Below are 244,054 nucleotides of genomic sequence, written 5' to 3'. Positions count from 1 at the left end.
AGAGTTTACCAAACTGTGTCCTAGGGTGGTATAGCTATCTAAGAGAGTTAACCAAACTGTGTCCTAGGGTGGTATAGCTGTCTAAGAGAGTTTACCAAACTGTGTCCTAGGGTGGTATAGCTATCTAAGAGAGTTAACCAAACTGTGTCCTAGGGTGGTATAGCTATCTAAGAGAGTTTACCAAACTGTGTCCTAGGGTGGTATAGCTGTCTAAGAGAGTTAACCAAACTGTGTCCTAGGGTGGTATAGCTGTCTAAGAGAGTTAACCAAACTGTGTCCTAGGGTGGTATAGCTATCTAAGAGAGTTTACCAAACTGTGTCCTAGGGTGGTATAGCTGTCTAAGAGAGTTAACCAAACTGTGTCCTAGGGTGGTATAGCTGTCTAAGAGAGTTAACCAAACTGTGTCCTAGGGTGGTATAGCTGTCTAAGAGAGTTAACCAAACTGTGTCCTAGGGTGGTATAGCTGTCTAAGAGAGTTAACCAAACTGTGTCCTAGGGTGGTATAGCTGTCTAAGAGAGTTAACCAAACTGTGTCCTAGGGTGGTATAGCTGTCTAAGAGAGTTAACCAAACTGTGTCCTAGGGTGGTATAGCTGTCTAAGAGAGTTTACCAAACTCTGTCCTAGGGTGGTAAAGCTATCTAAGAAAGTTAACCAAACTGTGTCCTAGGGTGGTAAAGCTGTCTAAGAAAGTTAACCAAACTGTGTCCTGGGGTGGTATAGCTGTCTAAGAGAGTTAACAATGTAGCCATGTTATTTTCTACTTCCTGTATTTAGCCATGTTATTTTCTACTTCCTGTATATAGTCATGTTATTTTCTATTCCCTGTATATAGTCATGTTATTTTCTACTTCCTGTATATAGCCATGTTATTTTCTACTTCCTGTATATTGCCATGTTATTTTCTACTTCCTGTATATAGCCATGTTATTTTCTACTTCCTGTATATAGCCATGTTATTTGTACTTGTTATTTGTATTTGTTATTCAGTGTCACAATGTTTTATTTTATCTTTAACTCTGCATTGTTGGAAAAGGACCCGTAAGGAAGCATTTCACCATTAGTCTACACCTGTTGTCTACCAACATGTGACACATAACCTTTGACTTGATATAAAATACAACCTGTCCTATTAAATAAACCTAAAACATGTGAGAAGGAGGACTCCCTCACCCCTTAAAAAAATGAATGAACAATACTTTTATTGTACCATTATCTCTGGATACCAAAAATGGAAATAAAAATAGTTTTTAACTTTATTTGGATACTAGTCCCCTGCAGATGGTTTAGACTAGTTATTGTTGGTATATTTAACACACTGACATCACACAGTAACAGTGAGGCTGTTTACCTTTGGTATATTTGACACAGTGACATCACACAGTAACAGTGAGGCTGTTTACCTTTGGTATATTTGACAGGATCTCATAGGTGACTCCACAGGAGTACAGTGTGTTCTTCAAGGACATCCGTCTCTTCAGACTCTGGGTGAAGCTCTACGGCAGAGAAAAACAACATGGAATAAAAAAAGACTATATTTTAAGGCATCCTCATGAAAGCCTGCCTGTTCTGCACATTGAGTAACAGGCTGCAAGACAGAGAGAGTTACAGGGCCGGATTCCCGGACAGAGGTGAAACCCAGTCCTAGCATGCCTGTTAGTCCAGGACTAGGCTTCATCTGGGTCGGGGAAACCGGGCTGTTTCTCAAATCTAATCTAATTATGTGCTGTCAGCCATGTCAGTAGTCACCAGGCCGGTCAGTGCTGTTTGTTGTAGATGTTGACAGATGTTTGTCTGTCTGTCAGTCTGTGTGTGTGTCTGTCTGTCAGTCTGTGTGTCAGTCTGTGTGTGTGTGTGTGTGTGTGTGTGTGTGTGTGTGTGTGTGTGTGTGTGTGTGTCTGTCAGTCTGTGTGTGTGTCTGTCAGTCTGTGTGTGTGTCTGTCTGTCAGTCTGTGTGTGTGTCTCCAGTCCAGTCAGTGCAGACCTGTTTGTTGTAGATGTTAACAGCGATCCTCTTGCGGACCACCAGTTCCATGGAGGCAGGATGGCTGAGCTGCACCGTGGCTTTAATGATCACGTAGATACGCTCGTTGGGTGACGTCACGCGGTTCAGGTGCAGAGAGTCGTGGATGGATGAGTCCCAGGAGCACACCACTGACACCTGGTGGCAGGAGGACAGATGACAGGAGGTATTTACACGCTACACTGCACGGTGGAAAACACTCACAACTATTATTCTTAGGGTTGCAAAGTTTCCCAAAATTATTCTCAGGTTTTCATGAAATCCTGATTGGAGGACTTCTGGGTTTCCTGCATATTTCCTCCTGATTGCGGAAATCTTCAACCAGGATTTCTGGAAAATGGGAAGTGGCCAGTGCACGCGCGCACAATCTCTCTTGTACAGCTAACCTTGTGGGGACACACAATTCAGTCTAATTCAAAATCAAATTTCCCCTAACCCCTAACCCGTACTTTTACCCTAACCTTAACCTTAAATCTAACCCTAGTTCCTAACCCTAGCTCCTAACCTTAACCCTAGTTCCTAACCCTAGCTCCTAACCCTAAACTTAGCTCCTATCCCTAGTTCCTAACCCTAAACCTAACTCTAGCTCCTAACCCTAAACCTAACCCTAGCTCCTAACCCTAACTCTAGCTCCTAACCCTAAACCTAACCCTAGCTCCTAACCCTAACTCTAGCTCCTAACCCTAAACCTAACCCTAGCTCCTAACCCTAACTCTAGCTCCTAACCCTAACTCTAACTCTAGCTCCTAACCCTAAACCTAACCCTAGCTCCTAACCCTAACTCTAGCTCCTAACCCTAAACCTAACCCTAGCTCCTAACCCTAACTCTAGCTCCTAAACCTAACCCTAGCTCCTAACCCTAACTCTAGCTCCTAACCCTAAACCTAACCCTAGCTCCTAACCCTAAACCTAAACCTAGCTCCTAACCCTAACTCTAGCTCCTAACCCTAAACTTAACCCTAGCTCCTAACCCTAACTCTAGCTCCTAACCCTAAACCTAACCCTAGCTCCTAACCCTAACTCTAGCTCCTAACCCTAAACCTAACCCTAGCTCCTAACCCTAACTCTAGCTCCTAACCCTAAACCTAACCCTAGCTCCTAACCCTAACTCTAGCTCGTAACCCTAAACCTAAACCTAGCTCCTAACCCTAGCTCCTAACCCTTAACGTAACCTTAACCCTAAACCCCATCGAAATAGCATTTGACCTCGTGGGGACCAACAAAATGTCCCCAGTTGGTCCCCAAAAAACTTGGTCCCAAAAATATATTCTGGGACCAATTCTTCTGGTCCCCACAAGAATAGTTAAACACGTCCACACACACACAGACACACACAGACATACACACACGGTAATCTACCTCGTCATCACTGTGTCTGATGATTGGCAGGTAGAAAAACTGGCTGCCGTGCTCCTTGGGCAGGATAGAGTTAACCCCGGCAGCGTTGGGTCCCGTTAACTGTTGATTCACTGTCAGGTTGTCTGCTGTAGAGGTGACAGAGACACACAGAGTCTGATGTTAGATCCTGTTAACTGTTGATTCACTGTCAGGTTGTCTGCTGTAGAGGTGACAGAGACACACAGAGTCTGATGTTAGATCATGTTAACTGTTGATTCACTGTCAGGTTGTCTGCTGTAGAGGTGACAGAGACACACAGAGTCTGATGTTAGATCATGTTAACTGTTGATTCACTGTCAGGTTGTCTGCTGTAGAGGTGACAGAGACACACAGAGTCTGATGTTAGATCCTGTTAACTGTTGATTCACTGTCAGGTTGTCTGCTGTAGAGGTGACAGAGACACACAGAGTCTGATGTTAGATCCTGTTAACTGTTGATTCACTGTCAGGTTGTCTGCTGTAGAGGTGACAGAGACACACAGAGTCTGATGTTAGATCCTGTTAACTGTTGATTCACTGTCAGGTTGTCTGCTGTAGAGGTGACAGAGACACACAGAGTCTGATGTTAGATCCTGTTAACTGTTGATTCACTGTCAGGTTGTCTGCTGTAGAGGTGACAGAGACACACAGAGTCTGATGTTAGATCATGTTAACTGTTGATTCACTGTCAGGTTGTCTGCTGTAGAGGTGACAGAGACACACAGAGTCTGATGTTAGATCATGTTAACTGTTGATTCACTGTCAGGTTGTCTGCTGTAGAGGTGACAGAGACACACAGAGTCTGATGTTAGATCCTGTTAACTGTTGATTCACTGTCAGGTTGTCTGCTGTAGAGGTGACAGAGACACACAGAGTCTGATGTTAGATCCTGTTAACTGTTGATTCACTGTTAGGTTGTCTGCTGTAGAGGTGACAGAGACACACAGAGTCTGATGTTAGATCCTGTTAACTGTTGATTCACTGTTAGGTTGTCTGCTGTAGAGGTGACAGAGACACACAGAGTCTGATGTTAGATCCTGTTAACTGTTGATTCACTGTTAGGTTGCTGTAGAGTTGCAGTTGGACTACGATGGTTGTAATTCTTCAGTCCAGTGAGACATAAAGTGGTTTAGTGTCAGTATGAAGGTGATTCCAGGCCTTACCATTCAAGTCCAGGAAGAGGACAGGGATGTGAGCTTCCATCCCAGCAGAGGGAGCCCTGCAACAGTGAAACAGTAGAAACAGGGTCAGAAGCAGTTTGAAACAGCACTACAGAGAAACACACTCTAAGGTTGTGTAATGTAGAAAAGCAGACATACATTCAATGATTATTTCATTGTGTATATTAAAGAATGACCATCAGACTTACCAGTGGGCAGGGGCACCAGGTATGCCACTGCCAGGCGCGGGCACCAGTACAACGTAATGACCATCAGACTTACCAGTGGGCAGGGGCACCAGGTATGCCACTGCCAGGCGCGGGCACCAGTACAACGTAATGACCATCAGACTTACCAGTGGGCAGGGGCACCAGGTATGCCACTGCCAGGAGCGGGCACCAGTACAGCGTAATGACCATCAGACTTACCAGTGGGCAGGGGCACCAGGTATGCCACTGCCAGGAGCGGGCACCAGTACAGCGTAATGACCATCAGACTTACCAGTGGGCAGGGGCACCAGGTATGCCACTGCCAGGCGCGGGCACCAGTACAGCGTAATGACCATCAGACTTACCAGTGGGCAGGGGCACCAGGTATGCCACTGCCAGGCGCGGGCACCAGTACAGCGTTCCTTTCCTCGGTCAGCCCTACCCACTGTTCCACCAGCCGGGCCTCCCTCTCCATGTCCTCCTCTGACTTCTCTAGAGAGAGAGAGAGAGAGAGAGAGACAGAGAGAGACAGAGAGAGAGAGAGAGAGAGAGAGAGAGAGAGAGAGAGAGACAGAGAGAGACAGAGAGAGAGAGAGAGAGAGAGAGAGAGAGAGAGAGACAGAGAGAGAGACAGAGAGAAAAAGAGAGAGAGAGAGAGAGAGACAGAGAGAGAGAGAGAGAGAGAGAGAGAGAGAGAGAGAGAGAGACAGAGACAGAGAGACAGAGAGAGACAGAGAGAGAGAGAGGAGTGTGAGGACGAGGTGTGTAATAGAAACCAAGTCCCAAAAGGGAAAAACCTGCCCACTAAGAATGCTGAATAAGCTAAATCAACCACAACTCAAGTAATTGACAGAACTGATACTGGTCCAGAATGGAGCCGTATAGTCCAGAATGATGAATAAGCTGAATGAAGACAGGACTGATACGGGTCCAGAGTGGAGCCGTATAGTCCAGAATGATGAATAAGCTGAATGAAGACAGGACTGATACGGGTCCAGAGTGGAGCCGTATAGTCCAGAATGCTGAATGAAGACAGGACTGATACGGGTCCAGAGTGGAGCCGTTTAGTCCAGAATGCTGAATACGCTGAATGAAGACAGGACTGATACGGGTCCAGAGTGGAGCCGTATAGTCCAGAATGCTGAATAAGCTGAATGAAGACAGGACTGATACCGGTCCAGAGTGGAGCCGTATAGTCCAGAATGCTGAATAAGCTGAATGAAGACAGGACTGATACTGGTCCAGAGTGGAGCCGTATAGTCCAGAATGCTGAATAAGCTGAATGAAGACAGGACTGATACCGGTCCAGAGTGGAGCCGTATAGTCCAGAATGCTGAATAAGCTGAATGAAGACAGGACTGATACGGGTCCAGAGTGGAGCCGTTTAGTCCAGAATGCTGAATAAGCTGAATGAAGACAGGACTGATACGGGTCCAGAGCGGCGCCGTATAGTCCAGACCTGGGACCCACCCTGTTTGTTGATGATCTTGTTGATCTGCTCGTCCAGGTACTCTCGTCGTTTGATGAGGGCCTCAGACCAGCGGTCCCTCACACAGTTCAGGTCCTCCTCCTGCAGGCCAACAGAAGACAACAGTGTCAGCAGGACTCTGTCCAGTATCAGAAACAAAGCATTACCAGGGTCTGGTTCAGTGGTCTGTAGCATTACAGGACCTTCCATGGCAGATTCCTACTTCCTCACCCCAGTAGACCCCACATGACCTGCGTGAGAAGCCACAGTGTGAGGCCCTAGGAGCCAAGTCAAAGTTAATCCTCTTTCTCAAAGTGTATTGAAAAAAAGTCCCAAATTCTATCAGGAAATGGAATGGCTCCCAGGCTCAGAGCCTTTAATGTTGAGATGACATCACCATGATCAAACTACCCACCCAGCACCATAACAACCACACACATGCAGACTCCACCCCCATTCCTGAGCTCAACTCCCCTGGCATGCTAAATGAGTCATGCATGGATGCAGCACTGCGTTGGTTATGTGATTGAGTGTGGTACAACAAGTCTCCTGCAGCAGCTCTTGAGTGGCGGGTTGAGAAGCAGACAGGAAGGAAGTTAGTGTGTTGGTTAAACCTGAGGGGGGGTAGGACCGAGGGACAGACTGGAACACAGACAGACAGACACCAGGGCGACTGTGGAGTGGGAGGAAAGAAACTCAGAATATGAGGGATCTATCTGGGCCTGGGGTGCTGCCTTAAAAAGATGTTCTAATCCTTGTCTTTGTTTGGATGACATTATTTAGTTGGACCAGTGCCATCCAAAATTGTGCTTGGAGGCAAGAGTTCTCCTCCAAAAGTGCACAACATTATCCAATCATGTTCCACTCTGTGAGGCCGGACCTAGGACCAGGAGTTTGTCCTGACCACTAGACCTGAGTAGGGAAAACTACCCCCTACTCCTCTAGCCTCCTGTCTCCTACCCCTCTAGCCTCCTGTCTCCCACCCCCTACTCCTCTAGCCTCCTGTCTCCTACCCCCTACTCCTCTAGCCTCCTACCCCCTACCCCTCTAGCCTCCTGTCTCCCACCCCCTACTCCTCTAGCCTCCTGTCTCCTACCCCTTACTCCTATAGTCTCATGTCTCCTACCCCTACTCCTCTTGTCTCCTGTCTCCTACCCCTTACTCCTATAGTCTCATGTCTCCTACCCCTACTCCTCTTGTCTCCTGTCTCCTACCCCCTACTCCTCTAGTCTCCTGTTTCCTCCCCCCTACTCCTATAGTCTCATGTCTCCTACCCCTACTCCTCTAGTCTCCTACCCCCTACTCCTCTAGTCTCCTGTTTCCTACCCCCTACCCCTCTAGTCTCCTCCCCCCTACTCCTCTAGCCTCCTGTCTCCTACCCCCTACTCCTCTAGCCTCCTACCCCCTACCCCTCTAGTATCCTGTCTCCTACCCCCTACTCCTCTAGCCTCCTGTCTCCTACCCCTCTAGTCTCCTGTCTCCCACCCCCTACTCCTCTTGTCTCCTGTCTCCTATCCCCTACTTCTCTAGTCTCCTGTCTCCTACCCCCTACTCCTCTAGCCTCCTGTCTCCTGTTTCCCACCCCCTGCGCACCCTTCTTAGTGGCGCCCACAGTCTGCAAGCACATGACCAGAAGCTGGTTTCCATCCATCATGCCTCATCATCATTGGCAGTAGTTAGGGTTCAACATTTCTGGGAAATCTAAAACAATTCCAAGGTTTTCCAGAAATCCCAGTTGGACGATGCCTGGATTTCCTGTTTATTCAATCTGGAAAACCTAGGATTTTGTTTTTTAAGTTATGGGAATGTTGCTACCCTCGCTGTAGTAGGAGGCAGCACCATCCATCATGCAGCAGCAGCAGTAGCAGCAGCAGTAGCAGACTGAGGAGTTACAGTATACCTGATAACTATCCATATCTCCATCCTCCTCCTCCCTCTGGCAGGACAGAATACAGCACAGTACAGTACACTCAGTCAGACAGGCAGACAGACAGACAGACAGGAGTAGTAGTAGCCTACACACCTCTCCACTGTCTGCAAGTCGCTCTGGATAAGAGCGTCTGCTAATTGACCAAAATGTCCAATGTAAATCACTAGAACTCTGGGTAAGGGTCAGTGGCACTGGAGATGTCACTGGCTGACTAACCACATGGTTCTATTTCCTCTGGAAAAGTGTGTAGCAGTGGGGGAAAAGGCTGCTTCTCCGTCCTTCTACATAAAAATGACCTCCCAGATCATTTGTATGTAGAATGACTGAGAAGCTCAGTTCTGTTGACTTTTTAAATGGACATTGTACTCCAAAATGAATGGAGAAAAAAAATAGATTTAACCTTTATTTAACCAGGAAGGGCTCATTGAGATTTAAAATCTCTTTTTCAAGAGCGTCATTATTTAAACCAAATTGAACATGTTTCATTATTTATTTGAGACTAAATTGATTATATTGATGTATTATATTAAGTTAAAATAAAAGTGTTCATTGTTCATTCAGTATTGTTATAATTGTCATTATTACAAATATATATATAATAATCGGCATCGGCTTTTTTTGGTCCTCCAATAATCGGTATCGGCGTTGAAAAATCATAATCGGTCGACCTCTAGTCCATACTATCAGGCATGCTATTAGCAATAGGCATGATCACCTGTAGCCCAACTGATGCAGCATGGTGGCTATAAATAAATAGGCTGAAGCATGAGGTTGTCTATCTGCATTTCCCCTATTGGTCTAATCACCAGCTAGATCTCAGATGTGATCTTTTAACTAGATAGCATCCTATTGATGCATTTGATGTCCCATATAATGTAGGCTTATCTGTTAGGGTAACGTGGGGTAAACCATCACCCGGGGTAACGCACCCCCTGCCAGTACTTCTCACAGAAACCACTTCAAGTCACCATTTTCCCTGGTTGCCACTACTCTAAAAGTGTAATCTGTCTCATAAAAAAAAAAAAATCACTCCCAAAACATGATTTTGAGGCAGGGTGGACGCATGTTTAGGAGTTGAGAAATAAATAAAGTAAGAATGGAAAGCTGGGACCCTCCTCTCTTTAATAAAAGCCAATGAATCTACTGTTTCCCCCATGATTAAAATAATTGTTGTGCATTAACTGCTTGTCAGTATGCATGTTTCCCTCCCTATGGCACTCGTAACTTGAATGCTTTTCGAGCGTAATTTCTTTCTCACATAGAACACACAACAAGAAGCCGACAAGGTACAATTGAAGTCGGAAGCTTACATACACCTTAGCCAAATACATTTAAACTCAGGGTTTTCACAATTCCTGATATTTAATCCAAGTAAAATTTCCCTGTCTTAGGTCAGTTAGGATCACCACTTTATTTTAAGAATGTGAAATGTAAGAATAATAGTAGAGAGAATTATTTATTTCAGCTTTTATTTCCTTCATCACATTCCCAGTGGGTCAGAAGTTTACACCATTAGTATTTGGTAGCATTGCCACTAAATTGTTTAACTTGGGTCAAACGTTTCGGGTAGCCTTCCACAAGCTTCCCACAATAAGTTGGGTGAATTTTGGCCCATTCCTCCTGACAGAGCTGGTGTAACTGAGTCAGGTTTGTAGGCCTCCTTGCTCGCACACACTTTTTCAGTTCTGCCCACAAATTGTCTATAGAATTGAGGTCAGGGCTTTGTGATGGCCACTCCAATACCTTGACTTTGTTGTCCTTAAGCCATTTTGCCACAAGTGTGGAAGTATGCTTGGGGTCATTGTCCATTCGGAAGACCCATTTGCGACCAAGCTTTAACTTCCTGACTGATGTTTTGAGATGTTGCTTCAATATATCCACATAATTTTCCTGCCTCATGATGCCATCTATTTTGTGAAGTGCACCAGTCCCTTCTGCAGCAAAGCACCCCCACAACATGATGCTGCCACCCCCGTGCTTCACGGTTGGGATGGTGTTCTTCGGCTTGCAAGCCTCCCCCTTTTTCCTCCAAACATAACGATGGTAATTATGACCAAACAGTTATATTTTTGTTTCATCAGACCAGAGGACATTTCTCCAAAAAGTACGATCGTTGTCTCCATGTGCAGTTGCAAACCGTAGTCTGGCTTTTTTTGGGGCGGTTTTGGAGCAGTGGCTTCTTCCTTGCTGAGCGGCCTTTCAGGTTATGTCGATATAGGACTCGTTTTACTGTGGATATAGATACTTTTGCACCTGTTTCCTGCAGCATCTTCACAAGGTCTTTTTCTGTTGTTCTGGGATTAATTTGCACTTTTCGCACCAAAGTAAGTTCCACTCTAGGAGACAGAACGCGTCTCCTTCCTGAGCGATATGACGGCTGCCTGGTCCGATGGTGTTTATACTTGCGCACTATTGTTTGTACAGATGAACTTGGTACCTTCAGGTGTTTGGAAATTGCTCCCAAGGATGAACCAGACCTGTGGAGGTCTACATCTTTTTTCCTGAGGTCTTGGCTGATTTCTTTTGATTTTCCCATGATGTCTAGCAAAGAGGCACTGGGTTTGAAGGTAGGCCTTGAAATACATCCCCAGGTACACCTCCAATTGACTCAAATGATGTCAATTAGCCTATCAGAAGCTTCTAAAGCCATGACATAATTTTCTGGAATTTTCCAAGCCGTTTAAAGCCACAGTCAACTTAGTGTATTGTAAACTTCTGACCAACTGGAATTGTGATACAGTGAATTATAAATGAATTATAAGTCTGTAAACAATTGTTGGGAAAATGACTTGTGTCATGCACAAAGTAGATGTCCTAACCAACTTGCCAAAACTATAGTTTGTTAACAAGAACTTTGTGGAGTGGTTGAAAATGGAGTTGTAATGACTCCAACCTAAGTGTATGTAAACTTCTGACATCAACTGTACATAGATTCTATTCATGACTCGTTTTGCTTGAAGAGGAAAAGTGAATGTAGAATGTTCTAGCCTCTTCAAAGTTCGCCTCAGCAGAAATATTTGTTTTATGTTACATATTTTTTGGGGGGCGTGGCAGCAACGATTTTGGTGTGGCGCAGCGCCACAGCTAAAATGGCTGCAGCGGAAACGCTGTAGTCAACTTAAGGTGAAAAATTGTAGTCCAACTAGAGGACAGCCTAATCAGATCACTCAATGGATTCGATTGATACACAACAGAAAAATATGTTGACTTTTCTACATTCTACACAGCAGATGAATATATTTCTGTGGTTCCGTCATTCTACAGATGTCTCCCTCCAGTGGAATAATTGATGATTGGCTCCTTTCTTTCCCTACACCAGACAGCTTTGACATGATAGCCTGAGGATCCTCCATCTGAAAACTACAGGATGCAGAGATTGATTACTGCTAGGATTTCATCATGTCCAGATACACAGTACAGTATTGTAATACTGTAGATATCTCCAGTCCACCATTAGGCAGTAGAACTGTAGTCTCATCCCAGGGCCTGGTGTGTGTGTGTGGGTGTGTGTGTGTGTCTCTGTTTGTGTGTGTGGGTGTGTGTGTGTGTCTCTGTTTGTGTTACAGTAATATGAACCCAGACATTCTGCAACATTCATTAGATTTACAGACAGCCTTACAGCAGCCCATGATTTAGTCATGTCAGTAGGCCCAGAACCAGAATCACCACAGCTAGTCACACCATCACTACCACCACCATCACTACCACCACCACCACCACCATCACCACCACCACCACCACCATCACTACCACCACCACCACCACCATCACTACCACCACCATCACTACCACCATCACCACCACCCCCACCATCACCACCACCACCATCACTACCACCACCATCACTACCACCACCACCACCATCACCCCCACCACCACCACCACCACCATCACCCCTACCACCATCACTACCACCACCACCACCATCACTACCACCACCATCACTACCACCACCACCACCATCACTACCACCACCATCACTACCACCACCACCATCACTACCACCACCATCACTACCACCACCATCACTACCACCACCACCACCATCACTACCGCCACCATCACTACCACCACCACCACCACCACCACCATCACTACCACCACCATCACCACCACTACCATCACCACCACCCCCACCACCACCACCATCACTACCACCATCACTACCACCACCATCACCACCACCACCACCACCATCACTACCACCACCACCACCATCACCATCACTACCACCACCACCACCATCACTACCACCACCACCACCATCACTACCACCACTATCACTACCACCACCACCACCACCATCACCCCTACCACCATCACTACCACCATCACCACCATCACTACCACCACCATCACTACCACCACCACCATCACTACCACCACCATCACTACCACCACCACTACCACCACCACCACCACCACCACCACCACTACCACCACCACCACCATCACTACCACCATCACCACTACCACCACCACCACCATCACTACCACCACAATCACCACCACAATCACCACCACCATCACTACCACCATCACCACCACCATCACTACCACCACCATCACCATCACCACCACCATCACTACCACCACCAACACCACTACCACCACCACCATCATCACCACCACCACCACCACCACCTCCATCACCACCACATGAGTCTCCTTGACCAATACATTACATATAACACCACAGTTGTATATTATAAAGAGGAAGCAAATCTGATATACAACATTGCCACATCTCTCACAAACTTATTATAGAAATATGCTGTGTGTGATTGTGTAGTGGTGTGTGTGTGTGATTGTGTAGTGGTGGTGTGTGTGTGTAGTGGTGTGTGTGTGTGTGTAGTAGTGGTGTGTGTGTGTGTGTGTGTGTGTGTGTGTGTGTGTGTGTGTGTGTGTGTGATTGTGTAGTGGTGGTGTGTGTGTGTAGTGGTGTGTGTGTGATAGTGTGTGTGTGTGATTGTGTAGTGGTGGTGTGTGTGTGTGTGTGTGTGTGTGTGTAGTGGTGTGTGTGTGTGTGTGCGTGATAGTGTGTGTGTGTGTGTGTGTGTGTGATAGTGTGTGTGTGTGTGTGTGTGTGTGTGTGTGATTGTGTAGTGGTGTGTGTGTGTGTGATTGTGTAGTGGTGTGTGTGTGTGTGTGTGTGTGTGTGTAGTGGGGTGTTGGTGTGTAGTGTGTGTGTGTGTGATTGTGTAGTGGTGTGTGTGTGTGTAATAGTGTGTGTGTGACACTGACCTGGTAGCTGTCCAGGGCTCTCTGTAGCTTGGTGGAGCGTGCTGACACACAGCCGATAGAGACAGACAGAACAGCCTCCACCAGCAGAGGCAGAGTCCCAGAGTCCTGCACCTGCTTCACACACACCTGCAGCCTGCGCGAGTGACCCTGACAACACACACACCATCCATATAACCTGCTTAACATACAGACAGCCAATTACAATGAAGATAAACACAGAAGAAAACCGGGAAATTAGACGGCGCTCATCTTTTCCATTCATTTGGGGATTGAGTCAATGAGGCATATAACTGGATCTACATAACCGATGTCGTGGGACGTGGTTTCATCTTGACATCAATCTGACAAACTATACTTTATGAGTGAAATGTCCCTTTAAATGTTGCTGGAACACTCCTCCAGTCTGATGTCCTTCCCTGTCCTGTTACCTGTCTGAGCTGGAACACTCCTCCAGTCTGATGTCCTTCCCTGTCCTGTTACCTGTCTGAGCTGGAACACTCCTCCAGTCTGATGTCCTTCCCTGTCCTGTTACCTGTCTGAGCTGGAACACTCCTCCAGTCTGATGTCCTTCCCTGTCCTGTTACCTGTCTGAGCTGGAACACTCCTCCAGTCTGATGTCCTTCCCTGTCCTGTTACCTGTCTGAGCTTGAACACTCCTCCAGTCTGATGTCCTTCCCTGTCCTGTTACCTGTCTGAGCTGGAACACTCCTCCAGTCTGATGTCCTTCCCTGTCCTGTTACCTGTCTGAGCTGGAACACTCCTCCAGTACCGATGTCCTTCCCTGTCCTGTTACCTGTCTGAGCTGGAACACTCCTCCAGTCCGATGTCCTTCCCTGTCCTGTTACCTGTCTGAGCTGGAACACTCCTCCAGTACCGATGTCCTTCCCAGGCTGCATCTCTACATCAGAGTAGTCCCCCTGCTCATTCAGCTCCTGGATAGAAACCCACAGCTCAATACGACGAGACACCTCACTCCACCTGCAGGGACAAATCACATGGGACTTATTTGTCACACATTTATTTGTCACATGCGCTGAATACAGCAGGTGTAGACCTTAACGTCAAATGCTTACTTACAGGCCCTTACTTACACACAACAAGCAAGTGACGGGTGAGTGTGTGTGTGGTGCATGCCTTTATGTATCCTTGAGATTATACACACACAATATGTATGTGCTCTACACACGGTGTGTGTACCTGTCTCGTAGTGTGCGTGTCTTGGCCAGCAGTGCGTCCAGCTCCCAGAGAGAGCGTCCGTTCCCGGCACAGCGGTGACCCCACACCTCGATGGCCAGCGCCCCGTCTGCGATGAACTCTAAAAACTCCTCTGTCACATGGACCACATACTCCTAAACACAGAGAGATACTATATCAAACATCAACGATGAGCAGATCACATACTCCTAAACACAGAGAGATACTATATCAAACATCAACGATGAGCAGATCACATACTCCTAAACACAGAGAGATACTATATCAAACATCAACGATGAGCAGATTACATACTTCTAAAGACAGAGATACTATATCAAACATCAACGATGAGCAGATCATATACTCCTAAACACAGAGAGATACTATATCAAACATCAACGATGAGCAGATCACATACTCCTAAACACAGAGAGATACTATATGAAACATCAACGATGAGCAGATCACATACTCCTAAACACAGAGAGATACTATATCAAACATCAACGATGAGCAGATCACATACTCCTAAACACAGAGAGATACTATATTAAACATCAACGATGAGCAGATCACATACTCCTAAACACAGAGAGATACTATATGAAACATCAACGATGAGCAGATCACATACTCCTAAACACAGAGAGATACTATATCAAACATCAACGATGAGCAGATCACATACTCCTAAACACAGAGAGATACTATATGAAACATCAACGATGAGCAGATCACATACTCCTAAACACAGAGAGATACTATATCAAACATCAACGATGAGCAGATCACATACTCCTAAACACAGAGAGATACTATATTAAACATCAACGATGAGCAGATCACATACTCCTAAACACAGAGAGATACTATATGAAACATCAACGATGAGCAGATCACATACTCCTAAACACAGAGAGATACTATATCAAACATCAACGATGAGCAGATCACATACTCCTAAACACAGAGAGATACTATATGAAACATCAACGATGAGCAGATCACATACTCCTAAACACAGAGAGATACTATATCAAACATCAACGATGAGCAGATTACATACTCCTAAACACAGAGAGATACTATATGATACATCAACGATGAGCAGATCACATACTCCTAAACACAGAGAGATACTATATGAAACATCAACGATGAGCAGATTACATACTCCTAAACACAGAGAGATACTATATGATACATCAACGATGAGCAGATCACATACTCCTAAACACAGAGAGATACTATATGAAACATCAACGATGAGCAGAAACATGAGAATAATGGTGACATGGGCCCTGGTCTAAAGTAGTCAACTGGATAGGGAACAGAGTGCCATTTGGGATGCAGACATATTCTAACCAGAATCCTCAGCGTCAGTGACAGCCAGCAGAGGATGATGTGAAATAACTTTTCCAAAATTCATTGGATTTCCAGAAATCCCAGTTGAAGAGTCCCGAAATCAGGAAGTAATCAGGAGGAAATCTAGATTCCTCCAATCGGGATTTCCGTAAAACCTGGGAATTTTAGGAAAGTCACCATAATGTTGTAACCCTATGTTCCCTACCTTGCAGTGGTCGAAGCGGACGGTGAACTGGGCGTCGGGGGAGCGAGGCGTGGTGGGCGTGTCTGGGCTGACCATGGGCGGGGCCACCGTAGGCTCCGCCCCCTCCCAGAAGGTGTACTGGCAGAAGACGAAGTTGGACAGGTTGAGAGGCAGCCCCGTGGCCTCCCTGATACGCACCTGTAGTAGAAAATAACCATGAAGAAGATGACGTTATTGTCCAATCTACACAGATCCACTGTTGTCCTGTTTATTACAAATCCTCCGAAAGACACACAGACACAAACTGAGCAGCTATATACACTGAAGAGTTATATATACTGAAGAGTTATATATACTGAAGAGTTATATACACTGAAGAGTTATATATACTGAAGAGTTATATACACTGAAGAGTTCTATATACTGAAGAGTTCTATATACTGAAGAGTTCTATATACTGAAGAGTTATATATACTGAAGAGTTATATACACTGAAGAGTTATATACACTGAAGAGTTATATATACTGAAGAGTTCTATATACTGAAGAGTTCTATATACTGAAGAGTTATATATACTGAAGAGTTCTATATACTGAAGAGTTCTATATACTGAAGAGTTATATATACTGAAGAGTTATATATACTGAAGAGTTCTATATACTGAAGAGTTATATACACTGAAGAGTTATATACACTGAAGAGTTATATATACTGAAGAGTTCTATATACTGAAGAGTTCTATATACTGAAGAGTTCTATATACTGAAGAGTTATATATACTGAAGAGTTCTATATACTGAGCAGCTATATATACTGAGGAGTTATATATACTGAAGAGTTATATATACTGAAGAGTTATATATACTGAGGAGTTCTATATACTGAGCAGCTATATATACTGAAGAGTTCTATATACTGAAGAGTTATATATACTGAAGAGTTATATATACTGAGGAGTTATATATACTGAAGAGTTATATATACTGAAGAGTTCTATATACTGAGCAGCTATATATACTGAAGAGTTATATATACTGAAGAGTTATATATACTGAAGAGTTATATATACTGAGGAGTTATATATACTGAAGAGTTATATATACTGAAGAGTTATATATACTGAGCAGCTATATATACTGAAGAGTTATATATACTGAGCAGCTATATATACTGAGGAGTTATATATACTGAAGAGTTATATATACTGAAGAGTTAGAGATAGAACAGAGGACAGTTATATATACTGAGGAGATAGAACAGAGGACAGTTCTACTATGACGCCCGTTGAGCAGTCAGGGGGTTAAGTGCCTTGCTCAAAGGCACAATGGCAGGAGATGGCACTAGGACAGTGATGGCAGCAACCCTCCAGGACCCAGACAGACAGTAGTAGTGTATGAGACGTACCCTGCAGGTGAGTTTCCTGGCCATGTGGACCATCTCTCCCTGACTGTCCATCACATCGTAGATGCTGCTCTCACTGGAGTTCTCTGACGAATCATCTCCCCCCTCCAGCCGCTCCGGCACCGCCCCGCTGACACGCATCAGCTCTACGTGGAGCCTGCCGGCTACCTGTCACACACCAGGGGGTACAGACCCAGCACATCAATACACCTCAGTACAGACCTAAACAGGTGCAGAGTACAGACAGAGAAGGGGGTACAGACCCAGCACATCAATACACCTCAGTACAGACCTAAACAGGTGCAGAGTACAGACAGAGAAGGGGGTACAGACCCAGCACATCAACACACCTCAGTACAGACCTAAACAGGTGCAGAGTACAGACAGAGAAGGGGGTACAGACCCAGCATATCAACACACCTCAGTACAGACCTAAACAGGTGCAGAGTACAGACAGAGAAGGGGGTACAGACCCAGCACATCAACACACCTCAGTACAGACCTAAACAGGTGCAGAGTACAGACAGAGAAGGGGGTACAGACCCAGCACATCAACACACCTCAGTACAGATCTAAACAGGTGCAGAGTACAGACAGATTAACGCCAAGTACAAAGAGTTCCCCAGAAGCCATTTCAATATCCTGGTAGAAGCATGTGGTCAGACACACATTGAGAACAGGTAATTACATTTCTTTAGTAACTTAGCAGACGCTCTTCTCCAGAGAGACTTACAGGACCAATTAGGGTTGAGTGTCTTGCTCAACAGCACATTGACAGATTTTTCACCTAGTCAGCTCGGGGATTCGAACCAGCGACCTTTCGGTTACTTGCCCAACGCTCTTAACCACTAAGCCAGGGTTTCCCAAACTCAGTCCTGCCCTCCGGCGCTACACAGCTGATTCAAATAACCAACTCATCATCCGACTATGATTATTAGAATCAGCTGTATAGTGCTAGGGCAAAAACCAGAACGTGTACCCAGTGGGGGCCCCAGGACCCAGTTTGGGAAACCCGGCGCTATGCTACCTGCCGCCCAGCAAGGACCCGAAGTACTACCATGAAGTTGATAACAGCACAACCCCACTGTATCACTACCATCGTTAATCATTACTAACCCTCCTTAAATGAGATGTGTGTGTGTGTGTGTGCATTCCTCTGAGTGTGTGTGTCACAGGAGGCTGTTGAAGGGAGGACGGCTCATAATAATGGCCGGAACGAATCAAATGGAAACCATGTGTTTGATGTATTTGATAATATTCCACTGATTCCACTCCAGTCATTACCACGAGCCAGTCCTCCCCAATTAAGGTGCCACCAACCTCCTGTGGTGTGTGTGTATACATTCCGTTGTGTAGGTGTGTGTGTGTGTGTATACATTCCGTTGTGTAGGTGTGTGTGTGTGTGTGTGTGTGTGTGTGTGTGTGTGTGTGTGTGTATACATTCCGTTGTGTAGGTGTGTGTGTGTGTATACATTCCGTTGTGTAGGTGTGTGTGTGTGTGTGTGTCTGTGTGTGTGTGTGTGTGTGTGTGTGTGTGTATACATTCCGTTGTGTAGGTGTGTGTGTGTGTTGTTCTCTCACCTCCCCCTGCTGGCTGATGATAGGAACAGCGTACTGTAGTCTGATATCGTGGAAAAGACACTCCAGAAAGACGTTGGCCACTCCTATCAGGTTGTGGTTCTCCTGAGCTTCATAGAAGGACTCACTGTGCTGCTTGTGGTTGTTCAGCTTGGTATGCTGATCAGGGAAACATGATACAAACACACACCTGAAAACTTCACCCATCATCCAATTATCATCTTCATCACTGACAAAGAATACTTTTCCCTCCCACAATCACTTCCAGCAGTGTCTCCCCTCGGAACATGATCCCCTCTCATCCCCCCTCTCATCATCCCTCTATCTCCCCCTCTCATCATCCCTCTCTCCCCTCCCCGTTCCTCCTCTCCCCTTCCTCTCACCGTGTCCTCAGCTCCCTCCTTCCAGTCTCTGTAGTGGTCTCTCATGTCCACTAGTTTGTTCTCCAGCTTCTCGATGGTCCACACCTGTGTCCCCTTCCCTTTCCACCTCACCTGGATGGCTGGTTCACTCACTATGGCTCCACGCTGAACCAAGACACACTGACTCTCAAGGTGATATAATGTACTGAACAAAGTTCTACAAATGACAGTATTTTTGTGTACACGTTATCATATTAATGATACACAATCAGACCGTTCCTTGAGCTTTTTTCTCATTGTACCGTATGTAGATGACAAAACATGACACATCACTGATGACGTGTGTGTGTGTGTGTGTGTGTGTGTGTGTGTGTGTGTGTGTGTGTGTGTGTGTGTGTGTGTGTATTAGAAGTGTATGCAGAGGTTGATCACCTTGCGGTTGGCACTGAGGTTAGCTGCAGGGATCTGTAGGGTGACCTGGTAGTCAGTCAGTTTGTTCATCTCCTTTGCCAGGAAGTTGGCCTCTCTCACCAGGGTGTTGGCCTTGACAACCTGCTCCCTCAGCCTGGACAGACTCTGACGAAACAGCTCGTCCCTGACACACACACAGAGGACATACAGAGAGACCATTCACACCTGTGACTGTGATCCAAACAGGTTGGTTACAACTTCATTGCTCCTGCATCCAAAGCCGTAGCATGTGTGTGTGTGTGTGTGTGTGTGTGTGTGTGTGTGTGTGTGTGTGTGTGTGTGTGTGTGTGTGTGTGTGTTTGTGTGTGTGTGTGTGTGTGTGTGTGTGTGTGTGTGTATTCCCTTCACCTCTCCTCAGTCCAGGGGCGTATCTTGCTGTGGTGTGATGGTGTGTGTGTGGGGAAGGTGAGGCGGTCGCTGCTGGATCGCTGGTGCTGATTGGTCCTCTCAGGAGACAGCTGTTGCCGTAGTGACTCCAGCTCTCTCTCGTACATCATCCTCTGTTCCTCCAGCGCTGTGCGTTTCTCCTCCAGGTACTGCTTCTCTAACACCTGGACCACGTTCTGCATGGGATCTATAGGAGAGATACCATACTGTTAAAACATACTGCTTCTCTAACACCTGGACCACGTTCTGCATGGGATCTATAGGAGAGATACCATACTGTTAAAACATACTGCTTCTCTAACACCTGGACCACATTCTGCAGATGGTCTGTATCAGATGGTCTGTACCAGATGGTCTGTACCAGATGGTCTGTATCAGATGGTCTGTACCAGATGGTCTGTACCAGATGGTCTGTACCAGATGGTCTGTATCAGATGGTCTGTATCAGATGGTCTGTACCAGATGGTCTGTACTAGATGGTCTGTACCAGATGGTCTGTATCAGATGGTCTGTACCAGATGGTCTGTATCAGATGGTCTGTACCAGATGGTCTGTACCAGATGGTCTGTACTAGATGGTCTGTATCAGATGGTCTGTATCAGATGGTTTGTACCAGATGGTCTGTACCAGATGGTCTGTATCAGATGGTCTGTACCAGATGGTCTGTACCAGCTGGTCTGTACTAGGTGTGAGTGTAGTGGTGAGTTTAGTGTAGTGGTGTGTGTGGATGGTGGGTGTGTGTAGTGGTGTGTGTAGTGTAGTGGTGAGTTTAGTGTAGTGGTGTGTGTAGTGCAGTGTAATGTAGTGGTGTGTGTAGTGTAGTGTAGTGTAGTAGAGGTCGACCGATTATTGGAGGACCAAAAAAGCCGATACCGATTAATCGGACGATTTTTAAAAATGTATTTGTAATAATGACATTTACAACAATACTGAATGAACACTTATTTTAACTTGATATAATACATCAATAAAATCTATTTAGCCTCAAAGAAATAATGAAACATGTTCAATTTGGTTTAAAAGTTCCCGCTCAGCCCAGTCAAAACTGTTCGCTGCTCTGGCACCCCAATGGTGGAACAAACTCCCTCACGACGCCAGGTCAGCGGAGTCAATCACCACCTTCCGGAGACACCTGAAACCCCACCTCTTTAAGGAATACCTAGGATAGGATAAAGTAATCCTTCTAACCCCCCGCCCCTTAAAAGAGTTAGATGCACTATTGTAAAGTGGTTGTTCCACTGGATATCATAAGGTGAATGCACCAATTTGTAAGTCGCTCTGGATAAGAGCGTCTGCTAAATGACTTAAATGTAAATGTAAATAATGCAAAAACAAAGAAGAAGAAAGAGAAGAAAGTAAAAGTGCAATATGTGCCATGTAAAAAAGATAACGTTTGAGTTCCTTGCTCAGAACATGAGAACATATGAAAGCTGGTGGTTCCTTTTAACATGAGTTATTCCCAGGTAAGAAGTTTTAGGTTGTAGTTATTATAGGAATTATAGGACTATTTCTCTCTATACCATTTGTATTTCATACTAGGGAAATTGTGTCATTTCTCTTGCGTTCCGTGCAAGCAGTCAGGGTATATGCAGCAGTTTGGGCCGCCTGGCTCATTGCAAACTGTGTGAAGTCCATTTATTCCTAACAAAGGCCGTAATTAATTTGCCAGAATTGTACATAATTATGACATAACATTGAAGGTTGTACAATGTAACAGCAATATTTAGACTTATGGATGCCACCCGTTAGATAAAATACGTAACGGTTCCGTATTTCACTGAAAGAATAAACGTTTTGTTTTCAAAAATGATAGTTAAGTCTATGATTTGATAGAGCAGTCTGACTGAGCGGTGGTAGGCAGCAGCAGGCTCGTAAGCATTCATTCAAACAGCACTTTCATGCGTTTTGCCAGCAGCTCTTCGCAATGCTTCTAGCATTGAGCTGTTTATGACTTCAAGCCTATCAACTCCCGAGATTAGGCTGGTGTAACCGATGTGAAATGGCTAGCTAGTTAGCGGGGTGCGCGCTAATAGCGTTTCAAACGTCACTCGCTCTGAGACTTGGAGTAGTTGTTCCCCTTGCTCTGCATGGGTAACGCTGCTTCGAGGGTGGCTATTGTCGATGTGTTCCTGGTTCGAGCCCAGGCAGGGGCGAGGAGAGGGACGGAAGCTATACTGTTACACTGGCAATACTAAAGTGCCTATAAGAACATCCAATAGTCAAAGGTATATGAAATACAAATGGTATAGAGAGAAATAGTCCTATAATTCCTATAATAACTACAACCTAAAACTTCTTACCTGGTAATATTGAAGACTCATGTTAAAAGGAACCACCAGCTTTCATATGTTCTCATGTTCTGAGCAAGGAACTTAAACGTTAGCTTTTTTACATGGCACATATTGCACTTTTACTTTCTTCTCCAACACTTTGTTTTTGCATTATTTAAACCAAATTGAACGTGTTTCATTATTTCTTTGAGGCTAAATTGATGTTATTGATGTATTATATTAAGTTAAAATAAGTGTTCATTCAGTATTGTTGTAAATGTCATTATTACAAAAAAATTAAATTAAATTAAACGGCCGATTAATTGGTATCGGCTTTTTTGGTCCTCCAATAATCGGTATCGGCGTTGAAAAATCATAATCGGTCGACCTCTAGTGTGTAATAGGTGGGATGGCAGCCTCTCCCACACAGCAGATGCAAGGCTGCAGGTCATCCCACCTCATGTGAACAGGACAGGGGCATCACACACACACACACACACACACACACACACACACACACACACACACACACACACACACACACACACACACACACACACACACACACACACACACACACACACACACACACACACACACACACACACACACACACACACACACACACACAAAAGACAGCTTGTGTGTGACATAACGGTTGCATCACAGGGAAAGAGAGGAGCGAGGAGAGGACAGCTGTTTCCCCCTCAGCTCCCCTTGAGGGGGACTAGTGTCCTCCATCGCAGGTCAAGTGGCTCTAAATTAAACTTCTGTTGTCGGGGTTGAGGAGGAGAGGCCACAGAGCGCTTTCAGGGACTGAGGCAGTTCATACCTACAGTGCGAACGCATCACTGTATATCGTTCAATACAGTGTTGCAAAATTCCAGGTACTTCCCCAAAAATCCTGCGTTTTCTAGAAATCCCGGTTGGAAGATTACCGGAATCAGGAGGGAATAAGCAGGAAATCCGTGAATCTTTCAAATGGGATTTCTGAAAAACCTAGTTTAGCAAAGTGATTGTAATTTGGGCGTTCCAGAAGTCCTCATACATACCGTTGTTTCCCAGGGTCTTCATCATGACCTCTGTCTGGGCGAACTCATAGCTGTAGTCCTGTTCTGAGGAGGCCTCGCTGGCTGTCTCTACGTCTACCTCTACATAGCTCTCCCTGGGGGATGCATGTTCCCTCTCCAGCTCCTTCAGACGCTCACGCCGCTTCCGCCCAGGCAGGTTTATCCTACAACACACAGGATGTACACTCAGTTCCTGCTTCTACAGCACACAGGATGTACACTCAGTTCCTGCTTCTACAACACACAGGATGTACACTCACTTCCTGCTTCTACAGCACACAGGATGTACACTCAGTTCCTGCTTCTACAACACACAGGATGTACACTCACTTCCTGCTTCTACAGCACACAGGATGTACACTCACTTCCTGCTTCTACAGCACACAGGATGTACACTCACTTCCTGCTTCTACAACACACAGGATGTACACTCACTTCCTGCTTCTACAACACACAGGATGTATACTCACTTCCTGCTTCTACAACACACAGGATGTACACTCAGTTCCTGCTTCTACAGCACACAGGATATACACTCACTTCCTGCTTCTACAACACACAGGATGTACACTCAGTTCCTGCTTCTACAGCACACAGGATATACACTCACTTCCTGCTTCTACAACACACAGGATGTACACTCAGTTCCTGCTTCTACAACACACAGGATGTACACTCAGTTCCTGCTTCTACACCATACAGGATATACACTCAGTTCCTGCTTCTACACCATACAGGATGTACACTCAGTTCCTGCTTCTACAACACACAGGATGTAAACTCAGTTCCTGCTTCTACAGCACACAGGATGTACACTCAGTTCCTGCTTCTACAACACAGGATATACACTCAGTTCCTGCTTCTACACCATACAGGATGTAAACTCAGTTCCTGCTTCTACACCATACAGGATATACACTCAGTTCCTGCTTCTACACCATACAGGATGTACACTCAGTTCCTGCTTCTACACCATACAGGATGTAAACTCACTTCCTGCTTCTACACCATACAGGATGTACACTCACTTCCTGCTTCTACACCATACAGGATGTACACTCACTTCCTGCTTCTACACCACCTGGCAGATAAAGGATGTAACAATTCCAGCAACATTCCTCAAATTCTCAGGTTTTCCAGAAATCCTGATTGGAGGGTTCTGGATTTCCTGCTGTTTTTGGGAATATTTACAAGTAGGATTTCTGGAAAATCTCTAGTTAACTTTGTCCAGTAGATGTTCATGTTCTGTAGAGAAACTCCTCACCTGAAGAAGTGGTTGTTGCCCCATAATATGCGGTCTCCATGCCACAGGTGGACCAAGGACTCAGTCATGGTTCCATTCACACAGGTTCTGTTGGAGCAGAGCAATACAGTCTGATGACGTCATATTGAGGTGTGTTGTGGGAGAGTAGACATCCCATCCTGCTGTACCTCCTCTTCCACACAGAAAGTAATACAACACATCAAATATCCCCGAACAACAGTAAAGACTATCAATGAGATATCCTCATATCACCCACCAACAGTAAAGACTATCAATGAGATATCCTCATATCACCCAACAACAGTAAAGACTATCAATGAGATATCCTCATATCACCCAACAACAGTAAAGACTATCAATGAGATATCCTCATATCACCCAACAACAGTAAAGACTATCAATGAGATATCCTCATATCACCCACCAACAGTAAAGACTATCAATGAGATATCCTCATATCACCCACCAACAGTAAAGACTATCAATGAGATATCCTCATATCACCCACCAACAGTAAAGACTATCAATGAGATATCCTCATATCACCCACCAACAGTAAAGACTATCAATGAGATATCCTCATATCACCCACCAACAGTAAAGACTATCAATGAGATATCCTCATATCACCCAACAACAGTAAAGACTATCAATGAGATATCCTCATATCACCCACCAACAGTAAAGACTATCAATGAGATATCCTCATATCACCCACCAACAGTAAAGACTATCAATGAGATATCCTCATATCACCCAACAACAGTAAAGACTATCAATGAGATATCCTCATATCACCCACCAACAGTAAAGACTATCAATGAGATATCCTCATATCACCCAACAACAGTAAAGACTATCAATGAGATATCCTCATATTTCATAGATAGCCTTTACTGGGACGGGTGGTGGGGGAGAGGGAGGGAGAGGCAGGGAGGGAGAGAGGGGGGGGGGGGGCAGGCAAGGAGGGAGGGAGAGAGAGGGAGGGAGAGAGGGGGAGGGAGGGAGAGGCAGGGAGGGAGAGAGGGGGAGGGAGGGAGGGAGAGGCAGGGAGGGAGAGGGAGGCAGGCAGGCAAGGAGGGAGGGAGGGAGGGAGAGGCAGGGAGGGAGAGGGGAGGCAGGCAGGCAAAGAGGGAGGGAGGGAGGGAGGGAGGGAGGGAGGGAGGGAGGGAGGGAGGGAGGGAGGGAGGGAGGGAGGGAGTTTGATATCAAAGCAGGAGGTTGAGATCAGAAATACCTCAGCTATGAGGTCATGAGAAACTCCAGTCAGGTCCAGTTCACTCATCCATGTGCGTGTGTGTGTGTGTGTACTGTGTGTGTGTGTGTACTGTGTATTTGTGTGTGTGTATTGTGTGTGTACTGTGTGTGTGCGTACTGAGTGTGTGCATTAGCTCACCTGGCATTCTCTATAGGGGTGAGGGTGACCTCCCCCCCATCTGGGCTGATCTCCAACACACAGTGTTCTGACTGGATACCAATCCCGAAGAGCTGGATGTCCTGAGAGGTGTCTGCACCCACACGCGTGTGTTCCTACACACACACACACACACACACACACACACACACACACACACACACACACACACACACACACACACACACACACACACACACACACACACACACACACACACACACACACACACACACACACACACACACACACACACACAGATGATAATTTCCCATTATTCATGTGGGTCAGGTCCTACTTCATCCAATGGCAGGTTGACATCTGATCTGACGCAACAGACTGCAATCCAGTTTCCCCCACAGACACACAGACACACAGGCTCAGATATGTACCACTTATATTACTGGGGATATTTTGCCATTACTTCCCCACTGATATCATGAGGCCATTTTAATCTGCTACAATACCTTTCTCCTTTCATCAATGGGGAACGAGATACTACACAAAAACTAAGTTAGTGAATCACTTAGTGAGGTCAGTGAAAAAGCTGATTGCTGTCCACTCTAAACTCTCTCTCTCCCTTTCTCTCTCTCTCCCCTTCTCTATCTTTCTCTCCCTCTCTCCCCTTCTCTCTCTCTCTCTCTCTCCCTTCTCTCTCTCCCCCCTTGTCTTTCCCTCTCTCATCACAGAGTGGGTGTAGTTAAACAAACACCCCACTCCTAGAGGATGTCCGACACTCCTTCCCTCCTGCAGCTGTATCAGCTACTTAACATAACCCCAGTAAGTCAGGCTCTTGTTCATTCCATTGTGTGTGTGGGTGTCATTCCACACTGGTATGCAGGGCAGGCTATCTGTCCAGGCCGGGGCCCAGACACAGACCTGTTGTTCTGTAGGCCTGAAGGAGGCGTGGCTGCTGTCTCACATGCCCCTCTACTCTCTCTCTCTCTCTCTCTCTCTCACCCTGCCCCTCTACTCTCTCTGTCTCTCTCTCTAATCCTGCCCCTCTACTCTCTCTCTCTCTCCCCCTGCCCCTCTGCTCTCTCTCTCTCTCTCTCTCTCTCTCTCTCTCTCTCTCACCCTGCCCCTCTACTCTCTCTGTCTCTCTGTCTCTCTCTCTCTCTCTCACCCTGCCCCTCTGCTCTCTCTCTCTCTCTCTCTCTCCCCCTGCCCCTCCGCTCTCTCTCTCTCTCTCCCCCTACCCCTCTACTCCCTCTCTCTCTCACCCTCTCTCTCTCTCTCTCTCTCTCTCTCTCTCTCTCTCTCTCTCTCCCCCTGCCCCTCTGCTCTGTCTCTCTCTCTCCCCGCCCCTTTACTCTCTCTCTCTCTCTCTCTCTCTCTCTCTGTCTCTCTGCTCTGTCTCTCTCTCCCTATACAGTATAGTACATAGGGCTCTGTTTGGGACAGCCTCAGTCTCTCTCTGTTCCTCTCAGCCACTGAGCCAGTTGTCTGTCAGCGCTGTGACTATGTGTCCACTCCCTTTCCTTTCCTGTGTTCTCATAGCATCATCCTACTGTAGTGTACACCAGAGCGCTGTAGTTAGAGAGTTGGGACAATACCATTCCTGCATTATGATGCATTTACATGACACTTCAACATTCTATGGCAGCGAGCTGGCGCACCCCCAGAGAAATGATTTAGTGTAGAGGTGCTGATTAAAGGGGAATAAACTGTAAGCTATAAAACAAAGAAAGAGAGTCACACTCTATATATAAACTCCCAGGCATTTATTGGGTACAACATCACTGTGCCTTCTTCAGGGTGCCTGAGAGCAGAGGGTGCCTCCTTCAGGGTTCCTGAGAGCAGAGGGTGCCTCCTTCAGGGTGCCTGAGAGCAGAGGGTGCCTCCTTCAGGGTGCCTGAGAGCAAAGGGTGCCTCCTTCAGGGTGCCTCCTTCAGGGTGCCTGAGAGCAGAGGGTGCCTCCTTCAGGGTGCCTTCTTCAGGGTGCCTGAGAGCAGAGGGTGCCTCCTTCAGGGTGCCTGAGAGCAGAGGGTGCCTCCTTCAGGGTGCCTCCTTCAGGGTGCCTGAGAGCAGAGGGTGCCTCCTTCAGGGTGCCTGAGAGCAGAGGGTGCCTCCTTCAGGGTGCCTCAAGAAGGCACAGTGATTACGAAACGTTGGTGGTTTATTCAATAAATTCCTAGGAGTTTATATATAGTGTGGGACTCTCTTTATTAATTTGTATAGCCATGTTAGTTCCCCATTAACAATACACAGTGTATTTCTAAACAACGCTATGTAAGTGAATGTCTACAATATTCTCTAAATATATATCTCTGGTGTCTACTACACAGACTACAGGCTAGCATCATCCTACTGTACTGTCTACTATACAGACTACAGGCTAGCATCATCCTACTGTACTGTCTACTACACCGACTACAGGCTAGCATCATCCTACTGTACTGTCTACTACACAGACTACAGGCTAGCATCATCCTACTGTACTGTCTACTATACAGACTACAGGATAGCATCATCCTACTGTACTGTCTACTACACAGACTACAGGCTAGCATCATCCTACTGTACTGTCTACTACACAGACTACAGGCTAGCATCATCCTACTGTACTGTCTACTATACAGACTACAGGCTAGCATCATCCTACTGTACTGTCTACTACACAGACTACAGGCTAGCATCATCCTACTATACTGTCTACTACACAGACTACAGGCTAGCATCATCCTACTGTACTGTCTACTACATAGACTACAGGCTAGCATCATCCTACTGTACTGTCTACTACACAGACTACAGGCTAGCATCATCCTACTGTACTGTCCACTACACAGACTACAGGCTAGCATCATCCTACTGTACTGTCTACTATACAGACTACAGGCTAGCATCATCCTACTGTACTGTCTACTACACAGACTACAGGCTAGCATCATCCTACTGTACTGTCTACTACACAGACTACAGGCTAGCATCATCCTACTGTACTGTCTACTACACAGACTACAGGCTAGCATCATCCTACTGTACTGTCCACTACACAGACTACAGGCTAGCATCATCCTACTGTACTGTCTACTACACAGACTACTGGCTAGCATCATCCTACTGTACTGTCTACTATACAGACTACAGGATAGCATCATCCTACTGTACTGTCTACTATACAGACTACAGGCTAGCATCATCCTACTGTACTGTCTACTATACAGACTACAGGCTAGCATCATCCTACTGTACTGTCCACTACACAGACTACAGGCTAGCATCATCCTACTGTACTGTCCACTACACAGACTACAGGCTAGCATCATCCTACTGTACTGTCTACTACACAGACTACAGGCTAGCATCATCCTACTGTACTGTCTACTATACAGACTACAGGCTAGCATCATCCTACTGTACTGTCTACTACACAGACTACAGGCTAGCATCATCCTACTATACTGTCTACTACACAGACTACAGGCTAGCATCATCCTACTGTACTGTCTACTACACAGACTACAGGCTAGCATCATCCTATTGTACTGTCTACTACACAGACTACAGGCTAGCATCATCCTACTGTACTGTCCACTACACAGACTACAGGCTAGCATCATCCTACTGTACTGTCTACTATACAGACTACAGGCTAGCATCATCCTACTGTACTGTCTACTACACAGACTACAGGCTAGCATCATCCTACTGTACTGTCTACTACACAGACTACAGGCTAGCATCATCCTACTGTACTGTCTACTACACAGACTACAGGCTAGCATCATCCTACTGTACTGTCCACTACACAGACTACAGGCTAGCATCATCCTACTGTACTGTCTACTACACAGACTACTGGCTAGCATCATCCTACTGTACTGTCTACTATACAGACTACAGGATAGCATCATCCTACTGTACTGTCTACTATACAGACTACAGGCTAGCATCATCCTACTGTACTGTCTACTATACAGACTACAGGCTAGCATCATCCTACTGTACTGTCCACTACACAGACTACAGGCTAGCATCATCCTACTACACAGACTACAGGCTAGCATCATCCTACTGTACTGTCCACTACACAGACTACAGGCTAGCATCATCCTACTGTACTATCTACTACACAGACTACAGGCTAGCATCATCCTACTGTACTGTCTACTATAAAGACTACAGGATAGCATCATCCTACTGTACTGTCTACTATACAGACTACAGGCTAGCATCATCCTACTGTACTGTCTACTATACATATACAGGCTAGCATCATCCTACTGTACTGTCTACTACACAGACTACAGGCTAGCATCATCCTACGGTACTGTCTACTACACAGACTACAGGCTAGCATCATCCTACTGTACTGTCCACTACACAGACTACAGGCTAGCATCATCCTACTGTACTGTCTACTACACAGACTACTGGCTAGCATCATCCTACTGTACTGTCTACTATACAGACTACAGGATAGCATCATCCTACTGTACTGTCTACTATACAGACTACAGGCTAGCATCATCCTACTGTACTGTCTACTACACAGACTACAGGCTAGCATCATCCTACTGTACTGTCTACTACACAGACTACAGGCTAGCATCATTCTACTGTACTGTCTACTATACAGACTACAGGATAGCATCATCCTACTGTACTGTCTACTATACAGACTACAGGCTAGCATCATCCTACTGTACTGTCTACTACACAGACTACAGGCTAGCATCATCCTACTGTACTGTCTACTACACAGACTACAGGCTAGCATCATCCTACTGTACTGTCCACTACACAGACTACAGGCTAGCATCATCCTACTGTACTGTCTACTACACAGACTACTGGCTAGCATCATCCTACTGTACTGTCTACTATACAGACTACAGGATAGCATCATCCTACTGTACTGTCTACTATACAGACTACAGGCTAGCATCATCCTACTGTACTGTCTACTATACAGACTACAGGCTAGTATCATCCTACTGTACTGTCCACTACACAGACTACAGGCTAGCATCATCCTACTGTACTGTCTACTACACAGACTACAGGCTAGCATCATCCTACTGTAGTGTCTACTACACAGACTACAGGCTAGCATCATTCTACTGTACTGTCCACTACACAGACTACAGGCTAGCATCATCCTACTGTACTATCTACTACACAGACTACAGGCTAGCATCATTCTACTGTACTGTCTACTATACAGACTACAGGATAGCATCATCCTACTGTACTGTCTACTATACAGACTACAGGCTAGCATCATCCTACTGTACAGTCTACTATACAGACTACAGGCTAGCATCATCCTACTGTACTGTCTACTATACAGACTACAGGCTAGCATCATCCTACTGTACAGTCTACTATACAGACTACAGGCTAGCATCATCCTACTGTACTGTCTACTATACAGACTACAGGCTAGCATCATCCTACTGTACTGTCTACTATACAGACTACAGGCTAGCATCATCCTACTGTACTGTCTACTATACAGACTACAGGCTAGCATCATCCTACTGTACAGTCTACTATACAGACTACAGGCTAGCATCATCCTACTGTACTGTCTACTATACAGACTACAGGCTAGCATCATCCTACTGTACTGTCTACTATACAGACTACAGGCTAGCATCATCCTACTGTACTGTCTACTACACAGACTACAGGCTAGCATCATCCTATTGTACTGTCTACTACACAGACTACAGGCTAGCATCATCCTACTGTACAGTCTACTATACAGACTACATGCTAGCATCATCCTACTGTACAGTCTACTATACAGACTACAGGCTAGCATCATCCTACTGTACTGTCCACTACACAGACTATAGGCTAGCATCATCCTATTGTACTGTCTACTATACAGACTACAGGATAGCATCATCCTACTGTACTGTCTACTATACAGACTACAGGCTAGCATCATCCTACTGTACTGTCTACTACACAGACTACAGGTGTTGTGGTTGGTGCTGTGGTTGGTGTTGTGGTTGGTGTTGTGTGGTTGTGGTTGGTGTTTGGTTGGTGTTGTGGTTGGTGTTGTGGTTGGTGTTGTAGTTGGTGTGTGGTTGTGGTTGGTGTTGTGGTTGTGGTTGGTGTTGTGGTTGGTGTTGTGTACCTTTAGGTAGTAAACCAGCAGCTCATTGAGGGCGGGGTCTGCGTTCAGGTTGACCAGGAAGCACTTGTCCTCTCCAACTTTGATCCCAGACGTCTCCAGGGAGATCCCCATACTCTCTAGCTGCTGCTGGCGCTCCTGTGGAAATACAACAAACATACAAGTCATTTTACCTCTGCACAGACAGTTACTACCAACGGTTTAGTCCGAATGCAGAAGCTTCCATGTGATGTGAATGTGCTAAATGAATGTGAGTGAGTGAGTAGGTTACCGTAGCAATCTCCTCTGTGTTGCGTAGTTTCTGCTCCCAGGTAACAGTCATCTCCTGGATCAGCTTCTCTGACTCCTGAAGCCTCTCCTTCAGCTCTGGAGCCTTTAGAGACTGGAACATAGACACACAGAGACACACACGGACCAGTCAGAACGGACCAGCCAGGACAGACCAGCCAGGACGGACCAGTAAGAACGGACCAGTCAGAACGGACCAGCCAGGACGGACCAGTCAGAACGGACCAGTCAGAACGGACCAGCCAGGACGGACCAGTCAGAACGGACCAGCCAGGACGGACCAGCCAGGACGGACCAGTCAGAACGGACCAGCCAGGACGGACCAGTCAGAACGGACCAGCCAGGACGGACCAGTCAGAACGGACCAGTCAGGACGGACCAGTCAGAACGGACCAGTCAGGACGGACCAGTCAGAACGGACCAGCCAGGACGGACCAGTCAGAACGGACCAGCCAGGACGGACCAGCCAGGACGGACCAGTCAGAACGGACCAGCAAGGACGGACCAGCCAGGACGGACCAGTAAGAACGGACCAGCCAGGACGGACCAGTCAGAACGGACCAGCCAGGACGGACCAGTCAGAACGGACCAGTCAGGACGGACCAGTCAGAACGGACCAGCCAGGACGGACCAGCCAGGACGGACCAGTCAGAACGGACCAGTCAGGACGGACCAGCCAGGACGGATCAGTCAAAACGGACCAGCCAGGACGGATCAGTCAAAACGGACCAGCCAGGACAGACCAGCCAGGACGGACCAGCCAGGACGGACCAGTCTAAACGGACCAGCCAGGACGTGTGTGTGTGGTGTGTGTGTGTCTCCTACCTCAGCCTGAGAGAGCTGTACTCTGAGTTTCTCCACTTCCTCCCGGAGCTCTCTGATGATCCGTGCGTTGGGGTCTTCATTGACGACGGCGTGGTTGACGATCCTCTTGGCGCGGTCTGCGTAACGCAGCGTGGACAACGTCTCCTCGTAGTTATCAGCTGCTGGGCTCACCGTGGCGATCATACACGTCTTACTGTTGCCACCCAGGTTGTCCTGGCAACACCGAGGGAGGGGAACAAACAGTTGAATTGATAGACAGTTGTAACGTTGTGTTGGTGATGTGAACAGTACGGTAGTACAGCAGTTGTAATGTTGTGTTGGTGATGTGAACAGTACAGTAGTACAGCAGTTGTAACGTTGTGTTGGTGATGTGAACAGTACGGTAGTACAGCAGTTGTAACGTTGTGTTGGTGAATGTGAACAGTACAGCAGTTGTAACGTTGTGTTGGTGATGTGAACAGTACAGTAGTACAGCAGTTGTAATGTTGTGTTGGTGATGTGAACAGCAGTTGTAACGTTGTGTTGGTGATGTGAACAGTACAGTAGTACAGCAGTTGTAACGTTGTGTTGGTGATGTGAACAGTACGGTAGTACAGCAGTTGTAATGTTGTGTTGGTGATGTGAACAGTACAGTAGTACAGCAGTTGTAACGTTGTGTTGGTGATGTGAACAGTACAGTAGTACAGCAGTTGTAATGTTGTGTTGGTGATGTGAACAGTACAGTAGTACAGCAGTTGTAATGTTGTGTTGGTGATGTGAACAGTACAGTAGAACAGCAGTTGTAATGTTGTGTTGGTGATGTGAACAGTACAGTAGTACAGCAGTTGTAACGTTGTGTTGGTGATGTGAACAGTACAGTAGTACAGCAGTTGTAACGTTGTGTTGGTGATGTGAACAGTACAGTAGTACAGCAGTTGTAACGTTGTGTTGGTGATGTGAACAGTACGGTAGTACAGCAGTTGTAACGTTGTGTTGGTGATGTGAACAGTACAGTAGTACAGCAGTTGTAATGTTGTGTTGGTGATGTGAACAGTACAGTAGTACAGCAGTTGTAATGTTGTGTTGGTGATGTGAACAGTACGGTAGTACAGCAGTTGTAACGTTGTGTTGGTGATGTGAACAGTACGGTAGTACAGCAGTTGTAATGTTGTGTTGGTGATGTGAACAGTACAGTAGTACAGCAGTTGTAATGTTGTGTTGGTGATGTGAACAGTACAGTAGTACAGCAGTTGTAACGTTGTGTTGGTGATGTGAACAGTACAGCAGTTGTAATGTTGTGTTGGTGATGTGAACAGTACAGCAGTTGTAATGTTGTGTTGGTGATGTGAACAGTACAGTAGTACAGCAGTTGTAATGTTGTGTTGGTGATGTGAACAGTACGGTAGTACAGCAGTTGTAATGTTGTGTTGGTGATGTGAACAGTACAGTAGTACAGCAGTTGTAACGTTGTGTTGGTGATGTGAACAGTACAGTAGTACAGCAGTTGTAATGTTGTGTTGGTGATGTGAACAGTACGGTAGTACAGCAGTTGTAACGTTGTGTTGGTAATGTGAACAGTACAGTAGTACAGCAGTTGTAACGTTGTGTTGGTGATGTGAACAGTACAGCAGTTGTAATGTTGTGTTGGTGATGTGAACAGTACGGTAGTACAGCAGTTGTAATGTTGTGTTGGTGATGTGAACAGTACAGTAGTACAGCAGTTGTAACGTTGTGTTGGTGATGTGAACAGCAGTTGTAACGTTGTGTTGGTGATGTGAACAGTACAGTAGTACAGCAGTTGTAACGTTGTGTTGGTGATGTGAACAGTACAGTAGTACAGCAGTTGTAACGTTGTGTTGGTGATGTGAACAGTACAGTAGTACAGCAGTTGTAATGTTGTGTTGGTGATGTGAACAGTACGGTAGTACAGCAGTTGTAATGTTGTGTTGGTGATGTGAACAGTACAGTAGTACAGCAGTTGTAACGTTGTGTTGGTGATGTGAACAGTACGGTAGTACAGCAGTTGTAACGTTGTGTTGGTGATGTGAACAGTACGGTAGTACAGCAGTTGTAATGTTGTGTTGGTGATGTGAACAGTACAGTAGTACAGCAGTTGTAATGTTGTGTTGGTGATGTGAACAGTACAGTAGTACAGCAGTTGTAATGTTGTGTTGGTGATGTGAACAGTACAGTAGTACAGCAGTTGTAATGTTGTGTTGGTGATGTGAACAGTACAGTAGTACAGCAGTTGTAATGTTGTGTTGGTGATGTGAACAGTACAGTAGTACAGCAGTTGTAATGTTGTGTTGGTGATGTGAACAGTACAGTAGTACAGCAGTTGTAACGTTGTGTTGGTGATGTGAACAGTACGGTAGTACAGCAGTTGTAACGTTGTGTTGGTGATGTGAACAGTACAGCAGTTGTAACGTTGTGTTGGTGATGTGAACAGTACAGCAGTTGTAACGTTGTGTTGGTGATGTGAACAGTACAGTAGTACAGCAGTTGTAATGTTGTGTTGGTGATGTGAACAGTACGGTAGTACAGCAGTTGTAATGTTGTGTTGGTGATGTGAACAGTACAGTAGTACAGCAGTTGTAATGTTGTGTTGGTGATGTGAACAGTACAGTAGTACAGCAGTTGTAACGTTGTGTTGGTGATGTGAACAGTACAGTAGTACAGCAGTTGTAACGTTGTGTTGGTGATGTGAACAGTACAGTAGTACAGCAGTTGTAATGTTGTGTTGGTGATGTGAACAGTACAGTAGAACAGCAGTTGTAACGTTGTGTTGGTGATGTGAACAGTACGGTAGTACAGCAGTTGTAACGTTGTGTTGGTGATGTGAACAGTACAGTAGAACAGCAGTTGTAACGTTGTGTTGGTGATGTGAACAGTACAGTAGTACAGCAGTTGTAACGTTGTGTTGGTGATGTGAACAGTACAGTAGAACAGCAGTTGTAACGTTGTGTTGGTGATGTGAACAGTACGGTAGTACAGCAGTTGTAATGTTGTGTTGGTGATGTGAACAGTACAGTAGTACAGCAGTTGTAATGTTGTGTTGGTGATGTGAACAGTACAGTAGTACAGCAGTTGTAATGTTGTGTTGGTGATGTGAACAGTACAGTAGTACAGCAGTTGTAATGTTGTGTTGGTGATGTGAACAGTACAGTAGTACAGCAGTTGTAACGTTGTGTTGGTGATGTGAACAGTACAGTAGTACAGCAGTTGTAATGTTGTGTTGGTGATGTGAACAGTACAGTAGTACAGCAGTTGTAATGTTGTGTTGGTGATGTGAACAGTACAGTAGTACAGCAGTTGTAACGTTGTGTTGGTGATGTGAACAGTACAGTAGTACAGCAGTTGTAACGTTGTGTTGGTGATGTGAACAGTACAGTAGTACAGCAGTTGTAACGTTGTGTTGGTGATGTGAACAGTACAGTAGTACAGCAGTTGTAATGTTGTGTTGGTGATGTGAACAGTACTGTAGTACAGCAGTTGTAATGTTGTGTTGGTGATGTGAACAGTACAGTAGTACAGCAGTTGTAACGTTGTGTTGGTGATGTGAACAGTACAGTAGTACAGCAGTTGTAATGTTGTGTTGGTGATGTGAACAGTACAGTAGTACAGCAGTTGTAATGTTGTGTTGGTGATGTGAACAGTACAGTAGAACAGCAGTTGTAATGTTGTGTTGGTGATGTGAACAGTACAGTAGTACAGCAGTTGTAATGTTGTGTTGGTGATGTGAACAGTACAGTAGTACAGCAGTTGTAATGTTGTGTTGGTGATGTGAACAGTACAGTAGTACAGCAGTTGTAACGTTGTGTTGGTGATGTGAACAGTACAGTAGAACAGCAGTTGTAATGTTGTGTTGGTGATGTGAACAGTACAGTAGTACAGCAGTTGTAATGTTGTGTTGGTGATGTGAACAGTACAGTAGTACAGCAGTTGTAATGTTGTGTTGGTGATGTGAACAGTACAGTAGTACAGCAGTTGTAACGTTGTGTTGGTGATGTGAACAGTACAGTAGTACAGCAGTTGTAATGTTGTGTTGGTGATGTGAACAGTACAGTAGTACAGCAGTTGTAATGTTGTGTTGGTGATGTGAACAGTACAGTAGTACAGCAGTTGTAATGTTGTGTTGGTGATGTGAACAGTACAGTAGTACAGCAGTTGTAACGTTGTGTTGGTGATGTGAACAGTACAGTAGTACAGCAGTTGTAACGTTGTGTTGGTGATGTGAACAGTACAGTAGTACAGCAGTTGTAATGTTGTGTTGGTGATGTGAACAGTACTGTAGTACAGCAGTTGTAATGTTGTGTTGGTGATGTGAACAGTACAGTAGTACAGCAGTTGTAATGTTGTGTTGGTGATGTGAACAGTACGGTAGTACAGCAGTTGTAATGTTGTGTTGGTGATGTGAACAGTACAGCAGTTGTAATGTTGTGTTGGTGATGTGAACAGTACAGTAGTACAGCAGTTGTAATGTTGTGTTGGTGATGTGAACAGTACAGCAGTTGTAATGTTGTGTTGGTGATGTGAACAGTACAGCAGTTGTAATGTTGTGTTGGTGATGTGAACAGTACAGTAGTTGTAATGTTGTGTTGGTGATGTGAACAGTACAGTAGTACAGCAGTTGTAATGTTGTGTTGGTGATGTGAACAGTACAGCAGTTGTAATGTTGTGTTGGTGATGTGAACAGTACAGCAGTTGTAATGTTGTGTTGGTGATGTGAACAGTACGGTAGTACAGCAGTTGTAATGTTGTGTTGGTGATGTGAACAGTACAGTAGTACAGCAGTTGTAACGTTGTGTTGGACAGGAGGTGTGTGTTAGTACCCTGATCAATAGACAGTACAGCGAGGACCAGAGAGACAGGAGGTGTGTGTTAGTACCCTGATCAATAGACAGTACAGCGAGGACCAGAGAGACAGGAGGTGTGTGTTAGTACCCTGATCAATAGACAGTACAGCGAGGACCAGAGTGACAGGAGGTGTGTGTTAGTACCCTGATCAATAGACAGTACAGCGAGGACCAGAGTGACAGGAGGTGTGTTAGTACCCTGATCAATAGACAGTACAGCGAGGACCAGAGTGACAGGAGGTGTGTGTTAGTACCCTGATCAATAGACAGTACAGCGAGGACCAGAGTGACAGGAGGTGTGTGTTAGTACCCTGATCAATAGACAGTACAGCGAGGACCAGAGTGACAGGAGGTGTGTTAGTACCCTGATCAATAGACAGTACAGCGAGGACCAGAGTGACAGGAGGTGTGTGTTACTACCCTGATCAATAGACAGTACAGCGAGGACCAGAGAGACAGGAGGTGTGTGTTAGTACCCTGATCAATAGACAGTACAGCGAGGACCAGAGTGACAGGAGGTGTGTGTTAGTACCCTGATCAATAGACAGTACAGCGAGGACCAGAGTGACAGGAGGTGTGTTAGTACCCTGATCAATAGACAGTACAGCGAGGACCAGAGTGGCAGGAGGTGTGTGTTAGTACCCTGATCAATAGACAGTACAGCGAGGACCAGAGAGACAGGAGGTGTGTGTTAGTACCCTGATCAATAGACAGTACAGCGAGGACCAGAGAGACAGGAGGTGTGTGTTAGTACCCTGATCAATAGACAGTACAGCGAGGACCAGAGTGACAGGAGGTGTGTGTTAGTACCCTGATCAATAGACAGTACAGCGAGGACCAGAGTGACAGGAGGTGTGTTAGTACCCTGATCAATAGACAGTACAGCGAGGACCAGAGTGACAGGAGGTGTGTGTTAGTACCCTGATCAATAGACAGTACAGCGAGGACCAGAGAGACAGGATGTGTGTGTTAGTACCCTGATCAATAGACAGTACAGCGAGGACCAGAGTGACAGGAGGTGTGTGTTAGTACCCTGATCAATAGACAGTACAGCGAGGACCAGAGCGACAGGAGGTGTGTGTTAGTACCCTGATCAATAGACAGTACAGCGAGGACCAGAGTGACAGGAGGTGTGTGTTAGTACCCTGATCAATAGACAGTACAGCGAGGACCAGAGTGACAGGATGTGTGTTAGTACCCTGATCAATAGACAGTACAGCGAGGACCAGAGTGACAGGAGGTGTGTTAGTACCCTGATCAATAGACAGTACAGCGAGGACCAGAGTGACAGGAGGTGTGTTAGTACCCTGATCAATAGACAGTACAGCGAGGACCAGAGTGACAGGAGGTGTGTTAGTACCCTGATCAATAGACAGTACAGCGAGGACCAGAGTGACAGGAGGTGTGTGTTAGTACAGACCTTGAGGAGCCAGGTGAGGACAGAGTCTCTGTAAGGAACAAACTTATTCTTCCCCCCCTTCCCTGCAGACTGGTCCGCCAGCGCAGAGATCACACAGCCCAGTGTGGTAAGAGACCTGCACACACACACACACACACACACACACACACACACACACACACACACACACACACACACACACACACACACACACACACACACACACACACACACACACACACACACACACACACACACACACACACACACACACAGGGAGAAAGACACTCAACATACCACAATGATATATCCATACATACATGTCTTGCATCTGAGTATAATCAACCAATAAAACATGTCTAAAAAGGGATTTCACAGTTTCATAAACCAACAGAAGTTGACTTCCTGTATTACAGTGACTGTATCATCATATGATCCATTACATTTACTGAACATAACATCTAAACAGTAGAGGTAATGGATGTTAACGGGAGGGGACATCTAAACAGTAGAGGTAATGGATGTTAACGGGAGGGGACATCTAAACAGTAGAGGTAATGGATGTTAACTGGGAGGGGACATCTAAACAGTAGAGGTAATGGATGTTAACTGGGAGGGGACATCTAAACAGTAGAGGTAATGGATGTTAACGTGGAGGGGACATCTAAACAGTAGAGGTAATGGATGTTAACGGGAGGGGACATCTAAACAGTAGAGGTAATGGATGTTAACGGGAGGGGACATCTAAACAGTAGAGGTAATGGATGTTAACTGGAGGGGACATCTAAACAGTAGAGGTAATGGATGTTAACTGGAGGGGACATCTAAACAGTAGAGGTAATGGATGTTAACTGGAGGGGACATCTAAACAGTAGAGGTAATGGATGTTAACGGGAGGGGACATCTAAACAGTAGAGGTAATGGATGTTAACGGGAGGGGACATCTAAACAGTAGAGGTAATGGATGTTAACTGGAGGGGACATCTAAACAGTAGAGGTAATGGATGTTAACTGGAGGGGACATCTAAACAGTAGAGGTAATGGATGTTAACGGGAGGGGACATCTAAACAGTAGAGGTAATGGATGTTAACGGGAGGGGACATCTAAACAGTAGAGGTAATGGATGTTAACTGGAGGGGACATCTAAACAGTAGAGGTAATGGATGTTAATGGGAGGGGACATCTAAACAGTAGAGGTAATGGATGTTAACTGGAGGGGACATCTAAACAGTAGAGGTAATGGATGTTAACGGGAGGGGACATCTAAACAGTAGAGGTAATGGATGTTAACGGGAGGGGACATCTAAACAGTAGAGGTAATGGATGTTAACGGGAGGGGACATCTAAACAGTAGAGGTAATGGATGTTAACTGGAGGGGACATCTAAACAGTAGAGGTAATGGATGTTAACGGGAGGGGACATCTAAACAGTAGAGGTAATGGATGTTAACTGGAGGGGACATCGACACAGTAGAGGTAATGGATGTTAACGGGAGGGGACTTACCTGTTGATGTTGCTGCCCTCCTTCAGCCTCTCCCCTGCAGCTCCAGTTTTAGACACACGCTCACTACCAGCCAGGTCCACCAGGCTCATCTTGCTCACCTTCTCCCCTGAGTTCTACACGCACGCACGCACGCACGCACGCACGCACGCACGCACACACACACACACACACACACACACACACACACACACACACACACACACACACACACACACACACACACACACACACACACACACACACACACACACACACACACACACACACACATCCCCCAAACAGACCAAACGAAGAGAGATTAATATGATAGTAGTTAGTAGCTCTGAACTCAGAGGTCATCCCTTTAACCTCTCATTACAACAGTAATAACACAAACTGTTGTTCAGATACATTACTGTGTGTTGTCTAACGACAGGTCACTAAGAGAATCCTTGTCTTATAAAGTAAAATGGTGGTGTGAGTTCTGAAGGATGACATGGTGGTGGTGGTGTGTGTGTGCGCGCGTGTATTCGTGCGTGCGTGCGTGTGCGTGTGTGAGTGTGCGTGCGTGCCCTGACACTGACCCCAGACTTCAGGTCGTAGAGTGTCTGTGTGACGATGATGCTGAAAACGGCGTGGGAACGACTGCTCTCCTCATTCATATTGGTGGCCGCCACCGTCCTCGACTTATTCCCCTCCGACATCAACACCTCAATGTCCTACAAAGAGAGAGAGAGAGCGCGAGAGAGAGAGAGTGAGGGAGAGGGAAAAGAGAGAGAGAGAGAGAGAGAGAGAGAAAAGAGAGAGAGAGAAAAGAGAGAGAAAGAGAGAGAGAGTGAGGGAGAGGGAAAAGAGAGAGAGAGAGAGAAAAAAGAGAGAGAGAGAGAGAGGGAGTGGGAGAGTGAGAGAGAGAGAGAGAGAAGAGAGAGTGAGGGAGAGGGAAAGAGAGAGAGAGAGAGAGAGAGAGAGAGAGAGAGAGAGAGAGAGAGAGAGAGAGAGAGAGAGAGAGAGTGATGTCTGTGTACTGTCCACCTCTCAGAGAGCAAAGTAAATACCTTTAACCAGGCAGTCTCTATAACAACCCATTCAGGAAGTATCAGCGTGTGGCTCAGTGCCATCATGTGATCATTCAACTGGGTCATAGCAGGCAGGCAGCGGTTAGGTGGACTGGGCTATGGATGGAGGGACGATGGAAGGAGTGGACTATGGATGGAGGGACTATGGAAGGAGTGGACTATGGATGGAGGGGACTATGGATGGAGGGGACTATGGATGGAGGGACTATGGAAGGAGTGGACTGGATGGAGGGCATGGGGAGGGACTATGGATGGGCAGTGGACTGATGGAGGCATGGAGGGGGACTATGAGATGGAGGGGGACTATAGGTGGAGGGACTATGGATGGAGGGACTATGGATGGAGGGACTATGGATGGAGGGACTATAGATGGAGGGACTATGGATGGAGGGACTGGATGGATGGAGGGGACTATGGATGGAGGGGACTATGGATGGAGGGGACTATGGATGGAGGGACTATGGATGGAGGGACTATGGATGGAGGGACTATAGATGGAGGGACTATAGATGGAGGGACTATGGATGGAGGGACTATAGATGGAGGGACTATAGATGGAGGGACTATGGATGGAGGGACTATGGATGGAGGGACTATAGATGGAGGGGACTATGGATGGAGGGACTATGGATGGAGGGGACTATGGATGGAGGGGACTATGGATGGAGGGGACTATGGATGGAGGGACTATGGATGGAGGGACTATAGATGGAGGGACTATGGATGGAGGGACTATGGATGGAGGGACTATGGATGGAGGGACTATGGATGGAGGGACTATGGATGGAGGGACTATGGATGGAGGGGACTATGGATGGAGGGACTATGGATGGAGGGACTATGGATGGAGGGACTATGGATGGAGGGGACTATGGATGGAGGGACTATGGATGGAGGGGACTATGGATGGAGGGACTATGGATGGAGGGACTATAGATGGAGGGACTATAGATGGAGGGACTATGGATGGAGGGACTAGGATGGAGGGACTATGGATGGAGGGACTATGGATGGATGGGACTATGATGGAGGGACTAGGATGGAGGGACTATGGATGGAGGGACTATGGATGGAGGGACTATGGATGGAGGGACTATGGATGGAGGGACTATGGATGGAGGGACTATGGATGGAGGGGACTATGGATGGAGGGACTATGGATGGAGGGACTATGGATGGAGGGGACTATGGATGGAGGGACTATAGATGATGGAGGGACTATGGATGGAGGGACTATGGATGGAGGGACTATGGATGGAGGGACTATGGATGGAGGGACTATGGATGGAGGGGACTATGGATGGAGGGACTATAGATGGAGGGACTATGGATGGAGGGACTATGGATGGAGGGACTATGGATGGAGGGGACTATGGATGGAGGGACTATAGATGGAGGGACTATGGATGGAGGGACTATGGATGGAGGGACTATGGATGGAGGGGACTATGGATGGAGGGACTATAGATGGACTATGGATGGAGGGGACTATGGATGGAGGGACTATGGATGGAGGGGACTATGGATGGAGGGACTATGGATGGAGGGACTATAGAGGGACTATGGATGGAGGGGACTATGGATGGAGGGACTATGGATGGAGGGACTATGGATGGAGGGACTATGGATGGAGGGACTATGGATGGAGGGACTATGGATGGAGGGGACTATGGATGGAGGGGACTATGGATGGAGGGGACTATGGATGGAGGGACTATGGATGGAGGGACTATAGATGGAGGGACTATAGATGGAGGGACTAGGATGGAGGGGACTATGGATGGAGGGACTATAGATGGACTATGGATGGAGGGGACTATGGATGGAGGGACTATGGATGGAGGGACTATGGATGGAGGGACTATGGATGGAGGGACTATGGATGGAGGGGACTATGGATGGAGGGACTATGGATGGAGGGGACTATGGATGGAGGGGACTATGGATGGAGGGACTATGGATGGAGGGGACTATGGATGGAGGGGACTATGGATGGAGGGGACTATGGATGGAGGGACTATGGATGGAGGGACTATGGATGGAGGGACTATGGAAGGAGGGGACTAGGATGGAGGGGACTATGGAAGGAGTGGACTATGGATGGAGGGACTATAGATGGAGGGGACTATGGATGGAGGGACTATAGATGGAGGGGACTATGGATGGAGGGACTATGGATGGAGGGACTATGGATGGAGGGACTATGGATGGAGGGACTATGGATGGAGGGACTATGGATGGAGGGACTATGGATGGAGGGACTATGGATGGAGGGACTATGGATGGAGGGGACTATGGATGGAGGGACTATGGATGGAGGGGACTATGGATGGAGGGACTATGGATGGAGGGACTATGGATGGAGGGGACTATGGATGGAGGGACTATGGATGGAGGGGACTATGGATGGAGGGACTATGGATGGAGGGACTATGGATGGAGGGACTATGGATGGAGGGACTATGGATGGAGGGACTATGGATGGAGGGACTATGGATGGAGGGACTATGGATGGAGGGACTATGGATGGAGGGACTATGGATGGAGGGACTATAGATGGAGGGACTATGGATGGAGGGACTATGGATGGAGGGACTATGGATGGAGGGACTATGGAAGGAGTGGACTATGGATGGAGGGACTATAGATGGAGGGACTATGGATGGAGGGACTATGGATGGAGGGACTATGGATGGAGGGACTATGGATGGAGGGACTATAGATGGAGGGACTATGGATGGAGGGACTATGGATGGAGGGACTATGGATGGAGGGGACTATGGATGGAGGGACTATAGATGGAGGGACTATGGATGGAGGGACTATGGATGGAGGGACTATGGATGGAGGGACTATAGATGGAGGGACTATGGATGGAGGGACTATGGATGGAGGGACTATGGATGGAGGGACTATGGATGGAGGGACTATGGATGGAGGGACTATGGATGGAGGGACTATGGATGGAGGGACTATGGATGGAGGGACTATGGATGGAGGGACTATAGATGGAGGGACTATGGATGGAGGGACTATGGAAGGAGTGGACTATGGATGGAGGGACTATAGATGGAGGGACTATGGGTGGAGGGACTATGGATGGAGGGACTATAGATGGAGGGACTATGGATGGAGGGACTATAGATGGAGGGACTATGGATGGAGGGGACTATAGATGGAGGGACTATGGATGGAGGGGACTATAGATGGAGGGACTATAGATGGAGGGGACTATGGATGGAGGGACTATGGATGGAGGGACTATGGATGGAGGGACTATGGATGGAGGGACTATAGATGGAGGGACTATGGATGGAGGGACTATAGATGGAGGGACTATGGATGGAGGGGACTATAGATGGAGGGGACTATGGATGGAGGGACTATGGATGGAGGGGACTATGGATGGAGGGACTATGGATGGAGGGACTATGGATGGAGGGACTATGGATGGAGGGACTATGGATGGAGGGACTATGGATGGAGGGACTATAGATGGAGGGACTATGGATGGAGGGGACTATGGATGGAGGGACTATGGATGGAGGGACTATAGATGGAGGGGACTATGGATGGAGGGACTATGGATGGAGGGACTATGGATGGAGGGGACTATGGATGGAGGGACTATGGATGGAGGGACTATGGATGGAGGGACTATGGATGGAGGGACTATAGATGGAGGGACTATGGATGGAGGGGACTATAGATGGAGGGGACTATGGGTGGATGGGACTATGGATGGAGGGACTATGGATGGAGGGACTATAGATGGAGGGACTATAGATGGAGGGACTATGGATGGAGGGACTATGGATGGAGGGACTATGGATGGAGGGACTATGGATGGAGGGGACTATGGATGGATGGGACTATAGATGGAGGGGACTATGGATGGAGGGACTATAGATGGAGGGACTATGGATGGAGGGGACTATAGATGGAGGGACAATGGATGGAGGGGACTATGGATGGAGGGACTATGGATGGAGGGACTATGGGTGGATGGGACTATGGATGGAGGGGACTATGGATGGAGGGGACTATGGGTGGATGGGACTATGGATGGAGGGACTATGGATGGAGGGACTATAGATGGAGGGACTATGGATGGAGGGACTATGGATGGAGGGACTATGGATGGAGGGGACTATGGATGGAGGGACTATGGATGGAGGGGACTATGGATGGAGGGACTATGGATGGAGGGGACTATGGATGGAGGGACTATGGATGGAGGGGACTATGGATGGAGGGACTATGGATGGAGGGACTATGGATGGAGGGACTATGGATGGAGGGACTATGGATGGAGGGGACTATAGATGGAGGGACTATGGATGGAGGGGACTATGGATGGAGGGACTATAGATGGAGGGGACTATGGATGGAGGGACTATGGATGGAGGGACTATGGATGGATGGGACTATGGATGGAGGGACTATGGATGGAGGGACTATGGATGGAGGGGACTATAGATGGAGGGGACTATGGATGGAGGGGACTATGGATGGAGGGACTATGGATGGAGGGGACTATGGATGGAGGGACTATGGATGGAGGGGATGGAGGGACTATGGATGGAGGGGACTATGGATGGAGGGACTATGGATGGAGGGGACTATGGATGGAGGGGACTATGGATGGAGGGACTATGGATGGAGGGGACTATGGATGGAGGGGACTATGGAAGGAGGGACTATGGATAGAGGGACTATGGATAGAGGGACTATGGATGGAGGGGACTATTACTATCTATAGTAACACAGTTCTCTATCTATAGTAATACACAGTGCTATATGGTAACACACAGTTCTCTATGGTAACACACAGTTCTCTATGGTAATACACAGTTCTCTATGGTAATACACAGTTCTCTATCTATAGTAATACACAATGCTATATGGTAACACACAGTTCTCTATGGTAATACACAGTTCTCTATGGTAATACACAGTTCTCTATGGTAATACACAGTTCTCTATGGTAATACACAGTTCTCTATGGTAATACACAGTTCTCTATGGTAATACACAGTTCTCTATGGTAATACACAGTTCTCTATCAATAGTAATACACAGTTCTCTATGGTAATACACAGTTCTCTATCAATGGTAATACACAGTTCTCTATGGTAATACACCGTTCTCAATAAATGGCAATACACAGTTCTCTATGGTAATACACAGTTCTCTATGGTAATACACAGTTCTCTATCAATGGTAATACACAGTTCTCTATGGTAATACACAGTTCTCTATGGTAAAACACAGTTCTCTATCTATAGTAATACACAGTTCTCTATCAATGGTAATACACAGTTCTCTATGGTAATACACAGTTCTCTATGGTAATACACAGTTCTCTGTGGTAATACACAGTTCTCTATCTATAGTAATACACCGTTCTCTATGGTAATACACAGTTCTCTATGGTAATACACAGTTCTCTCTATGGTAATACACAGTTCTCTATCTATAGTAATACACAGTTCTCTATGGTAATATGGTAATACACCGTTCTCTATCAATGGTAATACACAGTTCTCTATCTATGGTAATACACAGTTCTCTATCTATGGTAATACACAGTTCTCTATGGTAATACACAGTTCTCTATGGTAATACACAGTTCTCTATCTATGGTAATACACAGTTCTCTATGGTAATACACAGTTCTCTATGGTAATACACAGTTCTCTATCTATGGTAATACACAGTTCTCTATGGTAATACACAGTTCTCTATCTATGGTAATACACAGTTCTCTATCAATGGTAATACACAGTTCTCTATGGTAATACACAGTTCTCTATGGTAATACACAGTTCTCTATGGTAATACACAGTTCTCTATGGTAATACACTGTTCTCTATGGTAATACACAGTTCTCTATGGTAATACACAGTTCTCTATGGTAATACACAGTTCTCTCTCTATGGTAATACACAGTTCTCTATCTATGGTAATACACAGTTCTCTATCTATGGTAATACACAGTTCTCGATCTATGGTAATACACAGTTCTCTATCTATAGTAATACACCGTTCTCTATGGTAATACACAGTTCTCTATGGTAATACACAGTTCTCTATCTATGGTAATACACAGTTCTCTATGGTAATACACCGTTCTCTATGGTAATACACAGTTCTCTATGGTAATACACCGTTCTCTATGGTAATACACAGTTCTCTATGGTAATACACAGTTCTCTATCTATGGTAATACACAGTTCTCTATCAATAGCAATACAGTTCTTTATGGTAATACACAGTTCTCTATGGTAATACACAGTTCTCTATCTATGGTAATACACAGTTCTCTATTATGGTAATACACAGTTCTCTATGGTAATACACAATTCTCTATGGTAATACACAGTTCTCTATGGTAATACACAGTTCTCTATCTATGGTAATACACAGTTCTCTATGGTAATTCACGTGTCTCTATCTATGGTAATTCACAGTTCTCTATCTATGGTAATACACAGTTCTCTATGGTAATACACAGTTCTCTATGGTAATACACCGTTCTCTATTGCGATACACAGTTCTCTATCTATGGTAATACACAGTTCTCTATAGTAATACACAGTTCACTATCTATGGTAATACACAGTTCTCTATGGTAATAGACTGTTCTCTATGGTAATATACCGTTCTCTATGGTAATACACAGGTCTCTATGGTAATACACAGGTCTCTATGGTAATACACAGGGCTCTATGGTAATACACAGGTCTCTATCTATGGTAATACACAGTTCTCTATGGTAATACACCGTTCTCTATGGTAATACACAGTTCTCTATCTATGGTAATACACAGTTCTCTATGGTAATACACTGTTCTCTATGGTAATACACAGTTCTCTATGGTAATATACTGTTCTCTATGGTAATACACCGTTCTCTATGGTAATACACAGGTCTCTATGGTAATACACTGTTCTCTATGGTAATACACAGGTCTCTATGGTAATACACAGTTCTCTATGGTAATACACCGTTCTCTATGGTAATACACAGTTCTCTATATATAGTAATACACAGTTCTCTATGGTAATACACAGTTCTCTATATATAGTAATACACAGTTCTCTATGGTAATACACAGTTCTCTATATATAGTAATACACAGTTCTCTATGGTAATACACAGTTCTCTATATATAGTAATACACAGTTCTCTATGGTAATACACAGTTCTCTATGGTAATCCTGGAGTGTATCCTGGAGACTGCGATGGTAGAAGGGGTGATGAAATGAAACTCTGATGAAGGTAGCATAGCTGTCAAAACCATCTGTTCATTGTATTGGAGACACAGAGTGAAGCTTTTCTTTCCTTGTCTAAGTGCTGTACTCTGCCTGTCTCCACCTCACCTACCCAGGTGGGCATCTCCCTGTCTCCACCTCATCTACCCAGGTAGGCATCTCCAAAGGAACTGTACTCACCTCAAAGTTGGTGACCGCCAGTTGTGACAGCCCGTCCACATACGGACCTAGAACCTTGTGCTCTCTGACCTTCAGAGACTGACGACTCCTGGACAGAGGAAGAGATAAACCACAGACATATTTTAGTCCCTGAGCTAAATGAATGGTACGGAGGGGGGAAAGAGAGAGTGATAACAGAGAAGGCTGCTATTGCTGCACTGATAGCCCACATTTTACAACTCTAGGAAATCCCCCTGAGACATTGTGCCCCCCCCCGATATTACCGACCGCCCCCCCAGGCTCATGGACTATTTCCTGGATTACATGGCTGAATGGAGGATAACACAACCACACCAGGACACACAGCTCAGCTATGAGAAAGTGAATACAACATACCCATCCATCTACGTTGGGATAATACAATCTGACAACATGACATTTTGTAAAGCACTGTGACTGAAGACTGCTAGATGTTTCACTAGGTGGTGCAGTGTGCGTGTGTGTGTGTGTGTGTGTGCTCTTCACTAGGTGGTGCAGTGTGCGTGTGTGTGTGTGTGTGTGCTCTTCACTAGGTAGTGCAGATGGGTTCACTGAATCTGATCTTCACTTGGCTGCTTGCCAGAGGGGGTGGGAAAGCTATAGATCTCTATAGTTTGCTCTGTTTTTTTGTTAATTCTTTCCAATGTGTCAAGTAATTATCTTTTTGTTTTCTCATGATTTGGTTGGGTCTAATTGTGCTGTTGTCCTGGGGCTCTGTGGGGTGTGTTTGTGTTTGTGAACAGAGCCCTAGGACCAGCTTGCTTAGGGGACTCTTCTCCAGGTTCATCTCTCTGTAGGTGATGGCCTGTTTTCTCTCTCTCTCACCTACACACATACAGACTATATATCACTATATAGGCCTCCTCTCTCTCTCTCTCTCTCTCTCATCTACACACATACAGACTATATATCACTATATAGGCCTCCTCTCTCTCTCTCTCTCTCTCTCTCTCTCTCTCTCTCTCTCTCTCTCTCACCTACACACATACAGACTATATATCCCTATATAGGCCTCCTCTCTCTCTCTCTCTCTCTCAATTCAATTCAATTCAATTCAAGGGGCTTTATTGGCATGGGAAACATGTGTTAACATTGCCAAAGCAAGTGAGGTAGATATTATACAAAAGTGAAATAAACAATACAAATTAACAGTAAACATTACACATACAGAAGTTTCAAAACAATAAAGACATTACAAATGTTATATTATATATATACAGTGTTGTAACAATGTACAAATGGTTAAAGCACACAAGTTAAAATAAATAAGCATAAATATGGGTTGTATTTACAATGGTGTTTGTTCTTCACTGGTTGCCCTTTTCTTGTGGCAACAGGTCACAAATCTTGCTGCTGTGATGGCACACTGTGGAATTTCTCCCAGTAGATATGGGAGTTTATCAAAATTGGATTTGTTTTCAAATTCTTTGTGGATCTGTGTAATCTGAGGGAAATATGTCTCTCTAATATGGTCATACATTGGGCAGGAGGTTAGGAAGTGCAGCTCAGTTTCCACCTCATTTTGTGGGCAGTGTGCACATAGCCTGTCTTCTCTTGAGAGCCATGTCTGCCTACGGCGGCCTTTCTCAATAGCAAGGCTATGCTCACTGAGTCTGTACATAGTCAAAGCTTTCCTTAAGTTTGGGTCAGTCACAGTGGTCAGGTATTCTGCCACTGTGTACTCTCTGTTTAGGGCCAAATAGCATTCTAGTTTGCTCTGTTTTTTTGTTAATTCTTTCCAATGTGTCAAGTAATTATCTTTTTGTTTTCTCATGATTTGGTTGGGTCTAATTGTGCTGTTGTCCTGGGGCTCTGTGGGGTGTGTTCTCTCTCTCTCTCTCTCTCTCTCTCTCTCTCTCTCTCTCTCTCTCTCTCTCTCTCTCTCTCTCTCTCTCTCACCTACACACATACAGACTATATATCACTATATAGGCCTCCTCTCTCTCTCTCTCTCTCTCTCTCTCTCTCTCTCTCTCTCTCTCTCTATCTCTCATCTACACACATACAGACTATATATCCCTATATAGGCCTCCTCTCTCTCTCTCTCTCTCTCACCTACACACATACAGACTATATATCCCTATATAGGCCTCCTCTCTCTCTCTGGGGCAGTAGATTTACAGAGGTTGGCAAAACTCAAGTTCACAGCTCCAACTGGCTGCTCTCTGTTGACATCAATAGGTCTAACAACAGGGGAGGACAGACAGTGGGAAGTGTGTGTGTGTGTGTGTGTGTGTGTGTGTGTGTGTGTGTGTGTGTGTGTGTGTGTGTGTGTGTGTGTGTGTGTGTGTGTGTGTGTGTGTGTGTGTGTGTGTGTGTGTGTGTGTGTGGCCTGCCTCTAGGTTTACAATGACAGACAGAGAGAGGGAAAGTTCAGAGTGGAAGATGGAAGAATGTAGTGTGGAAACCTACCAAAAAACAATTAGGCAACAACAAATTCAATCCCTCCTAGACGATTTCCTGGACAAACTGTTTCCCTGTAATAGTGAAGGTGTAAACTTGGCAGGAGAAAATCTAAACAGTATATAATTTGACCTCTCAGCTTCCCTATCAAATCTAAAAAATGCAATCATAAAACCTATGAAAACGAACAACAATGATAAATGGCTTGATTAAGAAAGCAAAAATCTTCCCCAATATTTGGAACCAAGGACTGATCACCCCAATCCCCAAAGTGGAGACAAATTTAACAATAATAAACTACCGTGGGATATGCGTCAACAGCAACCGTGGGAAATCCTCTGCATTATCATTAACAGCAGACTTGTACATTTCCTCAATGAAAACAATGTACTGAGCAAATGTCAAATTGGCTTTTTACCAAATGACCGTACGACAGACCACGTATTCACCCTGCACACCCGAATCACCGTACGACAGACCACGTATTCACCCTGCACACCCTAATTGAGAAACAAACAAATCAAAACAAAGGCAAAGTCATGCTTTGTTGATTTCAAAAAAGCTTTCGACTCAATTTGGCATGAGGGTCTGCTATACAAATTGATGGAAAGTAGTGTTGGGGGGGAAAATATGCGACATTATAAAATCCATGTACACAAACAACAAGTTTGCGGTTAAAAAACACACACATTTCTTTCCACATGGCTGGGGGGTGAGACAGGGATGCAAGCCACACCCTCCCCACCCTCTCAGTGAGCATAGCCTTGCTATTGAGAAAGGCCGCCATAGCCTGTCTTCTCTTGAGAGCCAGATCTGCCTATGTGCACACTGCCCACACAATGAGGTGGAAACTGAGCTGCACTTCCTAACCTCCTGCCCAATGTATGACCATATTAGAGACACATACAGTGGGGCAAAAAAGTATTTAGTCAGCCACCAATTGTGCAAGTTCTCCCACTTAAAAAGATGAGAGAGGCCTGTAATTTTCATCATAGGTACACTTCAACTATGACAGACAAAATAAGAAAAAAAATCCAGAAAATCACATTGCAGGATTTTTAATGAATTTATTTGCAAATTATGGTGGAAAATAAGTATTTGGTCACCTACAAACAAGCAAGATTTTTGGCTCTCACAGACCTGTAACTTCTTCTTTAAGAGGCTCCTCTGTCCTCCACTCGTTACCTGTATTAATGACACCTGTTTGAACTTGTTATCAGTATAAAAGACACCTGTCCACAACCTCAAACAGTCACACTCCAAACTCCACTATGGCCAAGACCAAAGAGCTGTCAAAGGACACCAGAAACAAAATTGTAGACCTGCACCAGGCTGGGAAGACTGAATCTGCAATAGGTAAGCAGCTTGGTTTGAGGAAATCAACTGTGGGAGCAATTATTAGGAAATGGAAGACATACAAGACCACTGATAATCTCCCACGATCTGGGGCTCCACGCAAGATCTCACCCCGTGGGGTCAAAATGATCACAAGAACGGTGAGCAAAAATCCCAGAACCACACGGGGGGACCTAGTGAATGACCTGCAGAGAGCTGGGACCAAAGTAACAAAGCCTACCATCAGCAAGGGCATTGAAGATGAAACGTGGCTGGGTCTTTCAGCATGACAATGATCCCAAACACACCGCCCGGGCAACGAAGGAGTGGCTTCGTAAGAAGCATTTCAAGGTCCTGGAGTGGCCTAGCCAGTCTCCAGATCTCAACCCCATAGAAAATCTTTGGAGGGAGTTGAAAGTCCGTGTTGCCCAGCAACAGCCCCAAAACATCACTGCTCTAGAGGAGATCTGCATGGAGGAATGGGCCAAAATACCAGCAACAGTGTGTGAAAACCTTGTGAAGACTTACAGAAAACGTTTGACCTCTGTCATTGCCAACAAAGGGTATATAACAAAGTATTGAGATAAACTTTTGTTATTGACCAAATACTTATTTTCCACCATAATTTGCAAATAAATTCATTAAAAATCCTACAATGTGATTTTCTGGATTTTTTTCTCTCATTTTGTCTGTCATAGTTGAAGTGTACCTATGATGAAAATTACAGACCTCTCTCATCTTTTTAAGTGGGAGAACTTGCACAATTGGTGGCTGACTAAATACTTTTTTGCCCCACTGTATTTCCCTCAGATTACACAGACCCACAAAGAATTCGAAAACAAATCCAATTTTGATAAACTCCAATATCTACTAGGTGAAATACCACCGTGTGCCATCACAGCAGCAAGATTTGTGACATATTGCCACAAGAAAAGGGAAACCAGTGAAGAACAAACACCATTGTAAATACAACCCATATTTATGTTTATTTATTTTCCCTTGGGTACTTTAACTATGTGCACATCATTACAACACTATATATACATAATATGACATTTGAAATGTCTTCATTATTTTGGAACTTTGTAAGTGTAATGTTTACTGTTACTTTTGTACAGTCGAAGTCGGAAGTTTACATACACCGCCAAATACATTTAAACTCAGTTTTTCACAATTCCTGACATTTAATCCTGGTAAAAATACCCTGGCTTAGGTCAGTTAGGATCCCCACTTTATTTTAAGAATGTGAAATGTAAGAATAATAGTAGAGAGAATGATTTATTTCAGATTTTATTTCTTTCATCACATTCCCAATGGGTCAGAAGTTTAAATACACTCAATTAGTATTTGGTAGCATTGCCATTAAATTGTTTAACTTGGGTCAAACCTTTTGGGTAGCCTTCCACAAGCTTCCCACAATAAGTTGGGTGAATTTCGGGCCATTCCTCCTGACAGAGCTGGTGTAACTGAGTCAGGTTTGTAGGCCTCCTTGCTCGCATGCGCTTTTTCAGTTCTGCCTACAAATTGTCTATGGGATTGAGGTCAGGGCTTTGTGATGGCCACTCCAATACCTTGACTTTGTTGTCCTTAAGCCATTTTGCCACAACTTTGGAAGTATGCTTGGGGTCAATGTCCATTTGAAAGACCCATTTGCGACCAAGTTTTAACTTCCTGACTGATGTCTTGAGATGTTGCATCAATATATCCACATATTTTCCCCCCTCATGATGCCATCTATTTTGTGAGGTGCACCAGTCCCTCCTGCAGCAAAGCACCCCCACAACATGATGCTGCCACCCCCGTGCTTCACGGTTGGGATGGTGTTCTTCGGCTTGCAAGCCTCCCCCTTTTTCCTCCAAACATAATGATGGTCATTATGGCCAAACAGTTCTATTTTTGTTTCATCAGACCAGAGGACATTTCTCCAAAAAGTACGATCTTTGTCCCCATGTGCAGTTCCAAACCGTAGTCTGGCTTTTTTAGAGCAGAGGCTTCTTCCTTGCTGAGCGGCCTTTCAGGTTATGTCGATATAGGACTCGTTTTACTGTGGATATAGATACTTTGTACCTGTTTCCTCCAGCATCTTCACAAGGTCCTATGCTGTTGTTCTGGGATCGATTTGCACTTTTCGCACCAAAGTATGTTCATCTCTAGGAGACAGAACACATCTCCTTCCTGAGCGGTATGATGGCTGCGTGGTCCCATGGTGTTTATACTTGCATACTATTGCTTGTACAGATGAACGTGGTACCTTCAGGCGTTTGGAAATGGCTCCCAAGGATGAACCAGACTTGTGGAGGTCTACAATTTTTTTCTGAGGTCTTGGCTGATTTCTTTTGATTTTCCCATGATGTCAAGCAAAGAGCTACTGAGTTTGAAGGTAGGCCTTGAAATACATCCACAGGTACACCTCCAATTAACTCAAATGGTGTCAACTAGCCTATCAGAGGCTTCCAAAGCCATGACATCATTTTCTGGAATTTTCCAAGCTGTTTAAAGGCACAGTCAACTTAGTGTATGTAAACTTCTGACCCACTGGAATTGTGATAGTGAATTATAAGTGAAATAATCTGTCTGTAAACAATTGTTGGGAAAATGATTTGTGTCATGCACGAAGTAGATGTCCTAACTGACTGGCCAAAATTATAGTTTGTTAACAAGAAATTTGTGGAGTGTTTGAAAAACGAGTTTTAATGACTCCAACCTAAGTTTATGTAAACTTCCCACTTCAACTGTATTGTTTATTATCTATTTCACCTGCTATGGCAATGTAAACATGTTTCCCATGCCAATAAAGCCCTTACATCGAATTGAATTGAGAGAGAGAGAACGAGAGAGAGAACGAGAGAGAACGAGAGAGAGAGAGAGAACGAGAGAGAGAGAGAGAGAGAGAGAGAGAGAGAGAGAGAGAGTCATGCCAATAAAGCAAATTTAATTTAATTTAATTTAATTGAGAGAGAGAGAGTGGGTCTCAGCCAGGAAATAACAGAGAGGTCAGTTCCATGGAGCTGGGACTGACTGGGCTATATCCTCTCCTCTCACAGACATCTGCAGCTACACAGACAGAGAGCTCCAATGTTGTCCTTCTCTCGGGCTGTCCAGTGTCCACACACACACACGTACACACACACCCTCCCCTGCTCTCTAACAGCTGTACCTGATACACAGTCAGTCAGTTAACCCTCCCTCCTGTCAGACGCAGACCGAATGAGATCTGTTAAGAATGCAGCTGAATCAGAAAATACTTGACAGTCAACATACGGTCCCAGAGCTTCATTGTGTACATGGACACGTGCCTGTAGACTGGGAACAAACAGAGAGCTTGTACACAGAGAGCTGATTGGGTATCCGACCGACAGGGATTGGAACCAAGATCATTAGAATGCCACAAGACCTACTGTGTGTACTGTATTACAACAGACCTACTGTATGTACTGTATTAAAACAGACCTACTGTATTAAAACAGACCTACTGTATGTACTGTATTAAAACAGACCTACTGTGTGTACTGTATTAAAACAGACCTACTGTGTGTACTGTATTAAAACAGACCTACTGTGTGTACTGTATTAAAACAGACCTACTGTATGTACTGTATTAAAACAGACCTACTGTGTGTACTGTATTAAAACAGACCTACTGTATGTACTGATTAAAACAGACCTACTGTATTAAAACAGACCTACTGTATGTACTGTATTAAAACAGACCTACTGTATTAAAACAGACCTAATGTATGTACTGTATTAAAAAAGACCTACTGTATTAAAACAGACCTACTGTGTGTACTGTATTAAAACAGACCTACTGTATGTACTGTATTAAAACAGACCTACTGTATTAAAACAGACCTACTGTATGTACTGTATTAAAACAGACCTACTGTATTAAAACAGACCTACTGTATGTACTGTATTAAAACAGACCTACTGTATTAAAACAGACCTACTGTATGTACTGTATTAAAACAGACCTACTATATGTACTGTATTAAAATAGACCTACTGTATGTACTGTATTAAAACAGACCTACTTTATTAAAACAGACCTACTGTATGTACTGTATTAAAACAGACCTACTGTATTAAAACAGACCTACTGTATGTACTGTATTAAAACAGACCTACTGTATTAAAACAGACCTACTGTATGTACTGTATTAAAACAGACCTACTGTGTGTACTGTATTAAAACAGACCTACTGTGTGTACTGTATTAAAACAGACCTACTGTATGTACTGTATTAAAACAGACCTACTGTGTGTACTGTATTAAAACAGACCTACTGTATGTACTGTATTAAAACAGACCTACTGTGTGTACTGTATTAAAACAGACCTACTGTGTGTACTGTATTAAAACAGACCTACTGTGTGTACTGTATTAAAACAGACCTACTGTGTGTACTGTATTAAAACAGACCTACTGTATGTACTGTATTAAAACAGATCTACTGTATGTACTGTATTAAAACAGAAATTAAGTAAATAGCCCAAATAAATTAAAGGTTACATTTAAATCAAACAAATAGTGTGACGGGAACGTTATCAGTTGGAAGAATGGGTGTAAAATAAACAGGACAGATGCTGAATGAAGTTCTGGGTCCGTACGTGTTCAGAGAAGAGAGAGAACAATAGTTCAATGAGTGAAAGAATTTCAACAAGTGTCTGCAACTCTCTGTGAATTGCAGTATGTCATTTATTATTAAAAACAACTGACCAACATATTTCTTCCACAGACTTAAAGCTTCCTTTTAAGAGGCATTTCCTCAACGGTCTTTAATGAATATTGTAAGAGGCTGCTGGCTTCCACAGGCTTCAAGCTTCCTTTTAAGAGGCATTTCCTCAACGGTCTTTAATGAATATTGTAAGAGGCTGCTGGCTTCCACAGGCTTCAAGCTTCCTTTTAAGAGGCATTTTCTAGACAATCTGCAATACAGGTATGATTGAAGATTGAAGCAGGTGCTAGTCGTGGGCTATGTCCACACTAGTCCACCTATTGTTCCTGCAGTGAGGAGGATTCACCATCGTTATCCAATGTTGTCATCATTTATCTGCAGATAATCACCAAAAAACCTACCGGTATGCAAATTAGGAAGCCAAATTAACTGCTCTCTTACCAATGCGATTTGGTTGGCTACTGACGAGTCCCTCACTTTAACGTCACTGTCTGGCAAGTCCTGATGGACTTCCTATGGAAAATCTTTAGTTTACTTGTCCTGATGGACTTCATATGGAGAATCTTTAGTTTACTTGTCCTGATGATCTTCATATGGAGAATCTTTAGTTTACTTGTCCTGATGGACTTCCTATGGAAAATCTTTAGTTTACTTGTCCTGATGATCTTCATATGGAGAATCTTTAGTTTACTTGTCCTGATGGACTTCATATGGATAATCTTTAGTTTACTTGTCCTGATGGACTTCATATGGAGAATCTTTAGTTTACTTGTCCTGATGGACTTCATATGGAAAATCTTTAGTTTACTTGTCCTGATGGACTTCATATGGAAAATCTTTAGTTTACTTGTCCTGATGGACTTCATATGGAGAATCTTTAGTTTACTTGTCCTGATTGACTTCATATGGAGAATCTTTAGTTTACTTGTCCTGATGGACTTCATATGGAAAATCTTTAGTTTACTTGTCCTGATGGACTTCATATGGAGAATCTTAAGTTTACTTGTCCTGATGGACTTCATATGGAGAATCTTAAGTTTACTTGTCCTGATGGACTTCATATGGAAAATCTTAAGTTTACTTGTCCTGATGCGATATCCTGCACATACTGTATAACTCCACTGTGTGATTTATGAAGGGCGAGGATATACGAGATCGACTTTATTCAGTCAGTTCCACACCATTTATAAACCACTCAAGCTTGCTGTTGGTCAACGTACAGTAAGCCCGTGCGCCAGTACTTCCTGGCTGCATGTGAAACGCAGAATATAATCAAATAAATCAATGTGTCAGAAAACAATAAGTGGATTTTGACTCATCCTTCACCACATTATACTGGACGTGAAAATGGACTGGCACAGATGATGAAGGAGCATCATGCTCTCTCCCTCTGGCACAGATGATGAAGGAGCATCATGCTCTCTCCCTCTGGCACAGATGATGAAGGAGCATCATGCTCTCTCCCTCTGGCACAGATGATGAAGGAGCATCATGCTCTCTCCCTCTGGCATAGATGATGAAGGAGCATCATGCTCTCTCCCTCTGGCATAGATGATGAAGGAGCATCATGCTCTCTCCCTCTGGCATAGATGATGAAGGAGCATCATGCTCTCTCCCTCTGGCACAGATGATGAAGGAGCATCATGCTCTCTCCCTCTGGCATAGATGATGAAGGAGCATCATGCTCTCTCCCTCTGGCATAGATGATGATGGAGCATCATGCTCTCTCCCTCTGGCACAGATGATGAAGGAGCATCATGCTCTCTCCCTCTGGCACAGATGATGAAGGAGCATCATGCTCTCTCCCTCTGGCATAGATGATGAAGGAGCATCATGCTCTCTCCCTCTGGCACAGATGATGAAGGAGCATCATGCTCTCTCCCTCTGGCATAGATGATGAAGGAGCATCATGCTCTCTCCCTCTGGCATAGATGATGAAGGAGCATCATGCTCTCTCCCTCTGGCACAGATGATGAAGGAGCATCATGCTCTCTCCCTCTGGCATAGATGATGATGGAGCATCATGCTCTCTCCCTCTGGCATAGATGATGATGGAGCATCATGCTCTCTCCCTCTGGCACAGATGATGATGGAGCATCATGCTCTCTCCCTCTGGCATAGATGATGAAGGAGCATCATGCTCTCTCCCTCTGGCATAGATGATGATGGAGCATCATGCTCTCTCCCTCTGGCATAGATGATGATGGAGCATCATGCTCTCTCCCTCTGGCACAGATGATGAAGGAGCATCATGCTCTCTCCCTCTGGCATAGATGATGAAGGAGCATCATGCTCTCTCCCTCTGGCACAGATGATGAAGGAGCATCATGCTCTCTCCCTCTGGCATAGATGATGAAGGAGCATTATGCTCTCTCCCTCTGGCATAGATGATGAAGGAGCATCATGCTCTCTCCCTCTGGCATAGATGATGAAGGAGCATCATGCTCTCTCCCTCTGGCACAGATGATGAAGGAGCATCATGCTCTCTCCCTCTGGCATAGATGATGAAGGAGCATCATGCTCTCTCCCTCTGGCATAGATGATGAAGGAGCATTATGCTCTCTCCCTCTGGCATAGATGATGAAGGAGCATCATGCTCTCTCCCTCTGTGTAAAGACATTTGACTGCAACCACAGTGTACAAAACACACCCACACAGGAACTGGGAGGCGAGACAGACAGCAGACTGTCAAATCAGCAGTGTTTCCCTGTCATCGCTCACTTTGTGAATGACAGGTGCCTGTCCTATCAATAGATTGCTAGAAGATGCATATCGTTCATTCTAGTTGAGAGGGCTCGGCTGACTTTTCTTCTGGCTTGTGAATTGTAAATAATGTGCCTAGTTAATTTAAGTGTAAAAAGTACCCAGCTGAAAATGAGTGTGTAAGCAGCTGTATAGCTGACAGCCGGTGCTAGTGGAAAACACTGCTCAGGTCAGGTAAGGATACTCTTAACCTCAAGGTTTGATGGTCCATGACAGAGGCTACTCCAAAGCAAAGACACTGGTCAAGTTAGAGTGAGTGTGTGTGTGTGTGTGTGTGTGTGTGTGTGTGTGTGTGTGTGTGTGTGTGTGTGTGTGTGTGTGTGTGTGTGTGTGTGTGTGTGTGTGTGTGTGTGTGTGTGTGTGTGTGTGTGTGTGTGTGTGTATGTACATCCATCTGCACATCAGTCCATGTGTGTGCATATCCGTGCGTGTATGTGTGTGTGTGTGTGTGTGTCCATCCGTCCGTCTGTCTAAACTCACCCTTTAGGGTCCAGCAGGTCACGGACCTTCTCGTTGTATATCTCCATGTAGGAGACCTCCACCTTGAAGGAGAGAACCTGGCTGTCCTCCCGGCCGATCCTCTCAAACAGGGAGCAGCACAGCCTGGGGATCAGCCCTGGAGCCTTCTTATTCCCCATCATGGAGAAGGACTTCCCTGACCCTGCAGAGAGGACAGGAAGGGACAGACACAACAGCATAGCAGAGCCTTTAGCTACACATATAGACTTCAACAGTCCTTTACGCACCAGCTCTACAGACTAGACACCAGAACCTACATGGAGAGACAGGAAGGGACAACAGCAGAGATTAAACAGCAGCGAATAGAAACTGGTAAATGAGACAGTGTTGTTTAGTAAATAAGGGTAGTATAGAGATCAGAGAGAGAAGGACCAGCACTTATCTGAACCAAGAGTTTTTGGCAAACAGACCCACAACAAAGTCAGGGGGGTTTCTACGGCAACTATCTGATGTGCTCACTGCAGGTGTGTTGAAAACATGTCTGTAAATGTGTTTGTTCAGGGATTCTACAGGGATTCTGCCAACTGTTTGGTCCTGAGTCGGACCGTTTAGAACTACAGCAGGGTTTCTGTTAGGAAAACGTGACCAGAAAGATTTCTACCGGACCCATATGCATTGGGTGCGTAACCCATGGGGGGCGACCACCCACGGTGCTCAGAATGACAGAAATCACATGTAGATGGGTGCGTAACCCATGGGGGGCGACCACCCACGGTGCTCAGAATGACAGAAATCACATGTAGATGGGTGCGTAACCCATGGGGGGCGACCACCCACGGTGCTCAGAATGACAGAAATCACATGTAGATGGGTGCGTAACCCATGGGGGGCGACCACCCACGGTGCTCAGAATGACAGAAATCACATGTAGATGGGTGCGTAACCCATTGGGGGCGACCACCCACGGTGCTCAGAATGACAGAAATCACATGTAGATGGGTGCGTAACCCATGGGGGGCGACCACCCACGGTGCTCAGAATGACAGAAATCACATGTAGATGGGTGCGTAACCCATGGGGGGCGACCACCCACGGTGCTCAGAATGACAGAAATCACATGTAGATGGGTGCGTAACCCATGGGGGGCGACCACCCACGGTGCTCAGAATGACAGAAATCACATGTAGATGGGTGCGTAACCCATTGGGGGCGACCACCCACGGTGCTCAGAATGACAGAAATCACATGTAGATGGGTGCGTAACCCATGGGGGGCGACCAACCACGGTGCTCAGAATGACAGAAATCACATGTAGATGGGTGCGTAACCCATGGGGGGCGACCACCCACGGTGCTCAGAATGACAGAAATCACATGTAGATGGGTGCGTAACCCATTGGGGGCGACCACCCACGGTGCTCAGAATGACAGAAATCACATGTAGATGATTGTAATGCCTCTTAAGAGAGCTCCTGTAGTGAAAGCAGCCAATAAAACGTCCTTTTCAAACATTTGCCAAAATGCAATTTGTGAGAAAACCCCATTCTAAATGGTGCACCTGATGAAAGCGGTTCATATGTGACAGAGATTAAAATCACCATTAGAAAAGAGATCTAAAGATGATGAAAGCGGTTCATATGTGACAGAGATTCAAATCACCATTAGAAAAGAGATCTAAAGATGATGAAAGCGGTTCATATGTGACAGAGATTAAAATCACCATTAGAAAAGAGATCTAAAGATGATGAAAGCGGTTCATATGTGACAGAGATTAAAATCACCATTAGAAAAAGGTGAGATCTAAAGATGCAACAACTATGAGTTGCTAATATGACTACAATTATGCCTTTGGCTTCTTGACAACAAAAGAAAGTTGATATAGAGAAACGGTAGTAGACTATGGCACTTATCGTAAGAGTAAGGGTGTTAACCCCAGTGGTAGTAAAGAAATGGCATATGAGGAAGTATTTCATAGGCGGCGTGTCCAATAGCTTCCCCTAAAGTAAAGTGAAATACATTTGTCAGAATTCTATAATTACTCCTGTCTATACAGAAAGAAAGAAAATGATTTAAAATACTTCACCCGAGAGCATGACTTAGACACAGAGGAATCGAGGATCATTATCTTCTTTTCAAAAATGACTGTGGATTGTTTCAAATCACAAGCTTGTACAGTGCCTTCAGAAATGTTGTTATGTTACAGCATGAATTTTAAATGGATTCAATTTAGATTTTGTGTCACTTGCCTACACACAATACCTCATAATGTCAAGGTGGAATTATGTTTTTAGAGATGTTAACAAATTAATAAAAAATGAAAATCTGAACTGTCTTGAGTCAATAAATATTCAACCCCTTAGTTATGGCAAGCCTAAATAAATTCAGGAGTAATGAGCCAATAGTAAGCTTGGGATAATTAGGTGACCGTGATGGTATGAGGACCAGATTGGGAATTTAGCCAGGACACCGGGGTTAACACCCCTACTCTAACAATAAGTGCCATGGGATCTTTAGTGACCACAGAGAGTCAGGACACCAGTTTAACGTCCCACCCAAAAGACAACACCCTACACAGGGCAATGTCCCAAATCACTGCCCTGGGGCATTTGGATATTTTATTTTAGACCAGATCAAAGTGTCTCCTACTGGCCCTCCAACACCACTTCCAGCAGCATCTGGTCTACCATCCAGGGACCCTGCTTAGCGTCAGAGGCAAGCCAGTGGAATGCAGGGTGGTATGCTGCTGGCCACAGGTGTCCTTCCTAACTCAGCTGCCGGAGAGGAAGGAAACCGCTCAGGATTACCCCATGAGAACAATTGTGACTTTAAAACAGTTACAGAGTTTAATGGCTGTGATAGGAGAAAATGGATAATGGATCAACAATATTGTAGTTACTCCACAATACTAACTTAAATGACAGAGTGAAAAGGAGGAAGACTTTAAAGAATAAAAATATTCCAAAACATGTATCCTGTTTGCACTAAGGCACTAAAGTAAAACTGCAAAGAATGTTGCAAAGAAATTTACTTTATGTCCTGAATACAAAGAATGAATACAATGTTTGGGGCAAATCCAATACAACACATCACAGAGTACCACCACATATTTTCAAGCATGGTGGTGGCTGCATCATGTTATGGCTATGCTTGTCATTGGCAAGGTGCTAGGGAGTTTTTTAGGATAAAAATAAATGGAATAGAGCTAAGCACAGGCAAAATCCTAGAGGGAAACCTGGTTCAGTCTGCTTTCCAACAGACACTGGGAGATAAATGAACCTTTCAGCAGGACAATAACGTAAAACACCAGGCCAAATCTACACTGGAGTTGGTTACCAAGACAACATGGAATGTTCCTGAGTTGCCTAGTCACAGTTTGGACTTAAATCGTCTTGAAAATCTATGGCAAGACTTGAAAATAGCTGTCTAGCAGTGATCAACAACCAACTTGACAGAGCTTGAAGAATAATGTGCAAATATTGTACAATCCAGGTGTGTAAAGCTCTTAGAGAGACTTACCCAGAAAGACTCACTGCTGTAATCACTGCCAAAGCTGATTCTAACATGAATTGACTCATGGGTGTGAATACTTATGTAAATTATATATTTTTGTATTTAATTTTCAATAAATGTGTCTGTTTTTTGCAAATGATAATCGTTCCTCACAGTATTTGAAAAATCTTTCCAACAATTTCCCCCTCCACAATCACCAAGCCTCGGTGTGAAAGACCAAAATATAATGATCCGACGATCCCATATATCCAGTGGAAACATCATAAAATACCTAAACACTTTTCCCTTGTGCAAAAACAGCTGTCTGTCCTGAGCTCACTGGTGCATGGCCCGGAATAGGCTAGTTGACACAATGATGTAAGTTTGCTAGCAACAGCTTTGAGCCAGACCCAGTAGATTGATTTGATACAAAGTTGTACTTCACTAGCTACAGTATAGCTCAAGTCAAGACAGATCAAAAGGGAGGCAGACAGGCTGAGTAGAGAGATGAACGCGATTGAAAGAACCTGAATTTTCATCAAGATTTTTTTCTACTTATTTGTCGGCTTTATGTATTTTTACTTAGTTGACAATGGAAGTTATAGGCCTCCTGCTGCATCGGCCGAGGCGATCTCTGAGTTCCATGCTCTCATTTCTTTAGCTGCCAATTGATCACGATGAATCAATGTGTCCATATGGCAGAGGCTTGTGCTCTCACATTGGTTGAATTTGAACTTTTAGATTTTTATTTGTATAAATTGAAGTCTGATTATTATGTTTAACCACGTGACAATGATTTTGCTAAACTAAAACGTTATTATTGAAATGAAACTGTTCCACGAAAATGTGCATCTGAAACTCATTACTGGCCTGCAGATTGGTAGAAATGGTAGGACAATTTGGAATCTTCTCCAAACATGAAACTCATTACTGGCCTGCAGATTGGTAGAAATGGTAGGACAATTTGGAATCTTCTCCAAACATGAAACTCATTACTGGCCTGCAGATTGGTAGAAATGGTAGGACAATTTGGAATCTTCTCCAAACATGAAACTCATTACTGGCCTGCAGATTGGTAGAAATGGTAGGACAATTTGGAATCTTCTCCAAACATGAAACTCATTACTGGCCTGCAGATTGGTAGAAATGGTAGGACAATTTGGAATCTTCTCCAAACATGAAACTCATTACTGGCCTGCAGATTGGTAGAAATGGTAAGACAATTTGGAATCTTCTCCAAACATGAAACTCATTACTGGCCTGCAGATTGGTAGAAATGGTAAGACAATTTGGAATCTTCTCCAAACATGAAACTCATTACTGGCCTGCAGATTGGTAGAAATGGTAGGACAATTTGGAATCTTCTCCAAACATGAAACTCATTACTGGCCTGCAGATTGGTAGAAATGGTAGTACAATTTGGAATCTTCTCCAAACATGACACTATGTCGTCTTTATAAAATAATTGCCTCCACGTTTCTGTGGTCTGATTTTACCTAGACACTCTTAGAAAAAAAGGTTCCAAAAGTGTTCTTCGGCTGTCCCCATAGGAGAACCCTTTTTGGCTCCAGGTAGAACCTTTTTTGGTTCATGGTCAACCCCTATTGGTTCCATGTAGAACCCTCTATGCAAAGGTTTATACATGGAACCCAAAAGGGTTCTGCCTGGAACCAAATATAGTTCTTCATAGGGTTCTCCTATGGGGACAGCCAAAAGAACTTTCAGGTTCTAGATAGCACCCTTTTTTTCTAAGAGTGTATGCTAATTTGAAGCAAGGTAAGACAAGCCTCATAATACGAAGTAAAACATTCAGGTTTCAAAGAATGAAAGTGATGGGTGGTGCGTGTGATAGTTGTATAGATAAAGAAGATGCATGACAACCAACGAAAATACACACGCTAATATAATTTGACTAAATTATGCAAACTAACATATAAACCGAGAAGCATAATGGTCAAATGTATTTACAGTGCATTCGGAAAGTATTCAGACCCCTTACCCTTTCCAAATTTTGTTACGTTACAGCCTTATTCTAAAATAGATTAAATAGTTTTCCCCCCTCATCAATCTACACACAATACCCCATAATAACAGAGCAAAAACAGGTTTATAGACATTTCTGCAAATGTTTTAAAGATAAAAACTGAAATATCACGTTTTACATAAGTATTCAGACCCTTTACTCAGTACTTTGTTGAAGCACCTGTGGCAGCGAATACAGCCGAGAGTCTTCTTGGGTATGACGTTACAAGCTTGGCACACCTTTATTTTGGGAGTTTCTCCCATTCTTCTCTGCAGATCATCTCAAGCTCTGTCAGGTTGGATGGGGAGTGTCACTGCACAGCTATTTTCAGGTCTCTCCAGAGATGTTTGATCGGTTTCAAGTCTGGGCTCTGGCTGGGCCACTCAAGGACATTCAGAGACCTGTTCCAAAGCCACTCCTGCGTTGTCTTGGCTGAATGCTTAGGGTCATTGTCCTGTTGGAAGGTGAAGCTTCGCCCCAGTCTGAGGTTCTGAGTGCTCTGAAGCAGATTTTCATCATTCTGTACTTTGCGCCGATCATCTTTCCTTCGATCCTGACTAGTCTCCCAGTCCCTGCCGCTGAAAAACATCCCCACAGCATGATGCTGCCACCACCATGCTTCACCGTAGGGATGGTGACAGGTTTCCTCCAGATGTGACGCTTGGTATTCAGGCCAAAGAGTTCCATCTTGGTTTCATCATTCCAGAGAATCTTGTTTCTCATGGTCTGAGAGTTCTTTAGGTGCCTTTTGGCAAACTTCAAATGGGCTGTCATGTGCCTTTTGGCCACTCTACCTGCAGTAAGAATTGAATCAGTCATGAGCTCTGTCAGAGTGACCATCGGGACCATCGGGTCACCTCCCTGAACAAGGCCCTTCTCCCCCGATTGCTCAGTTTGGCCGGACGGCCAACTCTAGGAAGAGTCTTGGTGGGACCAAACTTCCATTTAAGAATGATGGAGGCCACTGTGTTCTTGGGGATCTTCAATGCTGCAGACATTTTTTGGTACCCCTCCCCAGATCTGTGCCTTGACACAATCCTGTCTTGTAGTTCTACGGACAATTCCTTCGACTTCATGGCTTGGTTTCTTCTCTGACATGCACTGTCAACTGTGAGACCTTATATAGACAGGTGTGTGCCTTTCCAAACCATGTCCAATCAATAGAATATACCACAGATGGACTCCAATCAAGTTGTAGAAACATCTCAACATCTCAAGGATGATCAATGGCAACAGGATGCACCTGAGCTCAATTTCGAGTCTGAACACTTATGTAAATAAGGTATTTCAGTTTTTTATCTTTAATAAACGTGCAAAAATGTCTTAAAACCTGTTTTCGCTTTGTCATTATGGGGTATTGTGTGTAGATTGATGAGGAAAATGTTTTATTTAATCCATTTTAGAATAAGGCTGTAACGTAACAAAATGTGTAAAAAGTCACGAGGTCTGAATACTTTCTGAATGCCCTGAACAACGCCTGGTATTTCCATCAAATAATAAAAAGCATTATTTTGCAATGCTATTGTTTTTTCTCCCGGTCAATTTGGCTGGCAACTATTTTATTTATCCGCTTTTTAAAAAAAAAATCGGCCAAAAGCCGTCAATTACTGGCTAACTGAAACCCTGCATGTATAAAACATAACTCTTCCCTCCAATACACCAGCACTACTAAATGAATGGGGATTTATAGAAGACAACAAATCAAACATCTCTAAGTATCCCTACATGTAGACATGTTTCTGTATGATAGCCCTATGATAGCAGGGAACATAGACTATCCCATAATATCTGTGGTGTCCAAAGCCTTTGTTTCCAAGGTGTGTCACTCCGCTCCAGGTTATTCTTCAGGACAGGAAGTGAGGATCAAGGATCTAATCCTTAGTGTTGGGGAGGAAGGATACGGGGCTGAGCGATTCACCAGCTTGAGTTCAGCGTGATCAGAAACACTGAAGCTTCCTGTTCTTGTTGTGCATCTGCAGGGCCACGCAGGGATACATAAAGTGCGTCTCAAATGCCACCCTATTCATTTAAGTCATTTAGCAGACGCTCTTATCCAGAGCGACTTACAAATTGGTGCATTCACCCTATTCCCTATATAGTGCACTACTTTTGACCAGAGCCCTATGGGTATCCCTATGTGCCCTGGTCAAAAGTAGTGCCCTATATAGGGAATAGGGTGGCATTTGGGACGCAGGTGTGCTGTATCTGCAGGGCCAGGGAAGAGGGATACAGACGTATGTTGTCTCCTCTCCTAGCATGGAACGACATAAACAGATGATGATGCCTGCAGAGCTACTTAAGGCTGTTCTGAACACAGCCCTGTTATAACATATTTCCTACCGACCTGCATCATAATAATGCAGAATAAACACTTACTTCCTAAGTCTTATTTCATAGGTCTTACTTAATAGGTCTTACTTCATAGGTCTTACTTCCTAAGTCTTACTTCATAGGTCTTACTTCATAGGTCTTATTTCCTAAGTCTTACTTCATAGGTCTTACTTCATAGGTCTTACTTCATAGGTCTTACTTCCTAAGTCTTACTTCATAGGTCTTACTTCCTAAGTCTTACTTCATAGGTCTTACTTCATAGGTCTTACTTCCTAAGTCTTACTTCATAGGTCTTACTTCATAGGTCTTACTTCCTAAGTCTTACTTCATAGGTCTTACTTCATAGGTCTGTACTCACTAGACTGGTGAATTGATGGTGTGTACTCACTAGACTGGTGTATTCATGGTGTGTACTCACTAGACTGGTGTATTCATGGTGTGTACTCACTAGACTGGTGTATTCATGGTGTGTACTCACTAGACTGGTGTATTCATGGTGTGTACTTATTAGACTGGTGTATTCATGGTGTGTACTCACTAGACTGGTGTATTCGTGGTGTGTACTCACTAGACTGATGTATTCATGCTGTGTACTCACTAGACTGGTGTATTCATGGTGTGTACTTACTAGACTGGTGTATTCATGGTGTGTACTCACTAGACTGGTTTATTCATGGTGTGTACTCACTAGACTGGTGTATTCATGGTGTGTACTCACTAGACTGGTGTATTCATGCTGTGTACTCACTAGACTGGTGTATTCATGGTGTGTACTCACTAGACTGGTGTATTCATGGTGTGTACTTACTAGACTGGTGTATTCATGGTGTGTACTCACTAGACTGGTGTATTCATGGTGTGTACTCACTAGACTGGTGTATTCATGGTGTGTACTTACTAGACTGGTGTATTCATGGTGTGTACTCACTAGACTGGTGTATTCATGGTGTGTACTCACTAGACTGGTGTATTCATGGTGTGTACTTACTAGACTGGTTTATTCATGGTGTGTACTCACTAGACTGGTGTATTCGTGGTGTGTACTCACTAGACTGGTGTATTCATGGTGTGTACTCACTAGACTGGTGTATTCATGGTGTGTACTTACTAGACTGGTGTATTCATGCTGTGTACTCACTAGAATGGTGTATTCATGCGGTGTACTTACTAGACTGGTGTATTCATGCTGTGTACTCACTAGACTGGTGTATTCATGCTGTTCTCGGTTACCTGTTTGTCCATAGGCGAAAATGCAGGCATTGTATCCTTGAAAGGCGTTTTCCAGTATTCCCTCACCAAGGCACTGGAACACCACCTCTTGACCTTCAAAACAAACAACAGTCACCATGGAGACCAGAAGGATAAACAAACATACAGAATAAACATACAGAGCAACCATTAAACCGTAAAGAGTTTTAAACCTCCTTTATAATGCCCCAAATAAACAGTCTCACTGTGTAGAGAGAGAGAGAGAGAAAGAGAAAGAGAGACAGAGACAGAGAGAGAGAGACAGAGACAGAGAGAGAGAAAGACAGCTAGAGAGAGCGAGAGAGACAGAGAGAGAGACAGAGAGAGAGACAGAGAGATAACTGTCATGCTCCTCCTGATAAATGAAGCAGCTGTTTAGTAGCTAAATAAAGCTGGCACAGGCCCTTCAGGCAACCCTCCACTGAACAGATTGTCCCGCTGTCGCTTAAGCATGAAGCACACACACACACACACACACACACACACACACACACACACACACACACACACACACACACACACACACACACACACACACACACACACACACACACACACACACACACACACACACACACACACACTGAAGCACACACACACTGACGCACACACATCCCCAACTGGGTGGGAAATGGTAAATAGTGCCATTAGTGCCACTAATGTTTATCTAGTTAGTGTCACTAATGTTTATCTAGTTAGTGCCACTAATGTTTATCTAGTTAGTGCCACTAATGTTTAGCTAGTTAGTGCCACTAATGTTTATCTAGTTAGTGCCACTAATGTTTATCTAGTTAGTGTCACTAATGTTTATCTAGTTAGTGCCACTAATGTTTATCTAGTTAGTGCCACTAATGTTTATCTAGTTAGTGTCACTAATGTTTATCTAGTTAGTGCCACTAATGTTTAGCTAGTTAGTGTCACTAATGTTTATCTAGTTAGTGCCACTAATGTTTATCTAGTTAGTGTCACTAATGTTTATCTAGTTAGTGCCACTAATGTTTATCTAGTTAGTGTCACTAATGTTTATCTAGTTAGTGCCACTAATGTTTATCTAGTTAGTGCCACTAATGTTTATCTAGTTAGTATCACTAATGTTTATCTAGTAAGGGAACTCCCCCCTCAATTGTACAAAATAACATGGCAACTTATTGGCAGAGAGCGGACCATACACACGATGGAATTGTGTGGGATTTCACATTGCATCCGGCGGTGTTTCATCCAAAGTTGATGGCAAATGCCATATTGTAATTGAGCTGTGTAACACCCCAAAAATCCTATAGTGGGCGAGTGAGTTCCATCTTAATTTTTCATAGGCTTACTGTAACGCAAGTCAAGACCCAAGAGTCAAATTTTGAAATTTTGAAAGTTTTGGCAAAAACGTATCACCCCCTTAAAAAAGTGCTTTCTGGACCGTTTTTCGAAATTCTTTCGATTTTTATGTCAATTACACATGTATAAGAACTGTATGAAAATACTTTAGTCACATTTTACTATCATAATTTTTTATAAATGTTTACTTGTACTTAAGGAATATGTTTTGTGCATTTGGAATGTGATTTCATAGGAAGTCAAAAGTCAAAAGTTAAAAGTCAAAAATGTTAAAAATGTGGAAAAAACATATATTCCATTTAAAAAAGTGCTTTCTGGACCGTTTTTTGAAATTCTTTCGATTTTTACGTCAATTACACATGTATAAGAACTGTATGAAAATACTTTAGTCACATTTTACTATCATCATTTTTTATAAATGTTTACTTGTACTTATCACCCCCCAAACCTCCATAAATCACTCAGGCCAGCACCCATTGATTTGGGGCCGTAGTATAGTGCTCCCATGGACGTCTGGATGACACCTAAAAGCATTTAAAACCGTTTTGAAAAATGACATGAAAACATGAAAAAAAAAAAAAAAAAGAAACCTCCTTAAATCACTCAGGCCAGACCCCATTGACTCGAGAATAAAAAACATAAAATATTTTTCAGAAAAAATAACAGAATATTTTCTGACTTTTTTGGAAAACCTCCATAAATCCCTCAGGCCAACACACATTGATTTTTGTCCGTAGAATAGTGCTCCCAGAGCGGGTATGGAAGTCGGGATGCCCCCTTACAGCAATTTCAACCGTCTTGAAACAGGGCATCTGGTAACCTAAAAAAAATACCAGGTGCACGAAAAGTTTGGACTTAGAATAATTTTCGAGTTTTTTGGAAAAACTCCATAAATCACTCAGGCCATTGACTCGAGAATAAAAAACATAAAATATTTTTCAGAAAAAAAACCAGAATATTTTCGGACTTTTTTGGAAAACCTCCATAAATCCCTCAGGCCAACACCCATTGATTTTTGTCCGTAGAATAGTGCTCCCAGAGCGGGTATGGAAGTCTGGATGCCCCCTAAAAGCAATTTCAACCGTCTTGAAACAGGGCACCTGGTAACCTAAAAAAAATACCAGGTGCACGAACAGTTTGGACTTGTGTGTGTGTGTGTGAGCTTTTCTTTGACATCTGTTTAGAGAAATGACTGATTTACAGTTCATGAAGGTTGCCTAATCACACACTTAAAGTTTTGGAAAGATCTGACTTTTTTAACCCTTCGAAACAGCACCTATGACCCCATTTTAAGGCACTTCCGGTTGGCACAGGAAGCTATAAGTAAAGACATATCCTGATCGGGGTATGCTTTTACAGAATCCTGAGTTTTAAGTCTATACGTTAAGAACTGACTGATTTACACAGGGTTGAATGCACTATATATCACAAACTGCTGGTTGGGTATGGCAAAACACTTTTAGGGTGATTTTATCACTTCCGGTTGCTCCAGGAAGCTTAGAATCAACACAGGTAGACCTCATAGTGGCTTGATGGATTGTTATCAAAGACAGGTTCATAAGACATTCATAACCCACATAGGGTTTATTTAAAGAATGCACGTTAAATTTGCAATATGATTCAACACATCATATTGAAAAAGTAACACACACTGTTATGTTTGCAATATGATTCAACACATCATATTGCAAAAGTAACACACACTGTTACGTTTGCAATATGATGTGTTGAATCATATTGCAAACATAACACACACTGTTACTTTTGCAATATGATGTGTTGAATCATATTGCAAATTTAACGTGCATTCTTTAAATACTTTAAATACTTTAGAAATACAAAATCGAACAGGCTTGTTGGGGTCTGTCTCTATGGGCCGAGCCGGTTTCAATGCACCTAGTCTTGAGACTCTGGGACTTTTCTAAACGTCGCCAGTTTCGTTGAGGTCAAAATGAATTGAAAACATGGCAAATACACAAGGCTTTTTATCGATCCGAGAACCTTCTAGAGCCGCATAATTCACCGTGCACAATCGACCTGAGGTCTAGAACAGGTTTGTACATTTTCAGAACTCTAGGTCTGACGGTTCTTTAAAAGTTGGAACAAAAGTAACTAACACAGGCACTGTCTGCCTCTTAGCCCCTCAGTGTGTCCCTCCATCATTTCTGTTTGGGTGTGTAAATTTTTCTTTGAAATCTGATGGGACTAATGACTGATTTACAGTTCAGGAGGGTTGCCTAATCACAAATATGAAGTTTTGGAAAGATTTGACTTTCTTAACCCTTCGAAACAGCTCTTTTGACACCAATTATGTCACTTCCGGTTTGCACAGGAAGCTGAACGTTAACACATATCCTCATTGGAGTAGGCTTTTACAGAATCCTGAGTTTTAAGTCTATACGTTAAGAACTCAGTGATTTACATAGGGCTGAATGCACTATTTCTCTCAAACTGCAGGTTGGGTATTGCAAACACTTTTAGGGTGATTTTAACCACTTCCGGTTGCTCCAGGAAGCTTAGAATCGACACAGGTAGACCTTATGATGGCCTGATGGACTGACATCAAAGACAGGTTCCTAAGACCTTCATAACCCACATAGGCTTCAGGTTGAATTTGGAGGTTGACTGCCAATGTATTCCTATGGAGAGAGATGTCAATGTAAACTGTGAGATGTAAAAACCTGTTTTCACTGTTAAGGGTTAATGCCACAAGGTCAAGGTTAGGCTTGCACAGATCGGGAGGACCTTAAGAACATTCCTGAGGTCAAATTGTGTTTCTAACCTTAACGGTTCTTTCTCTGTCTCCCAAAAGCAAATCAAATTGACATTGAGGTCAAAAGGTCATTTTGCTCTGTCTTCTTGTCACTGTCGCTGTGGCCAGACCGAGTGAGCTACGGTCAAGCGGGGCATCTCGTTGAACTCGGCACGGCCTAGAGATAATGGTCATGCCATTGTCGGCTTTGTGTGTCTTTAAGCACCGTACTTTTTCACTCCATCCCTGCTGTGTGTGTGTGTGAGAGCTTTTCTTTGACATCTGTTTAGAGAAATGACTGATTTACACTTCATGAAGGTTGCCTAATCACACACTTAAAGTTTTGGAAAGATCTGACTTTTTTAACCCTTCGAAACAGCACCCATGACACCATTTTAAGGCACTTCCGGTTGGCACAGGAAGCTATAGGTAAACACATATCTTGATTGGGGTATGCTGTTACAGAATCCTGAGTTTTAAGTGTATACGTTAAGAATTGACTGATCTACATAGGGTTGAATGCAGTGATTTTCAAAATTGCAAGTCATGTATATCAGGACACATTGTAGGGTGGTTTTAACCACTTCCGGTTGGTCCAGGTAGCTTAAAATCAACACAGGTAGACCTCATAGTGGCCTGATGGATTGTTATCAAAGACAGATTCATAAGACCTTCATAACCCACATAGGCTTCAGGTTGAATTTAGAGGAGCAGTCAATGTATTCCTATGGGGCGAAATGTCATTGTAAACTGTTTGATGTAAACACCTTCTTTTAACTGTTAAGGGTTAATGCCACAAGGTCAAGGTTGGGCTTGCACAGATCGGGAGGACCTTAAGAACATTCCTGAGGTCAAATTGTGTTTCTAACCTTCACGGTTCTCTCGCTGTCTCCCAAAAGCAAATACAATTGACATTGAGGTCAAAGGGTCATTTGGGACCATCTTCTTGTAACGGTCGCTGCGCTCAGACCGAGCGAGCTACGGTCAAGCGGGGCATCTCGTTGAACTCGGCACGGCCTGGAGACTATGGTGATGTTATTTTAGTGGTGATTTCAGAATGCTATTTTGGTGCATTCATGGAAGGCGCTGTGAACTTTGGGCCTGCTCTGAAATATTTGACAGTTGGCTTCTAAAGGAGTTGGAAAAAGTGAGTTTGGAGTCAGATGGTATCAGTTTGGTGTCTGAAAAGATGTAATTGACTGATGGACACTTGCTAGTTGACTTTTGTTGACACTTGCTAGTTGACTTGCTAGCTGACTTTTGTCCATTTGCAATATGTTTCAACGGGGAGGTACCATGAGGAAAAAGCGACATGATGAAATTTCACGAAACGAGCGATGGAGAGGAACCACTATCACTGCCCGGCCATCCTGAGGTCATCAGGACGTTGACTTTTGTATTTCTAAAGTATTTAAAGAATGCACGTGACATTTGCAATATGATTCAACATCACATCATATTGCAAATATAACGGGCATTTGCAATATGATGTGATGTTGAATCATATTGCAAATCTAACGGGCATTCTTTAAATACTTTACAAATGCAAAAGTCAACGGTCACTAATGTTTAGCTTATGTTTAGCTAATGTTTTCTGTGTCAGTAGAAAGGCATAATTCCATCTCTCTTCCCCCTCACTTTCTCCCTCCGTCTCTCCATACATAAACAACCATATTCTTCCCAGTCCCATAAACTCTTCTATTCAGATGCAAAGCAGCTTGTAAAAACACACTTTGCATTATGTAAAACCATGTCTTCCCTGTACTGTAGGTTTTTCCTTCTCTCTCTCCCTCCTCACCCTCTCTCTCCCTCTTCACCCTCTCTCGCTCCCTCCTCACCCTCTCTCTCTCTCCCTCCTCACCCTCTCTCTCCCTCCTCACCCTCTCTCCCTCCTCACCCTCTCTCTCTCACCCTCTCTCTCCCTCCTCACCCTCTCTCTCTCCCTCCTCACCCTCTCTCTCTCTCCCTCCTCACCCTCTCTTTCTCTCCCTCCTCACCCTCTCTCTCTCTCCCTCCTCACCCTCTCTCTCCCTCCTCACCCTCTCTCTCTCTCCCTCCTCACCCTCTCTTTCTCTACCTCCTCACCCTCTCTCTCCCTCCTCACCCTCTCTCTCTCTCCCTCCTCACCCTCTCTCTCTCCCCTCACCCTCTCTCTCTCCCTCCTCACCCTCTCTCTCTCCCTCCTCACCCCTCTCTCTCTCCCTCCTCACCCTCTCTCTCTCTCCCTCCTCACCCTCTCTCTCTCTCCCTCCTCACCCTCTCTCTCTCTCCCTCCTCACCCTCTCTTTCTCTACCTCTCTCTTTCCTGTATTCCAAGACTCACCTCACCTGGCAGGCTTTAAATAGTGATGAGATGAGATAGCTGTGTTTAGTGTTCTTTAGTGATGATAGAGAGATTATCTCTTTAGTGATGATAGAGAGATTATCTCTGTCAACCTCAACAGTCGGTGGCTTCATCCCAAATGGCCCCCTATTCCCAATACAGTGCACTTCCTTTGACCAGCGCCAATAGGGGTCACTATATAAGGATTAGGGTGCCATTTAGGATGCATAGTAGCTGTGTGAATGTGAACAGAACAGGCAGCTAAGCCTGAACCTGTTGTCTGTGACTTACCAGCATACTTGGGCATGTTGGACTCATCCATGGACCAGAAACAGTGGTCAAAGGCAAACACCTGGGGGACAGGACGAAGAAGGATCAACACACACATGGAGGTAAACACACAACACACACACACACACACACACACACACACACACACACACACACACACACACACACACACACACACACACACACACACACACACACACACACACACACACACACACACACACACACACACACACACACTGTAAGCTCCTGTCTGAGCATGTTGTAGTGTATCTACCTAAAGGAGGTAGTGGGCCACTATGGCAGACACACACCTAGAAACACTAAGTAAGAGAGAGAGAGACAGAGAGAGAGATAGAGAGAGAGACAAAGAGGGGGGAGAGAGAGGGAGAGAGACAGAGAGGGGAGAGAGAGAGGGAGAGAGAGGGAGAGAGGGGAGAGAGAGGGGAGAGAGAGAGGGAGAGAGAGAGAGAAAGAGAGAGAGCGAGAGAGAGAGGGAGAGAGAGAGAGAGAAAGACAGGGAGAGAGCAAGAGAGACAGAGGGGAGAGAGTGCAAGAGAGAGAATGAGAGAGAGAGAGACAGAGAGGAGAGAGAGACAGAGACAGAGAGGAGAGAGAGAGAGAGAGGGAGAGAGGGGAGAGAGAGACAGAGAGAGGGAGAGAGCGAGAGACAGAGAGTGACAGAGAAGAAACCCTGATGAATGTTGTTGACTGAGGTAATGCTAGTTGCCGTGACGGGGCCTCAGCAGACCAGGGACTGCATCCCAAATGGCATCTTATTCCCTATGGGCTCTCTGTTCAAAAGTGGTGCACTGTACAGGGAATAGGGTGCCAGCCCAGATCCACTGTAGGGCAGCTATGCTCCAGGCTCCATGCTGGCCTGGTCTGTTTGGCAGACAGACAGTGGTAGTTGGATGTTGAAGTTAAATTAATTCATAAATCAGGGTCACGGCTCCACAGTAGACATTCCAGCTCCCAGTGACCCGTCTCCACGGCAACCCGGCTGGAGTCGTTCCTGGAGGTGCAGGCTGTGTGTATATTACACACAGTGTGTGAACTATTTGTGTGTGTGTGTGTGTGTGTGTGTGTGTGTGTGTGTGTGTGCCTGTGAGAGAGAGAGCCACCTGTGTCTGCTCACAGCTGTAAGTGGATGAATGGATGGCATAGAAATTATACTCTCTAGTCTAGGCCCTCTCTGGTCTAGGCCCTCTCTAGTCTAGGCCCTCTCTAGTCTAGACCCTCTCTGGTCTAGGCCCTCTCTGGTCTAGGCCCTCTCTAGTCTAGACCCCCTCTCTAATCTAGCTCCTGTCTAGACCCTCTCTAGTCTAGACCCTCTCTCTAGTCTAGACCCTCTCTAGTCTAGACCCTCTCTAGTCTAGAACCTCTCTAGTCTAGATCCCCTCTAGTCTAGACCCTCGCTCTAGTCTAGACCCCCTCTAGTATAGACCCTCTCTAGTCTAGACCCTCTCTCTAGTCTAGGCCCTCTCTAGTCTAGACCATCTCTAGTCTAGATCCCCTCTCTAGTCTAGACCCTCTCTAGTCTAGGCCCTCTCTAGTCTAGGCCCTCTCTAGTCTAGGCCCTCTCTAGTCTAGACCCTCTCTGGTCTAGGCCCTCTCTGGTCTAGGCCCTCTCTAGTCTAGACCCCCTCTCTAATCTAGCTCCTGTCTAGACCCTCTCTAGTCTAGACCCTCTCTCTAGTCTAGACCCTCTCTAGTCTAGACCCTCTCTAGTCTAGATCCCCTCTAGTCTAGACCCTCGCTCTAGTCTAGACCCCTCTAGTCTAGACCCTCTCTCTAGTATAGACCCTCTCTAGTCTAGACCCTCTCTCTAGTCTAGGCCCTCTCTAGTCTAGACCATCTCTAGTCTAGATCCCCTCTCTAGTCTAGACCCTCTCTAGTCTAGACCCTCTCTCTAGTCTAGATCCCCTCTCTAGTCTAGACCCTCTCTAGTCTAGACCCTCTCTAGTCTAGACCCTCCCTAGTCTAGACACTATCTCTAGTCTAGACCCCCTCTCTAATCTAGATCCTGTCTAGACCCTCTCTCTAGTCTAGACCCTCTCTAGTCTAGACCCCTTCTAGTCTAGACCCCCTCTAGTCTAGACCCTCTCTCTAGTCTAGACCCCCTCTAGTCTAGACCCTCTCTCTAGTATAGACCCTCTCTAGTCTAGACCCTCTCTAGTCTAGACCCTCTCTCTGGCCTAGACCCTCTGTAAGTAAGCATTTCAATGTAAGTCTACACCTGTTGTATTTGGCATGTGACAAATACAATTTGATTTGATTTAACTTAAGCTATTTTTCTTCCCAGGTAAAATAATAATTTGTTACTCTTTGATTTTCCACTGATAGGTCAAAGCGTAATGACAGTTTTCAAACACTTTCCAAAATGCTGAAAGAAAGCTTTGCAGTGCTGTCATTTCTTGGTGCAAAAACACAGCACTGGGAAAGCGTTTCTTCCTCTGCTGCTGCTGCTGGCCCTCACTCACTGGCTGGGCTGGCCCTCACTCACTGGCTGGGCTGCTGCTGGCCCTCACTCACTGGCTGGGCTGCTGCTGGCCCTCACTCACTGGCAGGGCTGGGCTGGCCCTCACTCACTGGCTGGGCTGCTGCTGGCCCTCACTCACTGGCAGGGCTGGCCCTCACTCACTGGCTGGGCTGGCCCTCACTCACTGGCTGGTGAGTGACTCACTGACCTGCTCTATGAAGTCATATGGGTTAGACCTGCTCTATGAAGTCATATGGGTTAGACCTGCTCTATGAAGTCATATGGGTTTGACCTGCTCTATGAAGTCATATGGGTTAGACCTGCTCTATGAAGTCATATGGGTTAGACCTGCTCTATGAAGTCGTATGGGTTAGACCTGCTCTATGATGTTGTATGGGTTTGACCTGCTCTATGAAGTCGTATGGGTTAGACCTGCTCTATGAAGTCGTATGGGTTAGACCTGCTCTATGAAGTCATATGGGTTAGACCTGCTCTATGAAGTCGTATGGGTTAGACCTGCTCTATGAAGTCATATGGGTTAGACCTGATCTATGATGTCATATGGGTTAGACCTGCTCTATGATGTCATATGGGTTTGACCTGCTCTATGAAGTCATAAGGGTTAGACCTGCTCTATGAAGTCATATGGGTTAGACCTGCTCTATGAAGTCATATGGGTTTGACCTGCTCTATGAAGTCGTATGGGTTAGACCTGCTCTATGAAGTCATATGGGTTAGACCCGCTCTATGAAGTCATAAGGGTTGGACCTGGTCTATGAAGTCATATGGGTTAGACCTGCTCTATGAAGTCATATGGGTTAGACCTGCTCTATGAAGTCATATGGGTTAGACCTGCTCTATGAAGTCATATGGGTTAGACCTGCTCTATGAAGTCGTATGGGTTAGACCTGCTCTATGAAGTCATATGGGTTAGACCCGCTCTATGAAGTCATAAGGGTTTGACCTGGTCTATGAAGTCATATGGGTTAGACCTGCTCTATGAAGTCATATGGGTTAGACCTGCTCTATGAAGTCATATGGGTTAGACCTGCTCTATGAAGTCATATGGGTTAGACCTGCTCTATGAAGTCATATGGGTTAGACCTGCTCTATGAAGTCATATGGGTTAGACCTGCTCTATGAAGTCATATGGGTTAGACCTGCTCTATGAAGTCGTATGGGTTAGACCTGCTCTATGATGTTGTATGGGTTTGACCTGCTCTATGAAGTCGTATGGGTTAGACCTGCTCTATGAAGTCGTATGGGTTAGACCTGCTCTATGAAGTCATATGGGTTAGACCTGCTCTATGAAGTCGTATGGGTTAGACCTGCTCTATGAAGTCATATGGGTTAGACCTGATCTATGATGTCATATGGGTTAGACCTGCTCTATGATGTCATATGGGTTTGACCTGCTCTATGAAGTCATAAGGGTTAGACCTGCTCTATGAAGTCATATGGGTTAGACCTGCTCTATGAAGTCATATGGGTTTGACCTGCTCTATGAAGTCGTATGGGTTAGACCTGCTCTATGAAGTCATATGGGTTAGACCCGCTCTATGAAGTCATAAGGGTTTGACCTGGTCTATGAAGTCATATGGGTTAGACCTGCTCTATGAAGTCATATGGGTTAGACCTGCTCTATGAAGTCATATGGGTTAGACCTGCTCTATGAAGTCATATGGGTTAGACCTGCTCTATGAAGTCGTATGGGTTAGACCTGCTCTATGAAGTCATATGGGTTAGACCCGCTCTATGAAGTCATAAGGGTTTGACCTGGTCTATGAAGTCATATGGGTTAGACCTGCTCTATGAAGTCATATGGGTTAGACCTGCTCTATGAAGTCATATGGGTTAGACCTGCTCTATGAAGTCATATGGGTTAGACCTGCTCTATGAAGTCATATGGGTTAGACCTGCTCTATGAAGTCATATGGGTTTGACCTGCTCTATGAAGTCGTATGGGTTAGACCTGCTCTATGAAGTCATATGGGTTAGATCTGCTCTATGAAGTCATATGGGTTCGACCTGCTCTATGAAGTCATATGGGTTAGACCTGCTCTATGAAGTCATATGGGTTAGACCTGCTCTATGAAGTCATATGGGTTAGACCTGATCTATGAAGTCATATGGGTTAGACCTGCTCTATGAAGTCATATGGGTTAGACCTAATCTATGAAGTCATATGGGTTAGACCTGCTCTATGAAGTCATATGGGTTAGACCTGCTCTATGAAGTAGTATGGGTTAGACCTGCTCTATGAAGTCATATGGGTTAGACCTGCTCTATGAAGTCATATGGGTTAGACCTGCTCTATGAAGTCATATGGGTTAGACCTGATCTATGAAGTCATATGGGTTAGACCTGCTCTATGAAGTCATATGGGTTAGACCTGCTCTATGAAGTCATAAGGGTTTGACCTGCTCTATGAAGTCATATGGGTTAGACCTGCTCTATGAAGTCATATGGGTTAGACCTGCTCTATGAAGTCATATGGGTTAGACCTGCTCTATGAAGTCATATGGGTTAGACCTGCTCTATGAAGTCGTATGGGTTAGACCTGCTCTATGATGTTGTATGGGTTTGACCTGCTCTATGAAGTCATATGGGTTAGACCTGCTCTATGAAGTCGTATGGGTTAGACCTGCTCTATGAAGTCATATGGGTTAGACCTGCTCTATGAAGTCATATGGGTTAGACCTGCTCTATGAAGTCATATGGGTTAGACCTGCTCTATGAAGTCATATGGGTTAGACCTGATCTATGAAGTCATATGGGTTAGACCTGCTCTATGAAGTCCTATGGGTTAGACCTGCTCTTTGAAGTCATATGGGTTAGACCTGCTTTATGAAGTCATAAGGGTTAGACCTGCTCTATGAAGTCATATGGGTTAGACCTGCTCTATGAAGTCATATGGGTTAGACCTGATCTATGAAGTCATATGGGTTAGACCTGCTCTATGAAGTCCTATGGGTTAGACCTGCTCTTTGAAGTCATATGGGTTAGACCTGCTCTATGAAGTCGTATGGGTTAGACCTGCTCTATGAAGTCATAAGGGTTAGACCTGCTCTATGAAGTCATATGGGTTAGACCTGCTCTATAAAGTCATATGGGTTAGACCTGCTCTATAAAGTCATATGGGTTAGACCTGCTCTATGAAGTCATATGGGTTAGACCTGCTCTATGAAGTCATATGGGTTAGACCTGCTCTATGAAGTCATATGGGTTAGACCTGCTCTATGAAGTCATATGGGTTAGACCTGCTCTATGAAGTCGTATGGGTTAGACCTGCTCTATGAAGTCATATGGGTTAGACCTGCTCTATGAAGTCATATGGGTTAGACCTGCTCTATGAAGTCGTATGGGTTTGACCTGCTCTATGAAGTCATAAGGGTTAGACCTGCTCTATGAAGTCATATGGGTTTGACCTGCTCTATGAAGTCGTATGGGTTAGACCTGCTCTATGAAGTCATATGGGTTAGACCTGCTCTATGAAGTCATATGGGTTAGACCTGCTCTATGAAGTCGTATGGGTTAGACCTGCTCTATGAAGTCATATGGGTTAGACCTGCTCTATGAAGTCATATGGGTTAGACCTGCTCTATGAAGTCATATGGGTTAGACCTGCTCTATGAAGTCATATGGGTTAGACCTGATCTATGAAGTCATATGGGTTAGACCTGCTCTATGAAGTCCAATGGGTTAGACCTGCTCTATGAAGTCATATGGGTTAGACCTGCTCTATGAAGTCATATGGGTTAGACCTGCTCTATGAAGTAATATGGGTTAGACACCTGCTCTATGAAGTCATAAGGGTTAGACCTGCTCTATGAAGTCATATGGGTTAGACCTGCTCTATGAAGTCATATGGGTTAGACCTGCTCTATGAAGTCATATGGGTTAGACCTGCTCTATGATGTCATATGGGTTAGACCTGCTCTATGATGTCATAAGGGTTAGACCTGCTCTATGAAGTAATATGGGTTAGACACCTGCTCTATGAAGTCATATGGGTTAGACCTGCTCTATGAAGTCGTATGGGTTAGACCTGCTCTATGAAGTCGTATGGGTTAGACCTGCTCTATGAAGTCATATGGGTTAGACCTGCTCTATGAAGTCGTATGGGTTAGACCTGCTCTATGAAGTCATATGGGTTAGACCTGCTCTATGATGTTGTATGGGTTAGACCTGCTCTATGATGTCATAAGGGTTAGACCTGCTCTATGAAGTCATATGGGTTAGACCTGCTCTATGAAGTCGTATGGGTTAGACCTGCTCTATGAAGTCGTATGGGTTAGACCTGCTCTATGAAGTCGTATGGGTTAGACCTGCTCTATGAAGTCATATGGGTTAGACCTGCTCTATGAAGTCGTATGGGTTAGACCTGCTCTATGAAGTCGTATGGGTTAGACCTGATATATGAAGTCATATGGGTTAGACCTGCTCTATGATGTCATATGGGTTAGACCTGCTCTATGAAGTCATATGGGTTAGACCTGCTCTATGAAGTCATATGGGTTAGACCTGCTCTATGAAGTCATATGGGTTTGACCTGCTCTATGATGTCATAAGGGTTTGACCAAACAACCAAATGATTTCTGATTACATAATAACTGACCACTCCATCCATTATCAATAATTCAATCAAAGTAATTCAGTGATAACATCATTGATTTAATTGTTTACTGGCATTTAGACAGGTTTAAAAAGGCTGAGATTTGAACACAGAGCAGCATACACCATACGACATCATACTACATCATACACCATCATACAACATACACCATTCATCATACAACATCATACACCATACACCATACGACCACATACTACATCATACACCATTCATCACACAGCATACAACATCATACATCATACAACATTCATCATACAACATCATACATCATACACCATTCATCACACAGCATACAACATCATACATCATACAACATTCATCATACAACATCATACATCATACCACATTCATCATTCATCATACAACATCATATAACATTCATTATACAACATACATCATACAACCTCACGCAACATACATCATACACCATTCATCATACATCATACAACCTCATGCAACATACATCATTCATCATACATCATACAACCTCACGCAACATACATCATACACCATTCATCATACAACATCATACAACATCATTCATCATAGAACATACAACATCACACAACATACATCATACAACATCATACAACAGGTTGGACTGTGTCATGACGTTGGCCTGTGGGTAAGGTTTATGATCCCCCCCATAAATACCTTTCTCCCTTCCCTCTCTCTCTGACTCTACGGAAGGACTCTTGAATAGCCTTTGTTAAACATAGAGAGTCTGGGAACATCAAACAAGTGGAGGGAAAGGAACCATATTTCGGTAATAGAACCAGTTGAAAATATGCGTTGGTACTTAATGAATATGATGTCAGTTCGGTTGTCATCTGAGACATTATGACTGATGACAGGACGACATAAACTGTATCTGGGAAAGTCTACACATTCTAGTTATCAGATTCACATGGAATTGTTGTGCAATTCAAATGTTTAAATATACAATTATTTGTGAAAAGATTAAATCTAATTTTAGCTTCCAAATGAGAGATTTGGGTTTTCATAAGGTTAGGGCTCTGCTCAATCAGTGGCCTGCCCCTGTGAAGAGACTTGGGTTATAAACTATGAAACACACCCTTCTTTCCCTCCACTATATAAGCCCTTGACGAAAATGTAACCTTCTGTTCTGGGTACATTAGGGCGACGGTCCGATGTCAGAAGGATTCAGATAATAACTACAGAACGAAGCCAACCTCAGCGTGAGCTTTGGTTGAGAATGGTATGAACTTTGAACTCTTATTCACTACAGAAGTGATACCTTCTAGCCGTTGAGTTTGCAGCGGCCGCTGTAAACGTGGGCTAGGAAAGGACGGACAGAGTATCCCGTCTACCACACAACAACGACACTACAACGTATCCCGTTCACCACCAGAGACACTCTTCAAATGACAAAGGACTCACAGCCTTCCATCTACCACCAACCTATTGAAGCGCAGCTCAGAGTAAATATTTATTGCATTTTCCTTTTCCAAATGGGCGGTAATTTAGAATGCATAAGATTCTGTATTTACGATAGAGACATCGCTTCTCCCTTTGTTCTTCAGTCTTCCCGCTCTTTCACTCAAACCCAACCCCCTTTCCTTTGTGTAACCAGCTGTCATATCTGCTCCGTCCGCTAGGGACGTTTTCCTTTATGACGTAATTTGTAATCAATGTATGGTTAATTCTGTGTATATGTAATTCTGTGTGATTAGTTAGGTATTTAGTAAATAAATAATTAAACCCAATTTTGTATTGCTGATTCAACTTGTTAGCCAGGGTTCGTGAAGATAACCAAGAATTTACAACTTTCAGATGAGACTGAAATAAGGTGACAATTAATATTGACTGCTATTGATGTAAAATATTACTAGGTCTTTAAGAGTTTATTCGGAAGATAACTGCTCTATAAATATTATTTCGTGGTGCCCCGACTTTCTAGTTAATTACATTTACATGAGTAGCTCAATCAAGTAATATTAATTACAGAGAAAGGATTTTATAGAATAGCATGTCATATCACTTAATCCGGCATAGCCAAAGACACGACAACTGTGAGTACTGAGTGTGACCTCTATTTATCACACACACACACACACACACACACACACACACACACACACACACACACACACACACACACACACACACACACACACACACACACACACAGACAGACAGACAGACAGACAGACAGACAGACAGACAGACAGACAGACAGACAGACAGACAGACAGACAGACAGACAGACAGACAGACAGACAGACAGACAGACAGACAGACAGACAGACAGACAGACAGACAGACAGACAGAAAGACAGACAGACAGGACAGACAGAAAGGACAGACAGAAAGGACAGACAGACAGAAAGGACAGACAGACAGAAAGGACAGACAGACAGACAGAGAGAGAGAGACAGCAGACAGACAGACAGACAGCAGGCAGGCAGGCAGACAGACAGCAGGCAGACAGACAGACAGCAGGCAGACAGACAGACAGCAGGCAGACAGACAGACAGCAGGCAGACAGAGTTTTAGGGGAAACTAATTTGAAGTTGTATTCAGGACTTAGCAGACCAGGCAGTCATTTCTGCTAGAGTGCCTGGTTAAAGCTCAGAGCACAGATATGAATCAGCACGATGAGACACGGCCCCACGACTGAACCCAAAACCCACCCCAGAATGTGTTCAACTCTGCTCCTGAACGCCTTTCAACTAGTCACCATCCACCAGAGAGAGTGTGGGGACGGGGGTAGGGAGGTGGTGAGGGGGAGGTGCACTCCAACAATGCAGCTTTGAACACACACACACACACACACACACACACACACACACACACACACACACACACACACACACACACACACACACACACACACACACACACACACACACACACACACACACACACACACACACACACACACACACACACACACACACACACACACACACACACACTGGGCCAGTGTTCCTGCTCATTCCTCCCTCTCATTGTGGATCTCTTTGTGGATGTTCACCAGATTTGAGAGAACTGACACGTTCACACAGACGTCTTTCTGGCTCCCCGCCGCTGACCAACCAGACCACTGACAACCCAGTCGTTACACCCACTAGGGCTGGACGATATATCAAATTCATTACAATGTATGTTTTTGCGCGATATTTCAAATGCCTGTATATTTATTTATCTTTACGAGCGTTTATGTCCACTTGTTGTCTTTTTGGTCTCGTGTCCTTCGCTCCTTCTCCGCTGTGCACCTTCCCATTTACACCAGAGATCTGTATATAACGACCAGATCCACGTCTCCGCCCTAACAATGGGAGTCGTTGTCCCAAAGGCGGGAAGGCAGGCGACAAGTTTAGGTTGAAAATAAACCCATTGAAACGCATTTGGGTTAATTTTGGACAGATTTGACCGAGAGCAGAACCTCTCGCTTCGCATATTCCTCTCTGTTTACACACCTGTCATCCTCTACTTTAGACAGATTAACTACATGTCATCCTGTACTTTAGACAGATTAACTACATGTCATACTGTACTTTAGACAGATTAACTACATGTCATCCTGTACTTTAGACAGATTAACTACATGTCATACTGTACTTTAGACAGATTAACTACATGTCATACTGTACTTTAGACAGATTAACTACATGTCATACTGTACTTTAGACAGATTAACTACATGTCATCCTGTACTTTAGACAGATTAACTACATGTCATACTGTACTTTAGACAGATTAACTACATGTCATACTGTACTTTAGACAGATTAACTACATGTCATACTGTACTTTAGACAGATTAACTACATGTCATCCTGTACTTTAGACAGATTAACTACATGTCATACTGTACTTTAGACAGATTAACTACATGTCATACTGTACTTTAGACAGATTAACTACATGTCATACTGTACTTTAGACAGATTAACTACATGTTATCCTCTACTTTAGACAGATTAATTAACTACATGTCATCCTGTACTTTAGACAGATTAACTACATGTCATCCTGTACTTTAGACAGATTAACTACATGTCATCCTCTACTTTAGACAGATTAACTACATGTCATCCTCTACTTTAGACAGATTAACTACATGTCATCCTGTACTTTAGACAGATTAACTACATGTCATCCTGTACTTTAGACAGATTAACTACATGTCATACTGTACTTTAGACAGATTAACTACATGTTATCCTGTACTTTAGACAGATTAACTACATGTCATACTGTACTTTAGACAGATTAACTACATGTTATCCTGTACTTTAGACAGATTAACTACATGTCATACTGTACTTTAGACAGATTAACTACATGTTATCCTGTACTTTAGACAGATTAACTACATGTCATACTGTACTTTAGACAGATTAACTACATGTCATACTGTACTTTAGACAGATTAACTACATGTCATACTGTACTTTAGACAGATTAACTACATGTTATCCTGTACTTTAGACAGATTAACTACATGTTCTCCTGTACTTTAGACAGATTAACTACATGTCATACTCTACTTTAGACAGATTAACTACATGTCATCCTGTACTTTAGACAGATTAACTACATGTTATCCTGTACTTTAGACAGATTAACTACATGTCATCCTGTACTTTAGACAGATTAACTACATGTCATCCTGTACTTTAGACAGATTAACTACATGTCATCCTGTACTTTAGACAGATTAACTACATGTCATACTGTACTTTAGACAGATTAACTACATGTCATCCTGTACTTTAGACAGATTAACTACATGTCATCCTTTACTTTAGACAGATTAACTACATGTCATACTGTACTTTAGACAGATTAACTACATGTCATACTGTACTTTAGACAGATTAACTACATGTCATACTGTACCTTAGACAGATTAACTACATGTCATCCTGTACTTTAGACAGATTAACTACATGTCATACTGTACTTTAGACAGATTAACTACATGTCATACTGTACTTTAGACAGATTAACTACATGTCATACTGTACCTTAGACAGATTAACTACATGTCATCCTGTACTTTAGACAGATTAACTACATGTCATACTGTACCTTAGACAGATTAACTACATGTCATACTGTACTTTAGACAGATTAACTACATGTCATACTGTACCTTAGACAGATTAACTACATGTCATCCTGTACTTTAGACAGATTAACTACATGTCATACTGTACTTTAGACAGATTAACTACATGTCATACTGTACTTTAGACAGATTAACTACATGTCATACTGTACCTTAGACAGATTAACTACATGTCATACTGTACTTTAGACAGATTAACTACATGTCATACTGTACCTTAGACAGATTAACTACATGTCATCCTGTACTTTAGACAGATTAACTACATGTCATACTGTACTTTAGACAGATTAACTACATGTCATACTGTACTTTAGACAGATTAACTACATGTCATACTGTACCTTAGACAGATTAACTACATGTCATCCTGTACTTTAGACAGATTAACTACATGTCATACTGTACCTTAGACAGATTAACTACATGTCATACTGTACTTTAGACAGATTAACTACATGTCATACTGTACCTTGGACAGATTAACTACATGTCATACTGTACTTTAGACAGATTAACTACATGTCATACTGTACTTTAGACAGATTAACTACATGTCATACTGTACTTTAGACAGATTAACTACATGTCATCCTGTACTTTAGACAGATTAACTACATGTCATACTGTACTTTAGACAGATTAACTACATGTCATACTGTACTTTAGACAGATTAACTACATGTCATACTGTACTTTAGACAGATTAACTACATGTCATACTGTACTTTAGACAGATTAACTACATGTCATACTGTACTTTAGACAGATTAACTACATGTCATACTGTACTTTAGACAGATTAACTACATGTCATACTGTACTTTAGACAGATTAACTACATGTCATCCTGTACTTTAGACAGATTAACTACATGTCATACTGTACTTTAGACAGATTAACTACATGTCATACTGTACTTTAGACAGATTAACTATATGTCATCCTCTACTTTAGACAGATTAACTACATGTCATACTGTACTTTAGACAGATTAACTACATGTCATACTGTACTTTAGACAGATTAACTACATGTCATACTGTACTTTAGACAGATTAACTACATGTCATACTGTACTTTAGACAGATTAACTACATGTCATACTGTACTTTAGACAGATTAACTACATGTCATCCTGTACTTTAGACAGATTAACTACATGTCATACTGTACTTTAGACAGATTAACTACATGTCATACTGTACTTTAGACAGATTAACTACATGTCATACTGTACTTTAGACAGATTAACTACATGTCATACTGTACTTTAGACAGATTAACTACATGTCATACTGTACTTTAAACAGATTAACTACATGTCATACTGTACTTTAGACAGATTAACTACATGTCATACTGTACCTTGGACAGATTAACTACATGTCATACTGTACTTTAGACAGATTAACTACATGTCATACTGTACTTTAGACAGATTAAGTACATGTCATCCTCTACTTTAGACAGATTAACTACATGTCATACTGTACTTTAGACAGATTAACTACATGTCATACTGTACCTTAGACAGATTAACTACATGTCATACTGTACTTTAGACAGATTAACTACATGTCATACTGTACCTTGGGTTGTTTCCTGGAGGTAGAGGGGCAGATGGAACCATGATGAACAGATTCAGGATGGGAGGACAGAGGAGAGAGAAAACCCAGGGGTCCATCAACAACACCATCACAGACAGAGAGAGGGGGATAGACAGAGGGGAGAGAGTGAGAGAGAAACGGGGGGAGATAGAGAGAAAGAGAGGTACCATGGTTAGCATTAAAACAATTGAACAGACTGTTAAATGTTACCTCTCTCTTTCTTATGTTCACTTTCAAGTTTTAAAGTCACGTCCACAATTACAGTGAAATGCTTTTTTACAAACTCTAAACCCAACAATGCAGTAATCAATATCAATGTAGTACTACAAATAACAAGGTAGAACAAAAACACAGGAGATATAAAAATAAGAAGAGCAGGAGAAAGTAAGAAGCTATAGACAGGGTCAGTTCAGTACCATATTAACACTGTGCAGGGACACTGGAGTGATAGAGGTAGATATGTAGAGGGGTAAACATACTATATACAGGGTCAGTTCAGTACCATATTATATACAGGGTCAGTTCAATACCATATTAACAATGTGCAGGGACACTGGAGTGATAGAGGTAGATATGTAGAGGGGTAAACATACTATATACAGGGTCAGTTCAATACCATATTAACAATGTGCAGGGACACTGGAGTGATAGAGGTAGATATGTAGAGGGGTAAACATACTATATACAGGGTCAGTTCAGTACCATATTAACAATGTGCAGGGATACTGGAGTGATAGAGGTAGATGTGTAGAGGGGTAAACATACTATATACAGGGTCAGTTCATTACCATATTAACAATGTGCAGGGACACTGGAGTGATAGAGGTAGATATGTAGAGGGGTAAACATACTATATACAGGGTCATTTCAATACCATATTAACACTGTGCAGGGACACTGGAGTGATAGAGGTAGATATGTATAGGGGTAAGGTGACTAGGCATCAGGATATATGATACACAGAGTAGCAGCAGCGTAAATGATGACTGTATCTGAGTGTGTGTGTGTGTAGAGTCAGTATAAATGTGTGTGCATGTTGTGTGTGTATGAGCAGAGAGAGAGAGAGAGAGAGAGAGAGAGAAGAGACAAGAGACAGCAGAGAGATCAGAAATAGATATGGAGAGAGAGTGAGAAAGAGAGAGAGAGAGAGAGAGAGAGAGAGAGAGAGAGAGAGAGAGAGAGAGAGAGTGAGAGAGCAGCTGCAACTCTCACAGTAGGAATCCTCTGTTGTCTACGTTGACCCAAAAGATCACACTGAAATGGAAATGTATTAGTCTCTAGCCAGGCTATACTTTTGGACATAGACAACTAAGTGACATCACAATAGAGCATGTGTTTAGAATATACCGGTATAGATCTATGTCATAACCACATAGAAAACTAAGCGGCATCACAATAGAGCAGGTGTTTACAACATACGTGTATAAAGCTATGTCATAACCACATAGAAAACTAAGTGACATCACAATAGAGCATGTGTTTAGAACATACCGGTATAGAGCGATGTCATAACCACATAGACAACTAAGTGACATCACAATAGAGCAGGTGTTTCCAACATACCAGTATAGAGTTATGTCATAACCACATAGAAAACTAAGTGACATCACAATAGAGCATGTGTTTAGAACATACCGGTATAGATCTATGTCATAACCACATAGAAAACTAAGTGACATCACAATAGAGCAGGTGTTTCCAACATACCAGTATAGAGCTATGTCATAACCACATAGAAAACTAAGTGACATCACAATAGAGCATGTGTTTCCAACATACCAGTATAGAGCTATGTCATAACCACATAGAAAACTAAGTGACATCACCATAGAGCATGTGTTTAGAACATACCTGTATAGATCTATGTCATAACCACATAGAAAACTAAGTGACATCACAATAGAGCAGGTGTTTAGAACATACCAGTATAGAGCTATGTCATAACCACATAGAAAACTAAGTGACATCACAATAGAGCATGTGTTTAGAACATACCAGTATGGAGCTATGTCATAACCACATAGAAAACTAAGTGACATCACAATAGAGCATGTGTTTAGAACATACCGGTATAGAGCGATGTCATAACCACATAGAAAACTAAGTGACATCACAATAGAGCATGTGTTTAGAACATACCGGTATAGAGCGATGTCATAACCACATAGAAAACTAAGTGACATCACAATAGAGCATGTGTTTAGAACATACCGGTATAGAGCGATGTCATAACCACATAGAAAACTAAGTGACATCACAATAGAGCAGGTGTTTAGAACATACCGGTATAGAGCGATGTCAAAACCACATAGAAAACTAAGTGACATCACAATAGAGCATGTGTTTAGAACATACCAGTATGGAGCTATGTCATAACCACATAGAAAACTAAGTGACATCACAATAGAGCAGGTGTTTAGAACATACCGGTATAGAGCTATGTCATAACCACATAGAAAACTAAGCGGCATCACAATAGAGCATGTGTTTAGAATATACCGGTATAGATCTATGTCATAACCACATAGAAAACTAAGCGGCATCACAATAGAGCAGGTGTTTACAACATACGTGTATAGAGCTATGTCATAACCACATAGAAAACTAAGTGACATCACAATAGAGCATGTGTTTAGAACATACCGGTATAGAGCTATGTCATAACCACATAGAAAACTAAGTGACATCACAATAGAGCATGTGTTTAGAACATACCGGTATAGAGCGATGTCATAACCACATAGAAAACTAAGTGACATCACAATAGAGCATGTGTTTCCAACATACCAGTATAGAGCTATGTCATAACCACATAGAAAACTAAGTGACATCACAATAGAGCAGGTGTTTCCAACATACCTGTATAGAGCTATGTCATAACCACATAGAAAACTAAGTGACATCACAATAGAGCAGGTGTTCACAACATACCGGTATAGAGCGATGTCATAACCACATAGAAAACTAAGTGACATCACAATAGAACAGGTGTTCACAACATACCGGTATAGAGCGATGTCATAACCACATTTCAAAAATTCACTCATCCATCCAACTACCTCATACTTCACTTCACACATCACTGCTGTAGTCATTTTTCTTCTTTCATTCCTCTCGTTCATTCATTCACTCCCTCGTTCATTCATTGAGGTCCAGGCAGGCGTTGTTTCTGGTGCTGCCTGCTGTGAAAGGCCTCATAAATGGGGCGGTGGAGCGTGAGGAAGGGAAGAGATTTAGGATTCAATGTCCCACTGACTCTGTTGGGTAAACTAGACTAAAGCCTGGGGACTTAACCAGGGAGGCTGGACTCAGCTCTGTGTGTGTGTGTGCCTGCCAGGGAGGCTAAGATAGAGGATGGCTGTAGATTACCACTACACAGCAGTCAGGACAATAAGGAATATGGAATATAGTGTGTCTAATATCAAAGAGACCTCGGCTACTAGATGACATCCACATTCCCACGGTGTAAACATTGCCTAGGACTTCTATTCTGCACAATAACATTGTAAGGTTCTGCTTTTCTTTTCATTGTCAACCTTGTGTTCTTTTTCTTTGTGTTCTGGAACATAGCCCTGTCTCTTTGTGTTCTGGAACATAGTCCTGTCTCTTTGTGTTCTGGAACGTAGCCCTGTCTCTTTGTGTTCTGGAACGTGGCCCTGTTTCTTTGTGTTCTGGAACGTAGCCCTGTCTCTTTGTGTTCTGGAACGTAGCCCTGTCTCTTTGTGTTCTGGAACGTAGCCCTGTCTCTTTGTGTTCTGGAACGTAGCCCTGTTTCTTTGTGTTCTGGAACGTAGCCCTGTTTCTTTGTGTTCTGGAACGTAGCCCTGTTTCTTTGTGTTCTGGAACGTAGCCCTGTTTCTTTGTGTTCTGGAACGTAGCCCTGTCTCTTTGTGTTCTGGAACGTAGCCCTGTTTCTTTGTGTTCTGGAACGTAGCCCTGTTTCTTTGTGTTCTGGAACGTAGCCCTGTTTCTTTGTGTTCTGGAACGTAGCCCTGTCTCTTTGTGTTCTGGAACGTAGCCCTGTTTCTTTGTGTTCTGGAACGTATCCCTGTCTCTTTGTGTTCTGGAACGTAGCCCTGTCTCTTTGTGTGTCTCTTTGTGTTCTGGAACGTAGCCCTGTTTCTTTGTGTTCTGGAACGTAGCCCTGTCTCTTTGTGTTCTGGAACGTAGCCCTGTCTCTTTGTGTCTCTGGAACGTAGCCCTGTTTCTTTGTGTTCTGGAACGTAGCCCTGTCTCTTTGTGTTCTGGAACGTAGCCCTGTCTCGTTGTGTTCTGGAACGTAGCCCTGTTTCTTTGTGTTCTGGAACGTAGCCCTGTTTCTTTGTGTTCTGGAACGTAGCCCTGTTTCTTTGTGCTCTGGAACGTAGCCCTGTTTCTTTGTGTTCTGGAACGTAGCCCTGTTTCTTTGTGTTCTGGAACGTAGCCCTGTTTCTTTGTGTTCTGGAACATAGCCCTGTCTCTTTGTGTTCTGGAACATAGCCCTGTTTCTTTGTGTTCTGGAACGTAGCCCTGTCTCTTTGTGTTCTGGAACGTAGCCCTGTTTCTTTGTGTTCTGGAACGTAGCCCTGTCTCTTTGTGTTCTGGAACGTAGCCCTGTCTCTTTGTGTTCTGGAACGTAGCCCTGTCTCTTTGTGTTCTGGAACGTAGCCCTGTTTCTTTGTGTTCTGGAACGTAGCCCTGTTTCTTTGTGTTCTGGAACGTAGCCCTGTTTCTTTGTGTTCTGGAACGTAGTCCTGTCTCTTTGTGTTCTGGAACGTAGCCCTGTCTCTTTGTGTTCTGGAACGTAGCCCTGTTTCTTTGTGTTCTGGAACGTAGCCCACTTCCTACCTGTGTTTGACCATTTCCTGCCTGTGACCACGATTCCTGCCAAGGCTTAATAAACATCTGCCGCGCCCTGCGCGTGAATCTACACCCTGTTCTCTCTGAGTATGCACTACAAACATGACAAACACAGGACTTACTGTTCTTCACTTGGAAGCTGATCTCACAAGATGCTGGTATCTGGGATGAGAGATAACGTCACAGCAAAAACAACTGCTCTTACCAAGGCTTCATGGTGTGAAGAGATTGTTTTCTGTCATCAGTGATAGCTGAAGAACGACCCTATAGACAAACTATTAGAACTACTAGACTGTTACTAATGACAGACATGAGTCAGCGTGCACAGTATGTCTCTCAGTCCCATGGACAGGCTGTGTGAATGCAGTCTACCTGGCATGCTCCACTACAGTAATAACATTCCCCAGCTGACAGTCACAGTATGTCTCTCAGTCCCATGGACAGGCTGTGTGAATGCAGTCTACCTGGCATGCTCCACTACAGTAATAACATTCCCCAGCTGACAGTCACAGTATGTCTCTCAGTCCCATGGACAGGCTGTGTGAATGCAGTCTACCTGGCATGCTCCACTACAGTAATAACATTCCCCAGCTGACAGTCACCTGCGGGCATCGCCCCGACCCCTCAGTGACCCTACAGTTGGCACACACGGGTGGCCAATCAGCATAGCCCTCCAGAAGAGAGAGAAACAGAGAGAGAGAGTGTGACAGAGATGGAGAGGAGGGGTGACAAGAGAGAGAGAGAGAGAGAGAGAGAGAGAGAGAGAGAGAGAGAGAGAGAGAGAGAGAGAGAGAGAGAGAGAGAGAGAGAGAGAGAGAGAGGGGGGATGGAGAGAGAGAGAGAGGGGGGATGGAGAGAGAGGGGGGAGAGATGAGAGGGGATAAGAACCTGGCAGTGCCACACAGGTGGGCATCACCTTCACTGAGCAACACAGCAGACCTGGCAGCCACCACGGCAAGAACTAAACACTGGAGCGTAGCCAGCCACATGGACTGAACTCAACCAGGTAGACTAGTCAGTCATGTTGGCAGACCTCATAATAGAAGGCGTGGTGCTGTATCAGACCATACTGCTCAATGGGTGTGTGGTTTCTACTGAGGGCAGATAGAACGATGAGTACTGACACTAAAAACAGAGCAACAACAAAAACCAACTGGCTGGAGCTGTCAACAGTAACATCTGTCTGTCTGGGCTGGAGCTGTCAACATAGTAACATCTGTCTGTCTGGGCTGGAGCTGTCAACATAGTAACATCTGTCTGTCTGGGCTGGAGCTGTCAACATAGTAACATCTGTCTGTCTGGGCTGGAGCTGTCAACATAGTAACATCTGTCTGTCTGGGCTGGAGCTGTCAACAGTAACATCTGTCTGTCTGGGCTGGAGCTGTCAACATAGTAACACATGTCTGTCTGGGCTGGAGCTGTCAACAGTAACATCTGTCTGTCTGGGCTGGAGCTGTCAACAGTAACATCTGTCTGTCTGGGCTGGAGCTGTCAACAGTAACATCTGTCTGTCTGTCTGGGCTGGAGCTGTCAACAGTAACATCTGTCTGTCTGGGCTGGAGCTGTCAACATAGTAACATCTGTCTGTCTGGGCTGGAGCTGTCAACATAGTAACATCTGTCTGTCTGGGCTGGAGCTGTCAACAGTAACATCTGTCTGTCTGGGCTGGAGCTGTCAACATAGTAACACATGTCTGTCTGGGCTGGAGCTGTCAACAGTAACATCTGTCTGTCTGGGCTGGAGCTGTTAACATAGTAACATCTGTCTGTCTTGGTTGGAACTGTCAACATAGTAACATCTGTCTGTCTTGGTTGGAGCTGTCAACATAGTAACATCTGTCTGTCTGGGCTGGAGCTGTCAACATAGTAACATCTGTCTGTCTGGGCTGGAGCTGTCAACATAGTAACATCTGTCTGTCTGGGCTGGAGCTGTCAACATAGTAACATCTGTCTGTCTGGGCTGGAGCTGTCAACAGTAACATCTGTCTGTCTGGGCTGGAGCTGTCAACAGTAACATCTGTCTGTCTGGGCTGGAGCTGTCAACATAGTAACATCTGTCTGTCTGGGCTGGAGCTGTCAACATAGTAACATCTGTCTGTCTTGGTTGGAGCTGTCAACATAGTAACATCTGTCTGTCTGGGCTGGAGCTGTCAACATAGTAACATCTGTCTGTCTTGGTTGGAGCTGTCAACATAGTAACATCTGTCTGTCTGGGCTGGAGCTGTCAACAGTAACATCTGTCTGTCTGGGCTGGAGCTGTCAACATAGTAACATCTGTCTGTCTGGGCTGGAGCTGTTAACATAGTAACATCTGTCTGTCTGGGCTGGAGCTGTCAACATAGTAACATCTGTCTGTCTGGGCTGGAGCTGTCAACATAGTAACATCTGTCTGTCTGGGCTGGAGCTGTCAACAGTAACATCTGTCTGTCTGGGCTGGAGCTGTCAACATAGTAACATCTGTCTGTCTGGGCTGGAGCTGTTAACATAGTAACATCTGTCTGTCTGGGCTGGAGCTGTCAACAGTAACATCTGTCTGTCTGGGCTGGAGCTGTCAACATAGTAACATGTCTGTCTGGGCTGGAGCTGTCAACAGTAACATCTGTCTGTCTGGGCTGGAGCTGTCAACATAGTAACATCTGTCTGTCTGGGCTGGAGCTGTCAACATAGTAACATCTGTCTGTCTTGGTTGGAGCTGTCAACATAGTAACATCTGTCTGTCTGGGCTGGAGCTGTCAACATAGTAACATCTGTCTGTCTGGGCTGGAGCTGTCAACAGTAACATCTGTCTGTCTGGGCTGGAGCTGTCAACATAGTAACATCTGTCTGTCTGGGCTGGAGCTGTCAACAGTAACATCTGTCTGTCTGGGCTGGAGCTGTCAACAGTAACATCTGTCTGTCTGGGCTGGAGCTGTCAACAGTAACATCTTGTAACGGTTTTCTAGATCTTCCTCCTCCTCAGACGAGGAGAGGAGAGAAGGATCGGAGGACCAATACGCAGCTAGGTATGATGACATAATATTTATTTAACAAGACAAAAGACGAAACGAAATACTCTTAAACAAACTACAAAACAACAAACGAAGTAGACAGACCTGGTGCGACGAACTTACATGTAACACGAAGAACGCAATAACAGGAAAACTGACTATATAAAACGAATGAACAAACAAAACCGAAAACAGTCCCGTGTGGCGTAACATACAGACACTGACACAGGAGACAACCACCCACAACAATCAAAGTGAAAACACCTACCTTAATATGGCTCTCAATCAGAGGAAATGAAAACCACCTGCCTCTAATTGAGAGCCATATCAGGTCACCCTTAAACCAACACAGAAACACATAACAAAGACTACCAACCCAAACTCACGCCCTGACCGTCAAACACATACAAAACAACAGAAAACAGGTCAGGAACGTGACACATCTGTCTGTCTGGGCTGGAGCTGTCAACAGTAACATCTGTCTGTCTGGGCTGGAGCTGTCAACATAGTAACATGTCTGTCTGGGCTGGAGCTGTCAACAGTAACATCTGTCTGTCTGGGCTGGAGCTGTCAACATAGTAACATCTGTCTGTCTGGGCTGGAGCTGTCAACAGTAACATCTGTCTGTCTGGGCTGGAGCTGTCAACATAGTAACATGTCTGTCTGGGCTGGAGCTGTCAACATAGTAACATCTGTCTGTCTGGGCTGGAGCTGTCACCATAGCAACATCTGTCTGTCTGGGCTGGAGCTGTCAACATAGTAACATCTGAAAAGGTCCCCTGTGGTTATGTGTTTAGGATTAAGGCCAGTGGGTTATTATGGCAAACAGAGCTCTACTCTGATTTATGCCCCTGCAGACAATGGCCCAGATTAAATGATCACTGAGTGGCCCACCTGCCCAAAGAGAGAGAGAGAGAGAGAGAGAGAGAGAGAGAGAGAGAGAGAGAGAGAGAGAGAGAGAGAGAGAGAGAGAGAGAGAGAGAGAGAGAGAGACAGAAAGAGAGAGAGAAAGGGAGGGAGAGAGAGGGAGAGACAGAGGGAGAGGGAGAGAGAGACATAGAGGGAGGGAGAGAGAGGGAGAGACAGATAGACAGACAGAAAGAGAGAGAGAGAGAGAGAGAGAGAGAGAGAGAGAGAGAGAGAGAGAAAGAAAGAAAGAAAGAAAGAAAGAAAGAAAGAAAGAAAGAAAGAAAGAAAGAAAGAAAGAAAGAAAGAAAGAAAGAAAGAAAGAAAGAAAGAAAGAAAGAAAGAAAGAGAGGGGCAATGAGGGAGAGACAAAGGGAGAGAAAAAGACAGAGGGAGAGAGACAGAAAGAGTTAGAAAGAGAGAGAGAGACATAGAAACACACATTCACTTTTCCCAATCTGACAGATTGTCAGCAGACATGATTTGTCTTTGACCAGCTGCCAGAACCTGACTACAGTCTAAATGGTGACAAAGTAATAACTTCTGGATTTAAACAACTATATGATCCATTTAAATCAAATGAAATAACACCCATGGTGTGTCTCCACGTCTCCTTTTCTATCACCTGTTGTAGTGCAGTGTACTACTTTACACCAGGACAAAGAAGGGAATGTAGGGAATAGGGAGCCATTGGGAATGCAGACTTTGTGTCCTGGTTTCAAATTCAGCAGTACCATGTTGCAAGGCTCAGACTGTCTCTGGTGTTCTACAGCTTTATGACAGAGCTCTGGGAGGTTCAGACTGTCTCTGGTGTTCTACAGCTTTATGACAGAGCTCTGGGAGGCTCAGACTGTCTCTGGTGTTCTACAGATTTATGACAGAGCTCTGGGAGGTTCAGACTGTCTCTGGTGTTCTACAGCTTTATGACAGAGCTCTGGGAGGCTCAGACTGTCTCTGGTGTTCTACAGCTTTATGACAGAGCTCTGGGAGGCTCAGACTGTCTCTGGTGTTCTACAGCTTTATGACAGAGCTCTGGGAGGCTCAGACTGTCTCTGGTGTTCTACAGCTTTATGACAGAGCTCTGGGAGGCTCAGACTGTCTCTGGTGTTCTACAGCTTTATGACAGAGCTCTGGGAGGCTCAGACTGTCTCTGGTGTTCTACAGCTTTATGACAGAGCTCTGGGAGGCTCAGACTGTCTCTGGTGTTCTACAGCTTTATGACAGAGCTCTGGGAGGTTCAGACTGTCTCTGGTGTTCTACAGCTTTATGACAGAGCTCTGGGAGGCTCAGACTGTCTCTGGTGTTCTACAGCTTTATGACAGAGCTCTGGGAGGTTCAGACTGTCTCTGGTGTTCTACAGCTTTATGACAGAGCTCTGGGAGGTTCAGACTGTCTCTGGTGTTCTACAGCTTTATGACAGAGCTCTGGGAGGTTCAGACTGTCTCTGGTGTTCTACAGCTTTATGACAGAGCTCTGGGAGGCTCAGACTGTCTCTGGTGTTCTACAGATTTATGACAGAGCTCTGGGAGGCTCAGACTGTCTCTGGTGTTCTACAGCTTTATGACAGAGCTCTGGGAGGTTCAGACTGTCTCTGGTGTTCTACAGCTTTATGACAGAGCTCTGGGAGGCTCAGACTGTCTCTGGTGTTCTACAGCTTTATGACAGAGCTCTGGGAGGCTCAGACTGTCTCTGGTGTTCTACAGCTTTATGACAGAGCTCTGGGAGGCTCAGACTGTCTCTGGTGTTCTACAGCTTTATGACAGAGCTCTGGGAGGCTCAGACTGTCTCTGGTGTTCTACAGCTTTATGACAGAGCTCTGGGAGGCTCAGACTGTCTCTGGTGTTCTACAGCTTTATGACAGAGCTCTGGGAGGCTCAGACTGTCTCTGGTGTTCTACAGCTTTATGGCAGAGCTCTGGGAGGCTCAGACTGTCTCTGGTGTTCTACAGCTTTATGACAGAGCTCTGGGAGGTTCAGACTGTCTCTGGTGTTCTACAGCTTTATGACAGAGCTCTGGGAGGCTCAGACTGTCTCTGGTGTTCTACAGCTTTATGACAGAGCTCTGGGAGGCTCAGACTGTCTCTGGTGTTCTACAGCTTTATGACAGAGCTCTGGGAGGCTCAGACTGTCTCTGGTGTTCTACAGCTTTATGACAGAGCTCTGGGAGGCTCAGACTGTCTCTGGTGTTCTACAGCTTTATGACAGAGCTCTGGGAGGCTCAGACTGTCTCTGGTGTTCTACAGCTTTATGACAGAGCTCTGGGAGGCTCAGACTGTCTCTGGTGTTCTACAGCTTTATGACATAATCCTGGTACATTTATTTCCACAGCCCAGACTGACTCCCAAATCTAATATGCACAACAGAGCCCCCCCCACGTAGAGTTACACACAAACGATATACATCTGTAACTGAAAGCAGCACGCCATGGGCAGAGAGTTACTGTGGCCTGGCACACCACATCCAGAGCTGACATAGCCCCCCCCCCGTGTGTGCGCCCTTCCCCCAGATGTAGTAATGCCCATCCCAATCTGTAGCCGATTATTATCCACAAATACCCTACCCCCAGATTTACTATGCCTCCAACCCCCTTTAACCTCCTGTCAACCACACACACACACACACACACACACACACACACACACACACACACACACACACACACACACACACACACACACACACACACACACACACACACACACACACACACACACACACACACACACACACACACACATTTTCCCCTCTGCTTGGCTGTCGACATGGCTCTAATTCTCTGATTCTACACCACCAATTAGGAGTGGTGTGTGTGTGTGTGTGTGTGTGTGTGTGTGTGTGTGTGTGTGTGTGTGTGTGTGTGTGTGTGTGTGTGTGTGTGTGTGTGTGTGTGTGTGTGTGTGTGTGTGTGTGTGTGTGTGTGTGTGTTAGTGCTGTGCAAGTCAGTCACACTCTCTCTAGTTGTCTCAGTCCTATAAGTCCATTACAGTGTATTGATGTAGTGTTTAATCTTTTGTTTTAGATGTAATGTCGGTGCCTTAATGTGTTTGGACCCCAGGAAGAGTAGCTGCTGTCTTGGCAACAGCTAATGAGGATCCTAATAAACACAAATACAGCCAAAGGAACCCAACCGGACTGACAAACAAATATCACTAATCTGATGTAAAGCTAAATGTATTGAACTGACTTTCATATGTTGTTCACAGGTTTTTACCTTTATTTAACTAGGCAAGTCAGTTAAGAACTAATTCTTATTTACAATGACGGCCTAGGAACAGTGGGTTAACTGCCTTGGTTAGAACGACAGATTTTTACCTCGTCAGCTCGGGGATTCGACCTAGCAACCTTTCGGTTACTGGCCCAACGCTCTAACCACTAGGCTACCTGCCGTTGGTCACAGGTTTAGGATATGTTGCACGCATCCCAAATGGAACCCTATTCCCTATATAGGGCACTACTTTAGACCAGGGTCCATATGGCTCTAGTCAAAAGTAGTGCACTATATAGGGAAGAGGGTGCCATTGGGACAGACATTCCTCTGGTCTGGATGCCAGTCTGTTTCAGCATTAGCCCTAGTCAGTCCTTCATAAACTAGACAGGGCCAAAGGAACAGGATGAGAGCAGAACCACGACCTGCAGCATGATCCACTGATGAAGCTTTATGGAAACAGTTCACAGTCTCGGACCTACCTGGCTCCTTTATGAAGCTGAGCCCTCATTTCAAACCAAGGCAGATGAAGGTTGGGAAAAGTTAACATCAATCCACAGACAGTTGTTTCAGACTAATGAAACAATGTGAATGTCAACCTCAGGGGAGTCAGGGGAGAATGAGGTGTTTTGGAGGTGAGTCACCATAGAGATGTCAACATCAGGGGAGTCAGGGGGGAATGAGGTGTTTTGGAGGTGAGTCACCATAGAGATGTCAACATCAGGGGAGTCAGGGGGGAATGAGGTGTTTTGGAGGTGAGTCACCGTAGAGATGTCAACCTCAGGGGAGTCAGGGGGGAATGAGGTGTTTTGGAGGTGAGTCACCGTAGAGATGTCAACCTCAGGGGAGTCAGGGGGGAATGAGGTGTTTTGGAGGTGAGTCACCGTAGAGATGTCAACCTCAGGGGAGTCAGGGGGGAATGAGGTGTTTTAGAGGTGAGTCACCGTAGAGATGTCAACATCAGGGGAGTCAGGGGGGAATGAGGTGTTTTAGAGGTGAGTCACCGTAGAGATGTCAACCTCAGGGGAGTCAGGGGGGAATGAGGTGTTTTGGAGGTGAGTCACCATAGAGATGTCAACCTCAGGGGAGTCAGGGGGGAATGAGGTGTTTTGGAGGTGAGTCACCGTAGAGATGTCAACCTCAGGGGAGTCAGGGGAGAATGAGGTGTTTTAGAGGTGAGTCACCGTAGAGATGTCAACATCAGGGGAGTCAGGGGGGAATGAGGTGTTTTAGAGGTGAGTCACCATAGAGATGTCAACCTCAGGGGAGTCAGGGGAGAATGAGGTGTTTTAGAGGTGAGTCACCGTAGAGATGTCAACCTCAGGGGAGTCAGGGGGGAATGAGGTGTTTTAGAGGTGAGTCACCATAGAGATGTAGACCTCAGGGGAGTCAGGGGAGAATGAGGTGTTTTAGAGGTGAGTCACCGTAGAGATGTCAACCTCAGGGGAGTCAGGGGGGAATGAGGTGTTTTGGAGGTGAGTCACCGTAGGGATGTCAACCTCAGGGGAGTCAGGGGAGAATGAGGTGTTTTGGAGGTGAGTCACCGTAGGTCAACATGTTTTGATCAGATGGAAGATATGCAACTGTGATTCATAACCAGTCCTGCAGGTAGAATCCTGCCCAAAACAAAGTCTGCGTCCCAAAACGGAACCCTATTCCCTGTATAGTGCACTACTTTTGACCAGGGCCCTAGAGTTCTATGTGGGGAACGCGGCGTCACTTGGGATGTGACCAAAATAAGCTCAGGAGGGCTATTTCTCTGCACAGTCATAGTTCATGTTTAAAATTAGCCCTCTGTGAAAAAGCTGAAAAGGGCAGAAAAGAGGCGAGGGTGTCTCTCTCTGGCATTTTACTGTTTTATATGGTGTTGGGTCGGTTAGGCTCCTGACTTGGTTCTCATAATTACAGAACTCTGCTGTATCCTGGCTGCTGAAGCTGTCGCCAGGCAACCGATAAACATAGAACCCAGACAAGGAGGTCGGAGCTATGAGTCAAAGTTCCAACAGAAAAGCCAAATAGCACAGGATCCCACAGCAGGCCTAACAAACAGCAGCGCCCTGAGCAGTGAACACTTCACATTAGGCCCCTACAACTACACAGGCCTGTTACACCAGCAGGTTACCACAATAAACAACGTCTAACACCAACATTAGCAACGTTGTGTCAGCATAAACAAAACAAGCAACAGACAGACAGCTATGATCTGCCCCTATCATCGTCAAGCCTATCTGCGACCTTTTTAACCTGTCTCTCCTCTCTGGGGAGGTTCCCATTGCTTGGAAGGCAGCCACGGTTCCTCCTTTATTTAAAGGGGGAGATCAAACTGATCCTAACTGTTATAGGCCTATTTCTATTTTGCCCTGTTTATCAAAAGCGTTGGAAAAACATTCTTGATGTCTATAGTATTCTCTCTGGTATGCAATCTGATTTCCGATCAGGTTGTGGATGTGTCACTGCAACCTTAAAGGTCCTCAATGATGTCACCATTGCCCTTGATTCTAAGCAATGTTGTGCTGATATTTTTATTGACTTGGCCAAAGCTTTTGATACGGTAGACCATTCCATTCTTGTGGGCCGGCTAAGGAGTATTGGTGTCTCTGAGGGGTCTTTGGCCTGGTTTGCTAACTACCTCGCTCAAAGATGTGCAGTGTATAAAGGCAGAACATCTGCTGTCTCAGCCAGTGCCTGTCACCAAGGGAGTACCCCAAGGCTCGATCCTAGGCCCCACACTCTCCTCAATTTACATCAACAACATAGCTCAGGCAGTAGGAAGCTCTCTCATCCATATATATACAGATGATACAGAATTATACTCAGCTGGCCCATCTCTGGATTTTGTGTTAAACGCTCTACAACAAAGCTTTGTTAGTGTCCAACAAGCTTTCTCTACCCTTAACCTTGTTCTGAACACCTCCAAAACAAAGGTCATATGTTTTGGTAAGAAGAATGCCCCTCTCCCCACAGGTGTTATTACTACCTCTGAGGGTTTGGAGCTTGAGGTAGTCACCTCATACAAGTACTTGGGAGTATGGCTAGACGGTACACTGTCCTTCTCTCAGCACATATCAAAGCTGCAGGCTAATGTTAAATCTAGACTTGGTTTCCTCTATCGTAATCGCTCCTCTTTCACCCCAGCTGCCAAACTAACCCTGATTCAGATGACCACCCTACCCATGCTAGATTATGGAGACGTAATTTATAGATCGGCAGGTGAGGGTGCTCTCTAGCGGCTAGATGTTCTTTACCATTTGGCCATCAGATTTGCCACCAATGCTCCTTATAGGCCACATCACCGCGCTCTATACTCCTCTGTAAACTGCTCATCTCTATACCCGTCGCAAGACCCACTGGTTGATGCTTATTTATAAAAGGCCTCACTCCCCCCTGTCTGAGATATCTACTGCAGTCCTCATCCTCCACATACAACACCCGTTCTGCCAGTCACATTCTGTTAAAGGTCCCCAAAGCACACACATCCCTGGGTCGCTTGTCTTTTCAGTTCGCTGCAGCTAGCGGCTGGAACGAGCTGCAACAAACACTCAAACTGGACAGTTTTATCTCAATCTCTTCATTCAAAGACTCAATCATGGACACTATTACTGACAGTTGTGGCTGCTTTGTGTGATGTATTGTTGTCTCTACCTTCTTGCACTTTGTGTTGTCTCTCTTGTCATGATGTGTGTTTTGTCCTATATTTATATATATATATATTTATATATTTTTATTTTATTTTTAATCCCAGCCCCCATCCCCACAGGAAGCCTTTTGGTAGGCCGTCATTGTAAATAAGAATTTGTTCTTAACTGACTTGCCAGGTTAAATAACGGTTAAATAAAATAAATAAAAATAAAAGCTAGCATGTTTGTGCTTATACCAACTCCATTTCTGTCCTTGGAGGTTAGTTCCTAAATCTGTTAATTATAACACTGTTCCCTCCCCATGGTAATGGAGTGACAATATTTACTGCCAGACCACGCCCTCTCTGACCCTCCCTGTCTCCTATTACTGCCAGACCACGCCCCTCTCTGACCCCCCCTGTCCACTATTACTGCCAGACCACGCCCCTCTCTGACCCTCCCTGTCCACTATTACTGCCAGACCACGCCCCTCTCTAACCCCCTCTGTCCACTATTACTGCCAGACCACGCCCCTCTCTGACCCTCCCTGTCCTCTATTACTGCCAGACCACGTCCCTCTCTGACCCTCCCTGTCCCCTATTACTGCCAGACCACGCCCCTCTCTGACCCTCCCTGTCCCCTATTACTGCCAGACCACGCCCCTCTCTGACCCTCCCTGTCCACTATTACTGCCAGACCACGCCCCTCTCTGACCCTCCCTGTCCTCTATTACTGCCAGACCACGCCCCCCTCTGACCCTCCCTGTCCACTATTACTGCCAGACCACGCCCCTCTCTGACCCTCCCTGTCCACTATTACTGCCAGACCACGCCCCTCTCTGACCCTCCCTGTCCACTATTACTGCCAGACCACGCCCCTCTCTGACCCTCCCTGTCCACTATTACTGCCAGACCACGCCCCTCTCTGACCCTCCCTGTCCACTATTACTGCCAGACCACGCCCCTCTCTGACCCCCCCTGTCCACTATTACTGCCAGACCACGCCCCTCTCTGACCCTCCCTGTCCACTATTACTGCCAGACCACGCCCCTCTCTGACCCTCCCTGTCCACTATTACTGCCAGACCACGCCCCTCTCTGACCCTCCCTGTCCACTATTACTGCCAGACCACGCCCCTCTCTGACCCTCCCTGTCCACTATTACTGCCAGACCACGCCCCTCTCTGACCCTCCCTGTCCACTATTACTGCCAGACCACGCCCCTCTCTGACCCTCCCTGTCCACTATTACTGCCAGACCACGCCCCTCTCTGACCCTCCCTGTCCACTATTACTGCCAGACCACGCCCCTCTCTGACCCTCCCTGTCCACTATTACTGCCAGACCACGCCCCTCTCTGACCCTCCCTGTCCACTATTACTGCCAGACCACGCCCCTCTCTGACCCCCCCTGTCCACTATTACTGCCAGACCACGCCCCTCTCTGACCCTCCCTGTCCACTATTACTGCCAGACCACGCCCCTCTCTGACCCTCCCTGTCCACTATTACTGCCAGACCACGCCCCTCTCTGACCCTCCCTGTCCACTATTACTGCCAGACCACGCCCCTCTCTGACCCTCCCTGTCCACTATTACTGCCAGACCACGCCCCTCTCTGACCCTCCCTGTCCACTATTACTGCCAGACCACGCCCCGCTGACTATTGGACGAATCAGATGAATAGATTAGAAACACAGGGTGGGCCAGACCAGAACCATACATTTAGTCTAGTAAATATATAGCGTTGGGATGGGCCATCCATAGAGACACTACACAAGTCAGTTATGGCAGCATCCCAAATAGTATCCTATTCACTATATAGTGCACTACTTTTGACCAGAGCCCTGTGCTATATAGGGAGAAGGGTGCCATTTGGGAGGAATCCTATATTTAATGGTCATTACTTCAATGGGCAAAAATGTGCACTTTATGTGCCATGCTTACTTTGTTTAGGTAATGGAAATCAATCTGAATAGCACACATTTAGTACCATCCAAGTGTCCTCCAGTATCTTCTCAGACAGAGACAACATGAACCTGGTTTGCACTGTTTGTGTCTGGCTCCATTCAGACCCAATAAGGCTGAGGGTAATAGCACAACCACAATGCGATTTCCAAACTACTAAGTCCATTTCAACACCGTACTAAAATGAACCTAAACACTAAATAAAACAAATAAAACTTCAAAAGCTCCAATTCAATTAGGAGAATCATCTAAGTAGGAAAACCAACGCCGTTATGATAACACACAAACAAATATGCTGATGATGAAATGGTTTTATAAAAGTCTTCAGAAAGTATAACCACAGATGACGTAAAAGAGAGTCAGGCTTGACATCACTGGAATCCTGAGTGGGAGGGAGGGAGGGAGGGAGGGAGGGAGAGAGAGAGAGAGAGAGAGAGAGAGAGAGAGAGAGAGAGAGAGAGAGAGAGAGAGAGAGAGAGAGAGAGAGAGAGAGAGAGAGAGAGAGAGAGAGAGAGAGAGAGAGAGAGAGAGAGAGAGAGAAAGAGCGAGAGAGAGAGAGAGAGAGAGAGAGAGAGAGAGAGAGAGAGAGAGAGAGAGAGAGAGAGAGAGAGAGAGAGAGAGAGAGAGAAAGAGAGAGAGAGAAAGAGAGAGAGAGAGAGAGAGAGAGAGAGGGTGGGGGAAAGAGAAATGGAGAAAAAGTAAAAAGAGAAAGTCCTAATGAGTCTCTACACTGTCAGCTACAGTATAGTGGAGTTGGGACTAGGAACCTCCTTCTCTTCTCTGATTACAAGGCCAAGACGTAAACACGGACCCATCTCCAGTACAAACAAGGCTCTGGGACCTCCTTCTCTTCTCTGATTACCAGGCCAAGACGTAAACACGGACCCTCCTCCAGTACAAACAAGGCTCTGGGACCTCCTTCTCTTCTCTGATTACCAGGCCAAGACGTAAACACGGACCCTCCTCCAGTACAAACAAGGCTCTGGGACCTCCTTCTCTTCTCTGATTACCAGGCCAAGACGTAAACACGGACCCACCTCCAGCACAAACAAGGCTCTGGGACCTCCTTCTCTTCTCTGATTACCAGGCCAAGACTTAAACACGGACCCTCCTCCAGTACAAACAAGGCTCTGGGACCTCCTTCTCTTCTCTGATTACCAGGCCAAGACGTAAACACGGACCCACCTCCAGCACAAACAAGGCTCTGGGACCTCCTTCTCTTCTCTGATTACCAGGCCAAGACGTAAACACGGACCCACCTCCAGCACAAACAAGGCTCTGGGACCTCCTTCTCTTCTCTGATTACCAGGCCAAGACGTAAACACGGACCCTCCTCCAGCACAAACAAGGCTCTGGCACCTCCTTCTCTTCTCTGATTACCAGGCCAAGACGTAAACACGGACCCTCCTCCAGCACAAACAAGGCTCTGGGACCTCCTTCTCTTCTCTGATTACCAGGCCAAGACGTAAACACGGACCCTCCTCCAGTACAAACAAGGCTCTGGGACCTCCTTCTCTTCTCTGATTACCAGGCCAAGACGTAAACACGGACCCTCCTCCAGCACAAACAAGGCTCTGGGACCTCCAGGGAATTGAAGGGTTTTATCAGGAACACATAAGGCCTTCCGCAATAGGAGGAACACAAGACTGTACTGATGGGTGACTATCTGCATGTAGCAGAGACAGAGTCAAAACTCAGAGTCAAACAATATCTGACAGAATGGAAAGGTGGATTATTGGTACTATCAGAGAGGGAGAGACAGGGGAAAGGTGGATTATTGGTACTATCAGAGAGGGAGAGACAGGGGAAAGGTGGATTATTGGCACTATCAGAGAGGGAGAGACAGGGGAAAGGTGGATTATTGTCACTATCAGAGAGGGAGAGGCAGGGGACAGGTGGATTATTGTCACTATCAGAGAGAGAGAGGCAGGGGAAAGGTGGATTATTGGCACTATCAGAGAGGAACAGGCAGGGGAAAGGTGGATTATTGGTACTATCAGAGAGGGAGAGACAGGGGAAAGGTGGATTATTGTCACTATCAGAGAGAGAGAGGCAGGGGAAAGGTGGATTATTGTCACTATCAGAGAGGGAGAGGCAGGGGAAAGGTGGATTATTGGTACTATCAGAGAGGGAGAGACAGGGGAAAGGTGGATTATTGGTACTATCAGAGAGGGAGAGGCAGGGGAAAGGTGGATTATTGGTACTATCAGAGAGGGAGAGACAGGGGAAAGGTGGATTATTGGTACTGTCAGATAGGGAGAGGCAGGGGAAAGGTGGATTATTGGTACTATCAGAGAGGGAGAGACAGGGGAAAGGTGGATTATTGGTACTATCAGAGAGGGAGAGGCAGGGGAAAGGTGGATTATTGGTACTATCAGAGAGGGAGAGACAGGGGAAAGGTGGATTATTGGTACTGTCAGAGAGGGAGAGGCAGGGGAAAGGTGGATTATTGGTACTGTCAGAGAGGGAGAGGCAGGGGAAAGGTGGATTATTGGTACTATCAGAGAGGGAGAGACAGGGGAAAGGTGGATTAGTTGTACTATCAGAGAGGGAGAGGCAGGGGAAAGGTGGATTATTGGTACTATCAGAGAGGGAGAGACAGGGGAAAGGTGGATTATTGGCACTATCAGAGAGGGAGAGGCAGGGGAAAGGTGGATTATTGGTACTATCAGAGAGGGAGAGACAGGGGAAAGGTGGATTATTGGTACTATCAGAGAGGGAGAGGCAGGGGAAAGGTGGATTATTGGTACTATCAGAGAGGGAGAGACAGGGGAAAGGTGGATTATTGGTACTGTCAGAGAGGGAGAGGCAGGGGAAAGGTGGATTATTGGCACTATCAGAGAGGGAGAGACAGGGGAAAGGTGGATTATTGGTACTATCAGAGAGGGAGAGACAGGGGAAAGGTGGATTATTGGTACTATCAGAGAGGGAGAGGCAGGGGAAAGGTGGATTATTCGTACTATCAGAGAGGGAGAGGCAGGGGAAAGGTGGATTATTGGCACTATCAGAGAGGGAGAGGCAGGGGAAAGGTGGATTATTGGCTCTATCAGAGAGGGAGAGACAGGGGAAAGGTGGATTATTGGCACTATCAGAGGGAGAGACAGGGGAAAGGTGGATTATTGGCACTATCAGAGGGAGAGACAGGGGAAAGGTGGATTATTGGTACTATCAGAGAGGGAGAGACAGGGGAAAGGTGGATTATTGGTACTATCAGAGAGGGAGAGACAGGGGAAAGGTGGATTATTGGCACTATCAGAGAGGGAGAGACAGGGGAAAGGTGGATTATTGGCACTATCAGAGGGAGAGACAGGGGAAAGGTGGATTATTGGCACTATCAGAGGGAGAGACAGGGGAAAGGTGGATTATTGGTACTATCAGAGAGGGAGAGACAGGGGAAAGGTGGATTATTGGTACTATCAGAGAGGGAGAGGGAGGGGAAAGGTGGATTATTGGCACTATCAGAGAGGGAGAGACAGGGGAAAGGTGGATTATTGGTACTATCAGAGGGAGAGACAGGGGAAAGGTGGATTATTGGCACTATCAGAGAGGGAGAGACAGGGGAAAGGTGGATTATTGGTACTATCAGAGAGGGAGAGACAGGGGAAAGGTGGATTATTGGCACTATCAGAGAGGGAGAGACAGGGGAAAGGTGGATTATTGGTACTATCAGAGAGAGAGAGGCAGGGGAAAGGTCGATTATTGGTACTATCAGAGAGGGAGAGACAGGGGAAAGGTGGATTATTGGTACTATCAGAGAGGGAGAGACAGGGGAAAGGTGGATTATTGGTACTATCAGAGAGGGAGAGGCAGGGGAAAGGTGGATTATTGGTACTATCAGAGAGGGAGAGGCAGGGGAAAGGTGGATTATTGGTACTATCAGAGGGAGAGACAGGGGAAAGGTGGATTATTGGTACTATCAGAGAGGGAGAGACAGGGGAAAGGTGGATTATTGGCACTATCAGAGAGGGAGAGAAGGGTAAAGGTGGATTATTGGTACTATCAGAGAGGGAGAGACAGGGGAAAGGTGGATTATTGGTACTATCAGAGAGGGAGAGACAGGGGAAAGGTGGATTATTGGCACTATCAGAGGGAGAGACAGGGGAAAGGTGGATTATTGGTACTATCAGAGAGGGAGAGACAGGGGAAAGGTGGATTATTGTCACTATCAGAGAGAGAGAGGCAGGGGAAAGGTGGATTATTGTCACTATCAGAGAGGGAGAGGCAGGGGAAAGGTGGATTATTGGTACTATCAGAGAGGGAGAGACAGGGGAAAGGTGGATTATTGTCACTATCAGAGAGGGAGAGGCAGGGGAAAGGTGGATTATTGGTACTATCAGAGAGGGAGAGACAGGGGAAAGGTGGATTATTGGTACTGTCAGATAGGGAGAGGCAGGGGAAAGGTGGATTATTGGTACTATCAGAGAGGGAGAGACAGGGGAAAGGTGGATTATTGGTACTGTCAGAGAGGGAGAGGCAGGGGAAAGGTGGATTATTGGTACTATCAGAGAGGGAGAGACAGGGGAAAGGTGGATTATTGGTACTGTCAGAGAGGGAGAGGCAGGGGAAAGGTGGATTATTGGTACTGTCAGAGAGGGAGAGGCAGGGGAAAGGTGGATTATTGGTACTATCAGAGAGGGAGAGACAGGGGAAAGGTGGATTATTTGTACTATCAGAGAGGGAGAGGCAGGGGAAAGGTGGATTATTGGTACTATCAGAGAGGGAGAGACAGGGGAAAGGTGGATTATTGGCACTATCAGAGAGGGAGAGGCAGGGGAAAGGTGGATTATTGGTACTATCAGAGAGGGAGAGACAGGGGAAAGGTGGATTATTGGTACTATCAGAGAGGGAGAGGCAGGGGAAAGGTGGATTATTGGTACTATCAGAGAGGGAGAGACAGGGGAAAGGTGGATTATTGGTACTGTCAGAGAGGGAGAGGCAGGGGAAAGGTGGATTATTGGCACTATCAGAGAGGGAGAGACAGGGGAAAGGTGGATTATTGGTACTATCAGAGAGGGAGAGACAGGGGAAAGGTGGATTATTGGTACTATCAGAGAGGGAGAGGCAGGGGAAAGGTGGATTATTCGTACTATCAGAGAGGGAGAGGCAGGGGAAAGGTGGATTATTGGCACTATCAGAGAGGGAGAGGCAGGGGAAAGGTGGATTATTGGCTCTATCAGAGAGGGAGAGACAGGGGAAAGGTGGATTATTGGCACTATCAGAGGGAGAGACAGGGGAAAGGTGGATTATTGGCACTATCAGAGGGAGAGACAGGGGAAAGGTGGATTATTGGTACTATCAGAGAGGGAGAGACAGGGGAAAGGTGGATTATTGGTACTATCAGAGAGGGAGAGACAGGGGAAAGGTGGATTATTGGCACTATCAGAGAGGGAGAGACAGGGGAAAGGTGGATTATTGGCACTATCAGAGGGAGAGACAGGGGAAAGGTGGATTATTGGCACTATCAGAGGGAGAGACAGGGGAAAGGTGGATTATTGGTACTATCAGAGAGGGAGAGACAGGGGAAAGGTGGATTATTGGTACTATCAGAGAGGGAGAGGGAGGGGAAAGGTGGATTATTGGCACTATCAGAGAGGGAGAGACAGGGGAAAGGTGGATTATTGGTACTATCAGAGGGAGAGACAGGGGAAAGGTGGATTATTGGCACTATCAGAGAGGGAGAGACAGGGGAAAGGTGGATTATTGGTACTATCAGAGAGGGAGAGACAGGGGAAAGGTGGATTATTGGCACTATCAGAGAGGGAGAGACAGGGGAAAGGTGGATTATTGGTACTATCAGAGAGAGAGAGGCAGGGGAAAGGTCGATTATTGGTACTATCAGAGAGGGAGAGACAGGGGAAAGGTGGATTATTGGTACTATCAGAGAGGGAGAGACAGGGGAAAGGTGGATTATTGGTACTATCAGAGAGGGAGAGGCAGGGGAAAGGTGGATTATTGGTACTATCAGAGAGGGAGAGGCAGGGGAAAGGTGGATTATTGGTACTATCAGAGAGGGAGAGGGAGGGGAAAGGTGGATTATTGGTACTATCAGAGAGGGAGAGACAGGGGAAAGGTGGATTATTGGTACTATCAGAGAGGGAGAGGGAGGGGAAAGGTGGATTATTGGTACTATCAGAGAGGGAGAGACAGGGGAAAGGTGGATTATTGGTACTATCAGAGAGGGAGAGGGAGGGGAAAGGTGGATTATTGGTACTATCAGAGAGGGAGAGACAGGGGAAAGGTGGATTATTGGTACTATCAGAGAGGGAGAGACAGGGGAAAGGTGGATTATTGGTACTATCAGAGAGGGAGAGACAGGGGAAAGGTGGATTATTGGTACTATCAGAGAGGGAGAGAAGGGGAAAGGTGGATTATTGGCACTATCAGAGAGGGAGAGACAGGGGAAAGGTGGATTATTGGTACTATCAGAGAGGGAGAGACAGGGGAAAGGTGGATTATTGGTACTATCAGAGGGAGAGACAGGGGAAAGGTGGATTATTGGTACTATCAGAGAGGGAGAGACAGGGGAAAGGTGGATTATTGGCACTATCAGAGAGGGAGAGAAGGGTAAAGGTGGATTATTGGTACTATCAGAGAGGGAGAGACAGGGGAAAGGTGGATTATTGGTACTATCAGAGAGGGAGAGACAGGGGAAAGGTGGATTATTGGCACTATCAGAGGGAGAGACAGGGGAAAGGTGGATTATTGGTACTATCAGAGAGGGAGAGACAGGGGAAAGGTGGATTATTGTCACTATCAGAGAGAGAGAGGCAGGGGAAAGGTGGATTATTGTCACTATCAGAGAGGGAGAGGCAGGGGAAAGGTGGATTATTGGTACTATCAGAGAGGGAGAGACAGGGGAAAGGTGGATTATTGTCACTATCAGAGAGGGAGAGGCAGGGGAAAGGTGGATTATTGGTACTATCAGAGAGGGAGAGACAGGGGAAAGGTGGATTATTGGTACTGTCAGATAGGGAGAGGCAGGGGAAAGGTGGATTATTGGTACTATCAGAGAGGGAGAGACAGGGGAAAGGTGGATTATTGGTACTGTCAGAGAGGGAGAGGCAGGGGAAAGGTGGATTATTGGTACTATCAGAGAGGGAGAGACAGGGGAAAGGTGGATTATTGGTACTGTCAGAGAGGGAGAGGCAGGGGAAAGGTGGATTATTGGTACTGTCAGAGAGGGAGAGGCAGGGGAAAGGTGGATTATTGGTACTATCAGAGAGGGAGAGACAGGGGAAAGGTGGATTATTTGTACTATCAGAGAGGGAGAGGCAGGGGAAAGGTGGATTATTGGTACTATCAGAGAGGGAGAGACAGGGGAAAGGTGGATTATTGGCACTATCAGAGAGGGAGAGGCAGGGGAAAGGTGGATTATTGGTACTATCAGAGAGGGAGAGACAGGGGAAAGGTGGATTATTGGTACTATCAGAGAGGGAGAGGCAGGGGAAAGGTGGATTATTGGTACTATCAGAGAGGGAGACAGGGGAAAGGTGGATTATTGGTACTATCAGAGAGGGAGAGACAGGGGAAAGGTGGATTATTGGTACTGTCAGAGAGGGAGAGGCAGGGGAAAGGTGGATTATTGGCACTATCAGAGAGGGAGAGACAGGGGAAAGGTGGATTATTGGTACTATCAGAGAGGGAGAGACAGGGGAAAGGTGGATTATTGGTACTATCAGAGAGGGAGAGGCAGGGGAAAGGTGGATTATTCGTACTATCAGAGAGGGAGAGGCAGGGGAAAGGTGGATTATTGGCACTATCAGAGAGGGAGAGGCAGGGGAAAGGTGGATTATTGGCTCTATCAGAGAGGGAGAGACAGGGGAAAGGTAGATTATTGGCACTATCAGAGGGAGAGACAGGGGAAAGGTGGATTATTGGCACTATCAGAGGGAGAGACAGGGGAAAGGTGGATTATTGGTACTATCAGAGAGGGAGAGACAGGGGAAAGGTGGATTATTGGTACTATCAGAGAGGGAGAGACAGGGGAAAGGTGGATTATTGGCACTATCAGAGAGGGAGAGACAGGGGAAAGGTGGATTATTGGCACTATCAGAGGGAGAGACAGGGGAAAGGTGGATTATTGGCACTATCAGAGGGAGAGACAGGGGAAAGGTGGATTATTGGTACTATCAGAGAGGGAGAGACAGGGGAAAGGTGGATTATTGGCACTATCAGAGAGGGAGAGACAGGGGAAAGGTGGATTATTGGTACTATCAGAGAGAGAGAGGCAGGGGAAAGGTCGATTATTGGTACTATCAGAGAGGGAGAGACAGGGGAAAGGTGGATTATTGGTACTATCAGAGAGGGAGAGAAAGGGGAAAGGTGGATTATTGGTACTATCAGAGAGGGAGAGGCAGGGGAAAGGTGGATTATTGGTACTATCAGAGAGGGAGAGGCAGGGGAAAGGTGGATTATTGGTACTATCAGAGAGAGAGAGGCAGGGGAAAGGTGGATTATTGGTACTATCAGAGAGGGAGAGGGAGGGGAAAGGTGGATTATTGGTACTATCAGAGAGGGAGAGACAGGGGAAAGGTGGATTATTGGTACTATCAGAGAGGGAGAGACAGGGGAAAGGTGGATTATTGGTACTATCAGAGAGGGAGAGACAGGGGAAAGGTGGATTATTGGTACTATCAGAGAGGGAGAGAAGGGGAAAGGTGGATTATTGGCACTATCAGAGAGGGAGAGACAGGGGAAAGGTGGATTATTGGTACTATCAGAGAGGGAGAGACAGGGGAAAGGTGGATTATTGGTACTATCAGAGGGAGAGACAGGGGAAAGGTGGATTATTGGTACTATCAGAGAGGGAGAGACAGGGGAAAGGTGGATTATTGGCACTATCAGAGAGGGAGAGAAGGGGAAAGGTGGATTATTGGTACTATCAGAGAGGGAGAGACAGGGGAAAGGTGGATTATTGGTACTATCAGAGAGGGAGAGACAGGGGAAAGGTGGATTATTGGCACTATCAGAGGGAGAGACAGGGGAAAGGTGGATTATTGGTACTATCAGAGAGGGAGAGACAGGGGAAAGGTGGATTATTGGCACTATCAGAGAGAGAGACAGGGGAAAGGTGGATTATTGGTACTATCAGAGAGGGAGAGGCAGGGGAAAGGTGGATTATTGGTAGTATCAGAGAGGGAGAGACAGGGGAAAGGTGGATTATTGGCACTATCATAGAGGGAGAGACAGGGGAAAGGTGGATTATTGGCACTATCAGAGAGGGAGAGACAGGGGAAAGGTGGATTATTGGTAGTATCAGAGAGGGAGAGGCAGGGGAAAGGTGGATTATTGGTACTATCAGAGAGGGAGAGACAGGGGAAAGGTGGATTATTGGCACTATCAGAGAGGGAGAGACAGGGGAAAGGTGGATTATTGGTAGTATCAGAGAGGGAGAGGCAGGGGAAAGGTGGATTATTGGTACTATCAGAGAGAGAGAGACAGGGGAAAGGTGGATTATTGGTACTATCAGAGAGAGAGACAGGGGAAAGGTGGATTATTGGCACTATCAGAGGGAGAGACAGGGGAAAGGTGGATTATTGGTACTATCAGAGAGGGAGAGGCAGGGGAAAGGTGGATTATTGGTACTATCAGAGAGGGAGAGACAGGGGAAAGGTGGATTATTGGTACTATCAGAGAGGGAGAGACGGGGGAAAGGTGGATTATTGGTAGTATCAGAGAGAGAGACAGGGGAAAGGTGGATTATTGGCACTATCAGAGGGAGAGACAGGGGAAAGGTGGATTATTGGTACTATCAGAGAGGGAGAGGCAGGGGAAAGGTGGATTATTGGTACTATCAGAGAGGGAGAGGCAGGGGAAAGGTGGATTATTGGCACTATCAGAGAGGGAGAGACAGGGGAAAGGTGGATTATTGGTACTATCAGAGAGGGAGAGGCAGGGGAAAGGTGGATTATTGTCACTATCAGAGAGGGAGAGACAGGGGAAAGGTGGATTATTGGTACTATCAGAGAGGGAGAGACAGGGGAAAGGTGGATTATTGGCACTATCAGAGAGGGAGAGACAGGGGAAAGGTGGATTATTGGTACTATCAGAGAGGGAGAGACAGGGGAAAGGTGGATTATTGGCACTATCAGAGGGAGAGGCAGGGGAAAGGTGGATTATTGGCACTATCAGAGAGGGAGAGACAGGGGAAAGGTGGATTATTGGCACTATCAGAGAGGGAGAGACAGGGGAAAGGTGGATTATTGGTACTATCAGAGGGAGAGACAGGGGAAAGGTGGATTATTGGCACTATCAGAGAGGGAGAGGCAGGGGAAAGGTGGATTATTGGTACTATCAGAGGGAGAGACAGGGGAAAGGTGGATTATTGGCACTATCAGAGAGGGAGAGGCAGGGGAAAGGTGGATTATTGGTACTATCAGAGAGGGAGAGACAGGGGAAAGGTGGATTATTGGCACTATCAGAGAGGGAGAGACAGGGGAAAGGTGGATTATTGGTACTATCAGAGAGGGAGAGGCAGGGGAAAGGTGGATTATTGGCACTATCAGAGAGGGAGAGACAGGGGAAAGGTGGATTATTGGCACTATCAGAGAGGGAGAGACAGGGGAAAGGTGGATTATTGGCACTATCAGAGGGAGAGACAGGGGAAAGGTGGATTATTGGTACTATCAGAGAGGGAGAGACAGGGGAAAGGTGGATTATTGGCACTATCAGAGAGAGAGACAGGGGAAAGGTGGATTATTGGTACTATCAGAGAGGGAGAGGCAGGGGAAAGGTGGATTATTGGTACTATCAGAGAGGGAGAGACAGGGGAAAGGTGGATTATTGGCACTATCAGAGAGAGAGACAGGGGAAAGGTGGATTATTGGCACTATCAGAGAGGGAGAGACAGGGGAAAGGTGGATTATTGGTAGTATCAGAGAGGGAGAGGCAGGGGAAAGGTGGATTATTGGTACTATCAGAGAGGGAGAGACAGGGGAAAGGTGGATTATTGGTACTATCAGAGAGAGAGAGACAGGGGAAAGGTGGATTATTGGTACTATCAGAGAGGGAGAGACAGGGGAAAGGTGGATTATTGGCACTATCAGAGAGGGAGAGACAGGGGAAAGGTGGATTATTGGTACTATCAGAGAGAGAGACAGGGGAAAGGTGGATTATTGGCACTATCAGAGGGAGAGACAGGGGAAAGGTGGATTATTGGTACGATCAGAGAGGGAGAGGCAGGGGAAAGGTGGATTATGGGTACTATCAGAGAGGGAGAGACAGGGGAAAGGTGGATTATTGGTACTATCAGAGAGGGAGAGACAGGGGAAAGGTGGATTATTGGCACTATCAGAGAGGGAGAGGCAGGGGAAAGGTGGATTATTGGTACTATCAGAGAGGGAGAGGCAGGGGAAAGGTGGATTATTGGTACTATCAGAGAGGGAGAGGCAGGGGAAAGGTGGATTATTGGTACTATCAGAGGGAGAGACAGGGGAAAGGTGGATTATTGGTACTATCAGAGAGGGAGAGACAGGGGAAAGGTGGATTATTGGTATTAGCAGAGAGGGAGAGGCAGGGCAAAGGTGGATTATTGGTACTATCAGAGAGGGGGAGACAGGGGAAAGGTGGATTATTGGTACTATCAGAGAGGGAGAGGCAGGGGAAAGGTGGATTATTGGTACTATCAGAGAGGGAGAGACAGGGGAAAGGTGGATTATTGGCACTATCAGAGAGGGAGAGACAGGGGAAAGGTGGATTATTGGTACTATCAGAGGGAGAGACAGGGGAAAGGTGGATTATTGGCACTATCAGAGAGGGAGAGGCAGGGGAAAGGTGGATTATTGGTACTATCAGAGGGAGAGACAGGGGAAAGGTGGATTATTGGCACTATCAGAGAGGGAGAGGCAGGGGAAAGGTGGATTATTGGCACTATCAGAGGGAGAGACAGGGGAAAGGTGGATTATTGGCACTATCAGAGAGGGAGAGACAGGGAAAAGGTGGATTATTGGCACTATCAGAGAGGGAGAGACAGGGGAAAGGTGGATTATTGGCACTATCAGAGGGAGAGACAGGGGAAAGGTGGATTATTGGTACTATCAGAGAGGGAGAGACAGGGGAAAGGTGGATTATTGGCACTATCAGAGAGAGAGACAGGGGAAAGGTGGATTATTGGTACTATCAGAGAGGGAGAGGCAGGGGAAAGGTGGATTATTGGTACTATCAGAGAGGGAGAGACAGGGGAAAGGTGGATTATTGGCACTATCAGAGAGAGAGACAGGGGAAAGGTGGATTATTGGCACTATCAGAGAGGGAGAGGCAGGGGAAAGGTGGATTATTGGTAGTATCAGAGAGGGAGAGGCAGGGGAAAGGTGGATTATTGGTACTATCAGAGAGGGAGAGACAGGGGAAAGGTGGATTATTGGCACTATCAGAGAGGGAGAGACAGGGGAAAGGTGGATTATTGGTACTATCAGAGAGAGAGACAGGGGAAAGGTGGATTATTGGCACTATCAGAGGGAGAGACAGGGGAAAGGTGGATTATTGGTACTATCAGAGAGGGAGAGGCAGGGGAAAGGTGGATTATTGGTACTATCAGAGAGGGAGAGACAGGGGAAAGGTGGATTATTGGTACTATCAGAGAGGGAGAGACAGGGGAAAGGTGGATTATTGGCACTATCAGAGAGGGAGAGGCAGGGGAAAGGTGGATTATTGGTACTATCAGAGAGGGAGAGGCAGGGGAAAGGTGGATTATTGGTACTATCAGAGAGGGAGAGGCAGGGGAAAGGTGGATTATTGGTACTATCAGAGGGAGAGACAGGGGAAAGGTGGATTATTGGTACTATCAGAGAGGGAGAGACAGGGGAAAGGTGGATTATTGGTATTAGCAGAGAGGGAGAGGCAGGGCAAAGGTGGATTATTGGTACTATCAGAGAGGGGGAGACAGGGGAAAGGTGGATTATTGGTACTATCAGAGAGGGAGAGGCAGGGGAAAGGTGGATTATTGGTACTATCAGAGAGGGAGAGACAGGGGAAAGGTGGATTATTGGTACTATCAGAGAGGTAGAGGCAGGGGAAAGGTGGATTATTGGTACTATCAGAGAGGGAGAGACAGGGGAAACGTGGATTATTGGTACTATCAGAGAGGGAGAGACAGGGGAAAGGTGGATTATTGGTACTATCAGAGAGGGAGAGACAGGGGAAAGGTGGATTATTGGCACTATCAGAGAGGGAGAGGCAGGGGAAAGGTGGATTATTGGTACTATCAGAGAGGGAGAGACAGGGGAAAGGTGGATTATTGGTACTATCAGAGAGGGAGAGACAGGGGAAAGGTGGATTATTGGTAGTATCAGAGAGGGAGAGACAGGGGAAAGGTGGATTATTGGCACTATCAGAGAGGGAGAGACAGGGGAAAGGTGGATTATTGGCACTATCAGAGAGGGAGAGACAGGGGAAAGGTGGATTATTGGTAGTATCAGAGAGGGAGAGGCAGGGGAAAGGTGGATTATTGGTACTATCAGAGAGGGAGAGACAGGGGAAAGGTGGATTATTGGTACTATCAGAGAGGTAGAGGCAGGGGAAAGGTGGATTATTGGTACTATCAGAGAGGGAGAGACAGGGGAAACGTGGATTATTGGTACTATCAGAGAGGGAGAGACAGGGGAAAGGTGGATTATTGGTACTATCAGAGAGGGAGAGACAGGGGAAAGGTGGATTATTGGTACTATCAGAGAGGGAGAGACAGGGGAAAGGTGGATTATTGGTACTATCAGAGAGGGAGAGACAGGGGAAAGGTGGATTATTGGTAGTATCAGAGAGGGAGAGACAGGGGAAAGGTGGATTATTGGCACTATCAGAGAGGGAGAGACAGGGGAAAGGTGGATTATTGGTACTATCAGAGAGGGAGAGACAGGGGAAAGGTGGATTATTGGTACTATCAGAGAGGGAGAGACAGGGGAAAGGTGGATTATTGGCACTATCAGAGAGGGAGAGACAGGGGAAAGGTGGATTATTGGTACTATCAGAGAGGGAGAGGCAGGGGAAAGGTGGATTATTGGTACTATCAGAGAGGGAGAGACAGGGGAAAGGTGGATTATTGGTAGTATCAGAGAGGGAGAGGCAGGGGAAAGGTGGATTATTGGTACTATCAGAGAGAGAGAGACAGGGGAAAGGTGGATTATTGGTACTATCAGAGAGAGAGACAGGGGAAAGGTGGATTATTGGCACTATCAGAGGGAGAGACAGGGGAAAGGTGGATTATTGGTACTATCAGAGAGGGAGAGACAGGGGAAAGGTGGATTATTGGTAGTATCAGAGAGGGAGAGGCAGGGGAAAGGTGGATTATTGGTACTATCAGAGAGAGAGAGACAGGGGAAAGGTGGATTATTGGTACTATCAGAGAGAGAGACAGGGGAAAGGTGGATTATTGGCACTATCAGAGGGAGAGACAGGGGAAAGGTGGATTATTGGTACTATCAGAGAGGGAGAGGCAGGGGAAAGGTGGATTATTGGTACTATCAGAGAGGGAGAGACAGGGGAAAGGTGGATTATTGGTACTATCAGAGAGGGAGAGACGGGGGAAAGGTGGATTATTGGTAGTATCAGAGAGGGAGAGACAGGGGAAAGGTGGATTATTGGTACTATCAGAGAGGGAGAGGCAGGGGAAAGGTGGATTATTGGCACTATCAGAGAGGGAGAGACAGGGGAAAGGTGGATTATTGGCACTATCAGAGAGGGAGAGACAGGGGAAAGGTGGATTATTGGTACTATCAGAGAGGGAGAGACAGGGGAAAGGTGGATTATTGGTAGTATCAGAGAGGGAGAGACAGGGGAAAGGTGGATTATTGGCACTATCAGAGAGGGAGAGACAGGGGAAAGGTGGATTATTGGCACTATCAGAGAGGGAGAGACAGGGGAAAGGTGGATTATTGGTAGTATCAGAGAGGGAGAGGCAGGGGAAAGGTGGATTATTGGTACTATCAGAGAGGGAGAGACAGGGGAAAGGTGGATTATTGGTACTATCAGAGAGGGAGAGGCAGGGGAAAGGTGGATTATTGGTACTATCAGAGAGGGAGAGACAGGGGAAACGTGGATTATTGGTACTATCAGAGAGGGAGAGACAGGGGAAAGGTGGATTATTGGTACTATCAGAGAGGGAGAGACAGGGGAAAGGTGGATTATTGGTACTATCAGAGAGGGAGAGACAGGGGAAAGGTGGATTATTGGTACTATCAGAGAGGGAGAGACAGGGGAAAGGTGGATTATTGGTAGTATCAGAGAGGGAGAGACAGGGGAAAGGTGGATTATTGGCACTATCAGAGAGGGAGAGACAGGGGAAAGGTGGATTATTGGTACTATCAGAGAGGGAGAGACAGGGGAAAGGTGGATTATTGGTACTATCAGAGAGGGAGAGACAGGGGAAAGGTGGATTATTGGCACTATCAGAGAGGGAGAGACAGGGGAAAGGTGGATTATTGGTACTATCAGAGAGGGAGAGGCAGGGGAAAGGTGGATTATTGGTACTATCAGAGAGGGAGAGACAGGGGAAAGGTGGATTATTGGTAGTATCAGAGAGGGAGAGGCAGGGGAAAGGTGGATTATTGGTACTATCAGAGAGAGAGAGACAGGGGAAAGGTGGATTATTGGTACTATCAGAGAGAGAGACAGGGGAAAGGTGGATTATTGGCACTATCAGAGGGAGAGACAGGGGAAAGGTGGATTATTGGTACTATCAGAGAGGGAGAGACAGGGGAAAGGTGGATTATTGGTAGTATCAGAGAGGGAGAGGCAGGGGAAAGGTGGATTATTGGTACTATCAGAGAGAGAGAGACAGGGGAAAGGTGGATTATTGGTACTATCAGAGAGAGAGACAGGGGAAAGGTGGATTATTGGCACTATCAGAGGGAGAGACAGGGGAAAGGTGGATTATTGGTACTATCAGAGAGGGAGAGGCAGGGGAAAGGTGGATTATTGGTACTATCAGAGAGGGAGAGACAGGGGAAAGGTGGATTATTGGTACTATCAGAGAGGGAGAGACGGGGGAAAGGTGGATTATTGGTAGTATCAGAGAGGGAGAGACAGGGGAAAGGTGGATTATTGGTACTATCAGAGAGGGAGAGGCAGGGGAAAGGTGGATTATTGGCACTATCAGAGAGGGAGAGACAGGGGAAAGGTGGATTATTGGCACTATCAGAGAGGGAGAGACAGGGGAAAGGTGGATTATTGGCACTATCAGAGGGAGAGACAGGGGAAAGGTGGATTATTGGTACTATCAGAGGGAGAGACAGGGGAAAGGTGGATTATTGGGACTATCAGAGAGGGAGAGGCAGGGGAAAGGTGGATTATTGGTACTATCAGAGGGAGAGACAGGGGAAAGGTGGATTATTGGCACTATCAGAGAGGGAGAGGCAGGGGAAAGGTGGATTATTGGCACTATCAGAGGGAGAGACAGGGGAAAGGTGGATTATTGGCACTATCAGAGAGGGAGAGACAGGGAAAAGGTGGATTATTGGCACTATCAGAGAGGGAGAGACAGGGGAAAGGTGGATTATTGGCACTATCAGAGGGAGAGACAGGGGAAAGGTGGATTATTGGTACTATCAGAGAGGGAGAGACAGGGGAAAGGTGGATTATTGGCACTATCAGAGAGAGAGACAGGGGAAAGGTGGATTATTGGTACTATCAGAGAGGGAGAGGCAGGGGAAAGGTGGATTATTGGTACTATCAGAGAGGGAGAGACAGGGGAAAGGTGGATTATTGGCACTATCAGAGAGAGAGACAGGGGAAAGGTGGATTATTGGCACTATCAGAGAGGGAGAGGCAGGGGAAAGGTGGATTATTGGTAGTATCAGAGAGGGAGAGGCAGGGGAAAGGTGGATTATTGGTACTATCAGAGAGGGAGAGACAGGGGAAAGGTGGATTATTGGCACTATCAGAGAGGGAGAGACAGGGGAAAGGTGGATTATTGGTACTATCAGAGAGAGAGACAGGGGAAAGGTGGATTATTGGCACTATCAGAGGGAGAGACAGGGGAAAGGTGGATTATTGGTACTATCAGAGAGGGAGAGGCAGGGGAAAGGTGGATTATTGGTACTATCAGAGAGGGAGAGACAGGGGAAAGGTGGATTATTGGTACTATCAGAGAGGGAGAGACAGGGGAAAGGTGGATTATTGGCACTATCAGAGAGGGAGAGGCAGGGGAAAGGTGGATTATTGGTACTATCAGAGAGGGAGAGGCAGGGGAAAGGTGGATTATTGGTACTATCAGAGAGGGAGAGGCAGGGGAAAGGTGGATTATTGGTACTATCAGAGGGAGAGACAGGGGAAAGGTGGATTATTGGTACTATCAGAGAGGGAGAGACAGGGGAAAGGTGGATTATTGGTATTAGCAGAGAGGGAGAGGCAGGGCAAAGGTGGATTATTGGTACTATCAGAGAGGGGGAGACAGGGGAAAGGTGGATTATTGGTACTATCAGAGAGGGAGAGGCAGGGGAAAGGTGGATTATTGGTACTATCAGAGAGGGAGAGACAGGGGAAAGGTGGATTATTGGTACTATCAGAGAGGTAGAGGCAGGGGAAAGGTGGATTATTGGTACTATCAGAGAGGGAGAGACAGGGGAAACGTGGATTATTGGTACTATCAGAGAGGGAGAGACAGGGGAAAGGTGGATTATTGGTACTATCAGAGAGGGAGAGACAGGGGAAAGGTGGATTATTGGCACTATCAGAGAGGGAGAGGCAGGGGAAAGGTGGATTATTGGTACTATCAGAGAGGGAGAGACAGGGGAAAGGTGGATTATTGGTACTATCAGAGAGGGAGAGACAGGGGAAAGGTGGATTATTGGTAGTATCAGAGAGGGAGAGACAGGGGAAAGGTGGATTATTGGCACTATCAGAGAGGGAGAGACAGGGGAAAGGTGGATTATTGGCACTATCAGAGAGGGAGAGACAGGGGAAAGGTGGATTATTGGTAGTATCAGAGAGGGAGAGGCAGGGGAAAGGTGGATTATTGGTACTATCAGAGAGGGAGAGACAGGGGAAAGGTGGATTATTGGTACTATCAGAGAGGTAGAGGCAGGGGAAAGGTGGATTATTGGTACTATCAGAGAGGGAGAGACAGGGGAAACGTGGATTATTGGTACTATCAGAGAGGGAGAGACAGGGGAAAGGTGGATTATTGGTACTATCAGAGAGGGAGAGACAGGGGAAAGGTGGATTATTGGTACTATCAGAGAGGGAGAGACAGGGGAAAGGTGGATTATTGGTACTATCAGAGAGGGAGAGACAGGGGAAAGGTGGATTATTGGTAGTATCAGAGAGGGAGAGACAGGGGAAAGGTGGATTATTGGCACTATCAGAGAGGGAGAGACAGGGGAAAGGTGGATTATTGGTACTATCAGAGAGGGAGAGACAGGGGAAAGGTGGATTATTGGTACTATCAGAGAGGGAGAGACAGGGGAAAGGTGGATTATTGGCACTATCAGAGAGGGAGAGACAGGGGAAAGGTGGATTATTGGCACTATCAGAGAGGGAGAGGCAGGGGAAAGGTGGATTATTGGTACTATCAGAGAGGGAGAGGCAGGGGAAAGGTGGATTATTGGTACTATCAGAGAGGGAGAGGCAGGGGAAAGGTGGATTATTGGTACTATCAGAGGGAGAGACAGGGGAAAGGTGGATTATTGGTACTATCAGAGAGGGAGAGACAGGGGAAAGGTGGATTATTGGTATTAGCAGAGAGGGAGAGGCAGGGCAAAGGTGGATTATTGGTACTATCAGAGAGGGGGAGACAGGGGAAAGGTGGATTATTGGTACTATCAGAGAGGGAGAGGCAGGGGAAAGGTGGATTATTGGTACTATCAGAGAGGGAGAGACAGGGGAAAGGTGGATTATTGGTACTATCAGAGAGGTAGAGGCAGGGGAAAGGTGGATTATTGGTACTATCAGAGAGGGAGAGACAGGGGAAACGTGGATTATTGGTACTATCAGAGAGGGAGAGACAGGGGAAAGGTGGATTATTGGTACTATCAGAGAGGGAGAGACAGGGGAAAGGTGGATTATTGGCACTATCAGAGAGGGAGAGGCAGGGGAAAGGTGGATTATTGGTACTATCAGAGAGGGAGAGACAGGGGAAAGGTGGATTATTGGTACTATCAGAGAGGGAGAGACAGGGGAAAGGTGGATTATTGGTAGTATCAGAGAGGGAGAGACAGGGGAAAGGTGGATTATTGGCACTATCAGAGAGGGAGAGACAGGGGAAAGGTGGATTATTGGCACTATCAGAGAGGGAGAGACAGGGGAAAGGTGGATTATTGGTAGTATCAGAGAGGGAGAGGCAGGGGAAAGGTGGATTATTGGTACTATCAGAGAGGGAGAGACAGGGGAAAGGTGGATTATTGGTACTATCAGAGAGGTAGAGGCAGGGGAAAGGTGGATTATTGGTACTATCAGAGAGGGAGAGACAGGGGAAACGTGGATTATTGGTACTATCAGAGAGGGAGAGACAGGGGAAAGGTGGATTATTGGTACTATCAGAGAGGGAGAGACAGGGGAAAGGTGGATTATTGGTACTATCAGAGAGGGAGAGACAGGGGAAAGGTGGATTATTGGTACTATCAGAGAGGGAGAGACAGGGGAAAGGTGGATTATTGGTAGTATCAGAGAGGGAGAGACAGGGGAAAGGTGGATTATTGGCACTATCAGAGAGGGAGAGACAGGGGAAAGGTGGATTATTGGTACTATCAGAGAGGGAGAGACAGGGGAAAGGTGGATTATTGGTACTATCAGAGAGGGAGAGACAGGGGAAAGGTGGATTATTGGCACTATCAGAGAGGGAGAGACAGGGGAAAGGTGGATTATTGGTACTATCAGAGAGGGAGAGGCAGGGGAAAGGTGGATTATTGGTACTATCAGAGAGGGAGAGACAGGGGAAAGGTGGATTATTGGTAGTATCAGAGAGGGAGAGGCAGGGGAAAGGTGGATTATTGGTACTATCAGAGAGAGAGAGACAGGGGAAAGGTGGATTATTGGTACTATCAGAGAGAGAGACAGGGGAAAGGTGGATTATTGGCACTATCAGAGGGAGAGACAGGGGAAAGGTGGATTATTGGTACTATCAGAGAGGGAGAGACAGGGGAAAGGTGGATTATTGGTAGTATCAGAGAGGGAGAGGCAGGGGAAAGGTGGATTATTGGTACTATCAGAGAGAGAGAGACAGGGGAAAGGTGGATTATTGGTACTATCAGAGAGAGAGACAGGGGAAAGGTGGATTATTGGCACTATCAGAGGGAGAGACAGGGGAAAGGTGGATTATTGGTACTATCAGAGAGGGAGAGGCAGGGGAAAGGTGGATTATTGGTACTATCAGAGAGGGAGAGACAGGGGAAAGGTGGATTATTGGTACTATCAGAGAGGGAGAGACGGGGGAAAGGTGGATTATTGGTAGTATCAGAGAGGGAGAGACAGGGGAAAGGTGGATTATTGGTACTATCAGAGAGGGAGAGGCAGGGGAAAGGTGGATTATTGGCACTATCAGAGAGGGAGAGACAGGGGAAAGGTGGATTATTGGCACTATCAGAGAGGGAGAGACAGGGGAAAGGTGGATTATTGGTACTATCAGAGGGAGAGACAGGGGAAAGGTGGATTATTGGCACTATCAGAGAGGGAGAGGCAGGGGAAAGGTGGATTATTGGTACTATCAGAGGGAGAGACAGGGGAAAGGTGGATTATTGGTACTATCAGAGAGGGAGAGACAGGGGAAAGGTGGATTATTGGTAGTATCAGAGAGGGAGAGACAGGGGAAAGGTGGATTATTGGCACTATCAGAGAGGGAGAGACAGGGGAAAGGTGGATTATTGGCACTATCAGAGAGGGAGAGACAGGGGAAAGGTGGATTATTGGTACTATCAGAGAGGGAGAGGCAGGGGAAAGGTGGATTATTGGTACTATCAGAGAGGGAGAGACAGGGGAAAGGTGGATTATTGGTAGTATCAGAGAGGGAGAGGCAGGGGAAAGGTGGATTATTGGTACTATCAGAGAGAGAGAGACAGGGGAAAGGTGGATTATTGGTACTATCAGAGAGAGAGACAGGGGAAAGGTGGATTATTGGCACTATCAGAGGGAGAGACAGGGGAAAGGTGGATTATTGGTACTATCAGAGAGGGAGAGGCAGGGGAAAGGTGGATTATTGGTACTATCAGAGAGGGAGAGACAGGGGAAAGGTGGATTATTGGTACTATCAGAGAGGGAGAGACGGGGGAAAGGTGGATTATTGGTAGTATCAGAGAGGGAGAGACAGGGGAAAGGTGGATTATTGGCACTATCAGAGAGGGAGAGACAGGGGAAAGGTGGATTATTGGTACTATCAGAGAGGGAGAGACAGGGGAAAGGTGGATTATTGGCACTATCAGAGAGGGACAGGCAGGGGAAAGGTGGATTATTGGCACTATCAGAGAGGGAGAGACAGGGGAAAGGTGGATTATTGGTACTATCAGAGAGAGAGACAGGGGAAAGGTGGATTATTGGCACTATCAGAGGGAGAGACAGGGGAAAGGTGGATTATTGGTACTATCAGAGAGGTAGAGGCAGGGGAAAGGTGGATTATTGGTACTATCAGAGAGGGAGAGACAGGGGAAAGGTGGATTATTGGTACTATCAGAGAGGGAGAGACAGGGGAAAGGTGGATTATTGGTACTATCAGAGAGGGAGAGACAGGGGAAAGGTGGATTATTGGTACTATCAGAGAGGGAGAGGCAGGGGAAAGGTGGATTATTGGTACTATCAGAGAGGGAGAGACAGGGGAAAGGTGGATTATTGGTACTATCAGAGAGGGAGAGACAGGGGAAAGGTGGATTATTGGTACTATCAGAGAGAGAGAGACAGGGGAAAGGTGGATTATTGGTACTATCAGAGAGGGAGAGACAGGGGAAAGGTGGATTATTGGTACTATCAGAGAGGGAGAGACGGGGGAAAGGTGGATTATTGGTACTATCAGAGGGAGAGACAGGGGAAAGGTGGATTATTGGTACTATCAGAGAGGGAGAGACAGGGGAAAGGTGGATTATTGGTACTATCAGAGAGGGAGAGACAGGGGAAAGGTGGATTATTGGTACTATCAGAGAGGGAGAGGCAGGGGAAAGGTGGATTATTGGTACTATCAGAGGGAGAGAGGCAGGGGAAAGGTGGATTATTGGTACTATCAGAGAGGGAGAGACAGGGGAAAGGTGGATTATTGGTACTATCAGAGAGGGAGAGACAGGGGAAAGGTGGATTATTGGTACTATCAGAGAGGGAGAGGCAGGGGAAATGTGGATTATTGGTACTATCAGAGAGGGAGAGGCAGGGGAAAGGTGTATTATTGGTACTATCAGAGAGGGAGAGACAGGGGAAAGGTGGATTATTGGTACTATCAGAGAGGGAGAGGCAGGGGAAAGGTGGATTATTGGTACTATCAGAGAGGGAGAGGCAGGGGAAAGGTGGATTATTGGTACTATCAGAGAGGGAGAGGCAGGGGAAAGGTGGATTATTGGTACTATCAGAGAGGGAGAGACAGGGGAAAGGTGGATTATTGGTACTATCAGAGAGGGAGAGGCAGGGGAAAGGTGGATTATTGGCACTATCAGAGAGGGAGAGACAGGGGAAAGGTGGATTATTGGTACTATCAGAGAGGGAGAGACAGGGGAAAGGTGGATTATTGGTACTATCAGAGAGGGAGAGACAGGGGAAAGGTGGATTATTGGTACTATCAGAGAGGGAGAGGCAGGGGAAAGGTGGATTATTGGCACTATCAGAGAGGGAGAGGCAGGGGAAAGGTGGATTATTGGCACATACTAGCAGTCAAAGAGGGAGAGGAAAGGGACACACATGGAAAGACAAAGGGATGCATTCCTGAGGGAAGCCACTGGACAACAGGCCCTCATTGTGACAGAGAGAGAGATTGTTAGGAGAGTGTGACGGTGAACCAGGTCCTGTGTGACAGAGAGGGAGAGAGAGAGAGAGAGAGAGAGAGAGAGAGAGAGAGAGAGAGAGAGAGAGAGAGAGAGAGAGAGAGAGAGAGAGAGAGAGAGAGAGAGAGAGAGAGAGAGAGAGAGAGAGAGAGAGAGAGAGAGAGAGAGAGAGAGAGAGAGAGAGAGAGATTGTGAATCTCTAAAACAATAAAGAAATACTCTACGGAAAAAGAAGGAACCGCACATCAGAAATCAGCTCAATGTAACTGAAGAATCCATAGACTCTAACCACTTCTGAGAAAATTGGAAAACACTAAACAAACAACAACACAAAGAATTATCTATCCAAAATGGAGATGTATGTGTAAACCACTTCTCCAAACTTTTTGGCTCTATAACAAAAAAACTAACAGCAAAAACATATACATGATCAAATACAAATCTTAGAATCAACTATTAAAGACTACCAGAACCCACTGGATTCACCAATTACCTTGAATTAACTACAGGACAAAATACAAACCCTCCAACCCAAAAAGGCCTGTGGTGTTGATGGTGTCCTCAATGAAATTATCAAATATACAGACAACAAATTCCAATTGGCTATACTAAAACTCTTTAACATCATCTTCAGCTCTGGCATCTTCCCCAATATTTGGAATCAAGGACTGATCACCCCAATCCACAGAAGTGGAGATAAATTTGACCCCAATAACTTCCATGAGAAATGGTCAACAGCAACCTTGGGAAAAAAGCCTTTGACTCAATTTGGCATAAGGGTCTGCTCTATAAATTGATGTAAAGTGGTGTTGGGGGAAAAACATACGACATTATAAAATCCATGTAGACAAACAACAAGTATGTGGTTAAAATGGGCAAAAAACACACATTTCTTACCACAGGGCCGTGGGGTGAGACAGGGCCGTGGGGTGAGACAGGGCCGTGGGGTGAGACAGGGATGCAGTTTAAGCCCTACCCTCTTCAACATATATGTCAACAAATTGGTGAGGGCACTAGAACATTCTGCAGCACCTGGCCTCACCCTACTAGAATCTGAAGTCAAATGTCTACTGTTTGCTGATGATCTGGTGCTTCTGTCACCAACCAAGGAGGGCCTACAGCAGCACCTACATCATCTACACAGATTCTACCAGACCTGGGCCCTGACATTAAATCTCAGTAAGACCAAAATAATAGTGTTCCAAAAAAGGTCCAGTCGCCAGGACCACAAATACAAATTCCATCTAGACACCATTGCCCTAGAGCACACAAAAAACTATACATATCTCGGCCTAAACATCAGCACCACAGGTAACTTCCACAAAGCTGTGAACGATCTGAGAGACAAGGCAAGAAGGGCCTTCTATGCCATCAAAAGGAACATAAAATTTGACATACCAATTAGGATCTGGCTAAAAATACTTGAATCAGTTATAGAACCCATTGCCCTTTTTGGTTGTGAGGTCTGGGGTCCGCTCACCAATCAAGAATTCACAAAATGGGACAAACACCAAATTTGATACTCTGCATGCAGAATTCTGCAAAAATATCCTCCATGTACAACGTAGAACACCAAATAATGCATGCAGAACAGAATTAGGCAGATACCCGCTAATTATCAAAATCCAGAAAAGAGCCATTAAATTCAACAACCACCTAAAAGGAAGCCATTCCCAAACCTTCCATAACAAAGCCATCACCTACAGAGAGATGAACCTGGAGAAGAGTCCCCTAAGCAAGCTGGTCCTGGGGCTCTGTTCACAAACACAAACAGACCCCACAGAGCCCATGGACAGCAACACAATTAGACCCAACCAAATCATGAGAAAACAAAAATATAATTACTTGACATATTGGAAAGAATTATCAAAAAAAACTGCAAACTAGAATGCTACTTGGCCCTAAACAGAGAGTACACAGTGTCAGAATACCTGACCACAGTGACCCAAAATGTACAGACTCAGTGAGCATAGCCTTGCTATTGAGAAAGGCCGCCGTAGGCAGACCTGGCTCTCAAGAGAAGACAGGGTATGTGCACACTGCCCACAAAATGAGGTGGAAACTAAGCTACACTTCCTAACCTCCTGCCCAATGTAAGACCATATTAGAGACACATATTTCCCTCAGATTACACAGATCCACAAAGAATTCGAAAACAAACCCGATTTTGTGCCATTTGGGACACAGCCCAACTTACTCTAAACAGCATTAGATATCGCCTTACTTCCCTCCAGCTCTGCTCCACTCACACAAAGACATCAATGTTCACAAGCAATCAGCATTTCCTGGTAGCTGGGGGCTTTGACACCCATGTCCAGTAGGAGACAGGAGACAAACCAAAGAGATCACAGACCTCGGGCCTGGGCTGAGTCCCAAGTAGCAACCTATTCCCTATATAGTGCACTATTTTGGACCAGAGCCCATTGGGATGTGGTCATTTTTGAGGCATCCTGAGCCTCCTCTTAAATGTATTTAAGCAGCGCCATACGTCCACCATCTTTGTTTAGCCCTATTTGGCTATCCTGTAGACATCTCCTTGACATGGCATGTTTCTGAGAAAAAGCTTCTGGTCAAAACACTGAGGAACATCTGTAACAGGCTCAAGAACGCCACGCCAGAACGAAGCATGACATAAACATAACTTCAAGCTTCCAGTCTGCGTTTGACTGGGTGAAAAGCATGACTCACAAAGGCTCTGAAGACCACTAACTAAGACGTTGTCTTATGTCAGATAGCGCAACGATTCAAATAGCCTAACGAGTCCTAAAATAAACGGGCTATTTTTGGATACACATAAACTTCACTAGACTGACCTGTGCTGCGTCTAGTCACTTCAGGACAACACATCAATCAGATTACAATAATATGCCCGTCGGGGAAGCCGGCATAGTTAAGTAAGTAGAGATAAGATATACGGGAGCCCCTTGGCTGAAGTACACTTCATGACCAAAAGTATGTGGACACCTGCAATACCAGCCTCCACTCTTCTGGGAAGTCTTCCCACTGGATGTTGGAACATTGCTGTGGGGACTTGCTTCCATTCAGCCACAAGACCATCAGTGAGGTCGGACACTGATGTTGGGCGATTAGGCCTGGCTCACAGTCGGCGTTCCAATTCATCCCAAAGGTGTTCTATGGGGTTGAGGTCAGGGCTATGTGCAGGCCAGTCAAGTTCTTCCACACCGATTTCGACAAACCATTTCTGTATGGACCTCGCTTTGTGCACGGAGGCATTGTCATGCTGAAACAGGAAAGGCCCTTCCCCAAACTGTTGCCAGAAAGTTGGAAGCACAGAATCGTCTAGAATGTCATTGTATGCTGTAGCTTTAAGATTTCCCTTCACTGGAACTAAGGGGCCTAGCCCGAACTATGAAAAACTGCCATAGACCATTATTCCTCCTCCACCAAACGTTATAATTGTCTCTATGCATTGGAGCAGGTAGTGTTCTCCTGGCATCCACCAAATCCAGATTTGTCCTGTCAGACTGCCAGATGGTGAAGCGTGATTCATCACTCCAGAGAACACGTTTCCACTGCTCCAGAGTCCAATGGCGGCAAGCTTCACACCACTCTAGCGATGCTTGGCATTGCGCGTGGTGGTCTTAGGCTTGTGTGCGGCTGCCTGGCCATGGAAACCCATTTCATGAAGCTCCCGACGAACAGTTATTGTGCTGACGTTGCTTCCAGAGGCAGTTTGGAACTCTGTAGTGAGTGTTGCAACCGAGGACAGAAGATTTTTACATGCTACGCACTTCAGCACTCGGCGGTCCTGTTCTGTGAGCTTGTGTGGCCTACCACTTCACGGCTGAGACGCTGTTGCTCCTAAATGTTTCCACTTCACAATAACAGCACTTACAGTTGACCGGGGCAGCTCTAGCAGGGCAGACATTATACAAACTGACTTGTTGGAAAGGTGGCATCCTATGACGGTGCCACGTTTAAAGTCACTGAGCTCTTCAGTACGGCCATTCTACTGCCAATGTTTGTCTATGAAGTCTGCATGGCTGTGTGCTCGATTTTATACACCTGTCAGCCATGGTTGTGGCTGAAATAGCCGAATCCACTCATTTGAATGGGGTGTCCACATACTTTTGTATATATAGTGTACTCAACTGAAGCAGTTCTGTGAACTCAACTGAAGCAGTTCTGTGAACTCAACTGAAGCAGTTCTGTGAACTTAACTGAAGCAGTTCTGTGAACTCAACTGAAGTAGTTCTGTGAACTCACCTGAAGCAGTTCTGTGAACTCAACTGAAGCAGTTCTGTGAACTCAACTGAAGTAGTTCTGTGAACTCAACTGAAGTAGTTCTGTGAACTCAACTGAAGTAGTTCTGTGAACTCAACTGAAGTAGTTCTGTGAAGTCAACTGAAGTAGTTCTGTGAACTCAACTGAAGTAGTTCTGTGAAGTCAACTGAAGTAGTTCTGTGAACTCAACTGAAGTAGTTCTGTGAAGTCAACTGAAGTAGTTCTGTGAAGTCAACTGAAGCAGTTCTGTGAACTCAACTGAAGTAGTTCTGTGAACTCAACTGAAGTGTGTGATAAGGAAGAGATTGTGTACAGAACAGAAGATAAAGCGATAAATGACAAGCTTGGTTACAGTAGGAATCAGATAGAGACAAACACATGTTGAGTCCCAAATGGCACCCTATTCCCTATATAGTGCCCTGTGGACCCTGGTCAAACGTAGTGCACTATATAGAGGATAGGGTGCAATTTGAGACAAAGACATACACTAATCACCTTGCCCTGTGCTGTAGAGGCAGGGAGGGGTGAGAAACAAAGTGACTGCCTCCTCAGTTCTGCACCTCTGCCTAGATGTTGGAAATGAGTCTGCTCCACAGTCACCCGCTGTACTAGATATCACCTCTGCCTTGATGTTGGAAATGAGTCTGCTCCACAGTCACCCGCTGTACTAGATATCACCTCTGCCTAGATGTTGGAAATGAGTCTGCTCCACAGTCACCCGCTGTACTAGATATCACCGCCCGGCAACATCAATGAACTACAGTGGCTTTCTTTCTCTCCACTGAATAGGCCTAATAGTCACAGTCATCTGGGGAAAAACACATTTCAAACATCCCCAGTGAATCCAATGGTTGATGGAGCTCCATTCAATAATGTTTACTTTATGGCTTCAGTCATACGCTACCAGTTCAATGGTACAGTGGGTGGTATCATATTTGTAAGGGGCTAACCTACCATTACCTAAATCCTACCATAGACTAGTTTTCTATTGTTCTGGGTGGATGGACACGTTAGGGCATGATAGCTGTAATTTGGCCCTATTGTGGGAGCTCAAGGTTATTTCCCTTGCTGCTAATCCCTCTCTCTCTCTCTCTCTCTCTCTTTCTCTCTCTCTAACTCTTTCTCTCTCTCTCTCTAACTCTTTCTCTCTCTCTCTCTCTCTCTCTCTTGCTCCCCCATTCTCTCTCTCGACAGCCGCCTAAGTTATTCTCTCTCTCTCTCTTCACTCCATCATTGGGTATAATGCTCTGAGGGAAGCAGACTGTGGTTTGAAAACAAAATTGCTTTCCCAGATTCACATTTCAAATCTGCCACTCGTGCCTGTCCAGGATAAGAGGTAGACTGAAACCTGAGAATGTGAGCGTGAGCATCACTAGCAGCTCGGGTGAGGAAATGGAACCTCCATCGCCCTGCAGTCACCTTCAATGTTCCAGACCGACATCAGTGAGATTACAGTTAATGTTTCAGGGGGAGAGAAACAGAGGGAGGGTCACAAGCGCCGATGCAATGAATCACAGTGCCAAAACATACCCCAATGTTCCTAGGACCTAAGCCATCAAAGGAAAAATATGTATATTTTTCACATTCTTTACATAGCTTACATGTTCACATGGTGCCTTGGCATGGTGCTCTTAGAGCAGGACACTAGCAGCTAAGACCCACAATGGGATCCCGAGGGAAAGGCACACAATTAAGAATGTTCAACCCAATTCACATTGTACGAGACAGCGTTTTACTGCATATAAATGTATTCAAAATATACAATGACTAGTTAGGTTAATTATCTGAGACTTAACCTTAATCCTACACACTCTTGTCAGGATGAAACTGAGTACTTTAAATGTGGAAGGAAGAATGCAATGCTGACGTTCCCATGATTGTGGCCCTGCCTGCAGCCATATCTGGCATGCTGATAGATCACCAACGTTGACACATCTCAACCGCATACAGGAGTCCTGAACGACAGAGACAGGGCCTGAGGCAGCAGGAGTTCTGAACGACAGAGACAGGGCCTGAGGGAGCAGGAGTTCTGAACGACAGAGACAGGGCCTGAGGGAGCAGGAGTCCTGAACGACAGAGACAGGGCCTGAGGGAGAAGGAGTCCTGAACGACAGAGACAGGGCCTGAGGGAGCAGGAGTTCTGAACGACAGAGACAGGGCCTGAGGGAGAAGGAGTCCTGAACGACAAAGACAGGGCCTGAGGGAGCAGGAGTCCTGAACGACAGAGACAGAGCCTGAGGGAGCAGGAGTTCTGAACAACAGACAGGGCCTGAGGGAGCAGGAGTCCTGAACGACAGAGACAGGGCCTGAGAGAGCAGGAGTTCTGAACGACAGAGACAGAGCCTGAGAGAGCAGGAGTTCTGAACGACAGAGACAGGGCCTGAGAGAGCAGGAGTTCTGAACAACAGACAGGGCCTGAGGGAGCAGGAGTCCTGAACGACAGAGACAGGGCCTGAGGGAGCATGAGTCCTGAATGACAGAGACAGGGCCTGAGGGAGCATGAGTCCTGAATGACAGAGACAGGGCCTGAGGGAGCAGGAGTCCTGAACGACAAAGACAGGGCCTGAGGGAGCAGGGTATCCTCTATCCTCTTCTATAGACACAGTAATCACAAGACAGGTTGGAGGACTCAGGAGGAAGATTTAAAATAACTGGGCCAATCTCAACTCACTCAGCAAGTCAACATTAGCTGCCTTGGTTTTTCCACTTTCTTCATAGAATTCCTGACCTAGAAGTTATTTAAAACAGAGAGAAAGAACTACTACAGCTGGGAACTAAGTGAGTAACTACGTGAGTAACATGTGTTCATCTTGTTCTGATTCAGAGGGGAAATAATACAGAACATAACATCCAGAGAATAATACTGGCTCAGAAAAATACAGTCCAACATCTCAAAACTTCAGAGTTTAAAGTGACTTTCTACATTCCAAGAAGAAGCAAGTGAATTTAGACTCTATGTGGGGACTTTAACTAGGCTAAATAACAACTATGAATGTTAGTTGGTGAAATGGCAAGCTTGCACAACACATGCATCTTGTGTGACCTTGGATAAACCTTACAGTCCAGCTGTTGGAAGTGAAACCAGACATCACATCAGTCATCAACTCAACCCTGCATCGCAGCACATGGAAGGGACATTGGTTTCAGCCTTTCTGAATGGTTGAGAAGTGCAATAGGCCAATCACATTGCAAGGAAATCCTGACATCTAACATAACGTGGTGGGTCATGTTAACTTAGCTTACATACTGCATGGATAGGAAACAGACATTTACATCATCAAAATGGGACACAACAAATCAGACACTAAATAAACATACGACCCTGGACCCACTAGAAAGCATTGCTCAACATAACGGTGGTAAGATACCACAAAGTAGCCAATGGTCCATGACAGACAGTCAGTAAACTAGACTAATTGACTATGACACGCCAGTTAATGTTACGTTTCATTTCCTTGACCTCTGACCCAGACACATGCCTTTTGTTCTATTGCTGCATACTCTAGTCTTGTTCCATGAATGTTAGCTTTAAAGCCTCATTTGCTTAATTGCCTGGAATGGGGCAGTTCTGTGGAAATTTCAGATCTGATAAGAGCCTTAAATATAGGTTAACTTGTGGTTAACGTGTGGTTAACGTGTGGTGGGCTCTTGAGGCTGGAGCAGAAAGCTCATTACTGGTTAATGTAGAGCTGCTGATTACAAGAGCCACATCAGATGTCAGATGACCCTACTTACTAGACAGGGGTTTCCCTGCTAGAAGACGTGTCTTCAAGCCCTACTTACTAGACAGGGGTTTCCTTGCTAGATGACGTGTCTTCAAGCCCTACTTACTAGACAGGGGTTTCACTGCTAGATGACGTGTCTTCAAGCCCTACTTACTAGACAGGGGTTTCCCTGCTAGATGACGTGTCTTCAAGCCCTACTTACTAGACAGGGGTTTCACTGCTAGATGACGTGTCTTCAAGCCCTACTTACTAGACAGGGGTTTCCCTGCTAGATGACGTGTCTTCAAGCCCTACTTACTAGACAGGGGTTTCACTGCTAGATGACGTGTCTTCAAACCCTACTTACTAGACAGGGGTTTCCCTGCTAGATGACGTGTCTTCAAGCCCTACTTACTAGACAGGGGTTTCCCTGCTAGATGACGTGTCTTCAAGCCCTACTTACTAGACAGGGGTTTCCCTGCTAGATGACGTGTCTTCAAGCCCTACTTACTAGACAGGGGTTTCCCTGCTAGATGACGTGTCTTCAAGCCCTACTTACTAGACAGGGGTTTCCCTGCTAGATGACGTGTCTTCAAGCCCTACTTACTAGACAGGGGTTTCACTGCTAGATGACGTGACTTCAAGCCCTACTTACTAGACAGGGGATTCACTGCTAGATGACGTGTCTTCAAGCCCTACTTACTAGACAGGGGTTTCCCTGCTAGATGACGTGTCTTCAAGCCCTACTTACTAGACAGGGGTTTCACTGCTAGATGACGTGTCTTCAAGCCCTACTTACTAGACAGGGGTTTCACTGCTAGATGACGTGTCTTCAAGCCCTACTTACTAGACAGGGGTTTCCCTGCTAGATGACGTGTCTTCAAGCCCTACTTACTAGACAGGGGTTTCCCTGCTAGATGACGTGTCTTCAAGCCCTACTTACTAGACAGGGGTTTCACTGCTAGATGACGTGTCTTCAAGCCCTACTTACTAGACAGGGGTTTCCCTGCTAGATGACGTGTCTTCAAGCCCTACTTACTAGACAGGGGTTTCACTGCTAGATGACGTGTCTTCAAGCCCTACTTACTAGACAGGGGTTTCACTGCTAGATGACGTGTCTTCAAGCCCTACTTACTAGACAGGGGTTTCCCTGCTAGATGACGTGTCTTCAAGCCCTACTTACTAGACAGGGGTTTCCCTGCTAGATGACGTGTCTTCAAGCCCTACTTACTAGACAGGGGTTTCCCTGCTAGATGACGTGTCTTCAAGCCCTACTTACTAGACAGGGGTTTCCCTGCTAGATGACGTGTCTTCAAGCCCTACTTACTAGACCTGGGTTTCACTGCTAGATGACGTGTCTTCAAGCCCTACTTACTAGACAGGGGTTTCCCTGCTAGATGACGTGTCTTCAAGCCATACTTACTAGACAGGGGTTTCCCTGCTAGATGACGTGTCTTCAAGCCCTACTTACTAGACAGGGGTTTCACTGCTAGATGACGTGTCTTCAAGCCCTACTTACTAGACAGGGGTTTCACTGCTAGATGACGTGTCTTCAAGCCCTACTTACTAGACAGGGGTTTCCCTGCTAGATGACGTGTCTTCAAGCCCTACTTACTAGACAGGGGTTTCCCTGCTAGATGACGTGTCTACAAGCCCTAATTACTAGACAGGGGATTCACTGCTAGAAGACGTGTCTTCAAGCCCTACTTACTAGACAGGGGTTTCCCTGCTAGATGACGTGTCTTCAAGCCCTACTTACTAGACAGGGGATTCACTGCTAGAAGACGTGTCTTCAAGCCCTACTTACTAGACAGGGGTTTCACTGCTAGATGACGTGTCTTCAAGCCCTACTTACTAGACAGGGGTTTCCCTGCTAGATGACGTGTCTTCAAGCCCTACTTACTAGACAGGGGTTTCACTGCTAGATGACGTGTCTTCAAGCCCTACTTACTAGACAGGGGTTTCACTGCTAGATGACGTGTCTTCAAGCCCTACTTACTAGACAGGGGTTTCCCTGCTAGATGACGTGTCTTCAAGCCCTACTTACTAGACAGGGGTTTCACTGCTAGATGACGTGTCTTCAAGCCCTACTTACTAGACCTGGGTTTCACTGCTAGATGACGTGTCTTCAAGCCCTACTTACTAGACAGGGGTTTCCCTGCTAGATGACGTGTCTTCAAGCCCTACTTACTAGACAGGGGTTTCACTGCTAGATGACGTGTCTTCAAGCCCTACTTACTAGACAGGGGTTTCCCTGCTAGATGACGTGTCTTCAAGCCCTACTTACTAGACAGGGGTTTCCCTGCTAGATGACGTGTCTTCAAGCCCTACTTACTAGACAGGGGTTTCACTGCTAGATGACGTGTCTTCAAGCCCTACTTACTAGACAGGGGTTTCCCTGCTAGATGACGTGTCTTCAAGCCCTACTTACTAGACAGGGGTTTCCCTGCTAGATGACGTGTCTTCAAGCCCTACTTACTAGACAGGGGTTTCCCTGCTAGATGACGTGTCTTCAAGCCCTACTTACTAGACAGGGGTTTCCTTGCTAGATGACGTGTCTTCAAGCCCTACTTACTAGACAGGGGTTTCCCTGCTAGATGACGTGTCTTCAAGCCCTACTTACTAGACAGGGGTTTCCCTGCTAGATGACGTGTCTTCAAGCCCTACTTACTAGACAGGGGTTTCCCTGCTAGATGACGTGTCTTCAAGCCCTACTTACTAGACAGGGGTTTCCCTGCTAGATGACGTGTCTTCAAGCCCTACTTACTAGACAGAGGTTTCCCTGCTAGATGACGTGTCTTCAAGCCCTACTTACTAGACAGAGGTTTCCCTGCTAGATGACGTGTCTTCAAGCCCTACTTACTAGACAGGGGTTTCACTGCTAGATGACGTGTCTTCAAGCCCTACTTACTAGACAGGGGTTTCACTGCTAGATGACGTGTCTTCAAGCCCTACTTACTAGACCTGGGTTTCACTGCTAGATGACGTGTCTTCAAGCCCTACTTACTAGACAGGGGTTTCACTGCTAGATGACGTGACTTCAAGCCCTACTTACTAGACAGGGGTTTCACTGCTAGATGACGTGTCTTCAAACCCTACTTACTAGACAGGGGTTTCACTGCTAGATGACGTGTCTTCAAGCCCTACTTACTAGACAGGGGTTTCACTGCTAGATGACGTGACTTCAAGCCCTACTTACTAGACAGGGGTTTCACTGCTAGATGACGTGTCTTCAAACCCTACTTACTAGACAGGGGTTTCACTGCTAGATGACGTGTCTTCAAGCCCTACTTACTAGACAGGGGTTTCACTGCTAGATGACGTGACTTCAAGCCCTACTTACTAGACAGGGGTTTCACTGCTAGATGACGTGTCTTCAAGCCCTACTTACTAGACAGGGGTTTCCCTGCTAGATGACGTGTCTTCAAGCCCTACTTACTAGACAGGGGTTTCCCTGCTAGATGACGTGTCTTCAAGCCCTACTTACTAGACAGGTGTTTCACTGCTAGATTACGTGTCTTCAAGCCCTACTTACTAGACAGGGGTTTCCCTGCTAGATGACGTGTCTTCAAGCCCTACTTACTAGACAGGGGTTTCACTGCTAGATGACGTGTCTTCAAGCCCTACTTACTAGACAGGGGTTTCCCTGCTAGATGCCGTGTCTTCAAGCCCTACTTACTAGACAGGTGTTTCCCTGCTAGATGACGTGTCTTCAAGCCCTACATACTAGACAGGGGTTTCACTGCTAGATGACGAGTCTTCAAGCCCTACTTACTAGACAGGGGTTTCACTGCTAGATGACGTGTCTTCAAGCCCTACTTACTAGACAGGGGTTTCCTTGCTAGATGACGTGTCTTCAAGCCCTACTTACTAGACAGGGGTTTCCCTGCTAGATGACATGTCTTCAAGCCATACTTACTAGACAGGGGTTTCCCTGCTAGATGACGTGACTTCAAGCCCTACTTACTAGACAGGGGTTTCCCTGCTAGATGACGTGTCTTCAAGCCCTACTTACTAGACAGGGGTTTCCCTGCTAGATGACGTGTCTTCAAGCCCTACTTACTAGACAGGGGTTTCCCTGCTAGATGACGTGTCTTCAAGCCCTACTTACTAGACAGGGGATTCACTGCTAGATTACGTGTCTTCAAGCCCTACTTACTAGACATGGGTTTCCCTGCTAGATGACGTGTCTTCAAGCCCTACTTACTAGACAGGTGTTTCCCTGCTAGATGACGTGTCTTCAAGCCCTACTTACTAGACAGGGGTTTCCCTGCTAGATGACGTGTCTTCAAGCCCTACTTACTAGACAGGGGTTTCACTGCTAGATGACGTGTCTTCAAGCCCTACTTACTAGACAGGGGTTTCACTGCTAGATGACGTGTCTTCAAGCCCTACTTACTAGACAGGGGTTTCACTGCTAGATGACGTGTCTTCAAGCCCTACTTACTAGACAGGGGTTTCCCTGCTAGATGACGTGTCTTCAAGCCCTACTTACTAGACAGGGGTTTCCCTGCTAGATGACGTGTCTTCAAGCCCTACTTACTAGACAGGGGTTTCACTGCTAGATGACGTGTCTTCAAACCCTACTTACTAGACAGGGGTTTCCCTGCTAGATGACGTGTCTTCAAGCCCTACTTACTAGACAGGGGTTTCCCTGCTAGATGACGTGTCTTCAAACCCTACTTACTAGACAGGGGTTTCACTGCTAGATGACGTGTCTTCAAGCCCTACTTACTAGACAGGGGTTTCACTGCTAGATGACGTGTCTTCAAGCCCTACTTACTAGACAGGGGTTTCACTGCTAGATGACGTGTCTTCAAGCCCTACTTACTAGACAGGGGTTTCACTGCTAGATGACGTGTCTTCAAGCCCTACTTACTAGACAGGGGTTTCACTGCTAGATGACGTGTCTTCAAGCCCTACTTACTAGACAGGGGTTTCCCTGCTAGATGACGTGTCTTCAAGCCCTACTTACTAGACAGGGGTTTCCCTGCTAGATGACGTGTCTTCAAGCCCTACTTACTAGACAGGGGTTTCCCTGCTAGATGACGTGTCTTCAAGCCCTACTTACTAGACAGGGGTTTCCTTGCTAGATGACGTGTCTTCAAGCCCTACTTACTAGACAGGGGTTTCCCTGCTAGATGACGTGTCTTCAAGCCCTACTTACTAGACAGGGGTTTCCCTGCTAGATGACGTGTCTTCAAGCCCTACTTACTAGACAGGGGTTTCCCTGCTAGATGACATGTCTTCAAGCCATACTTACTAGACAGGGGTTTCCCTGCTAGATGACGTGACTTCAAGCCCTACTTACTAGACAGGGGTTTCCCTGCTAGATGACGTGTCTTCAAGCCCTACTTACTAGACAGGGGTTTCACTGCTAGATGACGTGTCTTCAAGCCCTACTTACTAGACAGGGGTTTCCCTGCTAGATGACGTGTCTTCAAGCCCTACTTACTAGACAGGGGTTTCCCTGCTAGATGACGTGTCTTCAAGCCCTACTTACTAGACAGGGGTTTCACTGCTAGATGACGTGTCTTCAAGCCCTACTTACTAGACAGGGGTTTCACTGCTAGATGACGTGTCTTCAAGCCCTACTTACTAGACAGGGGTTTCACTGCTAGATGACGTGTCTTCAAGCCCTACTTACTAGACAGGGGATTCACTGCTAGATGACGTGTCTTCAAGCCCTACTTACTAGACAGGGGTTTCACTGCTAGATGACGTGTCTTCAAGCCCTACTTACTAGACAGGGGTTTCACTGCTAGATGACGTGTCTTCAAGCCCTACTTACTAGACAGGGGTTTCCCTGCTAGATGACGTGTCTTCAAGCCCTACTTACTAGACAGGGGTTTCCCTGCTAGATGACGTGTCTTCAAGCCCTACTTACTAGACAGGGGTTTCCCTGCTAGATGACATGTCTTCAAGCCATACTTACTAGACAGGGGTTTCCCTGCTAGATGACGTGACTTCAAGCCCTACTTACTAGACAGGGGTTTCCCTGCTAGATGACGTGTCTTCAAGCCCTACTTACTAGACAGGGGTTTCACTGCTAGATGACGTGTCTTCAAGCCCTACTTACTAGACAGGGGTTTCCCTGCTAGATGACGTGTCTTCAAGCCCTACTTACTAGACAGGGGTTTCCCTGCTAGATGACGTGTCTTCAAGCCCTACTTACTAGACAGGGGTTTCACTGCTAGATGACGTGTCTTCAAGCCCTACTTACTAGACAGGGGTTTCACTGCTAGATGACGTGTCTTCAAGCCCTACTTACTAGACAGGGGTTTCACTGCTAGATGACGTGTCTTCAAGCCCTACTTACTAGACAGGGGATTCACTGCTAGATGACGTGTCTTCAAGCCCTACTTACTAGACAGGGGTTTCACTGCTAGATGACGTGTCTTCAAGCCCTACTTACTAGACAGGGGTTTCACTGCTAGATGACGTGTCTTCAAGCCCTACTTACTAGACAGGGGTTTCCCTGCTAGATGACGTGTCTTCAAGCCCTACTTACTAGACAGGGGTTTCCCTGCTAGATGACGTGTCTTCAAGCCCTACTTACTAGACAGGGGTTTCCCTGCTAGATGACGTGTCTTCAAGCCCTACTTACTAGACAGGGGTTTCCCTGCTAGATGACGTGTCTTCAAGCCCTACTTACTAGACAGGGGTTTCCCTGCTAGATGACGTGTCTTCAAGCCCTACTTACTAGACAGGGGTTTCCCTGCTAGATGACGTGTCTTCAAGCCCTACTTACTAGACAGGGGTTTCCCTGCTAGATGACGTGTCTTCAAGCCCTACTTACTAGACAGGGGTTTCCCTGCTAGATGACGTGTCTTCAAGCCCTACTTACTAGACAGGGGTTTCACTGCTAGATGACGTGTCTTCAAGCCCTACTTACTAGACAGGGGTTTCCCTGCTAGATGACGGCTCTTTTCCCTGTCAGCCTCTCTGCCTTTGTATGTTTATTTAGTGTCTGCTATGATTTGTTGTGTCCCATTTTGATGATGTAAAAGTCAGTTTCCTATCCATGCAGTATGTAGGCTAAATGAACATTCCCTACTGGCTCTGGTCTAAAGTAGTGCACTACATAGGGAACAGGGTGCCATTTGGGATGCTGCCTTTCCAGCTGCAGTTGGTTAGGGTAGACCTTTTCTCTCTGGTCTACATAGTTCACACTGAAGACAGCATCCCTTCATGTTCACTCACAATGAGATAGACATGCACGCTGCATCTTGGGCACATCTACAAATCACAGCAGCAGTAAGAAAACTGACTCGTTCCAGGGACAAAGAGCAAGAGGACAGCGTAAATAATCTTTCATCTTTGAGAGATGATTTCATTTGCATCTCTGGTTAATCAGGTCACTAGTTTAATCAGGGGTGACAGAGGCAATGTCCCAAGTGGCACCCTATTCCCTACATAGAGCACTACTTTTGACCAGAGCACCCATCGGAAACAGGGTGTAATTTGGGACACAGCCATAGATGACAGCAGCAGTTCACTCAAGAGGTCGAGGTAGAGTGAACCAAACCAAGCAGAGCAACATTGACCACAAAGCTGCTAGCTTTCATGGAACAATTGAATTAGATAGGTTAAATACAGTATGATAGATAGGTTAGATACAGTATGATAGATAGGTTAGATACAGTATGATAGATAGGTTAGATACAGTATGATAGGTTAAATACAGTATGATAGATAGGTTAGATACAGTATGATAGATAGGTTAGATACAGTATGATAGATAGGTTAAATACAGTATGATAGATAGGTTAGATACAGTATGATAGATAGGTTAGATACAGTATGATAGATAGGTTAGATACAGTATGATAGGTTAAATACAGTATGATAGATAGGTTAGATACAGTATGATAGATAGGTTAGATACAGTATGATGATAGGTTCGATACAGTATGATAGGTTAGATACAGTATGATAGATAGGTTCGATACAGTATGATAGATAGGTTAAATACAGTATGATAGGTAGGTTAGATACAGTATGATAGATAGGTTAGATACAGTATGATAGGTTAGATACAGTATGATAGGTTAGATACAGTATGATAGGTTAGATACAGTATGATAGATAGGTTAGATACAGTATGATAGAGAGGTTAGATATAGTATGATAGGTTAGATACAGTATGATAGGTATGTTAGATACAGTATGATAGGTTAGATACAGTATGATAGATATGTTAGATACAGTATGATAGGTTAGATACAGTATGATAGATAGGTTAGATACAGTATGATAGGTTAGATACAGTATGATAGATAGGTTAGATACAGTATGATAGGTTAGATACAGTATGATAGATAGGTTAGATACAATATGATAGGTTAGATACAGTATGATAGGTTAGATACAGTATGATAGATAGGTTAGATACAGTATGATAGATAGGTTAGATACAGTATGATAGGTTAGATACAGTATGATAGGTTAGATACAGTATGATAGGTTAGATACAGTATGATAGATAGGTTAGATACAGTATGATAGGTTAGATACAGTATGATAGATAGGTTAGATACAGTATGATAGATAGGTTAGATACAGTATGATAGGTTAGATACAGTATGATAGATAGGTTAGATACAGTATGATAGATAGGTTAGATACAGTATGATAGATAGGTTAGATACAGTATGATAGGTTAGATACAGTATGATAGATAGGTTAGATACAGTATGATAGATAGGTTAGATACAGTATGATAGATAGGTTAGATACAGTATGATAGATAGGTTAGATACAGTATGATAGGTTAGATACAGTATGATAGGTTAGATACAGTATGATAGGTTAGATACAGTATGATATAGTTTTCATGGAACAATGTAGTGAGATAGGTTGGTTGATTATATCCCTCACCATTACTAAGCAACAAAACATAGGGACAAAATGGTGAGCGTCAGATGCATATTTCACTCCAGTCTGATGTGTGTTTAGACGGATGGCTGTTTCTGTCTGTCTAGGCCATATTATATGGTTTCCCTTTAGAAAGTCACTTTGTGGGTGGAACGTGGAAGTGCATCTACTAAAAATACACACAAAGGTGGATCGAGGGCTGATTGGCTCAAGCTCTCGTCTTTGGCACCTCAGACACCGGCCACACCGGGCCTTCAAAAACAGGGGTTCTTACTTTCTGCTGATCCACTTCCCCTCGTTCTCCTGTTTCCTGACCGACTGTTGAGTAAGCTTCATAGAGAGACAGAGAGACCCAGGGAGCATCCCAAATGGAACCCTGTTCCATATATAGTGCACTATTTTTGGTGAAAAGTAATGCACCATATAGGGAATAGGGTGCAATTTGGGGTGCAGACTGGGTTGTACACTCACTCCCAGCATGTGAAACACGAGAGGATGCTTACCTGTCTGTTTACTAGTTTACCTGGCTGGTGCAGCACGGTGCTATAGTGTACTAGTTTACCTGGCTGGTGCAGCTCGGTGCTATAGTGTACTAGTTTACCTCGCTGGTGCAGCACGGTGCTATAGTGTACTAGTTTACCTGGCTGGTGCAGCACGGTGCTATAGTGTACTAGTTTACCTGGCTGGTGCAGCTCGGTGCTATAGTGTACTAGTTTACCTGGCTGGTGCAGCTCGGTGCTATAGTGTACTAGTTTACCTGGCTGGTGCAGCACGGTGCTATAGTGTACTAGTTTACCTGGCTGGTGCAGCTCGGTGCTATAGTGTACTAGTTTACCTGGCTGGTGCAGCACGGTGCTATAGTGTACTAGTTTACCTGGCTGGTGCAGCACGGTGCTATAGTGTACTAGTTTACCTGGCTGGTGCAGCACGGTGCTATAGTGTACTAGTTTACCTGGCTGGTGCAGCACGGTGCTATAGTGTACTAGTTTACCTGGCTGGTGCAGCACGGTGCTATAGTGTACTAGTTTACCTGGCTGGTGCAGCTCGGTGCTATAGTGTACTAGTTTACCTGGCTGGTGCAGCTCGGTGCTATAGTGTACTAGTTTACCTGGCTGGTGCAGCACGGTGCTATAGTGTACTAGTTTACCTGGCTGGTGCAGCACGGTGCTATAGTGTACTAGTTTACCTGGCTGGTGCAGCACGGTGCTATAGTGTACTAGTTTACCTGGCTGGTGCAGCTCGGTGCTATAGTGTACTAGTTTACCTGGCTGGTGCAGCACGGTGCTATAGTGTACTAGTTTACCTGGCTGGTGCAGCTCGGTGCTATAGTGTACAAGTTTACCTGGCTGGTGCAGCACGGTGCTATAGTGTACTAGTTTACCTGGCTGGTGCAGCACGGTGCTATAGTGTACTAGTTTACCTGGCTGGTGCAGCTCGGTGCTATAGTGTACTAGTTTACCTGGCTGGTGCAGCACGGTGCTATAGTGTACTAGTTTACCTGGCTGGTGCAGCACGGTGCTATAGTGTACTAGTTTACCTGGCTGGTGCAGCTCGGTGCTATAGTGTACTAGTTTACCTGGCTGGTGCAGCTCGGTACTATAGTGTACTAGTTTACCTGGCTGGTGCAGCACGGTGCTATAGTGTACAAGTTTACCTGGCTGGTGCAGCTCGGTGCTATAGTGTACTAGTTTACCTGGCTGGTGCAGCTCGGTACTATAGTGTACTAGTTTACCTGGCTGGTGCAGCTCGGTGCTATAGTGTACTAGTTTACCTGGCTGGTGCAGCTCGGTGCTATAGTGTACTAGTTTACCTGGCTGGTGCAGCACGGTGCTATAGTGTACTAGTTTACCTGGCTGGTGCAGCTCGGTGCTATAGTGTACTAGTTTACCTGGCTGGTGCAGCTCGGTGCTATAGTGTACTAGTTTACCTGGCTGGTGCAGCTCGGTGCTATAGTGTACTAGTTTACCTGGCTGGTGCAGCTCGGTGCTATAGTGTACTAGTTTACCTGGCTGGTGCAGCACGGTGCTATAGTGTACTAGTTTACCTGGCTGGTGCAGCACGGTGCTATAGTGTACTAGTTTACCTGGCTGGTGCAGCTCAGTGCTATAGTGTACTAGTTTACCTGGCTGGTGCAGCTCGGTGCTATAGTGTACTAGTTTACCTGGCTGGTGCAGGTCGGTGCTATAGTGTACTAGTTTACCTGGCTGGTGCAGCACGGTGCTATAGTGTACTAGTTTACCTGGCTGGTGCAGCTCGGTGCTATAGTGTACTAGTTTACCTGGCTGGTGCAGCTCGGTGCTATAGTGTACTAGTTTACCTGGCTGGTGCAGCTCGGTGCTATAGTGTACTAGTTTACCTGGCTGGTGCAGCTCGGTGCTATAGTGTACTAGTTTACCTGGCTGGTGCAGCACGGTGCTATAGTGTACTAGTTTACCTGGCTGGTGCAGCTCGGTGCTATAGTGTACTAGTTTACCTGGCTGGTGCAGCTCGGTGCTATAGTGTACTAGTTTACCTGGCTGGTGCAGCACGGTGCTATAGTGTACTAGTTTACCTGGCTGGTGCAGCACGGTGCTATAGTGTACTAGTTTACCTGGCTGGTGCAGCTCGGTGCTATAGTGTACTAGTTTACCTGGCTGGTGCAGCACGGTGCTATAGTGTACTAGTTTACCTGGCTGGTGCAGCACGGTGCTATAGTGTACTAGTTTACCTGGCTGGTGCAGCACGGTGCTATAGTGTACTAGTTTACCTGGCTGGTGCAGCTCGGTGCTATAGTGTACTAGTTTACCTGGCTGGTGCAGCTCGGTGCTATAGTGTACTAGTTTACCTGGCTGGTGCAGCACGGTGCTATAGTGTACTAGTTTACCTGGCTGGTGCAGCACGGTGCTATAGTGTACTAGTTTACCTGGCTGGTGCAGCTCAGTGCTATAGTGTACTAGTTTACCTGGCTGGTGCAGCACGGTGCTATAGTGTACTAGTTTACCTGGCTGGTGCAGCTCGGTGCTATAGTGTACTAGTTTACCTGGCTGGTGCAGCACGGTGCTATAGTGTACTAGTTTACCTGGCTGGTGCAGCACGGTGCTATAGTGTACTAGTTTACCTGGCTGGTGCAGCTCGGTGCTATAGTGTACTAGTTTACCTGGCTGGTGCAGCACGGTGCTATAGTGTACTAGTTTACCTGGCTGGTGCAGCACGGTGCTATAGTGTACTAGTTTACCTGGCTGATGCAGCACGGTGCTATAGTGTACTAGTTTACCTGGCTGGGGCAGCACGGTGCTATAGTGTACTAGTTTACCTGGCTGGTGCAGCACGGTGCTATAGTGTACTAGTTTACCTGTCTGGTGCAGCTCGGTGCTATAGTGTACTAGTTTACCTGGCTGGTGCAGCACGGTGCTATAGTGTACTAGTTTACCTGGCTGGTGCAGCTCGGTGCTATAGTGTACTAGTTTACCTGGCTGGTGCAGCTCGGTGCTATAGTGTACTAGTTTACCTGGCTGGTGCAGCACGGTGCTATAGTGTACTAGTTTACCTGGCTGGTGCAGCTCGGTGCTATAGTGTACTAGTTTACCTGGCTGGTGCAGCACGGTGCTATAGTGTACTAGTTTACCTGGCTGGTGCAGCTCGGTGCTATAGTGTACTAGTTTTGACTATAGGGCCTGTGTTCTTCTGTATTTGTCTGACCTCATATAACTAGGGAATGAAGCTTCTGTCTGTGAGCAGCATGTGACTCTGGGTATGAGGCAGTAGTCTTACTGAGTAGAAGTATGATACTCTCTGTGCTACTGCTGCTACTAGCTACTGTACAATAGGCCAGTGTGTTGATAAGGTGTGAGGGATTTCCTTTAGTCATGGTTCTTCTCACTCCATGTACTGTCAGATGATCACTGTTTTAACCACGCTGTCGTAATATGCCTCCAATAGACACTATGTATGCAGTAGGCTGGCCTAATATGACTCCAATAGACACTATGTATGCAGTAGGCTGTCCTAATATGCCTCCAATAGACACTATGTATGCAGTAGGCTGTCGTAATATGACTCCAATAGACACTATGTATGCAGTAGGCTGGCCTACTGAGATTACACTTTGGGGAAATAATCCAGGTTAGTGGCTTGGGGTGGTAGAGCGGTGTTAGCCACTGCCTCTGGTTCCCATGTAGAGCTGTGACTACGGGTTTGTATCCGACACACTGCTTTAACACTCTCTCTGCCGTCCTTTCCTCTCTACCTCTCTCTCTCCTGTTCAATACACATCAAAAATACGAAAAGCGTAGGACTACCACTCCTTCAAAAAAATAATCAAGGTTAGCTGTCAACTTGAATATTTACAAATCATAACATTCAAGATGCTTCCTCCCTCTCAGCCAATAGCAAGTGGAGGATAATTACTATGGCATGTTAAACTAGTTGTCCATCCCTAAGCCACAGCCCCTTTAACACCAAATGTGAAACTCACATGAAAAGTAATGGTGAAGAGACAGAGTCATGTCACGGGTGGTCAGCTGGTATGGAATTGTTTAGCTCTAGAATGAGTAGTTATTATGCTTTGGGTTCTGACTGAGACCACAAATTCTGTTTTCTTGGACACAATATGATATATTATTATATTCAAATTGGCTTAATTAGGCTAATTTATGTTTCCAGGTCCCGTAAACAATTATTCAATAGATGATTTACATAACAATCGTAAAAAATGATGATGAGGAAAACCGCAAGTACAGTAAACAGGTAGGGATGTAATTCAGCCACTGATGGTCTCTAGTTGCTGCATCTATTTATACAGTCTGTTGCGTTGGAATTTTGTCACAGTTCCAGCAGTTGGTTCGCTGTTGATTACTTTGTTGAGGAAAAGGTTTTGATCAGGTCCCGGTCATTCTCAAAGAAAGAAGCAGGGGCTTCCACAGGACATTTAAAACATCTGGACAATTTAACATAGAATGATCTTAGTTCATTTGCTTGATTTTTAGGAGAACACAACAGAATATAAATACTTAAATCGGCTACAGTGTAGCTACAACAGCAGGCTTCGGGTCTATCGGATGTTATTAGGGCGTTATAGCGGGGCAACGCTGCAGAAATCTTTCTTAAAGAGACAGTATCGAGAACAAGTCTAAACGGGGTGCTTGAGACGTCCAAACTCTGAGGTCACCACATTGAAGTTGAAATGTGAAACGGTTAAGGTAAGACTTAGGTAAGGGTATGTTTAGGGTTAAGGTAAGACTTAGGTAAGGGTATTTTTAGGGTTAAGGTAAGGGTTAGGTAAGGGGTATGTTTAGGGTTAGTGTAAGGATTGGGTTAGGCAGTGTTTCCCAAACTCGGTTCTTGGGACCCCAAGGGGTGCACGTTTTGGTATTAGCCCAAACACTACACAACAAATTCAAATGATCAACACTTGATTAGTTAATTATTTGAAACGGCTGTGTAGTGGTAGGGCAAAAAAAACGAAACGTGCACACCTTGGAGTCCCGAGGACCAAGTTTACCCTGGATTAGGATAGGGACGTCCCACGGATCCCTTATAGTACTAACCCTGCCGCGGAGCGAGGTGAAAGAACAAGTGAGCGTGCATTATTAAGCCACTCAGTCACTTTCGGGGAGAAAACACATTTTATTTTAAATTACACAGGGACGATGAACTTTGTTTTCACTGTTTTAAAGCTTGAAAAACTTCCCGGGAAAACTCAACAAAAGTCCACTTTCAGTCCAGTTTCAGCCGGTGTTGAAAGTGTGTGTATGTCCTAATAACACAATCCCAGAAGAGTCCAGTCCAGAAGACTGAGAAAATAAAAACTCAACATTGTCTTTATATCCATCAAGTTAGCTGGGAAAAGTTGGTGCCTCGAGGGACAGAGCTTGAGACGCTCCCTAAATAGTAATGTCACCACCAAAATAAAAGAAGACGTTCTTCAAATGGGCCACAGGCACAAACAATATATAATAAAGACAGATCAGAATGTTGAATAACTGTAAATGTGTTTTTACCTGCTGTTTTCTCCTTTATTGTTTGAAGGCGGTGGATGCAGAACCGTTTGGTTATCCTCCATATCCACCACACATTTCGTATGCAGTTCGGTTTCTGCAGAGTTCAGAGCAAAGGTGTCTGTCTTGTTGAGAAAGTTTCCATACATTTCTAATCAAAGTAGCTAGCTAGTTAGCCTAATCATGTATCTACTTAAACTACATCTGACTGACACTTGGCAAGTTGGATTTATTTGCCCTTGTTTAAGATTAGAGGTAGCTAGCTAACGTTACACAATAAGCAGCCTGTCATTTGGCTAGAAGACTTGGTTGCTAACTTTCTATCTGCAGCAAAAAATATATTTGGGATAAAAGGCTAAAGAAGGAAACTTAAAAACAAGAACGAGTTAGCACGTATTAAATACAACTGTAACGTTTGCTGAGTTCTGGTTCTTTTTCAGTTACGTTAACTTACCTCTCCGGTTCATTGGTCGCACTCTGACTGCAACTTTTACCTTGGTATCCGACATTTTCATCCCCTTTCCTCCCACCCTGGACTACCATCAATGTGTTAGCTAGCAAGCTATGCGCAAGCTATGGCTAGCCGTCTGGCTCTCCCCGTCCCCGAAAAGACCACTCCACTTTCAGGCCAGTTTCAGCCGGTGTTGAAAGTGTGCGTAAGCCCTAATTACACAATCCCAAAAGAGTCCAGTCCAGAAGACTGAGAAAAGAAAAACTGAACATTGTCTTTATATCCATCAAGTTAGCGTCCTATGCTGATCCAGCACTGTGCTCCAGTCCCAGACAGCATCACAACCGCCATCTTCAAGTGGGAGCAGTTCGCACGATTGTCTCTCTGGCTGCTAGAGATCATGCGGTGCCTTAAGGCTATGCAACAAAAAAAAGGATTTCTCATAACACGAACTGAACTGGCCAATATTGGGAAACCCAGCATGGGTGATCGGGAAAAGTCGGAAACAGTATCAGTGCACGCGCTTATGGGGTTCCAAAATATTGTGAAATGTGAAAAGCAGACTGTGTAAAATGTGTAAGAGGAAGAAGAAGAGGAGGAGAAAGTAGCCCTCATCAGTGGCCTGAAGTGACTAAACTTTTACTGATGCCCATCAAATTTGCTTTCTGTTTGGGGCCTTTTTATTGTCTGGGACTGGACCGAATAGCCTAGCCTACTTATTAACTGATACACCAGGAGTATAATCATTAGTCCAACACGTTTTGCAAAGGAAACCGTTTACTCCAAACGGAAAAAGTTTTACAATCAAAACGAGAGTTTCAATTGGACAAATTCAGGTTTCGTTCCGTTTGGATCAGTTTGGATCGTAGTGAATACACCCTATGAAACAGAAAATGTGCAAATTACTTCCAAAAGTGTTCAAACAAATAGACTTAATTAAAAAATACATGAAATAAATGAACCTTATGGCAACAGGTCTCCCTTGTAAAATAGATCTTCTGACCTCAATGGGACTTCCTGGTTAAATAAATATGAATACAATGTATTGTCTAATTAGCACCAAGCTGTCAGTTAAAACATAACCAGAGATGAGCAATGTTCCTTAAATGTTCCTAAAATATGTCATGACATAGGTGCAGTCAGTGTAATCACAGTACAGTTTTACAATTAGTAGGCCTAGTTTATTTGCAAATCTCAGAAGTAATTATCCACCTGTCATGACCATGTCATTATCCACCTGTCATTGCCATGTTATTATCCACCTGTCATTACCATGTTATTATCCACCTGTCATTACCATGTTATTATCCACATGTCATTACCATGTTATTATCCACATGTCATTACCATGTTATTATCCACCTGTCATTACCCATCTGTCATTACCATGTCATTATCCACCTGTCATTACCATGGTATTATCCACCTGTCATTACCATGTTATTATCCACCTGTCATTACCCACCTGTCATTACCATGTCATTATCCATCTGTCATTACCATGGTATTATCCACATGTCATTACCATGTTATTACAAAGTATTAAGGACACTTGAAAATGGGAGGAGAGCACAAACACCCCATTGTATTAATGCTCTTCATGTCATTCTTTCCAACAGCGGTCAAAAAGAAAAACGTGCTGTTCACACTCAAAACAATCCTCTTAAAACATTTATATAATTTTAATCTGGATTTTATTGTGTTACATCACAACAGTGGAATCACCAGTCATTATGCATTTTGTTTATGTATTTTTTCACAATACAAGTCAGCCAGACAGCTAACTCTTCCTACATCATTTTCGGACTAGAATAGCATCCGAGTGAACTGAATACATCTTCACTGCATGGTCTCCACTGTCTAAAACAATCAGCGTGTTCTGTGCTGTGGCGACCAGCCCCACCGGGCGAACCAAGTCTTCACTGACCAGGGGGGTTAGGACCGGGCCGTTCTGGAGCTTTCCCAAACTCCAAATCACCCCACGCTGGGAGTCTATCACGATCACATCCCCGTCCCTGTCAAAGGCCACGGCAGACATACAGGGCCACACTGAGGCCCCCAGGCTCAGAGTAAAGCTGTCTATCTGAGAGAGCATGTTAAAGTCTTTGTTGAATATTGTCAGTCTGGTAGGCCGGGGGCCATTTGGAGGTTGTGTGGTGGTGAGCCCCAGTGTCTCCACCAGGGCGATGTTCCCCGTCACCCGACAGCAGGCCACTGCCTTGGGCCGCTGGAGGTCGGTTATGACCGCTCGGTTCATCAGAGTCACGCCACGGGCAAAGTCCACCACAACCTGGGAGAGCGTGCCGGCCTGGATGTCAGTGACCAGGATATGTCCACAGCTGTCCACGTCCACCCCCCAGGGCATCTGGAAGGAGTCCCACACCGCCAGAACATAACTCCCCCTGGTGGTGAACACTTTCACTGCACCGTCACCGGCATCCGTCACAACCACATACCCGCTGGGAGTCACCGCCACATCCACCGGGTGACACACCTCCCCGTGGCCGCGACCCCTCCGCCCAAACCCGTGCAGCCGCCTGCCCTGAGGCCCGAATACCACCACCCTCCTTTCTCCATCGTGCACCACCACCATGGTCCCAGAGGACCCGAACACGGCCACCCCTGTGGGGTTGATCAGGGACCCCCAGCCACCGAAGGCTGAGCGAAGCCGCAGAGCTCCAGAGCCCAGACCTCCGACCCAGCCGCTGCCTCCTCTGACCCGATGAGGGACAGGTGACCTGGGGGAGCGGGAGAGCAGAAGATCCTGGAGGTCTGTCAGCGCCTGGCAGTGGGAGGTGCTGTCAACGTCACACAGCTGCCGGCAGAAAGGGCACTCAAGCTTCTTGAGGACGGGGTGGGAGAGCGCCCGGACACATTCCAGACAGAGTACATGGCCGCAGGACAGGTTCTGAGGCCGGCGTTCCTTCTGCCGTGGGTTATACTTCTCGAAGCAGACTTTACACTCCAGCAGGTTGACGTGGATCTCTCTCAGGAGGATCCCCTCTGTTCTCAGTGAGGAAGGAAGAACAGGAACATCAGCCATAATAGTGTAGATATCCTCTCTTTTACTTTACCCAACGGCAGTCACAGTGTCAGCTCTGCTGCAGTCTCTTTACCCAACGGCAGTCACAGTGTCAGCTCTGCTTCAGTCTCTTTACCCAACGGCAGTCACAGTGTCAGCTCTGCTGCAGTCTCTTTACCCAACGGCAGTCACAGTGTCAGCTCTGCTTCAGTCTCTTTATCCAACGGCAGTCACAGTGTCAGCTCTGCTGCAGTCTCTTTACCCAACGGCAGTCACAGTGTCAGCTCTGCTTCAGTCTCTTTATCCAACGGCAGTCACAGTGTCAGGTCTGCTTCAGTCTCTTTACCCAACGGCAGTCACAGTGTCAGCTCTGCTTCAGTCTCTTTACCCAACGGCAGTCACAGTGTCAGCTCTGCTTCAGTCTGCTACGGCTGGAAAGTATTTTTGAGAAAAAACTGAGGAAATATGTTGAAAGTCAGAGAGGGAAAGAGAGAGGAGGAAAGAGACAGAGAGAGAAAACACAACACCGGTGACATTTTGAAAGTCTAGAGCACTGGCCTCCTGTAGGCCTAGGCTGTCATGTGACTTTGACACAGTGGGCAGGCTCACTCTGAGGCCCTCTGCTGCTCTCTAGTGGAAAGAGGTGTCACACAGGTCTGAGGAACAATTCAGTGACTTCTGGAATCTCTGAGCCATGCAGTAAAACAATCAACACTAGTCTGGGTGGTAATGGGTAGCTTCTGAAAGGACTTACTTCTGTTTGTCAGAATAGACACAAGTACTCAGTGATTTAGGGGCCCTCTGCTAGTTACTCCACATTACTCTGTGTGACTTCAAAACCATCATCCTGTCATTTCTAGTCTATCATCAAAGTCATCGCTTTAACTTCTTCCTGACTTGGCAGCAGCATCCATTAACAGTTTGTTGAAATCTATCTCTTTATAGGTCAGAACATGGCAGCTATTTCTGTCTGTTCCCTGGTGTGCCGAAACGAGTGAAATCTGATCCCTCTGGCTTCTTCTCAAACGGCACCCTACTCCCTATATAGTGCACTACCTCTGACCGGCACCCAATGGGCCCTGGTCAAAAGTGGTGCACTGTATAGGGACTAGGGTGCCGTTTGGGACAGGTGAATGGTGAGGAAGGACAGCTCCAGGCTCCAGAGCAGGCACACTTCCCTCTCCTGCTAGAGAGCAGACCCCCCTCCAGAGATCAATCCAGGTAATTACACTTCCCTCTCCTGCTAGAGAGCAGACCCACCTCCAGAGGTCAATCCAGGTAATTACACTTCCCTCTCCTGCTAGAGAGCAGACCCACCTCCAGAGGTCAATCCAGGTAATTACACTTCTTCTACTGGACTAATCTCAGCAACACAAAAACAAATCTCACTTGAGTGCTGGCCACGCTACTTCATCTCCACAAGACTAGGGTTTTGTCCACACAAGGGCCTAATTGGACAGCGGCAAGCAAGTTAAAATAAATACCTGGAGTTGGACAAGCTATTAACTATAGTGCTTTATAAGTAGTGATTAGGCCTGTATGCAGATACTGTACCCTGGATAACAAAAATACAGCTTTGGTGTTTGGAGGAACCCAAAGTAGGGTCCCACATGTGTTGTAAATAGCTCAATATTTTGGAACCACCATGTGTGCTGGAACCAGGAAGTATTCCACTATACATTATGTGCATATTATAATAATTCAGCCCTATCAACCATTTCAACTCTGAACCCTTGAATCACAAGGGGAGTGCTTGTGTCTCGGATATGTCTTGAGAATGGATAAGAACACATAACGAAGGCCTTTGTACAAAGGCTATAGGTTTTAACCTCATTAACACAGCACAAGGTATTTCTAATGAGACATATAGTCTACAAGACAATTCAAGAGGAAATACAAACCATTTTTAATAAAGTTTTATTAATTCAGAGTGAAAAAACAAACAAAACACAAGTCTCTTTTTCGAGAGGGGATTGTTTTGGCAAAATGGCATCTTCATTCCAGAAACAACATGCCATATTCTATACAGCCAGGGAGTCTGGTCCATGCTACCTGTAGATGAGTGTCAGTGTCTGAGATTGACATGAGAGAAATATGTGTGTGGAGATGATGGCTATGGTTGAATACTTCTAAAATACACCCTTCTGTCCTCCCTTGAAATATGCACTTATCTGACAACTGGATGGGTGATAATAGCTCAGAGTGCCATCACTAAACTCCATTCATCAAACCACATTTCTCAGTAATTATATGCAATTTTTTATGCAAAAAAGTAGCTTAAAAAAGACACAGTTATGTCAGAACAGCGTCGACTCTAAGGGAGCTATGGCGGAAGGATGGATGCATTCTAAGAGTATTAACCAGGCCCAGTGACTGACAAACCTTTACTTGAGCAATAAGGCACGAGGGGGTGTGGTATATGGCCAATATACCACGGCTAAGGGCTGTTCTTATGCACGACGCAACCCGAAGTGCTAGGACACAGCCCGTAGCCGTGGTATATTGGCCATATACCACAAACCCCAGTGGTGCCTTACTGCTATTATAAACTGGTTACCAACGTAATTAGAGCAGTAAAAATAAATGTTTTGTCATACCCGTGTTATACGGTCTGATATACCATGGCTGTCAGCCAATCAGCATTCAGGACTCTAACCACCCAGTTTATAACCATCAATGGAACACTGGAATAAGAAGTCAAGGAGAAATGTAGTAGGCTGAATACAAACTGCAAAAAAGTGTGAAGTGTAAAAAAGAACAAAACTACATACATACAGGCACAAGGAAGTTGAATTACAAATGTTTACAGCAACACTGAAAAAAGACATTGTGAATACTGGCTTACTGATGTGGTGTGACACTGACGCAAAGACCATTTGTTTTCACTACTACTGTAGTAAATCTGTAGCATACCCCCAGTCCCTCCCGAGACACTCGGATCCATTTCCACACTTAGCCATGCAAAATGCCATGAAGGTGAGAACGAGATTCCATCGTATTATTCCATCGTAGTAAAACAAAGCTACCTGCCTGCACAGACAGACCAAGCTCCAACTATGAACGACTGGCCTCGTCATTTACTGTAAAAAGACAGCAGCCCGGATGTGAAGGGAGAAGAAGGCTGTATCCTAAATGGCATCAAAATCCCTTTATAGTGCACTACTTTTTGACCAGGTCCCATAGGACTCTGGTCAAAGGTAGTGCACTATACAGGGAATATGATGCCATTTGGGACGACACATAATAAATCACACAAAGGTCATGACGATGATTTCACAAAACACGCAAAACAAAACAAAACATTACAGTAAATGTACGGCATCTCCAAAACAACGGAAGTCAACAGCTTATATGGAGCGCAAAGACAATTCTTTGACCCAGGAGGTCAAACACACACAAAAAAAAAAAGAAATCTGAAACGCCTGTCCTTCCAAGCCAAAGCAGCTTTGCATTAAAATCCTGGTGCCATATGTACCAAGCATCTCTACTCTGACAGTAGAGTGCAGATCTAGGATCAGTTTGAGTATTTTAGAGCATACTGAGTACGATTACATTGACGTGGGGGACCTGATCCTAGATCAGCACTCCTACTCAGATGTTTGATACATACAGCCTCTGTTCACATTCCTCTCTTTGTTCAAGTCATAAAAACAAACCAAAAATGGTGAACACTTACAAATATGAAACTGATGATGAAGAGTTGGCCCGATGGTGAACAACAACAGCCCTACAGTAGTCAACACGAGAGTCCAACTTCTGATATTACACAGCTATATAACGTCTGCTTCCCAAATGGCACCCTATTGTCTTCTTAGTGCAGTACATTGGACTGGGGTCTGGTCAATCTTAGTGCACTACATAGAGAATAGGGTCCCATTTACATACAGTAGTTTGATGGAGGGAGGGGAGGGGGGGGCTATGTCAAAAACCCTCACATTTCCAGAACAGGGTGAATAATGGAAGCCATATTGTTCAGGGAGAAATCCAAACCAGTCTAACTGGAATGAATGGCAGTCGAGGCAGAATCCTCATTTGACTTCTACAGGAAAATAAAAGGCATGTGATATCAGAAATGTCAAATGTAATCATCAATCTAAAATAGTCCTAATTATAAATACAGTTTATATAGGTTTTATACACATTTTGATATAGCCTCTATAATATATGTAAACAGACCATAAATGTCAAAACTGTTGTTGTTTTCTTGGAAAACTGAGTGTCACTATGATACTATATCAATAGCCAACGTGTTGCATTTACAACTAGCCTAAGTCCAACTAGCCAGGGTACTAGCCTAAGTCCAACCAGCCAGGGTATGGATTGTTTGAATGGAATGTTGGCATATTGACAGTTAATTTGACAAATTAATTGAATCATTCCTCTAAAAGCTGTCCGGTTAGCTAGCTAACAAACATACACTGCAGACAAATTCTTCCAATTCATTATTTTACACAATATCTTATCCATGGTTGACCACCTCCCTGACCAAAATGGCTGACAGCCTGTAGACCACCATAAGAAGGTCCATATCCATTCTAATTCCTAATTCTATGGGCTGAAGCACATGAAAGATATATGGTATAGGATAAACGTAGTTCTCCAATCACAGTAGTTTACCAACTCCTGTACAATGGAACATGCATTCTTCTGTTCCGACTGAGGATAAGCAATATTGCCACCACACACACACATGCTTACGCAGACACACACAAACTGATCAGCAGTAGGGTAGGTAGGAGCTCGTGTGAACAACCAGTAGGTATCTGTGTGGTTCTCTGATCTATAGGCCACACCCCCCCCCCTCTCTCTCCTTCCTCTACAACCCTGCATGGACATGGTGTCTGTCTATCCTGTCCACTGACCATGCCCCTAACCTGGGCCCACTCTCCCCTCTTATGGATGGGTGCTTCTCCTTACATTAAAATGCACAGGGAAAGTGTTGTCTATCCTTTCTTTCTCTTCCATCTCTCCCAACATGCACCTCTTCCTCTGTGGTCCGGGGTTCTGACAGGAGAAGAGGGCGGGACTCCACCCCGAGTGGCAGGGCTAGCATTACTTCTTCCCCAGCCCATTGGTGGATTTGTTCTTCCCTGAGCTCCGCCCACGCTGCCTGGTGGGAGGAGCCTCAACCTCAGAATGCAGTTCTCCTACAAGGTTTAAGTTGAGAATTAGGTTTAGATAAGGTTTAAGTTTAGGATTAGGTTCAGGTTCAGGTTTACTAGAACATATTGGTACATATCTAGAAAACACATCAAATGTGATGTCACACAATATAAAACAGTAAAAAGATATTGACTGCATCCTAAATGGCACCTTATTGCCTATACAGTGCACTAATTTTGACCAGAGCCCTATGGGTAGTGTGCACTGTAGAGCACAGGTGTCAAACTCATTCCACGGGGGGCCGAGTGTCTGCGGGTTTTCGCTCCTCCCTTGTACTTGATTGATGAATTAACATCACTAATTAGTTAGGAACTCCCCACACCTGGTTGTCTAGGGCTTTATTGAAAGGAAAAACCAAAAACCTGCAGACACTAGGCCCTCCGTGGAATGAGTTTGACACCCCTGCTGTAGAGGATGCCATTTGCGACACAACCAAGATGTCTAAATATACAGAGAGTGCACCATCATAAAGTCATACACAACAAATAGGCAAAGAACAGAGTGATTGAGGGAAAGATTCTCATTGTTTTAATGTTCATATTGTGTCTGTGTTGAACAATTCGCAAATACATCTCTAATGGACGACACATTTTGATGGTTGAACATAGAGGTGTGTTTCCATTGGATAAGAGGCAAGTTCCCCAATCAAACCACTAGAGGTCAGACTACTACCTAACTATATTTACAGTAAACCCTCCCAGTCAACCACTAGAGGTCAGACTACTACCTAACTATATTTACAGTAAACCCTCCCAGTCAACCATTAGAGGTCAGACTACTACCTAACTATATTTACAGTAAACCCTCCCAGTCAACCACTAGAAGTCAGACTACTACCTAACTATATTTACAGTAAACCCTCCCAGTCAACCACTAGAGGTCAGACTACTACCTAACTATATTTACAGTAAACCCTCCCAGTCAACCACTAGAGGTCAGACTACTACCCAACTATATTTACAGTAAACCCTCCCAGTCAACCACTAGAGGTCAGACTACTACCTAACTATATTTACAGTAAACCCTCCCAGTCAACCACTAGAGGTCAGACTACTACCTAACTATATTTACAGTAAACCCTCCCAGTCAACCACTAGAGGTCAGACTACTACCCAACTATATTTACAGTAAACCCTCCCAGTCAACCACTAGAGGTCAGACTACTACCTAACTATATTTACAGTAAACCCTCCCAGTCAACCACTAGGTCAGACTACTACCTAACTATATTTACAGTAAACCCTCCCAGTCAACCACTAGGTCAGACTACTACCTAACTATATTTACAGTAAACCCTCCCAGTCAACCACTAGAGGTCAGACTACTACCTAACTATATTTACAGTAAACCCTCCCAGTCAACCACTAGGTCAGACTACTACCTAACTATATTTACAGTAAACCCTCCCAGTCAACCACTAGAGGTCAGACTACTACCTAACTATATTTACAGTAAACCCTCCCAGTCAACCACTAGAGGTCAGACTACTACCTAACTATATTTACAGTAAACCCTCCCAGTCAACCACTAGAGGTCAGACTACTACCTAACTATATTTACACTCAACTCTCCCAGTCTCAGATTGGATGAAACTCAAGTTACCCAACAATGGGGGCATAAATAACTAAAAATGGCATATTACATATGAAACCCATTAATAATCACCTGCATGTGTTTAACACTAGAGGATGAATATCGACACCATAGTTACCTTTCCCTTGTTCTGACACAAAGTCCTCATTGTAGTTGCTGTCCTCACATTCAGAGTAGCTCTGTAAAACACAGGAGGGGTCAGAACAGACATGTCACTGACATATGGCTGAGAGAACGCTACACAGCCAACAGCCAGCTGATCCAGCCACAGGCAAGAGTCCCAAATGGCATCCTCCCCCCTATACTGTATAGTGCACTAGAGTCCTGGTGAAAAGTAGTGCACTAGGTTATATAGGGAGTAGGGTGCCATTTGGGACATGGCCAAAGTCATTAGAGTGAATCCAAGGTTAATGATCTACAGATGAAAAGCTGTGACATCCTGTCATATTCTCTATAGATGAACCACAAGGTCATATTCCCTGAAGACTAAACTACACAGTGAGTAAGCTAGTTAATGTTGGAACTCTAAAAACAACAGGTGTGGAAACTGCCATTCACAGCGCGGTAAAAATGAGGGTTAAACAACATTCTACACAAATGTTTCTGTAGAAAAGCTTTCCAGTTGGCTATGAGGACTTCTCAGAGAACTCTCTCAAACCCTCTCTCTGGCCCTGGGACTTTAAGCCGCAGCAAACTTGGCAAGGCAAACTGAACGAGTGTGCTCGCATACTCCCTTAAAAAGACCTTCGCTTGAAAAACAGCAATACTACCGTTTGTCCATCTGGCTACGGCATCTCAAGATGCTTCAAAATAGTCAGAATTAACCGAAGATAACTCAAGAAATCTGTAATTAATTTAGACGTTTTTGCAGTGACCTTAGTCGCTCAATTAAGCAAACTAAATTAGACGCACAAATATCAACCCCCCTACAAAAAATAAAATGCTAACCTCCCCTGTTATTGTAATGGTGAGAGGTTAGCGTGTCTTGGGGGTATGATATAAAATGCTAACCTCCCCTGTTATTGTAATGGTGAGAGGTTAGCGTGTCTTGGGGGTATGATATAAAATGCTAACCTCCCATGTTATTGTAATGGTGAGAGGTTAGCGTGTCTTGGGGGTATGATATAAAATGCTAACCTCCCATGTTATTGTAATGGTGAGAGGTTAGCGTGTCTTGGGGGTATGATATAAAATGCTAACCTCCCATGTTATTGTAATGGTGAGAGGTTAGCATGTCTTGGGGGTATGATATAAAATGCTAACCTCCCCTGTTATTGTAATGGTGAGAGGTTAGCATGTCTTGGGGGTATGATATAAAATGCTAACCTCCCCTGTTATTGTAATGGTGAGATGTTAGCATGTCTTGGGGGTATGATATAAAATGCTAACCTCCCCTGTTATTGTAATGGTGAGATGTTAGCATGTCTTGAGGGTATATTTTTGCGTCTGACTTTCTCACTCATCATTATTTTAGATCTGTTCAAGATTATCCGTAATTATCTGTCTCCTGATGCTCGTTCTATGTCCTCTAACAAGGACACCAGGACAGTTACACCTACAGTCCATCTAAACCGGCACCTCTATCAGAGTCCACCGGTGGCACTCTTTCAGTTTCTACAGAATAAAGAGCTGCTGAACAATGACAACTAGAAGACTACTACCTTGGATAGTCACCGTTCCAGGGAGGTGTGTTCTAAATGACCTGGGATAGTCACAGTTCCAGGGACATGTTGTCTAAATGGCCTGGGATAGTCACAGTTCCAGGGACATGTGTTCTAAATGACCTGGGATAGTCACAGTTCCAGGGACATGTTGTCTAAATGGCCTGGGATAGTCACAGTTCCAGGGACATGTGTTCTAAATGACCTGGGATAGTCACAGTTCCAGGGAGGTGTGTTCTAAATGACCTGGGATAGTCACAGTTCCAGGGACATGTGTTCTAAATGACCTGGGATAGTCACAGTTCCAGGGAGGTGTGTTCTAAATGGTCTGGGATAGTCACAGTTCCAGGGACATGCGTTCTAAATGGCCTGGGATAGTCACAGTTCCAGGGACATGTGTTCTAAATGGCCTGGGATAGTCACAGTTCCAGGGACATGTGTTCTAAATGGCCTGGGATAGTCACAGTTCCAGGGACATGTTGTCTAAATGGCCTGGGATAGTCACAGTTCCAGGGAGATGTGTTCTAAATGGCCTGGGATAGTCACAGTTCCAGGGACATGCGTTCTAAATGGCCTGGGATAGTCACAGTTCCAGGGACATGTGTTCTAAATGGCCTGGGATAGTCACAGTTCCAGGGACATGTTGTCTAAATGGCCTGGGATAGTCACAGTTCCAGGGACATGTGTTCTAAATGACCTGGGATAGTCACAGTTCCAGGGAGGTGTGTTCTAAATGGTCTGGGATAGTCACAGTTCCAGGGACATGTTGTCTAAATGGCCTGGGATAGTCACAGTTCCAGGGACATGTGTTCTAAATGACCTGGGATAGTCACAGTTCCAGGGAGGTGTGTTCTAAATGGTCTGGGATAGTCACAGTTCCAGGGACATGCGTTCTAAATGGCCTGGGATAGTCACAGTTCCAGGGACATGTTGTCTAAATGGCCTGGGATAGTCACAGTTCCAGGGAGATGTGTTCTAAATGGCCTGGGATAGTCACAGTTCCAGGGACATGTGTTCTAAATGACCTGGGATAGTCACAGTTCCAGTGACATGCGTTCTAAATGGCCTGGGATAGTCACAGTTCCAGGGACATGTGTTCTAAATGACCTGGGATAGTCACAGTTCCAGGGACATGTGTTCTAAATGGCCTGGGATAGTCACAGTTCCAGGGAGGTGTGTTCTAAATGGCCTGGGATAGTCACAGTTCCAGGGAGGTGTGTTCTAAATGGTCTGGGATAGTCACAGTTCCAGGGAGATGTGTTCTAAATGGCCTGGGATAGTCACAGTTCCAGGGAGGTGTGTTCTAAATGGCCTGGGATAGTCACAGTTCCAGGGAGATGTGTTCTAAATGATCTGGGATAGTCACAGTTCCAGGGAGATGTGTTCTAAATGATCTGGGATAGTCACAGTTCCAGGGAGATGTGTTCTAAATGGTCTGGGATAGTCACAGTTCCAGGGAGGTGTGTTCTAAATGGCCTGGGATAGTCACAGTTCCAGGGAGATGTGTTCTAAATGACCTGGGATAGTCACAGTTCCAGGGAGATGTGTTCTAAATGACCTGGGATAGTCACAGTTCCAGGGAGATGTGTTCTAAGCGATGAATAAAGGTGCATGTATATGGAGAATGGTTGCAGAAGGACCATCCTGTAGTCAACGAAGTGTAGTTCATATCTAGCCTGGTATGTCAGCATACCTTCTCTTTGGGGCCATAGATCTCTGCATACCACACCATCCCATACAGACACAGGAATGTGATTAAGGCCTGGGAGGAGAGGAGACAGAGTTAAGGCCAGTCAGTTCAAGGTCAAGTTTCAGATTTATCATCCTAGAGGGAAATTGATTGAAACAATAGTCAAAACATAAAATACAAAAATGTACATATACATATACATATCTATGAATAGGACAACTACAGCTCTGGTAGGTTACCCTGTCACCATCTAATACTAGGACAACTACAGCCCTGGTAGGTTACCCTGTCACCATCTAATACTAGGACAACTACAGCCCTGGTAGGTTACCCTGTCACCATCAAATACTAGGACAACTACAGCCCTGGTAGGTTACCCTGTCACCATCTAATACTAGGACAACTACAGCCCTGGTAGGTTACCCTGTCACCATCTAATACTAGGACAACTACAGCCCTGGTAGGTTACCCTGTCACCATCTAATACTAGGACAACTACAGCCCTGGTAGGTTACCCTGTCACCATCTAATACTAGGACAACTACAGCCCTGGTAGGTTATCCTGTCACCATCTAATACTAGGACAACTACAGCCCTGGTAGGTTATCCTGTCGCCATCTAATACTAGGACAACTACAGCCCTGGTAGGTTATCCTGTCACCATCTAATACTAGGACAACTACAGCCCTGGTAGGTTATCCTGTCACCATATAATACTAGGACAACTACAGCCCTGGTAGGTTATCCTGTCACCATCTAATACTAGGACAACTACAGCCCTGGTAGGTTATCCTGTCGCCATCTAATACTAGGACAACTACAGCCCTGGTAGGTTATCCTGTCACCATCTAATACTAGGACAACTACAGCCCTGGTAGGTTATCCTGTCACCATCTAATACTAGGACAACTACAGCCCTGGTAGGTTATCCTGTCACCATCTAATACTAGGACAACTACAGCCCTGGTAGGTTGGTCCAACAGTCACGTGCTCTTAACGATGACTAAGCTATTTATGGTACATTAACTATGTCAAGAAACGGACTGGTCTGCTAACATAAATAGTGATATGTACTTTTAGAGACACTGAACAACTGTGTGGAGACTAGTTTTACCATGTACATAAACAAACCACTTGGACATGACAGCTGTGTGGAGACTGGTTTGTTTATGTACATTTATGTACATAAACAAACCACTTGGACATGACAGCTGTGTGGAGACTGGTACGTTTATGTACATAGTAAAACTACATGGACATGACAGCTGTGTGGAGACTGGTATGTTTATGTACATAAACAAACCACTTGGACATGACAGCTGTGTGGAGACTCGTACGTTTATGTACATAGTAAAACTACATGGACATGACAGATGTGTGGAGACTGGTATGTTTATGTACATAGTAAAACTACTTGGACATGACAGCTGTGTGGAGACTCGTACGTTTATGTACATAGTAAAACTACATGGACATGACAGATGTGTGGAGACTGGTATGTTTATGTACATAGTAAAACTACATGGACATGACAGATGTGTGGAGACTGGTATGTTTATGTACATAGTAAAACTACATGGACATGACAGCTGTGTGGAGACCATTCTTACCACGCACACCAGCCACACCAGCACATAGAGGACCTGGGTCTTGGAGAACAGCTCCATTCCAAACTTTATACACGCCAAGGCCTCCAGGAACGCTATGGCCCTGTGATGTCAACAAACACACGTCACACACTACAGCTAAGGCTGCTGGGAAATCAGCCAGCTATAGCTGTGTCCCAAATGGCTCCCTATTCCCTCCATGGTGGATCACCTGGTCTAAAGTAGTGCACTATAAAGGGAATAGGGTACCTGTTGGGATGCACCCTATGACACCTGTCACCCGGCTGGGTGGTGACATGACAGAGTGAGGGAGAGGAGGGTGAGGGGTGAGAGAGGCAGAGCGAGAGGTAAGCTGAGGCCCATGGAAACATGAAACCAGTCCATCTACATGGTCAGATGTTAACATTGCCAACAGCCTTTACTCTAGTGGGAGCTGGAGGGATTAAGTTAGATCTAACCTAAATAAACACTGACAACAGTACACATGCACACGCACAATGGAAACATGATAGACCACATTTTAATGGGATATAATGGGGGGGGGGATTATAAGATCACATTTCACAAATGTTTTGTCTACAAAAGTTTCTACGATCCCTTATTTCCCTATACATGGCAAAACACTAGAATATACACACAGAGGGTAGTGCGTACGGCCCAGTACATCACTGGGGTCATGCTTCCTGCCATCCAGGACCTTTATACTAGGCGTCGTCAGAGGAAGTCCCTAAAATGTGTCAAAGACTCCAGTCACCCAAGTCATAGACTGTTCTCTCTGCTACTGCACGGTGAGCGGTACCGGAGTGCCAAGTCTAGGTCCAAAAGGCCCCTTAACAGAATCTACCCCCCAAGCCATAAGACTGCTGAACAATGAATCAAATGGCCCCTGAACTATTTACACTGACACCCCCCCCCCCCCCCTCCTTTGTTTTTACACTGCTGCTACTCGCTGTTTATTATCTATGCATAGTCACTTTACCCCTACCTACATGTACAAATGACCTCGACTAACTTGTACCCCCACACATTAACTCTGTACCGGTACTCCCTGTATATAGCCTCGTTATTGTTATTTTATTGTGTTACTTTAGTTTATTTAGTAAATATTTTCTTAACTTTTTTTTTAAACTGCATTGTTGGTTAAGGGCTTGTAAGTAAGCATTTCACAGTAAGGTCTACACCTGTTGTATTCAGCACATGTGACAGATAAAGTTTGATTTAGAGAAGTGTATGTATATCTAAACATAAATAACAGTCAGAATACACATCTACTGACTTAGTGATTGCAGTATTATAGAGTATTCTACCCTACACACTCCTAAATCATGTGTCTCAGTAATGACTTTAATACAGCCAGTCTTTAATACTCAGGGTTTAGCTGGGGGATAATGGAGGCCATTGTTTTGTAGTGCTTCACTGCCAGACTGTGTGTGTGTGTGTGTGTGTGTTTGTACGTACAGCCCTAACCAGCTAGAGTTTGTCAGTCCTCCAGGCTGTTGAAGGTGCGTTGACATTAGCCTCCATCCCCCATGTCTTCACCCTCACACGGCTACAGTTTACATAGAAACACACAGCCCAGCGGTAGAACCACGGCTACAGTTTACATAGAAACACACAGCCCAGCGGTAGAACCACGGCTACAGTTTACATAGAAACACACAGCCCAGCGGTAGAACCACGGCTACAGTTTACATAGAAACACACAGCCCAGCGGTAGAACCACGGCTACAGTTTACATAGAAACACACAGCCCAGCGGTAGAACCACGGCTACAGTTTACATAGAAACACACAGCCCAGCGTAGAACCACGGCTACAGTTTACATAGAAACACACAGCCCAGCGTAGAACCACGGCTACAGTTTACATAGAAACACACAGCCCAGCGTAGAACCACGGCTACAGTTTACATAGAAACACACAGCCCAGCGGTAGAACCACGGCTACAGTTTACATAGAAACACACAGCCCAGCGGTAGAACCCACACCGACAAAGAGCCCTGTTGTTGACTGAAGGTAAATCATCGACCTGACGGCTGGCTACTGCAGACGGAAATGTGTATTGTAGTTTAATGGTGGAGAACACAGACAGCAGAGTATACAGCTTTATCTCCTCAGACGTCATCTACTGTTGTCATGGTAGTAGCTAATGAAATATCACTCACCCAAACACCCAGCACTGCGTCCCAACACGCTTACACTGCGTGTCTGTGAGGTAGGCATAGTACTGCCTGAAAAACACGGGGAGAAAACACCACAACCGGTCAGGACAAATACAGGATGGAAAGACAGACATGTGACCCAGTTTACCACAGACAGAGAGCTGTCCTCTCATAGCCATCAACTCTAGACATGTTGAGATGGAAGAAGAACTCTGATGTTGGACAAACACTGACGCTATGACTGATTACTTTTCTAAAGACTGGTGCAGAAGGGGTGCAAATTGGGAGAGAAGGGGGGGCAGAGGAGAGGGGGGGGGGGCAGGAGATCAGCCCAGGCGAGGGGTCCTACCTCACGGTGGGAGCTGTGATGATGCCGATGAAGAGGATCCGACACCAGCTGAGGGCGTGGCACGCCGGGAACACAAATATGTGCTTCAGGAAGAATGTGTTCAACTCTGTCAGCTATGGAGAAACAGAGAGAGAGAGAGTTATCACAGCCACCATCACAAAGCCACCCCCCCCACAGGGCTCTACAGAGCTCCCCCCCCCCCCCCACAGGGCTCTACAGAGCTCCCCCCCCCCCACACACAGGGCTCTACAGAGCTCCCCCCCCCACACAGGGTTCTACAGAGCTCCCCCCCCCCACACAGGGCTCTACAGAGCTCCCCCCCCCACACACAGGGCTCTACAGAGCACCCCCCCCCCCCCCCCCCCCACACAGGGCTCTACAGAGCTCCCCCCCCCCCCACACAGGGCTCTACAGAGCTCCCCCCCAGCCACCATTTTACTCACATATGCAATTAAATATGTTACTGTGCGACCTCGAATATTAATTTAGGAGCACTTGAAGGATTCTAGCTTTATTAGATCAAATCATTTTCATTGTGCTCCTAAATGTCTTGGTGTGTGCCTACCTTGCTCAACCTAGGCACCAGTGCTCCTTGTAAAGGTCAGCGTCGAGCCCTGACGCATTTCAATCACACTGAATACAGCCACAAATTATTACATTTTTTTGTAATTTAACTAGGGAAGTCCGTTAAGAACAAATTCTTATTTACAATGACGGCCTAGGAACAGTGGGTTAACTTCCTTGTTCAGGGGCAGAACGACAGATTTTTACCTTGTCAGCTCGGGGATTCGATCTAGCAACCTTTTGGTTACTGGCCCAATGCTCTAACCACTAGGCTACCTGCCGCCCCAACTAACTCCTCTCTCTCTCTACCTCCCAAATGAGGAAGTAGAATACATAACCTAGCTATGCAATACAAACTAGAACAGTGAACCATGTCAACATTTGGACCCACCCACTCAGTTTGACCCTGCGCTTCTCATCATCCACAGTACAGCATAATGAAGAGACTGGAACCAGACTGTCTCAACACGCTGTCATTTGGCCCTGAGCCTGTGTGTGTGTCTCTCAGTGTAGAGAGAGTCTTATTTGGCCCTGAGCCTGTCTAGAGGCCCTCTGGAGAGAACGCAGCTAAACTGTAGCTGCTACTCTCCCTCTCTCCCTCTCTCCCTCTCTCCAAGATAATCTCAAAGACTGGGTAATTACTATTTCAAGCCCCCAGCGTGTTGGGAACGGGAGACAGAGAGGGAGGGAGAGGAGAGAAAGACTAGTCCATTTCACCGCCACACAAAAAGCAGAGAAGCTACTCAGCTTTTCATCGCCATGGCAGCCAGTATTGAGGATAAGGGGGGAGGGGGGGTGAAGGAGTATTGGCAGCTATGGGGGGGCTCTCTGGCTGGGACCTGGATTGTATTCATTGGCAACAAATAGAAGACAACGGACTAAAACAGGGAGGGACTTCTAGAACTTTTCCAACAAGAAATGCTCATTTTCATTTTCCATTGCAAAAATGGTTTTGCTACAGTGTTCAGAAAAATGAATATGACCATGGGTTAATGATGGAAAGCACTGGAACTTATTCAAGTTCAACATCTTTCCATCCCCCCCCACGGTGTGGTGGGGCGCTGTCCTCGTACAGAAACTCTCCACCCAGTCACATGTCATCCACCTAGTTTTTCACTTTAAGTAATGAGTTTTCAATAAGAACATGCCAGGCAGAATACCCATTATACAGTACCATCTATACAGAACCATCTATACAGTACCATCTATACAGTACCATCTATACAGTACCAGTGTTGTACCATCTATACAGTACCATCTATACAGTACCATCTATACAGTACCAGTGTTGTACCATCTATACAGTACCATCTATACAGTACCATCTATACAGTACCATCTATACAGTACCATCTATACAGTACCAGTGTTGTACCATCTATACAGTACCATCTATACAGTACCATCTATACAGTACCAGTGTTGTACCATCTATACAGTACCATCTATAGAGTACCATCTATACAGTACCAGTGTTGTACCATCTATACAGTACCATCTATACAGTACCATCTATACAGTACCAGTGTTGTACCATCTATACAGTACCATCTATACAGTACCATCTATACAGTACCAGTGTTGTACCATCTATACAGTACCATCTATACAGTACCATCTATACAGTACCAGTGTTGTACCATCTATACAGTACCTTCTATACAGTACCTTCTATACAGTACCTTCTATACAGTACCTTCTATACAGTACCATCTATACAGTACCATCTATACAGTACCAGTGTTGTACCATCTATACAGTACCATCTATACAGTACCATCTATACAGTACCAGTGTTGTACCATCTATACAGTACCATCTATACAGTACCAGTGTTGTACCATCTATACAGTACCATCTATACAGTACCATCTATACAGTACCAGTGGTGTACCTTCTATACAGTACCAGTGTTGTACCTTCTATACAGTACCATCTATACAGTACCATCTATACAGTACCAGTGTTGTACCTTCTATACAGTACCATCTATACAGTACCATCTATACAGTACCATCTATACAGTACCAGTACCATCTATACAGTACCAGTACCATCTATACAGTACCATCTATACAGTACCAGTGGTGTACCTTCTATACAGTACCATCTATACAGTACCATCTATACAGTACCATCTATACAGTACCAGTGTTGTACCTTCTATACAGTACCATCTATACAGTACCATCTATACAGTACAGTACCATCTATACAGTACCAGTGTTGTACCTTCTATACAGTACCATCTATACAGTACCATCTATACAGTACCAGTACCATCTATACAGTACCATCTATACAGTACCATCTATACAGTACCATCTATACAGTACCAGTGTTGTACCTTCTATACAGTACCATCTATACAGTACCATCTATACAGTACCAGTACCATCTATACAGTACCATCTATACAGTACCATCTATACAGTACCATCTATACAGTACCATCTATACAGTACCATCTATACAGTACAGTACCATCTATTCAGTACAGTACCATCTATACAGTACCAGTACCATCTATACAGTACCAGTACCATCTATACAGTACCAGTGTTGTTCCATCTATACAGTACCATCTATACAGTACCAGTGTTGTTCCATCTATACAGTACCAGTACCATCTATACAGTACCAGTACCATCTATACAGTACCAGTGTTGTTCCATCTATACAGTACCATCTATACAGTACCAGTGTTGTTCCATCTATACAGTACCAGTACCATCTATACAGTACCAGTACCATCTATACAGTACCAGTACCTTCTATACAGTACCAGTCAGAAGTTTGGACACACCTCCTCATTCCAGGGCTTTTCTGTATTTTTACTATTTTCTGCATTGTAGTGAAGACATCAAAACTATGCAATAACACATACGGAATCACGCAGTAAGTATTTTATATTTGAGATTCTTCAAAGTAGCCACCATTTGCCTTGACAGCTTTGCATCCTACAATGCAGAAAATAGTATTATAAAAGAAACCCTGGAATGAGTAGGTGTGTCCAAACTTTTGACTGGAACTGTATATGGGGAGTTCTGCCTGGCATGTTCTCATTGAAAACTCATTACTTAAAGAGTGAAAAACTAGCCGGATGACATGTGACTGGGTGGACAGTTTCTGGACGTGGGACAGCGCCCCACCACACCGTGGGGTGGATGGATAGATGGTGAAGCACTGAATAAACTCCACTGCTTTCCGTCATTAACCCAGGGTCATATTCATTAGGGAACACCGTAGCAAAACCATTTTTGCAATGGAATATACCATATACCTAGTGCTAACTGCTAACCCCTGTCAGGCAGAACTCCCCATATACCTAGTGCTAACCGCTAACCCCTGTGAGGCAGAACTCCCCATATACCTAGTGCTAACCGCTAACCCCTGTCAGGCAGAACTCCCATATACCTAGTGCTAACCGCTAACCCCTGTCAGGCAGAACTCCCCATATACCTAGTGCTAACCGCTAACCCCTGTCAGGCCAGAACTCCCGATATACCTAGTGCTAACCGCTAACCCCTGTCAGGCCAGAACTCCCGATATACCTAGTGCTAACCGCTAACCCCTGTCAGGCCAGAACTCCCCATATACCTAGTGCTAACCGCTAACCCGTCAGACAGAAGTCCCCATATACCTAATGCTAACCGCTAACCCGTCAGGCCAGAACTCCGCATATACCTAGTGCTAACTGCTAACCCGTCAGGCAGAACTCCGCATATACCTAGTGTTAACTGCTAACCTGTCAGACAGAACTCCCCATATACCTAGTGCTAACCGCTAACCCGTCAGACAGAACTCCCCATATACCTAATGCTAACCGCTAACCCGTCAGGCCAGAACTCCCCATATATCTAGTGCTAACCGCTAAACCCTGTCAGGCCAGAACTCAGCATATACCTAGTGCTAACTGCTAACCCGTCAGGCAGAACTCCGCATATACCTTGTGCTAACCGCTAACCCCTGTCAGGCCAGAACTCCCCATATATCTAATGCTAACTGCTAACCCCTGTCAGGCATACCTAGGCCAACCCTAACCCCTCAGGCCAGCAGCCCCAGAGCGTGCTAACCGCTAACCCGTCAGACAGAAGTCCCCATATACCTAATGCTAACCGCTAACCCGTCAGGCCAGAACTCCGCATATACCTAGTGCTAACTGCTAACCCGTCAGGCAGAACTCCGCATATACCTAGTGTTAACTGCTAACCTGTCAGACAGAACTCCCCATATACCTAGTGCTAACCGCTAACCCGTCAGACAGAACTCCCCATATACCTAATGCTAACCGCTAACCCGTCAGGCCAGAACTCCCCATATATCTAGTGCTAACCGCTAAACCCTGTCAGGCCAGAACTCAGCATATACCTAGTGCTAACTGCTAACCCGTCAGGCAGAACTCCGCATATACCTTGTGCTAACCGCTAACCCCTGTCAGGCCAGAACTCCCCATATATCTAATGCTAACTGCTAACCCCTGTCAGGCCAGAACTCCCCATATACCTAGTGCTAACTGGTAACCCATCAGGCAGAACTCCCCATATACCTAGTGTTAACTGCTAACCTGTCAGACAGAACTCCCCATATACCTAGTGCTAACCGCTAACCCGTCAGACAGAACTCCCCATATACCTAATGCTAACCGCTAACCCGTCAGGCCAGAACTCCCCATATATCTAGTGCTAACCGCTAAACCCTGTCAGGCCAGAACTCAGCATATACCTAGTGCTAACTGCTAACCCGTCAGGCAGAACTCCCCATATATCTAATGCTAACTGCTAACCCCTGTCAGGCCAGAACTCCCCATATACCTAGTGCTAACTGGTAACCCATCAGGCAGAACTCCCCATATACCTAGTGCTAACTGGTAACCCATCAGGCAGAACTCCCCATATACCTAGTGCTAACTGGTAACCCATCAGGCAGAACTCCCCATATACCTAGTGCTAACTGGTAACCCATCAGGCAGAACTCCCCATATACCTAGTGCTAACTGGTAACCCATCAGACAGAACTCCCCATATACCTAGTGCTAACTGGTAACCCATCAAACAGAACTCCCCATATACCTAGTGCTAACCGGTAACCCATCAGACAGAACTCCCCATATACCTAGTGCTAACCGCTAACCCGTCAGGCCAGAACTCCCCATATATCTAGTGCTAACCGCTAACCCGTCAGGCCAGAACTCCCCATATATCTAGTGCTAACCGCTAAACCCTGTCAGGCCAGAACTCAGCATATACCTAGTGCTAACTGCTAACCCGTCAGGCAGAACTCTGCATATACCTAGTGCTAACTGCTAACCCGTCAGGCAGAACTCTGCATATACCTAGTGCTAACTGCTAACCCGTCAGGCAGAACTCAGCATATACCTAGTGCTAACTGCTAACCCGTCAGGCAGAACTCTGCATATACCTAGTGCTAACCGCTAAACCCTGTCAGGCCAGAACTCCCCATATACCTAGTGCTAACCGCTAAACCCTGTCAGGCCAGAACTCCGCATATACCTAGTGCTAACTGCTAACCCATCAGGCAGAACTCCCCATATACCTAGTGCTAACTGCTAACCCATCAGGCAGAACTCCCCATATACCTAGTGCTGTCAGGTCAGATAGACTTTGACCAGGGCCCTAAAGTAGTGCACTATAGGGTGTTATTGGACGTGGTGCATTAGAAATAGAATACCAGTTGTACGTTTGAACCCAGGAACATACCTGCCAGATGATCATGAAGAGGTAGACCCCGGTGACGCGCTGCAGGGAAGACTTGGGGTCAAACCAACGGACGTAGGTCCAGCTAGCCGGGGTGAACTGGAGCGCAGCACGTTTGATCTTCCCTGTCGTGGTGTGGATGTCCCTGGACAGGTAGAGAGAGACACACACACGGCAGAAGAGTTAACAAGGCTTGTGAATAGACATACAAAAAGATAAGTAACACACAGCTAACTAGGATGAAAACAATGCCATTACATAAATCATTCAGGTCCACCTCGTTACCAGGCAACGGGCATGATAATACTAAATGAAAGCTAAACTGTAAGTGGCTCTGGATCAGAGAGTCTGATAAATGACTAAAAGGTCAATGTAAAAAATATAGGAAGTCAATTTCCATACGGTTTTGTTTCTGAGACGTAGACAAATGTCACTCTATTCCCTAGATACAGTAAGTAGCCTTGTCTGAGCCAGAACGGCCCATAGGGCAGAAGCAGATCTCCTGTTTAGGTAGCATGAGGCAGCTGGACAAACAAGTACACCCCCTGGACAGGACGCTATTGCAGGGCCCTGGTCAAAATAACTGCTCTATACAGGGAAAAGGGTGCCAATTGTGACACAGCCAGTAAAGTGAGGGAGGGAGGGGACCTACATGGAGGCCCAGTGGTAGGGCTTGGAGGACCTACACTACATATCCAAAAGTATGTGGACACCCCTTCAAATTTGTGGATTCGGCAATTTCAGCTATACCTGTTTGCTGACCTGTATATAAAATCGAGCACACAGCCATACAATCTCCATAGACAAACATTGGCAGTAGAATGACCCGTACTGAAGAGCTCAGTGACTATCAACGTGGCACCGTCATAGGATGCCACCTTTCCAACAAGTCAGTTCGTCAAATTTCTGCCCTGCTAGAGCTGCCCCGGTCAACTTTAAGTGCTGTTATTGTGAAGTGGAAACATCTAGGAGCAACAATGTCTCAGCCATGAAGTGGTAGGCCACACAAGCTCACAGAACAGGACCGCCGAGTGCTGAAGCGCGTAAAAATCGTCTGTCCTCGGTTGTAACACTCACAACGAGTTCCAAACTGCCTCTGGAAACAACGTCAGCACAAGAACTGTTCATCGCGAGCTTCATGAAATGGGTTTCCATGGCCGAGCTGCTGCACACAAACCTAAGATCACCATGCGCAACGCCAAGCTTCGGCTAGAGTAGTGTAAAGCTCTCCACCATTGGACTCTGGAAAAGTGGAAACGTGTTCTCTAGAGTGATGAATCACTCTTCAACATCTGGCAGTCAGATGGAAGAATCTGGGTTTGACAGAATAATTGTCTGGGTCTGTTTTTCATGGTTCAGGCCTCTTAGTTGCAGTGAAGGGAAATCTTAACGCTACAGCATACAATAACATTCTAGATGACTCTGTGCTCCTAACTTCGTGGCAAACGTTTGGGAAAGGCCCTTTCCTGTTTCAGCAACGGCCCCCGACCCCACTAAGGCTCATGGCTGAATGGAAGCAAGTGCCCACAGCAATGTTCCAACATCTAGTGGAAAGCCTTCCCAGAATTGTGGAGGCTGTTATATTAGAAAGGGGTGGGGGGGGGCTAACTAAATTTTTATGCCCATGATTTTGGAATGAGATGTTTGATGAGCAGGTGTCCATATACTTTTGTGTATATATACTACCTGCTTGATGGAGGCCCAGTGACAGGGTTATGGGTACCTACTTGATGGAGGCCCAGTGACAGGGTTATGGGTACCTACTTGATGGAGGCCCAGTGACAGGGTTATGGGTACCTACTTGATGGAGGCCCAGTGGTAGGGTTATGGGTACCTACTTGATGGAGGCCCAGTGGTAGGGTTATGGGTACCTACTTGATGGAGGCCCAGTGGTAGGGTTATGGGTACCTACTTGATGGAGGCCCAGTGGTGGGGTTATGGGTACCTACTTGATGGAGGCCCAGTGACAGGGTTATGGGTACCTACTTGATGGAGGCCCAGTGGTAGGGTTATGGGTATCTACTTGATGGAGGCCCAGTGACAGGGTTATGGGTACCTACTTGATGGAGGCCCAGTGGTAGGGTTATGGGTATCTACTTGATGGAGGCCCAGTGACAGGGTTATGGGTACCTACTTGATGGAGGCCCAGTGGTAGGTCCTCATCTCCAGGAAGCGACAGACAGTCATACCCATCCAGATGCCTCCTCCATTACACAACAGGATGTCCAGGATCAGCTGGTCCCACCAGCACTCAGCAAAGTTAGGCAGCAGGTGCATGAAGAACAGCTGAGGAGGATGAGGAAAAGAGGGAGAAGAAGAGTAATCATTTATACCTCTCCTAAACTCCTTCTCTGACACTCTCCTAACCAAATGTTCTGACATTTGGTGTTTGTGTGTGTTCGTGCTTTGGGGTGTGTGTGTACCTCAGTGAGCTCCCAGGTGATGCTGATGGTCCAACAGAGGCCGTAGCTGCGGATGAGCAGGGCCTTCATGCCCCAGCCCCAGAAGTGGCTGAAGGCAAATATGTCAAAGTGGCTCAGGATTCGCTCCCAGGTGATCACGTGACAGTTCACTGCATACTCCTACAAGCAGAGCACAGCAGCCAGAGACGACATCAACAACAGCCAATCAGAACAAGAGCATGAGGAAGTGAGTGTTGGTGCTAGAAGAGGGCTGTATCCTGTTTCTACACCCTTTTCCCCAAAGTGTGGACTTGCACACTTCCCATCATGGATTAAAAGCATTGGATTGGTGTAAGTATTGGCTTGAGGGAGTTTCACAATTGTTAAAAGGCATGACGGGAAGTGTGCAGCTCAGGTGGAGAATCAGGAAGTAGCCGAGGTCAATGTGCTAACAAAGACACTGATAGCTAAGAGATCAAACTGATAGTAAAGAAAGGGTGCGTCCCAAATGGCACTCTATTCCCCTATTATAGTGCACTACTTTTGACCTAGTGAAAAGTAGTGCACTCTATAGGGAACAGGGTGAGTTGGGATGCACCCACAGAGACTGATAGGAGAGCAAGGCTGCTGCTTACTCACCATGATGTCAGCCTCCCGGGTGGCGTAGCGCAGGTTGGGGTCCAGCCAGTACATGACGTTCTTCACCTGCTCCCAGTTTAGGAAGATGATGAACACCAGGAACAGGAAGTACAGCACACTCAGACCTGACCAGACCATAACAGGGAGATGTCAGATCACCAGGAACAGGAAGTACAGCACACTCACGCCTGACGATAACAGAGCAATAACAGATTAGGCAGAATCTCATTCAATCAGGGCAGAACTAGTTTCAGCAACTTTTTACATCAACATTTGTCAGAAAGTAGAGCAACCGAAGCAGAAGCACAGTGGCCAGGAAACACTCCCTAGAAGGAAGGAACCTATATAGAAACCTAGAGAGTACCAACTCTGATGAATTAGGTGGATAATTCATGGTTAAGCTCATTCAAAGTGAACTGGAATGGTAGCTAGGCCTATACAAAAAAAGGGATTGTTATATTTGTCACTTAATGTCACTCACCGAAAACTATTCGCCATATCGCCGGATGTGGTCTGGTAAATGGTCCTAGAGAGAGATGTGTCAAAAAATATTGAATCAACAACTTCATCCACACTTAAGAGTTACAAGGCTGGTACAATGACATGTAGAGATGTCTGACACATACAACGTTTTATCTCAACATATTACTGTTGCACCAGCACAACTTTATTACCAGGACCTGGTGTAACAGAGTTACTTCCGTCCCTCTCCTCACCCCAACCTGGGATTGAACCAGGGACCCTCAACACAGACAAGTCACCCTCGAAGCATCGTTACCCATCACTCCACAAAAGCCGTGGCCCTTGCAGAGTAAGGGTAACAACTACTTCAAGATCTCAGAGCGAGTGACATCACCGTTTCAAACGCTACTAGCGCGCACTAGCTAGCCATTTCACACCAGTTACACTAGCACCCTATTCCCTATTTAGTGCACTACTTTTGACCAGAGCCCAGGTCTAAAGTAGTGCACTATATAGGGAAAAGGGTGCCATTTGATGTCAGAAGCAGCTTGGACAACCTTGTCCTTACCGTTAGGGAAGGCCAGAACACTGATGACCAGGAAGAAGGAGATGACCAGGATGAGGCCCACCCACAAGTTAGCGTTTTCGTTTGACTCATCCCTAACATAACAAAAAGGCAAGGATTATTAACACAAACCAAAACCAGCATTAAGACATTTCAGAGTCAGTGAGATGAAAACAGTTATAAAACTGATGCACAGGTGGGTTTGAAACCCAAATTCTATTCCCACCTCTATCCCCACATAGCCTGCTGTACTGTGCTCTCCTTCAATCACACTTATTAAAGATCAGTGAGAGGGCTGAAATGATATTATAATTCACGCATCAGTGCCGATTGACCTACTCCTGACACCCCCCATTCCATTTGGTTATTGGGGATAAACCACTTGATGAGAGCAGCAGATAAGGGATTTGTCCCAAATGGCATCCCATTCCACATAGTGAAATACTTTTGACCAGGGCGCTATATGGAATAGGATGCATTTGGACACAGACAAAATGTGCATCATGGGCTGCGTTCAGTACGCAAAAACGTAGTGGAAACGGTGCTGTACGAACGACCAGTTGAAAAACGGGAGAGGTTGGGTTGTGAGTTCAAAATGCACCGCGCTCCTTTAAATACGTAACTCATTGCTTCAACCACAGCCTGCCACACCCAACAAACGGCGCAAAAGTACCTCAAAGACTGTTCAAGAACGTTCAATGCAAACGGTTCCGCAACGTAGCAAATGTTCAATAGAACTGAACGCACCCATGATGTAAGAAATGGCTAGATGCGTCTTGCAGATAAAAATGGACCACCAAAAACCAGGAAGGGAGATCCTTCCCCACAGTATAGAAAAGATACAAACGTGGCACGTTGCCACAATGTAGCTACAAATAGCAAATAATCAGCCCACTTACTACATCGTAACCAAACAAATTAAACATTCCCCTTCATTCGAGACGAGAGCGAGGAGCCAGATGGTCAGTCCCGCACCAGAGAACTTAAGCTAGCTAACTACTTCATCGAAAGACCTTAGTTACACATGTCAATTGTCGGAAATACTAGCGAACTTAATTACTTTTTGACTGCATAAACAAACACTTAGCTGCTCTGGCAGTTGGCCCAGTCAATATCGTTAGCATATAGCTAGCTAATGTTAACTACCGGTAGTTAACTGGCTAGCCACTCTACTTGCCTTGTAAATGCGAAATACATCAAGCTGAGCACTGTGCATGTTAACAGTGTTATTGTGTGCGGCTTATAGAAAAAGTCCAGTGTAATATCCTCCACTTGCTGCTCGTTGATCATACGGAAATGCATCCTGTAGTTCACATCATCTTTGCCTATGGTCCGCGATTCGTACCCATATCCGGACGCCATAATTGAGGGAGGGCGACCAGAGGAATCCGCTTCACCTCCTGCGGGCTCCTTTAGATTGACATTTAGACGTTCAGCGAAATTAATGATTCATGTTGTCCATGAGTAAAGACCAAAACGACCAGACGCACGTCTGTTAAATATGTGCGCAACAGCACAACCTAAAGAAAAACAGAGTCAAGCATGAACTGCTGCCTTCTTGCGAGTGCGAACATCACGGGTTAAATTTTCTGAAACGTATTAGGGGAAAAGAAACTCTCGATTTTTTTGATTGGTTTGTAAGTCTAGGGGAGTACCACTATGGAAAGCCGAAGGGTTCAGTTTATGAGCTCAATCACGCGCTATTTTCTTAACGTTTGTAAACCACCAAGGCAAACCCACATAAATAGAATGGATTATATTTCTATGGGTAAACCAAGGTCAGTTCCACACCGCGTGAGGTTATTTACGTTCATGTCACAGGAGGGCAAAAAGTTATATTCATATTTTCCAACGACAAGCATTGACGTCATGAGTGTCCTAACCTACATTATTCCCAACCTACATTAGTTTTCTGAGAAGTGGGAGAGATCGTCATCAAATCACTGCATTAGTAAAATGGATATCATTATCATTCTCTGTTAGGGCTTCACATAATGTATGAAAAACCATCAGCATGGACATTATAATAATAGAATAGAACAGAATAGAATAAAACAAAGTTATTATACTGTCCACTAAGGCTGGGAATCGCCAGGGATGTCACGATAAGATATTATCTCGATAACTTTGGTGCGAACACCCAGAGAAATGATTTAGTGTAGAGGTGCTGACTAACTGCAAATAAACTGTAAGCTATAAAAACCAATAAAGATAGTCACACTCTATAAATAAACTCCTCATAAATAAGAATTTGTTCTTAACTGGCTTGCCTAGTTAAATAACGGTCAAATAAAAATTAAAAAGAGCCATGAGAAGACAAGTTTTGATCAGTCATGAAATAAAAGTGCTGAAAACCAATTGTCTTCCTGTTTAAAAAGAAGATGGAGAACAAGCTATGAAGGAAACATACTGGAGTTTTGGAGCAGGTACAGCCAACTACAGCAAAAATAATATTGCAAAAATGTCAAAATGATACGATATATTGTCAAAAATAGTATCCTGATATGTAACTGTGTGGATTATTTCCCGCATCACTACTGTCTACTGTCAACTTGACTAATGGTCTCTTGTTTACCAACTAAACATCATAATGACTCTATTGCCCCACAGTCTGGTATTTTTGCACATAGCCTAATGGTATCTGTTTCTGTGCCTCTGACACCCTCAAGTGGTGACTTTTAGGGCTTGATAAAGCCTATCAGAAACAAAATAGTCTCAGCCCAGTCAAAGCACTTCTCTATCCTGGGACCACAATAGTAGAACCAGCTTCCCCTTGAAGTTAGGACAGCAGAGTCCCTGCCCATTTTCTTCCTGAAGTTAGGACAGCAGAGTCCCTACCCATCTTCTTCCTGAAGTTAGGACAGCAGAGTCCCTGCCCATCTTCTTCCTGAAGTTAGGACAGCAGAGTCCCTGTCCATCTTCTTCCTGAAGTTAGGACAGCAGAGTCCCTGCCCATCTTCTTCCTGAAGTTAGGACAGCAGAGTCCCTGCCCATCTTCTTCCTGAAGTTAGGACAGCAGAGTCCCTGCCCATCTTCTTCCTGAAGTTAGGACAGCAGAGTCCCTGTCCATCTTCTTCCTGAAGTTAGGACAGCAGAGTCCCTGCCCATCTTCTTCCTGAAGTTAGGACAGCAGAGTCCCTGCCCATCTTCTTCCTGAAGTTAGGACAGCAGAGTCCCTGCCCATCTTCTTCCTGAAGTTAGGACAGCAGAGTCCCTGCCCATCTTCTTCCTGAAGTTAGGACAGCAGAGTCCCTGTCCATCTTCTTCCTGAAGTTAGGACAGCAGAGTCCCTGTCCATCTTCTTCCTGAAGTTAGGACAGCAGAGTCCCTGCCAATCTTCTGAAAACATCTGAAACCCTACCTCTTCAAAGAGTATCTTAAATAATCCCACAGCGCCCCCCCTCCGCCCCCCCAAAATGCCTGTCGTGAACTAACACTTGACTTTCCCCTAGTAGCTCTGACTTTACTGATTAGCTCTGGGATGTTGCCTGGGCTTAGCTCCATTCCATGTATTTTGTATCCTGAAAAACTCCCCAGTCCTTAACGATTACAAACATCAAATCAAATCAAATTGTATTTGTCACATGCGCCGATTACAACAGGTGTAGATCTTACAGTGAAATGCTTACTTACAAGCCCTTAACCAACAATGCAGATTTAAGAAAAATAAGTGTTAAGTAAAAAATAGATAAGTAAAAAATAAAAGTAACAAATAATTAAAGAGCAGCAGTAAAGTAACAGTAGCGAGGCTATATACAGGGGGTGCCGGTACAGAGTCAATGTGGAGGCTATATACAGGGGGTGCCGGTACAGAGTCAATGTGCGGGGGCACCGGTTAAAGTTCCTTGGTGTCCACAAGCTGTTGAGCTGTTTTGAAACTTCTCTTTTGTGGAACCTCACACGCACCCTGCTAACTCCCCAGAGGCCTGAGTGTTGTGCTTCTCAGGCGCCACTCCGGGTAGTGTGGTGTAGGTGACACAGCATCAGCACAACAAGCCTAGACCCCAGACCTCTGGTAAAACAAACCTCAATTATGTAGAAAGAAATAGTTCCTCTCTGAGAGCTCATTTACTTCTCAGTCTCACCAAAATGAAATGATACACAGCCACCACTATGCTTGGAAATATGAAAAGTGGTACTCAGTAATGTGCTGTATTGGGTTTCACCCCAAACATAACACTTTGTATTTATGAAAAAAAGTGAATTGCTTTGCCAATTTTTTTTGCAGTATTACTTTAGTGCCTTGTTGCAAACAGAATGCATGTTTTGGAATATTTTTATTCTGTACAGGTTTCCTTCTTTTTACAAAGGGGTTGAATACTTATTGACTCAAGACATTCCAATTTGTAAGTCGCTCTGGATAAGAGCGTCTGCTAAATGACTTAAATGTAAATGTAATTCCAGGTGTTCATTTTTTTATTAATTAATTAAGAAAAACTTAATTCCATATTAACATTAGGGGGTATTGTGTGTAGGCCAGTGAAACGAATCTCAATTGAATCCATTTTAAATTCAGGCTGTAACAAAACAAAATGTAGAGAAACTCAAGGAGTGTGAATACTTTCAGAATGCAGTGTGTCTTAAGATGAATGCACTAACTGTATGTCGCTCTGGATAAGGGCGTCTGCTAAATGACTCAAATGTAAATGTAGTCTACTGCACTCTTCAAATACATCATTTATAGACATCAAATGAACTGACTGAACATAAAGTTTGTTTGAATAAATATATTTGATCAGTGCTTAAGTTGTAAAACGGGAGGTGCCGTACAAGTAAAGTAGTACATGCATATCATTGCGTTTGAGTAGTGGCAAAAGCAGTAGAGTAGAGGTGCGTGTATACAGTTGAAGTCAGAAGTTTACATACACTTAGTTTGGAGTCATTAAAACTCGTTTTTCCACCACTCCACAAATTTCTTGTTAACAACCTATAGTTTTGGCAAGTCGGTTAGGACATCTACTTTGTGCATGACACAAGTAATTTTTCCAACAATTGTTTACAGACAGATTATTTCACTTATAATTCACTGTATCACAATTCCAGTGGATCAGAAGTTTACATACACTAAATTGACTGTGCCTTTAAACAGCTTGGAAAATTCCAGAAAATGATGTCATGGCTTTAGAAGCTTCTGATATGCTAATTGACATCATTTGAGTCAATTGATGGTGTAACTGTGGATGTATTTCAAGGCCTACCTTCAATCTCAGTGCCTCTTTGCTTGACATCATGGGAAAATCTAAAGAAATCAGCCAAAACCTCAGAAAAAAATTGTAGACCTCCACAAGTCTGGTTTATCCTTGGGAGCAATTTCTAAATGCCTGAAGGTACTACGTTCATCTATACCAGTCCTTCTCAAATAGTGGTGGGGGGGCTCGTGTGACCCCGGGGAACATGCTTTTTTTGTTGCACCGAACAAGAGCACACAGCAGGAGATATAAAGTGCAGATAACAAACCCTTAAGAGACACCATGGAAAAATATTTAACAGGGATGAAAAGACGGAGATAATGAGACAAACGTAAGTCTCCCGAAAGCTAAGACGAGGAAATATGACGACGCGTAAGTAGCGCTTAGCTTCACTGTGACTACGGTGGGAGACGAGGAAAGACCGGTATGTTTACTGTGTCTAAAAATGTTGGCAGCGGACAGCATGAAGCCAAATAAATTAAGGCGTCACTTAATAAAGACATTACACCCCAATCACGCTGATAAGCCGCTTGAGTTTTTTCAACGAAAACGTGCCGAATATTGTCTACAATCGTCCCGCTTTGTGAATGCTACTTCAGTAAACCAGCGAGCACTGTTAGCATCATATCAGGTGGCGTACCAAATTGCTCAGTGCAAAAAAAAACACTCCATAGCCTGAGGAGCTGATACTACCTGCAGCATTAGACATGGTCTCTGTTATGCTGGATGACGCAAGTGCTGCAAAAATAAAAACTAGGACTTCCTCATTTTGATTTTAAAAAACAGCACAAATTGTTTTATTCATTTTTGTTTTATAGGTCAAAGTGTTTCATATATTGTGCTCCTGAGTTAATGTTGCTGATCAATTTGAATTATTATTTATTGATTATATTTAATTTAATTTCAGTATCAAATGGTTAAAAAAAAATTACAGTTTAAATAAGGCTTACATTTTTTTTTTTTTCAGACAAATCGATGCACTTTAAGTCTTTTCTGTTACAGACTAAAAAACGATGTTAATAAAGTTATTCTTTGTTGTAAGTTGATCTATATTTCTTTATTTTTATTTTTTTGTGTTTTCTTTAATGTTAATAAGGATACAATGTTATGCAGAGGTGTACTTATAACAATTTTATAGACAAATTATACTATTTACAGTCGCGGTGGAGAGTTGGGGGGTGCGAAATGTTTACTTCTTCCTAGGGGAGGGCGTAACAGAAAATAATTGAGAAGCACTGATCTATACAAACAATAGTACGCAAGTATAAACACCATGGGACCACGCAGCCGTCATACCGCTCAGGAAGGAGACGTGTTCTGACTTCTAGAGATGAACATACTTTGGTGCGAAAAGTGCAAATCAATCCCAGAACAACAGCAAAGGACCTTGTGAAGATGCTGGAGAAAGGTACAAAAGTATCTATATCCACAGTAAAATGAGTCCTATATCGACATAACCTGAAAGGCCGCTCAGCACGGAAGAAGCTACTGCTCCAAAACCGCCTTAAAAAAGCCAGACTACGGTTTGCAACTGCACATAGGGACAAAGATTGTACTTTTTGGAGAAATATCCTCTGGTCTGATGAAACAAAAATAGAACTGTTTGGCCATAATGACCATCGTTATGTTTGGAGGAAAAAGGGAGAGGCTTGCAAGCCGAAGAGAACCATCCCAACCGTGAAGCACGGGGGTGGCAGCATCGTGTTGTGGGGGTGCTTTGCTGCAGGAGGGACTGGTGCACTTCACAAAATAGATGGCGTCATGAGGAAGGAAAATTATTGTTTTTTACAATTCCTGACATTTAATCCTAGTAAAAAGGAGGATCACCACTTTATCTTAAGAATGTGAAATGTCAGAATAATAGTAGAGATAATGATTTATTTCAGGAGAGAGACCTACAAACCTGACTCAGTTACACCAGCTCTGTCAGGTGGAATGGGCCAAAATTCACCCAACTTATTGTGGGAAGCTTGTGGAAGGCTACCCGAAACGTTTGACCCAAGTTAAACAATTTAAAGGCAATGCTACCAAATACTAATTGAGTAAATGTAAACTTCTGACCCACTGGGAATGTGATGAAAGAAATAAAAACTGAAATAAATAATTCTCTCTACAATTATTCTGACATTTCACATTCTTAAATTAAAGTGGTGGTCCTAACTGACCTAAAACAGGGAATTTTTACTAGGATTAAATGTCAGGAATTGTGAAAAACTGAGTTTAAATATATTTGACTAAGGTGTATGTAAATTTCCAACTTCAACTGTAAATTGCATACATGGAAATATATTTTTGAACTTGGGTCCGGGAAGAATGGCCTTTTATAAAACACATTCTATGTCATTTTACATGACTGCAGACTTTAGCAGAATATGTTTTATTACCGCACAAATGTTCGAAATGACAGGCTACTTTCACACTGACAAACTGAGAATCCAAGATCAATGAAAACGACCTAGTCTTGAATCCATCAATAGCCTAGAACTAGGTGTGTGGAGACATGTTGTAGGTTACAATATGAGGAGGAAATTATAGTCCTTGAAAAGCTTTCCACTTTCACTGACTCGCCCAATGATGCGTAGCTCACTGGCCAGCGATGGATGATACTCTCCTCTTGTGCCAACAACCTATCTCTCTTGTTTTACTTTGTAAAACAATGTTCACTCAATAGGCCTATTTGGAAGTTGATAAAAGGATCAATTTTCTTTCCAACCTGTGTTTCCCGCAATTGTATTTGAAATATTGCAAAAGGCTTGTTCTAGCTGCATGCTGTTCACTGAGAGATTTGATGCGCGTTCTCAGGCAATAGCCTTGTGATTGGGCTACATGAACACCATCAACTTGACCATTTAAAAAAAAAAGAAGCTATTGGTCCTCTGTGTCTAAATTCTATGCTTTGTCCTGGTGTAGTATTCTGAATTATTACATTTATTTCTGAACAGACAGCAGTAATTCTATAACGTTGGCAAATGTATTTCCATTAATCAGGGGTGCTGCAATTCCTTCAGAACCCTTCACGTGGCTATGATTCTATAAGGAAATAAATGATGCAGTGCAACGCTGGAGAGATGAAAGTTGCAGGCTCCTCGTGTATAGCAGACAGAGGGATAGAGATCATAGAAGGTGAATCTCATTATATTTCTGAGATACAGGCACCCTTCTCTCTCACCACAGCAATGGCCACATGTTGGTCTCAAACATAGGCTATAATGTTGCGCAAACCAGGGGCTGGCTGAAAATCTTCTTTTTCACATGACATTTTTTAAAGGGAGGGCAGGATAATTAATGAGGAGGCAACTCGAATGAACTCTGATCGCTTTTATTTAAAATGGTACATTGCAAACGGTGAGAGGTACCGGATGTAGAGGGACTGGATCCGGCCAAATAGATTCCTCACATGTCCCATGCAAACTCCCCAGAGGCTTCAGTGTTGTGCCCAGACCCTAGACCTCTGTTAAAACAAACCTCAATTATGTCGAAGAAATAGTTCCTCTCCGAGTCCTCATTTACTTCTCAGTCTCACCAAATTAAAATGCTGTAAAACATATAAAACATATACTGTATATTAAATTAAAAATAATTTAAATAATTAAATTTTTTGATCTTGCAATTAATTGGTGATCATTTGTAGTTTAATAAGTCCTATTTTTGGTATATAATCTAAGAGTTGATTGGAAAATATTCTGTACGGTTTGGTACATAAAATACAACTGTATTATGACAACGTGATCAGGAAGGAACGGAATTACAGGTCTATTGTTACAAAAAGAAGACATTAAACAATACATATTAAACAATACACACATTTTAAAATGTCATAGTGCATAATGCAATTGTTTGTCATGCCTGCTCCCGCTCTCCCTCACCTGGCGCCAGGATCCCCATTATTACGCACACCTGCCTTCTCCCCGTCACGCGCATCAGCAATTATTGGACTCACGTGGACTCAATTACTTGTGTCATTAACTTCCCTACATCTGTCTGTTCCCTGCTTCGGGATTAATTGTCTCATGTCAGTGTTACCCGTGTTCTGACGCTGTTGCTGTCTTGTTTCCTTGTCTGTTCCCTAATAAATGTCTGACTCCCGGTACCTGCTTCTCCTATCTGGAGTCGGTCTTTACATTGTAAGTAGAACATCTGTCATGATAGTAGCTTTTCTCTTTGACAAATTGCTACAACAAATGGTATGCAATGTTCTTACTATTTCTCAGAGGATATACAGTGGGGAGAACAAGTATTTGATACACTGCCGATTTTGCAGGTTTTCCTACTTACAAAGCATGTAGAGGTCTGTAATTTTTATCATAGGTACACTTCAACTGTGAGAGACGGAATCTAAAACAAAAATCCAGAAAATCACATTGTATGATTTTTAAGTAATTCATTTGCATTTTATTGCATGACATAAGTATTTGATCACCTACCAACCAGTAAGAATTCCGGCTCTCACAGACCTGTTAGTTTTTCTTTAAGAAGCCCTCCTGTTCTCCACTCATTACCTGTATTAACTGCACCTGTTTGAACTCGTTACCTGTATAAAAGACACCTGTCCACACACTCAATCAAACAGACTCCAACCTCTCCACAATGGCCAAGACCAGAGACATCAAGGATAAAATTGTAGACCTGCACAAGGCTGGGATGGGCTACAGGACAATAGGCAAGCAGCTTGGTGAGAAGGCAACAACTGTTGGCGCAATTATTAGAAAATAGAAGAAAATAGAAGAAGTTCAAGATGATGGTCAATCACCCTCGGTCTGGGGCTCCATGCAAGATCTCACCTCGTGGGGCATCAATGATCATGAGGAAGGTGAGGGATCAGCCCAGAACTACACGGCAGGACCTGGTCAATGACCTGAAGAGAGCTGGGACCACAGTCTCAAAGAAAACCATTAGTAACACACTACGCCGTCATGGATTAAAATCCTGCAGCGCACACAAGGTCCCCCTGCTCAAGCAGGCGCATGTCCAGGCCCGTCTGAAGTATGCCAATGACCATCTGGATGATCCAGAGGAGGAATGGGAGAAGGTCATGTGGTCTGATGATTCAAAAATAGAGCTTTTTGGTCTAAACTCCACTCGCCGTGTTTGGAGGAAGAAGAAGGATGAGTACAACCCCAAGAACACCATCCCAACCGTGAAGCATGGAGGTGGAAACATCATTCTTTGGGGATGCTTTTCTGCAAAGGGGACAGGACGACTGCACCGTATTGAGGGGAGGATGGATGGGGCCATGTATTGCGAGATCTTAGCCAACAACCTCCTTCCCTCAGTAAGAGCATTGATGATGGGTCGTGGCTGGGTCTTCCAGCATGACAACGACCCGAAACACACAGCCAGGGCAACTAAGGAGTGGCTCCGTAAGAAGTATCTCAAGGTCCTGGAGTGGCCTAGCCAGTCTCCAGACCTGAACCCAATAAAAAATCTTTGGAGGGAGCTGAAAGTCCGTATTGCCCAGCGACAGCCCCGAAACCTGAAGGATCTGGAGAAGGTCTGTATGGAGGAGTGGGCCAAAATCCCTGCTGCAGTGTGTGCAAACCTGGTCAAGAACTACAGGAAACGTATGATCTCTGTAATTGCAAACAAAGGATTCAGTACCAAATATTAAGTTCTGCTTTTCTGATGTATCAAATACTTATGTCTTGCAATAAAATGCTAATTAATTACTTAAAAATCATACAATGTGATTTTCGGGATTTTTGTTTTAGATTCCGTCTCTCACAGTTGAAGTGTACCTATGATAAAAATTACAGACCTCTACATGCTTTGTAAGTAGGAAAACCTGCAAAATCGGCAGTGTATCAAATACTTGTTCTCCCCACTGTATGTATCGTGAAAACTTAATAGAACCCATATTTCTAAATTATATTCTGTATTTATTTTACTTATTTACACTTTTGAGACAGTGCCAATATATCACTATTTTGAAATGGTTAGAAATACACAAAATACGAATATACACACTACATAATAAGTCATCAATACTACATCATAGGTAATGACTACATAATAAGTAAGCAATACTACATCATAGGTAATGACTATTACATCATAGGTAATGACTATTACATCATAGGTAATGACTACATAATAAGTAATCAATACTACATCATAGGTAATGACTACTACATCATAGGTAATGACTATTACATCATAGGTAATGACTACTACATCATAGGTAATGACTACTACATCATAGGTAATCACAACATTATAATAACAAACACAAAGTGAAGACTATCTGTATCCACATTGGCACAAGTTTAAAAAAATGTCATACAAGTTTAGTAATGATTTCACTTAATTGTTTGTTCATACGTCCTGCTTCAGGGTGACCATGGGCTGGAGAGAGAAATTGCAAGCATTTTATTTAACCATACAGGAAGTCATTGAGACCATGTCTCTTTTTTGAGTGAGCCCTGCAAGGAATGTGTTTGGTTATGTAGTGTGTGCACTCAGTAAATACACTTGTCGCTATATAAGAAGTGTATATATAATTATATGTACACTCCAGTAAAATAAACGTATACAGTCTCACTAGAATGTTCAGCCCAGTCAGTATAATTAACAGTCTCACCAGAATGTTCAGCCCAGTCAGGATAATAAACAGAGTCTCACCAGAATGTTGAAGTGCTGTCTGCACACTGCTTTACTCTCCCAGTAGATCACCACCATGGCAACGACCAGTTCAATGACCAGGAGAACTACAATCATCCATTTGATTCCAGAAAATACCTGACAAAGTAAAGAGAATAGTAACTTAATACACTAATATCTTAATATCTTAATACACTTAATACACTGTACATAGCAACATGTTTTTCTCTGGTTTAATTTTATGTTGATTAGCTCTTGTTGTTTAGTATTTTGTTTGTGGAGAACATTTACACAGAATTACAAAGCAAACTAACAATTCAGTATCCGTATTGCGTTATCTAATTTCAATGCTTGTACTCTTCCACCTCATTAACAAATCAATACTAATGAATTAACTCATTGTAATAAACAAACAATTAAGTAATTAATTCTGGGACCTCTTGATGTACCCCCTGGAAACGAAAAGAGAAAACATCAACAGTGCAGAGACCAACAGCAGCTAATGTCCAGAAACAGCTGACGATGTTCAAGGAAAATGACAGTTTGGCCTGTTGATAGTGGAGAGAAACACAGAATCACCTCACTATTCAATTGGTATGTTTATGATATATTTGATGTGTAATATTTTCATAATCATTTAAATAATCTACAATTATTTCATATTTGATCCATGACTGAATTTAGACATATTTGGAAAGCTTGAACTTACCACACACATATTTGGAGAATGACCTGCAGCATAGGTCAGCATTCCGGCAGCAACAAACTTTATAAAACAAATATGGTTTTTTCCTTCATTTTTTTTGAGAGACTGATTACAAATTCAATCAACAGTACATGTATTATCCTCATTGTAGAGTACACACTTCACACACAATGCACACTGACGACAGGAGAGAATAACGGATAGAGACGACACAAAGCTTTGGTCCAACATCGGCTGTATCAACATGTGTCTAATCCAATAATTGACGATGACACAAACTACTTTGTGGGCTGATCGCAGTGGTTCTTACCAGGACACTGGGCATGGTGTAGATCAGAACTAATGGTCTGTGTTGGACAAGCAGTAGCCCCAGAATCAAGACAAGGACTCCAGCAATGAGCTGAGCCGCCTAAAACGAGAAGAAGATGTAATCAGACTAACAGACGAGAAAATATCCCGGAAACTGGCCCTTATATGAACATATACCGAATGTTCAACGTAACTTCTGCTCATCATTAATGTATTTTAATAATCCACAGATTAGCCTGCCTGAAGTACATTTATAATCGGCTGTATAGGAACATGTTTGCCATTCGTACCCCCAGAGCTTTAGGCTGACCCTTGAGGAAGACCTTGTAGACATCTTTGAAGACACAGTGGAACTTCTCAGGCATCAGCTGGCCCTCCTGAGCATCTCTGAGACTGCCCAGAGGTATAGTGATGACCATGCACTCATCTGACTGAAATGTGTACTTCATTTACCTGGGAACAATACATTTCATTAAAGGGAGAAAAATAAAATATGAACTACTTTAGTGAATATAGAGGAAGATAAGTGCTTCCAATTACATAATTAGTAAACAATTAATAGGTAATTAGTAGGCAATGCCTCCTCACAACTGGTCAAAATCACACGATGCACAATGATGATGTCATTGGAAACACATCTTTCTCTATTTGTTTACTACAGAACATAGAAACGCACCATTTTCACATATGTTGATGTTGGATTGGTACTGGAGACGATGAATATGAAGTTTCCCTTTATTAACACATTATGTAGACAATAACACTACTGATGTAATGTAACGTGTTACCAATAAAAACTATCGGAATAATATTGCTGAAATAAACCATAAACTGTTGTAATAACTCTGGATATTATAATTAAATGGAAACACATCATGAATGATGAAAGGTAATAGCAGAACAAGTTTTCATGAAGTTTACATACCTGCTGCTGTTCTTTCTAACTTAATGGAGGAAGTCACACTCGGAGGGCATCTGCGCTGGTCTGGTAAGCAGGCTGTGATGGACAAACACATTTTCATACACATCCACACAGCAAGAGAGAGAGAGAGAGAGAGAGAACCAGAGAGAGAGAGAGAGAGAGAGAGAGAGAGAGAGAACCAGAGAGAGAGAGAGAGAGAGAGAACCAGAGAGAGAGAGAGAGAGAGAGACAGAGAACCAGAGAGGGAGAGAGAGAGGGAGAGAGAGAGAGAGAAACAGAGAGAGAGAGAGAGAGAGAACCAGAGAGAGAGAGAGAGAGAGAACCAGAGAGGGAGAGAGAGAGAGAGAACCAGAGAGGGAGAGAGAGAGAGAACCAGAGAGAGAGAGAGAGAGAGAGACAGAGAACCAGAGAGGGAGAGAGAGAGGGAGAGAGAGAGAGAGAACCAGAGAGGGAGAGAGAGAGAACCAGAGAGAGAGAGAGAGACAGAGAACCAGAGAGGGAGAGAGAGAGAGAACCAGAGAGAGAGAGAGTACACTGAGAGAAATTCTGTTTGTTGAAAACACTAAACCTGAGTGGATGCGCTCCGGGTACAAGGTCAAGGTGAACTGAATTCACAGGTGGAAAACTTCTTCAGAAACTGAATAGTACACATACAACAAAGTTCATTAAGTGTTGTAGTGTGTTTCTGAGCACTTCACACCATCTCTCTCATCACCTGAAACTAACAGCACATGTGGTTTGAACAATTGGAGGATGTGGCGCCTCTTGTCTTTCAATCAGCAGATATCTCATATGATAGGGTGGCCATTGTGGTCACAGTTTAGAAGAGCTTCCTCCATGTCAACAGAGGAAATGGTGAGAAGCTAAACATTACAGGGAGCAGGCACAGTGATGCTGAAGAAGGCACTTCAAGACCATAGTTTTAGGGGACAACAGTACGAGCATTAAATCAACTCTGGTGAGTGTGAATGTGAGAAATGTCTATATAATAATAGTGATAGTTTTAATGTAAATGTTTATCATATGAATACAGTTGTCAATATTTTATGTTAATGATCTTCTATGTAAAAGAAGGCGAGACACTCTGATTTCTCTCACAACAGTTTCAAGCTAAATGTTGGCTATAATGACTGTTTTGATAGGATGATGATGAGGATGATGATGAGGATGATGATGTTGATGATGATGTTGATGATGTTGATGATTATGATGAGGATGTTGATGATGATGGTAGTGGTGATGACGATGAATTCAGGAGATAAAAACATGATCAGGACTATTTTAGACAATAATACATTGGATGATGATTATTATGATTGTTGCAATTAAAGAAATAGATGAAGGGTATACAGTGTATATATATATCAAACTGTTATGATCGCATTATGACTTCAGAAGTTAATACTCATCAGCGAAACAACATCATATTCCCACAGGTATTGTGACTGAGACGTCATGGCTTGTGCAGACATCCCTATGGACATCCTGGGTCCTGAGGCTGAGGAGGAGGAGTATGAGGAGGCCGGGGACCAGAGAGGAGAATCACTGATCAAGTATTACCAAGCAACTGAACTAATGCCTGCTCCCAAAGGACCACTCCATGACCTGTTGCTGAAGCAGCCTGCTGTGTTGGGGGTAAGACCATAGATACTAAGAGCTCTATACAACACCATATTATACTGCTCTTTATCTATGAGCATAGATACTAAGAGGTCAATACAATCTCATGCTCTTTATCTATGGGTATAGATACTAAGAGCTCTATATAACACCATATTATACTGCTCTTTATCTATGAGCATAGATACTAAGAGGTCAATATAATCTCATGCTCTTTATCTATGAGTATAGATACTAAGAGGTCAATATAATCTCATGCTCTTTATCTATGAGCATAGATACTAAGAGCTCTATATAATCTCATGCTCTTTATCTATGAGTATAGATACTAAGAGCTCTATATAATATCATATTATACTGCTCTTTATCTATGAGTATAGATACTAAGAGCTCTATACAACACCATATTATACTGCTCTTTATTTATGGGTATAGATACTAAGAGCTCTATATAATCTCATGCTCTTTATCTATGAGTATAGATACTAAGAGGTCTATATAATACCATATTATACTGCTCTTTATCTATGAGTATAGATACTAAGAGCTCTATATAATATCATGCTCTTTATCTATGAGTATAGATACTAAGAGCTCTATATAATACCATATTATACTGCTCTTTATCTATGAGTATAGATACTAAGAGCTCTATATAACACCATATTATACTGCTCTTTATCTATGAGTATAGATACTAAGAGCTCTATATAACACCATATTATACTGCTCTTTATTTATGGGTATAGATACTAAGAGCTCTATATAATCTCATGCTCTTTATCTATGAGTATAGATACTAAGAGGTCTATATAATACCATATTATACTGCTCTTTATCTATGAGTATAGATACTAAGAGCTCTATATAACACCATATTATACTGCTCTTTATCTATGGGCATAGATACTAAGAGCTCTATATAACACCATATTATACTGCTCTTTATCTATGAGCATAGATACTAAGAGGTCAATATAATCTCATGCTCTTTATCTATGAGTATAGATACTAAGAGCTCCATATAACACCATATTATACTGCTCTTTATCTATGAGCATAGATACTAAGAGGTCAATATAATCTCATGCTCTTTATCTATGAGTATAGATACTAAGAGGTCAATATAATCTCATGCTCTTTATCTATGGGTATAGATACTAAGAGGTCAATATAATCTCACGCTCTTTATCTATGAGTATAGATACTAAGAGGTCAATATAATCTCATGCTCTTTATCTATGAGTATAGATACTAAGAGGTCAATATAATCTCATGCTCTTTATCTATGGGTATATATACTAAGAGCTCTATATAATATCATGCTCTTTATCTATGAGTATAGATACTAAGAGCTCTATATAATACCATATTATACTGCTCTTTATCTATGAGTATAGATACTAAGAGCTCTATATAATACCATATTATACTGCTCTTTATCTATGAGTATAGATACTAAGAGCTCTATATAATACCATATTATACTGCTCTTTATCTATGAGTATAGATACTAAGAGCTCTATATAATACCATATTATACTGCTCTTTATCTATGAGTATAGATACTAAGAGCTCTATATAATACCATATTATACTGCTCTTTATCTATGAGTATAGATACTAAGAGCTCTATATAACACCATATTATACTGCTCTTTATCTATGAGCATAGATACTAAGAGGTCAATACAATCTCATGCTCTTTATCTATGGGTATAGATACTAAGAGCTCTATATAACACCATATTATACTGCTCTTTATCTATGAGCATAGATACTAAGAGGTCAATATAATCTCATGCTCTTTATCTATGAGTATAGATACTAAGAGGTCAATATAATCTCATGCTCTTTATCTATGAGCATAGATACTAAGAGCTCTATATAACACCATATTATACTGCTCTTTATCTATGGGTATAGATACTAAGAGCTCTATATAACACCATATTATACTGCTCTTTATCTATGAGTATAGATACTAAGAGCTCTATATAATACCATATTATACTGCTCTTTATCTATGGGTATAGATACTAAGAGCTCTATATAACACCATATTATACTGCTCTTTATCTATGAGTATAGATACTAAGAGCTCTATATAATACCATATTATACTGCTCTTTATCTATGGGTATAGATACTAAGAGCTCTATATAACACCATATTATACTGCTCTTTATCTATGGGTATAGATACTAAGAGCTCTATATAATACCATATTATACTGCTCTTTATCTATGGGTATAGATACTAAGAGCTCTATATAACACCATATTATACTGCTCTTTATCTATGAGTATAGATACTAAGAGCTCTATATAATACCATATTATACTGCTCTTTATCTATGGGTATAGATACTAAGAGCTCTATATAACACCATATTATACTGCTCTTTATCTATGGGTATAGATACTAAGAGCTCTATATAATACCATATTATACTGCTCTTTATCTATGGGTATAGATACTAAGAGCTCTATATAACACCATATTATACTGCTCTTTATCTATGGGTATAGATACTAAGAGCTCTATATAATACCATATTATACTGCTCTTTATTTATGGGTATAGCCTTGGGAAGTAGTTTGGGGGTGGGACTAGTACGGGACTAGTAAAGGCCCAGCGCACTACTTCTGTGATTTAAAATATATATATACACTACCAGTCAATATTTTGGACACACCTACTCATTTAAGGGTTTTTCTTTGTTTTTACTATTTTCTACATTGTAGAATAATAGTGAAGACATTAAAGCTATGAAATAACACATATGGAATCATGTAGTAACCAAAAAAGTGTTAAACAAATCAAAATATATTTTATATTTGAGATTATTCAAAGTAGCCACCCTTTGCCTTGATGAAAGCTTTACACGCTTTTGCTCTTGGCATTCTCTAAAACAGCTTCATGAGGTACTCACCTGGAATGCATTTCAATTAACAGGTCTGCTTTGTTAAAAGTTGATTTGTGGAATTTCTTTCCTTCTTAATGCATTTGAGCAGTTGTGTTGTGACAAGGTAGGGGTGGTATACAGAAGATAGCCCTATTTGGTAAAATACAAAGTCCATATTATGGCAAGAACAGCACAAATAAGCAAAGAGAAACGACAAACCATCATTACTTTGAGACATGAAGGTCAGTCAATCTGGAACATTTCAAGAACGTTGAAAGTTTCTTCAAGTGCAGTGGCAAAAACCATCAAGCGCTATGATGAAACTGGCTCTCATGAGGACCGCTACAGGAAAGGAAGACCCAGAGTTACCTCTGCTGCAGAGGACAAGTTCATTAGAATTACAAGCCTCAGAAATTGCACCCCAAATAAATTCTTCACAGAGTTCAAGTAACAGACACATCTCAACATCAACTGTTCAGAAGAGACTGTGTGAATCAGGTCTTCATGGTTGAATTGCTGCAAAGAAACATGAGCAATGGCCATTAGACCGGTGGAAATCTGTCTTTGGTCTGATGAGTCCAAATTTGAGATTTTTGGTCTTTGTGAGACACAGGGTAGGTGAACGGATTATCTCCTCATGTGTGGTTCCCACTGTGATGCATGGAGGAGGAGGTGTGATGGTGTGGGGGTGCTTTGCTGGGGACACTCTGATTTATTTAGAATTCAAGGCACACTTAACCATTATGGCTACCACAGCATTTTGCAGCGATACACCATCCCATCTGGTTTGCACTTAGTGAGACTATCATTTGTTTTTCAACAGGACAATGACCCAACACACCTCCAGGCTGTGTAAGGGCTATTTGACCAAGAAGAAGAGTGATGGAGTGCTGCATCAGATGACCTGGGCTCCACAATCCCCTGACCTCAACCCAATTGAGATGGTTTGGGATGAGTTGGACCACAGGGTGAAGGAAAAGCAGCCAACAAGTGATCAGCATATGTGGGAACTCCTTCAAGACTGTTGGAAAAGCATCCCAGGTGAAGCTGTTTGAGAGAATTCCAAGATCATAGCTGTCAAAGCTGTTATCAAGGCAAAGGGTGGTTATTTGAAGAATCTCAAATATCAAATATATTTTGATTTGTTTAACACTTTTTGGTTACTACATGATTCCATATGTGTTATTTCATAGTTTTGATGTCTTCACTATTATTCTACAATGTAGAAAATAGTAAAAATAAAGACAAATCCTTGAATGAGTAGGTGTGTCCAAACTTTTGACTGGTAGTGTATATATATTTTTTATTCAGATTTTTCAGGGGGTACTGCAACACCCTCAGCACCCCTTCTTCCTATGGCTATGTCTATTGGTGTCACAATCGCTGTCTTCAAATTCCCTGTCATAAATGAGCCAAGGCGCAGCGTGCATGTAATTCCACATCTTTAATTGAAGTGAAACCTGCACAAAAAAACAGGTAAACAGAAACCGAACGTGACGCAACCGTGGCGCACACACAAACCCTCACAGAAAATAAATAATTACCCACAAACACATGTGGGAAAAAGGCTGCCTGAGTATGATTCCCAATCAGAGACAACGATAGACAGCTGCCTCTGATTGGGAACCATACCCAGCCAACATAGAAACAGACAAACTAGAATGCCCACCCAAATCACACCCTGACCTAACCAAATAGAGAAATAAAAAGGCTCTCTAAGGTCAGGGCGTGACAATTGGTAAGACTCAGAGACAGGCCTTTACAGTGTCTCTGTTATATGTTAAGTAGACATGCACAGTGAGGGGAATTTATAAGAGGAACTAATGCAGTTATTAGTATACTGGTTCATGAGAGAAGTGTGATCTTTTGTTCTTGGGTCCGGGAAGAATTTGGCCTTTTATAAACATTTCATGCAATTCTATGTCATTTTATATGACTTCAGACTTTAGCAGAATATTTTTTAGTACCACATAAATTAAATAAAAGAAATGACAGGCTACTTTGACACTGACATTATCTACCAAGAGAATTCTCTTCGATTATAATCACAGTCGCATATATTCTCCCCCAAGCAGACACATTGATGGCCCTTAACGAACTTTATCTGACTCTATGTAAACTGGAAACCACATATCCTGAGGCTGCATTCATTGTAGCTGGGGATTTTAACAAGGCCAATCTGAAAACAAGAAAGGAGGGCTGGTAAAACCCTGGATCATTGTTATACTAACTTATACTAACTAACTTATACTAACTTCCGCGACGCATATAAGGCCCTCCCCCGCCCTCCTTTCGGAAAGCTGACCACGACTCCATTTTGTTGCTCCCAGCCTATAGACAGAAACTAAAACAGGAAGCTCCCGCGCTCAGGTCTGTTCAATGCTGGTCCGACCAATCTGATTCCACGCTTCAAGATTGCTTCGATCACGTGGACTGGGATATGTTCCGCATTGTGTCAAACAACAACATTGACGAATACGCTGATTCGGTGAGCGAGTTTATTAGCAAGTGCATCGGCGATGTCGTACCCACAGCAACTATTAAAACATTCCCAAACCAGAAACCGTGGATTGATGGCAGCATTCGCGCGAAACTGAAAGCGGGAACCACTGCTTTTATTCAGGGCAAGGTGACTGGAAACATGACTGAATACAAACAGTGTAGCTATTCCCTCCGCAAGGCAATCAAACAAGCTAAGCGTCAGTATAGAGACAAAGTAGAGTCACAATTCAACGGCTCAGACACAAGAGGTATGTGGCAGGGTCTACAGTCAATCACGGATTACAAAAAGAAAACCAGCCCCGTCGCGGACCAGGATGTTTTGCTCCCAGACAGACTAGACAACTTCTTTGCTCGCTTTGAGGACAATACAGTTCCACTGACACGGCCCGCTACCAAAACCTGCGGACTCTCCTTCACTGCAGCCGACGTGAGTAAAACATTTAAACGTGTTAACCCTCGCAAGGCTGCAGGCCCAGACAGCATCCCCAGCCTCGTCTCCAGAGCATGTGCAGACCAGCTGGCTGGTGTGTTTACGGACATATTCAATCAATCCTTATCCCAGTCTGCTGTTCCCACATGCTTCAAGAGGGCCACCATTGTTCCTGTTCCCAAGAAAGCTAAGGTAACTGAGCTAAACGACTACCGCCCCGTAGCACTCACTTCCGTCATCATGAAGTGCTTTGAGAGACTAGTCAAGGACCATATCACCTCCACCCTACCTGACACCCTAGACCCACTCCAATTTGCTTACCGCCCCAATAGGTCCACAGACGACGCAACCACACTGAACACTGCCCTAACCCATCTGGACAAGAGGAATACCTATGTGAGAATGCTGTTCATCGACTACAGCTCAGCATTTAACACCATAGTACCCTCCAAACTCATCATCAAGCTCGAGACCCTGGGTCTCGACCCCGCCCTGTGCAACTGGGTACTGGACTTCCTGACGGGCCGCCCGCATGTGGTGAGGTTAGGTAACAACATCTCCACTCCGCTGATCCTCAACACTGGGGCCCCACAAGGGTGCGTTCTGAGCCCTCTCCTGTACTCCCTGTTCACCCACAACTGCGTGGCCATGCACGCCTCCAACTCAATCATCAAGTTTGTGGTAGGCTTGATTACCAACAACGACGAGACGGCCTACCGGGAGGAGGTGAGGGCCCTCGGAGTGTGATGTCAGGAAAATAACCTCACACTCAACGTCAACAAAACAAAGGAGATGATCGTGGACTTCAGGAAACAGCAGAGGGAGCACCCCCCTATCCACATCGACGGGACAGTAGTGGAGAGGGTAGTAAGTTTTAAGTTCCTCGACGTACACATCACGGACAAACTGAATTGGTCCACCCACACAGACAGCGTGGTGAAGAAGGCACATTAGCGTCTCTTCAACCTCAGGAGGGTGAAGAAATTCGGCTTGTCACCAAAAGCACTCACAAACTTTTACAGATGCACAATCGAGAGCATCCTGTCGGGCTGTATCACCGCCTGGTACGGCAACTGCTCCGCCCATAACCGCAAGGCTCTCCAGAGGGTAGTGAGGTCTGCACAACGCATCACCGGGGGCAAACTACCTGCCCTCCAGGACACCTAGACCACCCGATGTCACAGGAAGGCCATAAAGATCATCAAGGACAACAACCACCCGAGCCACTGCCTGTTCACCCCGCTATCATCCAGAAGGCGAGGTCAGTACAGATGCATCAAAGCAGGGACCGAGAGACTGAAAAACAGCTTCTATCTCAAGGCCATCAGACTGTTAAACAGCCACCACTAACATTGAGTGGCTGCTGCCAACATACTGACTCAACTCCAGCCACTTTAATAATGTAAAAAAGTATGAAAAAAAGTATCACTAGCCACTTTAAACAATGCCACTTCATATAATGTTTACATACCCTACATTACTCATCTCATATGTATATACTGTACTCGATACCATCTACTGCATCTTGCCTATGCCGTTCTGTACCATCACTCATTCATATATTTTTTATGTACATATTCTTCATTCCATTACACTTGTGTGTATAAGGTAGTAGTTGTGAAATTGTTAGGTTAGATTACTCGTTGGTTAGTACAGCATTGTCGGAACTAGAAGCCCAAGCATTTCGCTACACTCGCATTAACATCTGCTAACCATGTGTATGTGACAAATAACATTTGATTTGATTTGACAAACTGAGACTCTGAGATCAATAAAAACGAGTCTTGAATCCATCAATAGCTTAGGGCTATATGGAGATATATTGTACTATATGAGGAGGAAAACATAGTTCTAGAAACGGTGTACAATATGAGGAGGAATATATAGTCCTTGAAAAGCTTTCCACTTTCACTGACTCACCCAATGATGCGTAGCTCACTGGCCAGCGATGGATGATGCTCTCCTCTTGTGCCAACAACTTATCTCTCTTGTTTAACTTTGTAAAACAATGTTCTTTCAATAGGCCTATTTGGAAGTTGGTCAAATATTTTGGTAGTCTACAATCAGATTACAGTTTTCTCTTTTAAGCAAGAGCCATTTGCTTTCCAACCTGTGTTTTCCCACGATTCTATTTGAAATATTGCAAAAGGCTTGTTCTGGCTGCATGCTGTTCACTGAGAGATTTGATGCGCGTTCTCAGGCTATAGCCTTGTGATTGGGCTACATGAACACCATCAACAGCTTGACCATTTAAAAAGAATAAGCTATTGTGCTATTGCTATTACCTCTGTGTCTAAATTCTATGCTTTGTCCTGGTGTAGTATTCTGAATTATTACATTTATTTCTGAACAGACAGCAGTAATTCTATAACGTTGGCAAATGTATTTCCATTAATCAGGGGTGCTGCAGTTCCTTCAGAACCCTTCACGTAGCTATGGGAATTCAATGAGGCCTTTGGGAAGAAGGGCTTACATTTTGTGCACTTAAACGTCCGAAGCCTACTACCGAAGATCGATGAGATACGCCTGTTGGTTTGCAAATCAGAGGTGTCTTATGTTTTACTGAGACATGGTTGGATTCATCTGTTTGTGACTCAGAAATTGAGATAAGTAATTACTCTGTTGTCAGGAAGGATCGGAATCGGAACGGTGGGGGAATATGTGCGTTTGTAAGATCAGACATTGCTTTTAACGTCAGATCAGATTTAAATGCTGATCTGGAGATTGTCTGGCTGGATATCTGCCTTCCCAAAACCAAGCCGATTTTGTTGGGGGATGTGTTATAGGCCGCCCAAGCAGAATGCATTCTATGAAGGTCTTGAAATTGTGTTGTCAAACTGTAATGATTCGCTGTTGAAGGAAATCATTTTGTTATTTCAATACTGATGTCTGCAAAAAGAATAGCCCAACCCACAATGTAGGTATGCACTGTTGTAGATCACTTGCTCTGACCCAAATTATAAAAGATCCCACCAGGATATGTGAAACAGTGCCAAGTACAATTGACTTAATATTGGTGTCTGATAAATCTAAAATATAGCAGAGTGGAGTAATAGTCTATGGAATCAGTGATCATTTTATTACATTTTGCACAAGGAGGATTTTTTAAGATATATTTAAGTGTCACAAAACCGTTAGAATCAGAGGACTCAAAAAATACTGTGTAGAAAAGTTTAGGAAGGAAGTGGGTAAAATTGACTGGTCACCTGTGCTAGATAGTGTAGGGGTAGGCAGTGCCTGGGAAGTCTTTAAACGTAGATTCCTTGATGTGGTGAATGTGATGGCTCCCATTAGACGGGTCAGGGTAAAGCAGAGATCTAGCCCTTGGTTTAATCATGAGATTCTAGAATCTATCCAAGCAAGAAATAAGGCCTTTAAGAAATGTAAGAACTCTCAAGAGCAGCATGATTTTGTCCTATATAAACGTCACAGAAATGAAGCACAGAGCAGGATGGATGAAGCTAAGAGGGGTTACTTTGCTGAGAAAATAATTGAAAACAAAAATGACCCTAAAAAGCTTTGGAAATCATTTAAGGAACTAGGCTGTAGTAGTACTACCAAAAACAAACTAAACAGTATTGGACTGAACATCAAAGGGGAGATGGTATATGAAAAGGCAGAGGTTGCCAATGAATTCAACTTTTTTTTTTTTACTTCTGTTGCCAGCAAGCTGGTTAGCAAGCTGCCCATCAGTTCTGGTTTGTATGGAAGCAACCAAGTCCAGAAGTATTATGTAAAGTTAGGGGTTCAGCCAAACTCTTTTTCTTTTGCAAAGGTAGCAACTGCCAAAATAGTCAGTATGCTGGCAGAGCTTAAATGCTCCAAAGCCACAGGCCTGGATAATATTCCTGCAAGGTTTCTAATAGATTCTGCTGAGAAAATTGGCCCTTGTATTACGCATATTGTTATTCGCTCTCTTGAACAAGGCACCTTTCCCAGGGACATGAAACAAGCTAAAGTTTTACCTCTGTATAAGAAGGAGATAAAGCCTGACCCTGGGAACTATAGGCCTGTATCTATCCTCTGTGTAACATCAAAGATCCTGGAGAGAATTGTACATGAGCAAATGTATGAATATGTTAACAAACAGGGTCTAATGTATGATTTTCAGTCGGGTTTTAGAAAAACATACTCCACTGATTCATGTCTACTTTACTTGACTGACTTCATCAGGAAAGAGATTGATGAGGGAAATCTGTGTGGAATGGTACTGCTTGACCTACAGAAGGCCTTTGATACAGTTAACCACTGTCTCCTAATCTCCAAACTGGAGGCACTGGGGTTAAGCAGTATCCCTCTAGGCTGGGTAAAGTCCTATTTATCAGGAAGGGAGCAAGTAGTAGAGGTTAATGGTTCACTGTCTCAGGCAAAACCAATGAGTTGTGGCGTTCCGCAGGGGAGCGTGCTTGGGCCTCTGCTGTTTTTATTGTATATTAATGATATGAAAGATGCTTGCTCTTGCCGTCGTTATCTTTATGCGGATGACTCTACACTTCTGTTCTCACAAAAGTAAAACTATGTTGGAGAGCATACTTAGCACAGAGCTTACTAACATTAGCAAATGGCTTGAAGATAATAAGCTATCTCTGCACTTAGGGAAAACTGAAGCAATTACTTTTGGATCCAGACCTAAATTGTGTAGGTTGTCTGAAATTAGAGTGGAGTTAGGGGGTGAGGTGCTGACTACTAAAATCTCTGTTAGCTACTTAGGATGTATCCTTGATGGAAGCTTGGGAGGTGTGAGCATGGCCAATAAGGTGCTAGGGAAGGTTAATGTCAGGATTACGTTTTTGGCTAGAAAGTCCAAGCTGCTTGATAAGGACTCCATGAAAGTGCTAGCTACTGCCCTCATTCAATGCCATTTTGACTATGCTAGTACTTCCTGGTTTGGGGGCTTATCTAAACTTATGAAGGGGAAGCTCCAGATAGCCCAGAATAAGTTGATCAGGGTAGTATTGAAGGTGAGTCCACGTACTCACATAGGCAGGAGCTGCTTTCAGGAACTAAACTGGCTGCCTGTTGAGGCTAGGGTGTCCCAGATTAGACTAGGTTTGGTTTACAGGAGTATTTATGGTCCTGCGCCCAGATATTTAAGTGATTACTTTCCTCGTGTTAGGGATGCACACAATTACAGCACCAGATCAGGTGTTGCTGATGTGTGCTTATACAGGTTCAGGAGTAATGCTGGGAAAGGTACTTTCTTGTATACTGGAGCCTCAGAATGGAATGAGTTGCCTCTGCCCATAAAAACAACGTCCTCTCTGGACAGCTTTAAAAATAAAGAAAAAATATGTTTGATGTCCTCTGTGCCCATATGAATAACCCCTATGATGTAACTGGAATGATGAGATAGATGTTCCTCTTTTATGTTTTTGTTTTATTATTTCACTGCCATACTGTGTTCGATCTTGTATAGCCATCTTGACTCAAGAGGACCACAATGGAAATAAGTCCCAGATTTTATTGTGTGTTATCCTCAATGATTTTATTCATGTGCTTGTATGGCTTTTAAGTTTTATGTGTGCTTGTTTTTTTTAAATGGTCGAATTAATAAACTAAACTAAACTATGATTCTAAGGAAATAAATGATGAAGTGCAACGCTGGAGAGATGAATGTTGCAGGTTACTCGTGTATAGCAGACAGAGAATAGCAGACAGAGAATAGCAGACAGAGGATAGCAGACAGAGAATAGCAGACAGAGAATAGCAGACAGAGAATAGCAGACAGAGGATAGCAGACAGAGAATAGCAGACAGAGAATAGCCGACAGAGAATAGCAGACAGAGGATAGCAGACATAGAATAGCAGACAGAGAATAGCAGACAGAGAATAGCAGACAGAGTATAGCAGACAGAGAATAGCAGACAGAGAATAGCAGACAGAGAATAGCAGACAGAGGATAGCAGACAGAGAATAGCAGACAGAGGATAGCAGACAGAGAATAGCAGACAGAGAATAGCAGACAGAGAATAGCAGACAGAGAATAGCAGACAGAGAATAGCAGACAGAGAATAGCAGACAGAGTATAGCAGACAGAAAATAGCAGACAGAGAATAGCAGACAGAGAATAGCAGACAGAGAATAGCAGACAGAGGATAGCAGACAGAGAATAGCAGACAGAGAATAGCAGACAGAGGATAGCAGACAGAGAATAGCAGACAGAAGATAGCAGACAGAGAATAGCAGACAGAGAATAGCAGACAGAGGATAGCAAACAGAGAATAGCAGACAGAGAATAGCAGACAGAGAATAGCAGACAGAGGATAGCAGACAGAGAATAGCAGACAGAGAATAGCAGACAGAGGATAGCAGACAGAGAATAGCAGACAGAGAATAGCAGACAGAGAATAGCAGATCACTGGATTTGGTCATATATATGTGAAGTGAGGGCCGTTTTTGAGCTGTTGAGCTGTTTTGAAACTTCTCTTTTGTGGAACCTCACACGCACCCTGCTAACTCCCCAGAGGCCTGAGTGTTGTGCTTCTCAGGCACCACTCCGGGTAGTGTGGTGTAGGTGACACGGCATCAGCACAACAAGCCTAGACCCTAGACCTCTGGTAAAACAAACCTCAATTATGTCGAAAGAAATAGTTCCTCTCTGAGAGCTCATTTACTTCTCAGTCTCACCAAAATGAAAATGCAAGAAAACATATAAAATATATACTGTATATTCAATTAAAAATTACAAATATCATTACATTTTTGATCATGCTATTCATTGGTGATCATTTGTAGTTTTCTAAGTCCTATTTTTTGGTATATTATCTAAGAGTTGGTTGGGAAATATTCTGTACAGTTTGGTGCATAAAATATAGCTGTATTTTTATGACAACGTGATCAGGAAGGAACGGAAATACAGGTCTATTGTTACAACAAGAAGACATTAAACAATACATGTTTAAATTAATTTTAATCAGATACAAGTCAAATGAAAATATAGCCTACATTTTAAAATGTCATTTATACTATTATTAACCTTTAACCTGTAATTTTGTATTATCCTTTATTTAACTAGGCAAGTCAGTTAAGAACAAATTTCTTATTTACAATGACAGCCTACCGGTTAACAGTGGGTTAACTGCCTTGTTCAGGGGCAGAACGACAGATTTTTACCTTGTCAGCCCGGGGATTCGATCCAGCAAGCTTTCGGTTACTGGCCCAACACTCTAACCACTAGGCTACCTGCCGCCCCTATCACACTATTAATCACTACTACATCATAGGTAATCACTACTACACCAAAGGTAATCACTACTACACCATAGGTAATCACTACTACATCATAGGTAATCACTACTACACCATAGGTAATCACTACTACACCATAGGTAATCACTACTACACCATAGGTAATCACTACTACACCAAAGGTAATCACTACTACACCATAGGTAATCACTACTACATCATAGGTAATCACTGCTACATCATAGGTATTCACTGCTACATCATAGGTAATCACTATTACATCACAGGTAATCACTGCTACATCATAGGTAATGACTATTACATCATAGGTAACAACTACTACATCATAGATAATCACTACTACATTATAGGTAATCAATACTACATCATAATAATAAGCACAATGTGAAGACTTTCTGTATCCACTATGAATTGGCACAAGTAAAACAAATGTCATACAAGTTTAGTAATGATTTCACTTAATTGTTTGTTGTTTGTTCATACGTCCTGCTTCAGGGTGACCATGGGCTGGAGAGAAAAATCGCAAGCAACTTATTTTATTTATTTAACCACAAAGGAAGTCATCATTGAGACCATGTCTCTTTTTTGAGTGAGCCCTGCAAGGAATGTGTTGTTTGGTTATGTAGTGTGTGCACTCAGTAAATACACTTGTCGCTATATAAGAAGTATATAAATAATTATATGTACACTCCAGTATAATAAATGTACACAGTCTCACCAGAATGTTCAGCCCAGTCAGTATAATAAACAGTAGAGTCTCACCAGAATGTTCAGCCCAGTCAGTATAATAAACAGTAGAGTCTCACCAGAATGTTCAGCCCAGTCAGTATAATAAACAGTAGAGTCTCACCAGAATGTTCAGCCCAGTCAGTATAATAAACAGTAGAGTCTTACCAGAATGTTCAGCCCAGTCAGTATAATAAACAGTAGAGTCTCACCAGAATGTTCAGCCCAGTCAGTATAATAAACAGTAGTCTCACCAGTCAGTATAATAAACAGTAGAGTCTCACCAGAATGTTCAGCCCAGTCAGTATAATAAACAGTAGAGTCTCACCAGAATGTTCAGCCCAGTCAGTACAATAAACAGTAGAGTCTCACCAGAATGTTCAGCCCAGTCAGCATAATAAACAGTAGAGTCTCACCAGAATGTTCAGCCAAGTCAGGATAATAAACAGTCTCACCAGAATGTTCAGCCCAGTCAGTATAATTAACAGTACAGTCTCACCAGAATGTTCAGCCCAGTCAGTATAATAAACAGTAGAGTCTCACCAGAATGTTCAGCCCAGTCAGTATAATAAACAGTAGAGTCTCACCAGAATGTTCAGCCCAGTCAGTATAATAAACAGTAGAGTCTCACCAGAATGTTCAGCCCAGTCAGTATAATAAACAGTAGAGTCTCACCAGAATGTTCAGCCCAGTCAGTATAATAAACAGTAGAGTCTCACCAGAATGTTCAGCCCAGTCAGTATAATGAACAGAGTCTCACCAGAATGTTCAGCCCAGTCAGTATAATAAACAGCAGAGTCTCACCAGAATGTTCAGCCCAGTCAGTATAATAAACAGAGTCTCAGCAGTCAATATAATAAACAGAGTCTCACCAGTCAGTATAATAAACAGTAGAGTCTCACCAGTCAGTATAATAAACAGTAGAGTCTCACCAGTCAGTATAATAAACAGTAGAGTCTCACCAGTCAGTATAATAAACAGTAGAGTCTCACCAGCCAGTATAATAAACAGTAGAGTCTCACCAGTCAGTATAATAAACAGTAGTCTCACCAGTCAGTATAATAAACAGTAGAGTCTCACCAGTCAGTATAATAAACAGTAGAGTCTCACCAGTCAGTATAATAAACAGTAGAGTCTCACCAGTCAGTATAATAAACAGTAGTCTCACCAGTCAGTATAATAAACAGTAGTCTCACCAGTCAGTATAATAAACAGTAGAGTCTCACCAGTCAGTATAATAAACAGTAGAGTCTCACCAGTCAGTATAATAAACAGTAGAGTCTCACCAGTCAGTATAATAAACAGTAGAGTCTCACCAGTCAGTATAATAAACAGTAGAGTCTCACCAGTCAGTATAATAAACAGTAGTCTCACCAGTCAGTATAATAAACAGTAGAGTCTCACCAGTCAGTATAATAAACAGTAGAGTCTCACCAGTCAGTATAATAAACAGTAGTCTCACCAGTCAGTATAATAAACAGTAGAGTCTCACCAGTCCGTATAATAAACAGTAGTCTCACCAGTCAGTATAATAAACAGAGTCTCACCAGAATGTTCAGCCCAGTCAGTATAATAAACAGTAGAGTCTCACCAGTCAGTATAATAAACAGTAGAGTCTCACCAGTCAGTATAATAAACAGTAGTCTCACCAGTCAGTATAATAAACAGTAGAGTCTCACCAGTCAGTATAATAAACAGTAGAGTCTCACCAGTCAGTATAATAAACAGTAGAGTCTCACCAGTCAGTATAATAAACAGTAGAGTCTCACCAGTCAGTATAATAAACAGTAGAGTCTCACCAGTCAGTATAATAAACAGTAGAGTCTCACCAGTCAGTATAATAAACAGTAGAGTCTCACCAGTCAGTATAATAAACAGTAGAGTCTCACCAGTCAGTATAATAAACAGTAGAGTCTCACCAGTCAGTATAATAAACAGTAGAGTCTCACCAGTCAGTATAATAAACAGTAGTCTCACCAGTCAGTATAATAAACAGTAGTCTCACCAGTCAGTATAATAAACAGTAGAGTCTGGTCGGCGGTGAGAGAACTAAGGAAGGGCTCCGTCTCCCACCTATCCGAGCATACATGGATGACATGACTACACTGACCACCACTGCAGCATGCACCAGGCGGCTACTGGCAAAACTGCAGGATAACATCAAGTGGGCCCGGATGAAAATCGAGCCAAGCAAATCTCGAAGCATCTCCATAGTCAAGGGACAGCTTAAAGATGTGAGGTTCTGCATTGGAGATGACCCGATACCAACGGTGTCTGAGCAACCCGTCAAGAGCCTGGGTAGATGGTACAACGAAAGCCTCCGAGATAAAGATCAAGTGCAGCAAGTAAGACAGGACATCGCCGACGGACTTGAGAACATCAACAAGACCCTACTGCCTGGGAAGCTCAAGCTTTGGTGCCTACAGTTTGGACTTCTCCCCCGGGTAATGTGGCCACTCACCGTCTATGAGGTCCCAATAACAACAGTGGAGAAGATGGAGCGAACCATTACCTCATACGTGAAGAAATGGCTGGGTGTCCCACGATGCCTGAGTAACATCGGCCTCTATGGCAAAGGGGTCCTTGAACTACCACTTACAAGTCTAACGGAGGAGTACAAGTGCTCTAAAGTAAGACTTCAGATGACATTGAAGGACTCCAAAGACCAGACCATTAGCAAGGCTGCACCTCCCCTACAAACTGGACAGAAATGGACATCATCCAAGGCTGTGCAGCAAGCAACATCAGCCCTGAGACACCAAGACATTGTGGGGAATATCCAGCATGGAAGAGGAGGCTTTGGCCTGGCAGCAAGCAAACCAACGTTCCATAAGGCAACAACATCTGAACGCAGGAAGCTGGTGGTCGAGGAGGTGCGCAGACAGGAGGAGACTGCAAGAAGTGCAAAGGCTGTCTCTCTTGCTAAACAAGGGCAATGGACGCGGTGGGAAGGCCTGGAGAGGAGAAAGATCAACTGGAGTGAGCTTTGGCAAATGGAGGCAAGCAACATCAGCTTCATCATAAGAGCTGTTTATGATGTGCTTCCATCACCAAAAAACCTACATCAATGGTATGGCGAGGACCCGACCTGCCCCCTCTGCCCAGCTCCAGCGACTCTCAGGCATATAATGACAGGTTGCAAGACCAGCCTCTCACAAGGCCGCTACACCTGGAGGCACAATCAGGTCCTCAAGAGCCTGGCTGCAGCACTTGAGACCAAGAGGAGTGCAACCAATTCATTACCTCCAAAAACAAGCAATCCCGTCAAAACAACAACATTCATCCGGGAGGGACAGAAAAGGCCCAAGCATCCTCCTACAAAGCCAGAAACTGGACACCTAGGCATGGCCCGGGACTGGAAGATGCTTGTCGATATTGGCCAGCAACTCATTTTTCCACCTGAGATTGCTTCTACCAACCTTAGGCCAGACATGGTACTCTGGTCCCCTTCACGAAAGGCTGTGTACATCATAGAGCTCACAGTCCCATGGGAAAACTCTGTTGAAGAGGCCTACGAGCGTAAGAAACTGCGTTACACAGAGTTGGCAGCAGACGCAACTCAGCGTGGCTGGAATGCAAAAGTCTGGCCAGTTGAAGTGGGATGCAGAGGATTCGTGGCTTCTTCCACCATCAGGTTGCTGAAAGAACTTGGAATCCATGGACAGGCTCTGCGGCAGACCGTCAGAGCAGTTTCTCAAGCAGCTGAAAGAGGCAGCCAGTGGATCTGGATCAAACGGAAGGACCCTTGCTGGGCTATAATTTCATGACCCCCCCACCCCCACCTGAGAACCCAATTCAGATCCCTCCAACTTGAGGAGGGCATATGAGGTATGCGGTCAGCTGTAGGGCTGGCTCAGGGAAGAGGACGCCCCTGCCTTGCATAGTCCTGTGGGAAATCTTAATTGGGCATGGGACACAAGCTAAGGCTTGATCACCCTTTAGCTGGCCACCTTTGATGAGGGTGTTTAGTAATTAAAGGCCGAAACACCCACTGATTCGAAGGCACACTACTGAGGATGTGTCCCAAAATTGACATCTTAACCCAGTCTAAGAAATAAACCTCCCATGCCACTCTGTCAACATCACGGCAAATCTCATGTGAGTGCATACCATCTATTGGCACAATGGACAATTTTTAACATCTCGTCCCGTGTTTTATGATTCTGATTATCTGGACTTGTCCAGTGACTGCTGTGAAAGGACAGCTGACAACATAGGAAAGTCTGTGTGACAGCTTGGAAAGACAGCTGACCGGAGGGAATAGACCCCAATGGGGCTGTAATGGGCTAGCTACCCATGTTGGCAGTCTCCGACGCTGCTTCAGTATGTTGGAGACACCCGCTAAGTGCTACTGAAAGTCAACAAAGGAACATACCCCTAGAGCCTGCGAGAGCTGGGGCGCAAGATGGCTCAACGACTGATCACACGGCTACGGACCCAGGAATGGAAACGACTACGAGTAGGAACACAGCACATGAGACAACCATAACAGCAGCAGGACACACACTTCAGGTGTGCAGCTGTGGTTGGGAGAGAGTAACATCGGCAAGGGGGTTAAGGATCCATCAAGGGAGGAAAAGGTGCTTGGTAGAGCAGAGACAGGGACCTCGCATTGACCAGTACTTCTTACGAAGCAGCCAGTCAAATCAGTCGAATGAAGCACAGCGACGGGACGCAAACCAAAGTTCGCAGAGCATCAGCACCCCTGTAACGGAGGAGGATAACACAAGCACAGAAATGCCGGTGGATGAACTCACCCAACCACAGAGACCTCTAAAAGAGGAAAAGGTCAAAGGGCACAGACCGAGTGTGAAGTGGCCCAAAGCTGTTGAAAAGAGAGAGTGGGAAACAATCAACAATGACCTGACAAAAATCTTGGAACAACAGGTAGGAACAGCAGAGAAAAAGCTTGAAAGGATGGGAGACATTATCTACCACTACGGAGAAGAGCGCTTTGGAGTAAACGAAAGGAGAAGTGGCAAGACACCACCCGCGCCAGCCAAATCTAGGAGGCAGCAAGAGATCGAGATACTTGTCAGAGAGAGAAGGCAGCTGAGAAAGCAGTGGAAGAAGGCCTCTGATGCAGAGAGAGAAGGTCTCATGCTACTCCAAGCAGACATCAAATGTCGGCTGGCAACCTTGCGAAGAGCGGAAAACTTAAGGAAACTTCGTAGGAAGAAGGAACACTCAAGAACACGGTTCTATAAAAAACCCTTTAAGTTTGTCAAAGACCTCTTCGCAAAGGAAAAGTGCGGAATCCTAAAAACTCCAAAGCCAGAACTGGAAGAACATCTGGAAAAGGTCCACCAGGACACGAAAAGGCATGAGCAGATAATCATCCCACATGACATCCCACCTATTCAACCACCAGAATTCAATCTGGACACTGACCCTCCAAAATGGAAGGAAGTAGAGAACGTTGTCCGACGAGCAAGAGCGGCCTCGGCTCCTGGGCCTAATGGAGTACCATATAAGCTCTACAAGAACGCCCCGGATGTTCTACGCTTTCTTTGGAGGCTCATGAGGATAGTGTGGCAGAAGGAAATAATACCAAAGGCATGGCGAAGGGCTGGTGGTGTGCTAATCCCGAAAGAGAAGGATGCGACAGACATCAGTCAATTCCGACCAATCTCCCTTCTCAACGTCGAAGGGAAGATCTTTTTCAGTATAATAGCACAGAGGCTGTCCACTTACCTGGAAAGGAACAAGTACATTGATACATCTGTACAGAAAGCAGGCATTCCTGGTTTCTCTGGTTGCCTGGAACATACTAGTATGATTTGGCACCAGATCCAAACAGCTAAGAAAGACAAGAGAGACCTCTATGTCATCTTCCTCGACCTGGCCAATGCCTTTGGCTCAGTTCCCCATGAACTCCACTGGGAATCCTTCAACTTTTTCCACGTACCAGAACCCATCACTACACTGGTAAAGGCCTATTTCCAAGACCTGCAATTGTGTTTTACAACACCTGACTTCACAACAACATGGCAGCGCTTGGAAGTGGGCATAATGGCAGGCTGTACAATTTCACCTCTGGCCTTCACTATGGCCATGGAAGTCATCATCAGGGCATCGAGATGGGTGGTCGGCGGTGAGAGAACTAAGGAAGGGCTCCGTCTCCCACCTATCCGAGCATACATGGATGACATGACTACACTGACCACCACTGCAGCATGCACCAGGCGGCTACTGGCAAAACTGCAGGATAACATCAAGTGGGCCCGGATGAAAATCGAGCCAAGCAAATCTCGAAGCATCTCCATAGTCAAGGGACAGCTTAAAGATGTGAGGTTCTGCATTGGAGATGACCCGATACCAACGGTGTCTGAGCAACCCGTCAAGAGCCTGGGTAGATGGTACAACGAAAGCCTCCGAGATAAAGATCAAGTGCAGCAAGTAAGACAGGACATCGCCGACGGACTTGAGAACATCAACAAGACCCTACTGCCTGGGCAGCTCAAGCTTTGGTGCCTACAGTTTGGACTTCTCCCCCGGGTAATGTGGCCACTCACCGTCTATGAGGTCCCAATAACAACAGTGGAGAAGATGGAGCGAACCATTACCTCATACGTGAAGAAATGGCTGGGTGTCCCACGATGCCTGAGTAACATCGGCCTCTATGGCAAAGGGGTCCTTGAACTACCACTTACAAGTCTAACGGAGGAGTACAAGTGCTCTAAAGTAAGACTTCAGATGACATTGAAGGACTCCAAAGACCAGACCATTAGCAAGGCTGCACCTCCCCTACAAACTGGACGGAAATGGACATCATCCAAGGCTGTGCAGCAAGCAACATCAGCCCTGAGACACCAAGACATTGTGGGGAATATCCAGCATGGAAGAGGAGGCTTTGGCCTGGCAGCAAGCAAACCAACGTTCCATAAGGCAACAACATCTGAACGCAGGAAGCTGGTGGTCGAGGAGGTGCGCAGACAGGAGGAGAGTGCAAGAAGTGCAAAGGCTGTCTCTCTTGCTAAACAAGGGCAATGGACGCGGTGGGAAGGCCTGGAGAGGAGAAAGATCAACTGGAGTGAGCTTTGGCAAATGGAGGCAAGCAACATCAGCTTCATCATAAGAGCTGTTTATGATGTGCTTCCATCACCAAAAAACCTACATCAATGGTATGGCGAGGACCCGACCTGCCCCCTCTGCCCAGCTCCAGCGACTCTCAGGCATATAATGACAGGTTGCAAGACCAGCCTCTCACAAGGCCGCTACACCTGGAGGCACAATCAGGTCCTCAAGAGCCTGGCTGCAGCACTTGAGACCAAGAGGAGTGCAACCAATTCATTACCTCCAAAAACAAGCAATCCCGTCAAAACAACAACATTCATCCGGGAGGGACAGAAAAGGCCCAAGCATCCTCCTACAAAGCCAGAAACTGGACACCTAGGCATGGCCCGGGACTGGAAGATGCTTGTCGATATTGGCCAGCAACTCATTTTTCCACCTGAGATTGCTTCTACCAACCTTAGGCCAGACATGGTACTCTGGTCCCCTTCACGAAAGGCTGTGTACATCATAGAGCTCACAGTCCCGTGGGAAAACTCTGTTGAAGAGGCCTACGAGCGTAAGAAACTGCGTTACACAGAGTTGGCAGCAGACGCAACTCAGCGTGGCTGGAATGCAAAAGTCTGGCCAGTTGAAGTGGGATGCAGAGGATTCGTGGCTTCTTCCACCATCAGGTTGCTGAAAGAACTTGGAATCCATGGACAGGCTCTGCGGCAGACCGTCAGAGCAGTTTCTCAAGCAGCTGAAAGAGGCAGCCAGTGGATCTGGATCAAACGGAAGGACCCTTGCTGGGCTATAATTTCATGACCCCCCCACCCCCACCTGAGAACCCAATTCAGATCCCTCCAACTTGAGGAGGGCATATGAGGTATGCGGTCAGCTGTAGGGCTGGCTCAGGGAAGAGGACGCCCCTGCCTTGCATAGTCCCGTGGGAAATCTTAATTGGGCATGGGACACAAGCTAAGGCTTGATCACCCTTTAGCTGGCCACCTTTGATGAGGGTGTTTAGTAATTAAAGGCCGAAACACCCACTGATTCGAAGGCACACTACTGAGGATGTGTCCCAAAATTGACATCTTAACCCAGTCTAAGAAATAAACCTCCCATGCCACTCTGTCAACATCACGGCAAATCTCATGTGAGTGCATACCATCTATTGGCACAATGGACAGTTTTTAACATCTCGTCCCGTGTTTTATGATTCTGATTCACCAGTCAGTATAATAAACAGTAGTCTCACCAGTCAGTATAATAAACAGTAGAGTCTCACCAGTCTGTATAATAAACAGTAGAGTCTCACCAGTCAGTATAATAAAGAGTAGAGTCTCACCAGTCAGTATAATAAACAGTAGAGTCTCACCAGTCAGTATAATAAACAGTAGAGTCTCACCAGTCAGTATAATAAACAGTAGAGTCTCACCAGTCAGTATAATAAACAGTAGAGTCTCACCAGAATGTTCAGCCCAGTCAGTATAATAAACAGTAGAGTCTCACCAGAATGTTCAGCCCAGTCAGTATAATAAACAGTAGAGTCTCACCAGAATGTTCAGCCCAGTCAGTATAATAAACAGTAGAGTCTCACCAGAATGTTCAGCCCAGTCAGTATAATAAACAGTAGAGTCTCACCAGAATGTTCAGCCCAGTCAGTATAATAAACAGTAGAGTCTCACCAGAATGTTCAGCCCAGTCAGTATAATAAACAGTAGAGTCTCACCAGAATGTTCAGCCCAGTCAGTATAATAAACAGTAGAGTCTCACCAGAATGTTCAGCCCAGTCAGTATAATGAACAGAGTCTCACCAGAATGTTCAGCCCAGTCAGTATAATAAACAGTAGAGTCTCACCAGAATGTTCAGCCCAGTCAGTATAATAAACAGAGTCTCACCAGAATGTTGAAGTGCTGTCTGCACACTGCTTTACTCTCCCAGTAGATCACCACCATGGCAACGACCAGTTCAATGACCAGGAGAACTACAATCATCCCACTGGTTCCATGAAATACCTGACAAAGTAAAGAGAATAGTAACTTAATACACTAATATCTTAATAACTTAATACACTAATATCTTAATAACTTAATACACTTAATACACTGTACATAGCAACATGTTTTTATCTGGTTTAATGTTATGTTGATTAGCTATTGTGGTTTAGTATTTTGTTTGTGTAGAACATTTACACAGAATTACAAAGAAAACTAACAATTCAGTATCCGTATTGCGTTATCTAATTTCAATGCTTGTACTCTTCCACCTCATTAACAAATCAATACTAATGAATTAACTCATTGTAATAAACAAACAATTAAGTAATTAACTCTGGAACCTCTTGATGTTCCCCCTGGAAACCAAAAGAGATGCAGAGAGCAACAGCAGCTAATGTCCAGAAACAGCTGACGATGTTCAAGGAAAATGACAGTTTGGCCTGTTGATAGTGGAGAAAAACACAGAATCACCTCACTCTTCAATTGGTATGTTTATGATATATTTGATGTGTAATATTTTCATAATAATTTATAATAATTTAAATAATCTACAATTATTTCATTTTTGATCCATGACTGAATTTAGACATATTTGTAAAGCTTGAACTTACCACACACATATTTGGAGAATGACCTGCAGCATAGGTCAGCATTCCGGCAACAACAAACTTTATAAAACAAATGTGTTTTTTTGTTCCTTCATTATTTGAGAGACTGATTACAAATTCAATCAACAGTACGTGTATTATCCTCATTGTAGAGTACACACTTCACACACAATGCACACTGACGACAGGAGAGAATAACGGATAGAGACGACACAAAGCTTTGGTCCAACATCGGCTGTATCAACATGTGTCTAATCCAATAATTGATGATGACACGAACTACTTTGTGGGCTGATCACAGTGGTTCTTACCAGGACACTGGATATGGTGTAGATCAGAACTAATGATCTGGGCTGGACAAGCAGTAGCCCCAGAATCAAGACTCCAGCAATGAGCTGAGCCGCCTAAAACGAGAAGAAGATGTAATCAGACTAACAGACGAGAAAACAATACAGGAGGATTTCCTGGACCCAGATTAAGCCTAGTCCTGGACTAAACATCACCGACCCTGTATCCAGGAAACTGGCCCTTTCATGAACATCTATCAAATGTTCAACGTAACTTCTGCTCATCATTAATGTATTTTTATAATCCACAGATTAGCCTGCCTGAAGTACATTTATAATCGGCTGTATAGGAACATGTTTGCCATTCGTACCCCCAGAGCTTTAGGCTGACCCTTGAGGAAGACCTTGTAGACATCTTTGAAGACACAGTGGAACTTCTCAGGCATCAGCTGGCCCTCCTGAGCATCTCTGAGACTGCCCAGAGGTATAGTGATGACCATGCACTCATCTGACTGAAATGTGTACTTCATTTACCTGGGAACAATACATTTCATTAAGACATAATGTAGACCAGTGGTTCCCAAACTGTGTTCAGGGGCATTGACAGGGGGGGCGCGGGGTCCTCTTCCCCCTACAAAAAATAATTGTTTATTTATTTGTATGTTTTTTAATGGAACTCAGCCCGTCTTTAAACTTACTCTTGGAAGTTGTAATAGTAGAATGCACAAGGTGCAATTTCCAAATTGGGTGGTGCATCATCAGTTCCTCTTGTCATGTTAGTGATTGCAGATCTTAGAGGGCTACTTATAACTTGTCAGAAAAGTCCAGATCAACTAGCCCATGTCAGTTAATTTTTTTGGCTAGGTTTTTTAGCACATAGATATTGTTGTAATTTGTTTATTACTCAAATACGACATGAACACACATTACACATGGCAAAATGTATAGAATCGCAAGAAAATGTGCTTTCAAACCAATAGATGTGGCCCGTGCACACGCAGGGTGGGGCCCTGCATTCCCCAATGCTGGAAGGACGGCTCAGAGTGAAAAAGTTTGGGAACCTCTGATGTAGACAATAACACTACTGATGTAATGAGGACACTGTAATGTAACGTGTTACCAATAAAAACTATCGGAATAATATTGCTGAAATAAACCATAAACTGTTGTAATAACTCTGGATATTGTAATTAAATGTAAACACGTCATGAATGATGAAAGGTAATAGCAGAACAAGTTTTCATGAAGTTTACATACCTGCTGCTGTTCTTTCTAACTTAATGGAGGAAGTCACACTCGGAGGGCGTCTGCGCTGGTCTGGTAAGCCTGCTGTGATGGACAAATACATTTTCATACACATCCACACAGCAAGAGAGAGAGAGAGAGAACCAGAGAGAGACAGAGAACCAGAGAGAGAGAGACAGAGAGAGAGAGAGACAGAGAGAGACAGAGAGAGAGAGACAGAGAGAGATAGAGAGAGAGAGAGAGAACCAGAGAGAGACAGAGAACCAGAGAGAGAGAGAGAGAGAGAGAGAGAGAGAGAGAGAGAGAGAGACAGAGAGGGAGGGAGAGAGAGAGAGAGAGAGAGAGAGAGAGAGAGAGAGAGAGAGGGAGAGAGAGACAGAGAGGGAGAGAGAGAGAGAGAGAGAGAGAGAGAGAGAGAGAGAGAGAGAGAAAAGAGAGAGAGAGAAGAGAGAGAGAGAGAGAGAGTGGCCATTGTGGTCACAGTTTAGAAGAGCTTCCTCCACGTCAACAGAGGAAATGGTGAGAAGCTAAACATTACAGGGAGCAGACACAGTGATGCTGAAGAAGGCACTTCAAGACCATAGTTTTAGGGGACAACAGTACGAGCATTAAATCAACTCTGGTGAGTGTGAATGTGAGAAATGTCAATATAATAATAGTGATAGTTTTAATGTAAATGTTTATCATATGAATACAGTTGTCAATATTTTATGTTAATGATCTTCTATGTAAAAGAAGGCGAGACACTCTGATTTCTCTCACAACAGTTTCAAGCTAAATGTAGGCTATAATGACTGTTTTGATAGGATGATGATGAGGATGATGATGAGGATGATGATGTTGATGATGCTGTTGATGATGTTGATGATTATGATGAGGATGTTGATGATGATGGTAGTGGTGATGACGATGAATTCAGGAGATAAAAACATGATCAGGACTATTTTAGATTGTTGCAATTAAAGAAATAGATGAAGGGTATACAGTGTATATATATATCAAACTGTTATGATTGCATTATAACTTCAGAAGTTAATACTCATCAGCGAAACAACATCATATTCCCACAGGTATTGTGACTGAGACGTCATGGCTTGTGCAGACATCCCTATGGACATCCTGGGTCCTGAGGCTGAGGAGGAGGAGTATGAGGAGGCCGGGGACCAGAGAGGAGAACCACTGATCAAGTATTACCAAGCAACTGAACTAATGCCTGCTCCCAAAGGACCACTCCATGACCTGTTGCTGAAGCAGCCTGCCGTGTTGGGGGTAAGACCATAGATACTAAGAGCTCTATACAACATCATATTATACTGCTCTTTATCTATGAGTATAGATACTAAGAGCTCTATATAACACCATATTATACTGCTCTTTATCTATGAGTATAGATACTAAGAGCTCTATATAATACTATATTATACTGCTCTTTATCTATGGGCATAGATACTAAGAGCTCCATATAACACCATATTATACTGCTCTTTATCTATGAGTATAGATACTAAGAGCTCTATATAATACTATATTATACTGCTCTTTATCTATGGGCATAGATACTAAGAGCTCTATATAACACCATATTATACTGCTCTTTATCTATGGGTATAGATACTAAGAGCTCTATATAACACCATATTATACTGCTCTTTATCTATGAGTATAGATACTAAGAGCTCTATATAACACCATATTATACTGCTCTTTATCTATGAGTATAGATACTAAGAGCTCTATATAACACCATATTATACTGCTCTTTATCTATGAGCATAAATACTAAGAGCTCTATATAATCTCATGCTCTTTATCTATGGGCATAGCCGTGGGAAGTAGTTTGGGGGTGGGGGTGCTGTCACTTTTTCACCGACTACGGGACGAGTAAACGCCCAGCGCACTAATTCTATGATTTTTATATATACACACTACCGGTCAGAAGTTTTAGAACACCTACTCATTCAAGGGTTTTTCTTTATTTTTTTACTATTTTCTACATTGTATAATAATAGTGAAGACATCAACACTATGAAATAGCACATATAGAATCATGTAGTAACCCAAGACTCAGCCTTTACAGTGTCTCTGTTATATGTTAAGTGGACATGCACAGTGAGGGGAATTTATAAGAGGAACTAATGCAGTTATTAGTATACTGGTTCATGAGAGAAGTGTGAAAGTCTATTTTGAATGGGGAACTGTTAACCAAACGTTTTTCTTTTAACAGAATGTATACTGTCTCATGAGTTCTCATGATTCCAGGCATGCATGAATGCCGATCTCAAGTTTATGGATAGTTTTGTCTCCATAGTTTGGACCTGTGTGATATTTAAATACCTTATCATTTAAGTCCTGTATTATATACTGTGATATTTAAATACCTTATCATGTATTATACACTGAGATATTTAAATACCTTATCATGTATTATATACTGAGATATTTAAATACCGTATCATGTCAGTCATGTATTATACACTGTGATATTTAAATACCTTGTCATGTCAGTCATGTATTATACGCTGTGATATTTAAATACCTTATCATGTCAGTCATGTATTATACACTGTGATATTTAAATACCTTATCATGTATTATACACTGTGATATTTAAATACCTTATCATGTATTATACACTGTGATATTTAAATACCGTATCATGTATTATACACTGTGATATTTAAATCCCTTATCATGTATTATACACTGTGATATTTAAATACCTTATCATGTATTATACACTGTGATATTTAAATACCTTATCATGTATTAAACACTGTAATATTTAAATACCTTATCATGTATTATACACTGTGATATTGAAATACCTTATAATGTATTATACATTGTGATATTCAAATACCAGGGTGTGATTAGGGTGGGCATTCTAGATTTTCTGTTTCTATGTTGGTGTGTTTGATTCCCAATCTGAGGCAGCTGTCTGTCATTGTCTCTGATTGGGAATCAGATATAAGTTGTCCGTTTCCTTTTGGGTTTTGTGGGATCTTATCTTCGTTTGTTGCTTTATGTACGACTAGCTTTACGTTCGGTGTGTGTTCATTGTTTTTTCCCGGTGTTCCGGTCATTTATCATCCGACGACGAGTGTAACACTTCCCTTTTTTAGAGCATCTGTCGTCATTAAATGTCAATTAATAAATAACTACCAGACCCAAATGTAAATGTTTAAAATGCATTAAATATATGACAGGACTGTATAACAGTTAACTATATAAATATATGACAGGACTGTGTAACAGTTAACTATATAAATATATGACAGGACTGTGTAACAGCTAACTATATAAATATATGACAGGACTGTATAACAGTTAACTATATAAATATATGACAGGACTGTGTAACAGTTAACTATATAAATATATGACAGGACTGTATAACAGTTAACTATATAAATATATGACAGGACTGTGTAACAGTTAACTATATAAATATATGACAGGACTGTATAACAGTTAACTATATAAATATATGACAGGACTGTATAACAGTTAACTATATAAATATATGACAGGACTGTGTAACAGTTAACTATATAAATATATGACAGGACTGTGTAACAGCTAACTATATAAATATATGACAGGACTGTGTAACAGCTAACTATATAAATATATGACAGGACTGTGTAACAGTTAACTATATAAATATATGACAGGACTGTGTAACAGCTAACTATATAAATATATGAATATATATGAATTTAAAGAAGTGTATGTTTAGTTAGAATGGTCTTGCTTCTGGTGGCACAGAAATGCATTTCACAGAAAATACATTTATGGATGATAATTAATTAAGGTTAATTTGTGAGGGTTTGTGTTTGCAACAGTCTTTGCAGATGACGAGCGGTCTACTCAGTGTTGCAGTAGGAGTTGTGTTTGCGGCAACTCGGGAGGCGAGGCATTCCCTTTTAACCGTGTTCAGAGTCGCACCCTTCACTGGACTACTAGTGAGTAGTGGTAGCATTGTCTTTTAATCGTTACATGTTATTTGTTTTAACATCGAGGATCACTTTGGAAATACTGAAAGTCTTTTGATGAAGGTTTTCAAGAGTACTACTCTGGGGTCAAATTCACAGCTTGTTGGATGCATATATTGTTTTTACCCACAATTCAATAGCACTGACTGAAATTTAAGGGTGAACATGTTTTACATGAACTTCTGAATGTCATCTTCTTATTTCAGTGTATAATATACTGGTCATGTAACTATCACTAAATTAGAATTTAAGCAATTAAGTAAAATCAATTAGTAAAAAACTGTTCACCCAAGTTTCTGTTCATTAAGCAATAGTAAAATATTGATTAACACGCTTATAAAACCTATTGATAATTGCTGTCAATGTGAGGACCTTTAAATGTTATCCTTCTCTTCTCTCTCTCTTCTCTTCTCTCTCTCTTCTCTCTCCTCAGTTCTTCATCGCTGGGTTGTTATCCAACCTGTTGTTCAAATTCCCCAGACTATTACCTGTAAGTCAATAGTATTACCTGTAAGTCAATAGTTTTACCTGTAAGTCAATAGTATTACCTGTAAGTCAATAGTTTTACCTGTAAGTCAATAGTATTACCTGTAAGTCAATAGTATTACCTGTAAGTCAATAGTTTTACCTGTAAGTCAATAGTATTACCTGTAAATCAATAGTTTTACCTGTGAGTCAATAGTTTTACCTGTAAATCAATAGTTTTACCTGTGAGTCAATAGTTTTACCTGTGAGTCAATAGTTTTACCTGTGAGTCAATAGTTTTACCTGTGAGTCAATAGTTTTACCTGTGAGTCAATAGTTTTACCTGTGAGTCAATAGTTTTACCTGTGAGTCAGTAGTTTTACCTGTGAGTCAAATAATCGCAATGCAGAAATACCCAGCGGGCAAAACAGATTGAACTACAACCAGATTAACATCATAATCGCTGCATTGGAACCAGTTTTGCCCCCTGGGTAGATTAGATTACGATAGATTAGTTTAGATTAGAAAACCTTTACACAATATAATGTACATTGGGATACAGACAACATCACAAATAAAAAAACAACAGATCAGCAAGCAGTTAAATGTTTTAATTGATTAAAGATTTTTTTAAAGTGTTTATACATTGACTGTTCTGATATTCATGTTTATATTAGACTAGATTTACTAAAAACCTTGATTGAAACCTTGGAGGCTTTGATGAGTTTCATGTCATTTTAACACACAGTAGCCGATGGTAGAAGGTCCATGTAACGCTCTGTCTTGTGAATCTGTAGGTCTGTCTGTGTGTCAACATTGGCAGCATGGTCGTAGCAGGAGTTGGAGGAGTGTTGATATGCGTTGACTTGGGCATGGACATGCCTTCCTGGGATTCCAATGTTCAACATCATATAAAGGTTATTAGTTATAAAAGTAGATTTTTGTTCTCATCAAAGTTGACGTACTGTAGTAATGGGATATGACAGCATCATGCTTGATGAAGGTCTGTCCCTGACAGTTTTGTTGTTGTGTTTCTGTAACAGCTGGAGGTGCTGATGCTCTGTGTGTTGGTCATGGAGGTGACCCTCTCTGCTGTCCTCTCCTTCTGGATCCGGGGAGCGAAACGCAGCCATTCACCGTGAGCTGTTATCTGTCTGACAACTATTCATGGACGACCACATCCAAATAGATTGACATTTAAAAAATAAAATGATAGTGAGCGAGGATGACAATGGGGAAATGCTGTGTCAGAGGGCAGCAGGGAGTTATCATTATAATGGAGTCTCTATTTGATTGTAAATGAACCACCATCTGAATATCCAAGATAGAGAGTACTATTGTTTAGCTTCGACCATCAGTGTTTAGCTTCGACCATCAGTGTTTAGCTTCGACCATCAGTGTGTGCCTCAATGTATGAGAAAGTACAGCAGCCTCAGATATCTTTACCCACTATCCATTTTTTGACGGCCCTAAACCTATCTGTGGGTTTTAGAGTACTGTCTCAACCTCGGTGATTGCCTGCCTGCCTGCCTGCCTGCCTGCCTGCCTGCCTGCTGCGAGTCCTGTCTGTGTGGTTCTCTCTGAGCAGGCTGGTTGTGGTCTAACACACACAGCGTAGCTACACGCTCCACTCAGACTGAGAACAACAGTCTTGTGGTCAAAACTAGAACGCGTCCCAAATGTCACCCTATTCCCTATTTAGTGCACTACCCTACCCTGACCAGGGCAGGGTAGTGCACAACAATGTAGGGAATAGGGTGCCATTTGGGACACGCCCGTATTGTGTTCTCTGAGGTGTCGAGGCAACCATTCTTCATTAGCGTTGCCTCCTCATTGGTTCGTTGTTCCCTATTCCAACCAGTATCAGTTCTTCCTGTGTGACTCTATCTATCTCAGTGTGTGTGTGTGTGCAGCGGTGTGTTTGTGGTTAATGATACGAGTGTGTCTGTATCTAGCAGTAGCGTTGGGCGCTAACTGTAAAGGCTGACAGCATCAGTACATAGCTTAGGCCGACCAGTTGACAGTTTGACACAGAGACATTTAGAAACTAAGGCCCGTTGTTGCTGTTTTCAACTGATACGCTCACATCTAACAGACTCTGTTATCCAGAGACAGTGCTTTGCCTTGCTCGCTTCAAACACTGGAATTGTTGTTTGAGTAAAAATCATTTCCATATTAGGCATTGGGAAAAAGCTGAAGTAATATCATGTCAGATGTCGCTGTGGTGCTAAAAATCAAAGAGCTTTTTAATATCCTGTTTAATACTCTGTACAGAGAGACACATAGTACTGGTAACGATAAGAACAGCCAGAGAGACAGGGAAATGGGGAACAGCCAGAGAGACAGGGAAATGTCACTTGTTCTGACGCCTCCATCACACCGACAGTGTCATCGTGCTAAATGTTACGCAGCATCATCTGGATATGTGTGTCACAACAGTTCAACATTCACCTTCTGTTACCGTTTCTGTCAAGCCGTCTACTCATACAGTTTGACTCATACAGTTTGACTCATACAGTTTGACTCATACAGTTTGACTCATACAGTTTGACTCATACAGTTTGACTCATACAGTTTGACTCATACAGTTTGACTCATACAGTTTGACTCATACGTTCTATAAATCCAACGGTTGCACCACACAGACCGTACTGTATCTGCCTCTGCAACGCAATGCTGCAAGGCAAACACAGTGTTCCATTGGAAATGAATGTACTTCTGGTGTACCAAAATGCAATGACACTGTCGCTGTGATGGAGGCGTTAATCAACAGAATAGCTGGTGGTGAATCCCCACTAGCGTCTGTCTGGCTGTCTGCTGAGTACTTTCCATGTGTTTGCTTCCTTGAATAAGACTTAATAAAACAACTCTTCTACATTATAAACAGTGATACATATCTAGTTCATTAAAACACATATACAGTCAGAACGTGACGTACCAGCATTGGTGAAACTATTTCTTTAAGTACTGCGTACATAGCAATGTCAAATTTTCAATACATCGTTATGAAATGCCAAAGGCCATCAGTCTCAGCGGCGAGTGTTTGTTGTTTGTCTGTTGTTGTCCGAGTTGTCTGTTGTTGTCAGAGTGGTCTGTTGTTGTAAGAGTGGTCTGTTGTTGTCAGAGTGGTCTGTTATGCGTCTGTTATCAGAGTGGTCTGTTGTGCGTCTGTTGTCAGAGTGGTCTGTTGTTGTCAGAGTGGTCTGTTATGTGTCTGTTATCCGATTGGTCTGTCGTGTGTCTGTTGTCAGGGTGGTCTGTTGTTGTCAGGGTGGTCTGTTGTTGTCAGAGTGGTCTGTTATGTGTCTGTTGTCAGCGTGGTCTGTTATGTGTCTGTTGTCAGAGTGGTCTGTTATGTGTCTGTTGTCAGAGTGGTCTGCTGTTGTCAGAGTGGTCTGTTGTGTGTCTGTTGCCGGCGTGGTCTGTTATGTGTCTGTTGTCGGAGTGGTCTGTTGTCAGAGTGGTCTGGTATGTGTCTGTTGTCGGAGTGGTCTGTTGTGTGTCTGTTGTCAGAGTAGTATGTTGTATGTCTGTTGTCGGGGTGGTCTGTTATGTGTCTGTTATTTTCAGAATCTAGTAGAGTCCAGTAGAGTCCAGTAGAGACCTAGTAGAGTCCAGTAGAGACCAGTAGAGACACAGTAGAGTCCAGTAGAGACCAGTAGAGTCCAGTAGAGTCCAGTAGAGTTTAGTCGAGACACAGTAGAGTCCAGTAGAGACCAGTAGAGACCAGTGGTCCAGTAGAGTTTAGTCGAGACACAGTAGAGTCCAGTAGAGTCCAGTGGAGACCAGTAGAGACACAGTAGAGTCCAGTAGAGCCCAGTAGAGACACAATAGAGTCCAGTAGAGACCAGTAGAGACACAGTAGAGTCCAGTAGAGACCAGTAGAGACCAGTAGAGACACAGTAGAGTCCAGTAAAGACCAGTAGAGACACAGTAGAGTCCAGTAAAGACCAGTAGAGACACAGTAGAGTCCAGCAGAGACCGAGTGGAGACCAGTAGAGACATAGTGGAGTCCAGTAGAGACCAGTAGAGACACAGTAGAGGGCCCAGTGTTACAGGCGTCACTGAGCATGCTTAACAGGATAGAGTCCAGTAGAGTCCAGTAGAGACACAGTAGAGGGCCCAGTGTTACAGGCGTCACTGAGCATGCTTAACAGGATAGCTTCCTCACTCACAAGTCCTTACTGATCCTCCGTAACACCAGTTCTCAGTGCAGTAGCCTCACAGCTAGAAGAGGAAGACACATTGACAGGGTTAACAAAAAGGATTTACAAACTGTCAAACATTGCAAATGTCCAACCCCAACTGTCTGGTTACTACTGAGCTAGAGAAAGGTTGATTTAACATTACTGTCTGATAAAAAACATGAGCTGGCGCACGCCCAGAATAATAGTTTGTGTGGAGGCGCTGACTAACGGCGAATAAACTATCAAAATAAATAAAGTTGCACACTCCATGTATAAACTCCCAGCAATTTAATGGGTATTTACCAACGTTTCAGCATCACTGTGCCTTCCTCAGGGTGATGTCATGAATACTTGAACCAGGTTATGTTGACACACAGTGCAATTAGTGTAACCAATGATAGTAGTGAGGGGTGTGTCATAATGATTAAGTTAATTCAAATTAATTAGTGAAACTGTTAAAAAATAGTATATGGCATATTAAATATTTTATGCTATTGTTATCATATAGAAACATAATGGAATATTGTACATCATATTAGCATCAACATTCATTTTTGTTTCATTCAATTTCACATAATAATTTCGTATTTCATTTTTGTTACATGTAATACTGGTTCAACCTTAATATATAATGAACATCATCAACAGAGGGAACATATTAGGTGTACGCTAATAAGCTGTAAAAAGAATTGTTCAATTTATAAGACTTGTTCATAAAGGAAAATGTGTTCATAAGAAGGGCCTGAGATCCAAGTCAATATTCAGACCACTAGGGGTCAATTAAGGTTGAACGAGTATTACATGTAACAACAATTAAATATTAAATTATTATGTGAAATTGAATGAAACAATAATGTATGTTGATGCTAATATGATGTACAATATTCCATTATGTTTCTATATGATAACAATAGCGTAATATATTTAATATGCCATATACTATTTTTTAACAGTTTCACTAATTAATTTTAATGAACGTAATCATTATGACACACCCCTCACTACTGTCATTGGTTACACTAATTGCACTGTGTGTCAACATAACCTGGTTCAAGTATCCATGACATCACCCTGAGGAAGGCACAGTGATGCTGAAACGTTGGTAAATACCCATTTATACATGGAGTGTGCAACTTTCTTTATTTTGATAGTTTAACATTACTGTCTAACATCTAGACTGTAAATCTATTGACTAGGCTCCTTCTATGAGTACTGTCATAACATTTTATTATAACAGATTTCTGCACCAATGATCTGCTGCCCCCTAGCTGCTGAGCTAAGGTATGAACAACAAGTGAACCTATCACCAAGGATCTGCTGCCCCCTAGCTAGACCTGAGACCTGAGACGGACCAGAACCCAAAAGCTTGACACAACAAATCATCCATCACTAGGACACGGAGTGTTAACTGGTCAGGTCACATGGTCAGGGGAAACTCCTGGACCAACACAGCAGTCATTTAACCCTAGCAGGACACTGCCATGCATACACACACACACACACACACACACACACACACACACACACACACACACACACACACACACACACACACACACACACACACACACACACACACACACACACACACACACACACACACACACACACACACACACACAAAGCATGTTTGCACACAGATTTGTATTCATGGTACGGACAGAGGGAGATCCCCACAGTTGTTAATGAGGCTGTGAAGCAAACAGAACACCACGACACAGACCACGCTCACTCTGGCCAGACCCAATTACTTACTGAGCTAAACAGCCCTCTCTCTCTCTGTGAGTCAGACTACTGTAGAGAGGCCTATTGTAATATGAGAGGTCTTGCTCTGGCAAAAACAAAACAACACACAAAATGCTGGTGAGAGAGAAACCAGGGAGAGCCAATGGCTGCAATGTTCACTCTTCACTCCACTGGAATGACGTGATTGATTGGACAGGATGATGTTGGATGACAGATAGTGGGTGGGTTAGGAAACCTCTGAATAAACAGAATCCTTCATGTCCTAGTGTATAAAAACCTTCAGAAGATACTTCACTTCAACAGAGAGTATTCAGCAACCAGCACAATAACAGAGATCTTTCACCTACCCACCAGACCTGGGTTCAAATACTATTTGAAATCTCTTAATGACTTTGAGCGTTTGCTCTAGTCTGCCTGAAGTGCTTGAGCCTATTCTAATAATCCATTAAGCCAAGCAAGATCAATCAAGCACAGATTAAGTATGATCAATCAAGCACAGATTAATTATTTGAAATGATTTCATATAGTATTTGAACCCAGGTCTGTTAGCTACTTTAAACTTGTCTACACAATGTCACTATTATGTGTAAAAACCACCATTCTACTCACTGCTGTGATGAAGGTGCTGCCCTGGGCTTGGAGGACCTGGTCCTTAGGGAACAGGGCTGGGGGAGGGGCCATCTGAGGGTGGGAGGAGCCAGGAGGCGTGGACGAACACAGGAAGGAGGAAGTGGAGTCGCTGGGTAAGGCGTCGATGATGATGTTGGGGCGGCCGTGGCCTGGGACAGGGAGGGTGAGGCTGCTCATCCCCGTCACACTGTCACTGGAGGTATGCTGGGACGACGTCTCCCCCGAGCTCTCTGTGACTGTTGGACAACACACAGACGATACAATAGTCATTTAGTTTAGGGAGACTTTCAGGGGGACAGAGAGGAACATGACCACAGTTTCAAAGAGGACTTAGACATCCTTAGTAATGTGTTAGGGACAAATGCTGTTAAGGACAGTAAGACACTTTAAGATGAGGACATGGGATGCATACCAAATGGCTCCCTATTCCCTATATAGTGCACTACGGTTGACCAAGACTTATAGGGCTCTGGTTAAAAGTAGTGCACTAAATAGAGAAGAGGGTGCCATTTGGGACTCAGACATGGATACCTGTTAGGGCCTGCCTGCCTGCCTGCCTGCCTGCCTGCCTGCCTGCCTGCCTGCCTGTCTGCCTGTCTGTCTGTCTGTCGCTCGCTCGCTCGCTCACTCACTCACTCACTCACAGAAGGCTGCCTGTCTGTCACTCACTCATAGAAGGCTGGCTGCCTGTGTCCTGTTCCAGCTCGTCCTCCTCAATGCAGTCGTAGGGCCAGTGGCTGAAGGAGGGTACGCTGCTCGGGGGGTAGGGGTGCTGGTGGGCAGGCGAGGGGTACAGGTGCAGGTTGAGGGAGCCCAGCAGTGAGGAAGAGGACTGGGAGGAGGAAGAGGAGGTGCTACTGTTGGAGATGGTGGAGTGAGGCCGCTTAAAGGGCGTGGAGTGGTCGAAAGAGGACACCGCGATGGACGCCCTGGTCCTGGACTCTGGAGGGAGAGAGGGAAAGATTAGGTAGAGAACATGAACATTTCACTGTACACTTTTCTATCTATGGATCATGTCTCCATGGAAGGAGGTATCAGGTTACTCCGGGACAACCTCAGAACACAGCAGGTATCAGGCTACTCCGGGACAACCACAGAACACAGCAGGTATCAGGCTACTCCGGGACAACCACAGAACACAGGAGGTATCAGACTACTCCGGGACAACCACAGAACACAGGAGGTATCAGGCTACTCCGGGACAACCACAGAACACAGGAGGTATCAGACTACTCCGGGACAATTACAGAACACAGGAGGTATCAGGCTACTCCGGGACAACCGGAGAACACAGGAGGTATCAGACTACTCCGGGACAACCACAGAACACAGGAGGTATCAGACTACTCCGGGACAACCACAGAACACAGGAGGTATCAGACTACTCCGGGACAATTACAGAACACAGGAGGTATCAGGCTACTCCGGGACAACCGGAGAACACAGGAGGTATCAGGCTACTCCGGGACAACCGGAGAACACAGGAGGTATCAGGCTACTCCGGGACAACCACAGAACACAGGAGGTATCAGGCTACTCCGGGACAACCACAGAACACAGGAGGTATCAGGCTACTCTGGGACAACCATAGAACACAGGAGGTATCAGGCTACTCCGGGACAACCACAGAACACAGGTATCAGGCTACTCCGGGACAACCACAGAACACAGGAGGTATCAGGCTACTCCGGGACAACCACAGAACACAAGAGGTATCAGGCTACTCCGGGACAACCACAGAACACAGGAGGTATCAGGCTACTCCGGGACAACCACAGAACACAGGAGGTATCAGGCTACTCTGGGACAACCACAGAACACAGGAGGTATCAGGCTACTCCGGGACAACCACAGAACACAGGTATCAGGCTACTCCGGGACAACCACAGAACACAGGTATCAGGCTACTCCGGGACAACCACAGAACACAGGTATCAGGCTACTCTGGGCCAGCGACAGATTACAGTTCTAAAGAGTATACACACAACACTGTCAGTGAGGTAACGTTAGAGGAGAGGACAATACACTAGCCAGACAGTCAGTCTAGCATGAGGTAATGCAGAGGACGTTCCTATTCTTCCTCTTGTTTGTCTAATCTGAGCTGTTTGAGTTGTGTTTGAGTTGATGTTACATTGTGTCTAGTGTTGGAGTTGATGTTACATTGTGTCTAGTGTTTGAGTTGATGTTACATTGTGTCTAGTGTTGGAGTTGATGTTACATTGTGTCTAGTGTTGGAGTTGATGTTACATTGTGTCTAGTGTTTGAGTTGATGTTACATTGTGTCTAGTGTTTGAGTTGATGTTACATTGTGTCTAGTGTTGGAGTTGATGTTACATTGTGTCTAGTGTTGGAGTTGATGTTACATTGTGTCTAGTGTTGGAGTTGATGTTACATTGTGTCTAGTGTTGGAGTTGATGTTACATTGTGTCTAGTGTTTGAGTTGATGTTACATTGTGTCTAGTGTTTGAGTTGATGTTACATTGTGTCTAGTGTTTGAGTTGATGTTACATTGTGTCTAGTGTTGGAGTTGATGTTACATTGTGTCTAGTGTTTGAGTTGATGTTACATTGTGTCTAGTGTTGGAGTTGATGTTGATGTTACATTGTGTCTAGTGTTGGAGTTGATGTTACATTGTGTCTAGTGTTTGAGTTGATGTTACATTGTGTCTAGTGTTTGAGTTGATGTTACATTGTGTCTAGTGTTTGAGTTGATGTTACATTGTGTCTAGTGTTTGAGTTGATGTTACATTGTGTCTAGTGTTTGAGTTGATGTTACATTGTGTCTAGTGTTGGAGTTGATGTTACATTGTGTCTAGTGTTGGAGTTGATGTTACATTGTGTCTAGTGTTTGAGTTGATGCTACATTGTGTCTAGTGTTAGAGTTGATGTTACATTGTGTCTAGTGTTAGAGTTGATGTTACATTGTGTCTAGTGTTTGAGTTGATGCTACATTGTGTCTAGTGTTGGAGTTGATGTTACATTGTGTCTAGTGTTTGAGTTGATGTTACATTGTGTCTAGTGTTTGAGTTGATGTTACATTGTGTCTAGTGTTGGAGTTGATGTTGATGTTACATTGTGTCTAGTGTTGGAGTTGATGTTACATTGTGTCTAGTGTTGGAGTTGATGTTACATTGTGTCTAGTGTTTGAGTTGATGTTACATTGTGTCTAGTGTTGGAGTTGATGTTACATTGTGTCTAGTGTTGGAGTTGATGTTACATTGTGTCTAGTGTTTGAGTTGATGCTACATTGTGTCTAGTGTTGGAGTTGATGTTACATTGTGTCTAGTGTTTGAGTTGATGTTACATTGTGTCTAGTGTTGGAGTTGATGTTACATTGTGTCTAGTGTTGGAGTTGATGTTACATTGTGTCTAGTGTTGGAGTTGATGTTACATTGTGTCTAGTGTTTGAGTTGATGCTACATTGTGTCTAGTGTTAGAGTTGATGTTACATTGTGTCTAGTGTTAGAGTTGATGTTACATTGTGTCTAGTGTTTGAGTTGATGCTACATTGTGTCTAGTGTTGGAGTTGATGTTACATTGTGTCTAGTGTTTGAGTTGATGTTACATTGTGTCTAGTGTTTGAGTTGATGTTACATTGTGTCTAGTGTTTGAGTTGATGTTACATTGTGTCTAGTGTTGGAGTTGATGTTACATTGTGTCTAGTGTTGGAGTTGATGTTACATTGTGTCTAGTGTTGGAGTTGATGTTACATTGTGTCTAGTGTTGGAGTTGATGTTACATTGTGTCTAGTGTTTGAGTTGATGTTACATTGTGTCTAGTGTTTGAGTTGATGTTACATTGTGTCTAGTGTTGGAGTTGATGTTACATTGTGTCTAGTGTTGGAGTTGATGTTACATTGTGTCTAGTGTTTGAGTTGATGCTACATTGTGTCTAGTGTTAGAGTTGATGTTACATTGTGTCTAGTGTTAGAGTTGATGTTACATTGTGTCTAGTGTTTGAGTTGATGCTACATTGTGTCTAGTGTTGGAGTTGATGTTACATTGTGTCTAGTGTTTGAGTTGATGTTACATTGTGTCTAGTGTTTGAGTTGATGTTACATTGTGTCTAGTGTTTGAGTTGATGTTACATTGTGTCTAGTGTTGGAGTTGATGTTACATTGTGTCTAGTGTTGGAGTTGATGTTACATTGTGTCTAGTGTTGGAGTTGATGTTACATTGTGTCTAGTGTTGGAGTTGATGTTACATTGTGTCTAGTGTTTGAGTTGATGCTACATTGTGTCTAGTGTTGGAGTTGATGTTACATCGTGTCTAGTGTTTGAGTTGATGCTACATTGTGTCTAGTGTTGGAGTTGATGTTACATTGTGTCTAGTGTTGGAGTTGATGTTACATTGTGTTTAGTGTTTGAGTTGATGTTACATTGTGTCTAGTGTTTGAGTTGATTGTGTTTGTTTTGTATTCTTTGTGTACAAAATCAAGAAAAACATTGATTAGAAAACAGACCGGGAGGCTGGGTAGAAATTGAGTGCAGAACGAGTAGAGCTAAATGTTTTGTCATTCTTGAGGTAGCTAGTTACCATTCATTAAGGTCTGCAGGTATTGTTGAGGTAGCTAGTAACCATTCATTAAGGTCTACAGGTATTGTTGAGGTAGCTAGTAACCATTCATTAAGGTCTGCAGGTATTGTTGAGGTAACTAGTAACCATTCATTAAGGTCTGCAGGTATTGTTGAGGTAGCTAGTAACCATTCATTAAGGTCTGCAGGTATTGTTGAGGTAGCTAGTAACCATTCATTAAGGTCTGCAGGTATTGTTGAGGTAGCTAGTAACCATTCATTAAGGTCTGCAGGTATTGTTGAGGTAGCTAGTAACCATTCATTAAGGTCTGCAGGTATTGTTGAGGTAGCTAGTAACCATTCATTAAGGTCTGCAGGTATTGTTGAGGTAGCTAGTAACCATTCATTAAGGTCTGCAGGTATTGTTGAGGTAGCTAGTAACCATTCATTAAGGTCTACAGGTATTGTTGAGGTAGCTAGTAACCATTCATTAAGGTCTGCAGGTATTGTTGAGGTAGCTAGTAACCATTCATTAAGGTCTGCAGGTATTGTTGAGGTAGCTAGTAACCATTCATTAAGGTCTGCAGGTATTGTTGAGGTAGCTAGTAACCATTCATTAAGGTCTGCAGGTATTGTTGAGGTAGCTAGTAACCATTCATTAAGGTCTACAGGTATTGTTGAGGTAGCTAGTAACCATTCATTAAGGTCTGCAGGTATTGTTGAGGTAGCTAGTAACCATTCATTAAGGTCTGCAGGTATTGTTGAGGTAGCTAGTAACCATTCATTAAGGTCTGCAGGTATTGTTGAGGTAGCTAGTAACCATTCATTAAGGTCTACAGGTATTGTTGAGGTAGCTAGTAACCATTCATTAAGGTCTGCAGGTATTGTTGAGAGACAATTCCAGCTTGCTTCATGAAAGACAAGTCATTTGATTCTGAATGCTAGCGAATTAGATGACTTTGGTTAAGGCTGCTGCACTGGAATGTCAACGGGAAGCGTCTGTACGGCCCTGACTCCACCTGCTGCGTTAACGTCAACATCCTTTGATATCTGACACGCACCAAATCACCTGCGACAGACACAAGTCCAGACAACCTCATTCCTCCAAACAGGACACTGTGTCAGTACATAAGAGCTGCCTGGTGCAGTACGAGTGTAGATGTAGACTTTGAGAGGATATTTCAGCTGGAACAGAACATCTAAAGGGAGAACAGAGGAGATGTGCTCTGAGATGCTGGGATGTTGTGATTCAGTCAACTTGACAACGCACCCCTATCCTGGGAGAGAGAGCATTTACATATCAGCCTTTCTCATCAGCAGCTGCATTGGCAGAAATGTTGTTGAAAGTCAAATTCAGCAAACAGAGAGAGAGAAAGAAAGAGAGACAGAGAGAGAGAGAGAGAGACAGAGAGAGACAGAGACAGAGACAGAGACAGAGAAAGAGAGAGAGAAAGAGAGAAAGAGAAAGAGAGAGAAAGAGAAAGAGAGAGAAAGAGAGAAAGAGAGAGAAAGAGAGAGAAAGAGAGAGAAAGAGAGATATAAAGAGATATTGATTTTGTGGATTTTGTATGCTAACCTCACAAAATGAATTTCCAGGTAAATGAGGTTATCATAACATATCGTAGAGACAGCTCACCTGACCCCTTCATGATGTAATCAATGGCTCGGTCACTAATGGCAGCATCACTAGGCTTGATGTCCATGAAAGGCTTGCTGCCAATCCCCATGGAAACCATCTCTTTCAAGCGTACCTCTGTAGTTAAGAGAATAAACACGTTATGACCCTCAATCAGACCCACAATGAGAGGTTCCATTTGATGTACCTGAGGTTGACTGATGTTGACTTGAACTAGAACCAGACATGTCACCTCTTAATGAATAGTACAGAAGATTATCAACACAGGCCTCAGGTCAGACAAGAGACATGTCACCTCTTAATGATTGGTACAGAAGATTATCAACACACGCCTCAGGTCAGACAAGAGACATGTCACCTCTTAATGAATGGTACAGAAGATTATCAACACAGGCCTCAGGTCAGACAAGAGACATGTCACCTCTTAATGATTGGTCCAGAAGGTTATCAACACAGGCCTCAGGTCAGACAAGAGACACATCACCTCTTAATGAATGGTACAGAAGATTATCAACACAGGCCTCAGGTCAGACAAGAGACATGTCACCTCTTAATGATTGGTCCAGAAGTTTATCAACACAGGCCTCAGGTCAGACAAGAGACATGTCACCTCTTAATGATTGGTCCAGAAGGTTATCAACACAGGCCTCAGGTCAGACAAGAGACATGTCACCTCTTAATGATTGGTACAGAAGATTATCAACACAGGCCTCAGGTCAGACAAGAGACATGTCACCTCTTAATGATTGGTCCAGAAGGTTATCAACACAGGCCTCAGGTCAGACAAGAGACATGTCACCTCTTAATGATTGGTCCAGAAGGTTATCAACACAGGCCTCAGGTCAGACAAGAGACATGTCACCTCTTAATGATTGGTCCAGAAGGTTATCAACACAGGCCTCAGGTCAGACAAGAGACATGTCACCTCTTAATGATTGGTCCAGAAGGTTATCAACACAGGCCTCAGGTCAGACAAGAGACATGTCACCTCTTAATGATTGGTCCAGAAGGTTATCAACACAGGCCTCAGGTCAGACAAGAGACATGTCACCTCTTAATGATTGGTCCAGAAGGTTATCAACACAGGCCTCAGGTCAGACAAGAGACATGTCACCTCTTAATGATTGGTCCAGAAGGTTATCAACACAGGCCTCAGGTCAGACAAGAGATAAAGAGGAATCACTTGTTCCATAACACAACAACAGAGATGATGAGCTCGTGTCCAGATATGACCCACGACTCCCCCTCCGTGGTCGTGGTTCCTCACCCCTGTTCCGTAGCGCCTGCCTCCAGAGGATCTTTCCGATGATGGCGGTCCACACGGCCTTGACGTCTCCGGAGCTGGCCTGTAGGATGAACGTGTCCTGGGACTTCCTCCTCCGGAACCAGATCTCGAAACGCAGCCCGCTGTCGCCCACGCTCTCTGTCATCCCTATCTCTGCCGTCTGAATGAGTAGCCAGAAACAACTTTACAGGAAAACACTGACTGTGGTGGTTGTGAGATTTCACGAGGTGACACAGCAAACTGAACATAGTGGTGCAGCGCCTCTATTGTGGAGAACCCTGCTAACTGTGGTTCCACACCGCACAATAAACCATACAAACATCACTACACAACAATATAGCCTAATGTTAGCCAACTGGCTGAAATGATTTAAGGTAGAACTTCATATTACTTCATAGTTCCTAACGTCATAGTAGATATTAAAACCCTCTGCGTGTCGGTGTCACCTTGTAGGACTGCTTGTAGATGTACAGGTCGTATTTTAAGGTAGAACGTCATATTACTTCATAGTTCCTAACGTCATAGTAGACATTAAAACCCTCTGCGTGTCGGTGTCACCTTGTAGGACTGCTTGTAGATGTACAGGTCGTATTTTAAGGTAGAACGTCATATTACTTCATAGTTCCTAACGTCATAGTAGATATTAAAACCCTCTGCGTGTCGGTGTCACCTTGTAGGACTGCTTGTAGATGTACAGGTCGTATTTTAAGGTAGAACGTCATATTACTTCATAGTTCCTAACGTCATAGTAGATATTAAAACCCTCTGCGTGTCGTTGTCACCTTGTAGGACTGCTTGTAGATGTACAGGTCGTATTTTAAGGTAGAACGTCATATTACTTCATAGTTCCTAACGTCATAGTAGATATTAAAACCCTCTGCGTGTCGGTGTCACCTTGTAGGACTGCTTGTAGATGTACAGGTCGTATTTTAAGGTAGAACGTCATATTACTTCATAGTTCCTAACGTCATAGTAGATATTAAAACCCTCTGTGTGTCGTTGTCACCTTGTAGGACTGCTTGTAGATGTACAGGTCGTATCCTCCCTCAATCTTTTTGCTTTTGCTGAAGAGGATGAGGTCCTCGAACAGGAAGACGTGACGGAGGTACTTCCTGCGGCCACACCACACGATGAACTCATCCTGACACCTCAGCTGACCCTGTTCCTTCAGGTTCACCTACAGCAGCAGAGACCTTTCACATGACTTACGCTCACATTTTCTTACAAACAAATAATATACCTTTCTATTTCGTCTGTCTGTCTGTCTGTCTGTCTGTCTGTCTGTCTGTCTGTCTGTCCTACTGTCCTACTGTCCTACTGTTCTACTGTTCTACTGTTCTACTCCTCTACTGTTCTACTGTTCTACTCCTCTACTGTTCTACTGTTCTACTGTTCTACTCCTCTACTGTTCTACTGTTCTACTCCTCTACTGTTCTACTGTTCTACTCCTCTACTGTTCTACTCCTCTACTGCTCTACTGCTCTACTGCTCTACTGTTCTACTGTTCTACTGTTCTACAGCTCTACTGTTTTACTGTTTTACTGTTCTACTGTTCTACTCCTCTACTGTTCTACTCCTCTACTGTTCTACTGTTCTACAGCTCTACAGCTCTACAGCTCTACTGCTCTACTGCTCTACTGCTTTACTGTTTTACTGTTTTACTGTTTTACTGTTTTACTGTTTTACTGTTCTACTGCTCTACTGCTCTACTGCTCTACTGCTCTACTGCTCTACAGCTCTACTGTTTTACTGTTCTACAGCTCTACTGTTTTACTGTTCTACTGTTCTACTGTTCTACTGTTCTACTGCTCTACTGCTCTACTGTTCTACTCCTCTACTGTTCTACTGTTCTACTGCTCTACTGTTCTACTGTTCTACTGTTCTACAGCTCTACTGCTCTACTGCTCTACTGTTCTACTGTTCTACTCCTCTACTGTTCTACTGTTCTACTCCTCTACTGTTCTACTGTTCTACTCCTCTACTGTTCTACAGCTCTACTGCTCTACTGCTCTACTGTTCTACTGTTCTACTGTTCTAGCTCTACTGCTCTACTGCTCTACTGTTCTACTGTTCTACTCCTCTACTGTTCTACTGTTCTACTCCTCTACTGTTCTACTGTTCTACTCCTCTACTGTTCTACAGCTCTACTGCTCTACTGCTCTACTGTTCTACTGTTCTACTGTTCTACTGCTCTACTGCTCTACTGTTCTACTGTTCTACTGTTCTACAGCTCTACTGTTTTACTGTTTTACTGTTCTACTGTTCTACAGCTCTACTGTTCTACTGTTCTACTGTTCTACTGTTTTACTGTTCTACTGCTCTACTGTTCTACTCCTCTACTGTTCTACTGTTCTACTGCTCTACTGTTCTACTGTTCTACTGTTCTACAGCTCTACTGCTCTACTGCTCTACTGTTCTACTGTTCTACTCCTCTACTGTTCTACTCCTCTACTGTTCTACTGTTCTACTCCTCTACTGTTCTACAGCTCTACAGCTCTACTGCTCTACTGTTCTACTCCTCTACTGTTCTACTGTTCTACTCCTCTACTGTTCTACTGTTCTACTCCTCTACTGTTCTACTGTTCTACTGCTCTACTGCTCTACTGTTCTACTGTTCTACAGCTCTACTGTTTTACTGTTCTACTGTTCTACTCCTCTACTGTTCTACTCCTCTACTGTTCTACTGTTCTACTCCTCTACTGTTCTACTGTTCTACTCCTCTACTGTTCTACTGTTCTACTGCTCTACAGCTCTACAGCTCTACAGCTCTACTGTTCTACTGTTCTACTGTTCTACAGCTCTACAGCTCTACTGCTCTACTGCTCTACTGTTCTACTGTTCTACTCCTCTACTGTTCTACTGTTCTACTCCTCTACTGTTCTACTGTTCTACTGCTCTACTGCTCTACAGCTCTACAGCTCTACTGCTCTACTGTTCTACTGTTCTACTCCTCTACTGTTCTACTGTTCTACTCCTCTACTGTTCTACTGTTCTACTGTTC

At 44.4% G+C, this 244,054-nt stretch overlaps 7 protein-coding genes across 15 annotated transcripts in view; 1 reads left to right on the top strand and 6 right to left on the bottom strand.

Annotated features, from left to right (window-relative positions):
* Positions 1-1,373: 1,373 nt before the first annotated feature.
* LOC139572993 (kinesin-like protein KIF13A) lies at positions 1,374-155,396 on the bottom strand. Of its 3 annotated transcripts, XM_071395939.1 has the most exons (32): positions 154,751-155,396; positions 154,300-154,393; positions 91,087-91,099; positions 77,276-77,336; positions 70,563-70,655; positions 61,512-61,692; positions 49,834-49,921; positions 41,884-42,018; positions 41,321-41,433; positions 39,836-39,950; positions 33,581-33,793; positions 32,739-32,849; positions 32,471-32,605; positions 26,356-26,489; positions 24,960-25,046; positions 23,678-23,859; positions 20,317-20,542; positions 19,930-20,092; positions 19,519-19,662; positions 19,139-19,294; positions 17,561-17,725; positions 16,177-16,353; positions 14,607-14,758; positions 14,255-14,387; positions 13,410-13,556; positions 8,136-8,171; positions 6,238-6,337; positions 5,133-5,259; positions 4,562-4,617; positions 3,382-3,506; positions 1,984-2,160; positions 1,374-1,495 (listed from the first exon to the last, which is right to left on the bottom strand). In XM_071395939.1, exons 1-32 carry the CDS (start codon positions 154,809-154,811, stop codon positions 1,376-1,378), a joined length of 4,020 nt encoding a protein of 1,339 aa, XP_071252040.1. In that variant the 5' UTR covers positions 154,812-155,396; the 3' UTR covers positions 1,374-1,375. The 3 variants fall into 3 exon arrangements, with proteins under 3 accessions (XP_071252040.1, XP_071252041.1, XP_071252042.1); XM_071395940.1 differs by lacking the exon at positions 8,136-8,171; XM_071395941.1 differs by lacking the exons at positions 1,374-1,495; positions 1,984-2,160; positions 3,382-3,506; ... (2 more) ...; positions 6,238-6,337; positions 8,136-8,171 and adding an exon at positions 9,274-11,525.
* Positions 155,397-156,418: 1,022 nt separating this feature from the next.
* Positions 156,419-158,395, bottom strand: LOC139572992 (E3 ubiquitin-protein ligase NHLRC1-like). The gene has a single exon (XM_071395938.1). It carries the CDS (start codon positions 157,788-157,790, stop codon positions 156,543-156,545), a length of 1,248 nt encoding a protein of 415 aa, XP_071252039.1. The 5' UTR covers positions 157,791-158,395; the 3' UTR covers positions 156,419-156,542.
* Positions 158,396-159,670: 1,275 nt separating this feature from the next.
* Positions 159,671-187,662, bottom strand: ptdss1a (phosphatidylserine synthase 1a). Of its 2 annotated transcripts, none has more exons than XM_071395936.1 (13): positions 187,541-187,662; positions 182,346-182,437; positions 181,797-181,841; positions 181,316-181,440; positions 180,698-180,856; positions 180,409-180,560; positions 178,278-178,419; positions 171,994-172,106; positions 171,648-171,713; positions 169,487-169,586; positions 167,880-167,948; positions 164,644-164,704; positions 159,671-162,916 (listed from the first exon to the last, which is right to left on the bottom strand). In XM_071395936.1, the coding sequence occupies exons 4-13, from the start codon at positions 181,367-181,369 to the stop codon at positions 162,822-162,824; spliced, it is 1,011 nt and encodes a 336-aa protein (XP_071252037.1). In that variant the 5' UTR covers positions 181,370-181,440; positions 181,797-181,841; positions 182,346-182,437; positions 187,541-187,662; the 3' UTR covers positions 159,671-162,821. The 2 variants fall into 2 exon arrangements, with proteins under 2 accessions (XP_071252037.1, XP_071252036.1); XM_071395935.1 differs by lacking the exon at positions 187,541-187,662 and adding an exon at positions 183,520-183,945.
* Positions 187,663-193,386: 5,724 nt separating this feature from the next.
* On the bottom strand, positions 193,387-196,588 carry LOC139572990 (membrane-spanning 4-domains subfamily A member 4D). Its single transcript, XM_071395934.1, has 7 exons — positions 196,069-196,588; positions 195,434-195,596; positions 195,145-195,243; positions 194,838-194,894; positions 194,566-194,676; positions 194,150-194,266; positions 193,387-193,873 (listed from the first exon to the last, which is right to left on the bottom strand). Exons 2-7 carry the CDS (start codon positions 195,590-195,592, stop codon positions 193,844-193,846), a joined length of 573 nt encoding a protein of 190 aa, XP_071252035.1. The 5' UTR covers positions 195,593-195,596; positions 196,069-196,588; the 3' UTR covers positions 193,387-193,843.
* A 160-nt stretch (positions 196,589-196,748) lies between these two features.
* Positions 196,749-229,941, top strand: LOC139572987 (uncharacterized). 2 transcript variants are annotated; one of them, XM_071395931.1, is made up of 6 exons: positions 196,749-197,023; positions 197,502-197,700; positions 226,443-226,562; positions 227,026-227,082; positions 227,855-227,974; positions 228,101-229,941. In XM_071395931.1, exons 2-6 carry the CDS (start codon positions 197,521-197,523, stop codon positions 228,197-228,199), a joined length of 576 nt encoding a protein of 191 aa, XP_071252032.1. In that variant the 5' UTR covers positions 196,749-197,023; positions 197,502-197,520; the 3' UTR covers positions 228,200-229,941. The 2 variants fall into 2 exon arrangements, with proteins under 2 accessions (XP_071252032.1, XP_071252031.1); XM_071395930.1 differs by lacking the exons at positions 196,749-197,023; positions 197,502-197,700 and adding exons at positions 223,062-223,219; positions 223,668-223,866.
* LOC139572988 (membrane-spanning 4-domains subfamily A member 15-like) lies at positions 210,419-222,924 on the bottom strand. Of its 3 annotated transcripts, XR_011674524.1 has the most exons (8): positions 222,610-222,924; positions 221,724-221,886; positions 221,377-221,469; positions 221,069-221,125; positions 220,799-220,897; positions 220,359-220,475; positions 210,697-211,241; positions 210,419-210,581 (listed from the first exon to the last, which is right to left on the bottom strand). XR_011674524.1 is itself a non-coding variant. In XM_071395932.1 (7 exons), the coding sequence occupies exons 2-7, from the start codon at positions 221,880-221,882 to the stop codon at positions 211,212-211,214; spliced, it is 555 nt and encodes a 184-aa protein (XP_071252033.1). In that variant the 5' UTR covers positions 221,883-221,886; positions 222,610-222,924; the 3' UTR covers positions 210,419-211,211. The 3 variants fall into 3 exon arrangements, 2 of the variants coding, with proteins under 2 accessions (XP_071252033.1, XP_071252034.1); XM_071395932.1 differs by having other exon boundaries at positions 210,419-211,241; XM_071395933.1 differs by having other exon boundaries at positions 210,419-211,241; positions 221,724-221,983; positions 222,610-222,891.
* LOC139572986 (pleckstrin homology domain-containing family G member 4B) overlaps positions 229,278-244,054 on the bottom strand; it is a 91,614-nt gene continuing 76,837 nt past the window's right edge. The window contains exons 19-25 of one of the 3 annotated variants that reach the window (XM_071395927.1): positions 242,060-242,230; positions 241,036-241,213; positions 239,769-239,885; positions 234,290-234,562; positions 233,600-233,856; positions 233,000-233,075; positions 229,278-231,284 (exon numbers count right to left, since the gene is read on the bottom strand). In XM_071395927.1, coding sequence (XP_071252028.1) covers positions 233,031-233,075; positions 233,600-233,856; positions 234,290-234,562; positions 239,769-239,885; positions 241,036-241,213; positions 242,060-242,230 — 1,041 coding nt within the window. In that variant the 3' untranslated portion in view covers positions 229,278-231,284; positions 233,000-233,030. The remainder of the gene's footprint in view (positions 231,285-232,999; positions 233,076-233,599; positions 233,857-234,289; positions 234,563-239,768; positions 239,886-241,035; positions 241,214-242,059; positions 242,231-244,054) is intronic. The other 2 variants (XM_071395928.1, XM_071395929.1) reach the window with 2 other exon arrangements.

The sequence above is a fragment of the Salvelinus alpinus genome, chromosome 4 (genome assembly GCF_045679555.1).
Source record: "Salvelinus alpinus chromosome 4, SLU_Salpinus.1, whole genome shotgun sequence".
In the NCBI taxonomy this organism is placed as follows: Eukaryota; Metazoa; Chordata; class Actinopteri; order Salmoniformes; family Salmonidae; genus Salvelinus; species Salvelinus alpinus.
This window is presented reverse-complemented; position numbering and strand designations above follow the sequence as displayed.

Excerpts from the sequence above, each read along its gene's own strand:
- LOC139572988 (XM_071395932.1), bottom strand. The coding sequence starts at position 221,882 with ATGAAGTACACATTTCAGTCAGATGAGTGCATGGTCATCACTATACCT. Across the intron at positions 220,898-221,068 it reads ATTCTCCAAATATGTGTGTG|GCCAAACTGTCATTTTCCTT; the intron begins GTAAGTTCAAGC and ends CACTATCAACAG. Across the intron at positions 220,476-220,798 it reads TCCAGGGGGAACATCAAGAG|GTATTTCATGGAACCAGTGG; the intron begins GTTCCAGAGTTA and ends TTACTTTGTCAG.
- ptdss1a (XM_071395935.1), bottom strand. The coding sequence starts at position 183,704 with ATGGCGTCCGGATATGGGTACGAATCGCGGACCATAGGCAAAGATGAT. Across the intron at positions 171,714-171,993 it reads ATCACAGCTCCCACCGTGAG|GCAGTACTATGCCTACCTCA; the intron begins GTAGGACCCCTC and ends CGTGTTTTTCAG. Across the intron at positions 167,949-169,486 it reads TGGTGTGGCTGGTGTGCGTG|GCCTTAATCACATTCCTGTG; the intron begins GTAAGAATGGTC and ends CTCTCCTCCCAG.
- LOC139572987 (XM_071395931.1), top strand. The coding sequence starts at position 197,521 with ATGGCTTGTGCAGACATCCCTATGGACATCCTGGGTCCTGAGGCTGAG. Across the intron at positions 197,701-226,442 it reads AGCAGCCTGCTGTGTTGGGG|TCTTTGCAGATGACGAGCGG; the intron begins GTAAGACCATAG and ends TGTTTGCAACAG. Across the intron at positions 226,563-227,025 it reads CACCCTTCACTGGACTACTA|TTCTTCATCGCTGGGTTGTT; the intron begins GTGAGTAGTGGT and ends CTCTCTCCTCAG.
- LOC139572992 (XM_071395938.1), bottom strand. The coding sequence starts at position 157,790 with ATGGCTGATGTTCCTGTTCTTCCTTCCTCACTGAGAACAGAGGGGATC.
- LOC139572993 (XM_071395939.1), bottom strand. The coding sequence starts at position 154,811 with ATGAAAATGTCGGATACCAAGGTAAAAGTTGCAGTCAGAGTGCGACCA. Across the intron at positions 32,606-32,738 it reads ACACAGAGGAGATTGCTACG|GAGCGCCAGCAGCAGCTAGA; the intron begins GTAACCTACTCA and ends GTATTTCCACAG. Across the intron at positions 5,260-6,237 it reads CAAGATCATCAACAAACAGG|AGAAGTCAGAGGAGGACATG; the intron begins GTGGGTCCCAGG and ends CTCTCTCTCTAG.
- LOC139572990 (XM_071395934.1), bottom strand. The coding sequence starts at position 195,592 with ATGAAGTACACATTTCAGTCAGATGAGTGCATGGTCATCACTATACCT. Across the intron at positions 194,677-194,837 it reads ATTCTCCAAATATGTGTGTG|GCCAAACTGTCATTTTCCTT; the intron begins GTAAGTTCAAGC and ends CACTATCAACAG. Across the intron at positions 194,267-194,565 it reads TCCAGGGGGTACATCAAGAG|GTATTTTCTGGAATCAAATG; the intron begins GTCCCAGAATTA and ends TTACTTTGTCAG.